The sequence below is a fragment of the Lampris incognitus genome, chromosome 21, assembly GCF_029633865.1.
Source record: "Lampris incognitus isolate fLamInc1 chromosome 21, fLamInc1.hap2, whole genome shotgun sequence".
Lineage (NCBI taxonomy): Eukaryota > Metazoa > Chordata > Actinopteri > Lampriformes > Lampridae > Lampris > Lampris incognitus.
In genome coordinates this window covers 7,643,779-7,868,015 of record NC_079231.1, presented here as the reverse complement: position 1 = coordinate 7,868,015, position 224,237 = coordinate 7,643,779, and the positions used below count along the sequence as shown (strand labels likewise).

The 224,237-nt window shown below is 44.0% G+C and overlaps 13 protein-coding genes and 1 pseudogene across 15 annotated transcripts; 1 reads left to right on the top strand and 13 right to left on the bottom strand.

The window, feature by feature from the left end:
• Window positions 1-9,158: 9,158 nt before the first annotated feature.
• bzw1a (basic leucine zipper and W2 domains 1a) lies at window positions 9,159-23,398 on the bottom strand. Of its 3 annotated transcripts, XM_056301045.1 has the most exons (13): window positions 23,292-23,393; window positions 22,739-22,783; window positions 21,896-21,968; window positions 21,561-21,737; window positions 20,725-20,819; window positions 19,284-19,349; window positions 17,973-18,108; window positions 15,633-15,742; window positions 14,870-15,040; window positions 12,741-12,887; window positions 11,415-11,553; window positions 10,575-10,697; window positions 9,159-9,889 (listed from the first exon to the last, which is right to left on the bottom strand). In XM_056301045.1, exons 3-13 carry the CDS (start codon window positions 21,957-21,959, stop codon window positions 9,858-9,860), a joined length of 1,260 nt encoding a protein of 419 aa, XP_056157020.1. In that variant the 5' UTR covers window positions 21,960-21,968; window positions 22,739-22,783; window positions 23,292-23,393; the 3' UTR covers window positions 9,159-9,857. The 3 variants fall into 3 exon arrangements, with proteins under 3 accessions (XP_056157020.1, XP_056157019.1, XP_056157021.1); XM_056301044.1 differs by lacking the exon at window positions 22,739-22,783 and having other exon boundaries at window positions 23,292-23,398; XM_056301046.1 differs by lacking the exons at window positions 21,896-21,968; window positions 22,739-22,783; window positions 23,292-23,393 and having other exon boundaries at window positions 20,814-20,819; window positions 21,561-21,638.
• Window positions 23,399-31,778: 8,380 nt separating this feature from the next.
• aox5 (aldehyde oxidase 5) lies at window positions 31,779-74,289 on the top strand. The gene is made up of 35 exons (XM_056301577.1): window positions 31,779-31,823; window positions 33,834-33,891; window positions 34,633-34,729; window positions 37,195-37,303; window positions 37,949-38,075; window positions 38,358-38,425; window positions 38,868-38,948; window positions 39,213-39,293; window positions 39,599-39,743; window positions 40,088-40,180; window positions 40,366-40,517; window positions 40,900-40,993; window positions 41,523-41,632; window positions 45,144-45,328; window positions 46,859-47,021; window positions 48,761-48,850; window positions 49,431-49,600; window positions 51,424-51,550; window positions 52,519-52,641; window positions 52,802-52,898; window positions 53,255-53,379; window positions 54,861-54,994; window positions 57,049-57,136; window positions 58,270-58,356; window positions 59,679-59,870; window positions 60,058-60,288; window positions 61,501-61,596; window positions 62,716-62,844; window positions 64,421-64,495; window positions 64,907-64,959; window positions 66,345-66,459; window positions 69,201-69,266; window positions 71,588-71,776; window positions 72,578-72,745; window positions 74,179-74,289. Exons 1-35 carry the CDS (start codon window positions 31,779-31,781, stop codon window positions 74,287-74,289), a joined length of 4,074 nt encoding a protein of 1,357 aa, XP_056157552.1.
• Window positions 74,290-77,839: 3,550 nt separating this feature from the next.
• On the bottom strand, window positions 77,840-79,008 carry LOC130131631 (histone H4). The gene has a single exon (XM_056301397.1). It carries the CDS (start codon window positions 78,790-78,792, stop codon window positions 78,481-78,483), a length of 312 nt encoding a protein of 103 aa, XP_056157372.1. The 5' UTR covers window positions 78,793-79,008; the 3' UTR covers window positions 77,840-78,480.
• A 947-nt stretch (window positions 79,009-79,955) lies between these two features.
• LOC130131632 (histone H2AX-like) lies at window positions 79,956-91,033 on the bottom strand (annotated as a pseudogene).
• LOC130131628 (histone H2B) lies at window positions 81,522-81,991 on the bottom strand. Its single transcript, XM_056301394.1, has one exon. It carries the CDS (start codon window positions 81,941-81,943, stop codon window positions 81,569-81,571), a length of 375 nt encoding a protein of 124 aa, XP_056157369.1. The 5' UTR covers window positions 81,944-81,991; the 3' UTR covers window positions 81,522-81,568.
• On the bottom strand, window positions 82,684-83,481 carry LOC130131626 (histone H1-like). The gene has a single exon (XM_056301392.1). It carries the CDS (start codon window positions 83,446-83,448, stop codon window positions 82,843-82,845), a length of 606 nt encoding a protein of 201 aa, XP_056157367.1. The 5' UTR covers window positions 83,449-83,481; the 3' UTR covers window positions 82,684-82,842.
• On the bottom strand, window positions 86,939-89,557 carry LOC130131633 (histone H3-like). Its single transcript, XM_056301398.1, has 2 exons — window positions 88,953-89,557; window positions 86,939-87,463 (listed from the first exon to the last, which is right to left on the bottom strand). The coding sequence occupies exons 1-2, from the start codon at window positions 89,301-89,303 to the stop codon at window positions 87,152-87,154; spliced, it is 663 nt and encodes a 220-aa protein (XP_056157373.1). The 5' UTR covers window positions 89,304-89,557; the 3' UTR covers window positions 86,939-87,151.
• A 943-nt stretch (window positions 91,034-91,976) lies between the features above and the next one.
• Window positions 91,977-92,413, bottom strand: LOC130131630 (histone H2B). Its single transcript, XM_056301396.1, has one exon. It carries the CDS (start codon window positions 92,398-92,400, stop codon window positions 92,026-92,028), a length of 375 nt encoding a protein of 124 aa, XP_056157371.1. The 5' UTR covers window positions 92,401-92,413; the 3' UTR covers window positions 91,977-92,025.
• An 840-nt stretch (window positions 92,414-93,253) lies between these two features.
• Window positions 93,254-94,112, bottom strand: LOC130131625 (histone H1-like). The gene has a single exon (XM_056301391.1). The coding sequence runs from the start codon at window positions 93,916-93,918 to the stop codon at window positions 93,313-93,315; it is 606 nt and encodes a 201-aa protein (XP_056157366.1). The 5' UTR covers window positions 93,919-94,112; the 3' UTR covers window positions 93,254-93,312.
• A 2,007-nt stretch (window positions 94,113-96,119) lies between these two features.
• Window positions 96,120-96,686, bottom strand: LOC130131627 (histone H3). Its single transcript, XM_056301393.1, has one exon. The coding sequence runs from the start codon at window positions 96,602-96,604 to the stop codon at window positions 96,194-96,196; it is 411 nt and encodes a 136-aa protein (XP_056157368.1). The 5' UTR covers window positions 96,605-96,686; the 3' UTR covers window positions 96,120-96,193.
• A 547-nt stretch (window positions 96,687-97,233) lies between these two features.
• On the bottom strand, window positions 97,234-97,727 carry LOC130131629 (histone H2B). The gene has a single exon (XM_056301395.1). The coding sequence runs from the start codon at window positions 97,712-97,714 to the stop codon at window positions 97,340-97,342; it is 375 nt and encodes a 124-aa protein (XP_056157370.1). The 5' UTR covers window positions 97,715-97,727; the 3' UTR covers window positions 97,234-97,339.
• Window positions 97,728-99,985: 2,258 nt separating this feature from the next.
• Window positions 99,986-147,792, bottom strand: LOC130131800 (aldehyde oxidase 3-like). The gene is made up of 35 exons (XM_056301575.1): window positions 147,739-147,792; window positions 146,158-146,215; window positions 145,474-145,570; window positions 142,180-142,288; window positions 141,491-141,617; window positions 139,502-139,563; window positions 138,575-138,652; window positions 138,116-138,196; window positions 136,421-136,565; window positions 136,248-136,340; window positions 135,030-135,181; window positions 134,148-134,241; window positions 133,758-133,846; window positions 132,892-133,076; window positions 131,987-132,140; window positions 128,205-128,312; window positions 127,055-127,224; window positions 125,215-125,353; window positions 124,754-124,876; window positions 122,999-123,095; window positions 121,089-121,213; window positions 120,511-120,644; window positions 118,298-118,385; window positions 117,573-117,659; window positions 117,157-117,348; window positions 115,965-116,192; window positions 108,965-109,060; window positions 108,664-108,792; window positions 108,250-108,324; window positions 105,897-105,949; window positions 105,001-105,115; window positions 103,883-103,948; window positions 102,856-103,041; window positions 101,455-101,622; window positions 99,986-100,024 (listed from the first exon to the last, which is right to left on the bottom strand). The coding sequence occupies exons 1-35, from the start codon at window positions 147,790-147,792 to the stop codon at window positions 99,986-99,988; spliced, it is 3,996 nt and encodes a 1,331-aa protein (XP_056157550.1).
• Window positions 147,793-164,526: 16,734 nt separating this feature from the next.
• Window positions 164,527-165,170, bottom strand: LOC130131497 (ADP-ribosylation factor-like protein 4C). The gene has a single exon (XM_056301195.1). It carries the CDS (start codon window positions 165,168-165,170, stop codon window positions 164,586-164,588), a length of 585 nt encoding a protein of 194 aa, XP_056157170.1. The 3' UTR covers window positions 164,527-164,585.
• Window positions 165,171-187,782: 22,612 nt separating this feature from the next.
• On the bottom strand, window positions 187,783-206,781 carry LOC130131687 (SH3 domain-binding protein 4-A-like). The gene is made up of 4 exons (XM_056301467.1): window positions 206,658-206,781; window positions 202,337-204,705; window positions 190,423-190,611; window positions 187,783-188,007 (listed from the first exon to the last, which is right to left on the bottom strand). Exons 1-4 carry the CDS (start codon window positions 206,779-206,781, stop codon window positions 187,783-187,785), a joined length of 2,907 nt encoding a protein of 968 aa, XP_056157442.1.
• Between the last annotated feature and the right edge of the window lie 17,456 nt (window positions 206,782-224,237).

Below are 224,237 nucleotides of genomic sequence, written 5' to 3'. Positions count from 1 at the left end.
AGATACTACCACACGAAACTACAATCATGAAAGATGGCCAAAACTGACTTACAAACGTAATCCTGTAATTGCCAAAAACTCACGTATCATGCAAAAAAAAATCATAAACAACCCCCCCCCCCAAAAAAACAAATGGCATTAATTTGGGTCCCGAGAGTGACGAGGCAAACTTTACTTTCTATTTGACACCGGCGACTTTGACACAGACTCATCCCTGCTGCCCAGAGCCAACAGGCCAACTCTACAGCGGAGTGCATACAAATGAATGAATACAAATGAAAGGCCTTTAAAAAGACACCAATTACATCCTTCTGTAGTACTTTGTGGAACATGGGCACCCTCTTGTGGAAAATTGTATTAGCGCCGCTTACAGACGCAAACCTTTGTGGAACAGGGGCACCCTCTAGTGGCGAATTGTATTAACGCCGCTTACAGACACCTTCGCTTACATAATGAAAACAAGTGTCTTAATTTCGTTAAGACTAATGAAGAATAAGCATCAGTTTCCCCTGAACACTGATGCAGTTTTGTTTTTATTTTTATTTATTTGTTTATTTTTTAAATTTGTGCTCCGTGTAACCACAACAAATGCCTTCACATTGTTATGCACAGAAAATAAAGCGACTCGTCAGGGTGAAAAAGTATCTAGTTCAACTTCAACTTTATTGTCATGTTTTTAGAATACAATAAAAGTCTTGTCCTCTGGTGCTCTCTGCCTTAACACATGGGATACAAGGATAAAGGACACGCCACCCTCACAAAAAACCCCCAAAAAACTAGACCTTCATAGACTACATAGACTATGTACATAGTGAATTCATACATTATATGTGCAATATACAGTACATGATAACACAACAATGTAAGGTGCATATGGGTGCATCAGCTTTTCACCAACGTGACTGCCTGTGGAAAGAAACCATTACTGAGACAGGTGGTGAGTGATTTGATGCTTGGGTAATGTTTTTGTTTTTTAAATGGAAGGAGTGAGAACAGAACATGAGCGGGGTGGCTGGTGTCCTTAATGATGTTTTGGGTTTTCCTTTTGCAGCAAGTGGTGTAAATATTATGAAGTTGTGGTAGTTCCATGCCAGTGACTCTTGTTGCTGTCTTTACAGTTCTTTGAAGCAGTCTGCAGTCCTGAGCATCAGGTTGCCAAACCACACTTTGATACAGCCTGTCAAGACACTCTCCATGGTACTGTGATACAAGTTCATAAGCGTTTTGGTACTCATTCCAAAACCATTGAGACGCCTCATAAAATCCAGTGTCTGCTGTGTCTTCTTGAGGATACAACTGGTGTTGAGAGACCACGTGAATGCGTCTGTGATGTATAAACGGAGAAATCGAAACTGTCCACAATTTCAACAGGTGATCCATTGATGGAAATAGGAATGTGATTTCCTCTGATCTTTCTAAAGTAAACAATGATTTAATTTGTCTTAGTGACATTTACAGAGGGCGGCACGGTGGCGCAGTGGTTAGCGCGGTTGCCTCAAAACAAGAAGGTCCTGGGTTTGAGCCCCGGGGTAGTCAAACCTTGGGGGTCGTCCCGGGTTGTCCTCTGTGTGGAGTTTGCATGTTCTCCCCGTGTCTGCATGGGTTTCCTCAAGGGGCTCCTCCCACAGTCCAAAGATATGTAGGTCAGGTGAATCGGCCATACTAAATTGTCACTAGGTATGAATGTGTGGTGGGGGGCGGGCCCTGTGTGATGGTCTGGCGGCCTGTCCAGGGTGTCTCCCTGCCTGCCGCCCAATGACTGCTGGGATAGGCTCCAGCATCCCCACGACCCTGAGCGCAGGATAAGCGGTTCGGATAATGGATGGATGGATGGACATTTAAAGAGGTTATCATGGCACCATATAGTTAAATCTTCCACTTCCCTGCTACAGGCCCTCTCATTACTGTTGCTTATTATGAATCAGCAAAACTTTGTGATTTAACTTCATGCGCTTGCGTACATGAAATGAAATGAAATGCTGTTTCCCCCAGCCCACAGCAGTACAACACAAAGACAAAAACACATCCAAAAACTACAAGAGCACACATCCAAACTAACACATGAAAAAAAAAATCACTATCCAAGGGAACAAACGCCAGCCGGGATGACTGTCAGAACTGCCAGTCAGCATGGGTCAGCAGTTAGCTTAGCCTGCCCCGATTAGCCCTATCATCTGAGAATTTAATGATGTTGCTGTTGTCATATCAGGAACAATTTATTATAATTTCTTTCGTGTGTACACGAAAGAAATGTAATTTCGTTTCACCCAGCCCACAGCAGTGCAACACAAAAGACAAAAACACTGCCGTGGGCTGGGTGAAACGAAATTTTGTTTCTTTTTATTATTTATTACTATGTATTTTATCATTCTTTTATTATCTATATATTTGACAACACAGTCGTGTGTAAACAGGATGTACAACATGGGACCTAGACACCAGCCCTGAGGCACACCGGTCCTACGAATTAATGTGGATGATGAGTATGTTTTACCTATTCTCAATCTGGGGCCTGCCCATCAGGAAATCAAATAGCCAATTACAGATAGAGCTGCCCAGATCAAGACCTCTGAGTTTCAGCACTACTTTGGATGGTACAATTGTATTAAAAGCAGAGCTGTAATCAATAAACAACATTCTGACATAGGTATTTTTCTTTGCAAGGAGCACTAAAGCAGTATGCAGAGCAGGTGAGATAGTGTCATCTACAGATCTACTGGAACAGTGGGAAAACTGTAATCAGCAAGGGTAACAGGAATATTACATCTGATACATGATATTGTGGGAGTGCAGGAATGAGACGGAGAGATCGAGTCGAGTTAATTCCGTTTACTCGCCACACAAAACAACACAGATACAGCACAATCTCTTGTCGCCTGAACAACGCCACAACCCCTGACCGGTACCCCGTCCCACACATACAGGACTTCTCCGCCCACCGGGCGGGGGCCACCATCTTTTCCAAAGTATATTTGGTGCGGGGCTACCACCAGGTACCGGTCCACCCTTGGGACGTGCCCAAGACAGCGGTCATCACACCATTTGGACTCTTCGAGTTCCTGCGGATGCCCTTCGGTCTCAAGGGGGCAGCGCAGACGTTCCAGCGACTGATGGACTCTGTGCTACGGGATATGCCGTTCTTGTTTGTTTACTTGGATGACATTCTCGTGGCCAGCACATCCGCGGAGGAGCACCTGACGCAGCTTCGGCAGTTGTTCGAGCGGGTGAGTGCGCATGGACTCATAGTCAACCCAGCCAAGTGCCAGTTTGGCCTGTCGTCCATCGACTTCCTCAGCCACCGCATCTCCCCGCAAGGAGCCGTTCCGCTTCCTGCCAGAGTGGACGCCGTCGCCAGTTTTCCATGCCCCCGCACTGTGAAGTCCCTGCAGGAGTTCTTGGGCATGGTGAACTTTTATAACAGGTTCATTCCCCACGCAGCTCACCGCATGCGGCCCTTGTACGAGGCCCTGCGGGGCAAGGAAGCCAAGGGCGAGGTAGACTGGTCCCCGGGGATGGACGAAGCGTTCGACGACACCAAGGCTGCGCTGGCCAATGCCGCTTTGCTGGCGCACCCGTCCCCCACTGCCCCGATTGCCCTCACGACCGACGCCTCTGACTATGCGGTCGGGGCGATGTGCGAGCAGTGGGTTGGCGGCGCCTGGCAGCCCCTTGCCTTCTTTAGCAAACAGCTTAAGGACAACGAGCGGAAGTACAGCACCTTCAACCGGGAGCTCCTGGGTCTCTTCTTCCCCTCCCGACACTTCAGGTTCCTGTTGGAAGGCCGCCGTTTCACTGCCTTCGTCGACCACAAGCCGCTGACTTTAGCCATGGCCAAGACCTCCGAGCCGTGGTCCGGGCGCCAACAGCGTCAGCTCTCTGCCATCTCGGAGTTTACCACGGACATCCGGCACGTGGCTGGCAAGGACAACGTGGTCGCTGACTGCCTCTCCCGGGCGGGGGCAGGGTGCGTTCACTTGGGACTTGATTACGCTGCCATGGCTTCAGACCAAGCCGCTGACGTGGACATCCAGGCCTATGGGACGGCCGCTACGGGGCTGCGGTTGGAGGATGTGGTGTTTGACAGCGCCAACGCCACACTCCTCTGCGACGTTTCCACGGGCCAGCCCTGCCCATGGTGCCCACCGGCTGGCGGGCGCCGTGTTTTTGACGTTATCCATGGCCTTTCCCACCCGGGTGTGAAGGCGTCCACTAAGCTGGTGGGGGCCAAGTTCGTCTGGCCCGGCCTCAGGAAGGACGCTAAGGCCTGGGCTGACCCCTGCGTGGCATGCCAGCATTCCAAAGTACACCGTCATACCAAAGCCCGTTTGGCGCCATTCCTGGTGCCCGAGAGGCGTTTTGACCATGCGATTGTGGACCTGGTGGGCCCCCTGCCCCCCTCCCACGGGTTCACTCACCTTCTCACCATGGTGGACAGGACCACCAGCTGTTCCCTTGTCATCGATCACGTCGGGGTCACCAATGTGGGAGTGCAGGAATGAGGAGACGGAGAGGTCGAGTCGAGTCAGTTCCGTTTACTCGCCACACAAAACAACACCGATACAGCACCATCTCTCGTGGCAATAAGCTAACAGCCAGGCTGCCGAAAACATGGCTATGTCGCTCCACTACCTGGGAAACTCTCAGCAGTGCCTACGTCAGCACTCTGAACGTCTGCCATAAAGGAGCAGCAAGCCCCTGCTGAATCTATCCTCAATTGTGTATCGCCACAATATAACCAATCTTTCCAGGCACTTCGTAATAACAGGCCAAAGCAAATCATTAAGGCAAGAGATAGGTGTTTTTTTTTTTTTAGTTACAGGCACAATGTTGGTTTTCTTAAAACACAGTGGAACCACACACAATGACAGGTACAAGTCAAAGATGTCATTGAAAACCTGACATAACTGAGTGTAACATACCTTGAGCAGACAGGAAAGGATGCCGTCTGGGCCATCAGCTTTACGAGCCTTAACCCTTTTAAAAATCACACAAAAGTCAAAGTTATCAGTGAAAAAGGTGCTTGACTGAATCTGTAACAGATGTAAATTAGGATAATTATTCCATTTCAGAAAGAAATGAACAAAAACACCAGGCTGACTGAAGCAATGGTGAAACTGCCCCAGATTAACGAGATGACGGATGGGAAGATGGACACAATTTACAAGCAAACCCAAAGCATGCTGACACCAACAGCACAAGACAGCAATACTGAGCTTTAACAATTACATCAACATTGACACGGGGGTTGATGGGGCCTACATCCTAAAACAGGTTACGTCAAACAGTTTACAATCCAATCCACCCATCCATCCATCCATCCATCCACCCACATACAATACATACATACATACTTACATACATCCATCCATCCATCCACCCACATACATACATACATACATACATACATACATACATAGGGCTGTATTGATGAATGGAAGTACTAAATGTGACTGGAATGTTGTTTGAGTCCAGAGGATGTGTGTGATTAACACGACGGCCACTGATCACATACAGGAGGTGATCAGGTGCCTATAAACAAAACAAACGACTGACGCGTTGAAAACCAAAAGTCACACACTTCCTGTAAATGAACAAACGAGAAGTCAAACTCACGTTTGTGTGTCAGGACTCCGGCTCGGGGGGGGGGTGTGTGTGTGTGTAAAAGTTGAAAAACTGGTTCCGCTTGTTTAGGAGAGGAGCGCTTGAAACGCGTCACAGCGCCGCCCGACGTCAGTTCAGCGATCGGTTTCAGACGGGCGTCGTCCATTTTCCACCCAGGTGACACGACGCGTTTATTTGTCACCGTCCAACTTTACGGAAGGCCAGTTTGAGCACATAAACTTAGAAATTTATTGTTTATGTAACCGATTGTTTTCTTGCCCGGTGCGGGATTCGATACGGGGTGTACCGCACCACAAGGCGACGTCACTAACCGCTCGGCTAAAGGGTCAGACCCGTTAGCTAGGGCTAACGTGTCTTAGTAGTTTACATTTACAAGGCATCAAAATGCGTGTTAGCACGTAGAGCTTGGTCATGTTGACACGTAATATTTTTACGCCTTAACACAACAAACACTGACACGTTAACGCTTAGACGCCCCGTTTTAACGCGTTAACGCGCAAAGACCTGTCACAGCTAACGGGCTGTTCCATTCTTGTCCAATAGGGGTGTTATGCTACGTTCAGACCAAAGGCGGCGAGAGTTGGCGCCGCTTTGTTCGCCCGTGTTTGGCCGCCAGCTCCGCCACGTGTGTTCGAACAGAACGCGAATTCGCTGTGTTGACGTCACAACAAGCAGTCTAGTTACACCGACGCTGCTAGCAAGTTTGCTAGACCGCACACAACAAATACCACACACGAGCAGTTTGTGTTTACTTGTGATCATCACGGATGAGCGACAGAGATCAGTTGCGGCGGCCGAAACCGGCGTCAGCGTTCGGTTTGGGTTCATGGCATAAACCGAAGACGTGCCCAGCTTGGCGAATTTCACCGGCTCGTTCAGGAGTTGCGTTTGGACGGCGTCCGAAGAATTCTGGGTAGGGGGCGTGTCTTCTTTCCCAACACGAAGGCGGGTTCTAACCCTACTTGAAGGTGATTGGCTGTCGCCTGGCGAAATCTTCGCCCGAGTTGGACATTTTTGAACTCCCGCGAAGGCGCGTTCGTCGCTCGATTCGCCCAATTCGCGCCGCCCGTCATTTCGCCGCGAATTATTCCCGCCCATTCGCCTCCTCCCATTGACTTTGCACGCATTCGCGCCGCCCAAAAAATTCGCGCCGCCTTTGGTCTGAACGTAGCATTAGAGAGGAAGAGTATGGACCAGAACGGTTTACTTACTCCAGTGACGTTTATATTAGTTATTTTAGACATTATTAACATTTTACGTTGAAAGTAAACTGGAATACATAATAGTGTAGCGAATTCAGGGGACAACGCAACCTCAGGAACTGCCGCGGCCGGGAAGCGAACCCGTGTCGCCCGCACCGCAGAAGACATCGCCAACCGCTAGACTGAAGGGTCAGACCCGCGAGCCAGCGGCCAGCGTGTCTACTTATCCATGCACGTTACAATAGTTTAGACCAGTGTTTCTCAACCCAGTCCTCAAGGAATCCCTATCCTCCATATTTTCTTTGCAACCCTGAATAGGTACCTGTTTGTAGTTATTCAACCAATCAGCAATGAATTTTGTCAGACGTTGCACACCTTGCATAATTAAGTACTGCGAGATGATTGGTCGAGTAAGTACAAGCAGGGCTACCTATGCAGGGTTACAATGAAAATCTGCAGGATAGGGGTTCCTTGAGGACTGGGTTGAGAAACACTGGTTTAGACGCTATTGTATGTGTCCATAATTACCCGAGACGTTGCGTCTCGGGACACCCAGTATGTCTGCAATCTGCTGTCCGGTGAAATTAAAAGATAATAAAAACTGGAGTTGCAACATTTTTTTTTTTTTTTTAGATTTTAGAATGTAACTGCTAGACATGGATTGGCCAGCGACCTCTGCTTAAACGGAGCATCCTGGATTTGAACTCCCAACCGGGTCTGGCTGACAGGGGGTGATGGTGCAAGTTAGAATACGGGCTCCAGCTATGGGCGACTTTCATCAGAATCACATTTACCTTTGCTTGGCTCACATGGACCAACATTAGACAAAACATGATAAAACAGCAAAAAAGGCTGGTGGTAAGGGAGTTTAAAAAGTAATAATAAAAGGTTGGTAGGGATTAGGGAATATTGTTAACATTATTATGTAAAGGACGCAGCATGTTGGCACTATAGCACAAACATACATTTTGCTATGGGTATAGAAATAGAATAATACAGTAGTGTGACATTAAAAAAACTACGGTAAGTACCAATGTAGTTTGAATGAGGAAGAGCATACAGATGTGAAATATAAGGTAGGGTCCAAACATTCGAGTCCGCCATCAACATCTGTTTTCATTAACTAAAACTAATGCAATACTTGAACTCGTGGTATCTGCTATGCAACATTTTACAATATTGATGCAAAAAATAAATTTGCAGGAATTGCTATGAAACAAAATCTCTAAACGCTGTTTAGTAATGATAAACTATGTAGTGCCATTCATACATATGAAATCCAGCTCAAAGTAGTTTACATAAGAAAGAAACAAGTACTGCACATCATTTCCTCAAAATGTTGTGACACCTTGTTTTTCCATTTAAGTTTCAATACATGGATACTTCCAATACACATTATGAGCCGTTTTGGGTATTTTTCCCCCCAGATACTGAGGTCATTCCAGATATTGAGGTCATTTCATGTGGTCCTCTACCCAACTGTTGCAACTACGGATGCATTAACTTGAAAAAGGACATTTCCTTTGCAAAGGGTTTTGCAGTGGTGTGACGTAGTCAGCAAAGCTCAGAGTGAAGTAGTTAGAGGTCACATTGTTCCGAGTTATGGATAACTGCACCAGCTCCTAAATACAGCCAGAATGAAAGTTTCTAAAAAGGTAAGTAAATGCACATCAGAGATTTTCAGAAACCAAGTCACTTTCATTCAAAGCAAGTTCAGGCACTCCCAAAGCCACCACACCATCTGGAGCAATAAATCAATCACGAGACAGAACGGCGTCCACATCCAAGACTCAAAACCAGCTGAACAAAGGACACCCTATCCTAACTAGGAAAACCCGAGTAAAAAGATGACTAGCAAAATCTGGCCTTAAGGAAGAGCAAGCAGCGATGACTTGCAAGTTTTTCCTTCCACAATCAGCAGACACTGAACACCAATGAGAGCATTTCAAAGGTTAAAGGTAAAACACACCAGCACCACAGGACGTCTTTTGAATTCTATTTGGATTCTCAAATTCTACACAAACTTGCAGAAATATATACCAGTCAGAATACAAACTAGAGTATAATTAAGGTAAATGGAGGATATATCAGAGAAACTGATACATAGCAAGAACAGTTTTACTGGATTTAAAAAAAAAAGTTACTTCGTTAAGATCTGTGTTTACGATTATGAAAACAAACAGCTTTGTAGTGGAATCAGACTTCTAGACAAACAGACAAGCACTTATTCTTTTCCCCAATTCATCATGACTGATCAAAACTCACACCCAATCAGTTAAGACTCTTGCTTTATTCTGACAATTTAAAAGAATTATGAGTCAGAACACAGTAAACTCATTTCAATAATCTTTATTCCATAAAAAAGTCAATTGGTTTATATCAGATTAAAGAAAAAGTAGAAACCGATAATCAGTTAGCTGGCGAGGCATCTTACAGGGGCATTTCATTACAGAGGAGTGGCGTCACCTCGAGTTATGGTACAGGTTTACCCAGAAAAATAAAAATAAAAAAGTGAACCACTGGACTAAACAGGAGAAATAAACCTTTGGCAAAAAAAACGCAGTATTCAACATGTGTGGGCTGCCTCGTAGTCACATGACAAGGCAAACTCCAATACGATCTTGGGGGTTAGGATTTGAAAATCTGGCAGCAGCGTTTGTCATGATCACGTGGAATGTTTTTTTTATCCCAGGTACTCGAAGGCATGATAACATCAATAGAAAAAAAGAGGGAGAACTCACTGTTATGATTTCCGTATGAGTCGATTCTTTAAAAAGTCAACGACCGGTGAATTTTTTTACAATGAAGGCTCAATTCACAAACCTGCACACTGATCAATATTAGCAATAAGGAGTCAACTCTCCGTTGAAGCCCTTTCATTTATTTTTTCCATAATGTCTAAATGTCGAGGGGTGGTGAGAGAAGTAACAGGAGGTAGAAAAGAAGGAGGGGAAGTTGGGGGAGAGAGACACATTCTACTGCTCCTGCTGCTACTTGGTTTAAAAAAAAATGCGCGTCTTGCGATAGGAGCGCTCAGTCCGCCTCCTCTTCCTCAGATTCGGACTCTGGAAGGAAACCAAAAAAAAAAAAGGAAATCAGAACCACACAGTTCTACAGAACAAGAACTAAGGACGGTAACTCTAGATACTCTACACAGATTTTACACTGTTGCTGCATATAGGGAAAAGAACCTGTGCATTAGGAGTGGGCAGTATGGCAAAAATATTTCACGATTATTTTTCATGCTGGTTTTTAAGACTATTTTGCAAGTTACTGACAGTACAATCAAACAAATTTCCCTATTTAAAAATATATAGCCCATGTCACAGCATTTGGAGTACAGCCGTGGAATGGCCATGTTGGGAAAAATATTTGGGGCTGGGTATCTCGTACTGCGGATCAATTATTTTGCTATTATTGTTTGCTATTATTGGTTTATTGGTGTCTCTAAGGAATGTGCAAAATGGACTAACAAACAGTGTGATTTAAGATTTGGCTGCAAAAACAACTCTGGATGCATAGAATGTGCACTGTAGCACGATAATAACAGTCTTCAGTAAAGGCAGATCGTGGAGGCATTTTAATTGTTCACGATCTAATGTCATATCACACACCCCTACTGTGGATATTGACTGAAAGATAAGGGAGATTATGAAAAATATGAAACTGAAATTGTCCATTTTATTGACACATTACACATTGTTCATTCAAATCCTGACACCATCAGTCCTATGATTGTGTGTGTCTTACCTTCTTCAGCGTTCTTGAGCCACTCAACAAATTTCTTCATCTGCTCGAGGAAAACGCTTTTCCCCTTGGCGAGGTGAGCCTCTGTGTACCACTTCAGAATGGCCTCTTCACTCAAAACATCCGCTAAATAAAGAGAGGAAGAGAGTCATCCAAATGTAGATTTCTATCACTTTCAGAGCCAACCCAAGCCTCTCACAACCATCTGCCCTGAGCTGGCAGAAAATGATGGTTTAAATATTTCATCTCATCTGCTATGTCAGGACTGTTAACATAAAAAGCATGTTGTATATAATGAGGAAAGACTTTGTAAAGACATATTGCAATTGAAACATAAAAAAAAAGTCCAATAAAAGGAAGTCAAGATTTACAAGCGAAGAATTTTTTTTAAGCTAAATTGAAAGAGGCAATCGGTCAGGACAAATTTAGTCTTTGCACAAGTCTCTGAAACCACAGGTCATGTCGACACAAGGAGTGGGTGTTTCTGGTTGACACCAGTGGTGTAGTGGAGGTTAAATGCAGCTTTCCCACCTTTTTAATTGCAGGCTAGTTTACCCTATCTAAATCCTCATTTCACAAATTCATAGTATTACACATTCATTCATTATCCACTTATCCTTACTCAGGGTCGCGGGGATGCTGGACCCTACCCAGCAGTCATTGGGCAGCAGGCAAGGAGACACCCTGGACAGGCCGCCAGTCCATCACAGGGCAAATTATATATCTCAAAGTAAATAGCATCAACCTAACATAACATAGAATAGTGTACTTTTCTGAAAATATTGCCCATATTGGTATTTGGTTACCTTCTCATGATCACTGACTGAAGATCAGTTCACCCACCTTTGTAGAGGAGCACCACGATCTTCTGGAAGGCCTTCATGAAATGGATGTTGTCATAGCAGTACTCCTGGATCTTCACCAGGAGACTGAGCTCAGACAGGCCCTGGGAGGTGAAGGCTTTCAGCAGAGGACTGTATTGCTGTTCAAAAGGTTACAAAACATCAGTGTTTATGTTCCACCACTTTACTGCATATTAAGACCACAGTATGACCGCTTCTTCACATACAACAGAATCCACATTTCTATCTAAACCTTAGTCGGCTCATGTGAAGTCAATTTTTTTTAAAATGCAACTTGGATGTGTATTAAGCAATCAAACCATTTTCCTGAGAATGGGGAACTCATCATGGGTTTCCGGTATGGGAAGATGGCAGCACGAACTCACGTTTGCAGTGGCTTTATGCAGTATCGACTATTCAGTGTCTTTGTCCATGTCTATGTCCAAGTTTGTGTCATTGTGTGAAGTTTTTATTTTGAGCTTCATTTTTTTTTTTCGCTTAACGGTTGGGAGAGCTGGCGGATCGGCTGAGAGAGCTTGGTCTGCTGCGTCCTGTGGGCCCAAGGACTAAGGCCCTGCTCGGAGCTGCGCACGCGAGGAAACGCCGAGGCAGTCTGGCAGCGGCCTTGCCAAGCGTCGACTGTGCAGTGTTTTTGTCTGCGTCTGTGTTGTTGTGTGGGGGAGGTGTGTCGAAGGTGTCTGGCTGGGGGAGGTAGCGTTGGATTGGCTGAACGGGCCTGGTCTGCTGCATCTGGTGGGCCCAAGCACCACGGCCCTGCCTGGAGCTGAGCACTGAGACGGTCTGACAGGATGCGGAAGCGGGGCAGGATAAGCTAACTGCTAGCCTATGTAGACCGGCAGTTCTGACAATCATCCTGGCTGGCTTTCGTTCTCTGGACAGTGGAATTTTTGGACTGTGATGCACTGAATTGAATGTGTTAACTGTTTGTGTTTTTTTTCCCCTTTGTTCTCTCTATTTTTGTATGGTTTTGGTGGTGTCGTTTTTTTTTTTAAATTTTGGACATGTGTTTTTATCTTTTGTGTTGCACTGCTGTGGGCTGGGTAAAACGGAATTTTGTTTCTTTTGTGGATGAAAGTACATGATAGAAATTACAATAAATTGTTCCTGATTCCCATCAAACAATATTCAGGAGTACAACAGAAAAGAAAAGAGTTAGCATTGGAGCGATGGAAAAATCCTGTCACATTAACTTTCTCCAACTAAAATCACTTAATAATTATGGCAAATATTTAGGATTTCAGAGTTCTTTACTCAGCTTCTTGTATTCAAAGCTTCCTAGTCCACAAAAAAATAGCTTGATGGATACCTTCAAGTGTTTGATGGCTTGTTCGGTCACCAACTCTTCTTTCTTGTTCCACTCCACTGTGCTCATCACGCTGGTCCAAATGATGCCGATCATAGTCTGCTCAGAGATGTTGGCTTTTTTCATCTCCTCTCTTGTGTAGGCAATGATCTGAAGCCAAAGAAAGACAATATGGGTTCTTACTCAATTAGGCCATTAGCATGTTTTTTATCAATCTTTGCTAGCTCACAGCCATAGAGGATTCACTTATCCAGACTCCAAACTATATTCAGATAACTTGTTACAACTTCTCTTTTATCCATTTAGTCAAAGAAGAATGTACGGCACACACAATATCAAAGGCTGGACTTCAGACCTCTATTATAAACCTTCATAAATGCAATGCAGTAAGTGGAGATAAACAAGGCTCATTGTTTTACAATGGCTTCAGAAAGTATTCAGACCCCTTCACTTTTTGCAGTTTGTGTTGGGAGATTTAATTTTAAATGGATAAAATTGCCATTTTTGCCCCTGAATCTACACTCAATAGCCCATACTCACAAACTGAAAACACATTTAGAAATTTTTGCAAATTTATTAAAAAATCAAAAACTGAAATCTCTCATTTACACAAGGATTCCGACCCTTTGCTTTGGCACTCCACATTGTAGTCAGGTGCTTCCTGTTTGCTTTAATTATCCTTGAGATGTGTCTAGAACTCGATTGGAGTCCATCTGTGAAAAATGAATTGACTGGACAAAGTTTAGACAGGCATACACCTGTGTATATACGGTCCTACAATTCACACTGCATGTCAGGTCAAAACCAAGCCATAAAGTTCAAGGAACTCTGTAGACCTCCATAATAAAACTGGCGAGGTATAGATAAGGGCAAGGGTTTAAAACCATTTCTAAAGCTTTGAGTGTTCCCAGGAGCACAGTGGCCTCACTAACTGTGCAATGGAAGAAGTGTGGAACCACCTGGACTCTTCCTAGAGTTGGCTGTCCGGCTAAACTGAGTAACCAGGCCAGAAGGGTCTTGGTCAGGGAGGTGACCAAGAACCCAACGGTCACTCTAACAGAGCTTTGGAAGTCCTCTGACGAGATGGGAGAACCTGCCGAAGGACTACAATCTCAGCAGCTCTCCATCAGGCCTTTATAGCAGAGTGGCTAGAATGGAAGCCACTCTTGAGTGAAAGGCATATGAACGCCCAATTGGAGTTTACCAAATGGCATTTAAAGGACTCAAGACATGACAAAAAAGCTTCTCTGGTCTGATGAGACAAAAGTTGAACTCTTTGGACTTAACTCCAAGTACTATGTCTGGCGAACACCAGGTATTGTTCATTGCCTGGCTAATACCATCCCTAGAGTGGAGCATGGTGGTGGCAGTGTCATGCTATGAGGGTGCTCCTGAGCAGCAGGGACAGGTAGACTGGTCAGAATTTAGGGAAGGATGAATGCAGCCAAATACAGAGGTCCTTGAACCTGCCTCAGTGTGCATGCATCCCCAGTCTGACTGTCCTTGAGTGGCCAAGCCAAAGCCCAGACTTAAACCACACTGAACATCTGTGAAGAGACCTGAAGATGGCAGTTCAGACACTTCCCATCCAATCTGATGGAGCTTGAGAGGATTGGCCAGGAAGAATGGGATAAACTGCCCAAATCCAGGTTTGCAAAGCTTGTAGAGACTTACCCAAGAAGAATCAAAGCTGTAATTGCTACCTAACAGGCTTCTCTACAAGGTACTAGATTGTACTAGATTAAGGCACTTATAAAAATGAGGAGATTTCAGTTTTTGATTCTTAATTTGCAAAAATTTCAAAAAAAAAACAAACGTTTTCACTTTGTCATTATGGGTTATTGAGTGTAGATTGATGGGCAAAACTGGCAATTTTATCAATTTACAATCAAATATACAACCTGTGTAAAAAAAACAATAAAAAAAATTAAGGGGACTAATACTTTCTGAAACCACTGCATGTTGGTCACGTCAGTAAAAAAAAAAAAAAAGAAAAGAAAGAAAAAAGTTCAAGTTATCTATTGGTAAAGGTCTTCTACCAGCTTGTTTTATCATATCTGCTTGTTAGCCTCAAAAACTTCACTTTTTCCATCTAGAGGAAGATTCCTGAGGAGCCTTTATGAGGAACTCACTTCCTTCTGCGGGTCCCCACGGGACATTTGCTCTTGGAGCTCTTTCTGAAGCTCCTTGCGGGCACCGATGGTCTGCTGGTTCCGGGCGAAGTCTGACAGCTCCTTCAGCCCAGCGTCGGTGAAGTACCTTGAAAAGTGCTCACAGCTCCGTTTGTTGGCAGGAAAGAGTTCCTGTTCCGGAGGGGGGGAAGCAAGGTTAGTTCAGGCACAAAGTAGTTGCATGAGTCATCAAGGAATTTGTGTAGCGGTGATTTTCCACACAAGAACTTGGTCATCATTTTCTTTATTAATTAAAAAAATGTGCTGTTAGGTGAGGCAGGAAACCAGCTGATAGAACCAAGAGGTCAGCAGATACTTGCACCGTTTTACCGGCCAATTTCAAAATCGAATGGGAACTTTGATGGCTCATTAGTAGCTAGAAACCAACCATCTGCTGCCAAACTGTGCCAGTATTTTACTGGTTGCAATTTCAGTTCATTTTAACACACATACATTCAAGTCAAGAATCATGCTATATTTTCCCTACTGTCCAATTCTAATACTCAAAACTGTAATGCATCTGCCAAGTAAAGAACATGGCAAAGAAAACTTCTGTACCACTGACAGCAGACCAGATTTTTAGAACACAGTAATAACTCAGAATGATGGCTGCCAAACCAACTACAGTAAGCCAAGTTTTACCACCAACGAGAGTTTGAAAATACATCATAACCTCTAGATGATGTTTGGTTACTTGGCTTCTAGAAAAGAGTAGGGCTGTTACCATCAGCCTGTTGTCCATGCCCACTTTACGGAGACTGGCAGCGACAGAGTTGATGTCCCTCTCGTTGATCCAGGACTTGAACAGCTTGACAGCGAAAGCTGCAGATACGCCTGGAACAAAAAAGAAAAAGCAAGTCAGTTTCAACCCAAAACAGCAGTACAAAACACACAATCCAACTCCCAGAGATGCATGAGTATTTTAAGTCAAATCTCACGCCATACTAAACCAAATATTGACCAGTTTTGAAGGTGTAAAAGAAATAATTGCTCACAAAACAGTAACAAAAGAACAAACACCTGTACCCTCCTGACATTTTAAATACAAATGAGATTAACCATTTCAAAGAACTCATTCCAGATTTTGTCAAATGACTAGTGGCATACATTTCACATCGTATTAACAGGGCAGTGTTTCCTGTAAGAAGTTTGTCGTGGGGGGCGGGGGGCAGTGTTTCCTGTGTTTCAACACTTTGTTGTTGTGGATTACTTAGCTAAAGTGTTACTATCCCATTTTAGTCACTGCAGGGGTTCATGTGTTAATTTTCTCAAACTATTTTTCTCAAACTATTTTGCATAACATAAAAGTGCCACCAGATAGCATTTATTTTAATAGCTACATTTGAGGTTCCGTATGGGAATTGTCCATTTTCCATGTGTTCCTGCAAACGTTTCACAACAAAAGCCTTGTTAGGCAAACTAAGGGATTCTGTCCACTGCCGTAACTTTTGGTAATATTAACGTAAATTCTCATCGTTTTTTTAGTGACAGTAATAACTACGTTTTTATTTAAGAAGCTAGATTAGCACACCCACATAACTGCAATCACGTTAATTTAGGCTACATAATTTTATCTGTCGAGATATTATGCACATAGTCTAGCTCTGTGTTTCTCAAACTTTTTTTTCTGGGGACCAACTTTTCAAAAATGACAAACCATCGCAACACAATTCACAATAGACTTTATCTACAAACTGTGAGAAGCGCGAATTTGTGCATAAATGAAAGTTCTTGACCATTTTTACTGCCAATTCGGCATCACCTTATATTATCTTGAATGGGTAAACCAGCCGTTTCGAAGAGATATACGTTTGATAAATCACAACGTTGTTTTAGGGACGTTATTGAAACATATGCACGTTAAACACTTTATAAATGAGACCAAATAAATGCATTTAGCCAGAACAGGCTATCTCATTGTTTTTATTTCCTCTCATGGGTACTTTATAAAAGAAAATAAGTGCATTTAGGCTGAGTTTACAGGCTCTAGATTTTTTCCCTCATCAGTAAAACAGACAGAATGTATGCTAGCCTTTCATATTAAATTCAATTTATAAGCCAATTATCAGAACAATACAAACATTCAGTACCATCAAAAACATGCTTGTTCAAAGTTTTATGAAACGCTCATGCCCATTCTCAGAACAAGTAGGTTTATGTTTAACTGCAGTTATCGTTACCAAACAGAATCAATCAATTCGAAGAGTCAACAATCAATTTGTTATCATCAGGTCTATTCCACGTCATGTCTCATTAGGCCCATTACGTGCCATTTACTGAATATTGTCTTTATAGACCTACTTTCAAATATCCAATTGTGCATATTAATTTTACTTAAACCTTGCTAATGTGAATGCTTGATTTTTAGTATTGCGTTCCAGTCCAGTGTACAAGATGAGCACAACACAACATCAAGTGTATTTCTGGAAAAAAAACACGTGTGGTAGAAATACCAATGAGCTCCCTTATGTGGCTCAAAGGTGTACTGCAGAAAATATTCTGCAAATTCATTTGGTAACCCAAATGAATTGGTAAGTCTCTGGGAATGACTGGTCTAGCTCACAAAGCTAACTTAACGCATGCCGTTTATCTCGTCTGCTGTTCTTTACCTTGGAAAATACCTGAGTAAACTAATTTTCTTAAAATTGTGCTGGTAACTTGGTAAAATGAACTGATTGGATTTTGTAAGACGCGCGTATAAGAGGGATGGGGATTGGGCTTGGCAGGTAGAGTAACAAACGCATTGTGCAGCAACAACAACCCTCTATGTATTGAGGAAGTGGGTCAGCTGATTGACCACAGGTTGTTTTTTTGTTTGTTTTTTTTGCTGTGGCGGCCCGTCACAGTAAAACGTTACCAGTGGAAACACTGCAGGGTGTTGGGAGATGTTTCACAAAATTATGACATTTGAATAAGGAAATTTTTTTTCAACATTTAATTTGGTGGGTGTCTTGTGCTTTTAAAATATCTAAACTCTGTAGTTTTGATGAATTCCAGCTATCACCAACCCAAATAGGCTGGACATTGTCTCCACCCCCACCCCCCGAGTCCCGTCTCGACCCACCCTCTTTGACAAGGTTCTCGTTGAACAGACTGCTCAGGATGGAGGCTGATATGTTGCCGTTGGCAAGCAGGATGCCCGTTAGCATGGCAAGTTTGTTACGCTCCGATTCAGTGAACCCCTTTAGAAACAACAGCAACTACAGGGAGAGAAAACCAAACAACACAAAGTCAAACTCAGGAAAATGTGTGTCAAACTAAATATTCAGAGTTATGCTCTATTACAGGCAAGAGACTGGCTTCATTGTATAGAGGACACAGTAATTGGTTAATCTAAAAACGCAGCCTTCTCACACAACTAAATCAACAAACCAGACATTTTGATATAGACACAGACACCCGAGTCATGGTTGGTTTCCTGCTGAGGTGCCTGTTACGAAGAGTTACCAGCCAAAGTACAGTCAACAGAGTTTGTGCGGTGGGGATTTCCTGTGATAATTAACACCAGAGCTATCTGTACGGGTTGTAGTACCAAGAAACATTCCTAATAACTTTTGGTTGGTACATCCAAGTATTTGAATCTTGAGTTGCTTAGGCAATGGCTTACGACTCTCATATTTTGTAAATATATGAGAAAGCGACTTTGAGCGTTAGAAAAGCGCTACATAAGATTGATTTATTATTATATTTTCTAAAATTGTCATATCATCATGGCGAAACCCCCCCCCCCCCCCCGACTATATACTGCAAGCAGCACTGAGTAGGTGAATATTTGAGGGTGATTAATTCAGTAAGAACATTAAGGATAAATATATATTTTTTATCTCTGAAAACGGCAACTTTTTTGTAATACAGTATAATACGAGTATAAAAAAAAACCCTTGATATTAATGTTATGACAACTCAAAGATAATTCAGGATGCTACATGTTATATTTTATACCCTATTATAATTTCCATTTAAATATATTTATGGATAATTTCACCCATAACCAGCCTTTAAACTTAATTAAATTAAAAACATGACAAAAACAGACTTCCTGTTTTGCGGAGGGTTCTGAAAAAAAAGAAAAAGAAACTAGGGTTCTACATCTTTATTCCAGGCCTTTTAAACTCTTATCTTAAAAAATTTCACGATTCAAGGATCTGTACACGCCCTTCAGCAGCTGTAGAGTAATAATTATATGTTTTACAACTAGCACATACATCCGACAAACATGCGGGATAGATACAACAGGCTGAGCACACATATCAGTCCATCTTAGCACCCAATTATAGAGGAGTGCAACACATGTCCTGTCATGTGAAAAGTTTGCTTGCATTAGTTTCACATGACAGTAGATGCAAAATTCCCTTATTATGGCCGTAACACTCACTTTCTTGATCTCCTCTTCGAATCCTTTCTCCAGGTACTTGTAACGCCTGATCAGCTTGTTAAAAACCTGTTGGATGGAAACATAACGTAAAATGCTTTTAAACCACAATATTACGCTTAGTGGTCGATGACTGTCAGCATTCGGCCCAACTCGTAATACAGACTAACCCCTCACATTGGTGCCACTGTGTTTTTCAGCTATTGGAACTTGCAAATAATTTGGTCACAACAAAAATTTAAGTGATTGCATCTCTGAGTTTGAGTCTCTTACTTTTACGGTGATCCCAATGAATTATGCACATGCTATGCCGGTATAGTATGTTGGATTGGCAGTCAATCCATTTTTTTTTTAGCAGTATTTGCCTTTTAGATTTCATGAATTGCATTTTGTCTTTGGCAATATTGTATGCCGTGTTAAACGAAATCACTGTCTCTGCCCCATCACGAGCTCTCTTGGCCAGTTCTTGGCATTGAAACTGCGACGGCAGCAGGGCAGCTCCCTGCATTTCATGCGATTATGGCTTGCTTTCGTTATGAAATTTGAGGGTCTTGTGCTAAAATTATGTTGCCGTAGACGCACATTTTGAGTTGCCTCCAAAAAGTTGGTCCTCCTGGTTTACAATAAAAACAGTAGGGAATAAACACAGCCAGGTAAATTCTTTGAGGAACTCGGGGTGAAAGGTAAAACTTTTCTTGGGCTTTTTAGTTTGAGGTGGCTGCTCAGTTTCCTTAACTGATTTCTCTGCCGGCAGTGCCTTTTCCTCTGGGTTGGAACTGTTTTCTTCTTTCAGGTCTGTTGAAATGTCAGCCTCGAGAAACAAAGGTGGCACAGGCATCGTAGACATGTTGGGTGGTGGGGCATTTTTCTTACCAAAAAAATGAGTAGGCCTTCACTGCATTGTGAATGGACAGGTTGCCTTTCGCAGTGAGCAACAGTGAGTGCACTCTAGTTAGCTTTGTAGTTTCCATGTGTATAATGTTGTCATACTTATGAGCTAAGGGGACTGTGAGATGGAAAAAGTAAATGCAGCCAATAGGTATTCCAAAGCAAGAAAATAGAATAATATACGCAATATCTGCCAACTGACCAAACAATGCTGATTTTCTGATATAAAAAATAAAACAAATAAATAAAAACCAACAAAAGTGGAAGTTGCACTGTGACGACCACAACTCTTTCTTTTTTTTTTCCTTTAATGGTGCTGGACATATTTTGGTTGCAGTTTTGAGCCCTGGTGGTGATGACAGAGGAGTATTTATGACGATTACAGCATTGAGTTCATGTGAAGGGATCCACTCAAGAAAACAATCATGGACACATAAGACCACACGTCTCTGACATGGTGCAGGTTTCTCACAACAAATACCATCAAACCAAGAGAACGAAAATGTTTAAAACAGCCTTTAAAATCGAATCTTAAGATTTAAGAGGCCTTTGGTACCTGAGCATATGCTTGCATTGTCTCCAGGTCTTCTTGTGCCGTAAAGAGGCAGAACTCTGTGCGGGTCATGTCGTCAGACAGGGTCCCGCCTGGGGCTGTGGACACATGGCAAACAGACACAAGTGGCTATGAATATCAATTGCACATTGACTTATCAACCATTTATCCTCCCTGCCTCTCATTCAGTAGACATATGTTGACTGTTATATAAGTTTTAGGTCAATCTACATGTTTCAGTGGATTACAATAATTATAAGTTTTGGGCCCAAATACCGAGCCAAAATAAAGAAACTGCCACCATCACACCTTTTCAAAGATTAAATGAATATAGTAAAAAAGTGTGTAAAGACAATCTAGTTGTCCGGTCACAATCTGGAAGCATTGTCACCACTGGCCTCTGATCAAATCCGACCACAGCTTTATGCCCTGCGTCTCTTTCAGCTCCTCAACATCTGTATACAGTGTTAAAAAAACTGTCTACTGCTCACTCAGAAAATTGTGAAACTTTACAAAACACATTTCTCTTTACAGATTTCAACAACTGAAAAAGAGCTGTCAAAGGCCAACACTAGCTCAACAATATCAGTGCGCAAATATTACAGATTGGTTCATAGCACAAACCAATTAAAGACTATGCTTTGGGCAATTTCAACGTTTTATTACACAGGACAGTGAGGATAAACAAGAAAATCAGCGTGAAGAAAGAGGAAAACATACAGCAAAGCCCCTAAGCCAGGTTAAAACCAAGGATACTATGATCAGGATCGGGTCCGTCTGGTACATTATCTGGCTGATCTGTCAAATTCTAGGTAAACACCTCAGTTAAGTCCACTCACCCAGCATTCCACCGGCCACCAGGATGTCAAAGAGTGTTTCTGCATACCGGCGGTAGTCAAGCTTGGCACCAGAGGCATCAAGGAACTTCGCAACAGCTTCCAGATCAGTGCCAGTTTGGTTCAAGCCTTGTACAATACTTTCTTGAAACTGAGTAGGGTCAAATCTCTCCTTTTCATCTGTGGTAGGAGAAAAGTTCCACTGAATTCAGACAAACAAGGCAAAACCCACGATGGACTGAACCAAATGTAAACGTGGACAACTCCTCCTAGCAATTATTTTGATGAGTCTGGAGAGCAAAGCATAACTTGTCCAAGTATAATTAAAGAACACCAACCTCTTTTCCTAGTTTTGAAACGCTGGCCTGTTAGCGTTGGCTTTTGCTGCTTTTGATTATTCATAAAAGACACCTTGAAAGAAAGTGAAAGAGAGTTACAATTTACAAAGGGGACGTTCTCACCAAGGCACGGAAAAAAAGTGTTCATAACATGCTGTGGCATGTTTTCCCTGGCCCTTGTTTATGACAGTTGATTGGCTATATAGTATTTGACCCCCCCCCCCCAAGTCAGTTCTTTTTTTGTTTTGTCCAAAAATTGTAGTAAGGAATTTTTTTAATTGTGATTAGCGGCGATACAGGGCCAGTTAAAGTCAAGACACTCAGTGAAAGCCTTAACACGCTGTGGCATGTTTGCCCTAGCCCTTGTTTGACAGTTGATTGGCTATATATTTGACCTTTTCCCCCCAAAGTCAGCTCTTTTTTGTTCTGACCCAAATTGTACTAATGAACAATTTTTATTGTGTTTGCCGGTGATAGAGGGCCAGTGAAAGTCAAGACAAGCCAGATTTGGTAAAAATTCATAACTTACTGAAACACCGAGACGTGAGAAAAATCTGCGACGTCTGAATAGAAAAACTTAACATTTAATACATGGCTGTCTATAAATATCATCCAGGGACAACACTAGGGAAATATGACAACTGTTGCTCAAATTTGACATTGCAGTTGGTCTTCAGTTTATTGATAGCCAGACGATGCAGTTTGCGGCTCTCAGAATTTAAAATAAAAAAACACCAGCCCAAATACTGACACGTTTCTCAGTAGCCTCAGACAGTAGTTCTCAACCCGGTCCCTCAGTAACTACCAGTACAGCTGGTTCCCCATTTAGTTACCAACAATTACCTGTTGTTCCAGTGATTCCAACGTCCAATCAGAGATGTTTTAGACCTGCAACAAAAGCTGACTGTGATTTAAATGACAGCATAGAAAACGACCAATACCGATGGTACCTGAAGACCGGATTGAGAACCAGTCCTGAGACAACAAGAGGCCCCCACCATGCGCCGAGCCACGGCTCGTTAGCCGGGCCTGCTAGCCTTAGCCAATAGTCGCCAGCCTCTGGCCCTTATTTGAAATCTGACCGGTGTCAAGGACATGACAAAACCGAACTTGTCATCAGTATCAGAAAGCCGCATGCGTTCCGAGTGTCAGTAAGACGGCCTAGAGATACCAGCAAGATGACATACGCGTGCGGGCTGACAGACGTTAGCCACCTAGCTAAGCTAGTAAAGCTAATTCGCCCTACAGCGGCGCCCACGACGGCACGATTCACCGGCAGTAAAACCGATTTTAACTCTTCAACTCGTGACACGGCCACGCCGTGACGTGTTCTTCCACACACGAGGCCCGACTGACAAAAAGCGGGCTCCGAAGTTGAAAGACGAGGACAACTTACCGAAATGAAAGCGGATAAAAAACGGTGGGAAGCAGCGGGGAAATCAGACACGGTCTCTGCTTCTCGGCCCTAAAACAAAAAGACCTTCCCGGAAATAGCGGGGGCGAGTTCGGCGACTGCGCACGCGCACGCCCATGTGGCACCCGCCCAAAGAAGAAAACTTAAGTTTATAAATTCATTTCCACAGCCCCAAATCACAGTTCAGTCTCCGAGGGTTCTTCCCAGTCGCAATACGTTCCCCGACGAATAAAAACAGAGCAACTTCCAGTGTGTGAATCAGGAACACTGTCATTTCACAGATGAAACGAAATATCGTTTCCCCCCCGGCCCACATTAGTGCAACACAAAGACAAAACCACAAGAACGCATGAGTCCAAACTAGAACATATTTATCAAAACTAAGAACACGTATATCCAAATACACAATAAATAAATAAGTAAGCAAGTAAGTGAATAAACAAATCACTGTTCAAGAGAATGAGCACCAGCCAGGATGACTGTCGGAACTGCCGATGTGCAAGAGCTAGCAGTTAGCTTAGCCTGCCCCGCTTCCGCGTCCTGCCAGAACTCCCTCGGTGTTTCCTCTTCAGGCACAGCTCCGGGCAGGACCGTGGTCCCTGGGCCCACAGGGCTCCGCAGACCAGGCTCTCCAAGCTGATCCAGGACCAGCTCTCCCAGCCATCAAACGAAAAGAGAAAGACACAAACTTTGACGCAGACGTGGACAAAGACACTGTATGGACGGTAGCCGCAAACGTTAAGTTCGCGCCGCCATCTTCCCACACCAGTACTAGGCGAGGCCGCCGGAAACGTGAGTTCGCGCCGCCATCTTCCCACACCAGAAGCCAGAAGCGGAAACCCACTATCTTTAGACTGTAGAGCCGAAGGAACGGAGAAGACCGTAGGTTCACACTTTAGCCGTGTAGGCAACTTTCTTTAATCCACGGTAAATCAGAGAGCAACCAAACCACAGCTCGACTGAGCGGAGGTGGCAAGAATAATCAGAAAACTGGCTGGACAACCATAACTTAACCCTGCGTTAACCTGCCAGGGCAACCATGACTTAACCCTTAGTTCCTGGGTTGAATTCTGTCCCCAATACGTGTCCACCACATGAGCCCCCCCAGAATTCGCCCTAGTAATCGAAGTCAGGCAGGCGCGGGGGGACAACAGGCCGTCCGCGGCGGCTCCGGATAACAGGGGCCGGAGTGTCTCTGGGAGGCATTGACGCGGGCCTGTGGAGGTCGGCCTGAGGAGCAGAAGAGGCAGCTCGGGCCTCCACGGGGGGAGGAGGCGGAGCCGGGGGACGACCGCGACGAGGAGGTTGGGCTAACTCCAACGGCTGCGTCAAGTCCAGGTGTGCGGGTTTAACTCGGTCCACTGAAACATGCTCGGCCGTGCCCCCAAAATCCACCACCAGGTGCTTAGTTCCCCGTTCCAGGACGCGGAAGGGGCCGTCATAAGGGGGTTGCAGAGGGGGGCGGTGTGCGTCGTGACGGATGAACACGTAGTCCGCTGACTGCAGACCTGGGGGCACCTGGGACACCGGCGCGCCGTGTTGGGCGGTAGGGACGGGTGTGAAAGCTCTGACCCCGTCCAGCAAGGAGGCTCGTTGGTCCACAGCTGACCAGGGACGCGTTGCATTGGGCATGAAATCGCCTGGGACTCGCAGCGGCGTGCCGTACACCAGCTCCGCAGAGGAGGCTTGTAGGTCTTCCTTCGGGGCGGTCCGCAGGCCCAGCATGACCCATGGGAGCTTGTCGACCCAGTTGCAGTCCTTGAGAGTAGCCCGAAGCGCAGCCTTCATGGACCGGTGGAAGCGCTCACATAGGCCGTTCGCCTGAGGGTGGTAGGCGGTAGTGCGATGAAGCTTGACGCCCAGAGCCTCACCCACAGCACTCCATAGCTCTGAGGTAAACTGTGGCCCGCGGTCAGATGAAAGGTCGGAAGGCGTACCGAAACGTGAGACCCACGACCCAATAAAAGCCCGGGCCACATCAGCAGACGTCGTGGATGCCAGGGGAACAGCTTCAGGCCAGCGCGTAGTCCTGTCCACCACAGTGAAGAGGTAGGTGAACCCATGGGAGGGGGGTAGGGGACCAACCAGGTCGACGTGGACATGGTCAAATCGTCTCTCCGGCACTGCGAAGCGTTCCAGGGGCGCCTTAATGTGGCGGTGTATCTTAGCCCGCTGACAGGCAACACACGAGTCGGCCCACGCTTTCACGTCTCTCTTAAGTCCCTCCCACACAAACTTAGCAGAGGTCAGGCGCACGGATGGCTTACCGCCTGGATGAGAGAGGCCGTGCACAGCTTCAAATACGGGGCGTCTCCAGCTGTGCGGGACGATGGGCCTGGGCTGTCCTGTGGAGACGTCACACAGGAGGGTGGCACCTGTGTCGCTGAAAGGAACGTCCTGCAGGCGGAGCCCCGTGTCGGAGGCCCGGAGACGGAGGATGCTCGGGTCCGTGGCCTGGTCAACGGCCATCTGTGCATAGTCAAGGCCTAGGTGGACCGCTCCAATCACTGCCCTAGAGAGGCAGTCAGCTACCTGGTTAGACTTACCAGCGACGTGCTGGATGTCGGTAGTGAATTCCGAAATGTAGGAGAGTTGTCGCTGCTGGCGAGCGGACCATGGCTCGGCCGTCTTGGACATGGCAAACGTGAGGGGCTTGTGGTCCACGTACGCAGTAAACTCGCGGCCCTCTAGCAGGAAACGGAAATGCCGGACAGCGAGCCAGAGACCGAGGAGTTCCCTGTCAAAAGTACTATACTTGCGCTCTCGGGGTGTAAGCTGGCGACTGAAAAAGGCCAAAGGCTGCCAAGCCCCCCCCACCCACTGTTCGTGAACCGCACCAACAGCATAGTCCGATGCATCCGTGGTTATGGAAATAGGCGCTGTAGGTGAAGGATGCGCTAGCAGGGTAGCCTGGGAGAGCGCAGCTTTAGTCTCGGTGAACGCACGGTCCCGCTCTGCTGTCCAGTCGACCGCCTGGTTGGGGGACATGCCTTTCAGCGCCTCGTACAGTGGCCGGATGATAAAGGCGGCTCGGGGAATGAAGCGGTGGTAGAATGTCACCATCCCGATGAACTCCCTGAGCGCACGAGCTGTTTGGGGGCGCGGAAAGGCCGCCACCGCTTCCACCTTTGAGGGCAGGGGGACTGCCCCGTCCCCAGTGATGCGATGCCCGAGGAAATCAATGGCTGTCAGCCCGAACCGGCACTTCGCCGGGTTGACGATCAGCCCATGCTGGCTGAGGCGTGTGAAGAGGGCATGAAGATGGGACAGGTGTTCTTCCTTGGAGGCGCTGGCGATGAGTATGTCGTCCAAATAGACGAAGAGGAAAGGAAGGCCACGGAGCACTGAATCCATCAGCCGCTGAAAGGACTGGGCCGCGTTTTTGAGTCCAAATGGCATTCGTAGGAATTCAAATAGGCCGAATGGGGTAGTCACCGCTGTCTTGGGGATGTCTGAGGGGTGCACGGGAACTTGATGATAACCACGGACCAGGTCGACTTTTGAGAAGACGCATTTGCCAGACAGGTTTGCAGAAAAGTCCTGGATATGCGGGACAGGATAGCGGTCGGGCGTGGTGGCGTCATTTAGTCGGCGGTAGTCCCCGCATGGGCGCCAACCTCCATCAGGCTTAGCGACGATGTGGAGTGGGGACGCCCACGGGCTGTCAGAGCGGCGGATGATCCCCATGCGTTCCAGGTGCTCGAACTCAGACTTGGCAATGGCGAGTTTGGCGGGGTCGAGACGCCTGGCTCTGGCGTAGACCGGGGGCCCCTTCGTAGCAATGTGATGCTCCACCCCATGCTTAGCGGTGGGTGCAGAGAAGGTAGGCTGGGTGAGGTCAGGGAACTCAGCGAGGAGGCGGGTGAACTTGTCTGCCTCTGAGAGAGAGTTGGCTAGACCTGCATAGGCCGCTTCCCTCCGCGTACATGCGAAGGAGGAGAAGGTTAAGGCATCGACCAGACGGCTGTTCTGAATGTCCACTAGCAAACCGTAAGCGCACAAAAAATCAGCTCCGAGGAGGGGAAGCGTTACATTGGCCATGACGAACTCCCACGTGAAACGTTGTCCACCAAAACACAGTTCTACAGACCGCACGCCGTAGGTGTGGATAGGGCTGCCGTCAGCCGTCGCCAACTGGGGGCCCCGCTCCCCGCCCATGATGTCGACGTCAGTAGCAGGGAGCACGCTTCTCTGTGCGCCCGTGTCACAAAGAAATCGCCGACCGGAGATGGTGTCGAGGATGAAGAGTAGCCTGCTCGTATCGCCAACACTCATGGCCACTACTGAGTGTTGGCCCTCTCGTTTCCCGTCGGCCTGTAGTTGCAGGGGGAACGGCACCGTTTAGCTTTCGCACCAAATCGAGCGTGGTACATACAGAGTCCAGAGGGCTTGTAGCGGTCTGATGCTGTGGCGCCACCGTCGGGCCACGCCCGCGATGTCGGCGGGGGGCCAGTGAAGGTAGGAGCCAGCAGCCCGGCATGGGAGGAACGTTGTGTAGCGACGAAGAATCGGTCAGCCTCCTTTGCCAGCTCACGGGGATCAGTGATGGTGGAGTTAGCGAGCGCAGTCTGGACGTGGGGCGGCATGTTGCGCAGAAACAGCTCCATAAACAGGAAACATGGCTTTTCTTGACCCAGTAGGTTTAACATCCTGCTCATTAGCTCCGATGGTTTGCCATCTCCCAAGCCCTGAATTGCGAAGAGGCGACGTGCTCTCTCCGTTGTTGACAGTTCAAAAGTTTCAAGGAGGAGATGTTTAAGTGCGGCGTATTTACCATCGGCCGGTGGGTTGGTTATGAAACCGCTTATCCTGGAAGCCGTAGCGCACCCCAGCGCTGCCAATACGTAGTAGTACCTGGTCTCGTCTGCTGTTATGTCTCTGAGCGCGAACTGTGCCTCAGCCTGCGCGAACCATGTAGCCGCGGAAGACTCCCAAAACTCCGGCAGTTTAATTGCAACGGCGTTCGTAGCCATAATGTGTGTGGTTTCAGAAAACTTATCCGAAAACCGACGTCGGGGTCACCAGTGTAGAGCCGAAGGAACGGAGAAGACCGTAGGTTCACACTTTAGCCGTGTAGGCAACTTTCTTTAATCCACGGTAAATCAGAGAGCAACCAAACCACAGCTCGACTGAGCGGAGGTGGCAAGAATAATCAGAAAACTGGCTGGACAACCATAACTTAACCCTGCGTTAACCTGCCAGGGCAACCATGACTTAACCCTTAGTTCCTGGGTTGAATTCTGTCCCCAATACGTGTCCACCACAAGACCCTTGATTATGAGAATTAACCATGTTACGTTTGCTGAAATAAATATGATTCCAGCCTTTATTGAAGTTTTTAAAAGTTTTTTTTTCCTTGAAGAGGAGGCTATATGAATGATTGTGTGTACGTAGTTGCAGATCTGGTTCTAAACAACAGGGGGCCCTAGGCAAGATTTTCTTTAGGGACCCTCTTTGCTTTGCTTGGCGCTGAGAACTATATATATTGTACTATCACAATGTGGCAAGAAAATTCCTGTAATCTATAAAGTTGGCATAATTGTTGTATACATTTAATAAACAAAACACATTCGTAGTAAACATGCCTTCATTAAATAGATGTTCATTAGCATTATGCCCTCAGACCTTAAACCAGAGGTCTCAGCAACATACTCAAGGCATCTTTCTAAACTGTCAACAAAAAATGAGGGTGATACAACTCTTGATGACAAGGATGTTGGCAGAAAAACACCTGGGTTCGAACCCAGCCTGGGGTTGGAACCCAGGACTTAGCACTGTTGCTGTAAGGCAACAGTGCTAATCACTGGGCCACCATGCCGACCATTTCCTCCAATAAGATGATTTACCAATTGCCTTGAGTGCACAAAAAGAAAAATGTCCAGTGCATAGAAAATAGGGTTTCAATGACCTTTAAGTGGAACTGCCAGAATGACTGCAGAGATTAAATTTGGTTAATGAGCTCTCAACTACCCATGACAATATCATGTAAATACCCAAATACAATATCCAAAGGAATTGAATTAAGTGCAACTGGACTTGGTATACAAATACAATATATGAGAAAATGTGACCAAATGTGACAAACAATAAAAACAGATTTCAGTTTGATCCTAGATGAGCTGCAATGCTGTCGGCTCAGCAAGTGGCAGAACAGGAGCGACACAAAAAGTTGCATCACTGCGACTGTCTGATGATAAACGTTTGATATCTATAGTGACAAAATTGAACCCAAACCACAACTTATAACTTCTATGGCCAAAAATTAAACTGGGCAAAAGATAAGACGAGGAAAATAAAACATTTCAAAACATGTTTAAAAAAAGAAGAAAAGAAAACCCTGACATGATCTATCAGGGGCCTCCTTATACTGGGTCAGAGCCGTTGATTGGCTTTATGTCTCCAAGCAACTTTCAAAAAAAAAAAGGCTCCTTGGGGCCCTACACAATTGTGTATTCAGTGTATAGGGTGTATGCGAGAAAAGAATAAAGCCAATAAAATACCCAATTACACATGAAGTGGAACAAAAGCAACTTGGCCGCCCGTTTTCAGACTTGTTGAATGCAGACTTTGTATTAATCTGTCGTTTGTGATGTGTCTGTCTCCTTATATTTTTCTGGAAAACCAGCTGCAAAATATCCAAATGAGTTGAATCAAGTGCATCTGGACTTGATTCACGGTATATAACCGTGAAGACGTTTCGCCTCTCACCAAGGGGCTTCCTCAGTCGTTGGAGCCATTAGTGACCGACTGTTGTTCTTGGAGGCTAGGCTTCTTGAGTCTCCTGGGTAGAGATGAAAGGACGGCATTGTAAGTGGGAGATAGGTGGTGTCGCAGACCTCCTCCTCTGTTGAGGGATGGTTTTTCCAGTTTCGCATAAGATGGCTTCCTTCACCCCTCTTTCAAACCATCTATCTTCTCTGTCCAAAATGTGTACGTTGCTGTCCTGGAAGGAGTGTGTCTTCGCCTTTAGGTGTAGATAGACGGCTGAGTCTTGTCCTGAGGAGTTTGGCCTTCTGTGTTGGGCCATCCGTTTGTGTAGTGGTTGTTTGGTTCCTCCTATGTATAGGTCAGTGCAATCCTCATTGCATTGTACAGCATACACCAGATTGCTTTTCCGGGTGTGTGGTACACGGTCTTTGGGATGAACCAGTCTTTGTCAGAGTGTGTTGCTGGGTTTGAAGTATACCGGGATGCGGTTTTTGTTGAAAATTCTCCTGAGTTTCTCGGAGACCCCAGAAACACACGGGGTGACTGTGCTCTTCCTTCTGTTCCTTTTCTCCTCGTCGCTCTCACCTGATTGGTCTTATTGGAACGTGTTGCAGTTTTCACAAAGGTCCAGCTGGGGTAGCCGCAGGTTTTTAGAGCTTCCCTCAGGTGTTTGTGTTCTTCCCGTTGGGCCTAAGTGCTGCTGGGCACATTGTCAGCTCTGTGTTGCAGAGTTCTGATGACGCCCAGTTTGTGTTCCAGCGGGTGGTGTGAGTCGAAAAGTAGATATTGGTCTGTGTGTGTAGGTTTCCTGTAAACCCCAATGTGGAGGCTCCTGTCTTCCCCAATGTGGAGACCACAGTCCAAGAAGGGCAAACTGTTGTTCTTTACGTCTTCCCTTGTGAGCTTAATGTTCTTGTCCACTGAGTTGATGTGTTTGGTAAACGCTTGCACCTCGTGTTTGGATTTTGACCCATGTGTCGTCCACATATCTGAACCAGTGGCTCGGAGGTGTTCCTCTGAAGGAGTTCAGGGCCCTGTGTTCTACCTCTTCCATATATAAGTTGGCCACAATGGGCGATACTGGTGAGCCCATTGCATAGCCGTGTTTCTGTCTGTAAAACTGGCCCCTGAATTGGAAATTGGAAATATGTAGTGTTCAGGCAAAAGAGCCACTGATATCTATGGCTCTGTTAGCGACGGGCGTTGGTAAACATCGGAACACAAAGAGCCATGGACATCTATAGCTCTGATAACGACTCCAAAGAGGATACATTCTGAGTCTCATCACCAGCCAGTCAGACTAGCTTGGTCTAGTCAGAAAGGCATGAACTGAGGAAGCCTCTTGGATGAGAGGCGAAACGTCTTCATGGATATATACCAAGTCCAGTCGCACTTGATGCATCTCCTTTGGATAACCATGACCTGGCTGAATGAGAACATTCACAGAAAGTTGCAAAATAAATTTCCGATGGTGACACAAATTTGGAAAATTGAGTTGAACCCAACCGACAAAAAGTAGCATTCTTGTCTTTGGTAAGGCCATCTAAAATGTTTTTTCAGCACACTTATCTTGAATCTGCAGACGCCCTCTCCACATGTTAAGAATAGTCACATTTATCTCTCCCTGAGGCTGTTTTAAGAAGCACGTGGCATGCATGTGATGAGATGTGATCCGGTCCACTGGCTCAGTTAAAACCTGGAGCTGTAACAGCAGGTTCAGACTCTGATGCTCCAATCATTTCGTCACCAGGTTGTTCTACAATGTCTGCTACAAGTGAACTCATCTTCTTCGTCAACGGGAGGAAGGTGAGAGGAAAATTACTCCATTTCATGCGACCTTTCACGGTTTTCTTTTCTATTCAGGGTAGGCTGTTAGAGAACAAGTTTAGAGGGAAGCATAGGTTGTGGGGACAAAAGAAAAGCATTTTATTGAGCCTGCTGCGGTACGTGGGTCCAACAGGCAAAAAAAAAGAAGTTAAAAACAGACAACCAGATAAAGAAAAACAGATAGATAAGGATAAAGAGATGCAGATAAGGATAAAATCAGATGGCAAACTAAACTAATGAGTCTCCATAATGTTAATAGTATTTACTGAGTGAGAATAATTCCCTTCACAGATTTAATAAGTTTAATTGCAGGGTGTGCAAATCTGCCATGTTGGCTATTAACATCATCAGAAGTCAAGATGATTTTTGATTTTCCGAGTATCTGCAAATAACTTGTGCAGAGATATCAAATTCTATCTATCTTATCAAATTTGTGAATGAATACAAATGAGACTTGTGCACATGATGGAAATGGGCGTTGCACATTATACCCATGGATCAGTGCAAATAAGAGTCAGCCAGAGCTGGAAAACAGGGGCGGGGGGACGACACTAGTCAGTAACTGCAGCAATCAAGTTTCAACAGCTTTGCTAACAATAATAATAATAATAAAAAAAGGCCTAATAATAATAAAAGATGACTCATCACGAAATTGTTGGTCGTTTGTGTTGTATCGATATTCAGTGGCATACATTCAATGCAAGGAAATGAGGACACATTCAAATTAGGAAAAAAAACGTCTTCATCCTTTACTTTATCCATCCATCCATTATCCAAGCCGCTTATCCTGATCCGGGTCGCGGGGATGCTGGAGCCTATCCCAGCAGTCATTGGGCGGCAGGCGGGGAGACACCCTTGACAGGCCACCAGTCCATCACAGGGCTACTTTACTTTATAGCCTTCTTTACTAATGCAGACTTGGAGGTATTCCCAATATTTTAAATTGATCGTTTCTTAAACATTAAAACAGACGATGAATAGGCTATCGGGGAAGGACAGGATGCAGTGAGGTAATGGAAGAGAAACTGGCAGTCGTGTAGGAAGTTATTCCCAGAGAGTAACTAGTAATGACTTGTGAAATACATCACTTCAGTGACTTAACAAGTTTACTTAAAGGGTGAAGTGGCAGTGATAATCTCCAGGTCTGTCATCAGAAACTCTTGGGCTGTCTCTCACATGCACACACAAACACACACACGTCACCCTATACTTGTGGGGGGCACTCATTGACTACATTCAGTGCAAGTGCAATTCCATGGGCACAAGTCCATGAATACTGGGATGGCATACAGCGCACCTGTACCCCCATCCATAGGGTTAGTGGTTGCGTCTCGAAGGGCATCCGACGTAAAATTCTGCCAAATCATCATGCGGATTGACAGGACCATACCAGATCGGTCGAGGCCTGGGTCAACAACAAACACCATTGATGCTGTACCCTCACATGGTACCGATGGAAACTATAAAATCCGCTGTGGCGACCGACCCCTGAGAAACAGGGTACAAGCCGAAAGAAGAAGAATAAGAATCTATGAAATGCAATTTGCTAACGTTTCAAGCTGGCTGCACATGACTGTCAGCAGACTGGAGCACTACCTGTTTAGACCTGTCACACATAATACACTTAATAAGACATACTAATTTACCACCATAGAAAACCAGCATGAACATTGACCTTTCTCATCACAGGCTCTACCTAGGAGGCCAGCAGAATTAATGAAGATATGTATTAAATTGTCCCTAGGTGTGAATGTGTGTGTGTGTGTGTGTGTGTGTGTTGGCCCTGTGATGGACTGGCGGCCTGTCCAGGGTGTCTCCCCGCCCGCCGCCCAATGACTGCTGGGATAGGCGCCAGCATCCCCGCAACCCTGAGTAAGGATAAGTGGGTTGGATAAAGGATGGATGTATACAGAAGTATGTGAGGTTTTCTGGTTTTAGTATTAAATATCATATTTCGGGACCCCCCCCCCCCTTCTTTCCTTATTTCAGGTCATTGAGAAGAATGCCGATCCTGAAGAAGTATTACTTAGCTTTCTCCGAAGAAAAGGTCGGTTCTGTTCTGTTGGCACCATTTCAACACAACTCTGGAAACATGCATTAGGCTTTCACTCACACACATAAAATATGTAATAATCTTGTTGGAGAAAGTTAAAAAGAAGAGTGCTGTCAATGTGCCCTTAGGCAAGGAACCAGCCCAATTTACCCATTAATCTATTGTCCCTCCCTTCCATGTGTTTTATTTGTGGTTTTAACTTCTCACTTTTATATTTTAACAAAGTGTGGTTTTGTTTGTTTGCTTTGTGAAGTGCTTTGAATACCTGAAAAACCATGATATAATTTTGTTATTGTTGTCATCCACATATACCGGGCAGTAACTTTAGGAATAGGGCAGATCAAAAACAGATCATCTATCCAAGACTTTCCCTTGTTGGTCCTAGATACAAGTTACACACCAAAGGTTTAATTAAGAAATGAGATCTCCACCATCTGTCGACGAGGGGAGGGAAAACTACGGTGTTTATTGGCCTTTGTGGGGGTATTTGTTCAGAGATGGTTCTGATTTTTAAGGCCAGGCTTTGCCGCCATTTGCTCCTCACAAATGAGTCGATATTCCCTCGGTAACGTGTCTGAGCCCCAAACAGTCACGGAAATCATAGAAATCAGAACGTTCATCTCAGTGAGATTTTACATACAAGAGCTTAATTTGGTGGAAGTGTACACATAATAACAGTCTTTCATGTAACATAGTATGTTTTGTAACGTCACGTGCATTTCCTCATGCACCCAGTGGGTCTGACTGGGACCAAGTATGGATGTGGTGGAGGAGGATGTGGTGCCTGCACCGTCATGGTGTCCCGATACGACCGCATCCGGGAGAAAGTCCTGTATCCTTTATACCAGGTCAGCATGATGGCTGATAATATGTGGTCCATTAGCTAAAAGACAGACTAGAAAAGAACCAGGGAACATCCATTTGCCATATTATTATATCTCAATAGATTATATATATATAATAGGTTACTATATATATGTGATATATAATATAATAGGTTACCATATATTATATCTCAATAGGTTAGCGAAGAGACTATCGTAGCAAAAAAACCCGACCTAGAATGAACAGAAGATAAAACCATAAAGTGACAGGATATGCTGAAGGTATAGTTGCACAGTGTCTTAAATGTGTTCACCGTAAGTAAAGAACATTTTGATTATGGGTGTGCCCAGTTGAAATGGGACCCCTGACCTTAGCAGCGTTATGCTATGGTCACACATGCGCAAATGCGGGTTAATGACCATCGGCTGCTGAGGCGAAATTAGTATTTTGTCGCGCTGAATGTGGGCGGTGCAGGATGTGACGCACACGGATATCAGTTGTTGGTTTTGTGACGGGAAAATGTACACCAAAGTCCAGAGAAGGCAAATAAATGTTTTCACGTGTCTCACTTGTAAATGTTATCATACTTGTTATGGACAAATACAGAGGAAGAGCATTGGTGTACTAGTTATATTTGTATCGCAGAATATGAACTGATGTTATTAATACATTTTCCATGTATTTATGTTTAATGCCTGTCTCCCGACTAGTTTTGGTTTGGTCCAAGATGCTGGTGCTGAATATCGTTTAAAGCAGTGGTTCTCCACCTTTTTGGGGTCCTGGACCCCCTGTGTATTTTGGATCTAACCTGAGGACCCCTCCACCTGATCTTGGGGGAGGGGGGTTGCAATTTGATAGAAACAGTAGAAACTGCATTTTAAATTGCATTATAGCATTTATACACTCTTTGGGGCAAAAATAAGAGCTTTCAGTTGTAACTTAGATATAGTTAACAAAACAGAATTCTTATGCAGTAACTTTCAGATATATGTAACAAAACAGAGTATGTATTCAGTAACTTTCAGATATATGTAACAAAACAGAATTCTTATGCAGCAACTTTCAGATATATATAACAAAACAGAGTATGTATTCAGTAACTTTCAGATATATGTAACAACAGAATATGTATTCAGTAACTTTCAGATATATGTAACAACAGCATTTTTATGCAGTAACTTTTAACAATGCAAACGGGAGCGAGAGCTCTTATTAAAATGCAATAAATGACACTTGTGAAACAGATGTAATTAGAGAAAAAAGTCCTGTTACCCTTTATAGTTTAGGTAGATAAAGGTCTCAGTCACATTTGAGTAAAATAATCCTATTTCTATAAATGTCATAGGATCTTTTTTTTTAAAAGATATTTTATTTTCATGGACCCCTTGCAATTACACCACGGACCACTAGGGGTCCGCGGACCCCCGGTTGAGAAACACTGGTTTAAAGCACCTTTAATGTAGGATGTCCTCTGTGGCGACCCCTAACAGGAGCAGCCGAAAGTAGTAGTAGTAGTAGTAGTAGTAGTAGTAATGTAGGCTGTCCTCTCCCTCTCCCACACAAACACACACCTGTTGCTGTCTCTTTCCTACTGTTTTACGCTCCCCCTGCTGTTTATCTCCTCTGCTCTTCAGGGGTCGTCTCTGTCTCTTGTCTGTCTGTCTGTGACGATCTGCTCTCTACTTCTCACTCCAGTTGCCCTTAGAAAGTCGTCAATTGTATATTGTATAGCCCAATATCACAAATGACAAATTTCCCCCAAGGGACTTCACGGCAACACAATTTAGAAGGCCTCCCTCTCCTTTTTCCTCTTTTTCTCTTTCGTTTGCAGCACTCGCTTCTGTTTGATTTATCAATTTTCAAGTCTGCAGCCTGGCTAGGTAACTTCTTTATCCGCTTACTTCAGGCCCCCCCCCTCCTGGTGTACACTGTTTCTGCTCGTAGTCAAATTTAACAACAACAACACTACAACACAACAATCTTCAGATATATACACAAATATTGACTATATACAGGCGAAATAAGAGGTGATAAGGTGCACTGGTGCAGAGAATATATCAGAGATGCTGAAACAGATGTTAGCAGGTTACTTACATACACGCCTGAGGTAGATGGACATGACAGAGCGGACCAGTATACGGACAATATATACAAAATGGTTGGATTAATTTGACAGTGTTAAGCGTTAATTTTTGTATGGAAGCCCATGGAAAGAAAATATCTGGTTAGTGTTAAAAATGTGTTTAATGTGGACATCTCGTGACCCACAAACACAAATGATTATCATACAAGTCAAGTGTAATTAAAATGACTGAGGAACGCTATGCAGGGATGAGGAAATGTGAGGATGTGTAACTTTTTTTTTTATCTCTGAGTACATCAGCAGTGCACCAACACGGTAAAGTAAACTTAGTTCAAGGACACCATCAGATCAGAGAGTGTTCTTGCATCCGTAACCTTCAAACAATCCAGTCATTACACCGTCAACGCTTGTCTACAGCCTATAGTAACCCTGCACGGGGTTGCCGTGGTGACAGTCGAAGGAATCGGCAGCACTAAGACCAAACTCCACCCTGTCCAGGTAACTAACTCACTGCAGTCTTTCCTCTATTCTAGCCAATCAGATCTAAGTGTGGTCATAATGCTCAACATGCACAACTGGTACCTAGTTATGATATGATTGATTTATTGGTCATTATACTCTCAAAAAATAAATAAATACTGGATTTACTTAAAAATGTTTTGTCAAGTGGTTTCATGCAATTGTGTTTGGCAACATTACCCCACTCCTCTGAGCCGTCCGGGTCACTGCTCCACCCCCTCTGCCAATCTGGGGAGGCGTAATATTTTTAAGTAAATTCAAAATGTCATTTTTTTGAGAGCACTTTCATTCGTTATCCCTCTTACACACACACACACACAAACACATACACACACACACACACACACACACGAATTAAGCCAGCACCAAATTCGGTGCTGGCTTAATTTGCCAAGTTTTCATGCCATTATTTGCTGATAACGCCACTTTGATCAGGCTTGTAGCATAGGGTCACTCGAGGCTGCTTAATTCGGGGTCACTGGGTAGATTTTCCACTTTTGCCTGAAGAGCCTCTGTGAGTATTCATCCTTTCCTCTAGCCGTCTTACTAGCGGGTTCAGGTAGCGGCTGTCAACAGCTGGACAAGTTGTTAAAGTGTAACGCTCTCTCTCCCTCTTGCTTACAGGAGCGCATAGCCAAGGCCCACGGCTCCCAGTGTGGCTACTGTACCCCTGGTATGGTCATGTCCATGTACACACTGCTGAGGAATAAACCTCAGCCCAATATGGAGGACATCAGAGAAGCTCTGGGAGGTAAACAGGGAAACAAATGAGTTGATCAGAGTCTGTTTCATTGCCCAAGTATCTTTGCATATGTGTATAATTTCATTCTTTGCTCATACATGGAACACATACGTAGAAGTAAATAAAGATCATAGAAAAGTATCTGGTGCTGCCTAGTGCAAATCCAGTTTCTCTCTCTTTAGCGCCGTGTCCCTTTACCTGCTTCTGTAATGAGTGTCTTTCCCTAAGAGGGCAATTAGAACGTAGCCTAATCTAATAGTTGACCTTTGACCTTTCCTCCTACTCTTAAAGGAAATCTTTGCCGCTGCACAGGCTACAGACCTATCATTGATGGATTTAAGACCTTCTGTGGCAGTGAGGTAGGTATCCATGCTTTCAGAAGTCAACTAAAAATGACAAATTCACGATTCAGAGGATGTTTTGAATCAATATAAATAGATACATATGGTGGCCCAGTGGTTAGCGCGGTCGCCTCACAGTAAGAAGGTCCTGGGTGCGAGCCCCGGGGTAGTCCAACCTTGGGGGTTGTACCGGGTTGTCCTCTGTGTAGAGTTTGCATGTTCGTCCCGTGTAGGTCAGGGCGGCACATGTAGGTCAGGTGCCGCCCAGTGACTGCTGGGATAGTCTCCAGCATCCCCGTGACCCTGAGAGCAGGATAAGCGGTTTGGATAATGGACGGCTGGATGGATGGATAAATAGACACATTTGAACATAGATATCCTGTTTACAGCGTGAGAGGTACTACGTGTAAAAAATATCAAGCCTGTTTTTTTTTTAAGATTCACTTTTAATTATTTTCAGCAGTCGGGATGTTGCCAAAATGGGGGCAGCGGGGGAAAGTGTTGCATGAAAAATGGAATAAGCCACAAGGAGGAAAATGATGTGAGTAAAAACCTTATGTAGATGTAAATCTATCTATCTATCTATCTATCTATCTATCTATCTATCTGACTAATCACTCAACTGTGAACGTTAACCGCTGCTAACTATTGTTTGATGTCATCCAAGTCAGAAAAAACAAATTTTGTTTTCTGTGCTAGCCAAACGAGGGGAACATCCCACTAGACAACAAACACAGACTGTTATCCTGTATATTATTACAGTAAATGGGAGTATATCATGTATCCTGAGCTGCTTCTCTTTAAGATCTGTGAGGAACTGTATCAACTAGATGATTTTTTACCGCTGGACCCCTCCCAGGACCTCATCTTCCCCCCGGAGCTGATGGTAGGTGACTTATTCTAAGATATCCAGCCGTTCAAACCCGCCTGCCATCCAATGACTGCTGGAATAGGCCCCAGCATCCCCGCGACCCTGAGAGCAGGATAGGCGGTTCGGATCATGGATGGATCCAGCTGTTCAAACAAGTGTTAACAATTCTCATGGAACATTTCACTCGTTTTTATATGGACGTATTCTGTTGAGAAGCTTGAAAGGATATCCCAGATTGGATCTGAGATATCGATGGTGTTTTCGTTGGGAGTATTGCGTTTGTCACGTGTGGTGGACCTTTCATGTGCCATGTTTCCTAGATAATGGAGAAGAAGCCCGGTGGAAGCCCCCTCTGTTTTCAAGGAGAACGAGTGCGGTTGGTCGCGCCGGTCGAGTTGAATCACCTCCTACAACTGAAGGCAGAACAGCCTGAGGCGCCGCTGGTGGTCGGCAACACAACCATTGGTATAACTTAACTAGCTGAACAACCACTGGTACAACTAAACTACTGCAGCTTAAAAACTGGAACAGCTAAATGGACTAAACAAACATCAGGATTTTAACAGGAGTGTGTAGACTTTCTATATTGACTGTATATCGACAGCTTACATATTAACAGTTTTTTTAAGTATATAAGGTTTTCTGTAGCATACATTACTACTGGTACTACAACTAATAGTGCCTAGTCTTTGCACCAATGTGCTTGAGAAAAATCCTTGTAAATTTATTCTGCATGTCGATTTTAGTGGCTCTGATACTAGTGCTGATTTTGACAGGTTATTACAAAAACATCATTCTTTGTGTTTTAGGACCGAAGGTGCTTCTAAAAGGAGTCCATCATCCTCTGGTGATCTATGCTGGGAGGGTTTCTGAGCTCAGCACCCTGACATGGGGAAAGACTGGTCAGTTTGACACAGTTTTAAGTGTTTTATAGAAGCGATGAAAGACTAGAGACCAGACAACACAAGACACAAGTAGACAAGATGAGACAGTGAAAAAAAAACCTACCTACCTTACCTACCTTCTTTCCTTCCTTCCTTCCTTCCTTCCTTCCTTCCTTCCTATGTCTGTCGGTCTGTCTATGCAGGCCTGAGCATAGGAGCTGCCTGCACCCTGAGCACATTGAAGGAGGAGCTGGAGAGGGCCACGGGGGAAATTGAGGAGGGGAGGAGCAAGGGCTACCTGGCACTCCTCCAGACACTTCAGTGTCTGGCGGGGAAGCAGATCCGCAACATGGCGGCAAGTTTACCCTTTGCCGTTCAAATTTTGTTTGAATCCCTGTTGTGTGTGTTGCTGATATGGACAAAGCATTCCTATATCTTACATGGAGAACACATTAAAACAGACCGAAAACCTAGTTTCCAGTCACTAATGGCATGCTTTACATCTAAGTTTGGTATCAAAATGGTCCAGTATATAATAGCAAGTTGTTTACATTCAACATTTTCTCATTTGGCAGATGCTTGTATCCAAAGCGATGTACAAGACAGACAGCAATTAGCAAATATGAATGAACGAATAAATGGAATCGACCGTTTTACGACTAAACCCAGGCCGACACCCAGGTACATCATATTGTTTTTTTCATGTAGGCCTAAGTGACCTGATATTTCCTCCACAGACCGTTGGCGGTAATATTCTCAGTGCTAATCCCAAGTATGACCTCAGCAGTGTTTTGGCTGCCTTGGATTGCACTCTGCATGTCATTTCTGAAGGTAAGAAGGTCCACAGTTGCCCTCTGTGTCCTTATTGTTAAACTTTCAGGAATCAGGAACAATTTATTGTCATTTCATTTCATGTACTTGCATACACAAAAGAAGCAAAATTTAATTTCCCCCAGCCCACAGCAGTGTAACATAAAAGACAAAAACACATATCCAAAACTTTCCAAAAACACCACCACCCAAAACATACAAAAACAGAGAGAACAAAGCAAAGAAACACAAACAGTTAATAACACAGTCCACCAACCCATATATATATACATCCCTTGCTCCTACAGCAGGGTCTACCACATAAAACAATACAATAACAACTAGGATGGTCAGGGAATTACACAAACTTTTTGCAATCATGTTTGTAGATTTTTTGTGATGAACAAATCTAGCACTGCATGAATTGTCCCGATGCACTTAAACCCCGTCTGTCTGGCATGCCAAGTGGATTAAAATGAACATACCGCTTTGAATTGCTAGAATTATAATTTCACCGGGTCTGTTTTTGTGGATGTCTTTCTATTTTAAGGTGGTTCCAGAAGCATTCTCCTGAATGAAGAGCTCTTCACTGACTTTGGTCGAACATCGCTCAAACCAGATGAGGTTCTACTGTCTATAGACATCCCCTATACCAAACCAGTGAGTTGTGTTGATCTCTACATAGGACAGAGTTCAAACCCCTAACTTGAGTTATTGCCTCAACGCTGCCTTTCAACATACTCACATAGGGCGACACGGTGACACAGTGGTTAGTGCTGTCGCCTCACAGCAAGAAGGTCCTGGGTTCGAACCCCGAGGTTGTCCAACCTTAGGGTCATCCCAGGTTGTCCTCTGTGTGGCGTTTGCATGTTCTCCAGGTGCTCCGGTTTCCCCCACCATCAAAAAGACATGTATATTAGGGTTTATACTCCTGTCTGTGCCCCTGACCGAGGCATGGCAAGACGAAGTGGAGTTGGTCCCCGGGTGCTGCACGGTGGCTGCCCACTGCTCCTAGCTACACAGCTAGGATGGGTTAAATGCAGAATGTAATTTCTCTAAGGGGATCATTAAATCATATCATAGAACCTCACATGCACATCCACATATACATGCACTTGGCCCTGACCCAAACCGGTGTTTGTTTTCACCCTCTACACATGTGCATACTGAGGGGTGTACTGGGAAAGAAATTCAGCAATAGTATCGAGCAGCCTATCAGTGGGGTCATTTTCTAACCACAAGTTACAGCAGTTTTAACTGAGCATGTAGCCTAGCCTATAATTTAATGTCCATCTTACCGCTTCAGTCTACTCCTGTTAAATAGCATTGCTGGCCAATTGAGGATGCATTTTTTCCCACGGCAATCACACAACTGCCACTGTGGGCTATGGGTCACAAATTGTGGTCACTCACACACTTATGGACAACCTGAGAGGGTCGTTTAGTAGGATACATTTGCAACTGATGTATGGACACATGGGGGACATGAAATAACATTGCAGAAGTGAAAACATGCTACAGCTTGCTAGCAATATAGTTAGCCTAGTTTTGCTCATTACACTTTTTAGGATCTGACTATAATTGCTACTTGCTGGTCCTCTGCTTTTCTTACTGAACACTGCCTTGCTCCACCTACATGTGCAGCACAGGGGTGCCGTGGGTCTGAATGATTTCATGATTGTTTATGTTTGGAAGCCTCTGCCTCTAATGACTGCTTCCTTTATTTCTTTAATTTTTTTTGGCACCTCTTTTTTTTGACATTTTCTTGTCCATGGCTTTCATTGCCCATCTCACTGCTGCATGCTACTTTCGCAGTCTAGAATGTTGACGCGCATTAACTAACTTGGTTGTGATTGGCCAGTGAGCCCAGTCCAGGAACATGCACGCAGCACGCTCTCATGCGCACCCTGAATGATAGGCACACAGGGCCAGTAAACATTTTATGGATTTTTTTCAAGGTCCATTGGCTCACTGATGCAGCGGCCCACCGGGATTTGTCCGGGTATACCCGACGGCCACTGTGCATACTTATTCACCTTTTATGAAAATACAGAGAACTTAAGATGCATATTTTTTTAGATATTCATTTCAAACACATTACTTACTTCAACATATTTACACGTTGATGAGGAGTTTTGGATTTTTGATTACTTTGCGTGCCCTAGTAGACAAAAGCGGTAGTGTTTTGCAGAAAGACGATTTCATTTCGAAGATAATTGCTGCAAAGACCTACATTAACCCCCTGGTAGCTGGTGCATTTGTTTTGAAGAGAAGAGTGAGAAATGTAGTGGTGTATTAGAAAAATCAGAATCAGAATCATGTAGGTTTGCACATACATGGAATTTGACTCCAGTTTCACGGCTCTCTCAGTGTACTTAACATAGAATAACAACACTACAACACAACAATCTTCAGATATATACACAAGGATTCTGTGGCGTAAGTTTCACTTGAACATTGGAGGGGACACATTTAGTGGGGGGTCAGGGGGTCCTCCCCTGGAAATTTTGAGCATCACACATTTAATTTCCTGCATTCTGGTGAATTTGTATGCACCAATTTGCTCTTTTTCTACATCAATTTATTGTGGAAATGTCTTATTTATGTACTCTCTTTTTTGCACCAAAAAAGCACCGGATATCTTCTGATACTTTCCTCTTGCTCATGTTGACTCTGTGAATGAAAGTAGTAGATGCATTTGAACTAATACAATACCCGTGGCACAAATTGGTTTGCAGATGTACCTATTATGTTATCTCATGTGCCTGAAATTATCAGTTCAAGTTCATTTAAGCTAACATAAACATTTAGGGGCTACTGTTAGCAAGCGCTAGCTAGCTAGTTCGTGAGGGGGTCTGAACTGATAACCCCCGAACACAAGCTATAAACTAGATAAGGCTATAATTCATCCGGAAACATGTAAGAAAATCTAACTCAGAAAACCCAAAGGTAAGAAAGGGTGGTGTACTGGGCTAGACAAGCAAGCTGGCTAGCTACGTTACTTACACTTGCGTACACGATCACTCATGCTCCGGTCTCTTGGTTGTCAGGAGCAACTGCAAGACAGCAACGAGGTCGGCAATCCCAGTGGCAAGGTTAAAATGGTATGGTCCAAGCATAGGGGTGTACGAAATCGTTGGAAAACAAGTATGAATGACATTTTAAGTAGCTCGACTGTCTGTGTTGTTATTTTACCTTTTTTGGCGAGGGAGTTAACATTATCATTCATGATATATTTTTTGGGGGGGGGGACAAATTCACCTCTTCTAAATATTGAGGGGGACATGTCCCCCCTGACCCCCCCCATAAGTTACGCCTGTACAAGGATTGACTTTAAACAGGTGAAATCAGAGGTGATAAGGTGCAATGGTGCAGAGAATATATCAGAGATTCTGAAACAGATGTTAGCAGGTTACTTACATATATGCCTGAGGTAGATGGACATGACAGAGCATACCAGTATAGGTACAATATACAGTATAGTATGGTTGGATTTATTTGACAATGTTAAGCGTTCATTTGTATGACAGCCCATGGGTACAGTGCTCTATAGCGCCTACCAGGGGGGAGGAGTTGTAATAGGTTGTGATGGGTCTGCAGCGATGTTGCCTGCCTGTTTCTTGACTCTGGAGGTGTAAAAGTCCTGAATGGAGGGCAGGTTGGCACCAGTGATTTTTCTCTGCAGACTTAACTGTCCGTTGTAGTCTGTCCCTGTCCTGTTTGGTGGCTGAACCAAACCAGACAGTGATGGATATTCATAGGACAGACTGGATTATTGCAGTGTAGAACTGAACAGCTGTTTCTAAGATATGCAGCCATGAGGCAATGTCTCTAATTGTGGATATGTATCTTGCCTGTGTGTCGTATATCACTTTGTCAGATTCGTGCAGAATCCGACCCGAAGACAAGCATTTGAAACCATTATAGTGAAATGTCTAATCTCGCTGCTGTTCTCATTTGGTAATGTCGGTCATATAGAAGCATCAAAATTCAGTTGAGACTGAAAAGGTCTCATGGCAGCTTTAAGTGGTCTTATCATGTTGTTGGTAATTTGATTGAAATAGAAAATTGATAAAAAATTGTACAAATCTCTATCTGTCGGTCTTTTTGCCTTTCTTTCTATCTGAGATGTGAATGTTCTTGCCTGATGTGTGACCTCTCTTGTCTTCAGTGGGAGTTTGTGGGGGTCTTCCGTCAGGCCCAGAGGAGAGAGTTGGCCTTTTCAATTGTGAATGCGGGGATGAAAGTCTTCATCAAAGAGGGGACCAATCTTGTGGAGTCCATCAACATCTTCTACGGTGGACTAGGACCAACCCTGGTTAGAGCCAGACGTACATGCCAGCAGCTGGTCGGCCAGTATGTTCAAAAACCAGTGAAATTTTGAATTCACACTCATACCACAATCTTATGTGTGGAGATGCTATTCTGTGGAATAATTGGTGCACATGTAAATGTCATATTCTAATGTCAGACACTGGGATGAAGTCATATACTGAAAATTAAAAACAATAATTTAGTAGCTGATGCTTGTTGATAGCCTACACACAGGTTTGGATTTCAAAATACGTGAATGAAATTCAGAATTTCAAGATACCTTTAATTTACTTCAAAGAAGGTTGAATCAGCTCATCTGGACACAATGTTTAGTGAGAGAGAAACGTTTCATCACTCATCTAAGTGACCTCTTCAGTCTCAACTGACTGCAGGTATCCCCACCCTTATAAACAGTACATTGGCATAACGACCCAAACCAGCAATCAGTTTCATATGCAAATAGGCGTGGCCATTAACTAGAGTTTCAATGGCCATGTGTACTATTCACAGAGGATTTGGGAATGTTAAAAACAAGCTGCACCAGAAATTGGTCCACCCCAAGGATCAGATCCCCCAGTACAAACAGAACAATATAGTGTAGGATGTTAAGTGCCAGGAGGATTGCCGTGACTTGTCCATTGGGGAAACTAAACAGACACCGGCCGAGAGGATGGCACAACACAGGAGAGCTAACACATCAGGCCAGGACTCCACAGTCTGCACCCTTCTACAGGCCAGTGGCCACTCTTTCAAGGATGAGGAAGTGCACATCCATGATAGGGAGGAGCGCTGGTTTGAACGGGGAGTCAAAGAGGCCATCTATGTGAAGAGGGAATGACCATCCCTGGACCGAGTGTGGGGGGTGGGGGAGCTAACTACATCTGTCACCATCTTACAATACTGTGATTGCAAACATTCCCAAATCTTCTGTGAATAGTACACATGGCCATTGAAACTGTCGTTAATGGGTACACCCATATTTGCATATGAAACTGATCGTTGGTTTCAGTCGTTATGCAACTGTATTGCTTATAAGGGTGGGGATACCTGTAGTCAGTTGAGACTGAAGAGGTCACTTAGATGAGTGATAAAACGTTATCTGTCTGTATTGTGTCCAGATGAATTGATTCATATTTCTTTGGTACAGATGAACTGTTTCAACTTTCTTGGATTTTCTTATCTGGATTATTGAGCATACATGAATACTTTATTTTAGTTATTTGATGCCTTGACGTTCCTGTGGTTACTGGACGTTGGTTTGCAGTTTACTGAAGATGCATGACTTCATAGAATGTAAAAGAAAAAAGCTGTTGAACTTTTTATCTCAAAATGTTGTATTAATTCTCAAAATATAACAATATAAATCCTGAAATTCTGACTATTTCTCAAAAAGCATCGATTTTGCATTTTTTTAGATGGCCCATTTATTTTAGCTGTTGAATTTAATAGATTAAATAAGTAAAAGTTCTGTTGGCTGATGAAACTGCAAAACATAAATCCATTTAATGTACCTTCAGTAAATCCACTGCAGGACTCACTGCTGTAACGCAGATGTTGCTGGTCTCTTTCCAGGTCTTGGGATGAGAACCTCCTTTCGGAGGCCTGTCGTCTCCTGGAGGAGGACGTGGAGGTCTCTCCCTCGGTCCACGGTGGTAAGGCGGAGTACCGCAAGACGCTCATCCTCAGTTTCTTCTTCAAGTTCTACATGCAGATGGTCCTGGAGCTGACGGAGAAGGTGGGAAATGGGATCATTTGAAGAACTAAACCTTGTCTTCTATACTGCAAGTGCTGGGGGCAATGTAGCTCTGATCTTTGACCTCCTTTCTATCATTACTTGCAGCTTTGGAGATCTGGTAACTGACAGTTATTCAGTTTTTTCCAGAGTCAGTGAAATGACTGAAATATAGAAAATAGTTTTTGCTCAAAGTGAATGTGAGGACACCAACTGATCAGTGAGGGTAACTACACCAGGTACAAGCATTTGTCCTCAGTAAGCTCGATAAACACCTTTCATGGAGAGGTGAAGTTTATGGTGCTTTATGGTGAATCGGCCATACTAAATTGTCCCTAGGTATGAATGTGTGATGGCCTGGTGGCCTGTCCAGGGTGTCTCCCTACCTGCCACCCAATGACTGCTGAGATAGGCTCCAGCATCCCCGTGACCCCGAGAGCAGGATAAGCGGTTTGGATAATGGATGGATGGATGGGTTCTTCGGGGCATTCCCATTTCTAACTTGCATAAATAAAACGACATCACTACTTGTATTTAATCATGTATTTTCTCATAAAATCTTACATAATAATTTTCATTTATGGATTGGTACCAGTCAACCAAAGTTGTATGTCTACAGTGTGACATTCATATCTTGTCCTGTATTCAAAACTTTTTTATGCACGCTCAGTAATCCAGGTAAGAAAATCAAAGAAAGTTGAATAATTTCTTCTGGACACAACATTTATTGAGATAAACATTTCATTACTCATCTAAGTGACCTCTTCAGTCTCAACTGACTGCAGGTATCCCCACCCTTATAAGCAATACAATGGCATAACGACCGAAACCAAAAATGGGTTTCATATGCTGGCAGCCATACCAACATGTACCCTTGCTCTGCCAAATGACGGAAGCTAAGCAGGTATGGGCTTGGCTAGTACTTGGATAGGAGACCTCCTGGGAAAATGAATTGCTGCAGGAAGTGGTGTTGGTGGGCCAGTAGGGAGCAGTCTTCCCTCTGGTCCTAATAAAAGCAACAAATATCAAATCCCAATGCTCCAGTGCAGTGACGGGGACACTGTGCTGTAAGAGATGCCGTCCTTCGGAAGAGATGTTAAACCGAGGTCCTGACTCACTGTGGTCATGAAAGATGCCATGGCACTTATCACAAACAGTAGGGGGTTCCCCAGTGTCCTGGTGAAATTCCCAACCTGGCTGTCTCCATCTGGCCACCTAATCATCCCCCCATGTAGTTAGCTTAATAATTCCTCCCTCTCCACCTCAAACTGATGTATGGTGAGGGTTCTGGAGCAAAATGGCTGCCGTGCATCACCCAGGTGGTGCTACACATTGGTGGTGGTTGAAGTACCCCCTTCAATGTGAAGTGCTTTGGATGCCTAAAAAAGTATTATATAAATGTAATCATTATGATTATTATTATATGCAAATAGACCTGACCATTAACTATTGAGACTGGCCATTAAAATTAGTTAATGGTCATGCCTAATTGCATATGAAACTGATCATTGGTTTCGGTCGTTATGCCACTGTATTGTTTATAAGAGTGGGGATACCTGCAGTCAGTTTAGACTGAAGAGGTCACTTAGATGAGTGATGAAACGTTTCTCTCAATAAACGTGTTCAGGTGGTGAACTGATTCAACTTTCTTTGATTGTATTCACAACTGATGCTTTATTTTGAAGACGTTTTCTCTGTGCTAGTATGACTTTATTATATCAGTTTTATTATTGTTTAATCAGAACGTGTTAGCGAGCGATCTTCCCCTGGAATACCTGAGTGCTCTGAAGCCCTTCAAGAACCAGGTGCCGCAAGGTCATCAGTCCTTTCAGGTCTGTTCTCACAAATTCATGCTAGATAGGCAGACAGACAGACAGACAGGTAAAACAGACATGCAATCAGGCAGAGAGAAAGAAAGAGCAAAAATAAAAAAATTCAGACTTTCTAAATGTAGCCATAGAACTGTTTAGCAACTCAGACAGACAGACAGACAGACAGACAGACAGGCAGACAAAAGTATATAAAGTATAAGTATAAGTATATATAAAACTGCCAACCAGTCCCTATTTAAGCAATAGGCCTGCAGGTTTGTAGTTAGTACTTAAGAAACAGCTAACAGCTGCATCAAGGCAGGACGTTACGCAAACTTTCACAAATATACTTACTAGAAAGCATGACTAGAGATTAGATTATAACACATAAAAGATTATAGCAGATCATAAACACATATATAACAGATATTCAGCCTTTAATTCTAGAGGATCTGAAAATGTTTGATACTCTACTCACGTTCCACGTGAATTTTTCCCACTTGTTAGACTGAATTTGTTCCTACAGTCATTTTCTTGATATGAAACAGAATTCAACAAATAACAGATCTGGTCTATGACGATTAATCTCTTTCATTAACAGTTGGTTCCTGAGGCGCAGTCTTCCTATGACCTTGTGGGTCGCCCCATGGAGCACCAGTCGGCCTTGCAGCAGGCCACGGGCGAGGCTAAGTACTACGACGACTTGCCACCAGTCCAGGGAGAGCTCTTTGTCTTCATGGTGACCAGCACAAGAGCACACGCCAAGATCATGTCAGTGCTGATACGTTATCATGACTGCACCTTGTCAGTCTGTAAATTTGTCTCAGAGAATATTTCGCTAACCAAAACAACTCACTACTAATTTATCTTTACCACAAAGAACATCACATTTTCATGGATTCTAATCAATCAATCAATCAATCAATCAATCAATCAATCAATCAATCAATCAACCAACCAACCAACCAACCAATCACATAATTTGTCATCCAGGCAACTACTCAGTCGATTCACTAACTAACTAATCTGTTAATTTAAATAGACTTGTGCTCACTGAGACAGCCAAACCTTCCTCAATGCCCAGTCTGTCGAAGTTAGTCCGTCAAGTCTTCTCTCGGAGAATCAGTCGCTCTCCACTCACCGATTTCAACTCGTTCAAATCTTCAGTATTATTTCCTCCTCTCCGCAGAAAGCACTAAAGATTCATCCAATCTAATCCAATAAAATAATCAACTAATCAACCAAACTAAGAACAAACAACCAGACAGTAAGGAGTCAGCGCTGGGCCTCGATGCAAGATGGTTAAAGCCGGCCCCAGTCTGCCCATCACAATCAGATGTGACATAACGTAATGTCAGTAGTGAAAGAAAGCTCACAGTTTTAAAACAACCCGCAACAGATGCCCAAGGGTGCTTTCACACTATGGACCTGGGCCCAGATCCGAAAACGCTTGACCCCAATGTCTAGTTCGTTTGAGTAGTGTATGTAGATATGCAAGTGTACTTGGGTGCTGAAAACCTTACTAATGTTAAAGCTGACCAGCAAGGGGGTGGGGGTGGGGTACTTAGGCACGGTAAGAAAACAGTCATACCTAACGCAAAAAAAAAACTCTATATTAAATAATTACTTGGAGACCGCCATGCTATAGAAGAGGAGTCAGAATAACAAGGCCAAGATAATGATAGACTGGACTACCTAACAAAGTCTGGTGTTGGAGCACTATATCAGATTGATGGTGCACCCGCACACTGACAAAATTATTCATGTCTGCGCATTTGCCTTATAAACACAAAACTCAAGTGTGTAGTCAAATAAATAATACGTTCTACTTACATCATGGGTGCACTCTCTGGGCTTTTCGCTGTGCCAAGTCTTGACACTTCGCCAGCTAGCCAACTCTTGTGTGTATTTTCCTAGTCCAAAATTAAAATTAAAATTTTAATTAAAATTAAAATGAAAAAAATGTAAATTTAAAATTAAAAATTTTAATTTTTAATTTAAAATGGAACTAATTATGGACATTATTTTATTTATGGACAATTTTTCTTTTTTACACACATTAAATTTTTTATGGATATTAAATGTCCATAAATCATAAATAATGTCCAATTATTTATGGTAGTTAATTTTATGTCCATAAAATTAATTTTATGGACATAAATTAATTATGTCGTAAATAAAAATTATGGACATGCATACTACCATAATTATGCATGGGCAAACTGCACATTTTTGAACATGCTGTATATCGTAGACTTACGATAAACGATAGTGGCGAGATGAAGAAGGGCCCGTGCATGCGGACCCTAAACTGTTGTGGGCCCCAATGCAGCTGCATTACCTGCAAATATGGTAGTTTCACCTCTGCAGACGGTCAATAACTCACTCACTCAAATACACAACCAACCAGTTAGTCAGTTCAGTCAAACAGCTTGGCAAACATGAAGCCAACGAAACCTTTAACTATTAAACTGGATTATGCCTAAGACCACAATCACACCCTCGACTCTGACTATAGTGTCTTTGTATGGTTTTAGATAGTGCTGTTAAACCAACACCTGATGAATGCGTTCACATCTCTCTTCACAAACCAGTAAAATTGACCCATCAGAGGCCCTGAAGATGCCCGGTGTTGTCACCTTTCTCTCGGCCGCCGACGTTCCCGAGACAAACCAAAGACTGTGGAAAAACAACCCAGAGAAACTCTTTGCTGACGAGGAGGTAACGAATAACAATCACGTTGTGTATCCATACAAACTTCAAGTGAATTTTAAGCAAACTTTTGAAAAGCAAAAAAAAAAAAATTGAATCAGTTATGTTTCAGTTAACTTTTTTTAAACAATTACATAATCATGCACCACACTATGTCATTAAAAACATTAAGGGAAGAATGGAGAAGTGTTGACTCATGTGCTTACAAAATCGATACGTTCTTCAAGTCAGTCACCTGTATTCATTATTTTTTTTCCAAATGAAAGACACTTTGCTTACTTTATTTGCAGGTAAGCTGTCCTTCACAAGCTGGATCAGTCTTGCGTGTCGATCACACTGAATATTTGTTGAATATTTGTTGAATAGGTCCGGCATTGTCGCAGGCATAGTGTTCCATCCGTTATGTAAATCACAGGTCATTCGAAAATGTTTGACTTTGACTCTGCAGGGAGAGGCCAGACGTAATAGCAGACAAAAGACCAAACTGACTGACTATTTGTGAGTCTGGGTCACCGGGCTCAGATTACTGAGCTTCGGATAGTTTCATAGGTCTTGACATTTATCATATTTATAAGCTGATGTTTCAGGCGGGACGGTGGCGCAGTGGTTAGTGTGGTCGCCTCACAGCAAGAAGGTCCTGGGTTCGAGCCCCAGGGTTGTCCAACCTTGGGGGTCGTCCCAGGTCGTCCTTTGTGTGGAGTTTGCATGTTCTCCCTGTGTCTGCGTGGGTTTCCTCCCACAGTCCCAAGACATGTAGGTCAGGTGTATCGGCCGTACTAAATTGTCCCTGGGTGAGAATGTGTGGGTGTGTGTGTCAGCCCTGTGATGGCCTGGCAGCCTGTCCAGGGTGTCTCCCCGCCTGCTGCCCAGTGACTGCTGGGATAGGCTCCAGCATTCCCACGACCCTGAGAGCAGGGTAAGCGGTTTGGATAATGGATGGATGCCTGGATAAGCTGATATTTCGTGTGTGAATGCAGGTGTGCTGTGTGGGTCAGATCATCGGGGCGGTGGTGGCAGAGAGCAGGGAGAAGGCCCGGACAGCTGCTCCGAAGGTCCAGGTCACCTACCAGGATCTTCAGCCTGTTTTCTTCACAATACAGGTACTGAACTGGGTAGCGTCATGTCACTACTCTACTTTAGCTAAACCTTCTTTGTCATCACCTTTCTGTATATTTAATAAAAATACTAGTAGAAATTGACCCAAAGTCAGTTAATTCGAGTCTTAATGACAATTATCCTGTTTGTATTTTCCCCATTCAGGATGCTATTAAGCACAAATCTTTCTTTGAGCCAAAGAGGAAAGTGGAGAGGGGTGATGTGGACAAAGCCTTTGGGAATGTGGATCATATCCTAGAGGGTGAACAACTTCAGAGACTTTTAAATAGCAAAAATACCACATTGTATGTGAAAAAATGGCTGCACACTTAAGACTCGGGGCAAGAATAATTACCGAAATAAGTAATCTCTTTTATTGAGCTTTTTGTCACATAGAATGTGGTATTTCTTCTGTTCATGATTACTGTCATGGAGGGAGCAAGAATTGGTAACCCTTCCTTTTACACGTATATTTAATAACAAAATAAGTGTCATACTTTTCCAGCTTCCCAGGTTCCTCTAAGATTAATAATATGTTAGTATGTGATATTCTGCTGGTGTGTGGCAGTGTGTTGCTATCTAAGCTCTTACCGGTGTGTAATGCTTTGTTGTTTGAAGACGAGTTTCAGATGGGAGGCCAGGAGCATTTCTACATGGAGACCCAGGGTGTGATTGCCGTGCCCAAAGGAGAGAATGGAGAGATGGATCTGTTTGTTGCCACCCAGCATGCTGCTCTCACTCAGGTTAGATCGATGTCTGGGAGGATTTTAAAATAAGGAAGGAAGGCAAGTGTAAGTGTGTGTGTGTGTGTGTGTGTGGTTCAGTGTCAGGTTTTGGATGAGTTCTTGGAGGTGCTGGTTTCAATAGCACAGGCGTTGTTTTCATGTCAGCACTGTTGATACGATGATATGCTTGGACAAAAAACATGCGAAAACATATTGTAGGTATTGAATGCGGGTGGCATGGTCCCCTTTAGATTAGCACTGTCGCCTCCCAGCAAGGGGACCTGGGTTCATTTCCAGCTATCTTTGTTGAGTTTGTTTTTTCTCTCCGTTGTAAAGTGGGTTTCCTCCGGGTACTCTGGTTTCCTGCCAGAGTTAAAAGACATAAAGGTGGGGCATCCGGGTAGTGTAGCGGTCTGTTCCGTTGCCTACCAACATGGGGATCGCGGGTTCGAATCCCCGTGTTACCTCCAGCTTGGTCGGGCGTCCCTCCAGACACAATTGGCCATGTCGGTGGGTGGGAAGCCGGATGTGGGTATGTGTCCTGCACGCTGCACTAGCGCCTCCTCTGGTCAGTCAGGGCACCTGTTTAGGGGGAGGGGGAACTGGGGGGGAATAGCGTGATCCTCCCACGCGCTTCGTCCCCCTGGTGAAATTCCTCACTGTCAGGTGAAAAGGAGCGCTGGTGACTCCACATGTATATGAGGAGACATGTGGTAGTCTGCAGCCCTCCCTGGATTGGGAGAGGGGGTGGAGCGGCGACTGGGACAACTCGGAGAGTGGAGTAATAGGCCAAGTGCAACTGGGGAAAAAAAGGGGAACCCCCTCGCTCTCCAAAGAAAGACAAATATTTGGTGAATTGGACTCTCTAAATTGCCATAATGAGTGAAAGGTTTGTGGGTCCTACGATGGACGACACTCAAAAAAATAAAAAAATAAAAAAACAGATAAAAAAAAAAGAGCCAGATTTGCTTCAAAATGTTATGTAAAGTTGTCCTTTGTGATTGTATTGATTAACCTCTAATAAACTTGATTTACTGCTATGTATTCAAGGACCTAGAAGTTACTTAAGGCAATAAAGTAGAACCACACGCGAACACCAACCTGATTATTCTCGGGTGTTGCGACTTGAAAAGGTTGAGAAATGCTGCTCTGTTAGATGTCAAGTACAACTAGTGTTCAGTTGAAAGACTCCAGTGGAGAAACTAGAGGATTGGTGCCTTATTTAAGGGTACCTTGGCAGCGGATTTAGTTTAATTTATCTAACAAGATTACTACACTGGTGCCCAGTAAAACCAGAGTTCCCAGTACACCCGCAGTGTTTTGCTGTTGGTTGCTGAAGGCTTCCACTTAAGAGAGTGGGTGTTAGGTGCCTTGCTGAAGGAATGTGTGGTACTCATTCATTTTCTCCACCAGCCTGGATTCAAACCAAAACCTTTCTGGTCACAAGCTATCTTTCTCTGGGCTTCACTTTAAAACCCGAGTTTATTATCTTAAACCAGGAGGTGGTCGCTCTCACTCTGGGCATCGACACCAACAAGATCACCTGCCATGTGAAGAGGCTGGGTGGCGGGTTTGGAGGAAAAGTCATGAAAATCGCCACCTTCTCAGCTATAACCGCCGTTGCCGCACACAAGTAAGAAAATTCCTCTCCACTCCAGATAAGTTAAACATTACTGTGATTCATTGACGGCCTTAGCGATGTTTTGCCCGTTTCAGTTAATTAGGCCCTGCCCTCTCAATGGGCCCCCGACTAACATGCAAGAATTAAAGAATTTAACCACATTTTAAAAAAATATATAATGTGGCGAGGCCACTGCTGGTGCATTCATATAGGCAAACTAGGCAATTGCCTAGGGCGGCACTTTGGCAAGCGTGGCAAAATGTGGGCCAACTTCACCAATCAGTCAAAACATTAAAACTACTGACAGGTAAGTGAATATGTCATTACAATGGCACCTGGGTTATAGTAGGCAGCAAGTGAACAGTTAGTTCTTGAAGTTGATGTGTTAGAAGCAGGAAAAATGGGCAAACGTATGGATCTGAGGGACTTTGACAAGGGCCCAACCTTGATGGCTAGATGACCTGGTCAGAGCTTCAAAATGGCAGGTCTTGCGGTGTGTTCCTGGTACGCAGTCATCAGTACCTACCAAATGTGGTCAAAGAAAGGACAACCGGTGAACTGGCGACAGGGTCATGGGTGCCCACGGCTCACGGGCGCCCAAGGTTCATTGATGCACGTGAGGAGCTAAGGCTAGCCAGTCCGGTCCAATCCCACAGAAGAGCTACTGTAGCTCAAATTGCTGAAAAAATTAATGCTGGCTATGATAGACAGGTGTCAGAACGCACAGTGCATCACAGCTTGCTGCATATGGGGCTGCGTAGCAGCAAACCTGTCAAAGTGTCCATTATGACCTCTGTCCACTGCTGAAAGCATCTACAATGGGTATGTGGGTGCCAGAACTGGACCATAGAGCAATGGAAGAAGGTGGCCTGGTCTGATGAATCACATTTTCTTATATATCACATGGACGGCTGGGTGCATGTGCATCATTTACCTGAGGAAGCGATGGCCCCAGGATGCACTTGCACTTCTGCTTGCAGAAGGCAAGCCGGCGGAGGCAGTGTGATGCTCTGGGCAATGTTCTGCTCTGGGCAATGTTCACCTAGAGCGGCAGAAGTGCATGGTCTGGGTCCTGGGCAAGGCAAGGTGTGGTTACTTCATTCAAAGATGACACACGAGAACCACCACTAGTAGGTGCTTGGCTGACATCTGAGCTGATACACAACACATAGCGCTATTCAATGCAGACTAGGAGTTGCTGAAGGGCGAGGCTTCTCCTTTTTCCAAAGTAAAAATGTAATTCTTTCAGTTTTTAATTAAGGGATTTGGATTATTTTTATGTTAAGCTGCATATGATGCTGAAAGTTTAAGTCCATGTTTTCGCTCTTTATTTATTTCATGGGGTAGCTCTTGAAATGGGCCCCCAGATGCTTTAGCACGCCTATGCTGTGATTTACTTCATTGTAATATTCTTCATCCAAGCCGTGGTATTTTTGTGAGAGACATAAAAACACCTATTTAAAGCATAAGATGCTATTAACACTTGTGTAAAAAAAAAAAAATCTCCGCAAAATGTGGTTATAACATCCACTCTGATACTTGAATAACTATTTTCCACTTTGCTTAGAGGAACAGAAACTTGACGTGGCTTGGCAGCATTTGCTCTGCCAATCCAGTCAGTCCTCTATCTTGAAACTTCATGTACTGTTGAAGTCATTGTAGATCATTTGGATATGGATGTCAGTTAAAGTTGACATCATCAATCTACATGCTCTTTCAAATGCTTGTCGACTCCTGAATGAACCATGTTAAATTAGCTTTTTTTTCTTTTGGAATATAATAGCCAGAGAATTTAAAAGCACAGTATAGCCACTTCTGACAACTAATATGTAGATGTAAATGTACAAATGAAACAGTATTTCTATGGAGTTTGTTGTGAGTGGCTTTATATTTTACATCTTTGAGTAGACAAGACAAATTCTTCACATCTGTGAAAGTACAGTGTATTGCTATTCATTCATTCAAGACATGTTGCACCTGTAAGCCATACAGGAACATAGTGCAAATGTCTAGAATTACTTTTAGGATGTGGTCTTTTTAAATACAAGCGTAATTTGGTTTTTAAGGACAGGGAAGGCTGTGCGCTGTTCCCTGGATCGAGGTGATGACATGCTCATCACCAGTGGCAGACACCCCTTCCTCGGAAAGTACAAGGTATGATACCATATCAACACATTATAACAAGTACGGTTGTCATGCAACACAAACAGGCCACAGCAGCAGTGACTCGACAGTACTTTTAGATCGGGGTTATTAATACTGACAATAAATGTTGTTCAAAATAGGTCACTGGAAGGGTGTCCGGGTAGCGTGGTGGTCTATTCTGTTGCCTACCAACACGGGGATCACCGGTTCGAATCCCCGTGTTACCTCCGGCTTGGTTGGGCGTCCCTACAGACACAATTGGCCACGTCTGCGGGTGGGAAGCCGGATGTGGGTATGTGTCCTGGTCACTGTACTAGCACCTCCTCTGGTCGGTCAGGGTGCCTGTTCGGGTGGGGAGGGGGAACTGGAGGGAATAGTGTGATCGTCCCATGTGCTACGCCCCCCGGCGAAACTCCTCACTGTCAGGTGAAAAGAAGCAGCTGGTGACTCCACATGTATCGGAGGAGGCGTGTGGTAGTCTGCAGCCCTCCCCAGATTGGCAGAGGGGGTGGGGCAGCGACTGGGATGGCTCGGAAGAGTGGGTTAATTGGCCAAGTACAATTAGGGGGGAAAAAAGCCTAAAAAATAGGTCAGTGGCTCATTTACTCATGTTTGGAATAAACCCCTTAAATGTCTTAAACCCCTAAATCTCAGCAATCACACATGAATGGAGAACGTAGGTAGTGGTGTTTGTCCCTAGTGTGAGGCAACTTTGACTGAGGACTGCCACTCTTTTAAGCCACGTGCTTAAACCTTTTAAAAATCTGATTTAATTTTTACAAGCCTGAATATTTGCATGCAAATAATGACCATTTTTAATAATTATACATTTCAATATTCTTCCAGTGAGTATGTAGATATTCTTTCATAGATATATTGCTTGATATTCAGTTTCTCTTTTAACTTCAAATGTTTTGTTCATGCCCTTGTGTCTTTTCACTGTGTATCCCACCAAGACAAACTGCTAGTATGCATACACCTATGTGACTTTCGAGACTTGATCACAAACATTTCTTTCTCAAACAGGTGTGAAGTAGTTCAGAAACCAAACTGAACCATCACTTTGATAGTCACACTGCTGAACCTGACAGTGGTTTAGTCAGCTAAGCTAACAGCAACTTCCTTGATTTCAATGCTTCCAGGTTGGCTATAACAAAGACGGCACTGTTGTGGTAGCTGACATCACTTTTTACAGCAATGGAGGATGCACGCTGGAAGAGTCATTATTCGTAAGCTCACAGACAATCTCTTCATTCTCCAGTATTGTTAACATGAACATTTTTAGTATCGGTAACAATTTTAATCCATCAAAATGTAGTGAGAGCTTATAAAAAAGCATCCAAATGTTTGATTCCTTCTATGGCCATCCCTTAAAGATTGAGGAATTCAGCTGAGCATGCCCCTGTTATTTAAAAAAAACAAATAATGTCTACTAGTAGTTACTTAGTATCATTTCTTTTATTAAGAACCCAATTTATCTACTACCATCTAACCAGTTATATTGATTTAATTTTGCATAATCAGTTCATAAGAGTTAATTTGAGTGGCATCACTGGCAAAGATTGGGTGTTGGATGAAAAGGTAAAAGAGCCATGAGCATTCCTATCAGTCTAGGAAGGGCACCTGCACTGTCATAGTTATAACTAAGACTACTACAAGTGCATCCAGTTATAACTAAAACTACTACAAGTGCATCCTTCTTAGAAGGTGCAGGGGACAGATCTTGAAGATTCCACTGTGGCAGTGTTCACTTTTATAGGAGGACACTTGGAAAAGGGGGTTTTGCTGCTCATCTCTGTAACTTGCTGCCAATATCGGGGAGCAACATCCAGTGCATGCAGGGTGCTGTACTTAACAATTAAATAGTCCCCTTTTGGGGCAAGTTCATCACCACTTTAGGGCTGTAAGCAACAGTCTATCACCCCACCTTTCCAGGTCCAGTCTTATTTAGTCACAATCTCGTTTCTCTTTACCTTCTGGGAGAGACACCTTCATATAAAAGGAGGTTAATAGGGCGTAAATGACCAGCAGAGCACTGTTAAACTGGGGGCGTCTGGGTGGCATGGCGGTCTATTCCGTTGCCTAACAACACGGGGATCGCCAGTCGAATCCCTGTGTTACCTCTGGCTTGGTCGGGCATCCCTACAGACACAATTGGCCATGTCTGCGGGTGGGAAGCCAGACGTGGGTATGTGTCCTGGTCGCTGCACTAGTGCCTCCTGTGGTCGGTCAGGGCACCTGTTCGGGGGGGAGGGAGAACTGGGGGGGGGAATAGCGTGATCCTCCCACACGCTACGTCCCCCTGGCAAAACTCCTCACTGTCAGGTGAAAAGAAGCGGCTGGCGACTCCACATGTATCGGAGGAGGCGTGTGGTAGTCTGCAGCCCTCCCTGGATCGGCAGAGGGGGGTGGAGCAGTGACTGGGACAGCTTGGAAAATAGGGCAATAGGCCAAGTCAATTAGGGAGAAAAAGGGGGGCAAAAACAAAAACAAACACTGTTGAACTGCTCATGTAAGATACCACATCCATGCATCCTACTGTGTTACTCAGGTCATGGAGAAGGCTCTGCTCCATATGGACAATGCTTACAAGATACCTAACCTGCGGGGTCGTGGCCTGGTGTGTAAGACCTACCTGCCGTCCTACACGGCGTTTCGTGGCTTCGGGGGGCCACAGGGCCTGATGATTATCGAGAACATCCTGCATGAGGTGGCTGTGAGGTGTGGCCTGACTCCAGAAAAGGTCAGAGGTCACCAGGAAACCTTCTCTCTGACTAGGTGTCTGATTTGTAAAGTTGCCTTAAGAGAAAAATAAATTTAAACAGCATCAGTTTGCTTTGCACGTTACATGTCCTTTTAGACCAACACGAGTATGTCTATAATCAATGTCAAAATCATCCGTATGGAGAACTAATGAAATTCCTACAAAGGTCAGAGAGATCAACATGTACAGAGCGGAGGAGTCCTACACCCCCTACAAGCAGCTCTTCTGTCCCAGAGACATGGTCTGCTGTTGGACCGAGTGTCTGGAGAGGGCTGGCTACCAGGAACGCCTCCAAGCCATCCAACTCTTCAACTCCTTCAACCGATGGAAGAAGAGAGGTATCTCTGCTGTCCCGATGAAATTTGGCGTCGGTTTCTCCAAACCCTTCTTCAACCAGGTGAGTGGCCTCGCAACGTCCTTGAGTAAAAACCTCCGTCCTGAGAAATCGTTTTGCGTGACACTTAAAATTTTAAGATATAACAATTTTGATGATAAACCTGCAAAAACTTCAGTCTTTAGAAGCCACCTAGTGTCATACTCATGCAGATGTTTTTGACATAAAATCTGCCACGGGATTAAATTACACTTGTTTCTGTTGAAGTTTTCTCTTAAAAATCTTCTGGAATCAGGGTGTCCGGCTAACGTAGCGGTCTATTCTGATGCCTACCAACACGGGGATCGCCGGCTCGAATCCCTGTGTTACCTCTGGCTTGGTCGAGCGTCCCTACAGACACAATTGGCCATGTCTGCGGGTGGGAAGCCGGATGTAGGTATGTGTCCTGGTCACTGCACTAGCGCCTCCTGTGGTTGGTCGGGGCACCTGTTCCAGGGGGAGGGGGAACTGGGAGAAATAGCGTGATCCTCCCACGTGCTACGTCCCCCTGGTGAAACTCCTCACTGTCAGGTGAAAAGAAGCGGCTGGAGACTCCACATGTCTCGAAGGAGGCATGTGGTAGTCTGCAGCCCTCCCTGGATTGGCAGAGGGGGGTGGCACAGCGACCAGGACGGCTCAGAAGAGTGGCGTAATTGGCTGGATACAATTGGGGGGAAAAAAGGGGGGAAAATCCAAAAGAAAAAAAAATCTTCTGGAATCAAGTTTGAACACCTTGAAACAAGGCGGAATGAAGTAAAGCTTTATAAAAGTATCACAAAAAGGACAACTGATTCAAGAAAAAAATATTACAACAAATTGATTAAAATTGGAAACAAGTGGAATTATTTCATATTATTTCATACTAGCATAGTTAAATGTTTAGATTTAACTTGTGCCTAAAGAAATGCACTGAGTTATATCAAGTTTATAATACGACCACTGGAACTTCTTCTTGTTTAAGACTTAGGTTATTGTTTAGGACTTAGTTTTAAAAAAAATGAAATCTATACATCATGTACTTTTTACTTTGGTTAAAACAACAATGTGGTATATGCGTAAGATGATAAACTCAGGATGGGCTAGTTCCCCATATCTGAACTATAAAGCCAGATTTACAAGCTAATTTGAAAATAAACCATTCTCGTAGTCTAGACTTAATGCACGTGCAGGAATTCAGCCAACTGGTGAGGGAACGAACGATGGAAAAAAAACAAAACAAGTGTCGAATGTGTTCAGGGTGCAGCACTGGTGAATATTTACAAAGATGGCTCTGTGTTGGTCTCTCACGGAGGGACGGAGATGGGACAAGGCATCAACACCAAGGCTTTGCAGGTGAGCACGCACACACACACACACACATATCAAGGTTCTGACACCATGGTAACATGGTGGCTTCTCATCAAAACTTATCATTGAAGATATGCGGTGCATGTGTGGCACAGCAGCAGCGCCTTGTTGCCTGCAAACGGTACTTTCTCAGTTCTTTCAATACCTACCGTAAGGCTGCAGTGCCATGAAGTGATCAAGGCTTGACGTTGAAACATCGGTTTTTTTTTTGGTCCACTACCATTTTCAAAACCGCTGAAGATACATTAGCGCTTGTCCTCCTTTAATGTGTGAGAGCCCTCTTTGATTGTTCCTGACATTATCGATACCAAAGCGTAACTTCAAAATCACACGGATTTGAAAAAAGCCAGAAAGCGGGCACAGAGAGCCGGTGAGGGCATGGTGGTATTTGGTTTGGGAGCTGGTCAGTCAGAGGAGGAACAGGGTGGACATGCGGAGCGTTTGTTGGTTTTCTCCTCACTTGAGTCTCATTCCATTCGAAAATAAGAGGATCAGAAAATGAGCGGGATCACGAACGTGTACAGAAAAGGGCCACACATTCACAAATCTACCTTTATGTACTATGTCATCAGTATAATGGCGGCACGGTGGCCCAGTGGTTAGCACTGTTGCCTCACAGCAAGAAGGTCCTGGGTTCGAACCCCGGGCCGTCCCAGGTCCTTTCTGTGTGGAGTTTGCGTGTTCTCCCCGTGTCTGCGTGGGTTTCCTCCCGCCATCAAATAGACATGCATGTCAGGGTTAATACTCCTGTCTGTGCCCCTGAGCAAGGCAACGGAAAGAAGAACTGGAGTTGGTCCCCGGGTGCTGCAGCTACCCCACTGCTCCTATACAATAGGATGGATGGGAATGCTGAGAACAAATTTCATTGTAACCTGTAAAATGACAAAATAAAGTGGCTTTCATTTCATTCATTCTGTCAAGATTACCATATATACTCTGCTGTTACTATATAAATGTTCAGGCGCTCTTTGTATCATCCCAGATGTCAGGGAGTATGTATGGGGTTATTACCCATTTCTCTCCATTTCATCATTATGCTATAAAAATGAAGTGAGGAAAAAAAACATTCTGATGAGACTCACCAGTCCTTCCTTTCTGTTGCAGATTGTGAGTCGCATCCTCAAGGTGCCACTCTCCTCCATATTCATCAAGGAGATGTGCACAGGAAACGTGCCCAATGCCTCGCCTTCCGCTGCCTCCTTTGGCATCGATGCCATGGGCATGGCTGTCAAGGTCACTCCAATCCCACCACACGTCCAAAACAACTTCTGAGTCTCCTTAAACGTTAAAATATTCTGTGACACTAAGTTCCCACCTCCCTGCCTCCAACATAAACACATCGGATAGAGACACCTGACAATAATGTGACCCTTCACAGACTGTTTGATGTGACCCTGAGGAAGGTTTAAAACCACAAAAATATCCATCAAATAAGATGTAAGTTTAACGTAAAGACTAAAATGACTCATTATTTTAGTCACATTATGACACATTTGAAATGTTAAAGAACCTACAAGACATTTTGTGATCCCTGATGACTTTTCTGATGAAGAGTTGACCTTTCTATATTGATCTTGAAAGTGCTGTCATCACTTCCCTCACACTGCATTTGGAGCCGTTTATTTTTTGCCTATGGCCAAAATGAATAGGTTTTTTTGAATCCTGTTGCAGATAATTATTTTTCCCCCCACCTTTTTCCTCCCTAATTGTACCCGGCCAATAACCCCACTCCTCCGAGCCATCCCGATCACTGCTCCGCCGTCTCTGCTGAACCTGAACCGGGGAGGGCTGCAGACTACCACATGCCTCCTCCGACACATGTGAAGTTGCCAGCTGCTTCTTTTCACCCTACAGTGAGGAGTTTCACCAGGGGGATGTAACGCGTGGGAGGATCACGCTATTCCCCCCAGTTCCCCCTCCCCCCTGAATAGGCGCCCCGATCGACCAGAGGAGGAACTAGTGCAGCGACCAGGACACACACTCACATCTGGCTTCCCACGGCCAACTGTGTCTGTAGGGACGCCCGACCAAGCCGGAAGTAACACACGGATTCAAACTGGCGATCCTCATGTTGGTAGACAATGGAATAGACCGCTACGCCACCTGCACGCCCCAATAATTTTGCTTTTACAATATATTTAGTAAGATGAGCAGAAATTGCATGTGATGAGGTTATTATATATTCTAACATGTTAATGAATTTATAAGAATTATTTTTCGACCAATCATGATGAGAATTTTGGGTCATTAGCCTATGAGAGGACTCACTTGTGGTGTCGCGCACCTGCTGCTGTTAAACCTCAGCTTATGCACAGTCTATGCAAAGCTAACAATTGCTGGTGATTTCTTAATGCAGCTTCCAAACTGATCAAAATCCAGCTCAGCCAATCTCGAAATGTATAAGAGAGCGATCCTCAAAAGCGAAAAGAATTAACATTAGCACTGGACATAGATAAAGACAATTATGTTACACCCCTATGCATTTCTACATTTGACTGAAGCAGGATTGCATCCCTTATTTCCTTTAATTTACATTATGCTTTGGAGGTCTATTCAAGACCACAGTGTGCAGAAGAGACTCTTCTGCAGTGTCATAATGCCCCCCTGCTGGGGCTGATAAACTTCGACCCTCAGTTAAAACAAGAAATATTTGACAGATGGAAAGGCTACCTTCTGGAGTAGAAATCTGCTTAACATGGCGGACATAAACGGGTGTTTAAGCAGCAAACGTACAGCAGGACTCAGCAGGTGAGAGGAATATGTGATTACAGGGGTTTTACATTTTCTCCTGGCTGTCTGTCTTTTTCAGGATGCCTGTGAGAAGCTGATGAGGCGTCTGCAGCCAGTGATGAAGAGGAGCCCCGATAACTCCTGGGAACAATGGGTAACCAATCTGTCAAATCAGGAAGTCGATTAAACATAAAATAACTAATTATTCAATTCTGTCTAAATCCACTGTGTCATCAATGCAATACAGATATGAAAAATACTATTAATATTATTAAGAAGGCCATGTGATGGACCGGCGGACTGTCCAGGGTGTCTCCCCGCCTGCTGCCCAGTGACTGCTGGGATAGAATCTAGCATCCCCATGACCCGAATTCAGATAAACGGCTTAGATCATGGATGGCTGGATGGATGGATGGATGGATATTATTAAGAATAACAGAAAAAAGGCATCCTAAAATGTCTAGAGATTTGTTTAAATGAGGGCCTAGGTGAAACCAAATGAGAACTTTACTGTTGTTGATGTCAAGACAAACATACGGATGCCTTGGCATGTTTTCTCCTTCAGATTGTCGAGGCTTATTGCCAGAGGATCAGCCTATCTGCAACCGGATTCTTCATGTATGTAAATTTCTGAGTTAATTTTTGTGGGAATGGCCAGGTGGTGAGAAAGATGTGTCTGAATGGAAAGACAGAGACTGTTACCGTGAAAAAGAAAAAATATAGGAGCTAAATGAAAAACAAAAACAGTACAGTACAGCCTAAATAACTTGAGACTTGCTTCCAGCTGAATCTTGTGCCATTTCCTCTCTGGTCAAATACAATACCCTGCTGAAAGTATTTGTCTGTATCTGTGGACCCATGTCCTACTGAATATTATGTACAGGTGTTTACTTGTCCCAGTGTACTCATGTATTAGTGTATGGATGTGTATATATACAGTATATATGTACATAAGTACGTATGGTGGTAAATCTGCATTTCATTGTACAAGCTGTGGCAACGTATTCTTTAAGAAGGATGAAGAAGAATCTACAAAGTGTATTGATCTAGAGCAAACAAAAAACCTTAAACTAAAATTAACTCGTGGGGTTAATGGATCACCCCATTGCTAGCCCAGTCCCAAAAGCAAGCGATTCCAGTATCCATGTGTTGTTTCTCCCAACAGATCCAACCCAAATAACCCAAAGTGGGGCCCCCCCCAACTGTCTGTTCAACTTCATCTTAGCTAGCTTAGCTTCAGACAGGTTGTAGGCATGTCTTTACGTGGGCTAGAGAGCCAGGTTGCTCATCAGGTGTGAAAACTAACAAAAACCCTAAGATTTGTCTAATTGAGCCGATTTCTTTTTTTTTTTTTTACAAGAAAAACACTTTCCGAGCATTTCTAGACATCTGCTAGTTTACTTGTATTTGAATGAAGTAACAGCATTTGAGGTTCATTTCAGCGTAACCAAAATAACAGTACTTTTATTTCAGTAAGATATTTAGTACTGGGCGTACGGGTAGTGTGGTGGCCTATTCTGTTGCCTGCCAACATGGGGATCGCCAGTTTGAATCCCCATGTTACCTCCGGCTTGGTCGGGCGTCCCTACAGACACAATTGGCCGTGTCTGCGGGTGGGAAGCCGGATGTGGGTATGTGTCTTGGTCGTGTACTAGCGCCTCCTCTGGTTGGTCGGTCGGGGCGCCTGTTCAGGGGAGGGGGACTATGGGGGAATAGCGTGATCCTCCCACGCGCTACGTCCCCCTGGTGAAACTCCTCACTGTTAGGTGAAAAGATGCGTCTGGTGACTCCACATGTATTGGAGGAGGCATGTGGTAGTTTGCAGCCCTCCCTGGATCAGCAGAGGGGGTGGAGCAGTGACCGGGATGGCTCGGGAGAGTATGGTAATTGGCCAAATACAATTGGGGAGAGAAAAAAGGGGAAAAATATTTAAGTACCCATTTTATCAGTGTTTAGGTACCTTTAGAGAAATACTGTACTAAAACCCCTTGTGTGTACCACAGGGGTGGAGACACTTTGATGGAGTGGGAGAAGGGCGAAGGACAACCTTACTGTTACTTCACCTTTGGCGCCTGCTGCTCTGAGGTTGAGATTGACTGTCTTACTGGAGATCATAAGGTACAAGACAATGCACAACATACGGACGACTAACTAGTTTTACATAAGAAACCACAGTACCTGTACCTGTTTCATAGAGGCCACACCACCCTGTATGAATGTGGTTTCCCCAAAATGTGAATGGTCATCTTGATATTAAAAGCTTTCTTGTGATCTTCAATAAAGATCGCAGGTGACTGAATTGGACTCGAATCTGATGAGGATGTACTTGCAGTAGTCTTGTGGAAGAATCATGACTCAAATTGTTATCACTTAATTCATTATGTGTTACTCTTTAATTATGATTATATATTCTGTAATCTATGTCTCTCTCTCTCATGCTCTCTCTCTACCCCTCTCTTCCTCTAACCATCTTTCTCTCTCTCACTCTCTCTCTCTACCCCTCTCTTCCTCTAACCATCTTTCTCTCTCCCTCTCTCTACCCCTCTCTTCCTCTAACCATGTGATGGTGAATGTACAGTATGTATAATGAAATGTCCAATGATGTGATCAATGTAGGTTCCATATATCTATTGTTTATGGTAAAGTTAGATGATCATGGGAACATCAAATGTTTATCTGGTGACCTGAAATTGGTATAATAGTTTACTGAGAGACTGTCTCCAGAGGAAAGAGAGAAAGAACTGATGCTTGCTCTTCTCTCTCTCTCTCTCTCTCTCTCTCTCTCTCTCTCTCTCTCTCTCTCTCTCTCTCTCTCTCTCTCTCTCTCTCTCTCTCTCTCTCTCTCTCTCTCTCTCTCTCTCTCTCTCTCTCTCTCTCTCTCTCTCTCTCTCTCTCTCTCTCTCTCTCTCTCTCTCTCTCTCTCTCTCTCTCTCTCTCTCTCTCTCTCTCTCTCTCTCTCTCTATATATATATATATACGAAAAGGGAAGAAATGTAATTCCTCTGTAGAAAGTTCATGCCACCATTTTAGTCACACAGAGCATTTAACCGCCATATGTAAATAAGTTCTTATAGGAGGCCCTACCCACCTGCAGGCTTGTGGGATGTTGATGCAGTAAAAAGTGTGGTGGTACACATTTCATCAACATCTGAACCCTTTCACAATCTGTAATTAAATCAGACAGCAAACAGATAACATGGCTCTCTGTTGAATGGGAATACCACAAATCACTTTTTGGGTGGATCATGTAAATGTGTCAATCAAATATTTTAGCACCATCCATGTTTACTACGTTAACCTACTGCATGTTGTAGCTAAGCAGACTTGAACTCAACAACAACTAAGAAACTAGTAGTACAGCTCCTACAGGCTTTTTAACATTTACATATTAAGAATGCCTGCCTAGGCTAGGCATCTGGTTAGCATGGCAGTCTGTTCCGTTGCCTACCAACACGGGGATCGCTGGTTCGAATTTCCATGTTACCTCCAGCTTGGTCGGGCGTCCCTACAGACACAATTGGCCATATCTGCTGGTGGGAAGCCGGATGTGGGTATCCAAAGGAATTGAATCAAGTGCAGCTGGACTTGGTATATGTCCGTGAAGACGTTTCGCCTCTCATCCAAGAGGCTTCATCAGTTCGTGCCTTTCTGACTAGACCAAGCTAGTCTGAGAGTCGTTGGAGCCATTAGTGACCGACTGTTGTTCTTGGAGGCTAGGCTTCTTGAGTCTCCTGGGTAGAGATGAAAGAACGGCATTGTAAGTGGGAGATAGGTGGTGTCGCAGACCTCCTCCTCTGTTGAGGGATAGTTTTTCCAGTTTTGCATAGATGGCTTCCTTCACCCCTCTATCTTCCCTGTCCAAAATGTGTATGTTGCTGTCCTCGAAGGAGTGTGTCTGCGACACCACCTATCTCCCACTTACAATGCTGCCCTTTCATCTCTACCCAGGAGACTCAAGAAGCCTAGCCTCCAAGAACAACAGTCGGTCACTAACGGCTCCAACGACTCATGACCACTGAATGGAGCACTAACGAAGTCGAAACTAACACCCCCAACGACTCTTGCTGCTTAACATCGGATCACAAAGAGCCATGCACATCAATAGCTCTGATAATGACGGGCGTTGCTAAACATCAGAACACAAAGAGCCATGGACATCAACAGCTCTAATAACGACTCTAAAGAGGATAAATATCTGAGTTTCATCACCAGCCAGTCAGACTAGCTTGGTCTAGTTAGAAAGGCACGAATTGATGAAGCCTCTTGGATGAGAGGCGAAATGTCCTCACGGATATATACCAAGTCCAGTTGCACTTGATTCAATTCCTTTGGGTAACCATGACCTGGATGAATGAGAACATTCACAGACACGGATGTGTGTATGTGTCCTGGTTTCTGCACTAGCACCTCCTCTGGTTGGTTGGGGTGTCTGTTTGGAAGGGAGGGGGAACTGGGGGGAATAGCGTGATCCTCCCACGCGCTAGGTCCCCCTGGTGAAACTCCTCACTGTCAGATGAAAAGAAGCGGCTGGCGACTCCACATGTATCGGAGGAGGCATGTGGTAGTCTGCAGCCCTCCCCGGATCGGCAGAGGGGGTGGAGCAGTGACCAGGATGCCTTGGAAGAGTGGGGTAATTGGCCTGACCGGATACAATTCGGGAGAAAAAGGGGAAAAAGAATGCCTAGGCTTTCTGTGTTTCATTTTAATAACAGTAAGTAACAAACATAAAATAAAGGGAAATTGGTATTCTTTCTCAACTTCTATATGACATTGTCTAAATCTATCCAGATGTGTTAGGAAGAGGAATAACACATAACACCTATCATCAGTGTTTTTTTTTTTATATTTTGTTTTTATAGAATATCCGCTCGGACATTGTAATGGACGTTGGAAAAAGCCTCAATCCTGCTTTAGACATAGGACAGGTATGGACCACAAATGCCTCTACAATAACAAATATGGGAATTTGCAAGGTTATTAAAATGACTTATGTGATTCACCAGGCCACAAGTCAATTAACTCAAAGTTATGTTATGGTGTCTAGAAGTTTAATTATGTTGGTTATGATATTTCACAACTCTTAACAGATATTAGTGCAAAGCTCCAAGCAAACACTGGCACTTAGCACAGCGTGCCTATGTATATTTTTAAATACCAAATTTTATGCAAATCACATTTGTTTAAAAGTGTAGAGTTTGTTTTTTTGTTTTTTTTACAAGGAGCTGATGTAGTTCACCAAGGACGTTAGCTAAAGGATAATTCTGGTATTCTTAAACACGGGCCCTATTTTCAATCATTTGGGGTCTAAATAGGGACAAGAATGTTTAGAATTGGTCCAGTATTGAGCAAGAACACTTCAGCCGGCAGTTGCGAAACGGACTGCAATGTAATCCATGGGGGCAAGTGCACCCGTCAAAGTACATCCACTAAAAGTACTTGTTTTTACAACTGACAGGCTCAGATTGCTATTATGAGTGTCTGATGACATTATGGAAAGGATCCCTATAGTGATAGAACTTTTTGTTTATGTTTTGCTTCTTCCGGTCTTTGTTTTAACATCACTTTTACTGCTGCTACTATTTGTGCTCAGGGGCGTGGTTTCGGACGTTTCCAAAAAAAGCCACGCTGACCTCCCAACCTTGTAAACAGCACAGTTGCATGAGACTGAAACCGTTTACAAAACTGTTTACAAGGTTAGAAGATTGGGGATACCTGCACTCAGTTGAGCTAATGAAGTCACTTAGATGAGTGATGAAATGTTTCTCCCACTAAACTTTGTGTCCAGATGAACTGATTCAACTTCCTGGCACATCGGGTCTGCAGTGACCATTTTGACCGGGATGACTACTGCCAGCCAAAGAAACTGGTTCACCCTTCTCTGCCTGTTGCCCCTCTCTCTATCCTATAGTAGCTCTTCATCCATAACATAGTGTAATGACCACGGGTGACTAGACTTGCTCTCCCTTGGCTAAAGGGTTGGACCCTTTAGTGAACTGGTTAGCGCAGTCACCCATAGTGCAGGCGACCCAGGTTCACTTCCCGGCTGCGGCGGCGGTTTCCGGCTGCCCCCCGAATTCGCTACATTGGTGTCAGAAATGGGATGGTGAGACCGTGAGGCCATCGGAAGCTTGTGTTGCAAGAGGCGTGAGGGGGCTTTATTCTGAAGTGCAGGGACGCGCGTCCCGAAGGAGGGAGGTAGTGTAACGACCACGGATGACTAGACTCGCTAGCCCTTGGCTAACCGTTGGGACCTTTATTTGACCGGTTAGCGCAGACCCGAGTTTGTGTCCCGGCTGCGATGGCAGTTCCCAGCTGCCCCCTGAATTTGCTACACTGGTGTCAGAAGTGGGATGGTGAGACCATGAGGCCATCGGAAGTGCATGCGCCCAGAGGTATGAGGGCAAGGCTGGATTACGGACCGGGCATGCCGGGTGAGTTAGGGGTGATGCTGCGAGTTGCTATTCCCATCTCTGTTTGTTTTGTGGTTCAAAATTGTGTTGTACTTTGTAGTCGCCATCTGAATCCCATGCAGATTGGCATAGTGTTGACTACCATGTTGGGTATTTGCATTAGTTTTACATTTAACAATATTTAGTATTGTTTGTGTAGCCTATCTGACGGGGCGGGGGAGGCAATGGACGTGCGTACCCCGGGGCCCCCTGGTCGGTTGATCCGGCCATGCATGAGGGAGCTGGTATGCTGAAGCGCAGGGACGCACTTCCCGAAGGAGGGGGGTAGTGTAACGATCACGAATGCGTAGAGTCGCTAGCCCTTGGCTAATGGGTTGCACCCTTTAGTTGACTGGTTAGCACAGTCGCCTGTGGTGCGGGCAATCTGGGTTTGCGTCCCAGCTGCGGCAGCAGTTCCTGGCTGCCCCCTGACTTCGATTCAATAATAACAATTGTCATAACAATCTGAGCCCGTCAGTGGCAAAAACAAGCACTTTTAGTGGATGTACTTTGATAGGCACACTTGCGCCAATGGATTACATCTCAGCCCATTTCACGGCTGCCGGCTGGAGTGTTCTCGTGCAATTCTGGATCAATGCCAAAAATGTGTTCCTATTAGTCATTTAGACCCAAAATGGTGGAAAATTAGGGCCCAGATTCACAAACACTGGGATTGCAAAGTGGAGAGTTTTTTTTACAAGAAGCTGATGTAGTTCACCAAGGAAAGTAGTTAACTTGTAAATATGTTTTTGCTGAGTGCAAGAGGTGAAATCTGAATGGCAGGTTGTATTTGCCAGGTAGAAGGGGGGTTTGTCCAGGGTGTTGGCCTGTACACCATTGAGGAGCTCCAATTCTCCCCAGAAGGGGTTCTGATGACCCGGGGCCCATCCCAGTACAAGATCCCTGCTCTCTGCGATATCCCAGCAGAACTCAATGTTCACCTGCTTGCCAATGCGGAGAACCCCAAGGCCATTTACTTGTCCAAGGTAACATAGTTTTACAACAGAAACCCCAACAAACTGTGGCACCACATGCTGCACCAGCTCTAAACCAAGGCAGTAGGGTCATGTTGGTCAAACTGTACATGATTTAGTCTCAATATGAATAAATCCAACAAGACAGCTGCGTAACGATAGTTTAAGAAATATTAGGGAATGTCAAGACTGGTGGCTGTGGTGCTACTTATTTATTCATGGTGTTGATAACTGGTATTACTGCCTTTTTGCCAATGCATGGAGTTTTTGTTCATCCTTACTTTGCATTTCAAATTTTTGGCTATTGTATTGCACAATACCGTACAAGTTTGAAAACAGCTCTGCTCATGAAGGACTGTTATTAAAACCCAAGGTTAAATTGAAATGTAGTACCTGCAAGTTACCTGCAAGGCTGTATGGTTATATCGACTCTTTGACATTGTTCCTCATTAGCAATCACCATGTGAGGCACATTATTAACCTAATTGCCAAACATCAGTTTTGGGAGAATAATATAATCTTTGAGCTTAATGAAAAAACAAACACACATGTATTGACAATGTTGAGTTAACACCCTCTATGTTACATAAATACAAAATACCACCAGGAAAACCTTCAACTACAACAACATTCCTAGTATTAATGTATCAGGAGTTGGTGTTGTGGTGGAGAGTCCTTGTTTCTGGATGTACTCATGCTTCCACCAGCCTGACTTTGAATCCCTTCAGTACTTTTATATTCATAACTATTGGTTCTCATGTTGCCTACCACTCTGTTAAAGCAACATCAAAGTCATTCTCCTTGTTATTTTAGGGTGTAGGGGAGCCTCCCGTTTTCTTTGGTGGCACCATCTTTTTTGCCATAAAGTCAGCCATCGCCGCTGCCCGCAGAGAGAGAGAACTGGGAGACAGCTTCTGTCTGAACTCTCCGGCCACAGCGGAGAAGATCCGCATGGCCTGTCAGGACCAATTCACTCAGACGGTAGGAAGGGTATCGTATTACCATTTAAATTTCAGTCAGGTGCAGCACCTACTTCTGGCCTTAGCCTTTTGATTAGAAGATAAATGCAGGGGAGCTGGTTCAACACAAGAAAATGAATTGCTGTTTAATTCAATGCATCAATGAAGTCAAGTGAGATTTTCCAGCCTTATCTGATAAATTGGGTGAACTTTATCTACGAGTAGGCTGTCATGTGGACCTTACATGTCCGAATACAACAAAAAAAGACAAAACCTGGGGGCGTCTGGGTGGTGTCTATTCCGTTGCCTACCAGCACGGGGATCGCTGGTTCGCATCCCCGTGTTACGTCTGGCTTGGTCGGGCATCCCTAAAGAAATTGGCCGTGTCTGTGGGTTGGAAGCCGGATGTGGGTATGTGTCCTGATCGCTGCACTAGCGTCTCCTCTGGTTGGTCGGGGCGCCTGTTCGGGGGAGAGGGGGAACTGGGGGGAATAGTGTGATCCTCCCATGCGCTACGTCCCCCTGGCGAAACTCCTCACTGTCAGGTGAAAAGAAGCGGCTGGCGACTCCACATGTGTCGGAGGAGACATGTGGTAGTTTGCAGCCCTGTTCGGATTGGCAGAGGGGGTGGAGCAGCGACTGGGACGGCCCGGAAGAGTGGGGTAATTGGCCAAGTGCAATTGGGGAGAAAAGGGGGGGGGGACAAAACCTTTAAGGAGTTCAACGTTTTCACAGTCCTCTGTGCAAGCCATTTGGACACAGCCTGCTCACAGTATTGTGAATGATAATATGTTTCTCTCATGCTCAGCTAAAAACAGTCTTTGTTTGTTTTGTTTCTTTACCCCAGGTGTCATCGCTACAGGTTGGAGCTTCCACCCCATGGTGCATCAACGTTTGATTTATCCTCCTACCAGTCAGTACAATCTGATCCAGTCAACAGTACTTATAAAAAGAAACACAGACCTCAGGTATGCCATCGTTTTTAGCAGTGTGCCAAAAAAAATACAACCATCAAGGGTGCTGTGGCGCTATTATCCTACTGAGAATACCAATAAGCTGTTCACTTTGTTGCCTCCATTGTTCATTCAGCAAAAGAGATGAAATGTAAGTCCTCATTTTAGGTTTCTTGTAATATCGAGAAAATTGTGGGATGTGGTTGTGTCAAATTTTCAATAAAATTTTGTTTTTTGATGCCCTGTTTTTCTATTCATTTGCTTTTGGGATGTAATACATTCAATACAATCAGCACATATGTACGTGTTGATTTGTGTATTTACGTAGATGTATTCATTCTCATTTACGGAGTTGGATCGTGGCACGGCTTGAACAGAACGTTTGAAGCAATTGTTTGGTCTGAAAACTGAGGTTGAGGTTAATTTTCTGCTTGAGCATAATCCTGGATATACACCAACGGTGGTGAAATGGCTGTTTACTGGTGCTTTTGTTTTCCTGCAGGAAGTAGACAGGTGCACTCCTTCCACTGTCATAGAAAACAGCTGGATGACAGGGAGCAATCAACATTATGACCAGCAGAGGCACACTCTTGCCATCGTGAAAACAGCATGACCAAAATATTGAGAAAACAACATTGTCACACAAATTGATGCAGCCTCCATGGCGGGGAACAGGCAACCCAGATCGCAAAACTGCCGGGGCTCGGACCCGTCCCACACCCAACACTTCATCCAGCCCACATACCGTATAGAGTGATGGCACTTGGGCGGTCTGCCCGTTTGCCAGATCTGGACCAGAACTAAGCCACAGCAATGCCGCACGTGCCACATATTTGCCAAAGGTGGCCCATATTTGTTTTGTGATATTTGGGCCCTATTCACCATTTACCACACGGGCTACTTCAGGGTCGCATCCAGATTACATGTTGCCGAGAGCGCCGCATCGTTGCCAAAAAAAAGGCCCACATTTGATTCAGCATATTTGGGCCATATTTGCTATTATACATGTGGGCCACTTCAAGCTCACATCCATTTTGTCAGGGCCAGAAGAAGACCATCAGTGGCGCATCATTGCCTGAAGTGGCCCACATCCGGATGCTATCTGGGAGGGATAGTAGCTACTATACTAACAAGAAGCAGCTCCACCACAGAGCAAGAGCCCACGGGCTGGTCATCACTGGAAGGCATGGCTTCTATTTATGGAATAAAATCACTAGTAGTAAGCCACGTGATGTGTGTTCTGTGATTAAAAAAAAAGTCCAGATTATTTGGGGAAATAATGTCTCGACAAATAAATGACTCATCAGGTAAATGTCTGACGTTCAGTAGGGCAAACTGGGCAGGCGTTTGAACAGGGAGCCTGGCCGGTCGAATGATATTCAGAGTACGACAAATGACGCCTCTGTTAACTGTAGGGGGAGACTGGACAGTGGGCCCAGCTAGGTTTGAGTAATTTGTACATACTGTGTTGTAATAGGGTTTCTGTCGTCTGTAACGTTTTGAAATAAAAACGCAAATACCATGAAGCTGCGTTTCGGAATCTTCAGGGAAACTTTCGCGTAACGACAACGGTACATCTGCTGGCCATGGCTGCTAACCCTGGTTTCTAGCTCCGCTACTTCCGGGCTTAACGTGAACCAAGAGCGTCTCACATATACAACACTTAACCTAGCGCGCCCCCTTGTGACCAGAACAAACATTAGAACTAACGCCAGAAACATGACTAAACATGTTACAAAACATGGACATTACATTGTGTACTGCTGATAATGACTGAAGCGGTGGCAGTGCTCTCAGGACTCACAGACATGAGTTGGGCTGTAGGGGGAGCTGATGGGACAAATAGGAGGTGAGGGAGATGGTATTCGGGGCGAAGAAGAAAATTCGTGGCCGGTGTGTTGTCTAGAGCAGTGTTTCTCAACCGGGGGTCCGCGGACCCCTAGTGGTCCGTGGTGTAATTGCAAGGGGTCCGTGAAAATAAAATATCTTTAAAAAAAGATCTTACGACATTTATAGAAATAGGATTATTTTACTCAAATGTGACTGAGACCTTTATCTACCTAAACTATGAAGGGTAACAGGACTTTTTTCTCTAATTACATGTTTCACAAGTGTAATGTATTGTATTTTAATAAGAGATCTCGCTCCCGTTTGCATTGTTAAAAGTTACTGCATAAAAATTTTGTTGTTACATATATCTGAAAGTTACTGCATAAGAATTCTGTTTTGTTAACTAAATCTAAGTTACAACTGAAAGCTCTTATTTTTGCCCCAAAGAGTGAATAAATGCTATAATGCAATTTAAAATGCAGTTTCTACTGTTTCTATCAAATTGCAAGCCCCCTCCCCCAAGATCAGGTGGAGGGGTCCTCAGGGTAGATCAAAAATACACAGGGGGTCCAGGACCCCAAAAAGGTGGAGAACCACTGGTCTAGAGCTGTTAGGCGAGTGGCAGCCAGTCAGCGACATGGGGCTATAGTAACGGCACGACAAATGGTTGCCGAGAGTGCACGTGAGCCATAGAAGTTGGGGTGGGTCCAGATAGCACCCCCTACATAAGATATAGTCCGCCACCGGTGCGCGCGTTCCTCCACGCTTATACAGCACACTGATTCCTCCCTCTTTTTGAAATATCACCACAGCCACTTCCTTCCTTCAAAATCCACCACCGTCTGTCCTTCCACGCTCCTCTCCGTGACACCGTACCTACCCATCACCAACATACCCATCTGAAGTCCACTCCAATTACCACTCTCTCCTCCTTGGGTACACTCTCCACCAAGTCATGCAACTCACCCCAGAATTCTTCTTACAGGTGCCCGGGTAGCGTAGCGGTCTATTCCGTTGCCTACCAACACGGGGGTCGGCGGTTCGAATCCCCGTGTTACCTCCGGCTTGGTCGGGCGTCCCTACAGACACAATTGAACGTGTCTGCAGGTGGGAAGCCCGACATGAAGACTAGGTTAATTGGGCCAGTACAATTGGGGAGAAAAAGAGGGGGGGATTCTTCTTACTCTGTCTGATATTCTCTTCACCTCCAACACACTCTTGAGATATACTCTTCCTTCAGGATTACCCCCACCCAATTTCTTCTCCCATCCACACTATAACAGTGTATCCAAAAAAACAAAAAAAAAACCCAAAAAACATCAGGACTCCAGAAGTAGTTTTTCTTTAACTTTACTTGACTTTTACAGCTTCAGCAAACAAAATGAGGGAGAACAGACACACCCATCTCCTTATTCTTTGTATAGACTACCTGGACAGGTAAAACACCTGGAGCTCCCTCAAGGTAAGTAATACTACAAAGTCTCAAGATATAGTACACCCCCCCTTCTCAGGTCTGCAGCCAACACTTACTGAAAGAGAAAATAAGAGAAATCTTTACACAGACAATATTTGCCAAACATTTTTTTTCAAAAGGCTTTTTTGACAACTAAACGTTTATTTTCCCTTTAAATAAAAGCAACCGAAATTAATTGAATAATAATTTCTTTTGTAGAGCCTATTAGCCTACTGTATTTTATTTTATTTTAATTTATTTATTTATTATTTTTTAGTAGTACTCATCATCTTGACCCCAAATGTTAGGGCCTATAGTGGTCAGGTGGGCATCTCTCTCTGGTAGAGCACCTCAGGGGTGGTGTTTCCTGTAACACAGGTGGGGTCTCACTCTCCAGCTTAGGTGGGTCATTCTCAGCGTCATCTACAGGGGTTGTTGGAGAGTCGGAGACACTGACGTTAGGGGGCTGCACTTGTTCCGGCTCCACAGAGGATGGGAAACCGACATCCTTGGGTGTACTGAGATCTATCTCAGAAATCTCGCTGAGCTCCCGTCTCCTGCGTAAACAACTCCGGCCCACTGATGGAAGGTATGAGACCGGGCACAAAGTATACGACAAGCGAATGGACCGGGCTGAGTGGAGGGGTCCTGGTGTGGTCATTGAGCAGGATGGGGTGGTGATCTTTGTGAGACCTAGAGGCATCTGTTGGAGTGCACCACTCGGGATTAGGGAAGGTACATGCTCATCACACTGAGCAGATAGAGGGTAACACAAATTTACAGAATATTGAATCCAGATTTGGACAATGAGACTGGCATTTAAAGTGCGGCAGAGAACTCCCACTATGACAAGACCAGCAGTACATACAGGGGGTTAACAGACCACAACAGCCAAATGCCTGTGAAAGCAGGAAAGCAAGTTATATAGCATCCATCCATTATGCTTATAAATTTAGCACAAAAAGGAAGGAAATGTGTGTTTGGTAGATTATGTATTTGTTGTAACAATGCTTCTTGGCAATAAATCTTATATCAGGCACCCGATTGTCAGCACCTGGGGTACCAGAAGCTCAAAACAAGAGTCAATAGCAACAGCAAAATAAGCTGTTTGGCATTGGCTGAGATTTGGCCAATTTTTCATGGGCGCAACCCAAATACTCAGCTCTGCTGCTCATCCCACAAATGCATGTTCCTTACACACGTGGCGCCATTTAAAAGGGAAATAAACAAGCTTTCCAACGGTATAAGATTTATTGCCAAGAGGCATTGTTACAACAAAGAAATAATCTACCAAACACGTTCCCCTACTTTTTGTGTATTTGGTGGTATAGAGGGCTGGTGTGTTTGCATGTACGGGGCGGGGCTGGTCTGGGTAAAAAAAGAAGTCCAGGGCCACTTCCTCGTCCAACTCCGAGATTTGCAAGCTAGAAAACAAAATGAGTTCGTAAAACAGGAAACGCTCCTCTCTAGATGGAGTGGGTGGCTCTTAAAAGAGCCTTTGGGTGACGTTACTTGACGCGTTTAACCGCCGAAACCGTACAGGGTGCGTCCCTGTCTCTTCAGCGCGTACACCACGTCCATGGCGGTGACGGTCTTCCTCTTGGCGTGCTCGGTGTAGGTGACGGCATCGCGGATCACGTTCTCCAGGAAGACCTTGAGGACACCGCGGGTCTCCTCGTAGATCAGACCGGAGATACGCTTGACGCCGCCGCGCCGCGCCAGACGGCGGATGGCGGGCTTGGTGATTCCCTGGATGTTGTCCCGGAGGACTTTGCGGTGACGCTTAGCGCCTCCTTTCCCGAGACCTTTACCTCCCTTACCGCGGCCGCTCATCTCTGCGTAGCGCTGCTTCCCCTTGGAAAACGAAAACTTAAACGCCAAAGCAGGCCTCGATACGCCTATTTCAACCTAATCTGCGGACCTAATAGAAGCCTAATAGTCGCTCTGTTGAGCCCAGCGTAGCCCCGCCTTCATCCATGTGGTTCACTTAACACATTTGTCAAGTATTTGTCATGTTTTTGAAAACTGGAACTGTTTTTGTCATAAGCAAGATTTTAACTTTTAAAGATGGCGAAAATCAATAACCATCATTCATTTCATATACTATGTCCCTAAAAAGTAAAACAACAATGTTTATAATGTATTCTCAACTTTATAATTGAGAAAACGCAAAAGCATTGTTTTCTCAATGCCTTGCGTTTGCTTTTTTTTGTGGCGGGAAACTTTTCAACCTTCCCTAGTGAAAACTAAGTTAATTCCTGTATCTTTAAAGAAAACCGTGCTAGATGAGGGAAAGAATACAATTTTATATTTGCTTAGTTCAGGTGTTGAGGCGCCTGTGTACCCAGTTTAACAACCCAAAGCCTCTGCTCTTTTGCTCTGACCGCTGGTTCAACATACGCGAGTTTCCAAACCCGACATGAGCAGATATTCAATTTCATGTCGCCGGAAACGTTGAAGCTACCACTTTGCCATCGACACTTCACATACTATTTGCACACTAGCACTTGTTCAGTAACCACACATTGTAAAGATGTCAGGATATACATCGGTATATTCCTTATTTCCTAACTTTCTAAATGTCAACTTCAGAGTCAAATAAGGTTGAATCAATTCACCTGGACGCGTTTATTGCAAGTACGTTTGGTCACTTATTTTAAGTCATTAAGATTCAACCTTGGTTTTTCCTGCTTGAATTATTGAGCATGCATGAAGATATTTTAACTATGACTTATTACAATTGTGGTTCCGCTTTCCCGAATCTGTCAGAAATATTTGTACTGTTCATTACTTGTATGCCAAGATATGCGACGAATAAACCCAACATTCTGCAGGCAGCGCATCGGCCAAGCGCCAACTAATCGAGCCAGTGCACCGAAAATAACCGCATTACTCAGGGGAACCTACTCCTAAAATTCACATAAGGAAACGCGGCTCTTATTTGCTACGTGTGTGGCTCTTAAAAGAGCCTTTGTGTTGTTGGATGGAAGGCTATGTAGAATCACTTCTTGGCGGGCTTGTCGGTCTTCTTGGGCAGCAAAACCGCCTGGATGTTGGGCAGCACGCCGCCCTGAGCGATGGTCACTCCGCCCAGCAGCTTGTTGAGCTCCTCGTCGTTGCGGACGGCCAGCTGGAGGTGACGGGGGATGATACGGGTCTTCTTGTTGTCCCGGGCCGCGTTTCCGGCCAGCTCCAGAATCTCAGCGGTCAGATACTCCAACACAGCCGCCAGGTAGACCGGGGCGCCGGCGCCGACACGCTGCGCATAGTTGCCTTTGCGGAGGAGCCTGTGAACACGGCCGACAGGGAACTGGAGCCCGGCGCGGGAGGAGCGGGTCTTGGCCTTCGCCCTCGCCTTTCCTCCGGTCTTTCCTCTTCCGCTCATTGTTTGATTTGCTTCGTTTCAACTGGGCGCTGAAAGATAAAGCTGAAGCTGAAGCAGTCGGTGGTATTTATACACAGAGCACACAAAGCGAAAACACGGCCCAATCAGAGAAGGGTCTTCAGCTGTTGAAATTGGAAGGCGCTCCCCACCAATGAGCTTTGGAGATTGTGAAAAAGCGCGCCTTGCGTTTGGACCAATCAGAGCTGGTGTGGTTACACCAACGGACTCGGCCTCGACGGTCTTCCCTACAAAGATAACATCAATAACGACTTAATTTTCCTGGTTTAAAAAGAAGTCTTGATATCTAATTTAACCTATTATTTTCTTTTCAAGCTTGTGGCAGATTGGTTTCTGCTTTCTGTTTTCAAAATATTTAGAAATCAAGCGAAATTCAAACCAAAAAGTTGATTCTAAAGGCGGTACCGTGTTTCCCTCCTACACGTTTAGATGATTTTTTTTCTCATTAGATTCTTGAATTATTACATTGTATCAATGAGCGTGTTAGTATTTCATTGAAACATCAATTTTCAAAAACCAAGCTATCATAACTTTAGTCGTGTATGGCGGATCTCAAACAGGACCAAAGTCTCCTCCACACATGCCCAAGCCATGCCAATCTTGCTTTGTCTCCAAACCGTCCTACATGAGGTAAACTTAGAATATAGAAGAGATGGATATGCCATTGTCACGCTAAGGCTAGATAGCCGTAGAGGGCTGCGCCTGTACTCATCGAATCTAGAATTACAGTACGTAACAATCATGTGTCAAACACAATCCTAAATTAACTCAGCTTCGTCATAATACACTAGATGTCTTCACAAAACGCATAAAATGTAACTCAAACTACAATACATGTATATTGATCCACATTGGGAATCTAACACGTAGAGAACTGGTCAATTTTGACATTGTATTTTTATGTGACATCAACATCAAATATGTTAAATGAAAAAAGAAAATGTAAAACAAAAAAATCTCATTCAATTATCTCTGAGCGCCGGACCCGAGCCCAACAAGTAATTATTCTCATTACTGTGAGCGTTGACTGACGCATGGACGGGGGGGAAGCTTGGTATCCAAGTTCATTTTCAAGACGTATCAGTTCATTGTGAATTTGTCACTAGTTATGTTAGAGAGCAGTATAAAAGAGTATCAATGGACCAGCTCCTCGATGAGGTTGTTTGGCTCTTAAAAGAGCCGTTGGTTTGGGTCAGAGGAGACAGCTTATTTTGAGCTGGTATATTTGGTGACGGCCTTGGTGCCCTCAGACACGGCGTGCTTGGCCAGCTCCCCGGGGAGCAGCAGGCGGACGGCGGTCTGGATCTCCCTCGAGGTGATGGTGGAGCGCTTGTTGTAATGCGCCAGACGAGAAGCCTCACCGGCGATGCGCTCGAAGATGTCGTTAACGAAGGAGTTCATGATGCCCATGGCCTTGGAAGAAATGCCGGTGTCTGGGTGGACCTGCTTCAAGACCTTGTACACGTAGATGGCGTAGCTCTCCTTCCTGGCCTTTCGGCGTTTCTTCCCTCCCTTGCCTGCTGCCTTGGTCACGGCTTTCTTGGAGCCCTTCTTGGGCGCAGACTTTGCTGGTTCAGGCATGGCGACAAGCTGATTCCTCTCCTAAAGAATTGTGACGCCCACTGGCTGCTGAAGATTTTAAACATATTTCATGCAAATTTTACTGTGTGGATCCTCTTGTCAGATTGGCCATGTGTGTCATCTGACTGAGCATGCGCTGTGTAGTACAGCCCCGGGAGCGAGAACCGCGAACGAGTTGGTTGAGCAGAACTGAGAAACTATAAGCTGTGTTTATATCGTGTATTATTGACCAGGAAGCAAGTCTAACATATGCAACCAACACGTGTTACGATATTTCAACAGGAGTGATTCCCATTTCTTCCACTTTCATCGAAATGTGGGTGTTTTCAATAAAAATGGACACCCACACTTCCAGATGTGTTCATGTTTGCTGCAGTCGCTTCACCAATAGTGAAACACTACCAACACTATGTTAATGTATAACTATGATGTAACACCCTGTAGTTATACACATTTCTAAAAACTGTTTTAAACTAATCAGGCACATCTCTGTGGGAGATGAAATACCCACTAAGGAACTGATATTATTCAGTAAAACGTCAAGAGTAAGTATAAATTAAGGCAATGAAATGAATTTGAAAGCATTGTTTACAAGTTAAGTTGATATGGATGGATGGAACGCTGTCCCTGTGATACAAGTGGATTTTAAAATCAAACACAACGCGTAGCTGTCTTATATTTAGGAACCAATCCAGAAAGCAGTTTGAGAAAGGTCGATACGCATTGAAGCGCTCCTCCCTGTCATACAAGTGAGGGTACTGAGGTCTAGGGACTGAGAAGATGGTACCCTTCGACAAAAAGCGAAGTGCTTCTGGAGAGACGCTCTTTCATTGAAGTCGTGGTTGGCTCTTAAAAGAGCCTTTGTGTGTGTGGGGGGGGTTGTGTAGGAGATTGAATGTTTACTTCTTTGCGGCAGCTCTCCTCGGCTTGGCCGTCTTGGGTTTAGCAACCTTCTTAGCCGCAGTCTTCTTGGGGGCAGCGGGCTTTTTCACCGCCTTCTTCGGGCTCTTGGCGGCCTTCTTGGGGCTCTTGGGCTTCTTGGCTGCCGCAGGCTTCTTGGCCTTCTTCGGGGATTTCTTGGCTGCGGGCTTCTTAGCCGCTGCCTTCTTGGCGGCTGCGGGTTTCTTGGCTTTAGCGGTCTTCTTGGCGGCTGCGGGTTTCTTGGCTTTAGCTGCCTTCTTGGCGGGTTTCTTGGCCACTTCAGCCTTCTTGTTTATCTTGAAGGAGCCGGAGGCGCCGGTACCTTTGACCTGGACCAAGGCGCCCTTCGTCACCAGGGTCTTGACGGCCACTTTGACGCGGGCCTTGTTCTTCTCCACGTCGTAGCCGCCGGCGACCAAAGTCTTCTTAAGCGCGGCCAAAGACACGCCGCTCCTCTCCTTGGAGGCCGACACGGCTTTTACGATGAGCTCCCCGACGCTGGGGCCACTCTTCTTGGGTCGGGGGGCTTTCTTCTTGGCCACTTTCGCCGGAGCGGCGGCTGGAGCGGGAGCGACTTCTGCCATTTAGTCTTCTTCGTCTGTTCGGAGGCGCAAACTGACAACTCTCTGACAGCAGACTGATGAACAAACAGGCGCGGTGGGTTGGGTCATATCCGTACTGTGAGAACCAGAGAGACTCAACCTCCCCAGTCTGACACGTCTGCAGCCGAAGAGCTGCCACACTTGTGTTTTCTCTCTCCGACAAAACACCGAAAATCACCTCCTCAAGTCAAAATATCACTTAAAATCAATATGAGTCATGTAGGAGACCCTTGGCACTTTATAATCAGCTCTGTTTGAGCGGAGCAGACGTTTCTGTTCTGTTTCGAGACAGTTGAAAGTTCCTCCATACTCTGCCAGAAACTGCAACGTGTCCTAAGATTTGTCTCCAAGAACATCCTGAAGGCGTCCACTTTTAATCATTAGCCGTTCATCAGTCGACTGAGCTGTTTGACAAAGCCACACTAATAAAAGTTGTGGTGATTTGCTGAGCGTTTAGTTTTAAAATAGAGTTTTGCTCATGTGGTCAAACACACTCCTGCTGGCGGTGATCTGTGGCGTCGTTTGGCTCAGCTGTGTAAGACGGGAAAGTGGATGTAACTTTTTTTTAAATTTAATGATACATAACATACTAAATTGTTTACTCTGCAAATATAAATGTATTCCAAAATTTTGGGATTGATATGCAAAACTTTCTACCTAGGAAAACAAGTGAAATGATCATGCTTTATGGTATAGTGGTATTTTAATTTATTTTGAAAATAACTCGGTGGACAAAAATGTTAGCTTTTTAATCCAACTGTTTATATATATATATATATTGAAAATTCCATATGCATAAAATGGAATGGACTAATAGAAAACCAAACTTTACTTTATTTCTAATTGATATTAACTTCTATTGCAATTCTCTAGTCAAGCTGAAAAACAGAAACGCAACAAAGACCTGAACAATATTTGAAATATATAAAATTATCGGGTAATGCTACTCAACTATTAATCTGTGCACCTTAATTTATTGTTTTTCCTCTTCCTACATATTATTTTGCTTCTGTTGTAAAAAGCTTCTTGCACAATCCCATTTTATTTTTATCTAAATTATTTCCCTGGTAATCTCTTTCCTCTTTTTATGTTATCAATAGTTTTGAGAGAAAAACATCTACACTACAGAGGTTGTTAAAAATGATTGTGAATTGAAAATACCCCTTTTATTTAGTTTAATAAAGATTAACATTGTCTTATCGAGCTGATTTCAAAAGGTGGTACCGTGTTTCCTTCATAAACGTTATTTTTTCTTATTAGATTATTTTATTTCATCGTACCAATGTCTGTGAATGTTCTCGGTCATCCAGGTCGTGGTTCTCCAAAGGAGTTGAATCAAGTGCAACTGGACTTGGTATACATCCGTGATGGCCTCTCATCCAAGAGGCTTCCTCAGCTCGTGCCTTTCTGACTAGACCAAGCTAGTCTGAGAGTCATTGGAGCCGTTAGTGACCGACTGTTGTTCTTGGAGGCTAGGCTTCTTGAGTCTCCTGGGTAGAGATGAAAGGACAGCATTATAAGTGGGAGATAGGTGGTGTCGCAGACCTCCTCCTCTGTTGAGGGATGGTTTTTTCAGTTTCACATAGATGGCTTCCTTCACCCCTCTTTCAAACCATCTATCTTCCCTGTCCATAATGTGTACGTTGCTGTCCTGGAAGGAGTGTGTCTTCTCCTTTAGGTGTAGATAGACTGCTGAGTCTTGTCCTGAGGAGTTTGGCCTTCTGTGTTGGGCCATCCGTTTGTGTAGTGGTTGTTTGGTTTCTCCTATGTACAGGTCAGTGCAATCTTCATTGCATTGTACAGCATACACCAGATTGCTTTTATGGGTGTGTGGTACACGGTCTTTGGGATGAACCAGTCTTTGTCGGAGTGTGTTGCTGGGTTTGAAGTATACCGGGATGCGGTGTTTGTTGAAAATTCTCCGGAGTTTCTCTGAGGCCCCAGAAACACACGGGCTGACTGTGCTCTTCCTTCTGTTCCTCTTTTCCTCATCGCTCACCCGGTTGGTCTTTCTGGAACGTGTTGCAGTTTTCACAAAGGTCCAGCTGGGGTAGCCGCAGGTTTTTAGAGCTCCCCTCAGGTGTTTGTGTTCTTCCCGTTGGGCCTGAGTGCTGCTGGGCACATTGTCAGCTCTGTGTTGCAGAGTTCTGACGACGCCCAGTTTGTGTTCCAGAGGGTGGTGTGAGTCGACAAGTAGAAATACCAACAATACAATACCTTACCAAGGTTGTCCACTCCCGTTTGTTCCTGTTGCAATCCAGGACATGGTTGGACTTCTTGTCCTTCCTGGTACTCACAGCGGCGTCCTTGTGCAGAGTTGTCATCATGAGCACACGTGTTCTTCTTTTTCTTCGGGCAGTGGGACGCACAAGTGTGTGCACTGGCGAGGGCAAATTTAGAGGAAAAGCGACCTCTGCCCTCGGTAGTGCCAGCTTGTCTTATTGACGGCGGCCTGATCTTGTATCACGGTTGTCGAAGCCAATCACCCGTGACAACGTGCGAAATGTGTGGAGTGGCGTGGTGGCACGAAAAATTGCCCGAGAAGACTCTACATCCCATAAACTGGTGGTACATTAGTTTCTGGATCTGTACACACCAGACCAAATGGAGAGACCCACATATGCTTGGACCTCTTTCCGGTGTACCTCCTTGCAGTTGTCTTTGCAAACGCGTCTCCCCTCCAAGTTGGTGGTGTTTATCACTAGTTTTGACTGACTGTCAGGAACAGTTCAAAGCAGAATAGTGTAATGTGCATGGATAAGAAGACACGCTGGTTCGCTGGTCTGAACCTTTAGTCGAGCGGTTAGCGATGCCTCCTGAGGTGCGGGCGATACGGGTTCGCGTCCCGGCCGCGGCAGTTCCTGTGGTTGCGTTGACCCCCGAATCCACTACAATAGTATGCCATCAACCTGGGACATGGCGTATCTTATTGGCCACGGGGTCATCCTGATAACATTTTCAGCAGACAGCCGACCTCTACCCTTAGATGGGGATGACGACCGGGACAAATTCCCATTCTTTGACCAGAATGTAACTACCCCTCTTCCTCATCACCGGAGTGTTCCACGTCGGTTGTCTCTTGGTCTGGATCATATTCTTTGTTGTCTTCGACTTCTGACACGTCCTCCTCTGATGCATCTTCGCTGTTAGTTTCCTGGCCTTTATTCTCATCAGCGGACAAAGATCAAGATCCTCACATACGGTATATCGTTTGGTCATTGCGCTGACACAATGACTTGTGAGCAAGGCCCTAAAAAAAGCCTCACATACCAAAGCTGCGTGAAAATTATAGAAACAAAGGTGATTGCGAGAATGCCAACAGGTGTGGCCATGGAAGCCAAAAAAGGCAAGGAGGTGCGTGCTCAAACACATGCATGTGGGGGTCTGGGAGATAGAAGTGTCTATATGATGAATGGCTTTTGTTATGAAAACGTGCTATATATGCAAGAATGAATCATCCATTAGGCTTACATGGTGGTATTTAGGGCAGGCATATTCGTACGTAGGATGGGGTGGCGGAGTACCCATAGGCTAGTTGCGGTGGGCTGGGTGAAAGGGTTTAGAGCCGTTTTTATAGTCTCGGCCTGGAGCAGATTGAAACGAGTTCTGTAAAACAGGAAAGGTTCCTCTCTAGATGAAGTGGGTGGCTCTTAAAAGAGCCTTTGGGTGATGTTACTTGACGCGTTTAACCGCCGAAGCCGTACAGGGTGCGTCCCTGCCTCTTCAGCGCGTACACTACGTCCATGGCGGTGACGGTCTTCCTCTTGGCGTGCTCGGTGTAGGTGACGGCATCGCGGATCACGTTCTCCAGGAAGACCTTGAGGACACCGCGGGTCTCCTCGTAGATCAGACCAGAGATACGCTTGACGCCGCCGCGCCGCGCCAGACGGCGGATGGCGGGCTTGGTGATTCCCTGGATGTTGTCCCGGAGGACTTTGCGGTGACGCTTAGCGCCTCCTTTCCCGAGACCTTTACCTCCCTTACCGCGACCGCTCATCTCTGCGTAGCGTTGCTTCCCTTCAGAGAACGGAAACTAAAACGTTAACGCAGACCTCGATACGCCTATTTCAACCCAATCTGCGGACCTAGTAGAAGCCTAATGGTCGTTCTGTTGAGCCCAGCGTAGCCCCGCCTTCATCCATGTGGTTCACTTAATAACGCATTTGTCAAGTATTTGTCATGTTTTTGATCACTGGAACTGTTATTGTTATAGCCGAGTGTTTAACTTTTAAAGATAGCGAGAATCAATAACCACCATTCATTTTATGTACAATGTCCCTAAAATGCAAAACAACGACACATTATAAACAATAAATGAAGTTGAGAAAACGTAAAAACATGGTTTTCTCAATATTTTTTGTGTTTTCGTTTGTGGTGGGAAGTCGTTCGACCTTCCCCAATGAAACTGAGTTAATTCCAGTATTTTTTAAAGGAAACCGTGCTAAAGCCCCTTGACGCAAATGCGTGATATCGGGCTGTATAAATAGAATTGCCGACTAGAATCAGGGGAAAGAATACAAATTTCCTCTTTGCTTAACTCGGATCTTGAGGAACAAAAATGTCCACCTAGTTTACCAGCTCGTGCATGGTTTAGCTCCTCCTCCTCTGTCCAGCTTCATTACACACTACCACAGAGCCACTAGAGGTGCTGCTAGATGGGACGGCATAATCCCTCTCAGTCGAGAACTGCGTTAATCAGGCCGCCTCCTATACAGCATCACATCAGCAGAACTGAGTACAACAGTCTCCATCCTATTATTAATTGAAGTGTACTGTTAAGAAATGGCTTATTAAGAACCAACAATGTCAATATTGATGCTATTCGCATACACATTTAACATGTTTAACTATTGTACATTAGCTTTGCTGTATGTCTGCTTTTTTATATATAATTGTTTTTTCCTGCATTATTTGCTTATTCTGTATTTATCCATTTATTCTGTATTTCCTTGTTTGTCTTTGTATTCTATATTAACCATGTTGTATTTACTTTTTGTACCATTATCCTAGGATGCCCACAAACACCAGGCAAAAGGGACTGCCAATGGAAAGTAGCCACTTAGCTACTCGGGTACATTTACATGTTTCGAATGTTGCTTAATGTACATTGTCCATTCCCAAGTAAACGTTGAAATAAATTCTATGATTATCTATTTTAATTCCTGTAAGTGTAGTGAAGCCTTATCAAATGTAAGATTCCCCTCACCGCTTACTGTGATCACAGTAAGCGGCTTGTTCATTTTTTTTTTAGAATTGGGTATTATGCAGTAAACATGGAAGAGTGTAACGGCAACATAAGAACAAATTTGGAATCTATACGTCTATTCATAACCGACAAATATAACACGTTAACTAGGAAAACAACCTCATTGGCATGTGTGTGGCTCTTAAAAGAGCCGTTTTGAGGGCAGTCGGGTTAAGGAGTCTTAAGCGCGCTCTCCGCGGATGCGGCGGGCCAGCTGGATGTCCTTGGGCATGATGGTGACCCTTTTGGCGTGGATGGCGCACAGATTGGTGTCCTCGAACAGACCGACCAAGTACGCCTCGCTGGCCTCCTGAAGAGCCATGACAGCGGAGCTCTGGAAACGCAGGTCGGTTTTAAAGTCCTGGGCTATCTCCCTCACCAGCCGCTGGAAGGGCAGTTTACGGATCAGCAGCTCTGTAGATTTCTGGTAGCGGCGGATCTCTCGAAGGGCCACAGTACCGGGTCTGTATCGGTGAGGCTTCTTCACGCCGCCGGTGGCCGGGGCGCTTTTCCGGGCCGCTTTTGTGGCCAGCTGCTTCCTGGGGGCTTTGCCGCCAGTGGACTTACGCGCTGTCTGCTTCGTTCTCGCCATCGTTAACAGCCCACTTCGCCGTAGTGACTGAAGATATACCGAGAGGCGAGTAAACCCATGTTTATATAGCCAGAGCCGAAGTCAAGTCACGCGCTGATTGGTCTCAACTACGGGCATGCGCACTTTGACAGATCTTAATTGGAGCGAAGAACCCTTGGAAAAACCCAACGAACATTCAAACTAAAGCCCCGCCTCCTTCACCGAGTCTGAACGGATGCGTACCAAATAAATTACAACAATTTATAATCTATCCATTATCCAAACCGCTTATCCAACTCTCGGGGTCGCTGGAGCCTATCCCAGCAGTCATTTGGCGGCAAGTGGGGCCGGGAAGACACCCTGGACAGGCCGCTAGGCCATCACAGGGCCAGCCATATACGTATATTACCTGACAGTAGGATAAGTGGTTTGGATAATGAATGGATATGACCTGGTTAGCATGTGAGCTTTTGTGTAGGTTGCCAACCAGTCGAAATCTTCTAATCTATTTTGCCCCTCTTGGGATCTTGACAAGTTGAATGCCTCAGGTAGTTGGATATTGAAGGTGGCTTTGATGGAGCACTTGGAGATGGCTAAGGAGGCTGCCATGCCGATGGCACTGCGTCATCCATGCCGCCTCGCTGCTGCTAACGCTAACACGCTTCGCCTGTCCCCGACCCTCGTTTTTTCTGCTCTCACTCACCCGTACTGCCGCACCACTTCTGACACACTATGTCGTGGTTTATATTAACAGATTCACCAAGGACGTAGGGATCTCATTAACGGCTTTACTCGAAATATGCATACAACTCTCGTGCAGCTCTTCAACCGCCTGTAGAAAATTAACTCTTCTTCTCCAGTGCATCTGTTGACCACGGCTCTGTAACCGAGCCTCCAGTGCCATCTACTGGACTACTGTCACAATTCACAACTACGTGTATTGCAATACACAATGTAGATATCCATAAGTGGCTGCCAAATTTAGTTGTGGCTTCTAATGTATATTAAACTTTGTTTACAGAAACGTTGTTGGGAGCAAAATAACCCAGCGAGACAGTACAAAAACCTTGTTCATGCTATTAATTACAAATACCTTGTTCATGCTATTAATTTACTTGAATCACTGGATTTTGCTTATTTGTTGAGCACTTTTCTAGTGTTTCTACCATTAACTGCTACGGTTCTGTAGAACTGTAAAAAAAAATTGGCTTATGATTTACTGTAATAGTCTCACTATGCCGATCTAACAAGAACATCGCTCCATCAGGGAAGTGTGTGGCTCTTAAAAGAGCCTTTGTGTTGTTGGATGGAAGGCTGTGTAGAATCACTTCTTGGCGGCCTTGTCGGTCTTCTTGGGCAGCAGAACCGCCTGGATATTGGGCAGCACGCCGCCCTGAGCGATGGTCACTCCGCCCAGCAGCTTGTTGAGCTCTTCGTCGTTGCGGACGGCCAGCTGGAGGTGACGTGGGATGATGCGGGTCTTCTTGTTGTCCCGGGCCGCGTTTCCGGCCAGCTCCAGAATCTCAGCGGTCAGATACTCCAACACAGCCGCCAGGTAGACCGGGGCGCCGGCACCCACACGCTCCGCATAGTTGCCTTTACGAAGGAGCCTGTGAACACGGCCAACAGGGAACTGGAGCCCGGCGCGGGAGGAGCGGGTCTTGGCCTTCGCCCTCGCCTTTCCTCCGGTCTTTCCTCTTCCGCTCATTGTTGACTTGCTGCTTTTCGCTATAATCTGAAAAATGAAGAGTAGCCCAGACAGCCAGTGGTATTTATACACAACTCCACGAAGCTGAAACACGGTCCAATCAGAGAACAGTCTTCAGTTGGTGAAATTGGAATGAGCTCTCCACCAATGAGCTTTCGAGATTCTCTTTTAAAAAAAAGAGCCTTGCGCTTGGACAAATCAGAGCTTGGTGTGGTTACCGCAACAGACTCGGCCTCTCGACCATCTTCACAACAGTGATAATATTAATATGGGTTTAACTGTACTTTTTTTGAATTAAAAATAAGTCTTGATATTCAATATAATCACTATTATTGTCTTTTCAAGCCTGTGTCAAGTTGGCTTACGGTTTATCGTCTTAAATCAAGTAAAATTCAAAACAAAAAGTTGATTCTAAAGGCGGTACCGTCCATCCTGCACGTTTAGATGATTTTTTGTTCATTAAATATGGATTTCATTAAAATACTGGAAGTTGCAAAAACCAGCATTAGTCCTGTATGACGGATCTCAAACAGGACCAAAGTACATGAGGTCAATTTACAGTGGAAAGACGGATGCCATTGTGACACTAAAGTCTAGCCACAGCCTTCGAGGGCTGCGCCTAATACTCATCGAATCTAGAATTACAGTACGTAACGATCGTCACGCTTTTTTCAAACTTAATCCTAAATTAGTTCAGCTCTGTCATAATAACACTAGACGGCGATACAAAATGTTTAAAAAGGTAACGTAAACTACATGTACATTAGTGAGCCATATTGTTAAACGTGCGACGAAATCTCATATTCCATCATCTCTGAAGGCCGAACCCAAGTGAAGAGATTATTCTATCATTGGGAGCGCTGACTGACGCATGGAGAGGCAGTTGACAAGACCATATTGGCTCGTAGTGAATTAGCCACCAGTTGAGTTTTATCCTGGAAGTCACTGTAGATTAGTAACAATAAGGGGACAGCTCCTTGATGAAATTGTGTTTGGCTCTTAAAAGAGCCGTTGGGTTGGGTCAGAGGAGACAGCTTATTTGGAGCTGGTGTACTTGGTGACGGCCTTGGTGCCCTCAGACACGGCGTGCTTGGCCAGCTCCCCGGGGAGCAGCAGGCGGACGGCGGTCTGGATCTCCCTCGAGGTGATGGTGGAGCGCTTGTTGTAATGCGCCAGGCGAGAAGCCTCGCCGGCGATGCGCTCGAAAATGTCGTTAACGAAGGAGTTCATGATGCCCATGGCCTTGGAAGAAATGCCGGTGTCTGGGTGGACCTGCTTCAGGACCTTGTACACGTAGATGGCGTAGCTCTCCTTCCTGGCCTTTCGGCGTTTCTTCCCTCCCTTGCCTGCTGCCTTGGTCACGGCTTTCTTGGAGCCCTTCTTGGGCGCCGACTTTGCGGGTTCAGGCATGGCGACAAGCTGAGTCCTCTCCTAAAGAATTGTGACGTCTAGCGGCTGCTGAAGAATTTAAACATATTTCATGCAAATTTTACTGTGTGGATCCTCTTGTCAGATTGGCCATGTGTGTCATCTGACTGAGCTGACTGTGCAGTACAGCCCCGGGAGGGAGAACCGCGAACGAGTTGGTTGAGCAGAACTGAGAAACTATAAGCTGTGTTTATATCGTGTATTATTGATCAAGAAGCAAGTCTAACATATGCAACCAACACGTGTTGTGATATTTCAACAGGAGTGATTCCCATTTCTTCCACTTTCATCGAAATGTGGGTGTTTTCAATAAAAACGGACACCCACATTTGCAGATGTGTTCATGTTTGCTGCAGTCGCTTCACCAATAGTGAAACACTACCAACACTATGTTAATGTATAACTATGATGTAACACCCTGTAGTTATACAAATGACCAATTTCTACCAAAGCTGTTTTAGACTAATCGGGCACATCTCTGTGGGAGATGAAATACCCACTAAGGAACTGATATTATTCAGTAAAACGTCAAGAGTAAGTATAAATCAAGGCAATGAAATGAATTTGAAAGTATTGTTTACAAGTTAAGTTGATATGGATGGATGGATGGGTGGAACGCTGTCCCTGTGATACAAGTGGATTTTAAAATCAAACACAACGCGTAGCTGTCTTATATTTAGGAACCAATCAAGAAAGTATATTTTGAGAAAGGCTGATACGCATTGAAGCGCTCCTCCGTCATACAAGTGAGAGTACTGAGGTCTAGGGACTGAGAAGATGGTACCCTTCGACAAAAAGCGAAGTGCTTCTGGAGAGACGCTCTTTCATGAAGTCGTGGTTGGCTCTTAAAAGAGCCTTTGTGTGGGGGGGGGGGTTGTGTAGGAGATTGAATGTTTACTTCTTTGCGGCAGCTCTCCTCGGCTTGGCCGTCTTGGGTTTAGCAACCTTCTTAGCCGCGGTCTTCTTGGGGGCAGCGGGCTTTTTCACCGCCTTCTTCGGGCTCTTGGCGGCCTTCTTGGGGCTCTTGGGCTTCTTGGCTGCCGCAGGCTTCTTGGCCTTCTTCGGGGACTTCTTGGCTGCGGGCTTCTTAGCCGCTGCCTTCTTGGCGGCTGCGGGTTTCTTGGCTTTAGCTGTCTTCTTGGCGGCTGCGGGTTTCTTGGCTTTAGCTGCCTTCTTGGCGGGCTTCTTGGCCACTTCAGCCTTCTTGTTTATCTTGAAGGAGCCGGAGGCGCCGGTACCTTTGACCTGGACCAAGGCGCCCTTCGTCACCAGGGTCTTGACGGCCACTTTGACGCGGGCCTTGTTCTTCTCCACGTCGTAGCCGCCGGCGACCAAAGTCTTCTTAAGCGCGGCCAAAGACACGCCGCTCCTCTCCTTGGAGGCCGACACGGCTTTTACGATGAGCTCCCCGACGCTGGGGCCACTCTTCTTGGGTCGGGGGGCTTTCTTCTTGGCCACTTTCGCCGGAGCGGCGGCTGGAGCGGGAGCGACTTCTGCCATTTAGTCTTCTTCGTCTGTTCGGAGGCGCAAACTGACAACTGTCTGACAGCAGACTGATGAACAAACAGGCGCGGTGGGTTGGGTCATATCCGTACTGTGAGAACCAGAGAGACTCAACCTCCCCAGTCTGACACGTCTGCAGCCGAAGAGCTGCCACACTTGTGTTTTCTCTCTCCGACAAAACACCGAAAATCACCTCCTCAAGTCAAAATATCACTTAAAATCAATATGAGTCATGTAGGAGACCCTTGGCACTTTATAATCAGCTCTGTTTGAGCGGAGCAGACGTTTCTGTTCTGTTTCGAGACAGTTGAAAGATCCTCCATACACTGCCAGCAACTGCAACGTGTCCTAAGATTTGTCTCCTAGAACATCCTGAAGGCGTCCACTTTTAATCATTAGCCGTTCAGCAGTCGACTGAGCTGTTTGACAAAGCCACACTAATAAAAGTTGTGGTGATTTGCTGAGCGTTTAGTTTTAAAATAGAGTTTTGCTCATGTGGTCAAACACACTCCTGCTGGCGGTGATCTGTGGCATGGTGTGGCTCAGCTGTGCAAGATGGAAAAGTGGCTGTAAACTTTTATTATTTAGTCAAACATAAATTTGTAGACTAAATAAATGTAGTCTACAAACCAGAGCATCTTCATAAAGCGGTCAACAGGCAATGCTCAAGTGAGCATTGATGACCAACTTTCCACAGAGACGGCAGTTTAATAATGCATTAAGAAACAGTTTTCTGGGGATCGTAGAAAGGGTTTTGCATTCGCAACGCGATGCTCCGGTGGCCCTCTCTGTTAGTCAAGGCTGGATTAATACCCCCAGGGGCAATTGGGCGATCAAGCGCATAGCCCCCCCCCACACACACACACATACACACACACCCCACTTTAATTATGTTGATATCCAGTCAAGCTGGCGTGTCAAATCCACCAGACCATAATCACACACCTATTGGTCCAAGGCTTGATAACCAGTCCAGCTGAGCAGGTATCCCTATACAGTTCCGTAGAACAAGTACTGCCACTTCACTCACAAATCACAAGACAAGGAAACAATGGATTAAATCATCCCAAACCAGTGTATGACTAAAGACTATGACAATATTTGTGTTTACTGAAAACCACCCAGGCTGACAGCACACTAGTTATTACAGAAACATAATAATGCGACTGACTAGGAAAAGGTTTACAACAACGCCACCCTAAGGTAAGCACACAGCATAGCTGAATGTAAGTTTCAAAATAAGGCTCACTAAGTGAGCTAAGTAACTTCACACTGAACTGCAAAAGCTAACATGTAGTGAACTTGACAGACCAACTCCAACACAACATAACAGCATCACACCACAGTAATACAATACACGTTATGCAAACAGCATATCAAATAAACTCATCCACAAACTATACAGCAACACACAATCACAACAGATACTGCTCAATGCACAGGGCATAATCAAAATGGATATCACCTTTAGACGTTTTTCTTTCTGGAGTTTTTCTGTGCAAACTCCGTGATCAAGTCCTCAAAAATATCTTGTATTATATTATTATGTATTATTATAAGAGCCTTTGGTATGTTTCTTGTATTTTTTTGTCCAAATTGTTTCTCCTTTTGTCATTTTTCTTTTTCCTCTTATATCTGTTATTATCATTACTTATTTCGGTTTTATTGTTTTTCGGAACTGTTCAGTGTTGAATGTTTTGTTTGTTAAAATTGAAAAATGGCAATAAAGCTTAAATCGTAAAAAAAAAAAACTCAGCTGCAACCGGCGGTAGCCTCTTCCAGGCTATCCTTACTGGTAGCTGGCTCGACCTCTTCTTCACCTTGCTTAGCTTTTCTGAAAGAGCCACTTATTAGTGAGACCTTTTTTATAGTGTCCACTTCCGCTGGGCTTTTGGTTAACGGGACTTAATATAGGACATAATTTGTTCTGTATTTTCGTACACATTTCATTTATACACTAGGTCTGCAAAGTGATGAGAACATTCTTGCTTTACTCCGTCTCTAACCGAATAAAGCAAGGCGGTGTCATTGCTTTACTGTTAAAAAAAAAGGCAGTCAAACTGATCGATCAGTTCTCTGCTAAAAAAAAGGCAGGTCAGTGTGACGTTCTTTGCCCTTAGCAAGACTTAGGTGAAGACAAGTGTAGTTACTCGTTATGCACCCATACCTCTAACCTCTCAACTGATAAATAGAATAAAGTGGAGGGAAAACCTCTTCACTGGCACGTTTGTGGCTCTTAAAAGAGCCGTTGTGGGTAGTCTGGCCAACGCACTTAAGCGCGCTCTCCGCGGATGCGGCGGGCCAGCTGGATGTCCTTGGGCATGATGGTGACCCTCTTGGCGTGGATGGCGCACAGGTTGGTGTCCTCGAACAGACCGACCAAGTACGCCTCGCTGGCCTCCTGAAGAGCCATGACAGCGGAGCTCTGGAAGCGCAGGTCGGTTTTAAAGTCCTGGGCTATCTCCCTCACCAGCCGCTGGAAGGGCAGTTTACGGATCAGCAGCTCGGTGGACTTCTGGTAGCGGCGGATTTCTCGGAGAGCCACGGTGCCGGGTCTATAGCGGTGAGGCTTCTTCACGCCGCCGGTGGCCGGGGCGCTTTTCCGGGCGGCCTTGGTCGCCAGCTGCTTCCTGGGGGCTTTGCCGCCGGTGGATTTACGCGCCGTCTGCTTCGTTCTTGCCATCGTGGATTAAACGCACTCGATCGTACTTAATCGAAGATTTACTCCGGCGCTTGTAACCCCGTATTTTATAGCCAGAGCGGGAGTCCAGTCACACGCTGATTGGTCTCAACCAGGGGCATGCGCACTTTGGCAGATCCTTATTGGAGGAAGAACGCTTTGAAAAAACCGCTAAACATTTAAACGAAAGCCCTCCTTCACGTCTGTCTCACAACCCGAGTCTGAACAGAAGCAAATTAAATGAAATTTCAAACATCTGATAATATATGTATAGATTATATTATTGATAAATTAATATTATAGATTATATGGTATAGTAGATTATATCAATATTTAAATTATGTGCTGATAGGCGTGTTTATGTGACTGATATCTTCCCAATAACGGTCATTGAATGCAAATTAAAAAAAATCAGATAGGCCTACCCCGAAGCACACATGTTCCCTAAGCCCAGCAAGGAGTAATAGAAGTCGAGCGTTTAGATTTAAGAAAAACACTCAATGTGACAAAAAAAACAAAATCAGAAAACTGGTCTTATAACAATCCTGACTGGTGAAATTGAGGGACAGATGTTGATGGAGGTTTACATGGGAGGAATGAATGAAGTGACCAGAATATATGTTACAGGCCGCTGCACGGATCCTAAAGTACCACTAATGACGGAACAGCTCCTTGATGAGGCTGTGTGTGGCTCTTAAAAGAGCCGTTGGGTTGGCGGTTGGGTCGGAGGAGACAGCTTTACTTGGAGCTGGTGTACTTGGTGACGGCCTTGGTGCCCTCAGACACGGCGTGCTTGGCCAGCTCCCCGGGGAGCAGCAGGCGGACGGCGGTCTGGATCTCCCTTGAGGTGATGGTGGAGCGCTTGTTGTAATGCGCCAGACGAGAAGCCTCGCCGGCGATGCGCTCAAAGATGTCGTTAACGAAGGAGTTCATGATGCCCATGGCCTTGGAAGAAATGCCGGTGTCTGGGTGGACCTGCTTCAGGACCTTGTACACGTAGATGGCGTAGCTCTCCTTCCTGGCCTTTCGGCGTTTCTTCCCTCCCTTGCCTGCTGCCTTGGTCACGGCTTTCTTGGAGCCCTTCTTGGGCGCCGATTTTGCGGGTTCAGGCATGGCGACAAGCTGATTCCTCTCCTAAAGAGTTGTAACGCCTAGCGGCTGCTGAAGAGTTTAAACATATTTCATGCAAATTTTACTGTGTGGATCCTCTTGTCAGATTGGCCATGTGTGTCATCTGACTGAGCATGCGCTGTGTAGTACAGCCCCGGGAGCGAGAACCGCGAACGAGTTGGTTGAGCGGAACTGAGAAACTATAAGCTGTGTTTATATCGTGTATTATTGATCAAGAAGCAAGTCTAATGTAATGAATGTCAAGACTGGTGGCTGTGGTGCTACTTATTTATTCATGGTGTTGATAACTGGTATTCCTGCCTTTTTTAGCCAATGCATGGAGTTTTTGTTCATCCTTACTTTGCATTTCACATTTTTGGCTATTGTATTGTACAATACCGTACAAGTTTGAAAACAGCTCTACTCATTTAGGACTGTTATTAAAACCCAAGGTTAAATTGAAATGTAGTACCTGCAAGTTGCATCACAAGGCTGTATTGTTATATCGATTCTTTGCCATTGTTCCTCATTAGCAATCACCAGGTGAGGCACATTATTAACCTAATTGCCAAACATCAGTTTTGGCGCCGACTTTGCGGGTTCAGGTATTGCGACAAGCTGAGTCCTCTCCCAAAGAATTGTGACCCCTACTGGCTGCTGAAGAATTTACAGCATATTTCATGCAGATTTTACTGTGTGGATCCACTTGTCACACTGGCCACATGTTGTCACCTGACTGAGCATGCGCGGTGTAACGCAGCTCTGCGCTCGATAACAGAGTATGAATTGTGAGGGGAAGTGGCCCTAAAGTCAGTCTATCATGAAAGCAAGTCTAACGTGCAAACAAGTGTTTTGCTATTTTAACAGGAGCGATCATATTAGGAGCGTTATCAATGACAGATTACGAATTGAGAACGAGACTAAAATGGACACGCTTGTTTCACAGTTAAAACAACAAATATATAAAAGTAATATTTTACAATAAAGAGGAGAGGGTATCACATTCACAACTTTGGAATTTAAATTTGATCCTCTTGATTTCCATCTCTTTCTCTTTCGACAGTCTGCTTGTCCTGCCTCATGACCCTGACACACACACACACACACACACACACACACACACACACACACACACACACACACACACACACACACACACACACATTACATACACTTGGGTTCTTTTCCACAGTTCTACCGCTGCACAGCTCATCTCCACTTATACCACATGTCCCCGAATCATGTCAACACACATGTGAGCTGTGTTCCCATTTCCATCAGTGTCTGCACTGAATGGGTTTGGGAACAAAATGCCTTTCTGGGTAACTGATATGATCTAACAATATTTTGTCAAGCAGGATTTCTGCACCATAACAGATCTTGTTGCACACATTTCTCCGCTATCCACCCTGAATGTTCAGCGACAACTCTTGTTAAGTTCCTTAAATCTAGAGATGACGTTGAAGTTGATTCTGATATGCAAAGCAGAGGAATTTCTCAAAAAGAAAAGAACAGAAAATTTAAGAACAAGAATGGAAAATGAGTTGAAGAAAACAGAAACAAACCCAGACCTTGACCCGACAACGTTATTTAAAATAGAAAATAAAGTAGACATGGAAAAAGAAAAATGGGAGGACACCGTAGCTAGAAGCGAGGAAAAATATAACATATAATCTGATGATGACTGACAAAACCTCTTTAAATCATTTTAAACACCTTTTCAACACTTGTGCAAAAAAACGAAAAACAAAACACATTTTCATTCCAAAACTTTGGGTGTGGGATGTTCAATAACCATTGCCAGCTGTTTTGAGGAGAATCATTTTGACAACACGATTTAAAATGATTTAAATTTTTATTTCAAAATGAAGCAATGATTCAGCGTCAATGAATACCATATCAATGTTCCGAGGCTATGATAAACTTCAGCATGATGTACAACTGATTTCATTTGACAATTTTTATTTTGCATGATATATATTTGGAGCGTAAAATGAAGAGATTGGCATTTTGCTCATCAAAGCAATGTTGTGAAAAATAAGTCAAAGCAAAGATCACATTGTATTTTAGAAAAAAAATCAAATATTTCAGTTACATTTTGAAGTCACAGTATAAAGATCATTACATAGAAATTGTTTATAATCATTTGTAAATGGCAATTTCCCAAAAAGCTTAATTTTGAATTCACTTAGTTTCTTTCAGCTGACAGTTGGTGCAGGTATGATTTAACAGAAATTATAGTTTCCAAAATCAAAATACATATGACTTATATCTTCAAAACTCATTACGTGAAACATCATTGTTTACTGGAACCTGGAAAAAAAAAGAATTGGTTAACTTGTACTCACTGACGTTTGGCCTTAATTGTTACATTTGTTCAGTTCAGGAAGCTTAGCTTTTGTTTCCTGCTCGAGCAGGAAACAAAACAAAACAGTTTTTTAGTGTTTCTCAAAACACTAAAAACTGTTTTTTATTGGGCCTGTCGGCCAGTTCAGGATTCATTTTTAGAAGAGATTGTTTTCTAAAAATGTTCAATAAAATTTTTTAGAAAACATGCATTTTGTATATTTATTTTAATTATGTCTAACTTCTTAATCTAATTTGCACTTTGAAAAACACCCATGAATTGTCTTGATGAATGCTCAAAAATCCAGGTAAGAAAATCAAAGAAAGTTGAATCTGTTCATCTGGACACAGCATTTATTGAGAGAAAGGGTGGGGATACCTGCAGTCAGTTGAGACCGAAGAGGTCACTTAGATGAGTGAAGCAATGTTTCTCTCAATAAACGCTGTGTCCAGATGAACTGTTTCACCTTTCTTTGATACCCATGAGTTGGCATACATTACATCTCAGACCATACATTCATTATCAAGTCCATCTTTAAAATGTTATGTTTTAAACAGGACTTGTATAGTCTTGTAGAATAAATGGCCATAAAAAATACAATGATGAATGAAAAAATGAAAACCACTAGAAGCACCAACTGTGCAAATGAGAAAAAAATACCTCTGATTTTCACCACCATTTATGAAATTATCTATCCATCCATCCATAATCTGAACCGCTTATCCTGTTCTCAGGGTCGCGGGGATGCTGGGGCCTATTTCAGCAGTCATTAGGCGGCAGGCGGGGAGACACACTGGACAGACCGCCAGACCATCACAGGGCCCACACACACACACACACACACACACACAAACACACACCTAGGGACAATTTAGTATGGCCAATTCACCTGACCTACATGTCTGGACTGTGGGAGGAAACCGCAGCCCCCAGAGGAAACCCATGCAGACACGGGGAGAACATGCAAACTCCACACAGAGGACGACCCGGGATTACTCCCAAGGTTGGACAACCCCGGGGCTCAAACCCAAGACCTTCTTGCTGTGAGGCGACCACACTAACCACTGCGCCACCGTGTTGCCTTTTATTAAATTATATTTTTCATTTTATTATTTTTACATGTATATTTTTCCTGCAATGTTTGACCTATTATCTTATTTGCTCTTAAATTGTTTTTGATTATTTATTTTATCGTTGCGTCTAAAGTACATTTAGACTTTTTTTTGATTGTTTTAATTTTTCTGTTTTGAATCATGTCTATAAAGGTTCTAAAAACATAGTTCATTACCATCATTGTTAAATTTGATGACAGTGTGGATGGCGTGAGAGTTAACAGGGGAAAACGGGTTGCAAATGCTGGCCTGTTTGCTGACGTGGTGGCCTTGAGGCCTCTTACCTTTTGGGTGAAGGACGTCGCACAGGCCACACACGAGTTTTCCGGGGTGGAGGGGCTGTCCAGTCGGAATGGTTCGAACAAACTGGAATCGACCCGGGCCGCCGCCACCGCGTCTTTGATGGCGAAGAACACCGAGCTGCCCAGAAACAGGCTGGGTTCTCCGACACCCTGCGGAACCAGCCGGAGAACATGGTTTGAATATAAGAGACGTGATCATGTGGCTGCAGTCAGAGCTAGGTAATACGTCGACATGATACGGATATCGTGATATGATGCTAGATATGGTGGATTTTGGTTGTGGTAATATCATTAAAATCACAATCAGAATCAGAATCGTGTTTCTTGGCCATGTAAGTCTGCATATACATGGAATTTGACTCCAGTTTCGTGGCTGTCTTAGTGCAGTTAACCTAGAATAACAACACTGCAACACAACAATCTTCAGATATATACACAAGGATTGACTATATACAGGCAAAATAAGAGGTGATATGATGCAGTGGTGCACAGAATATATTAGAGATGCTGAATAGATGTTAACAGGTTACTTACATACATGCCTGAGGTAGATGGGCATGACAGAGCATACCAGTATACATACAATGTACAGCACAGTGTATACAAAATGGTTAGATTTATTTGACAGTGTTAAGCATTCATTTGTATGACAGCCCACGGGAAGAAACTATTTTTATATCTGCTTGTTTTGGGGTACAGTGCTCTGCAGCGCCTACCAGAGGGGAGGAGTTGGAACAGGTTGTGACCAGGGTGTGATGGGTCTGCAGTGATGTTGCCTGCCTGTTGCCTGACTCTGGAGGTGTATAAGCCCTATAGACCTAATTTATTTCACCTAATACAATGAAATAAATTAATGTTGTAATTTCCTGGTCTTAAAGGCTGCATTACAGTAAAGTGATATAATTTTCTGAACTTATTCAACTTGTTTCAGCTGAGTGAAATGAATAACGAACATCTTTATCTGCTTGACCGTCATATACACATTACTAATGATCAATTCCCAACATTTGTTTGAGTGTAAATATCTTATACACCAATAATCATCCCCAAATATTGTCACATTATTGATATTGAGGTTGAAAATATTGTGATATTTGGTTATGTCAGTATTCCCACCCTATGTGAAGTGACACAACAGGAACTTTAACTGGACCGGGCCTTTGCGTGCCTTAAAGATTCTTATTTGAATGTTAACACTGAAATTGAAAAATCTATTTTCAATCATATTTCAATATTTGATAGTTATTTTAAATACCTATTCTAATTATCCTCATCAATTATTCACCGATATCAACTCCAACAACTCCTTCAGCTGATTAGCCATGATAAGAGAAGGGTGTATATGTCTCCGTATTAACAGAGGTTCAACAATTGACCTCTGACCTTTGAGGAGTAGATAGCATGAGGGTTGGTAGAGTTTGGGAGCAGATAGACGTTGAACTGCAGCGGCATGTCACACACAGCAGGAATATGATACTGGGAAGGACCCCAGGAGTAGAGTTTCCCTTTGGAAAAGTTCAGCTTCTCAGTGGTGTATAGACCCAGGCCCAGCATAAAGGCCCCTTCAATCTGACAAACAGAGAGAGAAAGACAATAAATTAGGTCAAAGAAAGAAGGGGGGGGTAAAGACAATTGAATGGAAACGACAACACATCAAAAATATTACCAAAACAAAAAAAATATGTACACATACTTGAAGTGGAAATGTTAACCTGTTGCTAAGAGATTTTGTACCAAAAGTGGTAGAAATAGAATTTTTAAAAATTCTCCATTGGAAAAACCCCTGTATTTTTTTGGATGCCCTCGACACATCCAACCAAATTTTATGTGGAATCCAACTTATGGAAAGGCACTTGCTTTGTTCAAAAGCTTGTTTTAGTTTTACTTAATCTACGACTACTACTACTACTACTACTACTACTACTTTCGGCTGTTCCCATTAGGGGTCGCCACAGTGGATCATCCGTTTCCATTTCTTCCTGTCTTCTGCATCTTCCTCTGTCACACCAGCCATCTGCATGTCCTCCCTCGCCACATCCATAAACCTCCTCTTTGGCCTTCCTCGCCTCCTCTTCCCTGGCAGCTCCATATTCAGCATCCTTCCCCCAATATACCCAGCATCTCTCCTCCACACATGTCCAAGCCATCTCAATCTCACCTCTCTTGCTTTGTGGTGGTCGTTGATAACCCGGGCCTCGATTGATCCGCTATGGAAATCTTATTTATGATCAGGATATTTGATTTGGCAAAGATTTTACGCCGTATGCCCTTCCTGACGCAACCTTCCCCATTTACCCGGGCTTGGGACCAGCACTAAGAATGCACTGGCTTGTGCATCCACAGCAGCTGGGTTTTTAGTTTTAGTTTTACTTAATATTTAGATGAAATCATGGCTGTCGTCTTATCTCACCTGGCCGATGTCCACAGAGGGATTAATGCTTCTGCCGATGTCGAGTACGAGGTCGGTCCTCAGCGTCTGAAAACAATAAAACAATATTAATTCACCTGGATGGTCTTAAAATTTAATCATTCACTCATTCTGTATATCCGCTTAATCCAATTCACTGCTGTGAAGGGCTAGAGTCTACCGCAGCATGCATTGGGGCACAAGGCTTGGTGACACCCTGGACAGGTCAACTGTGCATCACAAGGCCATACACCATTCATACCCATGGACAAATTAGTTTCCAATTCACCTCATACGCATTTCCACTAAGATGGATCCCACAGAGAACATGTAATCTTAATAGTGAAGTACAACACTGTTCTTCCTTAGGCAAATATTTTAGTATAATCTATATATTTTAGTTTAAAGCTCTTTTAGACAACCTCTAGACATCTTTTAAACAACTGTAGATGTGAGTCGCGCATGTGCAAGTGCAAGTGCAAATGGTTTACCCAGCTTTATTATATTATAAAAATAAAGACAGTGTTAGGGTTAGACCAAAATGGTCACATAGCAAACCTTTTTTTTTGGAAAGTGCAAGTTCATATTAGACTTGGTCAGATTCATACCTAGGAGGCTACATATCCACAGACTGACAGGCAACAAAATTTTAATGGGTAGATTTTTTAGCTTGAACGCTGCATATTAAAAACTTTTTTATATATATAATTTCCCATTCATTCGACTTGGGCGCTGTGCAAAAGTCTTATAATGGCAGGAAAAACACATTTCTTTTCTGTCAATGTGTTTGTATCTGTCCGCTGCTAATCTCACATACTACTGGCCCATCAGCCTAATAAGTTTTGTTCACAGATATGTTAACTTTGTAATAAAAAATCAGCATATGTCATAATGTCGGCATATCCTGAATTCAAATGAGGCCAAGGACAAGTTGTGCTCACATCTCATCTGTCATGTTTGTTTTGAAGCACCACATAGATGGGTCATCAGCCCATATAAGGTCATATCAGCTCAGTTATTATGACTTATCATACACATAAACTCCTCCTCTCTGGCTGGCACATTAGTAGATTAAAAGCATTGAGAGCTAGTATTTTGGAAGTCAAAAGGAAGTTGTGTACCATATAGTCTCCTGTGAGGCAGTCCAACTCCACCTCGCTGCAGCAAACTCCATAGGTGAAGTAGGGATATGGCTGACCCTCCATCTCGTCCCACTTCATGCAACTGTCAGGACCTCTGAAAAAAATAAATAAAAAAAACATTACCACTATTGACACCAATATGACTAAAACAAATAATGCTACACACTTACAGCACTATCACAACTGAATACTAAATAAGTATAGCTTCTACCTCACCTCTACTATTACTTTCGGCTGCTCTCGTTAGGGGTCGCCACAGCGGAAAATCCATTTCCATTTCTTACCTCTCCTCTACTATCTTCATAGCTATTATCTTGATATTGTCATTTAATTCGTTTTGTTTTTATTGCTTTTGCTCGGTGCCTCATGTTGTCAGACTCTTTTGTTGCACTCCTCTTTTTTGATTTTGTTCTGCTTTTCCACGATGTACCCTTGAGCTCCGGTTCAAAAACAGTTTACGAAGCTGTTTAACGGTGAAAAGAAAAACAGTCAAAAGAAACAACACACTAGAATAGGAAGGAGAATGAAATGATTAAAAAAAATCAAGACCTAAGCATCAATGAATAAAAATAAACTGAAAATAAGACGTTTCAAAAACGCAAAAAAATGTCTTTGTGCTACGAATGGTACAAACCATATTACAAAAATGTCTTAGTGTTTATGTATTCGGAAAGCTACTTTCTAAAACTTCTTTAAAAAATCACTATAAATAAATTCGAACTGAATTGAATAAAATAAATTCATTTCAAATAAGTATTTGGTTTAGTTAGGAGTTACTTGATCGGTCTGACTTCATTGTGAGTTGCTGTGGATAAAAGTGTCTACTAAATGAGAAAATTAAAAAAAAAATTTTTTTTTTGACATTAACATCTTACCTATGGTATCCAGTAGCTGATAAACTGATCTTCTGTTTATACGCGTCATCAATCTGAATTCACAGGGAAACAACGTTACATGCTTTTGTTGTGCTCATATATAGATTAACATCACAAACTGCAAGATAAATAGTGCGTGTGTCTGAGCAAACACCACTGTGTGTGTCTACATATCCTGTACGAGGCTGTTTACACCTGGCATTAACAGGCATCTTAAGTGATCTGGTCACAAGCGGGCAGCTCCAAGCACGTCGGTTCACACCTGGCACTAGAAGGCGTCTCCACACGCGTCTCCAGTGACCGCTTGTGATCGGATCGCACTTCCTCGCTCTATATCAGGGGTCCCCAATTACTTTTCATAGCGGGCCACTTTTAGGGCCACTTTTAAAACCACGGGCCACTCAACCTCCAGCAGCACGTTGTTCGTTAGTTTGTTTTGGTGTCGATAGGCATTATAATTTAAACAGAGATTTTTCATCTGTTTTTCGATATATTACGAGTCTTACTTTTACTAAGAAATACATTTTTTTTTTTTTGGTAGGGAAATAAAAAAAAATCCTGGCATTTCTCCAAAAATTCTCACGGACCATAAATCAACCCGTCACTGGCCGGACGTGGCCCGCGGGCCGCCTATTGGGGACCCCTGCTCTATATGCAAATAATAAACACGTACATCCCTGGGGTGGTGGCTTAGCCTCGGCTGCAAGTGGAGGGGCGCGGTTCATGGCGAGAAGGGGCGTGGCTCACTGAAAGAGGGGCGTTGCTTGTGGGAGAGCTGCGCACTGACCCGAGGGAAAGTCATTAATAAATAAAGCCTTTGTTAAGCACCTAAAACCGCGTCCACCTCCATCTCGAACCCTCCCCGTGGCACTGCTGTGTCACAGTCAGGTGAATAAACAGAAAGGTACAGAAACGCGAGAAGAGGCCTGGAAGCAACAGGCATTCAACAAAATTAGACGTCCTCGCTCACTCGAGCCTCATTTTGATGCGCCGTCAATTAGTATGACGCATGTCACATCTGGAAGTTATTACTGTCAATTATTCTACCAAATTATGTTGTTCTGCGAACTTCTAAATCATCCCATAACTGCACTTCTTCTCTTTTGTTTCCATCCCACTTTGTTGCGAAGCACAACAGGTTTTTAAAAAGCGCTGTGTAAATAAAGGTCATTATTCTGACGGTGCAGACCTGTATGAAAGCCTTCACACCCCAGACCTGGTACATTGCATTTAAGAAATCGTCTATTTTGGGTAAATAGTTTCACATTATTACAAAGACATGGACGCAGCAAATGCCAGATAGAGACAAATAATCTCATGAGGAAAATTAAGTGAGCGAATTAGCAGCGTCACGCTCCGATTGTTTGCCTTCTTCCATTTTGGGCTTAAAATCAGGAATCAAGAACACTTTCTTTGAAATATCGTCTCCCCCAGCCCAGCCCACAGCAGTGCAACACAAAGACAAAAACACATATCCATAAACTACAAGAACTTCAAGAACACACACACTAACTAACGCATGTATCTAAACTAACACATATATGCAAACTAAAATGTAAAAAAAAAAAAAATCACTGTCTAAGGGAACGAACACCAGACAGGATGACTGTCAGAACTGCCGGTCTGCATGGGCTAGCAGTTAGCTTAGCCTGCCTTGCTTCCAACAAAATACACAACAGAAGTGGAAAGTCATTCTTAAAACTCGTTACATGGAAAAATGTAAATGCATGAATACTAGAGTGTATAATTCTCGACCCGAACCCTGTCAGGTTCGACCTGATCATGCCAGTTCAGGCTCAGAGCGGGCTTGAGAGGGTCAGGCCCAGCGCTGCAGCGGATAAATGAACTTGAAGTTGAACGGGAATGTGCAAGCCGCCGGGTGCTCTTCCGGAGTTGTGGGTCTGATGTGTGTCAGAAATTAGATGACGTAAACAAAAAACAAAAAAATTACTCAACTAAACCCAGAGGAGGTTTTGGTCAGTTGACTAGGTGGTCCTTCAGCACAGGCTGGGACACATGTGCATCCCAGGCCACCTCTGAATGTGGCCTGAGTGACTAGGTCTCAAGACGCATTGAGGACGCATTGGGCGCATCCACACCTGTACTTAGAGCTGTCCACTTGTGATTGCATAACCCAAGATTCATGTTATTACCAGGTAGGAACAACCTCCATGTGACAGCCTGTATGTGTAAATGGGAACGCAAGAAAACACTAGCTGGGGCCACAGAACAGGTGAATGAATGATACAAGAATAAGGTGGACAGAGATTTATTTTCAAGAATCAAGAAGAACAGCAATGTCAGTCAACACAGAGACTCTGTGAAATCAAATTGTAATTAAACACAAACGTACCCATAACTCCCATGCGCTGTTGGGGCTCTGCTGTCTGATTGGCTCTAGCCTTCGGTACAGGGTCTGGCAGGCTAGCTGAGCAAGGCAAAAGAAAACTTACAATACCACATAACACTGACTCACTTCTACTGGTACAACCTGTGCTAGCATGCACAAATCTACCAGCGGTGTCTAATATTGGAGCTGGTCAATCGACATGACACATTATTTCACATGGATGATATCAAATGCAAGATTCACGATCAAATACACAAAAGGGGACTTCTACAAAGACCATGGAATTATGAGATTAATACATTTTAATTATACAGCTTTGCATCATTTCCACCCACACAAAATGCCACCTATCACATTGTGTGCCCATTACCAGTGATAACCAATGAACAGCTGGTAATGTGAAGAACTAAATTTTACCTTGACCGCCTCGCCATTTGCGTCAGTGCCAAACGAGGCAGCAGAGGGGCCGTCGTTGGGCACAGCGGCGGTGCTGGTCTCAGAAATGTGGACCTTAGAGAGAGGCACACCGAGCTCTTTGCTTGCCACCTACAAGGGATTGTGTTTGATTTAAGATGCAGTCTTTAAATATCCCATCAGGCGCCTAACTGTTCTGAGTAATTATGATCACACAATATATCACATAAAAGCCAAGCTGATCAGACAAAAGGACGAGTGCAACTGACAAAAACCAACTGAGTAAAACTGCAGCAAACAGCACCTGTTGCATTTTGGTGTGGATGCCCTGACCCATCTCTGCCCCGCAGTGGCTGACCAGAACCGAACCATCCTTATAAATGTGGACCAGAGCCCCAGCCTTTACATGCACACACATATGCACGCACGCACGCACACACACACATACATATATACACACACACACACACACACACAAAAAAACATCATCACCATTATTGTTCATTTACCATTAACATTAGTATCTGTATGCATTCATTCATTATCCAAACCGCTTATCCTTACTCAGAGTCATGGGGATGCTGGAGCCTATCCCAGCAGTCATTGGGCGGCAGGTGGAGAGACACCCTGGACAGGCCCCCGGGCCGTCACAGGGCCGACACAGACACGCACACATTCACACCTAGGGACAATTTAGTATGGCCGATTCACCTGACCTACATGTCTTTGGACTGTGAGAGGAAACCGGGGCACCTGGAGGAAACCCACACAAACACGGAGAGAACACGCAAACTCCACACAGAGGACGACCCCGGACGACCCCCCAAGGTTGGACTACCCAGGGACTCAAACCCAGGAGGACCTTCTTGCTGTGAGGTGACAATTCAATTCAATTCGATTCAATTCAGCGCTACCCACTGCACCACCGGGCTGCCCATCTTTATTAAAGATATTTATTAATATGAATTAATTTATTTCATATTTATTTATTTATTAATATTTACTAATTTATATTTAACTATTTTATTTTATTCATATTTATTAAATTATTTCCATATTTATTAATAGTATCTTTATCAAAAACATAATAAACGGGAACAGAGAGATTTAAAAAAAGAGAGAAACGGAGGAGGGTGATAAAGGTAGGTGAATTAAGAAAATGGATGGAACATAAAACACAAACAAACAAATATTACAACTGTGCCCAGTAGTTATTTTAGTAGAGTCAGGTATGACAACATATACCTGGTTGAAGAAGCAAACCCAGCCACTGAGGATGCACAAGCCAGTGCATTCTTAGTGCCGGTCCCAAGCCCGTATAAATGGGGAAGGTTGCGTCAGGAAGGGCATCTGGCATAAAACCTTTGCCAAATCAAATACGCAGATCATAAATAAGATTTCCATACTGGATCGGTCGAGGCCCAGATTACCAACAACCACCACCGGTACTGTTAACCAGCAGGGTGCCGGGGGAAACTACGCTACTGTTGGGCGAGGGTGAAGGAGAGGGGGGAGGCATGTCCAGAGGCAGCGAGAGAGGAGGAAGGGTAGGAGTGTGGAGGTGAGAGTCGGAACTTTGAATGTTTGCATTATGACTGGTAAAGGGAGAGAGCTGGCTGATATGACGGAAAGAAGAAAGGTAGGCATACTGTGTGCAAGAGACCAGGTGGAAGGGGAGTAAGGCCAGGAGAATCAGAGGTGGGTTCAACTCTTCTACCATGGTGCAAATGGGAGGAGAAATGGGGTAGGGGTAATTTCAAAGGAAGAGTATGTCAAGAGCGTGCTGGAGGTGAAGAGAGTGTCAGACAGAGTGATGAGTATGAAGCTGGAAATCGAAGGTGTATTGCTGAATGTTATCAGCGCATATGCCCTGCGAGTTGGGTGTGAGATGGAAGAGAAAGAAGAATTCTGGAGTGAGTTGGATGATGTGGTGGAGAGTGTACCCAAGGAGGAGAGAGTGGTGATTGGAGCGGACTTCAGTGGATATGTTGGTGAAGGGAACAGATGTGATGAGCAGGTGATGGGTAGGTATGGTGCCACGGAGAGAAACGTGGAAGGACAGATGGTGGTGGCAGTGTTAATTTTGTCAACGAAAAATTATGAAAAAAAAATTTCCTTGGCGACCTTTTATTTCATGACTTAATTGTGACGACGTAAATGAAAAAATACTTTTCAATATAAATTACGACAAAGTCTTAAATCATCGTGCACTGATGAGAAAAAAACAGACAAAATTCCATGCCCTCTTTCAGCAGACAAGAGAGAACCTAGTTTACGCTGTACAGTTCAAAACATTGATTGTTTTCTTGTTAACCAATAGGCCCTTTTCACATGACGTCAGAGAACTTCTGTTCTGATTCCTTGCAGGGTATGCTAACTTCCGGACGAACTATGGAGTTTACACAGTTGCTCACAAACCTGCCTGAAATACGGCTAGTTGATGTACCATGGCTTGCCGAAACATTTGCATTAACCAAACGCTCCAAACTCGACAAAGGCAACAAATTCTTCATCGAACGGTACCCGTTTGATTATGCTAAATAACTTATGTTAAACGCAATAACTTTAAATCCATTCCATTTTCTGAGCCGCTTATCCTGCTCTCAGGGTCGCAGGGGATGCTGGAGCCTAACCCAGCAGTCATTGGGCGGCAGGCAGGGAGACACCCTGGACAGGCCGCCAGACTGTCACACAGGGCCGACATACACACACAAACACACACACAAACACACACACACACACACACACACACACATTCATACCTAGGGACAATTTAGTATGGCCGATTCACCTGACCTACATGTCTTTGGACTGTGGAAGGAAACCACAGCCCCCGGAGGAAACCCACGCAGACACAGGGAGAACATGCAAACGCCACACAGGATGACCCGGGATGACCCCCAAAGTTGGACTACCACGGGGCGCGAACCCAAGACCTTCTTACTGTGAAGTGACCGCGCTAACCACTGCACCACCGTGCCGTCTACTTTAAATCATAGTCAGAAAAAAAAGCGAGATCCTGAGAGAGAGAGAGATCTTGAGAGAGAGAGAGAGACTGAGAGAGATCCTGAATTCAACTAAATAACTTATGGAAAGATCGCCCCATCTGAACCAATCTGAAAATGAAGATACTACAAACAGTCATATGGCCAGTCATGATATACGGACGTGAAGGATGGACTTTGCCTAAAATAGATGAAAAGAAAATCAATGCTGCTGAAATGTGGTTTGGCCACCGTTTGCTGAAAATAGGTTGGATAGAAAAACAAACAAATGGAAGTGTGCTATAGCAACTTGGAACAGATATGATCCTTCTGTCGACCATTCAGAGACGAAAACTAAAATATTTCAGGCATGCTATGTGTCATAAGACTTGCAGTGTTATGAAAAATAGATAGATAGATAGATAGATAGATAGATAGATAGATAGATAGATAGATAGATAGATAGATAGATAGATAGATAGATAGATAGATAGATAGATAGATAGATAGATAGACAGACAGACAGACAGACAGACAGACAGACAGACAGACAGACAGACAGACAGACAGACAGACAGACAGACAGACAGATAGATAGATAGAAAAAAATTACTTTAAAGAAAGACAGACAGACAGACAGACAGACAGACAGACAGACATAATCATAGTCATAATCATATGACTATGATTAGCTAGTCTTAACGTTAAGATAGATAGATAGATAGATAGATAGATAGATAGATAGATAGATAGATAGATAGATAGATAGATAGATAGATAGATAGATAGATAGATAGATAGACAGATAGAAAAAAATACTTTAAAGAAAGACAGACAGAGAGACAGACAGACAGAATCATAGTCATAATCATATGACTATGATTAGCTAGTCTTAACGTTACCTTTTGAAATTACTTCAGGCTGAGAATTCCTGCATTTTCAGAAGTTGTCTCTTACATCCATGAGTCGTCTACAGTGCAAAAGGAAGTGAAGATAACCTGCTTCGCGGAAAGGCGTAAGTTAATTGACGTCATTGTGAAAAGAACCTATCACTTGCACGCATGAATCTGCAAGTCCAAGAGCAAATTCTCATTGCCTTCATGCGTCCTTCTCATTGGATGGGTTGTCCCTCCTCAGTTCATGCCCGTGCAAATGCTAGCTAGGTCATGAGAGAATCTGGAGAATGTGAATCTGAGCGTAAACTGTTATACTGTCTATGGCGTAAACGGCATGGTAAACTGCCTTTGGCTGCGTTATGAGTTTCTCAACACAAGCGAGTGGGACCACCATTCAGGTCGGAAGAAAGAAGAGAGAGGACCTATGGGTACATTTCACCTACTGTCATACTGAAAAAAAGACAAAGTGCGTTGTTCCCAAAGAGAATGGAGAGCTGTGTGGCTATACCATGGGCAGAAAAAATACCACCAACCTCAAACGTCATTTGAAGACATGCCACCCTGCAGTATCTGCCAAGGTAATTATGTAACGTATATTTGATTGGATAACAGTAGGTAAATGAAACGTTAGTTACGTGTCCTTCGGAAGCAGTGACACTCGGTTCATAGAGCCGCTAACTTCACTCCGTTTAGCCATACCTAGCCCATTTTCATGAGCTAGGTAACATTACAGTTAACATCAGTCACTGCTCTCTTGGTACTTGCAGGATGGTCCATGTAACTAAGTGGAAGTGTTGAAGTGTACCAATGCACGAGAGCCATTTATGTTTATTCCATTTAGGACTAAATTCAGTGTTGGTATAGCTCAAAGTTCTTTGTGGATTCAGCGCGCTGTAGCAATGAGCTTGCAAGCATGTAAAACATTGACTAAAATTAGACTACAATTAAAATAGAGGTCCACTGATGACATCTTGACTAAAACAAAGCAAAACAACAAGACTAAAATGTGACTTTAAACCTACTACAATTTCCAGTAAGCGACTAAGACTAAAACTTAATTTAAAAATCTTATCAAAAATAACATTGGGTGATGGATTTTGCGAAAAGGATGGAAATGGCTGTGGTGAATACATATGTCAAGAAGAGGGAGGAACACAGGGTGACATACAAGAGTGGAGGAAAGTGCACACAGGTGGACTATCTCTTATGTAGAAGGCGCGATCTAAAAGGGATTGGAGACTGCAAGGTGGTGACAGGGGAGCACGCAGCTGGGCAGCATCGGACGGTGGAATGTAGGATGACTTTGGAGACCAAGAAGAGGAAGCGAGTGAAGGCAGAGCCGAAGATCAAATGGTGGAAGTTGAAGAAGGAAGACTGTTGTGTGGAGTTCAGGGAGGAGTTAAGACAGCCACTGGGTGGTAGTGAAGAGTTGCCGGATGGCTGGGCAGGCACTGCAGAAATAGTGAGGGAGACAGCTAGGAAGGTACTTGGCGTGTCATCAGGACAGAGGAAGGAAGACAAGGAGACTTGGTGGTGGAATGAGGAAGTACAGCAAATTATACAGAGGAAGAGGGTGGTAAAGATGAAGTGGGATAGTCAGAGAGATAAAGAAAGTAGACAGGAGTACAAGGAGACGCAGCATAAAGTGAAGAGAGAGGTGGCAAAGGAAAAGGCGTATGGTGAGTTGTATCAGAGGTTAGACACTAAGGAAGGAGAAAACAACGTGTACCGATTGGCTAAACAGAGGGACAAAGCTGGGAAGGATGTGCAGCAAGTTAGGGCGATCAAGGATAGAGATAGAAATGTGCTGACAAGCAAGGAGAGTGTGCTGAGAAGGTGGAAGGAGTACTTTGAGGGGCTGATGAATGAAGAAAATGAGAGAGAGAGAGAAGGTTGGATGATGAATCAGGAAGTGCAGTGGATTAGAAAGGAGGAAGTGAAGGCAGCTTTGAAGAGGATGAAGAGTGGAAAGGCAGTTGATCCTGATGACATACCCGTGGAGACATGGAGATGTTTAGGAGAGATGGCAGTGGGATTTTTAACTAGATTGTTTAACACAGTCTTGGAAAGCGAGAGGATGCCTGAGGAGTGGAGAAGAAGCACACTGGTACCGATTTTCAAGAACAAGGGTGATGTACAGAACTGTATATGTTACTCTTCTCCATATCTCCATGCTGTGGCTCATCAACTTTATACCAAAAGAGGTATAAAGTTGATCAGCCATAGCATGAAGACATGGGGAAGAGTAATAGAAGCTAGGTTAAGAGTAGAGGTGATGATTAGCAAGCAGCAGTATGGTTTTGTGCCATGAAAGAGCACCACAGATGTGACGTTTGCTTTGAGAATGTTGATGGAAAAGTATAGAGAAGACCAGAAGGAGTTAGATTGTGCCTTTGTAGATTTAGAGAAAACATACAACAGGGTGCCAAGAGAGGAGGTGTGGTATTGTTTGAGGAAGTCGGGAGTTGCAGAGAAGTATGTAGGAGTGGTGCAGGATATGTATGAGGGAAGTGTGACAATGGTGAGGTATGCAGTTGGAATGACAGATGGGTTCAAGGTGGAGGTGGGATTACATCAAGGATCGGCTCTGAGCCCTTTCTTGTTTGCAGTGGTGATAGACAGGTTGATGGACGAGATCAGGCAGAAGTCTCCGTGGACTGTGATGTTTGCAGATGAAATTGTGATCTGTAGCAAGAGTAGGGTGCATGTTGAGGAGAGTCTGGAGAGGTGGAGGTATGCACTGGAGAGAAGAGGAATGAAAGTCAGTAGGAGCAAGACGGAATACATATGTGTGAATGAGAGGGAGGACAGCGGAATGGTGAGGATGGAAGGAGTAGATGTAATGAAGGCATATGAGTTTAAATACTTGGGGTCAACTGTTCAAAGTAATGGAGAGTGCAGAAGAGAGGTGAAGAAGAGAGTGCAGGCAGGGTGGAGTGGGTGGAGAAGAGTGTCAGGAGTGATTTGTGACAGAAGGGTACCAGCAAGAGCTAAAGGGAAGGTTTACAAGACGGTTGTGAGACCAGCTATGTTATATGGTTTAGAGACAGTGGCACTGTTGGCAGAGTTGAAGATGCTAAGATTTTCATTGGGTGTGATGAAGAAGGACACGATTAGGAACGAGTATATTAGAGGGACCGCTCAGGTTGGATGGTTTGGAGACAAAGCAAGAGAGGCAAGATTGAGATGGCTTGGACATGTGTGGAGGAGAGATGCTGGGTATATTGGGAGAAAGATGCTGAATATGGAGCTGCCAGGAAAGAGGAAAACAGGAAGGCCAAAGAGGAGGTTTATGGATGTGGTGAGGGAAGACATGCAGGTGGCTGGTGTGACAGAGGAAGATGCAGAGGACAGGAAGAAATGGAAACGGATGATCTGCTGTGGCGACCCCTAACGGGAGCAGCCGAAAGCAGTAGTAGTAGACCTGGTTGAGGAAGCTCTCTGAGAAGCCAACACCAAACTTGATAGGGATCAGCGAAATGCCTTTTTTCTTCCAACGGTTCCGCTGGTTGAACAGGCTGACCTCCCAGCATCGGGACCTGAAGTTGGACCTCTTTTTGCACTCCTCCCAACAAAGCTGCAGGTTCTCCGAGTCGAATGGAAACTTGTAGTGAGTTAGAGATGGCCCATTGTACATGTTAATCTCACGGATCTAGTGAGGGATTTCAAAAGAGGGAATAATAAAATGTTAACATGCTGAAAAATTCAAAAATAGTCCCTGTGTGGACCAATATAGATATAGGAGGAAGGGCAGTTATTTCTGCTGCATTACCGATTAAAAGTGCTTGATGCTCCATTATATATTAGTTGAATCCAACATTGCTATGGAACTTTTAAATTATCATTTATATCTGCTGTATCTATCGAACCTCTCATATCTATTTTATTTATCAGATCTATCTATCATACCTATCATTTATATTGTGTCTATCAGAAATAATATCTATCTATTTGGATATCTACCTATCTGTCATATCACTCTTATCGATTCATCTATCCTTCCAATTTTTTTTTGTTGGGATTTTTCCCTTTTTCCTCCCTAATTGTATCCGGCCAATTACCCCACTCTTCCAAGGCATCCTGGTCACTGCTCCACCCCCTCTTTAGATCCGGGGAGGGTTGCAGACTACCACGTGCCTCTTCCGATACATGTGGAGTCGCCAGCCGCTTCTTTTCACCTGACAGTGAGGAGTTTCACCAGGAGGATGTAGCACACGGGAGGATCAAGCTATTCCCCCCAGTTCCCTCTCCCCCCCGAACAGGTACCCTGACCGACCAGAGGAGGCGCTAGTGCAGCGACCAGAATACATACGCACATCCAGCTTCCCACCCGCAGACACGGCCAATTGTGTCTGTGGGGACGCCCAACCAAACTGGAGGTGACACGGGAATTCAAACCGGCGATCCCGTGTTGGCAGGCAACGGAATAGACCGCTACACTACCCGGACGCCCCCATCCAATGTTTATTTGCCCAGGTAGAGTCAACTAAAAACAAATTATGATGATGAAAGGCATTCTTCTCTGATCTGAAAGGACAAAGGTGGATAATAAACAGACAATTTAAAAACTAGCCTGCAAAACTGTTATTAGTGACCCTAAAAGGTTGAGCTCTGACCTGGTCAGCAGGGCGACCCAGCTTACAGGCCACATCGCTGATCATGTTCTCTATGACCAGGATGCCCTGGGGCACACCGAAGCCCCTGCAGGACGTGTTGGAGGGCATGTTGGTCTTGTAGGCCGAGCCGCTCGCTCGCAGGTTGGGTATATTGTAGGCATTGTCGCAATGACAAATCATCTTCTCGATCACCTAAAGAAGAAGAAACAAATGAGGTCACATTTTATATCAGAGGTGTTCAGCACTGGCCCACAGAGACCTACAGGCAAGGCTTTATGTCTTACTAAAATGAGATATGTTGTGCTTTAAAAAATAAATCATATCCCTCATTGTGAGACATAAACCTGAGAAAAGAGATTCAATGCTGACTCAGAAGCAATTACATGAAATGTTGACAATAATAGAATTGTACTCACAGCAGGGGACTCATCCACAGTGTTGCCAGCATTGGCGCAATACTCAACTTCTGCAGCCAAAATCTTTCCATTATCCATATACCCAACCTGGAAAAGAGAACAGTAACGTGTCAGCATAGTGAGTGGTTACCACACTGGTCAAGAGATGCAGGTGTGTCACATGAAGCAGGATTTTGAAGTGTTTTTATAATTGAAAAGAGAGTTGCTATCAAATGTCTGTCACACTGTTCACAGGTGAGCCAAATGTTAGCTTATCATGTGTATATATTGTAGCGTGCACGGATAAGAAGACACGCTGGCCGCTGGCTGGCGGATCTGACCCTTTAGTCTAGCGGTTAGCGATGTCTCCTGCGGTGCGGGCGATACGGGTTCGCTTCCTGGCCGCGGCAGTTCCTGTGGTTGCGTTGTCCCCCGAATTCGCTACTATAAATATATATATATATATATATATATATATATATATATATATATATATATATATATATATAAAACTCAAGAGCTAATAAGTGTTCATTTGTGAAGATTATCTCATAAAAACATCTAAATCTTAAGGTTGTGATGACTACTGACCTTATTTGAGGCTTTTAACTAAAATTCCATTCATTTTTCCTTAGAGACAAAGCCAAAAAAACCATCTGGAACAGACTTTCCGATCCCTGATCACACTATAGAATCTAATATGAATGTCTTGTCTACCTGGAGCTCCCCAGTCTAGTTAGATGTACCTTGTATTTGCCAATGACAGGGTGTCGGCCTCCTGTGATTAGCATATCCTCGCCTCTTGTCAGAACACATCGCACCGCCCGCTTAGTCCTAGATGGAAAAGAGGGAATTATTCCCGGTCCTTAATTTTATACTATCTAGTTAATTCCTCCTTTATGAAATCACTGTTTTTCCAAACACATCAAGCATGTTTCCTTGCCCTAAGGAGTTGTTCTTGGTGTTTTGTATGTTATTGTCAACAACTTTTATGGAAAAACAGCTACAGCAATGGGCATGACGTTTTTCGGAAAGGTGGGCAGTAGGGCTGCACAATATATCGAAAATGTACCTTCATCGCGACATCAACATGCGCGATATACATATCGCAAAAGATTGCTTGAACTGCGATAAATGGTATATGCAGTTTGTGTTGACTTTGGCGCCCCCTTCTGGAAAAAGGCGGTAGTGTCACTTGGCTGACTCCGCCTCAGTAACAACAAAATATAATGCAAAAAATAAAATTCTAACATTAGTTACTCACTCTGCAAAACTGGTAAGGCATCGGTTTTAAACTGAAACCGTGACATAATCATTTATAGTATAAACTCCTAGTAGCTGCTATATCTAAATAGGCCTACATGTTGTGTTAAAGTGATGAAGAACTGTATTGCCATGCAACGAAGTTGGTGGTATTTGTTCATTGTCAATATAGCGGCTATAGCCAGGTGCATTTTTTTTTCTTCAATAAAACCATGTTGCTGTAATGGAAGTAATGCATTTCTTTTCTTTTTTTTTATACATTTATTTCTAGTTTTTCCCCTTATCTCTCTCGAATAACCCGATGGCATATGGCCGGAACTCTTGTCGAATAACTCCCCTGGCTCACGTTTCCACAGGAAGGAGTTAGGCGTAACACCAGCTTCCTTCAAACTCGTGTCGGCTGCTCTCGCTATTTTACACGCTGCAGCCTCGCATGGATTGCGTCACCTTCAGGCCGCGAAGGAGGCGTAGGCAGAATGCTTTCGGTTGCTTGGCTGCAGGCGCCCGGATGGGCCAGAGGGGTCGCTGGAGAACGACGAGTCCCCGAACACTACACCGATCTACCCCTACTATCCCTCGGGTAAGGGTGGCCTAATGAAGGCCTGACCCCGTGGACGCTCTGGCCGAGACCGGTTACGGCGAGTCTGGGATACGAACCTGATTTCATTTTGTTATTCAATGTGTATAGGCTGCTCATTGTCTGGGGTCTATGTTAGCAGCAAACCTAAAACAGAAAGATATTAAAACTGTGTATTTCAATAGTTGTTTATTTCATCGCGAGTCATATCGCCATCGCAATATTCAACAACGTTATCACATATCGTATATTTCCTAATACCGTGCAGCCCTAGTGGGCAGTAACCCGATTACATTTTTGAGGTAGTTGGGTCAAGATCACAAAATCATTTGGTGGAAACGCTGTCAAAAAATGATTGCTCACACCGTTAAAATGACAAAATGCTGAAACTTCTAGTTCAAATATTTTTTGCTATCTATGGAAACAACAAGAAATATATATTGTTTTGAATATCAGTGGTGGTCAAAGCTCAAGGGGCAGGATTTGTTGTGCCTAGCATTATTTGTTGTTAATTGGATTTTATTCATGATTTTTTTCCCCATTTTCTATAAAAGGCTATGAATTATATTTACTATTTCAGAAAAAAAGTCGGTAATTTCTCTAAATGCCATAAAATTTAATTCAGGTACAGCTTGAAATTTTTGACCGGAGGCATCTGGGTAGTGTAGCTGTCTATTCTGTTGCCTACCAACACGGGGATCACCAGTTCGAATCCCCGTATTGCCTCCAGCTTGGTCGGGCATCCCTACAAACACAGTTGGCCGCGTCTGTGTGTGGGAAGCCGGATGTGGGTATGTGTCCTGGTCGCTGCACTAGCGCCTCCTCTGGTCAGTTGGGGCGCCTGTTCAGGGGGGAGGGGGAACTGGGGGGAATAGCCTGATCCTCCTACATGTTACGTCCCCCTGGCGAAACTCCCCACTGTCAAGTGAAAAGAAGCAACTGGCGGCTCCACATGTATCGGAGGAGGCATGTGGTAGTCTGCAGCCCTCCCCGGATCGGCAGAGGGGGTGGAGCAGAGACCAGGGCGGCTCAGAAGAATGGCGTAATTGGCCAAGTACAATTGTGGAGAAAAAAGGGGGACATTTAAAAAAAAAACTTTTTTTTTTGACAGGGACGTACTTCCAGGCAGCCACAGCAGTGATACAAGCCAGGATGGTTGTTTTGGTTAACTTCCCTCCAAAAGCCCCGCCCATCCTTTTCACGTGACAGGTAACCCTGTTTAACGGGATGTCCAGCGTCTCTGCTACTGCCTGCTACAGACCAAACAATGAGCCAAAGAGGATGTAAAAGGTTATGATGCTGTTAAATGATATACAGATAAATATAATGCATCACTTTATATGCACCAACAAGACTTACAAAAAATGCACAATAACAGTTATGCCAAACCAGAAGTCTAGCAGAGGTGAAAACTGGCAAAATCATTAAGTGTAATCTATCTCTAATGGGTGAATTTTATCTCGCAGCATCTCAACACATCAAAAGAGAATTATGGTGTTCATTTTAATTTTACACAGTGGGACTTTAAATGTAGATATTTTTATATATAATGCACTTTTTCAGACTTTATAATGACCCATGGTAACAGTGTGTATGTACTCAAACACTTACTCAAAAGTCTCCACATAGTATTTAATGGTTCCTAACACACATGACAAAAATATCAGTGTTGCGACAGAGAGGATGTTGTGGTTTACCTGGGTAAGTGATGGCCACTGACAGGAAATGAAAACATTGAATTCTCTCTCTTCTCCTACAGGTACCACCAGCATGCTCTGGGTCTCCATGTAGAAATGGTCCTGGCCACCAATTCGAATCTCCCCTATGGAGACAAACAGGACCACATAGAGAGGATGGCACTGGGTTTAAATGGGACCAGGTTATGTTTTATGATACACTTCATTGGTGACTAATCAACAAAATAGTTTGATTCTTTATACTCTTTTCTCTGGACCTCCTACACAGAAAGTTCAGAGGTCAAATACAGAACAGAGGCAGTGGAGCTGGTAAGCAGTCTTGCTCATGGGCACTTCAGGAGGGCAAAAATTGTTGGTTTGTCACTTAATTCCCCCATTGCCCCATTTTTTCAAAAATGATCGCATCAGTGTTTTCTAAATGCTTAATAAGTTTTTGTTTTCTTCAATAGTTTCTTGCTAGCATTATAATTCACCTATCCTGCATGAATTTGGTTACAAGGATGAAAGCCAGATATTGGAAACAATATTGGCGATTGAAATGCCTAGTTCATGATATCAACAACTCAACTTACTAGTAAGACACATTGCTGCTGGTGATCTACCAAATTTGCACTTCCACTATTTACAGATACAAAATGCATTGTTTATTATTATTCAGTGCTCTTAGATGCCTTGCAGATTAACACAGGTATATTAGGGGTCGACCAATTATCGGCTAGCCATTTATCGGATCCGATATTCAGCATTTTTACAATTATTGGAATAAATTTTTTATCTGATTGTCGATAAAATAAATTAATTTAGAAATGTGCTACTTTGGCTCTGATGCAGCTGCCTGTCTGTAGTCATCAGCCTGTGGTCTCAAGTAATGCCCCGTCCACAGCACTATCAACACTGAGGGTTACTACGCCACCGACGGGCACAGAGGAATGTATTTGCATTTATTTATTAAAATGTTCAGTTAACTTGATAAAAAAATGCTGCTGGGGGCTGCCTGCACGTTTTGTTTTAAGATACTGTTGAAACATTCTCTTTTAATTAAACATATGCTTAAAGGCATTTCAGTGAAATTTTGTGTGGGAGTTTGTGTTATTAGAAGTATTGACACAGATTTTCATCTTTAGTCCAAATGTCGGTTCCTAATATTGGTTATCGGTCTACTTGAATCGGTACTGGCCCTGAAAAACCCTATTGGTTGACCCCCTAGCTTGTGTGTGTGGGTGTGGGTGTGTGTGCATACATATATATATATATATATATATATATATATATATATATATATATATATATTTCTAACTACTGACTCTTGGTTGTCACTCTGGATAAACGTATCTGCTAAATGGATAAAAATCTAAAATGTAAAAAAAAAAGTATTCTCTCCCACATGAAAGTGTGCTGGTTATGTAATTTAGGAACGTGCTGATTTATGAGACACGCCATGGTAAAAAAAAAACTATTAGCTTTATTTTGCAGTTAGCTAAGGGACCGATCGGAAAGTTTCCCTTCACACACACGCCATCATGATGTGCAGGACTAAAACCCAGATGTAGTGCTGCATCCAGGTGGCGCTAAAGGTGTTTGTTGTTTTTATGCTTCCTGACTTAGATCACAATTTACATCACACATAACCATAAGACCATGCATACCCTGATGGTGAAACTCACCACCGATAAATTGAGTTATCATACTATATTTGTATTTATGTTAATAGTTCTAATTCATATTTAGGTTTTATGAAAAACAGACATTACAGAAGAACCAAGATGTTTTAAAATTACTGGGATATCAATGTCAAGTTTTTCAGCAGAGGAAATTGAAACTGCAGATTTTTTCATTTTTTTATGCAATTAATGTTCAACAATGAAACTACTGGACTCTCTTTTCATACGAAACAGAGAGACGTGTCCCACCTTCATAGACATGATCAACATTTGCAAAGGCCTCCTCCACGTCTCCTCTTTCGAGCCTTCTCCGAGGTTCAAAAAATTCTTCCCTCTCTATGGCTTCCTGTTATAAAAAGAAATGGTATCCAGGAAAAGAATGAGGTCAGTCAGGGAAAATGCAGTTAAACGCAATGCCGATGAAATTAATTATTTAAGACTTGCTGAGATGGAAAGAAAATGTCTGATTCAGTCAAATAGCTACCCAAAACTTATTTCAGGCAGATTTAATTTTTGTTGAGGAAAAAGCTGATCTGTAGGGAGAGTAGGGTGCAGGTGGAGGAGAGCCTGGAGAGGAGGAGGTATGCACTGGAGAGAAGAGGCATGAAAGTCAGTAGGAGCAAGACGGAACACATATGCATAAATGAAAGGGAGGACAGTGAATTGGTCAGGATGCAAGGAGTGGAGGTGACGAAGGCGTATGAGTTTAAATGCTTGGGGTCAACTGTCCAAAGTAACGGGGAGTGCAGAAGAGAGGTGAAGAAGAGATTGCAGGCAGGGTGGAGTGGGTGGAGAAGAGTGTCAGGAGTGATTTGTGACAGAAGGGTACCAGCAAGAGCTAAAGGGAAGGTTTACAAGATGGCTGTGAGACCAGCTATGTTATATGGTTTGGAGACAGTGGCACTGATGAAAAGACAGGAGGTGGAGCTGGAGGTGGCAGAGCTGAAGATGCTAAAATTTTCATTGGGTGTGACGAAGAAGGACAGGATTAGGAACGATTATATTAGAGAGACCGCTCAAGTTGGATGGTTTGGAGACAAAGCAAGAGAGGCAAGGTTGAGATGGTTTGGACATGGGTGGAGGAGAGATGCTGGGTATATTGGGAGAAGGATGCTGAATATGGAGCTGCCAGGCAAGCGGAAAAGAGGAAGGCCAAAGAGGAGGTTTATAGATGTGGTGAGGGAGGACATGCAGGTGGCTGGTGTGACAGAGGAAGATGCAGAAGACAGGAAGAGATGGAAACGGATGATCTGCTGTGGCGACCCCTAACGGGAGCAGCAAAAAGTAGTAGTAGTAGTAGATTTTGTTGAGGAAAAGGGACTGAAAAAAATGTCACGCATATTTTGATGTTGAAAAATATATTTTTTCATAATTGTTTTGAATGTGCTACCTCAGATTTGTGAAATGTTCCACTGTTTGGAAAGTGTTTGTCATGTTCTGACAATAAAGAATAGTTTAAACCTACAATTAATCACCCTTTTTCCTTCAACTTTCACCCGCAGGAAAAATCAGCATCAGGAGGAAAAATCGGCATTTAAACTTTAAAGAAATAATGATTTCATATTTATCGTGATAATTATCGATATCGACTAATATGATTTTTTTTATCGTGACAACATTTTTGGCCATATCGCCCAGATATGCACCCTAAGACACATAAACTAGGCTGAATATCATAAACTTTTTAGACTCTGATGAAGCTGAAATACAAGTCGGTATTATCATGTAATGGCAACAGCATTCAAAGGGGAAAAAAGTAAAGTAGTACACAACTCAAAATCCTCAGTAATTTCTCATCACAGCTGTTTGGTTCAATTAGACAAACAACACGAAGGACGGACATGCGTCATATTCATATTCAAAATATCATGTATGTCATGTCTTGACTAGAGAACAAACAACCAAACTTCAGTGACTAGATATCAAAATGTAAAAAACAGAATGAATTGTTGGATTAGACCAAGAAATTAAACACTTGTAAAGATTGGGGCAAAATCCACAGACCTCCACAGTGAAAACCGGGTTTGGCAGTTTTTCATAGGTGATCTTCACGAGTGCTGCCGCTCGTTTGGCGTTGGTCATGGAGTCAGCGACCACTGCACACACCATCTGACCATAACATGATACCTGGAGAGACCCAGAGACATGCCTGTATGCACATCACATCACCACAATTCTGCAGGCAACTGTGCTTAGTTAGCTATGGTAGCTGAAACATCATAATCTAAGCATGTGCACACAAACACACACTGAGGATCGACTGCATTGACAAACAAATCTGCATCCGTGGACATGTGCAAGTACACACACAAGCACAAATATACTAAGGCAGAAGGCACTGACATATACTAAGGCTTTTGATAGACAAAATTCACAGACATACACACACACAAAACTACAGGCAGACATGCATAAGCACACATATACCCAAACGCGCGTGCGCACACACACACACACACACACACACACAACAGTACCTTGTTCTCGGCGAGCAGTTCCTCTTTGTAACCATACAAAGTGCGGACCTTTTTCCCTGGAATGTCCCTGGAGGTTATGACATCCGCCACGCCACGAGCATTCCGAGCCTGGGTCACATCTATGTCTCTGGAGGAGACGAGAACAGTTTAAGGTGCAGTACAATACTGCTGTGCAAAGGCAAAGAACTTCCATTTTGGTCAAAAATGAGTAGGAATAATTTTTTTGTCACCTTGAGGTTATTGTTTATCTCATCACAAAGTATTTTGACACTATTATGTTGCTTTAAAGAGGAAATTGAAATCTGTGATCACAGCAATTTAAAAATGTATCATAAAATCCAAGGCAAATCACAGTTAGCTTGTCTAACTGTGATTTGCCTTGTTGTCCCCATATGTTCATGGGGACAACATTTGACAAGGACAGAGCAGAGACCGACAAAACCCTTTGACTTTCCCTGAAAAGTATCTATATGAAAATATAGATTCTCAGCAAAGGGAATGGCTTATCTTTGGGTATCTTTAAGGTTGCAGCTAAAAGAATAAGGCTAAAATGGTCTTACATGCCATAAGAATAAGTACATCTAAGCAACACATTAATTTAATGGAATACACAATTGTAATGATAGTCAGATCTACTTGTACCATTGGTAAGCCTATTAACTTAAGCATTCACACAGTTGGCCATTTTTTGCTAGCTTTCCTTCCTGCCTTTCGCAGCAGCAACCGTGTTGCTTTCAGTCCTGGATTTCACCTATCTGAAGGATGCATGGTGCATGACAGGTGAAACACACCATAAAACTTGGGTCTCAAAACGTTTTGTTGACTCACAGAATGGAAAAGCATTTTCTATTCATAAGAAAAGGAAATAACAGGGTAGAGGATGTGCCAAATTGGGATGAAAAGGGGAGAAAAATCACCCAATATAAGATGCTGTCTTAAAGTTTGGTGAAACTGGTCTTCTACTCACACACGTTAGTAAGTGAAACAAAGAATGATTACTTTAACCACAGCAGGAAAAAAAAAACAAGTGACTTTGATGCTCCATGTTAGTTTGCTTGCGTGAAGTGTCGTTTGGCATGTCAAATGCATCAATGTGTGCAATGCCTCACAGTAACTGGTCTATCATAGGCCATTTATAGCACACCCCCATTCTGTTACACCTGTAATATTTGCTCACAGTACTTTGAGCTGCACTTGCTCATATTTAACTTTTTATACTTATACTTAGTTTCTGATCTCTTAACCTTATATTGTCTGTGAATGTTCTCATTCATCCAGGTCATGGTTATCCAAAGGAATTGAATCGAGTGCAACTGGACTTGGTATATATCTGTGTAGACGTTTCGCCTCTCATCCAAGAGGCTTCAAAAGTTCGTGCCTTTCTGACTAGACCAAGCTAGTCTGACTAGTCTATCTCTGAGATTTTTTACCATTTTTTTTAATCATTATTGCCTTGGTAGTCACCTTTTTCGTATTTCTTTTCATATTGACCTTTATCTAACAATTAAACCCTTCCTTTTTTTCATTTTATGTTTGCAAGCACCTACGAGTGAGCATTTACACTGGCTTTGTCCTGAACGCCCCATGTTGAATGGCTGCAAATGACAAATAAACTTGAAACTTAATTCAGACAAGATGGCGAACCCTATGTTTGAAAGTGAAAAGTTATTTCTAAAAATAACTCGATAAAATAAAAAGAGATTAAAATTTGTGAGGTAATTTATGTTAAATTATCACTGCCTTCTTACATCTCTTGTGTCAGCTATCTTAACTTAATCATGTACTAAATTCCTGAGTAGATTTTATCAAAATGAAATATGGGACTCACGTTAATGTGGCAAAAATCTCATCACTGGTCACCACGACCATAAATAGCTCGTTATCTATTATGGGAAGGTCGTCGCAATACACAGCTTCTCCGGTGGCTTGGCTAAGGGCAGAGCGATGCATGATGGGATGTCCCACCGAGTCCCATTCCGCCTGGTCTTCCGGCACACCCTGAAGAACAGCATTTTAAGTTTAGTGCATATATAAACCAATAAGCACAACAACACAAGATAAGGTCAGATGAAAATGATGCCTCCCGTAAAGGGGAGTTTTATCATTTCAGCAGAATTTTCAAAGAGTGAACAGACACTCAGAATCAAAAGGGTAGAAGGACAAGGGCAATACAGGATTAAAATAAAAGAAAATACGATTAAAGGGCTGAATATTAAAAAAAAAAAAACTTTTAAAAGAACATACTGGCTTAAGAGTTTTGCACTGATTGGACCACCTTGGGAATTTGGGCTGTGCAAATAAACTTCTTGACTTGACTCTCAAAGAAAGTTGAATCAGTTCACCTGGACACAGCGTTTACTGAGAGAAACGTTTCATCACTCATCTAAGTGACCGCTTCAGTCTCAACTGACTGCAGGTATCCCCACCCTTATAAACAATACAGTTGCCTAACGACCAAAACCAACTATCGGTTTCATATGCAAATATGAGTGTGAGCAGTAACTAGAGTTTCAATGGCCATGTGTACTATTCACAGAGGATAAAATCCTTTTTGACACGTTCTATTACTGCCGTATTTAAGAGGACAAATACGGCAACCATAAATATTCAAATCATAATACTTTTTCGACTGCTTATTTTAACGGTTGCTGTCTGGTAGGAAAACAGAAGAAATTATACAGCGTCTTCATCATAGCAGCTGAACGCTAAAAGAAAAGGCAGGTGGTGGTGAGTTTGAGAAATAAGTGAATTTGTCGCTTCTAAAAAGCAGACAAGACAAAACAAGCTGAGATAGACCTTTACCAACAGATAGTACAACGTCAACAAGTAAAACTTAGGTTCAACAATGTCTTTTTTGTGGCGACTCTGGTTGATTTTGAATGGATCTCTGAGATTTAGAGTGGTATCCTGGTGTGTCGGTAAGTCAAACAAAAATGATCTTCTTTGTGTGAAGCTTAAAATAAATGAAGGTGTCTGACCTGAAACTCCTGTATGCCAGGTTGGATGTCTTTGGGTAAAGACTTTATTCCACTTTGCATCGCCGCAGGAAGGTCGTCTGTGATCACGTTCTGAAACACAGGGAGGTCCTGACATCAGGTCTTCTCCATTTAACAATCCATTCTACTTCACATTTTACACCAGAGCAAAGTATCAGCATCTATTCATTCTCTACACCCCTTAATCAAGTCTATGGTCGACGGGGGATATAGCCCATTGCAACACACATTAAGGACAAACCAAAATGTATTCTGGACAGGGAACCCGTCTCTTCGAGGACATCCATCCATTCTCAGTCCTGTGGTCAGTTAGGTGTCCCCAACTCACCTAATCTATATGTGTCAGAGGGAAACTCACACAAACTCCAAACAAAACCAAAAGGAACAACCCCTGGACCTTCTTGATGTGGTGTTACAGTATCAATAACCACAACACTTTACTGCATGGAATAAAAATACAAATGTAGTTTGTGTTCAACCTTATAGTCCATCTGAACTACACAAAATCTACATGCTCCACATTCCAGCACCATTTAAACCCAAAAGCTGAACAAAACTGACAGTTTGCAGAGATTTCTCCAAGTCCTGGCTCCATGAATTACAGCTGCTTATTTCCAGCAAACTTTGCAGATGAGCCCTGCTACCATCACTCTTTGTGAATAACCAAAAGAAATAACCGGCGGTTTATCTAGCAATATCTATCGTACATTCTATCAAAGCAGTTCTCCGTCACTCTTCATGGTTAGTAAGGTGTCAGATGAGATAGCAGCAGTTGCCAAGTGTCATTTGATTGATTCCTGTGTCAATCTTTATTCTTTATTATGCAAATGATTAATTATTGCTGAGAGCTTATTTAAATATTTCTTCATCAACTGTATGGGATATATAGATGAGCTAAAAATTAAAGGAAAAAGCTGAATGCTTGACCCCTACAGTGACAGGGTCTGGCATCTCTGTTATACTGGGGGGGGGGGGGCATTTTCCTGACATGGTTTAGGTCAACTTGTCCCCTCAGAGGGAATGATCACTGCAAATCTGTACGTTATTCTGAGTGATCATCTTTATCCTATGATGAGACATTTCTAGCCTGATGGGAGTGGTCTCTCACAGGATGGCAATGCCCCCATCCACAGGGCATGAGGGGTCACTGAATAATTTTATGAGGATGAAAATGATGTAAATCACATGCTATGAAAACATGAAGTTGTCAGTATCACTCTCAAATAAGTATGTAATACTTTTAATGATGCACAGCAGCAGAAGGAAATGGAAGCATTTCAGCCCTGCTGACGACTTCATCTGCTATTTTTGTACCTTTTGGATTGGCACCCGTCACACTCCGAAGACTTTTTGAGCTGAGCATGCCAGATCCCCCATTTATCTCATCTTCAGCCACTTCTCCAGGGTCGGGTCGCGGTGGTAGCAAGCTAAATAGGGCACTCCAGATGTCCCTCTCCCCAGCAACGCCCTCCAGCTCCTCCTGGGGGATCCCAAGGCATTCCCAGGCCAGATTGGACATTTAGTCCCTCCAGCGAGTTCTGGGTCTACCCCGGGGTCTCCTCCCAGTTGGACGTGCCCGGAAAACCTCCAAAGGAAGGCGCCCAGGAGGCATCCTATCACATGCCCGAACCACCTCAACTGGCTCCTTTCGACGCGAAGGAGCAGCAGCTCTGCTCCAAGCTCCCTCCGGATGTCCGAGCTCCTCAGCCTATCTCTAAGGCTGAGCCCAGACACCCTACGGAGGAAACTCATTTCCGCTGCTTGTATCCACTATCTCACCTTTTCGGTCACTACCAAAAAGCTGATGACCATAGATGAGGATTGGAACGAAGATTGACTGGTAAATTGAGAGCTTTGCCTTCTGGCTCAGCTCCCTCTTCACCACAACAGTCCAATACAACGTCCACATTACAGCTGATACTGCACCAATCCACCTGTCAATCTCCCGCTCCATCCTACCCTCACTCATGAACAAGACCCTGAGATACTTGAACTCCTTCACTTGAGGCAACAACTTATCCCCAACACAGATGGAGCAATCCACCATTTTCCTGTAGAGAACCATGGTCTCAGACTTGGAGGTGCGGGTTCTCATCCCGGCCATTTCACACTCAGCTGTAAACCACCCCAGTGCACATTGGGTTTAAGTATTCCTCCATTTAATCATACACTATGGCCTTCACAGTCACCAGATCTCAACCCAATTGAACGCCTATGAGAGATTATGGACCAGTGTTTCATATAGCGCTCTCCACTACCATCATCAAAACACCAAATGAGGGAATATCTTTTGGAAGAATGGTATCCATCCCTCCAGTAGAGTTCAGAGACTTGCAGAATCTGTGACAAGGAGCACTGAAGCTCTTCTGGAGGCTCATGGTGGACCAACACTTTACTAAGACATTTCATGTTAGTTTTTCCTTTAATTTGTCATCTGTCTGTATGTACACTACCGTTCAAAAGTTTGGGATCACCCAAACAATTTCGTGTTTTCCATGAAAAGTCACACTTATTCACCACCATATGTTGTGAAATGAATAGAAAATAGAGTCAAGACATTGACAAGGTTAGAAATAATGATTTGTATTTGAAATAAGATTTTTTTTACATCAAACTTTGCTTTCGTCAAAGAATCCTCCATTTGCAGCAATTACAGCATTGCAGACCTTTGGCATTCTAGCTGTTAATTTGTTGAGGTAATCTGGAGAAATTGCACCCCACGCTTCCAGAAGCAGCTCCCACAAGTTGGATTGGTTGGATGGGCACTTCTTTGAGCAGATTGAGTTTCTGGAGCATCACATTTGTGGGGTCAATTAAACGCTCAAAATGGCCAGAAAAAGAGAACTTTCATCTGAAACTCGACAGTCTATTCTTGTTCTTAGAAATGAAGGCTATTCCATGCGAGAAATTGCTAAGAAATTGAACATTTCCTACACCGGTGTGTACTACTCCCTTCAGAGGACAGCACAAACAGGCTCTAACAGGTACTATTTAATGAAGATGCCAGTTGGGGACCTGTGAGGCGTCTGTTTCTCAAACTAGAGACTCTAATGTACTTATCTTCTTGCTCAGTTGTGCAACGCGGCCTCCCACTTCTTTTTCCACTCTGGTTAGAGCCTGTTTGTGCTGTCCTCTGAAGGGAGTAGTACACACCGGTGTAGGAAATCTTCAATTTCTTAGCAATTTCTCGCATGGAATAGCCTTCATTTCTAAGAACAAGAATAGACTGTCGAGTTTCAGATGAAAGTTCTCTTTTTCTGGCCATTTTGAGCGTTTGATTGACCCCACAAATGTGATGCTCCAGAAACTCAATCTGCTCAAAGAAGTGCCCATCCAACCAATCCAACTTGTGGGAGCTGCTTCTGGAAGCGTGGGGTGCAATTTCTCCAGATTACCTCAACAAATTAACAGCTAGAATGCCAAAGGTCTGCAATGCTGTAATTGCTGCAAATGGAGGATTCTTTGACGAAAGCAAAGTTTGATGTAAAAAAAATCTTATTTCAAATACAAATCATTATTTCTAACCTTGTCAATGTCTTGACTCTATTTTCTATTCATTTCACAACATATGGTGGTGAATAAGTGTGACTTTTCATGGAAAACACAAAATTGTTTGGGTGATCCCAAACTTTTGAACGGTAGTGTATATTATAGAATTTGCTTTATGTGATACAATTGTATCAAGATTACATGATTTTACTGTTAAACTTCCACAATAGATAAATAAAAATTGATACACTGAGACATTGCTACCGCAGTCCTACCATTTCTCTGAGCCTGTGCTGAACTTCAAGGTGGAACTTGAAGAGCAGGCTGAGCATCAAGGAGCGGCGAAAGTGCACCTCATTCGATGAAATAGTAGAAAACTCCTCCAGGAGTACATCATAGGCCTGGCTGAGCGTCTCATCATCCCACAGCCTGAAGACAACAGCCGAATTAATTATTTTGTTTCATCCAATTTCTCAATGCCATGGTGAAGCCAACACACATCAAGTCAGTTTTATTGTCGGAAAAATAAGTTTGCAACATACAGTGAATCTGATGCAGTGGGATGCCTATAGAAAAACATAAAAAAAACATTATAAAGGGGGAAAAACTGTCTCTAAGAATGGCTTCGGAAAGGTATCCAGAAATCTAAGACTATTTACCAAAGTGGTCAAGCTCAGTAAAGGAATTTAGGGAATGTAGAGAACAGTAGGTACCTTGTGTACAGTGAAAAAACAAAAGCAGTAATTGATAGCTATTTTAGTAGTCCTTCAATTTTTATTCATACAAACAGGATGGAAATAAATCAGTAAAAAGTGGTACCTGCAGTGAAAAATGGTAACAGCAGATAAAACCGTTTGACAATGTCAAATATCTGTAAGTGTAATTAATAGAAAGGAAGTAAGAGAGCAATGTGGGGGGGGGGGAGCAAAAAAGGGTACAAGCACTTAAGAAAAGCAGAGAGGCCGAATTAGAAATGGAACAGACACTGAGCAAACAAAATAAGAAAATACATTAAAACAGATCAAACAGGGGAGAACATGGAGGAGGGATCGAAGAAAGAAGGGAAGAGGAAGGGAAAAGGGTAAAATAGTGGAGAAAAGAGGAAAATATGGAGAAGAGAAAGGACATTAGTAGAAAAGGATGAAATTGTCTCTAATCCAGGAAGGATCGTCCACCTCACCTTCCAATGATAGTGGCGCAGGTTTTGGGAGCACCAACAGGGGTTGGTCCAAATCCTCCCCAGTAAATTCTGAGGTCCTGCACTTCCCTGGTGCCTTCATTGAACAACACCCGCATCCCTGCGATTATTGTGGCAAAGGCATTGCATTTCCGTGGGGCCTGACGGAAGGCTCGTACCAGCTCTCCCTGCAGGTGACAATGATCATGCTTTAGTTTGTCAGAGGCAATTTAAATTATAGTGGAGACAGTGCACTATATCAACTTATTTAGAATAGGACAATTTGCGAAATGGAAAATTGTCATGAAATTGACATGGAAAACATCTAAATTTCTGTAACAGATTTACTCAGGGCATCATAGTTCATGTAGTACATTTGTGCATGAATGTGTGAGTCGCTGGATCTAACAGTTTCAATGTGTGAATTAGCATTGCACTGTCAGCCTATTTCTCGTTCATGTAGTATAATAATAATTGTAATAGCGAAATGAAGTTACTCAGTTTGTACATACAAAACAATGGTGCTTATTTAGGGATTAATACCACTTATACTGCCTTACAGTATTGAGAAAACACAACCAAGACAAGCCTAACGCAATGCTGTCACTTTACTCTACTCTGCTCCAGTGGACTTGCTCCCTGACCAACAGAAGACTGGTTATACTGGGCAAGTCCCACTGACCAATAGTAGTAGACCATGGTTATACTTGGCAAGTCCCACTGACTAACAGCAGAACACTGCAGTTATAGGTGGGTGACCAGGTGTTGAATGTGTAAAACTGCATGAATGTGATGCAAGGCGGTGCAGAAAAAGACCATCAATACCCAGTGAACCTTCATCTTAAAAGGTAAAGACAGCAACATTGTACCGTTGTGGTGTGAGGGAGGAAAACAGAGATTATCAAATCCTTTTCCTTCGCAGAGACCATCTGGGTCACAGGAATCTCTCTTGTTTCTCCTAGGGTGAAACACAGATAGATGACATGGCTTAGGCCACAGTAGTCACACACAGATTACAAATAGACATAAAGACAGACCGACAAAAACACACACACACACACAAACACACCTAACCTTGCCGTATAATAAGTTTCCACCTCCAAGTTTGTCGGAAACTCTATTATGATGTTTTTTTTCTTATACATCTAATGGTCCTCATCTCAAAACAAGACCTTTCACTTAAACCCAGATAGTGTTTGTTAGAAAGAGTTATTCTTTTATTTGCTCAACCTAATGCGCTGACACAACTGACTACTCACCAGCTGAAACGACCCTCAGTGTGCAGTTTCCAACAGCCAAAATGGGGTTTACATCTGATGTAGAACGAGCACTCGCAATGTTTCCTCCAAAACTCTGTCAGAAACAAAAACACAAAACAAGGAGAATGAAATAAAAGCATGAAAGAGTGAACTGTTGTTTAGCTTAATTCACTGATGCTCAAAGTGGATCCTTGGACTTCGACAAGTATTTTGCTTTGCAAGGCCAGGAGAATCACATGATCACCTTCACAAAAACTCCCGTTGTGCACTGAGCTCTATCTAATGAAATGAAGAGAAGATTTTGACCAACAATGAAAACAGTTGAACTCAGTGTGCAAGTGTTTCGCTTTTCTTTTCTTTTTTTTGTCATTTTTCATTTTCTGTCTTCTCCTTTTTTTCAGCTTTTCTAAATATGCCAACAAACAGTACTGGCAGGTGGCTGTGTAACATGTTAGACCCAACAGTATGCCTAACTTTTCCTAACGTACAAATGCAAAAAAAATAAAACACACCTTTATTTTAAACAGTGGGGTAGGGCTGCGTGGAATGTACATTTTTGATAATAAAGTGAGTAAACACTCCATTCCAAATCTGCTACACACGCACCTTACAAACAAAACAATGACGTCATACCATAGCGACCAGAGGAGGCGCTAGTGCAGCGACCAGGACACATACCCACATCGACTTCCTACCTGCTGACACGACCAATTGTCTACAGGGATGCCTGACCAAGCCAGAGGTAACGCAACTGGTACAATTCTTGGTTGGCATGAAAACTTGCATCCATGCTCATGTGACATTTCATATCATGACTGCCTCATAAATGCTGTGTCGGACCGTCCCAAGGCAAGATGAGACTGGAATGGTGGGAAAACTCACCGCCACGTTGCGGATCTGTGGGCCTGCCAGTTGCCCGATCTGTTGGACCAGAGCCCTGAACAGCTCGGTCATTTCAAAGGGAAGCTCCTCCACCAGCCGCTGCAGCAGAGACTTCACCTCGGACATAGTCAAACCCGCCCCTACCCACACCCCTGGAGAGAGACCTACACGTTAACTAATCCGTTTGACTTTTATTTGCACAATTGAAAAAAACTGCAATTAAATTACATTATTTCACCGACCAGCTTCTATTAGTCAACAAGTTGCTTGAATATTTACTTTTTTTTTACTTTTTCATCTTACTGTTTAATGTATGCTTATGCCCCATGAAGAAAAACAAATGTTTGTTTTTTTAAAAAACAAATCACACTGAAGATTAACCACACATAGAAGCAAGTTTTCCTTGCATGACTTGACAGTCTATTATTATTTACATTGAGTTCTGTCACTGCTGAGTCTCAGGAACCTGTTAAACCTCTACATTTACAAACGCCAGATTGCAATTGGAAAGTAAAAGGTTTTTCCTCATTGCAGAAAATTCATACTCTTAGCAGATGAGTATTTTTGGGTACCTCGACACAATTGTCCTGCTATACACAAATGTACAGCAAACAGAATAGGGAGTCACACCCCGATAAACAAAAAGCATTACAAGGTCTAGTGAGAAAATTAGTAAGCCCATTTCTGTTGTGTTACATCATTATAATGTTACATTTAACATGAATTACAAGCCTACATGTGTGAACTTGCATTGAAAAAAAAATGAATGAAAAAAATATGTAGTTTAATGATTTCAGTGACACAAATACCAATCACATATTAAATGTGTTATCACTACCATGACATTATTTTGATTTGATTACATCTTAAGACTGGAACAGACACATTAATAACAGGCCTTCATTGTTTTCTATGAAGTTATTTTGTATATTAACATGAAGATACTTTGAAAAGTATTTTTCTATGTTCCCTTTTCCCTTTCTCTTCTTTTGTTATTCATCATATTTCATTTATAGTCGTTTCTAACACTGCTTCAGAGAAAAACAGTTTGAATAAAGTTTATGATTCTCATTGTTATCACGATAGAGGCACATAATATGTTAAGTATTAGTGGATTCTGAGGTCAAAGATACACAAGGTGGCCTTAGTCACCATGTTTCTGCTACATTAAAAAAAGGGTAAAGCATGAAAAAGCTGTTTTCAACCAAAAACACGTACCGTCTGGGGTATGGGTGACCGTGAAAAGCTCGTGGACCCTCATGGGGGATATCATCACTGCGTATTCCTTCCTCCTGAACTTTATCAGCGGACCTTCAACACAAAACACAAAACCTATATAGTGTTGTATGGAAAGTATTGACATTTGACTTCTCAGTGGTTTAGTCACTCACCTATGATGGTACAGCCAAAGACCAGTGGAGCATCTGGATTGTCTTTCCTGAGCTGGACCAGCTCCTCCAGAGAGACCGGGGACACCCAGGTGACCCTCTCCCCACGGAAGGTGAGTGTCTCCTGGGCATTTTCTGTCTCCAGCCGCTGGTGAGTGGAAATGGAAAGGGAGTTTAAAACATAGTTATCCTTAAACACACTGACTGTGCCATCACTCAAAGTAGAAAAAAAAACAGTCAGTGCATATTTACATGTCATTACTGTAAGTCCAAGCTCTACAGTGTAGAAGTATACATGCTGAAGTGACTCGTTTGAGAATTACATTAACCACCAAATTATTGTGTTGTGACTATTTTCAAGATGATCATGGTCACGGGGGGGTCATTACAAGGCCAGACATTTTAAGAATAACATCATAAATGTCTTTCTGACACAAAATATGACATAAAAAGTCATGGTATATATGCTATCATAATAACTTCCTTTTCCAGAGATACAAGGCCAGACATTTTAAGAATAACATCATAAATGTCTTTCTGTGGTCTTACTGACACAAAATATGACATAAAAAGTCATGGTATATATGCTATGATAACTTCCTTTTCCAGAGATCTTAATATTCTGCTCTGCTGCATGTGTGTGTGTGTGTATCTCTGTGCTACATGAACAAAACCACTTCGTCGCCACACCAAACCAGATTTGAGACTGAGTTTCCTACCACAATAGACACATACAGGCCAAAGGATGAGAGCACAACAATATTCCTGCAGGGTAAAAATGGGGTTTTGTTCTCGTTTTAGCACTTCCACGGTGGTTGCAGATAGTCAATGAATCAAATAAAAAGGATTTATTTCATATTTTAACTCTAGGGTCAAATCATTCATGCCGACCTTTGCACTTGTGTTTTGTCTGTGATGCCTGTGGACTATCAAAATAGAATATCCATCCATCCATCCATTATCCAAACCACTTATCCTGCTCTCAGGGTCGCGGGGATTCTGAAGCCTATCCCAGCAGTCACTGGGCGGCAGGCAGGGAGACACCCTGGACAGGCAGCCAGTCCATCACAAGGCTGACACATTCACACCTAGGGACAATTTAGTATGGCCGATTCACCTGACCTACATGTCTTTGAACTGTGGGAGGAAACCGGAGCACCCGGAGGAAACCCACGCAGACACGGGGAGTGGGGAGAACATGCAAACTCCACAGAGGATGACGCGGGATGACCCCCCCTCCCAAGATTTGACTACCCCAGGGTGTGAACCCAGGACCTTCTTGCTGTGACGTGACCGTGCAAACCACTGCACCACCATGCTGCCCCAAAATAGAATAATTAATAATAAATATATGAGTTTAAGCAAAAATCCAAAACTCAACAGGTATGAGAGAGCTGAAGCAATCTGTTTGTTGACTGCATCTCACTAAACAGACTGTCCACATGCATTTATACTGCTTTATGTGTCAGTCTTTGCAAACGGTCGAGAAATCTTCATTTGTGAGTAGCATGCAAGAGAAATTAAGTACAAATCTACAAAAGCTCCGATTGAAAGAGCTTAAGTAGGATGACTGATTGAAATAGATTTGTCAGTTGTTTGCGGTATTGTCAAATTTCCTGTGACCGTTTCTTTCATAAATTTGATCTAAGTTGCTGTTGCTCAACATCTCATTTGGCAACAGGACATCTGATTTCTCACAATAAGTTCCGGTGGGAAAATCAACTCTTGTGTCGGGTCCAGTGGAGCAAATGCCCTCGCGTTAAACAGCTTCGGTGCATCCTGGAATTAAAAAAGATAGAAAACAACGGTTACGTGTCATCATCACTTGTAGGAATGACACAAGAGATGGGTTTATTTCACAAACCAGTTGTAATCTGACTTGACCACGATGCTTGAAAGGGCTTGCCCAAGGAAACGGTACCAAGTTAAGAAAAACAGAAGACAGAAAGGAGAACGGTAATGAAAAAAGAGCAGCAAAGAGAAGAACAAAGAGGAAGAGATGAAATCAGCAGAACAAAGCGCAAGGAAAAAAGGGCACGGAGAAAAAGAGAAGCTGGACATGAAAAGCAAAAAAAGCAAATTAATGAAATGAAAGGTAAATAAGTATGAGGGAAGAAAAGAAAGGAGCACAGAATGAGAGAGCTTCTCTGAACTTACATCGTCCAGTTTATCGATGTTTTCATTTTTACTAAGGCAGCTGTCACTGTCACCATTGTTCTGGCAGCAGTTGGACTCCTGTTGGGATGTATTCATAAATATTTTCAAGTGTTCATAAAAATAAAAAATATAAAATTTGACAGTCAAATTGTATACATTTTGTTTTTATGATTCTTTGGATTATTCTTGGTTCAATTGCACACATTCTTGGAGGAGTTTATTTCACCTATTGGTATATTCGTCTGTAACTCTTTTTGACAAAGGACTCTGTAATAAACCTGCTGGTTCAAAGTGGCTCATAAATAATGTTTACTTAGACCACACTGTAGCGTAAAGAGAAATAGCGTGTCTACAAAGTCACGGGTTCGATCACCACAGTGTGTCCATCCCCACTAAAGTGTCCTCGAGCAAGACACTACCTGGTCCAGGTCCTGGCTGTCCCTCACCTTTGACCTCTCTGGTTTAATGTCACATATGCATGTCACAGAGGAAAAATAGGAGCAGTTTATCAACAGCTACTTCACAAGGACTTGTTTTTTTATCAGAAATAATTCCACCCAACTGGTCACTATCTAGACAAGGAAATATATTGTAGCGAAGAGGCTACCCCTACGTTCGCCACAATATGTACTCCAAAGTATTGAACTCAAGTTACTGTCACACCAAGGAGTGGACAGTGACATTCAATTAATTATTATTATTATTATGATTATTATTATTTATTCTCTGTACAAACCCATCCAATTCTGGGTCAGAGGTGGTTAGAGACTATCCCAGCATGCATTGGGTGGAAGGCAGGGGAAACATCCTTGACAGGTCACCATTCCATCACAGGGTGCACACACACAAACACCCACACACCATTTACAATGATGACCAACTTTGTCTTCCTTATAACATAAAGTGTAAAAGAGCTGAGCTTTGTACCTGACAGAATGTTCTGCAGCCATCAAGAATTGGCCTGTAGCCAGTACAGCGACATAGATTACCTGAAAAACAACAGAGTGTGTATAGGTGTACCAGCACACCTATCAGCATTGACAGACAGACAACGAACCAGTACTAACAATTGTTAATATTACCGTCAATGCTGCTTCTTTGACACACCTACATCCAACAGACCCAGTATTAATGTTATTATCTGCAGCTGTGTTTATCCTGCTATGCTTACATCACACAGTACCAAGACCAGCCTGCTATGTTTTTAACCTTTACATGGCTTTTAGCCTGTGGACATCAGCAAATTCACTAAAATGGTCTAGGGTTTAGTTACTCTTCAATGAATGAGCTGTAATTTAGTCCAGTTATTGGCTACAAGTTTTAAATGTCAAATGAGAAAAAATAAATTAGGATAAGCGGAAAGAGGGAAAGCAGGAAGGGGGACAGACAAGAGGATAGTGTGAAGGCATGAAATGGGAAAATACGAAAACGGAAAATCATAGATCTAATAAAATAAAGTTAATTTAACGAAAAATAAAATGTGTGTGTGTGTGTGTGTGTGTGTGTGTGTGTGTGTGTGTGCGTATGTGCATGTGTGTGCGTGTGACTCAACCTTTCCATCTGGTTTCCCAACAAATCAGGCTCTTTAAGGCCACTGATTGTCAGTTACCTGTTCCAAATGGCTCTACTGTTTCCAAACGCCTTTGTACAGTGAAACATAACAGTCGACTTGCTGGTTAAACACATATGATATTTGTTTTTCCATCATGCATTACATGTACAATTTTAACGTTATGCTATATCTTCCAGTTCTACAAGGAATACGGATATTTTTTATCCATGAAGAGAACAGAGAAATAATGGTGGCGTTATGGAGCTTGGTATGGTTCTCAATCAGGTCCTCATCATCGGCGCTGCTGGTTTTCTGTTTCGCCAGGGAGTTTAATTGCATTCACACGTTGTTTCAGATCTAAAACTACCCTGATTGAAGGAATAACTGGAACAACAATAGTGTTGCAATTAACGACTTTTCTTTGCCAAGTTGAGGGTGAAATACCCCCAGACTTTAGATGTTTTGGGACGCAATGGCGTTGCATCGGCCGCCGTCATTTTGTTTACCTGTCCTGTCGCTTCCGCTTCCGCTCCCGGTCGCTTTTGCGCATGTGCAACTCTCAGAGCGTTGGAAAGGAGTTGAGAGGGCCTTATTCCTTTGCTACTTCCATCAGCGATCCGGTGAAACGACGTTTGGTTCAGTTCCACAGCATAAAATACACGCGCAATGACGTAACCGACGAATTGACGACAAGCAAATTAGCTGGCAACTAATTTTGTCATCGATTTTTGTCGACTACGTCGATTAATCGTTGCACTCCTACAGGTGACTGTAATAAACTACATGGTGGAATACTGGTAGTGGTGGTACCCGAGGACCTGATTGAGAACAACTACTCTAGATGATTTTTCTTTTATGTGGGTAGAAGTGGGTAGATTCCCAGGGAGTTTATTTGGGCAGATGATGCAATGTCCACAGACTTGATGTGAGAGGGTTACAAATGGCAAGAAATCCAAACAAAGGAAAAGAAACTTGGCACCATATTGTTCTGTCAGTGCAATTTGGCAGCCAGCGCATTTGTACCCCTGGTAGACATTGGCCTTTACCATCTGAAGAATATCCATAATTGTGTAATTTGGAAACATTAAAGAGTTAAATTATTATTTCAATGCACCCTAACCGAACCTTTTTTTTCTTTTTTCTTTTTTTTTGCAGAATGTATAATAGAATCACAACCTTTGACTTGGCAACATGCCTCCATGCGGCCAAAACAAAAGCAGGTGGGGAGAAAAGAAAGAAGTCCAACATACAACGATGTTTGAAAAATATAAATATTTGGGATTATCATTTCTGCCACAATCGTGTAACCCTTAGTGTGTGTTACTGTGTTAGCATCATCAATCAATCAATCAAGTTACATTTACCAGAGAGTGCCTCTAAGATGTTGTCCATTTTGGGCTGCGGTTCATTCCTCAACAGGGTGTACATGGACATCACAAAACCAGGAGTACAGAAGCCGCACTGGGAGCCATGGGCCTTGGCTATGTGCTCCTGCAAATAAGACAGATGCCCTCCCCTGTCACTACTAACACCTATGTATCCTAGAGCAAGGTACTCAGACTCCAACTGCTGTAAATTTGGGAAATTGAATGTGAAGCAGGGTGTTGCTGGAAGAAGACTGTGCATGTCCAGTCCATATAGTACATTGTATGTGCAGGTCCAGTCCATATAAACTGGATGTGCATGTCTAGCCCATATATACATTGGATGTGCATGTCCAGTCCATATACACTGGATAAGCAAAGATTTAACATGTACATATACTCACATACACACAAACATCCATCCACATGGCCCTCACCCTGACCAAGGTTTTATTCACCCACTCATGCTCACTTATTTAGACTATATTATATCTACTGTTGACTTTTTGATATTTATATGTGGTGTATGGTCATATGTATATTCTATGTATAGCTCTTATTCTTGTCATTCTTTTATATCTTGTTCTTCTTCTCATATGAAATGCATTTTAACATGTATAATGAACGATTATGAATAATTTAATCAACTGATTGATAGACAAACAGACGAAAAGTGATGTAAAACTTACCTGTACAGGGTGGATCCTAGTTTTGGTGTCGCCGATGCCCTCCACAGTGGTGATGGCTGCACCATGAACTTGACAGATGAACAATAGGCATGAATTGGCTGCAAAATGACTGACAGGGTTTGGTAAAGGGAAACAGGGAAAACTGTCTCTGCCGATCTGAGTTGCTACATCCGTTTCAGAAGATTTCATTTACATTTCAGAAGACATCTTTCAAAAGGAGAAACTACAGTCTATGTCCCTGTAACACAGAGTATTTTGTAAATAATCGCTTGCCATTTTTCAACAGGGGATAGGGGGACGACTGGGTGTCTGAAAGCTGCATCAGACTTCTCAACAAAAGCTGTCATATTGGAATGTAAGACCAATGTCGATTTAATGTAAATGTGAAAATTAAAACAGCAGAGCAGATTGGTCTGTTTTTCTCTACCACAAAAACAGCGCACCACAACACAACATTTGATTCCCTCTTAAACTATATTTAAAATTGAGAATGGCAAATTTAACATTCAAAAGGCAATAAATTGTGAAGAAATGTGATTCAAGATATTTATAATTTTCAAGACTGGCATACTTAAACACCTAAGTATTTCTGGACACAGAACGCATTTAACACGATGCAAATGAGACCAATAATACTGACATATTAGTAATGCTGCAACTACTACAATAATAATAACTACTACAAGTACTGCTAATGTAATCATGATTGCAAAAAATCTACAACAGTTGAATACATGAAACCGGAAAAATTGTTTAAGACTCAAACAAACAGCTTTGCTAGTGAAATTTAATCTGACAATTCTCCCTGTGTGTGTCACAACACAGTATTTTCTTCCCTGTGCCAAGGGAAGTCCAACAGATGGGGACCAGCTCAGTTGCAGTTTAATTTAAATTGTAATATCTACTTAAGTTTCAATCAAAGTTGCCTGTGCCGTTCAACCAATGTAAAGTTCAACCAGTGTTGTACTTTTAGGCACTGGTTGTCTGTTTCTTGACTCTCACTGTAACTGTACAGACTTCAGGAGGAGCTCCCCCAACACTGCCCTCCCACATACTCAACAGCACTGTGTCTGCTGTGGAAACCTTCAGGCTTCTGGGAGCTCCACAATCTCCTAGGACCTAAAGTGGGCATCCAACACAGACACAATCATCAAAAAGGCCCAGCAGAGGATGTACTTTCTCCGTCAGCTCGGGAAGTTCAACCTGCCTCAGGAACTGCTGATTCAGTTCTACACTGCAATAATCCAGTCTGTTCTCTGCACATCCATCACTGTCTGGTTTGGATCAGCCACCAAACAGGAGACGGACAGACTACAAGGGACAGTCAGGACTGCAGAGAAAATCATTAGTGCCAACCTGCCCTCCATTCAGGACTTATACACCTCCAGAGTCAGGAAACAGGCAGGTAAAATCACTGCAGACCATCACACCCTGGTCACAACCTGTTCCAACTCCTCCCCTCTGGTAGGTGCTACAGAGCACTGTACCCCAAAACAACCAGTACACAAGAACGGTTTCTTTCCTCAGGCTGTCACTCAGATGAACACTTAACATTTTCATAATTAATCTACTGTATACCAGAGGGGAACCGTCAGGGCCCTCTGGGACCTCAGAGAGGGCTTAAGATATTCTAAAAAAATATATATATTTGAAAATTCATCTGTTCTAACTTTATTTTATCAATTCATAATTTGACAATCAACATCTCAACATTTTGTTTCTGAGGCTAGAAACCCTTCAAACCTGCCTTTTCGGTTTGCGTTGGAATGTGAAGGGTTAAATGAAAGACGCCCCTGCCTTCGTCTGCCTATCAGAATTTTGCTGCCTCTGCAGGTGCTGGGAAGAAAGTGCTGTGCTTCAGCTCTGTGATTGGTGGTCCAGCTAAAATGTTACAGCGGTCCGGCCAATAGTAATTCAGTGAGAGGGTGATTTCAAACGACAATAAAATCGACCGGTCATATTTTCCGTCTAAATGGGTGGGCTTTGTTATCGCTACCTTTATGACAAGTTCAGCCCGCTGCGGGAGAACACGAATCCCAAGCTAGCGAGAGAGGGGGGAAAAAACGCCCATTAACTAGCTAGCTAGCTAGCTAGTGTAAACTACTAATAAGACATGTTAGGGTCAAGGAAGGCTGGAGTCTGTCACAGCCCCCCCCCCCACACACACACACACACACACCATTTATAACTACACTATGAGAGGAAACTCAAGTGAACACAGGGAGAACACGCAAACTTTACTCCACTAAAACAACAGAAGCTTCTTGCATTTAGATGACACTGTGAACCGCTAAGCCACCATGCTGCCCTGGTGCTAGAGTTTCTGCTGGGGGGGAAAAAATGTTGTCCGCCATGGTGTCCGGGGAGTTTCCACAATGTTGGACAAATCAGAAAAAAATCTGCTCATATCCATGCCTTGCATGCACTGCACAAGAAGAACAAAAAAATCAACGCAATTAGATTTTACATGACATAAACAGGTGAATCGGTCGTGCTGTAGTGGTTATAGGGATCCATAATTCCCCTTATTGAGCTGGTAGGAGCGTTTGTTTACAGCTGCTGTTTTCTCGGTTCGTGTTTACAGTGACACACTTCCGCTGCGCGGGTTTTTTGTGGTTGTCGTTATGGTGAAGGAATAAATGGTGCACGTTGTGTAGCCGAAAGAGAAAGTTGTCACGACACGACTCCTGATTGAGCTCCTCTACAGTACTAAATTGTCCCTAGGTGTGTGTGTGTGTGTGTGTGTGTGTGTGTGTGTGTGTGTGTGTGTGTGTGTGTGTGTGTGTGTGTGTGTCTGTGTGTGTGTCTCTGTGTGTGTGTCTGTGTGGGCCCTGTGGTAGCCTGGCGGTCTGTCCAGGGTGTCTCCCCGCCTGCTGCCCAGTGACTGCTGGGATAGGCTCCAGCATCCCTGCGACCCTTAGAACAGGATAAGTGGTTTGGATAACGGATGGATGGATAACCAACAAATATTTAAAACAAATATTAAATTTGGATTTTGAGAATTTATACCAGTGTAAAAAACAAAAAAGGTAAATACTGGTTAATGGAAACCCTGCCTGGTACTGCATGAAACGTTTTCTTTAATATAACCTAACATCAAGAGGAAGAAACATAAGAGAAAGTCAAGAAGAAGGAGAAGTGGTTCCCTGGTTGCCAATAGTGTGGGCATTGCAACATATAATGGACTGCTTGCAGTTTTTCAATGGTTTCTACAGTTATTCACTGCCGTTACAATTTGTCTTTGACCAGTCAGACTACAAGGTAGAAGTCTGCCATGTCATCACTGAAGGATACACGATTTCTTTGGAGGAAGGTTGGTATTTGGACACCATGACAGTGCAAGTGCCGCATCCTCCCCCACCACAGCCACGCTTGGTTCCGGTTAATTTCACTGGAGCTTTGGTCAAGGAAATAACCAGTCTGGTGTGGTTCTTGTAAATCTGCATGAAAAGGAACTTCAGTTGCTAACTGGTTTTTTTTTTTAATTTTGATATACTTTAATGATATAATTTAGCTGTGTAGCGAAGAGCAGTGGGCAGCCGCCATGCAGCATCCGGGGACCAACTCCAGTTGGCCTTGCCATGCCTCGGTCAAGGGCACAGACAGGGGTATTAACCCTAACACACATGTCTTTTTGATGGAAACCGGAGCTCCCGGAGAAAACCCACCACAGACACAAGGAGATCATGCAAACTTCACACAGAGGACGACACCCCCCCCCCCAGGTTGGACAACCCCAGGGTTTAAACCCAGGACCTTCTTGCTGTGAGGAGACAGCGCTAACCACTGGGCCACCATGCTGCCCAATTTTTAATGTTTAATTTTTTGAGGACTACTGTAACTTTTGTCCCTGTGAGAAGCGGCTGCTCTACCTGCTTGTTAGCAGCTCTGTACAAGTAAATCTGGCCTGTTCTAACAGATAAGCTATTCTGATAATAAATACACTTTGGGCCCATAAAGAATAAATGTAAAGGATACATTTTTCCCTCAGGTAAGTCAAAAGCGTTGTCTCCGGGTCAGCATGATCCTCGGTCACCTGTTGGGAAGGAGAAATCAAATAAAGAACAATTTTATGTTCATATTCATACAAAATAAACAGTCCTGCTGCCACTGTTGCAAAAAAAAAAATATTGACAAATAACAGTACCACAGTACTGACACAAATTGTACACAGACAACAGGATCTCTAACAGACTAACATAATACTACAGTACATACAGCAGGGGTCCCCCATTACTTTTCATAGCGGGCCACTTTTAGGGCCACTTTTAAAACCACGGGCCACTCAACCTCCAGCAGCATGTTGTTCGTTAGTTTGTTTTGGTGTCGATACGTTGCAGGTATTATAATTTAAACAGAGATTTTTCATCTATTTTTCGATATATTGCTAGTCTTACTTTTACTAAGAAATTAATTATTTTATTTTATTTTTGGTAGGGAAATAAAAAAAATGTCTTCCTTCTGGCATTTCTCCAAAAATTCTCGCGGACCATAAATCAACCCGTCACGGGCCGGACGTGGCCCGCGGGCCGCCTATTGGGGACCCCTGACATACAGGTACACTGTGGTAAAGTTAGTTTTATTTTGGTTATTCATTTGATATTGAACCAGTCGGTCTATTAAACGCTATAATAATTTGACTTTATGATTATATGTTATGTTATGAAATATAAAATTCTGATTTATACTTTTCACACACCACCAAGCTCGGTTTGGGAGATATTTCAGTGATAATATGTATTCCAGGCTTGCAAATGTGCAAATACCTGTATTGACCCATTCGTGTATTTGACTCGTTGACTCATTCGTACCTGTAATACTTTGCCGAACACACAAGCCTTGTAGTATGTGCAGAATATTCATCTCGATGCAGTATTTGCTCAGTATTTTAGCAGTATTTGCCCCGACTGTAACTTAGTTCAACAGAATTAAAGGTCTAAATAAGTCAATATAAAAATACTGAAAGTTACTTTGGCTAAAACAAGCCTTTTGGTATGTGCAGTGCGTCCCTTTGTGTACTTTACATGATGGAACAATTCACATCATTTCATATAATGGTGAGGTCTTGTGTTGTGTATGTAAAATGAACGTGTTTTCCAGACCACACTGCACTGAGGGTGGTGGTCAGGTAGTTACATAGGTATTTATACATTTGCAAGCCTGGAAAATACATATTAAATCTGTGAAATGTATATCCCCCAAGCTAAGCGTTGTGGTGCGTGAAGATTATAAAGCAGCATCTTTTATAACATATTTGATATCATGAAGTCAAATGGCTGAGGGGGGGGGGGTTAATAGATCCATTGGTTGACTATCGAAGGAATACCCAAAAGAAAACTAAATTCACTGCAGATACTGTCACACATGGTACACAGCCAGGTGAAGTTTAAACAGAAATCGACACTTTTTTTGCACATTTGACCAGCTGCTAACCTTTTCAGGCCTCAAACCTGACATGAATTATGTTGCGCAGCAACCTCCTGCAAAACGTGCACTCACACAAAACCACACATGCACGACATGGTTATGGGCGGTTTTGAAAGAAACGTATATTTTTACCTTGTTTCCATTGACGAAAAAGTACAGTCGGTCGCTTTTTTTTTGCTCAGCCATTTCTCCGCAGGTCTGCAGGATGGTTTCTGAATGTCTCCCTCTTTTCCTCTGCACAGGTCTCTGCCCCCTGGCGAATAGTGTGACTTTGAGAATGTGCCCAATACTCCTGCGTCGAGTCTGGTTTTATACGTGTAAACACGTCGTTTTTTTATGGGCGGCTGTACCGTGTGGTGTAAGTCAGTGGTTCACCACCTTTTTGGGGTCCTGGACCCCCTGCGTATTTTGGATCTACCCTGAGGACCCCTCCACCTGATCTTGGGGGAGGGGGGTTGCAATTTGATAGAAACAGTAGAAACTGCATTTTAAATTGCATTATAGCATTTATTCACTCTTTGGGGCAAAAATAAGAGCTTTCAGTTGTAATTTAGGTATAGTTAACAAAACAGAATTGTTATGCAGTAACTTTCAGATATATGTAACGAAACAGAATATGTATTCAGTAACTTTCAGATATATGTAACAACACAGAATATGTATTCAGAAACTTTCAGATATATGTAACAAAACAGAATATGTATGCAGTAACTTTCAGATATATGTAACAACACAGAATATGTATTCAGAAACTTTCAGATATATGTAACAACACAGAATATGTATTCAGTAACTTTCAGATATATGTAACAAAACAGAATATGTATTCAGTAACTTTCAGATATATGTAACGAAACAGAATATGTATTCAGTAACTTTCAGATATATGTAACAACACAGAATATGTATGCAGTAACTTTCAGATATATGTAACAAAACAGAATATGTATTCAGTAACTTTCAGATATATGTAACAAAACAGAATAGTATTCAGTAACTTTCAGATATATGTAACAACAGAATGTGTATGCAGTAACTTTTAACAATGCAAACGGGGGCGAGATCTCTTATTAAAATACAATAAATTACACTTGTGAAACAGATGTAATTAGAGAAAACAGTCCTGTTACCCTTTATAGTTTAGGTAGATAAAGGTCTCAGTCACATTTGAGTAAAATAATCCTATTTCCATAAATGTCATAGGATCTTTTTTTTAAAGATATTTTATTTTCACGGACCCCTTGCAATTACACCACGGACCACTGGGGGTCCGCGGACCCCCGGTTGAGAAACACTGGTGTAAGTGACCCTTTTGGCAGAACAGATATATTTTGATGATGTTGCACATTGCCCTTCTGGAAGTTTTTTATTATTATTATTATTATTACTATTACTATCCCCCAATTTTGAAATATATATTTTTTTCCAATGGATCAAGAAAATCAACCAGCTGATTTTGATTAACTTGGTGCAAAGACAACTCTGTAAAACACAGCTAAATTAAAGCCATGTTTTATATGTATGGCCATAGCATTATACATGTAAGATATATGATAGATACCCAACTTTTGTGGTGTTTTTACACACCCAAATTGCTAGTTTCTTCCTTCAATAGTCGCTGAACTGTACCCAGTAAGTAGACTTGGGCAACTTTACTACAGATCTTTTGATGGCTGCAGACCGGATGACATGTAGCTTAGATCAGTAGGTTTATGAGACATTTGCAGGTTGAATGTATATCTCTGAAAGGAATGAAAAGTTGCGTCGTTGGCAGTCTGCAGCTGCGATTACAGTGAGTTTTTAATCTCTTTAAATCTAGGATTTAAATGATCTATCTATCTATCTATCTATCTATCTATCTATCTATCTATCTATCTATCTATCTATCTATCTATCTATCTATCTATCTATCTATCTATCTATCTATCTATCTGTATCTCTATCTAATAATACTTGCACTTACTATCTATAACCAAAAGACGGCGCTATAACACCTGACTTGTCACGCGGATACAGACAGATGGATACGGACGCATAGAGATGCTAGAGACTGGATCTAGACCGTCCTCTGTTGTGGCACTACCCAAAGCGATTCATTGTATCTATGGGCCACATAGTCATTTACATAAATTATGATAGAAGGAATTATAATAATTGATACAAAATGTAAGGTTGTTGTTGGTGTGTGTGTGTGTATGGGGGGGGGGGTATTGTTGCCATAAACTGCTTGGATAGTCGGATAGGCTATAACACACACACACACACACACACACACACACACACACACACACACACACACACACACACACACACACACACACTGTAAATCTAGTTTTCCCGATGTGTGTGTTTTTGACTTAGTAATTCAAAAGAAACAGATGAGAAATATCGTTTGACTTTATTCTGACAGCTTTTTGCGTAGAATGATGAGGAGCGACGGGACGGACAGACGGAGGAAGACGTCTGGCGTTATTTATGGTACCAGGTCGCCCCCTACTGGTCGCATCTGGTGTTTAATTTCGAAGCAAGTTCTGAAGCTTACCCTCCTTCCTCGGCGTTTCCCCTCCATAACGTTCACTTTAAAACTCTCTTTTTCATATCTTCTTCTTCTTCTTCTTCTTCTTCTTTAGACCACAAATGAATTATTGAACCCAAAATGGAAAAGTTTGAGGTTCAGAGAGTAAAAAGCAGTGGTTAAAGGGTCGGCGTGCCACTCAACTCAGCCAGAATAAAAGTTTTATTTCCTCCACAGAGCAGCAGACGAGTTTGGTTGCATCAGACACAGACTGTCACGCAGCAAATGAAGAACAAAAACATACCAGTTATTTCATTATTTGATCACTCTCTAAAGTTTTAACTCACGGTATAACATAGAGAAAATGACTGGATGTATGTAGCATATGTATATTCTACTGTTGTGTGTTCTACTGTCTATATGTGGTGACATGTATAGTCTACTGTCTATATGTGGTGATATGTATAGTCTACTGTCTATATGTGGTGATATGTATAGTCTCCTGTCTATATGTAGTGATATGTATAGTCTATTGTCTATATGTAGTGATATGTATAGTCTACTGTCTATATGTGGTGATATGTATAGTCTACTGTCTATATGTGGTGATATGTATAGTCTACTGTCAATATGTAGTGATATGTATAGTCTACTGTCTATATGTGGTGATATGTATAGTCTCCTGTCTATATGTAGTGATATGTATAGTCTATTGTCTATATGTAGTGATATGTATAGTCTACTGTCTATATGTGGTGATATGTATAGTCTACTGTCAATATGTAGTGATATATATAGTCTACTGTCTATATGTGGTGATATGTATAGTCTCCTGTCTATATGTAGTGATATGTATAGTCTATTGTCTATATGTAGTGATATGTATAGTCTCCTGTCTATATGTAGTGATATGTATAGTCTATTGTCTATATGTAGTGATATGTATAGTCTACTGTCTATATGTGGTGATATGTATAGTCTACTGTCAATATGTAGTGATATATATAGTCTACTGTCTATATGTGGTGATATGTATAGTCTCCTGTCTATATGTAGTGATATGTATAGTCTATTGTCTATATGTAGTGATATGTATAGTCTCCTGTCTATATGTAGTGATATGTATAGTCTATTGTCTATATGTAGTGATATGTATAGTCTGTATGTAGTGATTCCTGTAGTCTACTGTGTGTGTGTGTGTGTGTGTGTGTGTGTGTGTATATGCATATATATATGTATATCTATATATTTTTTTTTCCTTGTATGTACTGTATAATCTGATGCTGTACAGTAGCGATAGTAGACTTAATATAGAAACAGTTCTTTACTGATTCTTAACCATGGACATTGTGGACTCGGTACAGATTTGAAGCCATGCAGTGATGGAATCCTTTACTTATCCGTACAGAGCCCCTGACCGTGGGAATGTTTGGGCGTTTCTCTTGTCTGGACGAATGAGGACATCTGACTACCTGCGAACGGGGATCACAGTAATCTCTCCAAAACACCGACCTGTGGTTTTCTCCCCGAACTGACCAACCACCGACACCCTTTCATCCCCACCGAGGTATTCACGCTGCTTTGATCTGGCCACCCCAAGGCATGTCAGGGGGGAAAGGAAAACTTCTTTCTTCGGTTTTCTCCACTTCCCCGGCCCATATTTATTTACCTTATCTCGGCTGAAATTTCAGAAGTTCAGTGACCTTTGAAAAATATATCTGCTTCTCATCTCCTCTCGTATTTCTCTCGCTCCCGCGTCTCCGTTCCATCTCTCTTCTTGATCATACATGAACTGTTTTAACTTTGTGACCTCAGTAGTGTCGTACGAAAAAAGTGTCAATTCTGACCAGTGGTGGCTAGTTTGTCTTTTAGTGAAACCGGATTATTTTCATTTATCCTCTTCTCTGCATTACTGTGTGTGCGTGTGTGTGTGGGGGGGGGGGGGGGGCTGGATGGACTTTACAGCTCAGCCACATGAGACAGGTCAGAAGTCCACACCCTTCAAAACAAACAAATCTAAGTTATCCATCTTAAGCTCATGGCCATAACATTTGAGGCCCTGTCGTCTGTGTACAGTGTGATTCATTCAGGTATGTGCTGACATGTATTCCACCATTTTGTCACACCGGAGAAAGTTTGATGATGTACAACCCTGGTCCCCATATCCATCTGTTTGCTGACGGGGGGGGGGGATCCTTTTCGCCTCAATCCTCGGTAGTAGTTTGACTGGCACTTCTTTCTGTTTTTCAATGACAAATTAAGAATCAGGTACTTTGTTCGATCTGAGGGCTGTATCTTTGACCTTTGACCTCAAACTATTGTTTGTAACGTTCACGTTCTAGGACACGTTGAGGCGTATTGTACTCATTTTGTGTCACTCTGATTGCACCGGTTATATAAATGAGAGTTGTGCAAACAGATCTGGTTGAAGTGGATGTTTTAGCTTCGAGACGTGGCAAAGCGCACTTACTTTTTTTTTTTTCATCGTAAACGTAATCATAAGATCTGCAGAAATGACTCGTTCACCGCCAGCTTTCTACCCGCATTGGAGAGGTGGGTGGGGGTGTAAAATTCCCAACCATAAACACAGGTTATATCAGCCAACGCCACAAGTACCACTTATCTTCCCCTCTTTCACAAATTTAAATAACATAACACATGCATCCATGTGAAGCAGTTGGTCCAGAGCACCAGGAAGGGGCTCTGGCCTTGTTTCAGCTGCGGCCGGAAGAGAAATGCGAGCACGCCGTCCTAATGGCAGCTCTCTCTCTCTCTCTGGGCGAGTTCAAACCGGTTGCGACGGCTGTTGAACCGCACGCCATGAGGATTTGTCATGTTATGTTTGCTTGTGATCGGCTCAAGCTTCGCTCAGGCTTTGCCAAGTACGTTTTCACCACCCCGGGCCTGGCTGTAATCTGTTCAGTATGTACCCAAGCTACCGATTTTCAGTTTCGCTCATTTCCACCTGTTAAAACGGTCGTTTGGCGCTGCTGGCTGAGAGAGATCACTGGTGACGAGGAGACTTTAAACCTCAAGACGAACATTTTCATATTTATTGATTTCATATTGTCTTGTGTGTTCAATGATGACAGTCTGGGTGGAGCGTTTCGTGTTTAACGTTGCTGCTGCTTTCTTACATGGCGATGATTTGATCTCGGTGAGACCAAATGATCGACAAAAAGGATACAATTGATTGATTTTTGGACATGTTTGTGTTTAAACCAGGTTGAATGTGTGTTATGTTATGTTGCGTCCAGTAATAGGTTTACACTGTTATCCACATTTAAGTTGGGTTTTTTTTTCCTTTTGTCATATTGTCTATTTATGTTTGGTTTATTAATAAATTAATAAATAAAATTATTAAAGCAAAATATAAATAGATGTACGCCAAAGATAAGTTTCTTTACCTGTAAGCTCTCAGAAAGTCTTAGTCTTTATTTCACCAACCTAGCTCAGACAGAAGCCCCGCCTTCCAACCGCTGACATTCGTCAGTCTGTTTCCATGGTTACAGTTAATCCCATCTCCAATGTTAAACCACACCCTAACTATAACCCTACAACAAAAAACCTTAAACTCTCCCGTTATGTGTTGTCACCCAATCAAACAACCAATCAATCGTTGATTGGTTGACGTTTGCTAATTAACTGTCGTGAGACGTCCGGACAGGTGTGCAATGGATCTCATTGGCTGAGAGGAGCAGCAAGGCGGAACTTCCGTCTGATAGATATATGGGCCTGTACTCCTCCGTTCGGCCCGTGGGAGAGGCCGGTTGTGGTCTGGTGGGACCTGGCCTCAGAATCCCAGCGCCGAGCCGTGTAATCTCATCTGGTGGAAAGTCACTGGTTAGGCTGTTAATGACACGCTCGTCTCCCCTTCGTCAGCCTGCAACGTCTGTCATTTGAGGCTGAACATCGCCCACCGTGAGACATCGTAAACAAACTGCTTTGGTTGGAATCCAACCTTCGTCTCTCTTCTCTCAACCTTTTTCGTCTTTCTGCTCCTCTTGCCTTTAACAGGTATCATCATCATATACTGTCTTTCCCCTCTTATCTCACTCCATCGCTTTCTTTAGGTGTTATTCCTCTCTCGTCCCCTCTCGCCCCCTCTTTCTCTGAACCCATGCAATGCATGTATGTACGTGCACACTTGCATCCCCTGTGTGTGTGTGTGTGTGTGTGTGTGTGTGTGTGTGTGTCAGAGAGAGGACCAGGCTAAAGGAGTCATTATTGAGTTGGAGCAATGCCAGCCCACCCTATCATTCTGCTCAAACCACTGCGGCTGCTACCTGTAAACTGAATTAGCTTGTGAGCAGCCGGGCTGAGCAGATGTCCTGATAGCAGACACCCAACCTTTACTGCTCCTTTGTCATCTATTCACTGGAAGATGCACTTCCCAAGATTTTTCACATAGGCACGCATCCTTTTTGGGGCTTTCTCTAACCGGCATCTATCCGAAATGTGAAAGCTTTTTTGTAGTTGCCCATTTTAATGGTTGTTATCTGCTAACACTTCCCTAAGAGCAGCCAAATGAGCAAGGCGGGTAGTGGCAAGTCGGAATAAAGCAGCAAGGTTGTGGCTAACGAGCAGATACAGCAGAACAAGCTGATACAGTGCTTTTCTGTCTTCGCGTCTCTCCAGAAACCTGACAGACGACCAGCTGATTCACCTCCCCTTTTCCATGCTATGCTACATTATACTTGGTAGCCCAATCGAGGTTACAGGATTTCTGTACACAGACCTAATACTGTGAACCATTTGATGGTTTTCTAGGTACGGGGATCACATCATTGACTCCAAATGGTTAAATCATTCATAAGTAAATGATGTCTGTAGGCCTTGTAATGTAACTTTTGGTGGGGGAGGGGGGGGGTGTCAGCATTAGGATTAAAGAAAACGTACTCGCATCCGTAGAATAAAATGCTCCAAATCAGATTTATTCAAGCAGGGATAACGCCTTGACAAGATTGCGGGGGTGCTTTTCCTCTGATTCATGTTCAGTTTCTTTGATTGTGCACCTGAAGAGGTTTTTTTAGTGTGCACATGTCTTTGGGATGGCAGACCCTGAAAGTTATCAGGGACATGTCTCCTGGAGGAGGAGGAAGAAGGAGGAGGAGGAGGAGGAGGAAGAAAATTAAGCGGATCAACTCCGTTTCATCTGAAAGACAGACAATGTTATGGCACAGCTAACATCATAACAGCAAATCCACCAACAAATGTAGAAGTGGAAAAAATCTCATTCAACCTTCCCCGGCCACCTTAAAGCATTTGAGTTTCAAAGGTCAAAGGTTAGCAGACACTTGAGGGAAAACCACCACACCACAGCTTAGTTGTGGTGTGGTGGTTTCCCTTCAACTGGTGATGATCATCATCTTCTAATTAAGTTGTGGTGTGGTGGCTTCCCTTCAACTGATGATGATGATGATCATCATCATCATCTTCTAACTAAGTTGTCGTGTAGTGGCTTCCCTTCAATGATGATGATGATGATGATCATCATCATCATCATCACTTGAAGGGAAGCCACTACACCACAGCTAAGTTGAACCAAATCTGAGGAAAGTTAGAAACTCGAGGAACTCAGCAACTGGTTCTTCTTGAACGTCAAGAAGAATCCGTCGCTGTGTTGCTTGAGTTTCCAATTTTCCTCAGATTCGGTTCAACTAAGCTGTGGTGTCGTGGTTTCCCTTCAACTGATGATCATCATCGTCTTCTAACTAAGTTGTGATCATCATCATCACTTGAAGGGAAGCCACTACACCACAGCTAAGTTGAACCGAATCTGAGGAAAGTTGGATACTCAAGCCACTTGGCGATGGATTCTTCTTCACGTTTAAATGAGCGTGGAGGAATTATGGAGGACCAACCTATAGAAAACTCCCCCTAAACCCCCCCCCCCTCTCTCAGGAGGTCACGGTTATTTTTCCAAACGCACTCCGTGCGTGCTTAGCACCACTTCGGAGTGTTTCTGTGATCTGCTCAGTGTCTGCATTTAAACCCTGGCGTTGTTAATCCTCTGTTGTGTCTTTGTGCCACGTCTGCAGTAACTGGGTTTGACAGGACACAGGCAGAAAGAGCGATAATAAGGTGCAATGCCGCCTACGCATCGGGCCTTTGAGTTCGCCGGAGCAGATTTCTCTCTTTGGAAAGAAAAATACGTTGGATTGCAGAAAAATGTGGCAACAGCTTCCACAAAATGATCAGTGGGGCGGCGTCCAAATGAGTGTCGGTGCACTTTGTAAAGGACGGAGGGAGGCTTTCGTCTTTGGCTGATTAAACGTGGCTCGCTTTATCGATTTCTGATGCAAAAGCATACACTGTGATGTAAAATATCAGGGTGGGATGTAAAATAATGGATACGGTCTCCACAAACACTTTCTAGCCACTATCCTTTTAAACCTTGTAATTGCTTGTGGTTTTGTTTTAGCATGTTGAACCATAACTCATTTCTCCAGCCAGGCTGCTGTTGAGATGTGTTTGTTTTACTGGTCTTGTTTTATTGCACCATAGTTACAGAGATATTTCCTCTGTCTGCCTTTACATACGTATGAACAGTTCAGATTTATACAGTAAGGAGGTAATGTTGTTTTTTGGGGGGGTTGGGGGGGAGGGACCCCCCCACACACACTTTTCTCCCAATTGTACTTGGCCAACTACTCCACTCTTCCGAGCTGTCCTGGTCTTCTGCTCCACCCCCTCTGCCGATCCGGGGAGGGCTGCAGACTACCACATGCCTCCTCCCATACATGTGGAGTCGCCAGCCGCTTCTTTTCACCTGACAGTGAGGAGTTTCGTCCATATCCCGCACTTGACCTATCACGCCATGACAGCAAAGCTTACTGTGGGGATGAGGCTGTTCTGCTAACTTCTCGAAAAGTTGACTTTTTGAAGAAACAAGGACTTCACCCAACAGCAGCGATGATCTCCATACTGTTCAGGGTCATGGAGCCCAAAGCATTATGGGAACGCTGACCACACAAACTCATTTGCCAAAGACAGATTATCCATTATCTGCCGTCTGCGGAGGCGAGTGGACACAAACAAATGAGGATGTCACGTTTTGACGGGAGGCCACTGCGAGGTGATGATGAAATACTGGAAGTAAAAACACTGTGGGTTTGCGTCGACATATTCGCTCGTTTAATTTTAGAAATTAGAGAAACCGGTAGAGTGTTGCAGATGCGGCTGTGCATCTAGAAACGAGGTGGATCTGTCCACCGGTATCGTAACGACTTAGCTCGACAAACTTCTCAAGACAAATTCCTGCAAATCAGAAACATCTGAAATAATCTCACCTCGCCAGATGATTATCCTCACTCCTCCTTACGTAGCTCTTCTTTATGGTACAATGCAACATAAGCACGCCGTTTAGATGAGCATCTTTTGACATGTGTGACATCACATAGGCACAAAGAGAAACAGAAGGCAGCTAAAGGGAGTGAGGGAGAGATTGAGAGGGAGAGAGAGGATATGAATTTGACTGAATGCATGCTATTTGCATTTGTCCTCCCCTGAGCAGAGATCTATACTCATTTCTCATTCTTCTCTCTCTCTCTTTCTCGCTCTCTCTCAGTCGCTCTCTCAATCTATCGCTCTCTTGCTCGCTCTCGCTCTCTCTCATATACACACCCTGTCACCCTATACTTGTGGGGACCCCTCGTTAGCTAAATTAGTTCCCTAGCCCTTAATCCTAGCCTTAACCATCATAACTACATATGTAACCTTAACCCTTACCCTAGTTTTAACCTAATACTAATTCTAACCTTAACCCTGAACCCAAGTCCTAACCCTAAAATAGACCCTTTTCCTCATGGGGACCCATAAAATGTCCCCACAATGTAGGGCGCACACACACACACACACACATGGTTTCCGTGATTAAAATTATAGTGATGTTGGAAACCTCAGAGAGCTTCATTTCTGACGCCAGACGTGACTCTCTCAATTCACGGCAGAAAACGTCTATTCTGACTATACGATCATTCCACATCGAGTCTTCAGATCTAAATTTTCTCATTCTTGATTGACATGAATGAAATTTTCTGTAAATTCAGGGGTGCGCTTCAAAATATTTGACCTCGTTCTCTGGACCGCCGGTGAAACGTGCGAAACTTCATCGGGAAACGTGGAATTATTTCACATTGGAGCAGAAGCTGTGTCTCGGTGACTCAACGAGGAATCACATGGGTAGCTTTGACAGACATTTTTTTCCAGCGATGTGAAAACCGCTGGGAGAGGACCCGCGGAGCCTGGGAATACACCCGGATTAGCCTGCGCCTGAGCCACTTCAGAGGCCTCCACTAAACGGATCCTGGCTTCACAAGCTCATTTCATGGATAAGGGGTCATTAAGGCCCGCTGTAGTAATGCCATTCTACATGGTATTGGCATCTTAAAGATGAAATGTGTACCATTGCTGCTTCGCTCCAGTATTACTGCATGATTTGAAAACATCAGCGGTGGTTGCGTAGTGGTGCAGCATATCTGCAAAACAGCGGATCCGTATTTGAAATGTATCTGAAGTAACAGCCAGTGAAGATGTTTTCGCTCCTCAGTTTCGGCTGAAAATCACAAGTACTAGTTTCTCATGGCTCACATTTTAGTCATTTAAATCGATTGGCATGTGGTGTTGTGATAATATTACGCACTGTGGTATTCTCACGTGAGTACTACACAGTATGGGAATGCTATTTCCCTTGTTGTTGTAAACTTGTCATTTATTTTCTCAAACAAAGATAACATTTTTTGTGTTTTTGTGAATTCGCGGTCACATATGCACACATACACAGACTTTATTGAATGGTGCTTGCACTAATGATTGCACACGGCATCTATTATTCTAATACTGTACACAGATAACACCAACCATGTAATATTAAGACCTCTCTTCATATTACTTTTGACCTTTTTTTTTAACTCACATTACCCTTTACTTTTTATGTCATTCTTCCATTTATTGCTTTGTCTTAATAGCTAAGTAATCATGGTATCAAGCCAAATTCCTAGTGATGTAAAAACTTACTTTGCAACTGATTCTGGTTCTGATTTCGCCAGTTTTCTCATATTATGGATGGATTTCCAACTGAGCTTAAAGGTAGACGATCAGTTTCAGTCGACTCCTACTAGTTAACATCTGTATGCAACACTAGCAGTGTCTACGTGTTAATATGTCAGACGTCAGGACCTTGGCATTTTGACAGAGGGCCTTCTCACCCATACCAAGTCAGACAGACCTTTTAACAACCTCGGCTTCACCCTTGAAGCGTGTGTGGACACAACACAAGCTACCACGAGGAACAGCAATGGTAGATTGTGTAAGTGTCAGTTTACTGTTTGAGGGCCTAGAGGACATCGCTCATTTGTTTTCCCTGTCATCATTTCCCACATCTGATCCAGGGATTTAAAGTATCAACAATCTCATCACGATCTGGCATCTCAACCTCAGTCTCTCTGGACTGTGTCATGGTCTGGTGTTTGAATAGGTACACCAGCCCGGTAAAGGCCGTCTGGTTTCACTAATGCTGTTAACAACACTAGCATTAGCACTGGGCGGCACGGTGGCGCAGTGATTAGTGCTGTCGCCTCATGGCAAGAAGGTCCTGGGTTCGAACCCCGGGGTTGTCCAACCTTGAGGGTCATCCTAGGTCGTCCTCTGTGTGGAGTTTGCACGTTCTCCCCGTGTCTGCGGTGGGTTTTCTCCGGGTGCTCCGGTTTCCCCCACCATCAAAAAGACATGCATGTTAGGGTTAATACTCCTGTCTGTGCCCCTGACCGAGGCAATGGAAAGAAGAACTGGAGTTGGTCCCCGGGTTCGGCATAGCGGCTGCCCACTGCTCCTAGCTACAGAGCTAGGATGGGTTAAATGCAGAGCATGAATTTCCCCACGGGGATTAAAAAAAGTAGCACGTGCCCGTCTATATTGAAGTGATATGTTTTGCGGGTCACTGTTTGCAGCAGGGCCTTCTGAGGCATAGATAAAACCCAGCCGCTGAGGATGCACAAGCCAGTGCATTCTTAGTGCCGGTCCCAAGCCTGGATGAATGGGGAGGGTTGCATCAGGGAGAGCATCTGGCGTAAAACCTTTGCCACATCAAATATGTGGATCATAAATCAGATTTCCATACCAGATCGGTCAAGGCCCGGGTTACCAACGACCGCCACCGGTACTGTTGGCCAGCTGGGTGCTGGTGGAAACTATGCTACTGTTTGGCGAAGGAGAAGGATGTGGTGAGGGAGGACATGCAGGTGGCTGGTGTAACAGAGGAAGATGCAGAGGACAGGAAAAGATTGAAACGGATGATCCGCTGTGGCGACCCCTAACGGGAGCAGCCAAAAGTAGTAGTAGTAGTAGTAGTAGTAGATTCTGAGGCATAAGTAAGGCCTACCTCAGCCCTTCAATGGTCTCTGGTGATACTCTGCAGTGAATACCAATTACCGTTGCATATATTGCTGTGTACAATGATTCCTTTTCTACATACACTTGCCATTTTTATGCTCTCTTGGCCTAATTTTCCAGTTTTACTTTTTGGTGGGAACACTTTTCTATTTTGCACTTTGATTTTTCCAATTCTTTGGCTCTTTACGAAACTAAACTAAATACTCTCAATTTCACATGCACTCCTGGGTATGATACGATTGCTACGTATGAAGCAAAGTACTACTACTACTACTACTACCACTTCATATAGTACTGCTATGATACAGGCCAAGAGGCTTTTTGGATATGACGGATTAGGAGAGCTTGTCTACACAGTGATTTTTAATATCGGCAGCTTCTCTCGACAAACATGTTTGGGGGCAGAACTGTCACAGGAAATAGAGACAAACGGGGAGATTAAGTGTCTGAAAGCCCGACAAGCCCATAGAGTGAAGAAATCACACCCCTGCACATGGAACGAAACAAAGCTTTTTTCTTTTTTTTTTTCTTTTTTTAATAAAGCACGTTAGCATCCTTATCGTTCGGCAGCGCTCAAAGCACCTGCCTGCTCAGCGAAAACAAGACAATCCTCTCTTTTGGACCGCTTAGATAGGAAAGAGAGGATTATTCTGCAAGAGAATACCAAGGCGTTGGGATTAAACCCTTTCCCGGCCGGCCACCCACGGCATCAGACGGGGAGTACTAACTCGCTCCCGGGTCTTTGACGATCATCTCCACATGCTGTCAGAGTTGATGTAGCACATAGATCGAAGAGAGTCACATTAGAATGAAGGCAGATGCGCCGCATCTGTGACGTAAACTGGCTTTCGCCCACCCGGTTTCTGAAGGGGGGAATGCCCGTAATGCAGAATTTCTCTTACACTGAAAGCAGCTCATTTTAGATGTTGTGAACCAGAAATGACCTCTCTCTTAAAAAAAAAAAAAAAACCTAGCCTCCAAAATAAGAGACCAGACTTTAAATTTTTGAGGTCATCACAAAGTATGATGTTCTAGTTATTCCAGTGAAATTGTGATGAAATGGATGTAAGTTTAAAATCTTGGACAAAATCTGGGCCGGGAAAGTGAGTGACGTGTTCCTCTGTCTCAAAAAACTATTAACCATGTTCTTGAGCAAGGCACTTCCCACTGGAGCTGCTCAGTACACTCTTACAGCCCTGTTCTACTCTGATACAGGTCCACATATTAACAACTGTGAGCTGCCCAGTAAAACCACACCCTTTGACTCTCCACTACTGGGACCTGCCCAGTACCACCACTGTAGTCTGCTGTCGATCACTGGGAACTGACGAGTACAACCATGGTCTTCTACTGTCAACCACTGGGGGCTGTCCAGTAAGCCACTCTCGTCTACTGTCAACCACTGGGAGGTGTCCAGTACAACCACTCTAGTCTACTGTCGACCACTGGGAGGTGACCAGTAAAACTACTCTACTCTACTTCTTGACCACTGGGAGGTGTCCAGTGCAAACATAGTTCTCTGTTGTTGATCACTGGGAGCTACCCAGTACAAACATAGTCTTCTTCTGTTAACCACTGGGAGCTGCCCAGTAAAGCCACTCTAGTCTACTGTCGACCACTGGGAGGTGACCAGTACAGCCACTTTAGTCTACTGTCGACCACTGTGAGGTGACCAGTATAAACATAGTTCTCTATTGTCAATCACTGGGAGCTACCCAGTATAACCATAGTATTCTGCTGTTAACCACTGGGAGCTACTGAGTACAACCATAGTCGGCTACTTCCTCTAACCCCAGTAACTTGTATTCTATTTATTCTAGGGGGAGACATGGCAGCCCCTCACTTAGAGAAGAGATATGGCTTCATGACATCACAGTCTTCTCCCAGTCAACACAGCCCAACATTAAAGAGCCTGGGGCTTGTTATTTCAGAAATCACAACGCTCCGTCTGCACCGCAGGGCCTTTGACTGACACCCGTACGAAAACATACAATTATCCAGCAATAGCCTCCATCTGGCAAGTAAGCTGTCGAAAAGTAAATCACGCGCCCCTTCCCCTCAGCGCTGACAACAGCAAAACACACTTTGACATCACAATGGGCTTTTCCATTGGGATGCCATGTCGGTAGCCAAGAAGACACGAGCTACAAAGACCACAATCTATTATGTATGACGGATGGGAATTTAGCCACCAGGACTACCAGTACATTTGACGGCAGAGAAGAAAATCACTAAACAACCGGAGCGAAATACAAGGATTGGACATGTAACAGAGGGAATGATCTCTGAACAACAGTCAGAAATATAACCAGTGTTTGGCTGCTGGGTGTCGGTACACTAAGTCCCCATCATTGTAAAATAAAAAGCTCATTTAGCTTCTCAGTGAAGTGAAATGAAAGTCGGTGGACACGCAGACTCCTTTACAAAGAGTTTTATTGCAAAAATACTGGTTTTCTTTCGTGTTTAGCGCCTATACTGTTTGGTTTTGCTGTGTTTTGCCTGTAGTGCTATACTGTGAGGTGTACATCGTGGCTGTCATGCTGGGTTGAACACAGGCGAAGCTGATCGATGCAGGGGAAAATAAGCCTTGAGAGACTTATATTAGTTCACAATAACCGTATTCACCAGCCGTCCAGTCAGTTCAGATTAAAGCAGGGAGGGAAAGCATCTTTAAGTAATATAAGCATGGCAATCTTGACGGTCTGTGTAGCTCGAGGGGTGGAAGATGGCACTGCCTTCCAGGGTTGCGAGTTCCAATTCCTTGTGTGTCTTCATTGGAGCAGGTGGAGGGGGCCACCGGTATTGCTGGGGTGGTGAGTTCAATTCCTGCAGGGGGCCACCTCCCTTAAAACCATCGGCACTCCTTGTTTTTTCTATTAAAGGCCTTCACCAAGCACCTTACGGACAGCATATCGTGGTACTCGACACTGAATATTGTCGAGAAAATTCTGAAAACAGCGATTTCACAGGTGCCAGCCTGTCGAACCGGTCGTTCCTCTCCTGTGTTACAGCCCTGGCGGTGGGAGGGGGGGGGGTAATATTTAGGAATGCACTGATAACACTTATATGTAGAGGAGTAGAATAATATATACAAGAGACGTCGTCAGTTTTGGGGTTACTGGAAGAAAAACTGTTTCTGCATTTCAAATACCCAGTGTCATTTTATGATCCTGCACAACATCCCATGTGGCTTTACTTTCATTTGCTGAAATTTCTGCATGGCTCTTGGTAGTAGTGAATATTACTACTGGGGAGAGACTCAGTGAGCACAGTCTAGCCATTGAAAAGGGCGGACACAAAAAATCTTGGCTACCAAAAAAAGCAAAGAATACGTGGTCCCTGTACGGCAGGTGAGGTCGAGACAGAGACGCACTTCCTCCTAAATTGTGAGAAATTCCAAAACATAAGAGAAAAATGCCAGGAGAAATTTGAAAATCGGATTCCAAAATTTCTAGCCCTGAATAAGACAGAGCAATGGCCACTTATTTTTGGAGCGGGCCAAAGGTCACACACTTGCGGCACAATATGTGTCAGAATGGCATAGCCTAAGGGTCAGTGAGTGAGCAAAACAGTCAATTACTGTTCCAATTACTGTCAATTACTGTCCAAATACTATTCTGTATTTCTACCAGTCCTACCTATGACTTTTCCCATTTATGTTGTTTTTATCTTTTTCTTTTTTTAATACTCTATTAACCTGTTTCACTGTCACCTGCTTTGGCAACATTGTAATGAATGCAGCCATGCCAATAAAGCGTTATTGAATTGAATTGAGTTGAGTTAAACTGAACTGAATCGTCATTAGCCACCCTTGACTCCAGTTTGGTATCGGCCCTCGTGAATAGGGGGTGGTGGCGAGGGTACAGTGTTACAGTGCATTCCCAATAATCACATTTGCTACGTCATCACATCTGTGCACAGCACAAAGCGTTGGCAATAGAGAACTTAGCCGATAGATCCATAAACTAAATGTGCAGAGACAAATGCATGTGTGTGTATCAGCTAACGCGCACACGTGCGCACGCACACGTGTGCCAGTCATCAGAGCAGGGGACGCACGGCACGCCCGCGGTCACTGCCGCTTATTCTTTCGCTGTTTCAGCGATTTCCTCCGTTTCACAATCATCTCGTACAATGTATCCATCCCTTCATCCAGCCCCTCTCCGATGATGGCGCAGGCCGGCTGGACGTGGTACGGGGTGGAGGGGCTGAGCTCGGACAGGGCCAGCTGTCTCTCTATGTCCGCCACGGGCAGCGACCTGGGCAGGTCCTGCTTGTTGGCGATCACCAGCAGCGGGGTGCCCTGGTTCTCCGCGAACTTGGTGATCTTGTGCAGCTCCGCCTTGGCCTCCTCCAGCCGGTCCACGTCCACGGAGTCCACCACGTAGACGATGCCGTCGGTGCAGCGGCTGTAGGGCTTCCACAGCGGCCGCAGCTTCTCCTGGCCGCCGACGTCCCAGAAGTGACAGCTGATGCCCCTCGCGCCGCCGTTGCTCAGCCGGATCCTCTCGGTGTTGAAGCCGATGGTGGGCACGGTGTTGACGAACTCGTTGAATTTCAGCCGGTACAGCACGGTGGTCTTGCCCGCAGAATCCAGACCGAGCATGACGATGTGCAAGGACTGGAAGGCGGCCAGATTTGAGAAACTATTCCCCATTTTGCAGCCCTGCGCAGAAACGCGACAAAATGCACTCCTGCAAAAAAGGCAAATAATTCAGCTCGGCGGAGCAGATGTGGCGGTGGATTAGGAATAGCCCATGACTTCTGACACTGCTGTTAGAACCCAGTCATTGCATGCGGCATATAATGATAAAACAAAACAAAACAAACAACAACAAAAAACCCCACGCAGGAACGACTGTTTCCGCGTCCTCTCTCACCACTTCTCACTCCTGCTCAACAGATCGGAAGGGCGCAGCCCTCGATGCGCGGCGACACGCCGACTGCCAAACAAGCCGCAGCATCACTGGACTCCATCCCAAAACGGTGTGCGTAAAAAAAAAAGAGAAGAAGAAGAAGAAGTGCGGAGAATTCGTCGTGCGCGTCGTTCGTTAAAGGTGACTCACCACCCGTAGGTCTCTCGTAGGAGCAGATTCAGATTTTGGGGGGTTGCCGCGAAGGTGGAGGAAGAGGAGGAGGTGGCGGCTCCTCCGAGGCCTGCGTTTCAATGCCAAGGATCCTGCGCCTATAACTTGGGAGACGTGTGATCAGAATAAAAAGTTGCCTTCGAGTCCAGCTATAATACGGCAGTATCCAAAATACAGGAACGAGATAAAACACCGCGCAGCAACACTCGTTGTAGGACGTTCAGCAGCTCCAGCCAGATGGAGTCTTTCGCAGTCAGACTGGATGGGCAATAGAATAGCACATGATCAATGTTGTATGGCATATATTTAAAATACCTGACGAGGTCCTCTCGCCTGTAACGTTTCGGCCTTGTCCTTGATGGCACCTGCTGTTCAGTGGGAATAATGCACCCACGCCAGCTAAATAGTCTGCAATGAAAAGCTCTGCCGCTAGATAGCAGCACAACATTTCATATCTTGATCCGCTTTCAGTCAGGCCATGAAACCAAATCATTCTAATTGCCTGTTTTATGTGTAGACCTGGGGTTTTTTTTTTCAACCAGCTATTTTTGCATGTGTGTTTCGTCATACTTTCATCATGATTTCCATATACGTTCAGGGCATTGTGCTAAGGTTGGCTGTTAAATAGCATTATGAATCTCAAGGCCAAAGAAAAGTGTGACTATCCAACCGGTTCAGTTAAGGGAAAGGGCAATGTTTCTGTTACTGTATTGATAGTATGCAGAGGCTGTCTGCGATATTGACAGTTTAGCCCTTCAGTAATACACTTCATAATTACATAATTGATAATAATTATATAATTGATTTTCATGTTGCAGAGCAATGAGGTTGGAAACAGCCAACGGGTGGAAAGGAGAGGTTTTTGCATGCGGTCTCAACTAGAGAACAAGGGCATCCAGGGATGCTGAAATTCATATGGCAAAATAAAAAGACTGGCACATGGGGAAAAAGTTGGTGTCACTCATCTAAGCGAATGACCGTTGGATCATCGTTTCTTAGATATATTCGTAAAACAGTGTATGCAAATTGTTTCACTAACCTTTCAAGGTTTGGGGATGAAAATCGATGGCCTTGCAAGGACAAACAGAAATACCGTAATTTCAAGCATGTTGCATGGAGAGCACGTTTATACAATGAACTGAGTGGCAGTTTTATGCTGCTCAGTTTTAAGTTTCATAAGGCCGTAAACAATATGTTAGTAGCAAGTGGTGGGTTCTGTTTCACGGAGACAGTGGAGGGGAAAAGGTGAGATACAGCAGTAGAAATTATATTTTTGAATGTACTCATCCTAGAAGTGTTTCAAACAACTTTTGCGATCACATAGGTTTCCTCTTCTGATGCTTTTTTTTTTACATACTATATTGTAGTGTTGCATGATTTATGTTCTCCTAATCCCTGAAAAAGCACATCATGTCTGAGAGAGAAAACGTCACGGACTTTGCTACTTTATTTATTTATTTTGCAATGCATCTATTAATAATGAACAATTCAGACTAATGACTGAATCATCACAAATGAAGTGAGGGCTTTGTTCAGTTCCCCAGTAAAGCCACTCAGCGGGTGTCCGTATTGGGCTTTGCGTAAAACTTGTTCCACACTTCTGAAATTTTGGCATACATTCATGATCTGAAAATCATAGTGAGAATCTCCAAGCACAGCTCCGGCATATAACTATGAGTTTTACATAACGGTGGACTCCAGTGGTGGCAAATGAATCACCGTGAATATGGTGGAAAAGTGAGACAGGTTTATGAAAATAATTTGAAAATAAATGCCCGGTGTTCACGTGTTCCTTAAAATCTGCCTGTTTTAAGCAGATACAGTGCTGTCATGTCCTGGCTGACAACCTGTCCCCCATCTAGAGGCAGTCATAACTGGTAGATAATTGAAAACGTGTTATCATACATGTCAAGTGGACATCTGAGGTAAAGCTGAATGTGATTCTGTACTCAGACTCACACACACACGCACACATACATAGTACACCGGAGGCCAACCTCCGTCTGACTCTCTCGCTCTCTTTTTCATGCTGTCACTTTTCTCCCCTCTGTTTGCTTCTCCCTCCCTCCCTTTCCTCCTCCCTCCCTTATTGATCTCTCATCTAATGAGGGTACAATCAATACAGCCACAGAGAAAGGGGGTGTGGCACCGGGTTTACCCGCAGCGTGCAAATACACCGCCGTTCTCTCTTCTCTCTGCCTCGCTCTCTCTCTCTCTCTCTCTCTCTCTCTCTCTCTCTCTCTCTCTCTCTCTCATCATTCAACCACAATAGGACCCATTCTTTTTATTCAGCATGTATAACAGCCGCCCCCCGAAATGATTAGTATACTCGAGGCGTATAAATACAGTGTATATTTTGCACAAAGCTATTAATAGAATAGGTCTTAAGGCCTGGCCAGTGTGTGCATCTGTGTGTGTGTGTGTGTGTGTGTGTGTGTGTGTGTGTGTGTGTGTGTCCTTGCTTAAAGAACAAGCAGTCTCTCTCGCTACATAGCTTGCTGCCAGACTACAACAGTCTTCCATCTCTCCCAGTAGGACCAGAAGTCTCTCCGAGTCACTTAGATAGAGGAACTTAGGGAATATTTCCATTATTATTATTGTTGTTGTTGTTGCATGCTGTGGTCAAGTATGCAAATGTTATGCCTATGTTATTTTTGTGCTATCCCTCCAAGGATAAATGATGTCCTGCGATGAAGTCTATGACTTGTGAATTTCGTATACTACATGAAGCCTTTCCAAGACATGAATTTATTTAGATCCCATGGTAATTTTGGGGGACTCTTATCCCCACTTTTGAATGTTCTTCTTTCAGCTTATCCCCCGTTTCTCAGGGGTCACCAGAGCGGATTTTATAGTTTCCATCGGTACCTTGTGAGGGCACAGCACCAATGGCGCCCGTTCTCAACCCGGGCTTTGACAGACCCGGTATGGTCTCTTCAAGCCGCGTACTGATTTGGCACAATTTTACATCGGATGCCCTCCCTGACACAACCACTAACCCTATGGACAGGGGCACAGGTAAAGCACTGGATGCCATCCCAGTATCCATGGACTTGCGCCAATACCTGTCGCTAAGCATACAATACAGAATAAATTTTAGTAAATTTGGCATAGTCACTTATCTTTTCCTTTGGTGCGCGAAGATCAAGTGATGACAGTTTCGAAGGCTTTAGGAGAGACCTTAGTCAAAACAAATGTACTGCTAGTGCCATACTGGTAGGGGATGGTTTAAATAAACTCTACAAATCATACTAACATATCAGTGTAAGTCAAAGACAAATTCGAAATAGGACGCATTCAAATACAACATGAAACGGGTGGATGGACGGACACAGACAGACAGACAGAGAGATAGATAGATAGATAGATAGATAGATAGATAGATAGATAGATAGATAGATAGATAGATAGATAGATAGATAGATAGATAGACAGACAGACAGACAGACAGACAGACAGATAGATAGATAGATAGATAGATAGATAGATAGATAGATAGATAGATAGATAGATAGATAGATAGATAGATAGATAGATAGATAGATAGATAGATAGATAGATAGATAGATAGATAGATAGATAGATAGATAGATAGATAGATAGATAGATAGATAGATAGATAGATAGATAGATAGATAGATAGATAGATAGATAGATAGATAGATAGATAGATAGATAGATAGATAGATAGATAGATAGATAGATAGATAGATAGTTTTGAATATGGGACTTAATCAGCCCATCACTCCATATCCCAGGGAAGTAGCCAATTCTGAATACTAAATTGAAAAGTTTCAGAATTGCTGATCTGAGTTTAGAGTCTGTGTGTTTAATCATTTCATTAAGGATGCCATCATGTCCACAGGCTTTTTTACATTTTAGGGTTTTCAGTTTCTGACCTTGTTCTTTTCCGGTAATTTCATTATCTAATGGGTTTTGGTAGTCCTTAATGATTGTTTCTAATTGGTTCAATTTTTCTAGTGTTTGGTCTCATTCGGGTGTGTTGCGTGTTTCTTGGTATAAGTATTTGAAGTGCTTTATCCATATATCTCCATCTTCAATGGCTAGAATATTATTATTACTTTGTTGAAGGTCTTCCAGTGGTCCCAGAAACTGTTTGTTTATTGATTTTTCAACTATTTTGACCTGGTTTTTGAGATGGTGCTCTCTCTTAGTTCTCAGCGTCTATTTATATTGTTTGAGTGTGTCACTATAATGAATACGTAGATCCTGATTCTCTGGAGCCCTGTGCTTGGTCGGATAATTGTCTTAGTTTTTTTCCTAATTTTTTTGAACTCTTGAGTCAAACCATTTTTCTTGCTTACCTGTTCTGGGTTTAGTTTTGGGAAGGATAAGTTAGATTGTACCACATGATGAAAGATATTGTTGATGTGCTTTGTGGCTACATTTACTCCTTCTTTACTGTGTGGATATGTATGGACCAGGAAAGAATTTAAATGGTCTTGGTTTCCGTGGCAGGTCATTCCTTCTTGTTATTCAGGTAATCTGTTTTGCTCCCATCTGTAGTGAGTTGTTATATAGTTTAATGGGATTGGGGCATGGTTGGAGTGTGTTCTTTTTAGTAATAGCCTGATGTGGTTATGGTCTGAAAAAGGGGTTTGTTGCTGAACTGTGAATGCTCTGAAAGGGACGGGGTCCAAATCTGTTATTGCACCTACTGTGCTAGTGCCAAGAGAAGAACTGTAGTTGTAACAGCCAAAGGAGTCTCCTCTTAACTGACCATTGACTATGTACAGAATGAGGGCCTGGCAGAATTGCAGTAGTTCGTTCCCATTTCTCTCTTTGCACTGCATGCTGGGAGGTTGGGTGTGTGAGTGAGCATGATGGATGTGTGAGTGGTGCGGAGTTTTGATTTGTTTTCCGTCTTTTTTTCTTTTCTTTTTTCCCTGTAGTCTTCATCTGTCCTATGTGCATGATCTGGTAAGCTTTCTTAATACCTTTTCCTGTGTGTTGGCTGAGTGTTCGGTGGTTTTGTTGGGTGGTTTTTGGGAGGAATGGTGTCCTCTGAGATGCAACCTCCATCCAGCCATCATGGGATCCGGATAGTCCCGCCATTGCCCAGTGTGATGGTGGAGGAGGTTTTGTTGGCCATAAGAGGGCAAGTTGGACATGGCAATCTACTGGTTGCTTCCAGAATGAACAAGGCTGTGATGGTGTTTTTGAAAGACGAGCGTCATGTCAGTGAGATGACTGAGAGTGGTGTAGTTATCAGGGACATCTATAGTTTCCCAATTGTCAGTTCCCTCTACCAGAATCAGTGTGTTGGGTGGGCCACCATTTATCTCCAATGAGTTGTGGGAAAATGAGCTGCAGAGGACTGGAAAATTTGGCAGTGCTTTCAAAACTGTCAGTCTCGGATGTAAAGATCCGAAGCTGAAACATGTTCAGTCACTCAGGAGGCAGGTGTTTATGATTTTGGACTCTCTGATGCAGTTTGGAGGTTTCCTTTAGAGTTAAACACGGTAATGGCTCGTGCATGTTGTATGCTAGTTCAGGGCAGTTGAAATGTTTTGAGTGTGGCGATGTTGGACATAGGCGCTTCACATGTCCGCATAGACAGCAAGCGGAGGAAGACACCGCAGATGCTAACATCCTGCCCCCCCCCCCCCGATAATGTCTCCAAGGCAGGAGAGGGGAGGGGAGTCAGTCGGAGGAACAGCCTGCTCCACTGGTTGTACATGAGGAAATAGCCTCTCAGCCTGTGGCCTCGGAGCCAGGGGCAGAGCTTGCAGAAACAAGGGTGTGTTCAGTGGTGAGGTACAGAGTGGGAAGGGTGGACGTAGGCATACAGAGGGGAATACTGAGAGTGTAGAGGAGATTCCCAGTAGCCAGATAACGGTTGAGGCTGAGGATATGGAATATGATTTGGGGGAGTCTGATAGTGTGTCAGTTGGTGAAACATCATACCGCAGCGCAGACCTGTTTTCTCTGGAGGACATCAATGTTTTTATGGATGAAACTTTTGAGAAGTCAGTAAAACTAAAAGATTATTTTAATGATACAGAGAAGTTCATCTGGTCTGTTGGTTTTCTGCGGAAGCTGGTTGATTTTGAGCTGCTTGATGGGGAAAACGTTTATGCCTTAAGAAGCGTGTAACAGCCTTGAGAAAGGCAGCAAAGGGGAAAACTGTTAGAGGGACCAAAGTGGGGAAATAAATTATGATTTCCATCACAGGTGCTTTATTCTTTTTTCTGTTGCATGCCGGTCTGTTAGATAGGTTCTTTATTTTTATTTTAACTACTTTTATTGAGGCAATTCTTTCTCTGCATTTAACCCATCCTAGCTGTGTAGCTACGAACAGTGGGCAGCTGCTGTGCAGCGCCCAGGAACCAACTCCAGTTCATCTTGCCGTGCCTCGGTCAGGGCCACAGACAGGAGCATTAACCCTAATATGCATGTATTTTTGATGGTGGAGGAAACCGGAGCACCCAGAGAAAACCTACTGCAGACACGGGGAGAAGATGCGAACTCCACACAGAGGAAGGCCTGGGGTGACCCCCAAGGTTGGACAACCCCAGGGTTCAAACCCAGAACCGTCTTGCTGTGAGGTGACAGCACTAACCACTGGGCCGCCACGCTGCATTTCAAAGGTTCTACATTTCAAAGTTACTTGCATCCAGTCTAGTTAGTAGCTCCATTACTCCAGTTGGTGTCACTGATTACCATCTAATCACTGTAGATTTGATAATTTCTCCTGGGCAAAAAGTCAGGTCATATTGGCATTTCAACAACAAGTCACTGCAGGATAGCATTTTCTGTCAGAGCTTTGAACAGTTTTGGGTCTGCCGGCAAAGCAAAAAAAAAAAAAAGCTGATTTTGATCCACTGAGGCAGTGGTGGAATATGGACAAGGCACAGATTTGTGTTTTCTGTCAGTAGTATACATCTCAATCCAGTGCTAGGATTAAAGCGGTAGTTCAGCAGCTGGAGGACAGTATTAGGAACATTGAGTGTGCTATGAACAGTAATCCAGACTTTGCTGCTGGTGGCCTACTGCAAGAAAAAAGACTGGAGTTCAGGACTTTCATGCAGGAGGAGAGTGGAAGGAGCCCTTATTAGGTCTCGTTTCCTCAACATCAAAGACATGGATGCTCCGAGCTTTCTTCAGTTTGGAGAAGACTGTTGCCAGGAGTAAGCTGATGACATCCCTAAAGCTCCCTGGTGACACGGTGACCAAAGATCCAAAGGAAATGAGTCATGCTGTGATTTTTTTTTTTTTTTACTCTTCTCTCATTGGAGCAGAGCAGTGCGATCAGGGCAGTGCTGTAGAGCTGTTGGAGAGGCTTCCTCAGCTCAATCCTGAAGAAAAGCCCGACCTGTACAGAGAACTCAGCTTGGAGGAGCTGACTGTAGCTGTTGGTCAGATGGCTTCAGGACAGGCTCCAGGGATAGATGGGCTCGACACTGACTTTTATAAGCATTTCTTGTGTTCTGTTGTATCTGATCAGCATAAAGTATTCTTGGGAGTGTGTTCATGCAGGGACAATGCCTGTGTCTTGCAAGAGGGCAGTTCTCTCCCTGCTCCCTAAAAAAAGAGAATTAGCTTTGCTGAAAAACTGGAGGCCGTTGGCCCTTTTATGCTCGGACTATAAAGTGCTTTCCACTGTCAAACAGACTAAAAGAATATCTGGATATACTGGCTCATATGGACCAAACATACTGTGTACAGGGCAGAAGAAGAATAATGGACAGTGCCTTTATGCATGCTCAATAATCCAGATAAGAAAATCAAAGAAAAATGAATCAGTTCATCTGGACACAAATGACATAAACACTGTCTAGATGAACTGATTCAACTTTCTTTCAATAATGGACAGTCTTTTTCTTTTTCGAGATGTGACTGACCTATGTAACTGTATGAACTTGGATCAAGAAAAGGCATTTGACAGGGTGGACCATGGCTGTTTGTTTTCAACACCTAAGGCATTTGGTTCTGGTGACCATTTTGTAGCATGGGTGGGGTTATTGTGCAGTGGTGCTGAGTGTTTGGTGAAGGTTGGGGAGGATTGAGCCAGCCAATTCCTGTGCAGAGGGGGATAAGGAAGGTTTGTCCCATCTCAGGGCCACTTTACAGTCTAGCTATTGAACCTCTGCTGTGCAAGCTGAGAAGCCATCTCAGCGGGCTCTCACTGTCAGGGACACAAGACAACCTACCTTTGGTAGTTTCTACTTATGCGGATAATTTAAATGCATATGTCAGGGATCAGGGGAACTTGGGGGCGCTACAGGAAAGTCTGGGTTTGTATCAGAAGGCCTCACCAGCAAAGGTAAACTAGGCAAAATTTGAGGCCTTACAGGTGGGACAGTGAGGAGAGAGGGCAGCACCCAGTCTGTCTGCAGGTCTGCAGTGGGTGAGAAGAGGGATGAAAGTGTTGGGGGTATTTTGGGGCACAGAGGATTATCAGAGGCAGAATTGGGAGGGTTTGATGGAGAAATTGTGTGCCAAGTTGTCTAAATGGAAATGGTCACTACCCCAGCTGTATAAGGGTTGAGTTTTGGTTGCCTCAACACAGTGGCACAGATTGATTGTCCTACCTCCACCAAGAGGCCCAATTTAAGACATTCAACGGGCCATAGTGGACTTTTTCTGGTCAGGGCAGCACTGGATCTGGGCCCCTGCCTTATACTTGCCAGTGGAAGAGGGAGGACAGGGTCTCATGGGCATTACCTCTCAGGTGGTGGCCTTAGGCTGAAGACTGCACAGAGACTGCTGTACCACTGTGGTGGGCTGTGGCTAGACATAGCCAAGCTCTTTCTGTTGACAGCTGGTCATCTGGGCTACCGTAAAAAACTGTTTCTGCTGAGGCTGGAGGAGGCAGATATGACAGGCCTGTTGCCTGTACGCCTCTGTCCTGGATGCATGGAAGATCCTGATGCATGGAAAATCCCGAAGGCTGCCAGGGAGCCTGCTGTGATGGCTGGTCTGTGGCTGTTTGAGGAGCCATTGTTTTACAACAGCTCCATTTCAGCCTAGACCCTGTCCTCAGCCAACATAAGTCTTCTATGAAAGAGGACGGATTTGTGAAGCTGGGACATCTGCTGACGTCCACTGTGACCCTGCAACAATGCACCAACATCAGACCCAGGTTGTTGAATCATATTATTGAGGAAGTGTGTGATTTGCTTCCAGAGTATCTGAGGACATTTATGATGGAGAACTGTGAGCTGGCTGGCCAGTGAAAGGAGGATGTGGAATACACTTTCCACAGTTAACTGTCTCTCCTAATGCAGGGGAGTGGTAAGAGTAGGAGGACCACCTCACTTCTTTCATGACCCTATGGCTGGATGAGTTTGAGAACCTAGGAAAAAAGGCAACTTACAACCTGTGTGTGAAGGTGGGGCACTTTGTCTCTGCAGGCCATGAAAGCATTGAGATGGACTGATTTTTTTGGCCCAAGCTCTTCCCCAAAGGCTACTGGCGGTCCTTGTACAAGCTACGGGTTGAAAAATGGTCAGCTGACCTCCAGTGGAGGATTGTGCATGGGGCAATAGCCACAAAAAGACATAGAGTGCACCTGGATCCTGATCACAGGGAGGTGTGTCTGATTTCTTCACAGTGTGAAACCCTTTTAACACATTTATTTCTCCAGCGTCCTAGGCCGGCAGGTGTGTTTGAGTTGTTAAGGGGTTGGTTTTTGAGCTTGGGGGGGAGGCTTTTTCTTTTTAGAATCAGAATCAGAATACTTTATTCATTTCCGAAGGGGAATTGGGTTCTATTACAGACGCTCTAATAATGAAAAACTAACAAGATACAAGATAAGAAAATAGAAACAAATAGAAATAAAAGATCAAATAAGAAATAGATGTTTTAGCTGTCCCAAATACCTAGTCAGGAAGAAAGGTATGCATACACATAAACTTCATTGAAGCTACTGCCAAATTAGCCATCTGGCTGAGCCATAAGAGCTGGGCCCGGGCAGTGGGCTGTGTGGACCCTGAGCAGGTTCCTACAGGACTGCTGAAGCTTTAGCTTAGGGGGGGGCATGCCCACTGCAAAACAGTAGACAATCTGGAGGCTTTCAGCCTTAAATGGGTAGTAGGGGAGTATTGTGCTCAGTGGGAGATGATGAAAACCTGGTCTTTCTCTAATTGGTGTAACGAGGGAAAGTACTGGCTGTATTGCTGACTTGTGTTTTCACTTGCACTCATGTAGTCGATGTCCTTTTGTCTGTATACCTATCGTGGTGCTTAATAAAGGGCTTTGTGAAATCAAATCTCTCTCTCTCTCTCTCTCTCTCTCTCTCTCTCTCTCTCTCTCTCTCTCTCCCTCTCTCTCTCTCAAACTGTCCCCCTTTTTGCTTGGATTTCCAGACGGAGTCGCTTGAGAATCAGCCACCTCTTGCCGTCTCATCCATAAAACAGCAGGGGTGCATCGATTCCTCCCTAAATTTTTCTGTCAACGTCCAGTCTTCCGCTGAAAATTGATGATATGCGGTGATGAGGCTTTGGGTGAGTCGTTAACTACAAAAATATTATCCGTCTCTAAACATCAATTCCACCTGTTGACAGTTTAATGTTTTAGGTGAGGGCAGTGGTCAGTTTGATCGTTTACAAAATTTGTACGCCTGCCATCTGGGGATTTGGAACCATCAACCCTCCTGTCACAAGCCAAATTCAAACAGTTAGTGTCACGCTCAACATTGATACAAACTGACCAAACTTTGATGCTGCCCTTTCAAAGTCTGTTATACTTCAAAAGGAGAGTTTTTTGAAACAATAATCCTCTTGTTGTGTATGCACCACTTGTAGTCCACATTAGTTGGTGATCAATATTTTTGCCAGTTTACAGATGCACATCTGAGACAAGCAGTCTGGCCAAACACTGTGTGTGTGTGTGTGTGTGTGTTAGTGCTGATGTGAACAAAACACATTAATAGTAATATTTTTGCGCATCTAAGCCGCCGCCTTTTTTTGATTGAAGAAGTTATCCACATCTTTTACTGGGCCTTCTACTGACCCCAAAAGCATGCACACACACACACACACACACACACACACACACACACACACACACACACACACACACACACACACACACACACACACACACACACACACACACACACACAAAACCAAATGTATGGTGTATTTGCAGCAGTACTATAGGTAAAATCACCTCTCACACACCTTATTCTTAATGCCACTAATGCACTTTCTTAACATAAAATGAATATGCTAGAATATAACAGTATCATTGGCTTGGATTAGTTTGTTTGGAAAGGAAGTCAACGTAATTTATATAAATGAAAACATCAAAAAACAACAACAATGACAACATTGACTGTATTCAGCTAACAGAAATCCTTCTTGTGACACTAAATGTAGTCTCTTCTTCCTGGGTGGCCCGGTGGTTAGCGCTGTTTCCTCGCAGCAAGAAGGTCCTGGGTTCGAGCCCCAGGCCCTTTCTATGTGTAGTTTGCATGTATAGCCCCTTTCACACCGGCCAAAAAAACCCCTTAACATCTACCTTTGGTGGTCAGTGTAAACATGTACAGTCGGCATTCCCCCCCTGGTCAAATGACTCGGCCATAGTCGCATGTATTTATTGGCTCCACCTCCGACTGGCATTGATGTAAACGTGACACCGGGGTGGACACACCGATTATCGTGATGACGTAGCGCCATTGTCTGCGTATCATAACATCGCGCCGGCAACTGAGGAAAAAGTGGTTGAAAATCCTTCAGTCTGCGTTGAGTTTGGATGGTTTGAGAGACTGAAGTGCAAGATTTAAGAAAGTAACGTTAGCCACCGTCTCTCTGGCTTCCATGTTGCTTTCTACTGTTTACTTCCCTGTTTTCCAGCATGTTTGTGACATCACAAATGCCATGACATCAAAGATGATGCTACAGAAGAAGAAAAAAAGAAAGGCAAACTCGTCTGCTGGCAGTCAGACATGGGTCTGCTGGCACTGTGAAAGGAGTCAAGTGCCTATTTTTAGTGGGTTTACCCACATTTGAAAAACCCGCTTATACGCGTTAATTTTGGTGTAAAAAGGGTGTATGTTAGGGTTCATACTCCTGCCTGTGCCCCTGAGCAAGGCAATGTCAAGAAAGAAGAACTGGAGTTGGTCCCGGTACAGGCGTAATTTATGGGGGGGGGTCAGGTGGGACATGTCCCCTTCAATATTTAGAAGAGGTGAATTTGTCCCCCCCAAAAAATATATCATGAATGATAATGTTAACTCCCTCGCCAAAAAAGGTAAAATAACAACACAGACAGTCGAACTACTTAAAATGTCATTCATACTTGTTTTCCAACGATTTCGTACACCCCTATGCTTGGACCATACCATTTTAACCTGGCCACTAGGATTGCCAACCTCGTTGCTGTCTTGCAGTTGCCCCTGACAACCACGAGACCGGAGCATGAATGATGGTGTAAGCAAGTGTAAGTAACGTAGCTAGCCAGCTTGCTTGTCTAGCCCAGTACACCACCCTTTCTTACCTTTGGGTTTTCTGAGTTAGATTTTCTTACGCGTTTCCGGATGAATTATAGCCTTATCTAGTTTATAACTTGTGTTTGGGGTTATCAGTTCAGGCCCCCTCACGAACTAGCTAGCTAGTAGCTAGCTAAGAGTCGCCCCTAGACGTTTATGTTAGCTTAAATGAACTTGAACTGATAATTTCAGGCACGTGAGATAACATAATAGGTACATCTGCAAACCAATTTGTGCCAAGGGTATTGTATTAGTTCAAATGCATCTACTACTTTCATTCACAGAGTTGACATGAGCAAGAGGAAAGTAACAGAGGATATCCGGTGCTTTTTTTTGGTGCAAAAAAGAGAGTAAGATGAGAGAATTACCTAGAAAGTTGTTTTTCTTTTACATAAATAAGACATTTCCCCAATAAATTGATGTAGAAAAAGAGCAAATTGGTGCATACAAATTCACCAGAATGCAGGAAATTAAATGTGTGATGCTCAAAATTTCCAGGAGGAGGACCCCCTGACCCCCCGCTAAATGTGTCCCCCCCAAGTGAAACTTATGCCACTGGTTCCCGGGGCGCTGCACGGCAGCTGCCCACTGCTTCTATACAATAGGATGGGTTAAATGCAGAGAACAAAATGACTAATAAAGAGTATTCTATTCTATTCTATTCTATTCTATTATTTGGGCCCCCTGACCTTTGACCTCCTTGCCAGTGGTTGTATGGAGGCTTGTAACGTTGGTGATCTTTTACAGTCCTTCTGCTGCTTCCCTTTCTATACATCTGTCTGCCTCACCTCAAAACTACGACCCGGCTCCTAACAAGACGGGTCGGCACAGTGTCAGTGACTGGTGGGAGACACCATCAAAGCACATTAACAGCCTTTTAACTTGTCTGAGCCGTGTTAAACTCGGGCCCCTGGTTGTTGACCAGGAAGACCCCTCCATTTAGAAAACCTCATCCATACACAGTGCGTCTAAACGGGGACAGACGGGGTCCGCAGCAATGTTAAAAAACACTTAACGCACGATCAGAAGAGCTATTTGTCATTGTCAAACTGTAATCTATCTGACGAATCACCTCTCTGTAAAACAACCATCTGGGCTTTGTTTTGACAGGTGGTGAGTGGCACCGCTAGTATTTGTCCGTCATGGTAAGATATTTACTAGTCATGTCAAGAACCTCGGCTGATATTTATAAGTCATGTTAGTCGTATCGTGCTCCAGGAAAGTGGAAATATCAGAGACCGGTGGTTTAGCGTTCACAGAGGTGAGCATGTTGCCATTTGTTTGCATGTGAAGTCCTCAGTCGAGCCTTGGCAGCATGTCTTTGCAAGTGTTTCCACAGCGAAGGGCAAATTGTGGCTCCCCAGTCGACATGCCCTGCGGGAGGGTTCGGCTTTCCTCAGCCCAGTGTTGACAGGAAGGACAGAGAGAATAGATTGAAAGAGGAGAAGATGCCCATTTGTCAAGTGGTTACAGCAGAATTAAACTGACAAGTTTTCTTCGCCCCAGTCAGGGAGGAATCTGCTGACGGTAGGATGCGAGGTTGAATTAAAAGGAAACTTGATATTGTTAACGAGGAAAGGGATTTTTTTTCTTTTTGTTTTTGGAGACCCTCTCTTTTTGAATCGGATTTTTATTCTCTCTCTCTCTATCTATCTATCTATCTACAGACAACAGAAAAAAGTGAAGTCCTCTCTCTCCCATCTGTTCTGAGGCATCAGAATACAATGAGGGAGAGAGAGAGAGGGATGGAGGGGCTTATAGGTGGGGGGGGGGGAGATAACCTTGACAGTAGGATTGGTGTGAGGTTGTTACCATGGATACAGTCGATCATCAAAGCAGGATATTCAATGCCGATATATCCAATTACAGCTTTAATACAAATTACACACTCACTCGCACGCATGCAGACACACACACACGCACACACACACACACACACACACACACACACACACACACACACACACACACACACACACACACACACACAGTCAAAGAGCCATAGTTAGTGTTGTTTACATTTATGCAGGAAGTGAAGTCATCCTATATTGTTCCCCCTGCAGACAGCTTCGTTTCCATTTAATGGCCCTCAGCAGCCAGGAGACAGGCAGATATATTTTTTAAAAAATCAATGATCATTTTAACATCATCAACAACCACCAAAAACAACAACAACAATAATGATAATAATAATAATAATAATTGACCTGTGAAGCTGATTTTAAAAACAAAAGTTGACAAAGTACTTCACAGCCAAAACAAGCAAAAACCAAAGAGGATAAATGTGGACAGTAAGACGAGAGATGATGCTGCATAATGGGGGGGGGGGTGATAGACCCTGCAGAGGGCTCAGTACATGCAGGCAGCTTTCAGTTGAAGTTTTGTGAGCACAACTGTAAATTACCCTACTAACAATACACCCGGCATGCGGTGTTCGTAGCAAATGCTGACTATTCCCTCTCACAACAATGTAACACCAGTTGGCAGGGAAACATGTTAAAAACACGTCTAAAGTCGTGTTCTCGTGATGGTTTTGGCCGGGGTGGGCTTAGTGTGACTGCGAAATTAGCTTTCATCAGTCGTGACTAACCTCGCTGGTAACCACGGGTCAAGACGAGGTATGGTTCTGCGTCCACCCGACACAAAGAAGAAACATGGCCGTCAAAGGTTCAAGGTTACCTGAGTATCGACTGGCAAATATAATGCCCGTATAGAGCTAGAGGGAGGTTTTAACAAGTATATATATATTTATTCAATGGCCCTTTACATTCTGAACTCATAGAAAATGAAATATTGATGCCTGGCTTGTCTCCACGCGCACAGCCTCCAAGCACGATGTTCGAAAGAGCAGATGAGACGAACCGGGGCCTATTTCTGAAGCTTTTCACCGCCGCCTATTTTGCAATCACACAAAGGCTCTTAGAGGTAGACAAATTGTCTCCAGTTAACCTGAGGATGAGCAGCAGAGAGAAATCACCGCTTCTCACGGTCCCCGCTAAAACCTGCCCCGAATGACGGAGAAAGAGGGATGAAGAGAGAGAGGCTACTAACAGGCGGACGGACAGACAAAGACAGGTGGACAGACACACAGACAAGCAGAAAGGAAGGCAGGTAGACAGACAGACTGATGTCCTTTGCCGACTCTGGCTATTAAATCTATGGTGCAATTAAGTCAAGTAATCCAATAATCCAAGTAGAGAACGCTCTCAAGGGTATGATGGCTTTTACACAGCTGTTAACATCACAGCTATTGCCTGTGTCCTCCAAAGTAGTGGACATACACACAGGACATCATAGAAAAACAAGATTTCGATGGTTCGTGGACAGAGAAAATCACACACACACACACACGCACACACACACACACACACACACACAATGGAGCGACCCTATTGAGCTGTATCTAGGAGACAGGCGGGAATGTGGAGAGTGACTCATCGAGATGCTGGCAGGGCTCTCAAGGTGGCTCTCCCCTCAGCCCACAGGGAGCCGGCCCTCTGGGAATAATTATCTGCTTTAATTAAGCACATTATGCATGTGTGTGTGTGTGTGTTAGTGTGTGTTTAAGTAGGGTTGTCATCCGTGTGTGAAGGAGAGGATTGTGTGTTGAGTCTGAGTGGAGGATTGTTTGTGTGATAAAGAACATAGTAGGAGGCGGCGGGTGCGAGGGTGGGAAAATAAGAATGTGTGTGTGTTTGTGTGTGTGTGTGTGTGTGTGTGTGTGTGTGTGTGTGTGTGTGTGTGTGTGAGAGAGAGAGTCCCGTGAGTGACAGTGTGCACGTCTGTGTCAGTCTTGGGAGAGAGATGGATGGATGGAGTGCATTTATATTGCGCTCCTCTGTTGCTCTCCCTGAGGTTTCTTCCTGTTTTTGTCCCCCCCCCCCCCTGTTAAAGGGCTTTTTTAGGGAGTTGTTCCTTATCCCATGTGGGGATCTAAGGACAGGATGTTGTGTCGCTCTAAAGCCCCCTGAGGCAAACTTGTAATTTTCATATTGGGCTATACAAATACAACTGGCTTGACTTGACTGTCAGTTCCCACCGGTTCCCTCCTCAGTCAGACGGTTCCCTGTACTCTGCCCCGACTGTCTGAAGAAATCAACCAAAGCGCTAAAGAGAATGGACTGTCTCAACATTTCACACAACAGTAGTGTTAGCGCCAGGGGAGCCTCTGGGATAGTGAACACACACATTACACAGGTGTGTATGTGTGTGTGTGTGTTGCCATGGTGTGTGGCTTAACCAGTGACTCATAGTGACTCAACATTGTGAGCACCAGTACTCCGTTATTCCATCCATCCATTATCCAAGCCGCTTATCCCAACCGGGGTCACGGGGTGCTGGAGCCTATCCCAGCAGTCGTTGGGTGGCAAGTGGGGAGACACCCTGTCCAGGCCGCCGGTCCACCACGGGGCCAACACACATACACCTAGGGACAGCTTAGTACGGCCGAGTCACCTGACGGGGAGAACATGCAAACTCCACGCAGAGGACGACCCGGGACGACCCACCAAGGTTGGACTATCCCAGGGCTCGAACCCGGGACCTTCTTGCTGTGAGGTGACCGCGCTAACCACTGCGCCACCGTGCCACCCAGTACTCTTATTACAAAATAAAATAGGATGTTATTGCTCCAGTGCTGACATTTGGTGACGGCATTACGGGAATTACATCTAATATTTCATTTTCCTGAACCACAATATGACTAATGTGTAGGACTAGGCGGCACGGTGGCGCAGTGGTTAGCGCGATCGCCTCACAGCAAGAAGGTCCTGGGTTCAAACCCCAGGGTTGTCCAACCTTGGGGGTCGTCCTCTGTGTGGCGTTTGCATGTTCTGCTCATGTCTGCGTGGGTTTCCTCCAGGGGCTCCGGTTTCCTCCCACAGTCCAAAGACGTGAAGGTCAGGTGAATCGGCCACACTAAATTGTCCCTAGGTGTGTGTCGGCCCTGTGATGGTGTGGCGGCCTGTCCCGGGTGTCTCCCCGCCTGCCTCCTAATGACTGCTGGGACAGGCTCCAGCATTCCCGCGACCTGGATTCGGATAAGCGGCTTGGATAATGGATGAGTATGAGTAGTAAATATAATATGACGGGTAATTGTTATAATATGACTAGTAAACATCAGGCGAGACAGTAAACAACAACCCTCGACCGATCCCCAGGTTCTCCCATTTTAAAACACAGGAGCAGCGTAGTGGTTTTCTTGTTGTTCGATGCCTCATTAAACATCTGGCTCGCACTCACCAAACACACTCGAGCCCCTGTAGTGGGAAAAAGTTGGTAAACTGGGTAATCAACGGTATTAAAAAGGTAATGTGTGTTAAGTGACATGGCAGTGAAAAGTCTACACACAAAGTCAGCGAGACAGAGGCCAAAACAAGCTCATTTAAAACTGACAGTCGAGCTTTATTGAGGTCTTCCGAACAGATCTCTCCTGTAAATCTGTGACCAGTCACAGGCATTATGACATTGTCACACCGGGACCTGTCAATCACGGTCACAGACCAGTGTGACCGGTGAGCATTCAGTACAAATATAAATACCTCCCACATCTTTTTTTCTGTTCAGAATGTATTCCTATTCCAAATACAGGCATACATGTGTGACTAACAAATATAGGACTAGCCGTTAAAGGAGATTTCCTCTGCGTTCACAAAACACAGAAAACACCGCTTGCAGAGAACAGGGAGAGAGAACTGAATGTAAAAATTCGAATGAAAAACAGGAAGTGAGATGAAAAGAGGAAAATGCATCACAGCAGATTGATACGCTGAGCAAAAATAGCCGAGAGAGAAACTGCCTAGAAGCACTGTTGAAAAATCAAAGGCCTATTGAAGCGCAACGCAATAGATTTAACACAATCTAGTCTCGTAAATTATCTGACGACTTAACTTGGATGAAACAGTGTTTAAAGAGACCGCAACATGACCACAATGTCACGGGGGTCCATCCTAAAGACAGTGTGGCCTTTAGCACGGCACACTGCCCCCTACTGTCTCCAGCAGACCCACTCACCATAACGCCTGACCTCTCTTACCCCCTTTTTCGTACAGCACATAGCCAAAACCTTACCATGGGTTTTGATCAAAGAATCTGTTAGCAAAATAATCTATGTCAGTGCGGTTTGTAGCGAAATCCAGTTACTACCCAAAAAATGTAAAATACTGAAATATTGCCTCTAGCTGTTAGAAACCGGGGTATTGGTCAAGGTCAGCTGGGCAGGAGGGGAGTGAGTGGTTCGGGTCTGATGAGCCTGGACAACTCATACCCCCATACCCTACCCTTTTAAATTTATTTCTGATTTTTCCCTTTTTTCTCCCAATTTAGTGGCCAGTCGATCCCTATTTTAATTCAAACGCCCGCCCTCGTACTGCGTGCGTTCGCCAACTGCGTCTCTCCGGCCGGCGGTCTCGAAGGAAACCGCCTCCCCACTTCCGTGACAAGGCGACTCCAGGCCGAACCACTGTTTTTTCCGACACACGCAGAGACGCATTCACGTGACGAACACGAGCCGACTCCGCCCCTCCCTCCCGAAGACAGCGCTGCCAATGATCGCTGCTTCATCGAGTCCGGCCATAGTCGGATCTGACGAGACCGGGGCGCGAACCCCCGGTCCCCGGTGGGCAACTGCATCGACACGAAGCCGACGCTCAGACCGCCACACCACCGCGGACCCACCCATACCCTACCATTTTAACCCCGTACATGACACAAGCGTGGGTGGGTGGTCGGCTGGGGGGCATCCAGGGGGGCCCCCCCTGCCCAGGTGAATCTCTCTGTCCTTGGTGCTGGGTGCTGTCTTGCCTGCTGCGTTCTGGCAGGGCTGCTTTGAGCACTGCTAAGTGCGTTCCGGGGCCTCTGGGTGGGGACTCGTCATCTTGGGAGTGGGCCTTGGAGCCGGGGGCGGCTGTCAGACTTGCTCCTGCTGCGTGGCTTTTCTGTGATGGGTGGTGGAGGTAACACGTCAGGCTGTCTACGGGCACTTGCAGGGCCCCTTTCTGTCCCGGGGCATGTTGCTGTCAGTTGGCCTGGGTTGGGTGTATTCGGCTGTGCGTGCAGCCATGGGGGGTGTCTAGCCGGCTGTGGCGCAGTGGACCTCACCCCTGAGTTGGGCATGGATGTGTATGGGGCCCCCCCTGCCTGCCTGCCTGCTGGGTAAGCAGTCCAGGTGGTGGATCGATCAAGGGGCCTGGCTCCAGGCCTGCAGTCTGTGCTTGCCATCTGCAGCTCGGGTCCCATACCTGCCGTTGTGCTTTGTGCCTGCGCCTCGGGGTTGGCGGTGGGGGTGCACCTCAGGGCTGTGGGCCTGGCTTGTGCCTTCGGGGACTTGTTTGTGCTCCTCAGGGGCTTGCGGGGGCTATTGCTCTGTGGACCCCTGGCCCCCCTGTGGACTCCTGGCCCCCCTGTGGACTCCGTGTTCCTCTGGGGTTGCGGTGCTTTGGGCTCCGGTTGTTCTGTTGTGGGGCCCATGGGTGGCTGCAGAGCCTTCTGCTGCTCGGAGGCGCTACGATAAGTCGTGGATCATCTCGGACACCAGAATTTATTGGGATGAATCCCGTGCACTCACAGGTGGACACCTCACGTGTACATACACACTACTAACATCTGCTTCACACATTCTGTGGAACACTCTCTGGATGACACCCTTCTTAGTCCTTTCTCCCCCTTTTTCATTTTTGTCTTCTCTTCTATCGCTATAACTGCTATCCTAAACGGATATTGATAAGATCTATTTAATCGTGTTTCGTCGAACACATCAGTGTCTATGTCTTATAAGATAAATGTGGTCATTTTTTAGTTTTTAAGTTTCCTTGTTTCACTTTTAGTGATTGTCCCCATGTTGGAAAAGCGATGCTGATTGGTTATTTAGCCGATCAAAACATGCAGAACAAGGGGACCGGTGGCGACTATTAAAAAAAATAATAATTGGGTATTGGTGTGTACAAACAGGTCACAAGTCAGCTATTTATCTAGGCAGCCAGGGTTGTTCTTAGCGAACAACATTAATGTAAACATGTAGTGTAAGGACGGCGTTCCAACAGCATGTAAAATGCGGCAACGCAGTTGATTATCGCTCGTGTTTGAAGTTTTTATTGGTGACATCATCCGAAATCAAAGTGGAGTGGTGATGGATTAAATTAGTGACAATGTGGTGATGTTAATTGGGTGATTGTTAATCGCCAAACTATAAACTGATCTTAAGGTAGTGACTTTCCCTCGAACCTGCAGCCCTGATGTGACAGGATACTTGGTTTCAGATAGAGAGAAAAACGGGACCAGGATGGAGGTGATGAGTTTTGCTTTGTTTTTTGGTGCAAATGCTTGGGACAGTTCCAGATCCAGTTCCAGAGCTGGCACCAGCACCGGCCCCCAGTTGGTCGAAAAGGAAGTATCACAGGACGTATGCACAGGTGTGCTGGTCAAAGAGGACAGTGAGAATAAGCTTTCACCTCATTCCACTGGTGGGAAACTGGAAGAACAAAGAAGGAAATCAAACCCAGGAGCACACAAAAATGAACCTGCAGGGCCGTCCTGGGAAAGCTGGACCAGATTAGTGTGCACCTTGTTGACTCGGGCCTGAGGGCAACATTGTGGGTTTCAGTCCAACTCTACCTTTGTTCCATGAATTCTCACTCTCGCCACCCATTATTTCCTTTGTGTCTCGCCGTCTTGTGTAGCAAAGGCAAAAAGTGTGCCACCAGCCCCAGAAACCCCTAAAGACAAAAGCGCTGTCATAAAATGTCAATGGTAGTGTTCTCCAAGTCCATCAACCAGACCTGTATCCTGGACATACCCATACTTTTACTGCATGTACCAAGCATTGAGCGACATGTTCGGTTAGCACAGGGATCTTTTTTTTTTTGGCAAGCGAATAACGGTCTACAATTGTTGTTCAAGAATGAATTTATAAAAGGACTTGGAAGTCCATTTGTGGGAAACGGCAGCAAGAGGCGGTTGACGATCAAAATGGCGTCCTTGGGAAGTGGAGGGAGAAAGGATTCGTGTTATTTGCTTTGGCTTGGCAAGCTCGCCAAAGGACCCAATACTGGTCAGCATGGCCTAAATTGTCCTCAATTCTGTGTGTGATCCGATTGCCAGTGACAATGGTAAAAGGTCAAAGTTCATGATACGTAATAGTCAAGGTAGCCATGGTGAGACAGTCCTGAGAAAGGGAGAAAAAGAGATAAGGGGAGAGACATAAAGAGACAGAGTGAGACATAAAGTGAAAAAGTAAGGTTAGAAAGAGAATATAACAAGATAGAGAGAGGGAGCGAAAGAGAGATCCTAGGGTCAGACATCAACCAGGCGTTGTCCCCATCATATTCCTGCTTGGTAAACTTTGGAGGGGTCCAATCATTAAAAAAACAACCAAACATCTTCGATGACTCCCAGCTGATCCCACTGCTGAAGACTTAATTCTTCTCCGGGCCCGGGAATGGTCAGCGACATCGCCATGTAACCACATGGTCACGGGTTTAATTCCTGCTACAGCAGTCCATCAACGATTACACATCCTGCTGAAGTGTCCTTGAGGAATACGCCAGAGCGCCACCTGCTGGTTCAGCAGAGAGCAACTCGGGATCCAGGAGTTGGCTAAACCCTGTAAACCAATCAGGACTTCATCTTTCGGAGAAGAGAAAACCACCCGGGTGGGGGTGTCAGATATGTGTGTGTGTGTGTGTGTGTGGGTGGGTGGGTGGGTGGTTGGGAAGAAGGGGGCTTCCAATTCAGATGGCGAAGTCTCCGAGGCCGGTGGGGCAGAAGGCAGCGCTGCGGAGCATGTCGAGGCTGTTGACCAGGATGAGTGTGCCCGTCAGGTGCTTCCATCGCTTAGTGATGGGGTTTCTCATCCTGTCCAGGCCCAGGTGGAGCTCCTGGATCACGTCCCGGTAACTGTCCCCGACGTGGGCAGCCCACGTCAGTAGGAAGTCGTAGGCTGGCTTCCACATGGACTGTTGGTTGGTGGGCACAAAGAGAGAGAGATAGTGAGTTTCCAACATGAATTAAGAAAAACAAAAAGCAAAAGAAAGTTGCAAAATTGCAGTAGTGACACTTTCATAAATCTCCTTCAATTTTAGCTATAGCTTCTATTTTAACTGGTTTATTATGTTCCAATGGGGGGGGGGGAGCGATATGCAGGGAACATCATTTTAACTGAAGTAATTAGAATACTGTTCTTAGCTTATGGAGGATCTTTTTCAGGGTCATATGTGGAAGTGATACCATCTGAAATCTTGGCAGTATCACACAAACACTTTTATTAATGAATCGCCAACAGTTCCTTTGGGATAGAAAATGTTTGCAGAATAAGGCTTTTGTACAAGTAAATAAAAGTAACTTTTGTAAAGCAAATCCGTATGATAGCAGATGTGAACATCTTCAGAAACAAGAAGACGTTCAGCAGTAGGGCGGTCACGTAAGGTGGATCCAAAACAGGACAGGAAACCAAACAGCTTTACTTGTTACTATAATTTCACCTGGGACGTTACCATACCTGTACCTGTTACGAGGTGTTTACAATGCAAACCAACCTCCAAATTATGGCCCGCCGCCTGCCAGATTGACTGATAGACTGATTTACCTACAAGTCACAATTTACCACTATCAATATTTTACCACACTGGTAAAATAAGTTTGGTTGAATAATGATAAAACTTCATGGAAAATAAATCATCACCATCACCATCAGTTCTGTAACCTATGGAGGTCGTAGGAGCACAGCTGATGCCTCAACAGGTCTCTTCCACTGTTCCCTATCTATCGCAGCTCCCCCCACCTCCACTATGCTCATCTGTGGCCATTCTCCAATGTTGTTTACTGAGGTTTTTCTCGGTCTCCCTCTCTTCCTAGTCTCTTCCTAGTCCCTTCTACCAGGCCTTGCAGGATGTCCTTTGCAAGTGTCTTTTCCATTCAGCAAACGTGCCCAAACCAGTTTAATTTCCTTTTTTTTTTACCATTGTCAGACCATAGCAGTTTATTATTCTGCTGGTTAGTTGGTTGATAACCTGCCAAAGTATCTAGCCTAAGGGACCAACTTACCACACACATGCGGGGTTTCCATCAAGCCAGTTTATGCAAACATTTGATGTTTCGGATGAGAAAATCCCCAAATATTGCAAAAAAGTTTTTACATGCATGAGGTGTTTTTGTCTTTTTCCAATAGTTTATGCGCTAAATGGGCGATGGAAACGTGTTTGCCAAATTAAAAATGAAATGCAAATAACATTTAATCACATGATGATGAGGCAGTTATTTTTTGTTGCTTAGTTTGGATATATATGTGTTATTAGTTTGGATATGTGTTCTTAGTTTGGATATGTGTTCTTAGTTTAGATATATGTGTTTAGTTTCGATAAATGTGTTTAGATTGGTTGTATGTGTTCTAAGTTTGGATATATGTGTTCTAGTTTGGATATATATGTTTCGATTGGTTATATGTGTTCTTAGTTTGGATATAGTATGTGTTCTTAGTTTGGATATATGTGTTCTTAGTTTGGATATAGTATGTGTTCTTAGTTTGGATATAGTATGTGTTCTTAGTTTGGATATATGTGTTGTTAGTTTGGATATATGTGTTCTTAGTTTGGATATATGTGTTCTAGTTTGGATATATGTGTTCTAGTTTGGATATATGTGTTGTTAGTTTGGATATATGTGTTCTAGTTTGGATATATGTGTTGTTAGTTTGGATATATGTGTTGTTAGTTTGGATATATGTGTTGTTAGTTTGGATATAGTATGTGTTCTTAGTTTGAATATATGTGTTCTTAGTTTGGATATATGTGTTGTTAGGTTGGATATATGTGTTCTAGTTTGGATATGTGTTCTAGTTTGGATATACGTGTTCTAGTTTGGATATATGTGTTGTTAGTTTGGGTATGTGTTCTTAGTTTGGATAAATGTGTCCTTAGTTTGGATAAATGTGTCCTTAGTTTGGATAAATGTGTCCTTAATTTGGGTATATGTGTTCTAGTTTGGATATATGTGATCTTGTAGTTTTTGGATATATGTTTTTGTCTTTTTGTTGCACTGCTGTGGGCTGGAGGAAACGATATCTTGTTTCATTTCATGTACGGAAGTACATGAAGTGAAATGACAAAAGTGTTCCTGATTCCTGATAAGCTGTTTCTTCATCTTAACTGGTCCATCTTTGTCATGGATGTTGACATATTGACACGTAATAGGACACATAAAACTACTTTCACAGTTTATTTTTCTCAAACAGATCTGATGGAAACACAACTAAATTGCATTTTATTTCTTGCGATTTAAGAAAAGCTCAGTCAAAATTGGCCAGGCAATTGAATACAAAGATCATACCAACATAGATCTTTTGTTGGTGTCGGTGGTGATATCCTGGTGTTTACCTCGTTGTCCAGCAGACCGTTCTTGTCGCGGTGCGGAGCCTCGTACGCCTCCATCTGCTGCCTGGACACCCGGGCCAGCTTCTCAGCCAGCTCCCTCCAGCGGGAGGCCACCTCCACAGCCGTGGTGAGGAGCACAAAGTCCAGGACCAGCCGGGCCACCAGACCCTGACAGTCCATCTTCAGCAGCGCCTGACGGGGACACACAGACAGGTGAGAGATGAATGTTTTATCTGTTTATGTGTTTACAGTAAGTGTCTTTAGTCATCTGTTGCATGTAATACAACTATCTGTGGGCTGAGTATCCATGCTGCCTGTGTAAGTCTGCCATACCATACTCAGGTTCTATGGTGGTCTATGTATGCATCTATATGTATTTATGTATGTGTGTCCATCCATCCATCCATCCATCCATCCATCCATCCATCCATCCATCCATCAGTTTTTGTCTGTCAGTCTGTATTGTGTAACCAGTCCCACTGAGATTTAAGAGGCAGTGTCATGGCAAACGGTGACAGATGCTGTTGAATAACATTTAAAAATGTACAAAAGAAAAAGAAATAGCTGAATGAGGATTAAATAAAATAATGAGTATGAAAAACATCTAAAAACTTCAGGCTGAAAAAAAAACAAATGTCGAAGTGTGATAAACGCTTTTTTTTTTAAATGAGAGCAGGAGGTCTTTTCCCAAAGGGATTTTTTCCCATTACGAAAACAGCGGAAATACAGAGAGATAAAGTTGTATACATGTATATGTGTGTATGTGTTTGTGTGAGTGCGTTTTGTGAGATATGATAGGGATATGAGTTCTGAACAGGAGTGGTACTCTGTTGGGACCTCTGAACACAGAGGTCCCAACACACATGCACACACACACACACACCACAAAGACACAAACAAATGCAAATGCATTCACTTATATGTACACACAAAGAGAGCACAAGTGTACAGAAACACACACACACACTCGCACACACCACAACGGGATCCACTACCCTACTATCGTTTCTATTCCATTCTTTGCAGGGGAGTTTGATGTTTTGGTGCCAATAGAGTCTCTGAGGATCCTGCAGCCCGGCCAGCTCATTCTCCCCAACCCTCTATTAAAACACCGAGTTCCCAGTGCATGAGTCAAAGGTCGGAGGATGAACCGTCAGATTTCTCCAACCCTTTATTAGAGAGCTCCTTTGTGGAACAGACCGGAGGGGAAATCTGAGGAATGCTTTAAAGGTTCATCTGAGGTCCTTTTACTTTTCAGGGTGAGAGTATGAATCTGGCTGGCTGCAACAGAGACAAGAATCCTGCAAAAAAATTTAATTTTACTAGACGCCAACAGCCGCCCACCTCTTTACCTCTGCAGAGGGATTCACTCCCCCTCCCCCCAACTTAGATCTCGATGAGGCAAGACTCAGCTGTTTATAACTTGGACAAAACCCCCTCCCCTACCTACCTCTCTCCCTGGTTTTTACTTTATCTCTCTTACCAGAAACACTGTCTCTTAAAGATTTTAGAGGCACACAGATTTTTATTCCAGCAATAGGCAAGCTGCTGTGACCTCTGACCCCTTACATGTAAACTAAGGTGTAAATCCAATAAGCTTAAAGTCTGAAGCAAGGAAATAAGTGGAGGATGGTGAAGTGGTTCCAACAGAAGCATGCTCACACGAACACACACACACATTTGCATGCTCATACAAACACACACACACAGAGACACACACATTTGCATGCTCGTACAAACACACATACACATTTGCATGCTCATACAAACACACACACATACACTTGCAAACACCCACACAGTTGCATGCTCATACAACCACATACAGAGACAAACACATTTGCATGCTCATACAAACACACACACACAGTTGCATGCTCATGAAAACAAACACACACACAGAGACACACACATTTGCATGCTCATACAAACACACATACACAGTTGCATGCTCATGAAAACAAACACACACACACAGTTGCATGCTTGTACATGCAGTTGCATGCTCATATAAACAAACACAGACACAGTTGCATGCTCATACAAACACACAGCTGCATGCTCATACAAACATACAGCTGCATGCTCATACAAACATAAACACACACAGCTGCATGCTCGTACATACACACACAGACACACACACACAGTTGCATGCTCATGCAAACACACACACACACAGTTGCATGCTCGTACAAACACACACACATACATGCACACAAAATACCTTCCAACAGCCTGATATGTGCTGCCTAACTGAGTTTCAGCAGTGTTGTATGAATGCATCTGTTTAGTGATGCTGGTCAGATAAGTATTTAACCAGGTGAGTCTCCCCTGCTGACCTCAACATCACTTGTCTAAAGACAGAAACGGACCACGAACATCAGACTTATTAAAATGGATAAACTGTTTTTAACACCCGATGCGCTACTAAAAAGCATCAGGTTGTACATCAAACCACCTCAGTGCACCAGATCCATGTCCAAACGTCGACACGGGGGGGGGGGGGGAGCGCCATTTTAACGCCGCTGTGTTACCGCACTGCTTTGAGGCCAAAATACTTGCAACAACAACACAAAGTGGTATAATCACGAACGCAATAGAGAAACTACAACAGTGGCTACAGTCTGAGCTCTTTACAGTGGTATTTAAGTGTAAGACAGGGTGGGCCATGGGGCATGTTTTACATCTCACCGTGAAGAAAATATCATTTGGAATAATCCTGTTTCAGAGAAGCCAACATTTCCAATCTGCCCTTCACTATATAAAAAGGTCAAATTATAGATAGATTGATTGATAGAGTGATCTTCCCTGACAGCAGCAAATTTGACATGTTGAATGAGACCAGCTGCAGTGGTTTCTGCAGAGTAAAGCTCATACAGCGGCGATGAGTCTCTCTCTCTCTCTCTCTCTCTCTCTGTCAGTCACTCTGCAGTGGAGACCAGCAGAGCAGAGCGCTTCAAAGCAGTCTGCAAATCCAATGTACTGGTCTACTCACGCAATACACACACACACACACAGCACGCATATGCACACGCACATACACGTGCACATGAAATGCAAGAACTTATACACACCCACACACACACATACACAGAATATATGGCAAAACACACACACACACAACAGATACACAAATACAGACACAGTACACACAAACACACACTAAACATATACACATGGCCACACAGATACACAAAGCAATTCCATATATACACACATTACAAAAACACACACGCAACCCCCCACACACACACACACACACACACGCAAACACACACACACACACACACACACACACACACACACACCCTGCAGTGGCGAAGAGCTCAGAAGAGTGCTTCAAAGCAGTCTGCAGATCCAATGTAATGGTACACACACACACTCACTCATGTACACACTAACACACATGTTCATTCACTAACACATACACTCATACAATATGCTATAGATAAGACGCTCACACATAAAAACACAAATACAAATTAATCTCAGTCTTAGTTACCCAACACCCGTGTGACTCAACAAGACCCCTCTTCATATCAGTCTCATCTCTCATCTCAATCTCCCATCTATCCTTTCAGTGTCTCATATCAATCTCATCTCTCATCTCAATCTCTCATCTTCCATATGAGTCTCTCGTCTCTCATATCAATCTCATCTCTTATCTCAATCTCTCATCTTTTATATCAGTCTCATATCAATCTCATCTCTCATATCAATCTCTCATCTTTTATATCAGTCTCATCTCTCAGCTCAGTCTCTCATCTTTCATATCAATCTCTCTCACCCCGCTTCTCAGGTTGTCTGATGAGACCTGGTCTTTCTTTGCTGATTCAGGTCTTACATGTCATCATGAAAGGGGGCTAAAATTAGATCCAAAGCCCAGCTGAGTGTAACTACCTGTGTCAGCAAATCCATTCAAACCAAGTCAGACACAGAGAGAGAGAGAGAGAGAGAGAGAGAGAGAGAGAGAGAGAGAGAGAGAGAGAGAGAGAGGTAAAGAGATTGTCAGATATAAACAGATAAAGACAGGCACATACATACACACACACACACACACACACACACACACACATACATACGTACACATATATACATATACATACATACATACATACATACATACATACATACATACATACATACATACACACATATGTACGTACATACATACATACATACATACATACACACACATATACATAATACATACACACCCATATATATACATACATACATATATACATACACACACACACACACATATATATACATATATATATATATATACATACATACATATATACATACACACACATAGAAACATACATCAAAACAGGATTGCTATATGTATTTGTTTTTTTAACCTGTTTGGGTGTGTTGCTCTCAGTCTGGCTTCACCAGCGCCACCGCGTACACGTGCGTCGCGCGCTGTGCGTAGGGCATCAAGTGCCAGAGGGGGCACTAAAACAGCCTAATCATCATCATCATAAACATAATGATGAATTATTTGAATTTAATATGAAGCGCAATTACAACAGGCACCGTTAGACCATTATAGGTTATACAAGATATATACATAATTGCGCAAAATCATAAAGTTAATAACGGTGCCCCCCCCCCCCCCCGTCCATCTCCCTTTGGCTAGCGCCTGTCCTGACGTCAGCGCTGCCATGACAGTTTCAGAAAGAGCGGCACGCAGCAACAACAAAGGAAAAAAAACAAGGACGGTAGTGGTGCGGCGGGAGAAGGTAACACTGTCAAGGTGAAGAGGTGAAGGTACTCGGGAGGAAAGAGAGAGAGCGAGTGAGCGTCTGAATCAGCAGCTTGTAGAAGTGAGAGAGGACAAAGAGTTGACGTCTGACCCTCAGGACAGAGGAAAACGTCTAGGATAAACATGTCTGCCACCACAGCAACACTAACCGTCGTTAATAGTAGTGTCAGTTCTGCTTCTTTGACACACCTACATCCAACAGAGCCAGTGTTATTCATGTTATCATCTGCAGCTGTGTTTCTTGTGTTTATCCTGCTATGCTTACGTCACACGATACCCAGACCAGCCTGCCATGTTTTTAACCGCTATACGGTTTTCAACCTGTAGATGTCAGCAAACTCACTAAAATGGGCTCAGGTTGAGTTTATCAGGGTGTGTTTCAGTCTGTGTTTGTGCTCATTAATGTATGTGTATTATTTTATCAGTGCGTCTCTGTGTTTTTATAGGTTGCTTGCATGTATGTGTTTGTGTTTTTATCGTGTTTGTGTATGAATGCATATGAGTGTGTGTGTGTGTGTGTGTTTGTGATCATCAGTATGTGTATGTAGTATGTTTGTATGTGAATGCGTAAGCATGTGTGTTTGTGTGTGTGTATGCAAGTGTGTCCCTCCATTCTGTGAGGATCTATAATTGATTGGGACCCTCGTGGCCTTTTTGTCTCTCTTCTCAGTCATTCCCTGCTGTCACCAAATAAAGGCAGGCCTCTCTCGTTTGTCTTCAGTATCCGTAACTCGATCGCTGGAGTTAGAAGATCTGACGAAGCGGTGTCCGTTACCGCAACCACCCAGCCCCACGGGCCGACCCTCCTCACCCCGTCCATGGCTCCTCACGTTTCACATGGGAGCACCTGTTGGGTAAAGTTGCAGACAGAGAGGAACAAGCTGTTCTGCCGTGAACGCAGGGAGGTAAGACGCCCTCCTCCAGATTTACTAAAGGGTCTGCTTCAACACCAGCACCTCTGCCTACATGAACTTACACAGATCAGATTTATTAACTACCCCGCCTTGTGGTTCTGCGTTTGCAAACTGTGGTGGACAACGGGCCGCAAACATTTCACTCAGCCGACCTGATTAATAGGCATTATTACACAAAACTGAAGATCATGCAAATAATCATACTTAAATCCTGCATTAATATTCATGTCAGCCAAAAGTAAATCATTTGCAAAAATGGCAAAAGTTGCACCAGGTACTTTGTTAGGGCATGCTAATTGTCTGTGTGTCTTATTAAATCTGTAGGTTTGGGTTCAACATTGACATTTATATTTCTATTAGAAAAAAAACACAATTTTGGCCTCCTGGTAGCATAGCGGTCTATTCCGTTGCCTACCAACGCGGGGCTCTCCGGTTCGAAACCCCGTGTGACCTCCGGCTTGGTCGGGCGTCCCTACAGACACAATTGGCCGTGTCTGCAGGTGGGAAGTCGGATGGGGGTATGCGTCCTGGTCGCCGCACTAGTGCCTCCTCTGGTCAGTCGGAGCGCCTGTTCGGGGGGGGAGAGGGAACTGGGGGGAATAGCGTGATCCTCCCACGCGCTACGTCCCCCGGTGAAACTCCTCACTGTCAGGTGAAAAGAAGCGGCTGGTGACTCCACATGTATCGGAGGAAGCGTGGTAGTCTGCGGCCCTCCCCGGATCGGCCGAGGGGGTGGAGCAGAGACCGGGACGGCTCAGAAGAGTGGGGTGATTGGCCAGGGAGAAAGGGGGGGGGGACTTGATCTCCAGGATTAGTGATAATAGGCAATATCTGATCATTTCATTTTAAGTGTTTGCTGATGCTTAAAATAGTAAATGTCGTTTTAAGAGCATTCTGGTAGTCAAGGTCTGAGCCGATCTTTGGTTTGAATCTGATTCAGGACCTTCGATGTATGTCTGCCCGTCTCTCTCTGCCCTCTGGTTCCCGTCTCTCTTCAAATAAAGGTCAATATTTTGACTTAAGATGCCGAAATCGGTGTCGAATAATTCGTCCTCAAATCCACGACGCCGATAATTAGGGCAGCAAAAAAAAAAAAATCTTACAGAATAATCGGGATTGTCCTTTTTTCTGTAATCGTGCAGCTCTAATCCCAAAGGCTTTAGGATCGTCGTAACGGTGCAGCAAATCTTCATTCCCTGTGATCGGAGCCACAGCTTAGACTGTCTGGCACGGAGAAGGCCAAGTCCCCCGCGTTCACCACTGTGTTCAAACTAAACCAAAGACGTGAACCTTTCCAAAGCAGACACACCGGCCTAACGAGTAGATAAACTGTCACCCATACATGTTCAAATAAATAATTCTAGTTTTGACATGTTATAAGTAGGGCTGAGCAAAACGTCGTGTCAGCATCACCGTCACAATATAAACGTGCAATAGCCAAACTGCACAGGAGACAATACGAGGCAACGCGGGCCCCTCGGTCATGTAAGACTAAAACGTTATTTGCTTGTAGGAAATGAAACTTTTTTTACGATTACTCTTGAAGGAAAATGTCCCAGTGCATCTAACAAATAGTATGATTCAGTATGATTGAATGACTTCTTAGACAGTTGCCTTATATCCTCTCTAAAGTCGCCCTATTCATTACTGGAGTGATAAACTATTTGAAAAATTTTGGAGCTTTGAAAGCGAAAAGCCACAGATATCTGCTGAAATGATGTAATTCCTTTTTATTCCTTGACATTGCAACGCGTATTACAAAAAAATATATATATATTGCATGATGAATTTTTTTCAGTGTCCTTCGGCCTTAATATCAAACCACCCAGTACTAGTTTAAACGTCTATACTATATTAGATTCTATAGTACTAGTTTAAACGTCTGAAAATCGTGCAGCTGAAACATGTTAATATTTAACCATGTAGTGCTAGTTTAAACATCTTTATGTTAAATTATCTGGTGCTAGTTGAAACATCTGAATGTTAAATCATGCAGTATGAGTTTAAACGGTCTGACGGGACTGAGCATCGGGACCTGAGTTGCACCGCTAAGCATCTCAGCCAACCTTATCTGGATAAATTTAGACTAAAATAGAAGAAGAATGGAAGCCTTGTTTTAAATTCTAAGCTTTTTAGCCTGAGGTGCTGAACTAAGGAATTTTTTATTAAGTAGCAATTATGTAAGATTTTTTTTTTTTTTTTTGGAGGGTGACTGAATGAGGTCCATGTGACTCATTGGACCTTGGTCTCCGAATTCTTAGGTAACATCCTGAGAAATATCAGAATTTTTTTTTTCCCATGAAAAAAATGACCCGACTACAGACACTCTTTTCCTGCACTGCCTTGCTTTATATTCATTATAATTGTAAATATTATCACCTGGGAAGCGACCAGTACATCCAGTTTTTCACTGGGAGACGGCAGTCATGTTTCCATCCAACTATCACATAAATTTCAAGAATAAATGAATACCGCAAAAATAAAAAAACAAACGTGAATGACGGTGCGTTTCGATCCGATCTGTTAAACGGACTAAACACTGAATGTAGGCCTACATGTCCTAAGCCATGTGTCCATACTTCAGCTACCACCGGAAGGATGGGCAGTCTATTAAGAGTTGATTCATGGGGCGTCCGGGTAACATAGCGGTCTGTTCCGTCGCCTACCAACCTGGGGATCACCTGTTTGAATCCCCATGTTACCTCCGGCTTGGTTGGGCGTCCCTACAGACACAATTGGCCATGTCTGCAGGTGGGAAACCAGATGTGGGTATGTGTCCTGGTCGCTGCACTAGCGCCTCCTCTGGTCGGTCACGGTGCCTGTTCGGGGGGGGTAGCATGATCCTCCGACATGCTACGTCCCCCTGGCGAAACTCCTCACTGTCAGGTGAAAAGAAGCAGCTGGCGACTCCACATGTATCGGAGGAGGCATGTGGTAGTCTGCAGCCCTTCCCGGATCGGCAGAGGGGGTGGAGCAGCAACTGGGACAGCTCGTAAGAGTGGGGTAATTGGCTAGATACAATTGGGGAGAAAAGGGGGGAATTTTTTTTTTTTTTTGAGGATTTTGCATGGTGGCACAGTGGTTAGCGCAGTCACCTCACAGCAAGAAGGTCCTGGGTTCGAACCCTGGGGTAGTTCAACCTTGGAGGTCATCCTGGGTCGTCCTCTGTGTGAAGTTTGCATGTTCTCCCCGTGTCTGCATGGGTTTCCTCCGGATGCTCCAGTTTCCTCCCACAGTTCAAAGACATGTAGGTCAGGTGAATTGGCCGTACTAAATTGCCCCTAGGTGTAAATGTGTGTGTGTGTGTGTATGTGATGGCCTGGCGGCCTATCCAGGGTGTCTCCCCGCCTGCCACCCAATGACTGCTGGGATAGGCTCCAGCAACCCTGAGAGCAGGATAAGCGGTTCGGATAATGGATGGATGGATGGATGGATTTGCCTTTTTAGTCGAGAATGTTTAATTCGAATAGCCAATGTTTGCATCAACACACTTGGACTGTAATGCGGTAGCTGTATGCTAGCAAGTACGACCACGGTCTTCTGCTGCAGTCGTTTCAGTCTGGTCCACAGGTACCACCGGTACTGCTGGTTTTCTGTTCTGACACGTATAAATTATCTGTTATGTCAGGTATTCACAAAGTCTAATCATGGTGATTTTAGACCTGGAATCACATATTAATGTAATTAACCACCTGGAAGGATAGAGAATTACAGTAGCGTTGTGGATCTGTGTGGACCGGATCGAAAACAGCTGTTCTTCTGTCTGTCGGTCAGTGGGAGCTGTCAGGTACAGTCACAGCCTTCCATTCTTGGACACTGACCACCTGCCTTGTAACAACTGTGTAACAACTGTCGCGCTTATATGTGTGTTATTTGTTGAGGTTTTTACCAATAAATGAGGTGTTTTCAGTTTGAAGTTGATTCACCTCCAACATGTCTGACTGCAGCACAGAACAAACTGGTGTCCAAAGTCCAAGCCACCAACCGCCTGGACACTAATGCCACCGGTATTTTTTGTTTCGGTAGGGGGTGGACTCCTGATATAACAGCAAATCGGACATTATAGTGTGTTTAGTCAAAATTCAAACAAATGTTCCTTCACAGGCCGAGGTCGATGCCAAAAACGCTGTAAAGCAATTACCAAAACTGAATGTCCTCGCTCTAAAAGACCAAAGATAACCGAGATGGGTAGTCCGGTTCACAACTAGAGAAAAAAAAAATCTCAGAAAATAAACTAAGAAAAACAGCAATCATAGATATCTTTTTTGATTTGACTCTAACTCGTAGTGAAGTCTGTTGCTCATGTGTGCAATAATATGTAAACTGTCTATATGTGATGATTAGTATAGTGTACTATCTTTATTTTGAGATATGTATAGTCTACAGTCTATATGTAGTGATATAGTATATAGTCTACAGTCTATATGAAGTGATATGTATAGTCTACCATCTATATGTAGTGATATAGTATATAGTCTACAGTCTATATGTAGTGATATGTATAGTCTACAGTCTATATGTAGTGATATGTATAGTCTACCGTCTATATGTAGTGATATAGTATATAGTCTACAGTCTATATGTAGTGATATGTATAGTCTACAGTCTATATGTAGTGATATGTATAGTCTACCGTCTATATGTAGTGATATAGTATATAGTCTACAGTCTATATGTAGTGATATAGTATCATCATGTTCTTCATAAATATTATGTCCATTATAATTCTGTTGTCCTCTTTCAATGTTGCATTGTGTAAATTGCGTGAACACAACATCCATTGCACGCTGTCTATCTTGGGAGAGAGATCCCTCCTCTGTTGCTCTCCCTGAGCTTTCTTCCTATTTTTTCTCCCTGTTAAAGGGTTTTTTTAGGGAGTTGTTCCTTATCCGATGAGAGGGTCTAAGGACAGGATGTTGTGTTGCTGTTAAGCCCACTGAGGCAAATTTGTAATCTGTCATATTGGGCTATACAAATAAAATTGATTTGATTTGATTTTGATACGTATAGTCTACTGTCTAAATGCTTCGATATGTATTGTCTAGTCTCTATATGTAGAGAGAGCGGTATAGTCCACTGCCAGTGATATATGTCTAGATAAGCCTGTTTAGTCAACTTTCCATGGATTTAAGAAAAAACAACTTTGTCCAAGTACTTTCTGAGTAACGTGTTCATCAAGGGAACATCCTGGGACTGATTCACATCTCCAGTGTACACAGACTGACGGAGCAGAATAACTTCCAGGTTGTGTTTTGTTTTGAGGTTTTGTTCCCGTCTCAGCTTTGTGTTTTCCTGTTGAGCCTTACCAACCCCCCCAACCCACCCTATTCATGTGACTGTTATATCCATAGTGAGCCGCCTCGGGCTATAAGGGCAGTTGTTTACCATACATGTGACTAAGCATGAGGGCTTAAATCCATCGGGCAAGCACACAAAGTGTTTCACGTTGTCCGTCCGTACCGCAGACCGTCAGGAGAGCCGTCACGCTGAAAGCTGACGTACCGGGAATACAAGTCTCTGTTGTATGTGCTGCTCAATCTGAACTTTGAGTTTCTTGGATTTGTCTGGGGAGATTCAAATTCTGCTCTTTTAATCTTTCAGAGGGCTGAAAGATTGTGTTCTGTGAGCTAGCTGACAGACTGTATTGAAGTTACAATGTTAGAAATTCTAACCTCACGGTTATTAAATCTACTTTTTTTTAACTGATGAGCTGATATTTGTACACTTGTGTGCATCATTTGTTGGATTGCTACCCGGTATGGTATTACGATCGGCTGCTGGGTAGAGAATTGGATTTCCATCAATACAACATCCAAACAGACACACCGTTTTCACATATCAACCAGATCATTTTCTCACAAATTCATGTCTGGGGGCAAAACCAGGCAATTCAGTAAATCCTCCCATCTTCTCATTCATCTATGCATCAATAGTATGCTGATACCAAATATGACCATCCAAACACTATTGTTCATCACTTCACAAAAAAGACACACAAGTTCCACAACCCATACAAGCAGGCGCTCTCTAATACAAGTTGAATTGACAGTATTGTACGAGAGCAGCTTAACTCTTTCTGACAGTTGAAATTATGTAAAAAAAAAATTTTTTTGAAGAAAATTTACAGCAACAGAAAAAAAGACACTAACTAAGATGAAATAAGAATGCACACACTTAAACACAGTCATACACGAGTACACACTTAAACACTATCTCACACACTTACCATCATGAGTTCCCTCTGAAAGGACTTTCTGTCCTTGTTCTCCACATTGGTGCACTCCTCTTTCAGTTTCTCCAGAACAGACGCCACCTTCTCGGGCTCATTGTCCAGCTCAGTCCGACAGAAGTAAGTCAGCGGCAGGTTCCCATATCCCAGTGCATCGGCAAATGCCTTCCAATTTCCCACATTCTCCATCAGAACAGTCCTTACTGAAGCGTAGATGTACGTGAGAAATTTGCAAGGTTTCAGGATCTGATCCAGCAGCATGGTGGTAGTCAGGTCTGGCCCGCACCAGTAAATGGGTTTGACTTTTCCCAGAAGGAGGACGTTCTTGGCGTGGACGAGGCCCGTCTTCCCCTGATAATATCCAATGTACCACTCTTTAGTCCACAACTGCCCCCGTAGTTTGATTTTCTCTTCACTCAGCAAAGCAATTATGTCTCCCTTCTTATATTCCAACAGGTAGGTGCTCTTGTGTTGCCTGATCACTGTTTTAATTAGTTTGCCAAACTTGAGGTTTGTGACACATCGGTCCTGAAACTTCGGGTATTTGGATGTGACAGCTAGGGGTGAGAGGACGATCTTATCCACTTCTTTCTTCTTCAAAAACCTCCTCTGGCCTGTTATTCGCACTCCACTCTTCGGTGGGGGTTGTGGTGTTTGAACACAGAACTGGGCAAGGATGCAGTCGAGGGCATCTTTAACCTGGACCCTGAGGGTGAAGTCAGAGATGTTGTCAGGGTTTTGTGATGTGATCATGAACAGAAGCCTACTGACCTTCCCCAGTTTGACCTGGAAACCCCGGATCATGTTGGCTCCCTCATTCTCCTTCACCTCATAGTTGGACATGTTGGAGTACAGGCCCACCTGGAGGTCCTGAGGGTAGCCCAGCACAAACTGGTGCTTCCCCCACAACTGAAGGGCAACTGCTGGGGTAGAACTGGCTTTTCGACCCACCTCATTCACCAACAGAGTCTTGGGAGCGCAGTCATGCCCAAACATGGTGACGACTGCCTTAAAGGATGGGTGGATGTGCTTGGGGCCGTAGACTCCTAAAGTCACCTTCTTGTGCACATGGTCCCAGACTGTCATGTTCAGGCTGATGTACTGGGCCTGAACAACAACAGCCACATAGATGCAAGGCTCTAAGTTATCCAGCTGCACCTGGATTGTGTCCTTGTAAACATAGGCATTGGGGATGGGCGTGTATGGCCCCTCTTTACAATCACCTCGAACGCAAAGCACCTCGGCAATGTGAGCACTCTCCCTCTTCACTGTCACTGACACCTTCATCTCCAGGGTGATGAAAGACTTTGTCTCCATATTGCTGAGCTTAATTTCTACCACGGGGCTCACGGTAGAGCAGTGGTCACTGTTGAGTTCCAGAGGAGGGTCTAGCAAGGCTTTCATGGAGATCTGCTGGGTGTCTCCATGTGCGACATGGCCCTCAGGTATGTGGATGCTGATGTTTGTGTCTGGGAGTTGAACGACTCCTCCATTGCTGTCAAGCTTGCACACAATGTTAGTCTCCACTGGTTGTGTCTGGCCCCACCCGGGGTTCTGGCCAAGGGAATCAAGGTCATGGCAGGACCTGGCTAGCTTGCGGTGGTTTAACCATGCGGTCCTGAAGTCATCCCTGCTCTGAAACTGCTCTGGCAACGGAGCCTTAAGGCCTGTGAAAAATCCAGATGAGGGCAAGGTGGGATTGGATTGAGCCTGCAGTATAGACAGTTCTGAAAGACTGTATGATCGTTTGCTTCTGAAAAATGGGTTATCCCGCTGCAGATTCTGTACACCCCCTTGCTTAGGGCTGGTTGGGGTTGCTGTGTTGAATGTACTGTAGCTGTTGATGACATTGCTCATGATTGTACTAGAGTTCAAGCTGGAACCAGAGGAGGGGGTCACCAGTGAATCAAAGAAAATGAGATCTGCTGAGTTCCTCGCCCCTTTGTCCTTACAGTTCTGATCCACCTGGCTGCAACCATTGACAAATGGATTCATGGAGAAGGGGTTGTGTTGTATTGTATATTGTGAGGGTTTGAGGGCCATCCCTGTCCACTCACCCTGGACTCCAAACTCCCTGGACCCTTCATCATTACCCTCTCCGAGATTGTCGATCATTCCGCTATCACTGAGCGAAGAGTTTCTGAAGCCGATCGGCTGAACGTAGGCGGACGGAATGTAGCCCATTTCTGTGTTGTTGTGGGCATACCACCACTCTCCACCTGATGTGTCTAACACAAAGAGGCGGTCTCCTTTTGAGAATTTCAAAGTGGTGAAACTGCTGGGGCAGTAATCCTTTATGGCGACTACTTCCTGCGCAGTTCCATAGGAAGCTGAGGTGTCCAATCTTAAGGCACTGGGAGAAGGCACTGAAATAAAACACATGGAATATAATAGGTATAGTGAGTATAGTTAGAGTATAATGTACTGAGTTGGATGAGTAAAATTATGTCCACAGCAAGTGTGGATTTACTGTTCACTAATCACTCAGTGGCTTGTGTCATTTATCTACCTTTTTTTTTTATTCCCAGTTAAAACACTAGAGTGAACAATACTTGTAATACCACTAGATACAGAGATTAGCATATTCCATAATGAGAAGGCATTAGCCTTGAAGTTCCGGAAGTGGGCTCGTGTCTGGAAGGGTGCTATTTCAAATCCCTGGACAAGCTGGGAAAATCTGTGTTGGTGGAACTCCAGAGAAATATTTTCCCTTAACAACTGTTATTGATGTGCCTTTAAGCAAGGCACTGAACCCCAACTGCTCCATTGACTGTACTCTGTGGTTTGAATACTGTGATTGAGCTGCATTGCTGCTAAGTATAACAGTGTGTGGCTATAGCACATCGCCACTGAAAATGGTATGAATGCTCCCTAAATACATAAAGAATAAACTATTCCTGGTTAGAGTAAAATGTGCTGTGCACAGCTGTGGGCCTGTGATGTGACCACTGTGACCACGTGTCAAAGTGTTAAAAAAGGTAATGCGATATAAGGTTCCAGCTCGTCTCCGTGCAGTGCAAATGACAACTTGTGGGGTTGGAGAGCGAACTGGGAGGATGTGGCGTGTCTCTAAAACTGGCAGCATGGAGACACACCTCTGACTCTGACAGTTTCTGGTGTTTTTTTCTTGTCTCTGCCCTCTGATATCATACTTTATTTTGGTACTACGTCACCAATCGGTGTAAAGCAGGGGTAGCAAAGGTGAACGTTTCAAACAAAAGTGGGCAGACCTATCATTGTTTTTTTCATTGAAAGTAGTTTGGTGAAGTTATCCCTGTGCTGATGTTGAAATTACTTAATGATTGTCCTTATTTGGGCTGTATGCCACTCACTTCAATTATTCATATTTTCAATAGTTATTCATAATTTGAAACACAAGCACCGTTTTCCAAAGTACTGGATTCCCATATTAGCAGATGAATTCCATCTTTTGCTATTTTTAGTTCACCTCATTAGTGTGTAGGGAGCATGTAAACAGACCTATAATGAACAACAAAAACAGATATGTGCAGGAGTTCGGGTGAGAGATCCAGCAAGGGTGGAATAAAGGAAAGGAGGAGCTCCCATTACAACATAATTGATAAAAATGAGACGGGTTTTGCAATAGCACCAAATACAAAAAAGTTAGCACTTTTAAAAGGGGTTGTGGATGACTTAAGCCCTTCATTAATAATAAACCTCTTTTTTCTACCCAACTGTACTTTGGCCAATTACCCCACTCTTCCGAGCCGTCCCGGTCACTGCTCCACCCCCTCTGCCGATCCGGGGAGGGCTGCAGACTACCACATGCCTCCTCCAATACTTGTGGAGTCCCCAGCCGCTTCTTTTCACCTGACAGTCAGGGGTTTCACCAGGAGGACGTAGCACGTGGGAGGATCACACTATTCCCCCCAGTTCCCCACCCCCACCCCGAACAGGCGCACCAACCGACCAGAGTAGGCGCTAGTGTAGTGACCAGGATACACACCCACATCCGGCTTCCCACCCGCAGACACGGCCAATTGTGTCTGTAGGGACGCCCGACCAAGCCGGAGGTAACAGAGGATTCAAACCGGCGATCCTCGTGTCGGTAGGCAACGGAGCAGACCACCACGCTGCCCGGATGCCCCTATAAACTGATTCTTTTACACACTGAATTGTCTTCATAGAAATTATGAATTGTCACGTTTCTGATGATTCAACATAGATAAGCAGCAGATAAGACTCTGAAAATGAAAAGCATCCCAAACGATCAAGACAGAAACTAGAAACCGTTTGAAGGAGCATGCATATCTTAAAGGCCGACCCCAATGAGCGACAACCTTTCTAAGGGACAGACCTTTGACATCAGTGAGACTGGCTTCGGTGACCCCTCCACTGAGGTCAACTAGTGTTCCCTCAGACTTGCAGCGAGGGAGGACGTGGTTGCTGTTGGTCACTCTGATGATTCGGTTGGCAGCCATGGACGGTGGTTATCAGACGGTTCAGTCATTGGCAGCTTTCCATCTGGAGACAAGACAGAAACATGGAACTTCAGCTCGGTGAAAGTGAGCGGCCAATTCAATCCCCTTCCCATTTTCAGCATTTCGCTGATACTTTGAAACAGATTGACTTGTTAATGACGAGTCCCAACCGTTAACTTAGATTCAATTCTTGGATCAATAGAAAAGACCCCAATTCATTATCAGGAGGGGAAAGGGGAAAGCCACAGTGCCCAGATGAAGGCTGGAACCGATGACACTAGCTTTCTTTTTTTCTTCTGTTCTTTTTTGTATTTATCCCACTTTTTCTCCCCAATTATATTTGGCCAATTACCCCACTCTTCTGAGCCGTCCCGGTCGCTGCTCCACCCCGTCTGCCGATCCGGGGAGGGCTGCAGACTACCACATGCCTCCTCCCACACATGTGGAGTCACCAGCCGCTTCTTTTCACCTGACGGTGAGGAGTTTCACCAGGGGGACGTAGCACGTGGGAGGATCACGCTATTCCTCCCAGTTCCCCCTCCTCCCCGAATAGGCCCCCCAACCGACCAGGCGCTAGTGCAGCGACCAGGACACATACCCACATCCGAAGTCCCACCCCCAGACACGGACAGTTGTGTCTGTAGGGACACCCAACCATGCCGGAGGTAACACGGGGATTCGAACCGGCGATTCCCATGTTGGTAGGCAACGGAAGACCGCCACGCTACCCAGACGCCCCTATAAAATCTACCTATTATGTTTGTGCACAACAAAGAAGTGACAGGAAAGATATATAACAGCCAGAGAAAGAGGGTCGCTTTTACTTAAATCAACGAAGGAACATAATTAGGGGCACGTAAGGGGGCACACAAGGAGCAAGATTAAGAAGGTAGGGGTGTGATTTAAGGAACGATACCATCTAAAACCTATAAAAATGAGGCAACGTTTTATTAAGAATGTTCTAAAATCAAAACATGTTTGACTTGTGGTGCGACGTAAATGAACAGAGCAGAGGCCAAGGGTGTATGCTATTCAAAGAATGAAAATCTGACGATATGGAAAAATTCTCATGTGGTGAGAAACAATTCCCGCAATGAATACGTTCACCCTGAGAAATGACAGCCTCGTTCACAACAAGACATCATCTCTTAATTCATAAACACCCCTTCATCCGTATAGAGATGGCAAAAGCAGTGACGTGCATGTTGCTGGTTTGAATCTTGGAGCTGCCCAGATAAAATAAGCTGGGTCACCACTTGAAATCACGGGTGCCACGGAAAAGATGTAGCATCACGTGTCCCTCTCTTGATGCGTCAGACTTAGTAAAGTGTCATGTGGTCGGTCTGAAGGATCCCTACAGCTGGTGGTCCCCAAGAAAATAGATATGTTAGAAGGTTCTGGTACATAAGAACCTCGACACGACACCGATTTGGGTTTTCTTCCAGATCACAAATCCAATTTAAAAGTTTTAAATGACCGCACAGCCGAAGCCGGTGGAACTTGCTGTCACTACAGCATAGTAATACTCCTCATTTCCACTACAAAAACACTGCAGCAACACAGTCGTCACACAAGACTCACACTGAGAACAAGACATAGTACAGGCATTGCAGTGAACAATGGACAGGAGTGATACCTCATGGGCTCTGCAGCCACAACGCCTTCATCTTATGGGCTCTGCAGCCACAAGGCCTTCATCTTATGGGCTCTGCAGCCACAAGGCCTTCATCTCATGGGCTCTGCAGCCACAGGGCCTTCATCTCATGGGCTCTGCAGCCACAAGGCCTTCATCTCATGGGCTCTGCAGCCACAAGGCCTTCATCTCATGGGCTCTGCAGCCACAAGGCCTTCATCTCATGGGCTCTGCAGCCACAAGGCCTTCATCTCATGGGCTCTGCAGCCACAAGGCCTTCATCTCATGGGCTCTGCAGCCACAAGGCCTTCATCTCATGGGCTCTGCAGCCACAAGGCCTTCATCTCATGGGCTCTGCAGCCACAAGGCCTTCATCTCATGGGCTCTGCAGCCACAAGGCCTTCATCTCATGGGCTCTGCAGCCACAAGGCATGCATAACAACGGCGACAAAAGGCAAAACATGCAAAGTGAACTGAGGATGGGATGCAACAGGGGGATCAGTGTGAGGTATTCACAGTTCGTGTTGCACTTGGAAAGAAGCTGTTTTTGAAGTGGGGTGTCTTGGCGAACAGCGATCTGTAGCGTCTCCCAGAGGGCGAACGATTTTCAAAACGGGCACTGAAATCATGTTCAGGGCCTCTGCAGCAGCCTCGCTGTGAGCAGACTCCACCGCACCGCTCCCTGATACAAAGCTTCCCCTTTCTGTGTGTGCACGGTACACCTGGGGAGCGTCATCTCCAATGAATAGTAGTTTGCCAGGTTTTTCCAACACAGCCGGCACACGACTGTCGTCCTGTACGAACGGCAGCGAGAAACCGTTTTTCAACTCACCGTCCCTCCTGTGACGGAGGTGAATGTGAGGCGTCTCCTGCGGTGCACGAGGAGCCACAGCCGATAGGTTTACACGCACATCAATAATCTAAACTTAACCGGATTAGGGCGATACTCCCACGGTAGCACCTGTCATATAAACACTTTAGGCAGATTATCTAAATCACAGTGAGGTCAAAGTGGCCAGGTAACCTAGTCACTGGATAACCTGCAGAAACACTTTTAGATTTGGCTGGAAATGTAGCTATCATTAGTCTGCTTTTTAGATGTGTTAAAGTGGTCAACAAAGCAATGGCAACACCATTATAGTGTTTTTCTGTCCCCCCCCCTCCTCCTCCTCCCTTTTTTTCCCCGCAATTGTACTCAGCCAATTACCCCGCTCTTCCGAGCCGTCCCGGTTGCTGCTCCACCCCCTCTGCCGATCCGGGGAGGGCTGCAGACTACCACATGCCTCCTCCCATACATGTGGAGTCGCCAGCCGCTTCTTTTCACCTGACAGTGAGGAGTTTCACCAGGGGGACGTAACATGTGGGAGGATCACGCTATCCTCCCCCCCAGTTCCCCCTCTCCCCCCCCCCCGAACAGGCGCCCCGACCAAGCAGAGGAGGTACTAGTGCAGCAACCAGGACACACACCCAACATCATTCCACGGTTTTCCTTGTTTCCTACCAGTTGCCTGACCCGAGATGTTAAAAATTAATTCAGGACAAATCTTTTCCTCAGAGTCGGAATGTAGTTTTACACATCACAGGAAGCTGACTTGATGTGTTTCCCACTGTGATGCAAAATTCAATATAAGGTGTTTCTGGAGCATATGTAAAGATAAATTATGTAAATCATGCCAAAATAGGAGCTCATTTTGTGCATAATATTCACACTGTGGTGACCTTAATGCGACTGCGTCAAACTCTTCTCTGAGTAAACGAACCCGACTAATGAATAAATCAGTATAATCCCGGACTGTTGATAGACATCAGTTTGACCTACGCACCACGTAAACACTGCCATCAAGCCTTCAGCTCTATGTTATCTCACAGTCAACACAGTCAGGACAGTCTGCCTGAAAACACACACCAGCATCGTCGTCATCGGCGGTCACTCGGGGTCGAGTGTGACCGTCCTTCCTCTGGGTCCTCAGGTGGGCGTAGAGGGCCGATCCTGGAGCCACGTAATGGGAGGGTGCCTGCACGTGACAGCTTTTTAGGTGGAGCGGCTGATGCGCCGACCAACCAGAGGGGGCGCTAGTGCAGCAACCAGGACACACATCCACAACCGGCTTCCCACCTGCAGACACGGCAAATTATGTCTGTAGGGATGCCCGGCCAAGCCGGAGGTGGCACAGGGATTCGAACCGCCGATCCCCGTGTTGGTAGGCAACGGAATAGACTGCTATGCTACCCAGATGCCCACATCCATCCCTCATCCCTCATCTGAACAGTGGCACCTGTTGTCTGAGCTTCATGAAACTCGATGTAGAGGTGAAGGTGTTGGATACAGATAGACGCCATATCGGTCCTGACAACCAGACAAAAACGAGTTATTCCAAAAAGTTCCTCTTCTGGTTGAAGCAACAATGGAGCGGTTGGTGCACTTTGAGGTGCATATTAGAAAGTATTTCTACTTGTTCATAATCTATTTATACTTCTCTATCTAATGTGTGCAGTTTTTCACTCGCAGTGTTCAAAGATGCAGAGGTCTCACACTTATTTTCAAGATCTGTGAATATTTCTGTTAATATTTCATACTGCCGTCATCTTTAGCGTCCTCGTCAACCAACCAGGCCAAATTCTTTGGACGTTTTATCGACAAAACCAGGTTTATGTATGAGTAACTGCACTGGCACACCTGGGGACCCATGTGAAGAGCCAGAGAAGGTCATCGTCCAAATCATATTCACATTAAAAAAAAACAAAAAATACTGTAAATCTAATTCTTGTCTCTCCGTTGGGAATAACCCGGTGACCCAGGAGGTCTCGTCCGCAAGTTCCCTTGTTTAATGAGTGTTTATTAAGTCTTTATTATAGCCTAATTTGTCCTTACCTCATATGCTGTAGTATCATTTGAGGAGCTTCTTTATATTTTACAAATAAGGTTCTGTGGGATTTCCACACTTAGCAGCAGGGCAGAACACTCTGCTTCAGTCGGCTCAATATTCCGTCAGTTTTCAACATCAGTATATATCAAACTGTGTTTTTTTTTTTATAAAATTTTGTATGAGCCTGCTTCACTTCCCATGTCTTGTAAAGTATTCTTGCAGCCTAACTGTGATGTACATGACTACAATACAAGACATGCCAAATGTTCCTACTGGGCTGTGTCAGTTCTCTATTAGATATAATGGGCCACAGCTATGGAACAGTTATAGTCAAGTTACATTTCAGTCTGCCTAGGCGGCACGGTGGCGCAGTGGTTAGCGCGGTTGCCTCACAGCAAGAAGGTCCTGGGTTCGAGCCCCGGGGTAGTCCAACCTTGGTGGGTCGTCCTCTGTGTGGAGTTTGCATGTTCTCCCCATGTCTGCGTGGGTTTCCTCTGGGGGCTGTGGTTTCCTCCCACAGTCCAAAGACATGTAGGTCAGGTGAACTGACCGTACTAAATTGTCCCTGTGTGTGGGCGTGGGCCCTGTGATGGCCTGGCAGCCTGTCCAGGGTGTCTCCCCGCCTGCCGCCCAATGACTGCTGGGATAGGCTCCAGCATCCCCGCGACCCCAGACTACAGTCCTGTCTGGTGCACCGAACTAGCCAAACTGTTCATATTTGACAATAATTGTATATATATGTGAATGCATTTGTTTGTGTCTTTTTGTGGTGTGTGTGTGTGTGTGTGTGTGGGGGGGGGGGGGTGTAGCTCCTGTTCAGAGCTCACATTCCTATCATATCTCACAGACACACACATATACAACTTCTCTCTCTCTCTCTCTCAATCTCTCTCACTATTGTAATGAGTTGCCCGAACGTGCACACCATATGTAAACGCACTATACACACTCACTATATTATTTTGTTTTTGCTTGATTTATGTTACTTATTTCATGTTTGCCTTTTATTATTTGGTTTGCTTGCGTGTTTACTTTGTGCATTTGCTCATAATGCTTATTGAGGCCTTCTATAAGCCCGTAGAGGGTTTTGTTTTAAAATCTCACCGGCACATCTTGCTTATTTTGTTATGTTATTGTGTTTTCGCTGCATTGTTTTATATGTGCAACTCAAAATCAAATCTTCATTACCAATCGATCCATCATCTATTTTTTTTTCAATGAATCACTCATATATTACTATAAAATGATATAAATAGTGATAAATGCCCATCGTAGGTTGACGGAGCCCACGTGGACGTCTCCATTATGAAACCTGATGAGTCCAAGAAGACACTGAAGTCTTCCTTTTGTTACGGAGACACTGAAGGGAAGCGTCTTTGAGGCCACGACCAGCAAATATTTGGTATTTTTACTTGATTAAAAGTCTTGAGCAAATAGTCAATGAGCAAAATGATAATCGATTAGTTTTCTGCCCATCAGCGAGCCGATGAGTCGAGTCGTCTCTAGGCAGCCCAGTGGCCGGTAGAGAGCGGCCACATGAAGAAGCCGACCAGGATGAAAAGGGTGTCGATGGCTGTGAAACGACCCCCTGCCCGTCTGCGGTGGGGCGATGGAGGTTGCCGCGCGCTACACCCCCTGCTACGCTCTCCCCCCACGCGCCATATTTGAAGATGCCATTTCCTGCTACAGGAAACGCAGCAGGTGGTTTGGTTGAAAGAAAAACCAGATCCCAGATAAACCTGGATGCTCTCGCTGAAAACTTTTTCCAAAAAGAAAATTTTTTTTTGGGGGGGGGATAGTAACACCCCCTGTTGTGAAATCACAGACAAACTTGAAACAGATGCTGGTGCTTTTTTTGAAGGAGGCCACTCGGTTTTGCACACCCCCGGCGTTAATGGGAAGACCAGATCCAGGCAGCCGTTCGGTTTGAATCAGAAAACGGTGTCTCACACGTCTGCAAAGCGGAAGCTCAATTTCGATTTCATTTCACCTCGCTTGCTCACTCGCCTTGTCTTCAGCGAGGAAATTTCAATTACTGGAAATGTGAGAAAAGGGGATTTTGGGGTGATCTACAGGAGACAGCCCAGATGGTTTGTGGGTGAATCTCACTCCAAACTGTGGAATTGGAAGTGTTTTTCCCCCTGCTGGTGCGTTAATATCTGACTGGATGAAATAGCCTCGCCCATTAGCTCATTTCGGTGTGTCTGACACAGTGGAGAGGCAGGGGACCCCAGACTTTAATTAGCTGGGAGTCGGCTGGTCTTAATCCTCAGATGAATGTTACTGTAATAACAGTTTTCAGCAGCCATACGCGCTCCTAGACAGACTTTATTGCTTTCCCATTGCTGTGTCTGTTAAATAACCATATTTTGTCCTAAAGGACCGACTATATCCACCACCCCCCCAACAGATCCAAGAGAGCTCACGCTGATCTTGGAGCTGCAGTGTATAAACATATCACTGATGTATACCATATGTATAATTAATCGTAGATGTGTTGCATCATAGCAATTAAGCGAGCTGGTCAGAACGGCAACATCACAAGTGGGGAAAAAAACAAACATCTGACAACAATGTACAAAGGAAAATATACAAAATCACCCAAGAGAGGGAGGAAAGTAGTCAGTCAACCCTTTGCTGTGTCTGCTACGAGATCTTCAATTTGCAGTTGTAGACCAGAAAGGGAGTTTTGTTTTTTTTAACCTAAAATAAGTCCGCACTGAAGTTGCATGATGAGGGAGCGGAGCGGCTGAAGGCGCTGCCGTCTGATTTTGATCAGACCGCCGGCCATCGGCATTTAGCCGCAGGATATCTCCAACCAGACCCATGAACTCTGCTGTGGTCTGTTGTTAGGCTGCTGTGCTCACAGGCTTTATTCGTGTGAGTCGGTTTGTGTGTGTTTGTACCTGACCCATTTAATTGGCCATTCATTATGCAGAAATGATCAGTTAGTGTACATTGTAAGATCCGTGTGGTTGTACTATAATGACTAGTAACCGCTGAGTAGCAAACATAGTAAGGGTAGCATGGCATTTAATATGCACCTTGTATTCAGGTTTAACAGCTAATTGCTGATTAATGTATCGCTAAATAATGTCTTGTAAAGTTGGCCTTCTTAGACTGTGAAATTGCAGTTGGCGATGGGGGACATTTGATTGTTGATGTTTACCGTAAACCAACGCACACTGATCAGTACTTCCAAGTTTGACTCTCATCATCCACTGGAGCACAAACTAGGAGTCATCAGGACGCTGGACCACCGAGCTGACAACGTCCCCACCGACACAGTGGCCGGGGAAGGGGAGAAATCCCACATTAAACAGGCCCTGGTTAAGTGTGGTTATCCTAACTGGGCATTTGTCAAAGCCACGAAGACGCCCAAACAGTGCACCAGCCCATCGAAGAGAGGAGAAGGACGACAGCTGTCTAAGCATAAACCAGAGGTGATTCTGTATGTGGCAGGAGTGTCGGAAGAGCTGAGACGGGTATTTTCCAAACACCGCATCTCAGTTCCTTTCAGACCCCAAAACACGCTGCGCCAGAAGTTGGTCCACCCCAAGGATCTGGTCCCCCGGCACAAACAGAGCAGTATAGTGTACGCTGTTAAGTGCCGGGAGGATTGCCGTGATTTATACATCGGGGAAACCAAACAGACGCTGGCCAAGAGGATTTCACAACACAGGAGAGCTAACACATCAGGCCAGGACTCCACAGTCTACACCATCTACAGACCAGGACTCCACAGTCTACACCATCTACAGACCAGGACTCCACAGTCTACACCATCTACAGACCAGGACTCCACAGTCTACACCATCTGCAGACCAGGACTCCACAGTCTACACCATCTGCAGACCAGGACTCCACAGTCTACACCATCTACAGACCAGGACTCCACAGTCTACACCATCTACAGACCAGGACTCCACAGTCTACACCATCTGCAGACCAGGACTCCACAGTCTACACCATCTACAGGCCAGGACTCCACAGTCTACACCATCTACAGACCAGGACTCCACAGTCTACACCATCTACAGACCAGGACTCCACAGTCTACACCATCTACAGGCCAGTGGCCACTCTTTCAAGGATGAGGGTGCGACCATCCTTGATAGGGAGGGACGCTGGTTTGAACGGGGAGTCAAAGAAGCCATCTATTTGGGGGGGGCTAAGAGTACATCTGTCACCATCTTACAATGTTGTGATTGCAACAATCCCCATTCCTCTGTGAATAATACACATGAGCAATGATCACATGTGTGGTGTGAACGTATTGTTTAAAATCAAAGTATATACCTGAGGTCCCAAAAAAATTTGAACTTGGATTGCTGGACTCCAATAGTGTGATACTTTAAATTAGGACCCATATGAAGTGGCAGACACACACACACACACACACACACACACACACACACACACACACACACACACACACACACACACACACACAGACAACCCCATTTCCTTTTTTCAGACTTCAAAGTAAGATTATACAGCGTGACTCCACAGTAAAGTGTCAGACATATCATTAGACCTGATGCCTCAAATTAAAAATTAAAAACACTGGTGTACTTAATTTTGCTGGCTGGACATGTCATGCCACGTAGACATTGTCCAAAAAGAAAAAAATGTCTTAACACCCGAATAAAGGAAAAGAGCTTGCCTCATGCTCAGTATAATACAAATGTAAAAAAAAATAAAAGCAGACTTAAAATTTAAAAACCCCTCTACCCACTCACTTGACATTGCTTCAACAAAGACGTGAGACTTGCCGACAAGTTCTTCATGACTATTGGAGAAGTACTTGAACTTTAAATACAGTTTAACATCTTGCAATAGTGTTCTTGTTTTGTTTTTATTTTTTTTATTTAAGACATGCACCGGTTTTCTTCCCTATCTATTTATTCCTGTATTAAGAAAAGAAAATTGACGTCTAAAATATGGTTCTTCGTCTCTGTGGAGATGCTGCTCAACTAACATTCACCACTGCTTCATGGTACCTCTTCAAAACCAGTTGATGGTGGTAAAAACTGCAAGTTCTAACTGTAAGGTTTCTTCAACAATAGTGTGTGGAATTGTGTCAGGGTCTCTAGCTAGTGTCTGCCACATCATTATATTTTAAATGATGAAAAAAGAGTGCATTAATTTACTTAATTTATCCATTTAATTTCTCTCTGTGTAGTGAAAAGCTCTAAACAGCACTAAATCTTTTTTTTTCCCAAACTACATTGGTCAGAACTGATAGGTTTTAACAGTATATTAGTGGATCACTGCATAAAAAGGCTGTCTCCGCCCACTCACATTTAGAAAAAGGTGAAAAAAGTGGTGGGCAGTGTTGACGATGCTATAGCAGGTGGCACGCCCTACAACAGGGTAGCCTGTTTATAGGTTTACTACCTCTTCAAAAAGTTGGGGGTTAAATAAACTTGGCAGACGAAGCCTCATGATAATTACGAGAACCACTTCTGGTACTTGGTGGCGCAGTGGTTAGCGCGATCGCCTCACAGCAAGAAGGTCCTGGGTTCGAACCCAGGGTTGTCCAAACTTGGGGGTTATCCCGGGTCATCTTCTGTGTGGTGTTTGCATGTTTGTGTGGGTTTCCTCCGGGTGCTCTGGTTTCCTCCCAAAGGCATATAGGTCAGGTGAATCGGCTTTACTAAACTGTCCCTAGGTGTGAATGTGTCGACCCTGGGATGGACTGGCGGCCTGTCCAGGGTGTCACCCCACCTGCCACCCAATGACTGCTGGGATGAGCTCCAGCGTCCCGGGACCCCGATTGGGATGAAGCGGCTTGGATAATGGATGGATGGATGGATGGATAGTGAAAAATGGATGAAGAATGGCAGGGAACATGTCCACCCATACCGCTATCACCTGAAGTCATCATAGTGCATAGACCATCTGTGTTGAGCAGCCTATTGCCCGATCATGCCCACTGTCATCAGCCATCCAGTCCAGAGCAGGGCACAAATAGACACTGTGCATGGGATATATATCATAAGTCTCTGTGTATGTACAGCACGGGAATAGGACAATATCTCAGTTAGCTAGCTTTGTTGGTCACTGGAAGAGTCTACAACAAAGCGAATCCCTACTTCCTTCAGTAGATCGGTACAACAGAAAGGTAGCGAGCCTCGCTTCTTTAGCTGAACCAAATCTGCCTTCATCCCCGTCAGATAGTTTGATATCGGATGATGCTGAAAAATCAACAGAGCAGAACCAAATCCGCCTTCATCCTCGTCAGATAGTGATATTGGATGATACAGCATACCTAAATGGAAACAGCAAAGGAACAAGCCTCCCCCTACCACCCGAACCAACATCACAACAAGGTGAATCCAAACCTTCAGCACAAGGGCAGCTGGCAGGTCACACAGCGCAACATGGCCAGATGGGATTGGAACCAGTTAGAATTGACCTCGAACCATGAGACATTGAAATAGTCAATGCGCATTCTTCTAACATCAAGCAGGGCTCAGGTTCTGGTAGGATTTTAAGCAAGGAACGGTTTAACAACATAGAAATCAGGCAGCTTCTCAGCATCCCACTGCCGGACAACTTGGAAGATTTAGCACATTTTTACAATGCAGAATCAAATAGACATGGCCGCACAGAGAGCGAATAGAGGTGATGTGATTCAGGCAGAGATAACGTCTCCATGATACTGTGTTATGGTGAATCTGAACTAACTCAGTTTCAGCAACAGTTGGGTCGATTAGTTCAGAGTAATATGGAAATATTGAACGACGCTAGTCTGGAACTGGTCTTGCAAATAATTGTCTAGAGGAAGGGGTAAAAGAAAAATCGAGACCTATTTATCATTGGAATTTTTTTTTCAAGTGTGTGATCTATATGTGGTACCTACTGCTGATCAGACATGTCTAGCTACAAGCCTGGCCTACCTAATGTGTCCAACTATGACAGACGATGAAGCGGCTTTAAAGGGAAATTAGATTCATACACAGGCAGGGATGAGTAGCGACAGTGATGTTTCTTTCGCTGACACACACAAATTTGAGGGCATGTTAAACACAAAAATCCCATAGCTAAAAAGAAAGTTAGTGTCTGAGTGATTTAAAAAGTGCCCTGAATGCATAAAAATCAACAGTGCAGGTCTAACTTTACCTTCATTTCACAAATGTAGCGGGCTGAGTTGTAAAATCTGCCACAAACTTCTACCAGAAAAGAGCGGGGATGATTCCCATCAGTGTTTCATTCAACCTCTCCAGCCAGAGATAGTATTCAGAAATTTTTTTTTTTTTTAACTGCAGTTTCCATGTCCCAATCTATGTTTCAGCAAAGTCCAGCGCTGGTGGAAGTTGTGGTTTCTGGGGTGTTGATTGCGCTCACAAATTCCTGAAATACTTCCACCAAAAGAATATATTAACTATGTCTTCATTGCACACTACAGCAAAGGTTTTGAGTCATCTACTACTACTACTAGGCAAAGGTTTTGATTCATGCCACATGAAAATATTAACAATAGCAAAGCGATCTTCTCTACTGTGGATCGACTTATTACTCCACCATCTCCAACCCCATCAGAGATGTGAGCAATTTGCTACATTCTTCAATAACAAAATTATTGCCACTAGACAGAACATTAGTGCCTGAATATCCAGGTATGAACCTACCCTCCAGTTCTCCAGAAATATCACTGGCGCCATGTCTCACTCTGACCCTCTAGACCTTAAAAAACTAGACAGCTCAGGTCCTCCACCTGTTGCTCCCTACCACATTTTTAAAACTGCTTTAATTGCTTAAGCACCTGAGGTATTAGAAATTATTAACTGCTCTCTTCAGTTAGGCATATTTCCTGCAGCACTTAAAACAGCTGTCATTAAACCACTTCTGAAGAAGAGCAACCTTGACATGTCAGTTATTTCCAACTATAGGCCCATCTCCAATTTACCATTCCTTAGCAAAATACTTGAAAAAATAGTTTACTCTCAGTTTAATAACTATTTAACATCAAAGAACCTGCTAGCCATTTATCAATCAGGTTTTTGATCTCACCATAGCATAGAAATAGCAATTATCAAAGTTGTGAATGATCTGCATATGAACACAGATTCTAATAAATTATCTTTTCTTGTGCTCCTAGATCTCAGTGCCTCCTTCTACACTGTTGACCATGATATTTTACTAGAGAGATTAGAAAAATGGGTCAGTCTATATGGCCCAGTTCTGAACGGATTTAGAACCTACCTGGAGGACAGGCAGTTCTTTGTGTTCATCGGAGACTTTGCCTCGGACAAAGTGGGTATTATGTGTGGGGTACCCCAAGGTTCAATTCTTGGACCATTACTATTTAATCTCTATATGCTCCCACTCGCACATGTTAGACAGAAACACAAGATAAATTAGTATAATTACGCAGATGATTCACAACTGTACATATCCGTATCTCCTGATGACCTTTACCCCGTAAATTCCCTAACTCCGCATATTGACAATATTAATCTATGGATGTCGGAGAACTTTTTACAACTGAACAAAGACAAAACAGAAATACTGATTTTTGGTGCAGAGACTCAAAAGACAGAGAATTGCGGCTCATCTAAGCTCTCTGTCTCTGGAATGCAAAAGCAAAGCTAGAAATCTGGGTGTAATCATAGACAGCAATCTGAATTTTAAGAGCCATGTCAATCATCTCACAAGATCAGCCTTCAACTATCTTAAAAACATTGCAAAACTAAGGGGCTTTCTATCAAAACCAGACTGAGAAATTAATCCATGCATTTATAACAAGTAGACTAGACTGCTGTAAGAAAAGAGGAAGGCCGAAGAGGAGGTTTATGGATGTGGTGAGGGAAGACATGCAGGTGGCTGGTGTGACAGAGGAAGATGCAGAAGACAGGAAGAAATGGAAACGGATGATCCGCTGTGGCGACCCCTAACGGGAGCAGCCGAAAGTAGTAGTAGTAGTAGATTAGACTACTGTAATGTTCTACCGGCCTCCCAAATTCAGATGTGCGGCAACTACAGTTAATTCAAAATGCTGCTGTACCTGTTCTCACCGGAACTAAAAAGCATGAACACATCACACCTGTTCTTAGATCTCTGCATTGGCTCCCCATGAAAACTAGAAAATTCTGTTAATTGCATACAAAGCTCTAAATGGCCTTGTACCTCAGGATATAAAGTACATGCTAGTAGGATACAAATCAGGCAGAACTCCAAGGTCCAAAGGCAGTGTTCTTGTAACCTTCCCTCATACTAACTCTTAAAGCAAGGGAAGCTGCTTTTTGTGTTTATGCCCCAAGTAGATGGAACACCCTGCCTGAGGACCTGAGAGAGGCCCCACACTGAGCACTTTTAAAAGCAGGTTAAAAACCTTACTTTTCACAACAGCCTATGGCTAAGTTCCCGGCGTGTGTGTGTGTGTGTACGTGTTTTGTATATTTTGATATTTGTGTATTCTGCTCTGATTCCTGTATAACTGCACTAATACCTGTTGATGCGCATATTTGTTTTCCAAATGTGTACTTTTAAGATTGTTTCGATTGTTTTTTCTCTTTATGTAAAGCACATTGTGTTACCTGTGTATGGAATGTGCTATATAAGTAAAGTCTGTTGTTGTTGTTTATTTCAACCAAAAGGATCGTGATACCTGAGTAATGTCCGGCTTTGACTTTCAGCATGGTGCGCTATTCCCGTGCGGGGCTTAGGGTCGTAGCTTACGTTTGATTGGTCAGGGAGCAGGACTTAGAGGTGTCAAAAGTCAGTCAGGGGGCTTAACTTGGATTTGATTGGTGAGGGGGTGGGGCTTTGGGGTGATAAATCACACAAATCCCTTTGTTATGCTAATGTGCCAGAGAGGGGGATACTACTGTCTCTCTGAGCCCCTATTTTACTCATGCAATACTCAGTAATTACCTGTCACCATAGTTCAATTACATCTACTGAACTTGTATATTATTCGGTTATTTCTTAGCAGTGGATGGCCTGTTATTTAAAGGGTTTGCTACCTGAGATATGCAGGAATTAGTCTATCAAACTGCCAGCTCCAATATCCAAATTTGATTTGTATTTAAAAGCCCATAGTCAGCAGAAGAAAGAGAAAGAGAGAGAGGGAGGGAGGTTCTCTCCCAACACCTGTTATTCCCCTCATTGCCCATCACAGGTGAATTAAAGCTGCCTACAGGCTGGTGACAGCTGCAGTGACAGATACAGAGCAGGGCAGCGGTTCTCAAACTGTGGTGTGGAAACCTGCAGGGGCCCCTCGGCGGGTTTCACAGCCCTCCAGCAAAACAAGACAGAGTCTAATTCTAATAAAATTCAATTGACAAGAGATTATCTCCTAGTTAGGAGTTTATGTGAGAGTGAGTATTCTGACAGTTAATTATCAATCACTGAATTAATTTGTTAATTGTGATTATTAACTCCACAACTCCGTAAACGCTTTGTGTGAGTCAATACATCAGCAACGAAGTTCTTCCCGTAACTGCTGACCAAGGACAGGATCTCGTTAACTGATGATGATGAAGATAATTGAGAATAACCCACATCAGGTTGAGGTATGTGGAAATTATATCACAGCATTTAACCTGTCATGGGTTACTGCGTCCCGTTATTGCATCTATAAAACGCTCACTGCCTTTTGTCTACATATTGTGAGAACTCATCTTATTGTGGGTTACTGAGATTCATCTGTAAACCAAAAATAAACAAAACGTTTCTGTGCGAAAGACCTGGCGAGTTCGGGCCACAGTAATAATATATTTTCCGATTGGCAAGGTGAAAGATGAGACACAAATCACACATATAGGTTATAAGTGTAGTCGAACAAAATAACCTTCTCATCAATTCTGTTTTTCCAGTGTGTGTGAAATTCAAAATAGCTGTTATCCCCCCCCCCTCAGTCACAATGTATGCACTCATTCATTCTTTATAATGGACCTCTTTATAGACGACTAATTGACATGTAGATCCTTTATTGTCCTGCTTAAGGAAATTTGCTGCCACAGTCAGCCCAATACAAAAGCCTCGAGAGGCCGCGTTCATAATTTAACTCTACAAGATCCCTGGAGGGAAAACGATGGGCTGCATTGAACTGATTTGTCTATTTGGGGAACAGAGACGTGTTCGTCTGTTGTTGCGTATTGCATGATGATGTCTGTCTCCTGTATGGGTGGAGATATCCTTGACCCTCTGTATTGAATGGTGGAGATAGATTTTCTTCCTCGGGTAAATCATAAAGTATGTTGGCGTCTAGTCAAGCACATTAGGCTGTAAGGGTACTCTGCCCTGACAAGCAGATAAATCCAAAAAGAGTTCAATTCACTTCGTAAAATATCACAACACCCCCAGCTCCCAAATCACCTGTAGGATGAATATCTTAGGAGGGGCAACCTGGTAAGTGCTCCTTTTAGAGGGGGAACCTGGTAAGTGCTCCCTTTAGAGGGGGGACCTGGTAAGTGCTCCCTTTAGAGGGGGGGCCTGGTAAGAGCTCCTTTTAGAGGGGGGGCCTGGTAAGAGCTCCTTTTAGCAGGGGAACCTAGTAAGTGTTCCCTTTAGCGGGGGAACCTGGTAAGAAGCTCCCTTTAGAGGGGGAACCTGGTAAGAGCTCCTTTTAGAGGGGGGACCTGGTAAGAGCTCCTTTTAGAGGGGGAACCTGGTAAGAAGCTCCCTCTAGAGGGGGAACCTGGTAAGTGCTCCCTTTAGTGGGGGAACCTGGTAAGAGCTCCCTTTAGAGGGGGAACCTGGTAAGAAGCTCCCTTTAGAGGGGGAACCTGGTAAGAGCTCCCTTTAGAGGGGGAACCTGGTAAGAGCTCCTTTTACAGGGGGGACCTGGTAAGAGCTCCCTTTAGAGGGGGAACCTGGTAAGAAGCTCCCTTTAGAGGGGGAACCTGGTAAGAGCTCCCTTTAGTGGGGGAACCTAGTAAGAGCTCCTTTTAGAGGGGGAACCTGGTAAGAGCTCCTTTTAGTGGGGGGACCTAGTAAGAGCTCCTTTTAGAGGGGGGACCTGGTAAGAGCTCCCTTTAGAGGGGGAACCTGGTAAGAGCTCCCTTTAGAGGGGGAACCTGGTAAGAGCTCCTTTTAGAGGGGGAACCTGGTAAGTGCTCCTTTTAGAGGGGAAACCTGATAAGAGCTCCTTTTAGAGGGGGAACCTGGTAAGTGCTCCTTTTAGAGGAGGAACCTGGTAAGAGCTCCTTTTAAAGGGGGAACCTGGTAAGAGCTCCTTTTAGAGGGGGAACCTGGTAAGAAGCTCCCTTTAGAGCCGATCCAGTCTCACCTCAGAACAACTGGAGGTTTAAAAGACGGGGTTGATTTTTAAAAAAAAACATAATTTTTTTTTAAACACGTCTGTTGGTGGAGTCTGTGTTCTTGTTACAACAGTTAAAAGTTAGCACTGGTTTAACCTTAACTGCCTGCCGAGTAAATTTGCTGCTGCTTGGAGATTGTGTTGGTTCGATGCTTGGCATGAACACACACGGACATAAAAACCTTTGAAAATCAAAATATCTTAATACTGCATCTACATTGGCTAGTAAGTGCGGAGGAAATACATAAAATACTTGCTTGGGCATCTTGGGCCTTGTTCAGACTGCCAGCCCAAATCCGCTTTTTGTTTTTGTTTGTTTTGTTTTTTTTGGCATATCCAGATTGCATCAATATTGGTTGTGGAAAGTCTAGACAGCAAAAAACAAAAAAAAAACCCCACATGAAATGCGATTTTTGCAAATCGCATCTAAACCACATTTGGGGGTGGTTTGATTTCTCCAGACGTGTCTCAGCCCGGACGCTCTGGCTGCCCACGCTGTCACACTGTCGTTCGCGTCACTCGCAATGCCACGCACAGGAGTGATGTCATAGCCAGAGTGACGAAAGTGGAGCCATGGAAGATTGCAGCGTATGCCAGTCTGTCCATTTCTGACGCTTCCACGTCGGTAAACCGCGTCATCGGCGTACGTAGTTACGCCTGCGTCGTTGCCACAGCAACCCATGCA

Excerpts from the sequence above, each read along its gene's own strand:
- aox5 (XM_056301577.1), top strand. The coding sequence starts at position 31,779 with ATGTCTGCTACAAGTGAACTCATCTTCTTCGTCAACGGGAGGAAG. Across the intron at positions 40,518-40,899 it reads AGCAGATCCGCAACATGGCG|ACCGTTGGCGGTAATATTCT; the intron begins GCAAGTTTACCC and ends TTTCCTCCACAG. Across the intron at positions 72,746-74,178 it reads AGGACCAATTCACTCAGACG|GAAGTAGACAGGTGCACTCC; the intron begins GTAGGAAGGGTA and ends GTTTTCCTGCAG.
- LOC130131627 (XM_056301393.1), bottom strand. The coding sequence starts at position 96,604 with ATGGCAAGAACGAAGCAGACGGCGCGTAAATCCACCGGCGGCAAAGCC.
- LOC130131687 (XM_056301467.1), bottom strand. The coding sequence starts at position 206,781 with ATGGCTGCCAACCGAATCATCAGAGTGACCAACAGCAACCACGTCCTC. Across the intron at positions 204,706-206,657 it reads CAGTCTCACTGATGTCAAAG|TGCCTTCTCCCAGTGCCTTA; the intron begins GTCTGTCCCTTA and ends GTTTTATTTCAG. Across the intron at positions 188,008-190,422 it reads ACGGTCTGCTGGACAACGAG|TCCATGTGGAAGCCAGCCTA; the intron begins GTAAACACCAGG and ends ACCAACCAACAG.
- LOC130131625 (XM_056301391.1), bottom strand. The coding sequence starts at position 93,918 with ATGGCAGAAGTCGCTCCCGCTCCAGCCGCCGCTCCGGCGAAAGTGGCC.
- LOC130131800 (XM_056301575.1), bottom strand. The coding sequence starts at position 147,792 with ATGGCTGAGCAAAAAAAAAGCGACCGACTGTACTTTTTCGTCAATGGA. Across the intron at positions 127,225-128,204 it reads CTGGCATACAGGAGTTTCAG|GGTGTGCCGGAAGACCAGGC; the intron begins GTCAGACACCTT and ends GCTGTTCTTCAG. Across the intron at positions 105,950-108,249 it reads ACAGCGCATGGGAGTTATGG|ATTGATGACGCGTATAAACA; the intron begins GTACGTTTGTGT and ends CTGTGAATTCAG.
- LOC130131626 (XM_056301392.1), bottom strand. The coding sequence starts at position 83,448 with ATGGCAGAAGTCGCTCCCGCTCCAGCCGCCGCTCCGGCGAAAGTGGCC.
- bzw1a (XM_056301044.1), bottom strand. The coding sequence starts at position 21,959 with ATGAATAATCAAAAGCAGCAAAAGCCAACGCTAACAGGCCAGCGTTTC. Across the intron at positions 18,109-19,283 it reads TCGAAGAGGAGATCAAGAAA|TTGCTGTTGTTTCTAAAGGG; the intron begins GTGAGTGTTACG and ends CTCTCCCTGTAG. Across the intron at positions 11,554-12,740 it reads AAGCCATCAAACACTTGAAG|CAATACAGTCCTCTGCTGAA; the intron begins GTATCCATCAAG and ends CCTTTTGAACAG.
- LOC130131628 (XM_056301394.1), bottom strand. The coding sequence starts at position 81,943 with ATGCCTGAACCAGCAAAGTCTGCGCCCAAGAAGGGCTCCAAGAAAGCC.
- LOC130131629 (XM_056301395.1), bottom strand. The coding sequence starts at position 97,714 with ATGCCTGAACCCGCAAAATCGGCGCCCAAGAAGGGCTCCAAGAAAGCC.
- LOC130131630 (XM_056301396.1), bottom strand. The coding sequence starts at position 92,400 with ATGCCTGAACCCGCAAAGTCGGCGCCCAAGAAGGGCTCCAAGAAAGCC.
- LOC130131631 (XM_056301397.1), bottom strand. The coding sequence starts at position 78,792 with ATGAGCGGCCGCGGTAAGGGAGGTAAAGGTCTCGGGAAAGGAGGCGCT.
- LOC130131633 (XM_056301398.1), bottom strand. The coding sequence starts at position 89,303 with ATGGCGAGAACGAAGCAGACAGCGCGTAAGTCCACTGGCGGCAAAGCC. Across the intron at positions 87,464-88,952 it reads GCGCCATCCACGCCAAAAGG|ATGAGCGGTCGCGGTAAGGG; the intron begins GTCACCATCATG and ends CGCTACGCAGAG.
- LOC130131497 (XM_056301195.1), bottom strand. The coding sequence starts at position 165,170 with ATGGGGAATAGTTTCTCAAATCTGGCCGCCTTCCAGTCCTTGCACATC.